Source organism: Bufo bufo, chromosome 7 (assembly GCF_905171765.1).
Source record: "Bufo bufo chromosome 7, aBufBuf1.1, whole genome shotgun sequence".
NCBI lineage: Eukaryota > Metazoa > Chordata > Amphibia > Anura > Bufonidae > Bufo > Bufo bufo.
The window spans coordinates 185,390,971-185,655,195 of NC_053395.1; the positions used below are offsets into that span (position 1 = coordinate 185,390,971).

Consider the following 264,225-nt stretch of genomic DNA (forward strand, 5'->3'; position numbering starts at 1 on the left):
TAAAATAACAAAATGGTCTGGGATGCTTCCTGAACTGGTCCTTTGCTGGGAAAATTAGGGCTCTGTTCACATCACGTCTGAGCCTTCCCCAACATACACTTCCAACTGAAGGCTCTGACGTCACTTCACACGTATGTTTGTGAATGTTTCTAAAAGCAGTTCACAGGAGAAAGAAGGGTCAGGCATGTTGTATTTTAACACCCCCCAAATCTTTTTGTTCTCAAGGGAGATAAGCCACTAACAGAGGTGTCCGACAGAGGCTTAATGCTCATGCACACTTCAATGGGGCCGCAAAATATGTGGGCAACACTCCGTGTGCTGTCCTCATCTGTTGCCCTGCAAAAAAATAGTCCTATTATTGTCCGTTGGGCGTACCGTTCCGCAAATTGCGGAATGCACATGGGCAGCATCCGTGTTTTGCGGATCCGCAAATTGCGCAAAACACAGAGCGGTCGTGTGCACGAGCCCTTATTCTGTTCACCACACTGAGAACACATGCATCCTCGACAAGCTGAATGCACATGAATGGGGGTGCTGGGAGGAATACGTCAGCCGAAAAACCATATGGCTATCATATATGACCACCCACTGATGATCCCTACAGTCTGCCTCTACCCTGCCAGAAATGGCTGATCATAGAGTAATTCAGATTCCATATAACTAGACAACAAAAGGATATAATGTACATTTGCGATCAGGTTTTTGTGTTCTCATCCAGTATAATAATCATATACATTTCTTGCAGAAACAGCACTATCCACAGGCCGTATTCGGTATTGCAGCTCGGCTGTATAGAAGTGAACGAAGCTGAACTGTAATACCACACACAACCTGTAGACAGATGTGGCACTGTTTCTGGAAGAAAGCAGCCATTTTTTCTAATCCTGGTTAACCCCTTTAACTCCAGGAAAAGTTACTTATCGGGTAACTAAAGTTTCCATAGCTTTGTCAACTCTCTGAAATGCACTATGACTCCATCTACTAGGTTATATCGGGCTACACTGCAGTTTATTGCATGTCCCCAGGCCCTGGGAAAATTGATGGTTCATATTTATTTATACAGCTTTCGAGCAGAGGAATTATTGTGCAAGAACACAGGAAATGACAATGCTGGATTACGCATGCACATAGTAGTAGCAGATCATTCCTGCTCTGTCTCTGCGCTGTGCTAATAAACCAGAAATATTACATTGCAGTATATTACTACTGAGTCCACACCTGTCACAAGGGTTTGGCAGGAAGCACAGATACTACCTGTTAGGCAGGCAATTGCCACTAATGCACTTTTCCCCTTATAGCACGTGCTGCTCTGCAGATCGTACAACAAGCGATTGCAAAGTTCATTGTAGACCACAGTGAAATGGACTACATAGATGCTCTACATACTAAACACAGACCCCAGTTCCCATATAACCAATGTCAATGGATGAGTGTCTATGAGCACCGTCACCCACCCTGCAGCTGTGCTCTCCTAGATCAGTCCTCAGGACTCTTTCACACCAATGATACGGATCGGCTCCAGATGCGTTCAGGGTGCGTTCAGTGAAACTCGCACCATTTTGCCAGCAAGTTCAGTCAGTTTTGTCTGCGATTGCGTTCAGTTTTTTCCACGTGGGTGCAATGCGTTTTGATGCGTTTTTCATGCGCGTGATAAAAAACGCAAGGTTTACAAACAATATGGCCCCTTTCACACGAGCGAGTTTTCCGCGCTGGTGCAATGCGTGATGTGAACGCATTGCACCCGCACTGAATCAGGACCCATTCATTTCTATGGGGCTGTTCACATGAGCGGTGATTTTCACGCATCACTTGTGCGTTGCGTGAAAATCGCAGCAAGCTCTATTTTGTGCGTTTTTCACGCAACGCAGGCTCATAGAAGTGAATGGGGCTGCGTGAAAATCGCAAGCAAGTGCGGATGCGGTGCGATTTTCACGCACAGATGCTAGGTGACGATCGGGATGGAGACCCGATCATTATTATTTTCCCTTATAACCATGTTATAAGGGAAAATAATACAATCTACAGAACACCGATCCCAAGCCCAAACTTCTGTGAAGAAGTTCGGGTTTGGGTACCAAACTTGCACGATTTTTCACAAGCGAATGCAAAACGCATTACAATGTTTTGCACTCGCGCTGAAAAATCGCGCATGTTCCTGCAACGCACCCGGACCTTTTCCCGCAACGCCCGTGTGAAAGAGGCCTCTCTCTTAGCAACCATCAGTGAAAAACGCATTGCATCTGCACTTGCTTCCGGATGCGATGTGTTTTTCACTGAAGCCCCATTCACTTCTATGGGTCCAGGGCTGCGTGAAAAATGCAGAATATAGAACATGCTGTGTTTTTAACGCAAAGCAGAACTAGTGCGTGAAAAAAAAAAACGCTCATGTACACAGACCCCTTGAAATTAATGGGTCAGGATTCAGTGCGGGTGCTATGCGTTCACTTCACACATTGCACCCGCGCGGATAACTCGCTCATGTGAAAGGGGCAAAATTTTTAAATATATATTATTACATGCCAGCCATGCAACTGAAGGCCAACCATACATAAATGAACGTGTCAGCTCCACTAGTCTTTGCTCAGACCAAATAAGTCTTAATTAATGTAAATGGCCAAATGATCTGATTTGGAATCTGTCTCATCTGCCATAAAACTAATTTGACGTGCGTAAAAATCTGTCTGCCAGTTACAATGCCATTGGTGCAGCTTCTAAAAGTTATCCGAAGGACAAATCCATTACAGGGAATAAAACACTACTGCTTAAGGAAGATCATAAAAAATTAGGAAGATGAGAATTGAGCCTATTGTAAAAAAAAAATGTGTGTGTAGAAACATAGAATGTGTCGGCAGATAAGAACCATTTGGCCCATCTAGTCTGCCCAATATACTGAGTACTATGGGTAGCCCCTGGCCCTATCTTATATGAAGGATGGCCTTATGCCTATACCATGCATGCTTAAACTCCTTCACTGTATTTGCAGCTACCACTTCTGCAGGAAGGCTATTCCATGCATCCACGACTCTCTCAGTAAAGGAATACCGGTACTTCCTGATATTACTTTTAAACCTTTGATAGCAGATTTGTCCCTATGACACTGGCTGACCGGTTACATGTGCACTTGGCAGCTGAAGACATCTGTGTTGGTCCTATGTTCATATGTGTCTACATTGCTGAGAAAAATGATGGTTTAATATAGGAAAATGACCCTCTAGGAGCAACGGTGGCGTTGTCATTATACCTCCAGGCTCTGCTCTCTCTGTAATGGTAACACCCCCGTTGCTCCTAGAGGCTCATTTTCATATATTAAACCATCATTTATCTCAGTAATGGACACATATGAACATGGGACCAACGCAGATGCCTTCAGCTGCCAAGCGCACATGTAACAGGTCAGCCAGTGTCATAGGTACAAATCTGATGACCTTTAAGCAATTTCAGGGAATGTAATGGTCCCCTTACCTGGAGTGGTATTACAGAAAAATTTAGTGAATGAACGGTTTGTTGCTTATAGCTGCCTTATTGTCAGATATGGCGAGAACTGCCTTTACATGCAGCAATCGTCTCCTCTGTACAGAGATTAGCAATCACTACTGTGATCGCTCATCCCTATACAGATTCCTGGTTTCTGATTTTGGGTATCAGTGGAAACGCGTCAGATCACCCAATCAATGAGTGTCCGCTCGGACATCATGTGATTGACTGGCACCTTTACATGGCCTAGCTCTACAAACAATTATCCTGATTATCCGTCCGTGAAGATCAGTTTGACTGGTGAGAACTCTTTGCCCAAGGCTCTGTTCACACAGCATTACATTTGCAGTTTATGGGGTCCATAAACTGCCGCAGTTGTGCACTGAGAAATCTTCCCAATGTATAGCTCCAAAGAAACGCTCAGATGTTTGGTGTACACTTGTGCTGACAAACATACATGCTCCTGTATGCATATATTCTCAGCGGTGATTCTATAGTCAGAATAGAGGTAGCAGTCCGGTCTTGTGGGGAGACCGTAAAAATTCCATGCTGATGTCTGTTCTTCCATCTCATTATACACTACTCGTTTCCAGGGGTTATGGCCACCGCTGCAGCGAGGTGTCCGGGACAGGACCTGCTGTGCATGGGTGTCTATGAGCGCTTGCACTGTTGCTGGATTGCAGGGTGGTCGTAACCCCCGGAAACGAGCAGTGTATAATTAGATAGAAAAATTCATCAAGCCAGCGATATGCAGGAGGCAATATAGACATTATATTAGCAAGTGCCTTGTATTAACTTTCTCTACATGATAAATGCTATTTACTGAAGTGAGACAACCCCTTTAAACAAAAAAAATTTGAATTTTTAATCAGGAATTGATATTCATGCAAGGCTGCCCTGTAGTATAATAGTCTCAGAACTTCTCTGCTCGCTTCTGCAGTATTATGACGTGTTTCTTGTTCTACATGTGAAGTTTTAGGTAGCCTCACAACTTTTCAATATAAACACAAAAATATAAAAGTCATAACAACCAAACCAAAAATTGCATCCATGTCAATGCCCGATATACATGGCCGGCATTGTTTGGCAAGCAGTTTTCTAAATTCTCCAGATCTGGTAGTATGAGAAATACTGCTACTTGGACCAGCAGACTTTTAGGGTACCCTCACACATGGCAGAAAGTTCCGCCATAAAAAAGTTGTGGATTTGTTGGTGTGGATTACGGTGCGGATTTTGTTGCAGATTTCCTGCACGAGAATCTTTCTATTCATTTCAATGGGAGATTTATTCTGCACTGGAAAATGCAGCGGAAAAATTTGCCACAAAATCCGCGCAGATTTTTCTGCAGCATTTTTTACTGCAGAATAAATTCCCCATTGCACTGAATGGAGACATTATCATACAGGAAATCCAAAACACAACATAATTTGCGCTGCGGAACACAACGCAGGGGCAGACAGTTTTCATCCCCATAGGATAACACGGGGGAAGTCTTGAGTTTGCAGATTTTCTGGCGGAGTTTTCCGTCACGTGTGAAGGCACCCTTAGGTGTGGTTGAAATATGATCTTACACGAGGCGCATTCCAGAAACAACCAACATTTTGTGACACTATTCATACTCATACTCCAATGTGAAATGATTGCCACTGGATATCCTCTAGCCTGATAACTGAGGTATAGATGTACAACCCTATAGCTGCCATAAAGGTATCATTTTACATCACACAATCCTAAGTACAGCAACTGCATAACATCCAACGTAGTTGATTGGTGCCTGTATTTCAGAACTACATTAAGAATTTACATTATGTACATATCTCATATTGTTAACCTGTGACGCAAAATAAATGTATAAAACCAAAATAAATAACCATAAGAAAGAATAGAAAATCCCTATATTTGCCACAGTAAATGCCATCAACAAGATCACTGATCATTTTTCTTTCCCTGTTCAAGTGCGCCGTGGCTCCAGCCGATGTGACATTTGAGATAGCGTCCTCTGATTGTCAATCACGTTGAACTGCCGCACATAATTCCGTATGTCCTGGTGATTTTTACTAACAAGTGACGCCTCTGGACCTGGAGGTGAAGACACATATTTGTATTAGTTTGTAATGGTTTATAATTGACTTCATGAATAAGTACCCTCTCACATGCTATGATGACACTACGCAGTTCTACACCAATTAAGAGCAAGTATTCCTTGCACTATGGGTTAAGAACCAAGGCTATGGGTGTTGCACGACAGCTGCAGCATGTGGAAGGATTTGACGGCACCCTGGACTGCCAGTACTTTGGAGTGGAGAAGAAGTATAGTTGAACTGGTGTCACTGAGTGATTCCAGCTCACAGTGCTGAGTTCCAGTTTCTGCCAAGAGTCCTCAAAGGTATTCTATTAGCTGGGGGCCAGGGGCAGTGTGTAGCAGTTGCTCTCACTGGAGGTCTGTGGCTGCAGTGGTTCTGAGGGTCTGTAGTTGCAATGTTACTCAAGGTCTCTGGCTGCAGTGATTCTAGGCATCTGTGGGTGCATTGTTGTTAAAGGTCTGTTGCTGGAGTGGTTCTGGGGATCCGTGGATGCACAGTTACTGAACATTTGTGACTACAGTGTTTCTGGGGGTCTGTGGCTGCACTGTTATTAGACGTCTGTGACTGCAGTGATTTTGGGAGTCTATAGCAGCACTGTTACTCCAGGTCTGTGACTGCAGTGGTTCTGGGGGTCTGTGGCTGTGCTGTTACTTGATGAATGTTACTGGAGTGGTTTTGGGGGTCTGTAGTAGCACTGTTACTCCAGGTCTGTGGCTGCAGTTATGTGAGGACTGTGACTTCAGTGGTTCTGGGTGTCTGTGGCTGCGCGGTTACTTGAGGTCTGTGACTGCAGTGGTTTTGGGAGTCTATAGCAGCACTGTTACTCCAGGTGTGTGGCTGCAGTGGTTCTGTGGCTGCACAGTTACATGAGGACTGTGACTGCAGTGGTTCTGGGGGTCTGTGGCTGTGCTGTTATGTGAGGACTGTGATTGCAGTGGTTCTGGGGGTCTGTGGCTGGACAGTTACTTGAGGACTGTGACTGAAGTGGTTCTGTGGGTCTGAGGCTACACTGTTACTTGAGATCTGTAAGTGCAGTGGTTCTGGGGGTCTGTGGCTGTGCTGTTATGTGAGGACTGTGACTGCAGTGGTTCTGGGGGTCTGTGGCTGTGCTGTTATGTGAGGACTGCAGTGGTTCTGGGGGTCTGTGGCTGCACAGTTATGTGAGGACTGTGACTGCAGTGGTTCTGGGGGTCTGTGGCTGCGCAGTTATGTGAGGACTGTGACTGCAGTGGTTCTAGGGGTCTGTGGCTGCACAGTTACTTGAGGACTGTGACTGCAGTGGTTCTGGGGGTCTGAGGCTACACTGTTACTTGAGATCTGTAAGTGCAGTGGTTTGGGGGCTCACACATTCTGTACATCAATCGAAAAGTTTAATTAACCCTGATCTAAGCCCTACAGAAAAACGTATTGCACTAGTTCAGAGACGTTGCTGTTTCTGGAGGAAATGTTTCATGGGTGCTTGTTTTTCCTGCACATACTGAAATCAAGGAAATCTGGCAATGCTGTAGAGCTGAGAGCCAAGAGGATAAATTGGGGGAAAGCCCTTACGGAAGATCTATGAGGCGTGGGGTTGTTTAATCTAGAAATCTCTGTTAAATATGACAAACTGCCAATAGTGACTCACAAACGCAACCAAACGCCATCCTTGCTCACCGTATGTGGCTTACCTTCCAGAATTGTTTGTTGGTTGGGATGGGGAATTTAGTAGCTTTTGTTTTTCTGGCTGGTATATAACAGAACGTACGGTAATTCTCTAATAAAAGCCTTGTAATATAGCAAAGTTAAATCATAAAATATAGCATCGTGTGTAACTTCTCATTTTATTTACAGATCTGACTTTGCAAACGGTTACTGGAAACGTGACGACTTGCTTGTCTGTACTTGTATAATTTATATTCAGGACTGCGCCTGTCCAGCCAGTCATTAGACAATCACAGAAGCATGTTAAGATGGCAGGCTAATTAGGATTGTAACAGAAAAAGTGGCTGCCGCACAGATTCTGAAGTCATTATGATAAATATGGAAATTGTGTCGTGTAATATTGTGTCTCTTGCGCTACAATCATACAAAATTACTTTGATGGAAAATGCAACTTACTAAAGGGCACGCTCCGACAGTATCTCATTGTCCTTACTGTATTTGCAATCATGCGCTGCAAAAAAAAGAAAAAAAGTCATTAAAAAAAATTCTATATAAACACTAAAAGAGACATAATTATAACATTGTGACATCTGGGTATGTGGTGCCTAAATCATAAGGATACCAACAAGCCAACCAAGGTTGTAAAATGCTCCAAAATAAGCACCAATGTCATTACCAATATCAGTGATGCCCCATGTAAATACTGCCTCCTGGGGGCCATGCATGCATTATAAAGTGTGCTGAGGTCTACAGGAGAAGGGCTACAGAAAATGAGGAAACTCCATTCTGCCTGGGCAGCCCTCCCGGGACCAGTAGATTTGCTGTTGGGGGTTGAAGGACCTGTGATGATGTCATCACAGGTCCTGGCAGATGCACTTTGCAAACCTGGGAACTACACCATTCTTGGTGCAGTTCCTTTGCTAGATCATGCAGGACCTGTGATGCTGAAGATGATGTCATCACAGGTCCTGGCAGGTGCACTGTTCTAACCTGAGAACTACACTATTCTCTGCGCAGTTCCCTTGCTAGATGTTCAGGACCTGTGACGACATCATCAAAGGTCCTATAGCTTTCTCCACTGACGATAGGAATTTTAGACTGAAGATGGACGGGAGCCAATATTGAAGGTAATTAGGGGGCGGGGGCTATCCTCCACTGCGTGTCCCACTTCCCCACAGGCCCCATAGAAGCTGTGTGGTCTGCCTGTATGGGAGGTACCCCACTGGATGTAAGGCAACCATCCTATAAGTCAATGTTTGACCCTTTAAATAAGCCTTAAGACATGACTCTGATATTAAATAAGCCAGCACCTAATCTGCAGACATCTGTTTCGGGGTGATTGTTCCTTATTAGTGTGGAGCCGAGAGCACTGGCTTAAAGGGTTTCTATCACTTCGTATGACATATTTAGGTGTCAGACACTAGCGATCCGCTAGTGTCTGCTCTGGCCAACCATCCTAATATGATAGGCTTTGGGGCAGCCGTTTTGCTAAAATAACAACTTATATCTATATGCTAATGAGCCTCTAGGTGCTATGGGGGCGTCATTAGCACCTAGAGGCTCCGTCTACCTTCATAAACTGTCGCCGCCCAGCGCGTCCCTCCAGCCCGCCCATCTCCTGCTGAATGCGATCCTCTCTGTGCGCGTCTGTTCTGCGCATGCGCAGTGAATGTCTGACCGCTTCCCTGCTCAGACATCTCCACTGCGCCTGCGCCGATGACATCATAGTGCTCCGAGGAACAGGCGCAGTGGAGATGTCTGAGCAGGGAAGCGGTCAGACATTCACTGCGCATGCGCAGAACAGACGCGCACAGAGAGGATCGCATTCAGCAGGAGATGGGCGGGCTGGAGGGACGCGCTGGGCGGCGACAGTTTATGAAGGTAGACGGAGCCTCTAGGTGCTAATGACGCCCCCATAGCACCTAGAGGCTCATTAGCATATAGATATAAGTTGTTATTTTAGCAAAACGGCTGCCCCAAAGCCTATCATATTAGGATGGTCGGCCAGAGCAGACACTAGCGGATCGCTAGTGTCTGACACCTAAATATGTCATACGAAGTGATAGAAACCCTTTAACTGGGTGAGAGGCAAAGTCAGAATTTGGAGGGGGGGGGGTACTACTATCTCTAGAGTGCCTTAGGCCTCATGCACACGACCGTTCCATTTTTTGTCGTCCGCAAATTGCAGATCCGCAAAACACGGAAGCAGCCCGTGTGCCTTCCGCAATTTGTGGAACGGAACAGGCGGCCTATTATAGAAATGCCTATTCTTGTCTGCAAAACGGACAAGAATAGGACATGTTATATTTTTTTTGCAGGGCCACGGAACGGAGCAACGGATGTGGACAGCACACGGAGTGCTCTCCGCATCTGTTGTGTCCCCATTGAAGTGAATGGGTCCGCACCTGAGCCGCAAAAACTGCGTCTTGGAATGCGCACCAGAACAACGGTCATGTGCATGAAGCCTTACTCTGGTGTTTTTTAGTGGTAAGAAATGCCAGACAAAATTTGTGTGTGGATCTCGTGAACTTCTGATCAGAATGATGCAGCACTGGTAAACTAGGACACACTGCAATTAATGGACTTAGGCCACTTTTACACCAGCGTTTTTGCTGGATCCGTCATGGATCGGCAAAAACGCTTCCGTTACTGATAATACAACCATCTGCATCCGTTATGAACAGATCCGGTTGTATTATCTTTAAAATAGCCATGACAGATCCGTCACGAACACCATTGAAAGTCAATGGAGAACGGATCAGTTTTCTATTGTGTCCGTCTTGCTCCTCACCACATTGCAGACAGATAAACTCTGCTTACAGCGTTATTCTGTCCGCGATGGTGACGCAACCAAACGGAACGAAATGCATTCTGGTGCATTCCGTTTCATTCAGTTCTGTTCTGTCCCTATTGACAATGAATGGGGACAAAACTGAAGCATTTTCCCCCGCTATTGAGATCCTAAGACGGATCTAAATAGCATAAAGGATAAGTGCAAGTGTGAAAGTAGCCTTATTTTATTTCACCTTTAATTTGAACTTGAAGACAATTTTCAGCCAAATAACGGAGCTTTTCCCATGTTGACCTGAGAGAGTATATTATGCATACAGCAAGGTTACAGGAGGCGTAGTTGAAGGGGTATATGAAGGGTAACGGTATATGAAGGGTAAGGGAATGTAAAAGTATCCAGTTTCCTCGTATACTTTCTATATTAATTTCTCATGGTTTTCAATAGCAGAAGAAGAGGTCATTCAACTTGCTGTTAACCTTCACTGATTTCTTCCAGTGGATATCACTTTTCATTATGGAAACAATAACCATTATAGGCTCAAACTGGAAAACCCTTTAAAGGGGCATTCTGACCTCTGGGAGAATGATGTGGCTGCAGAATTTTTGTAGCACACTGCCCCTTTCAAAGTTTTTCCTGCATGTCGGAGTTGCTGGAACCCCAACTATGCAAGGCGCTGCAGCACGTTTTCATTCACTTTTTTTTGTTATTGCTTGTTATTTGACCTTGCTTGATATTAGACACTGTTTGGTATTAGTCACTGCTACTCTGTGACCTTGCCTTTGCCTGCTGAAATTATCTCCTGGTTTCACTCTGCTGTGTATTTGACATAGCTTTTAGATTCTGATCCAGTCCAGGTTTTGACCTCTTTCTGTCTTACTACTCTTTTGCCCCATTTGGTTTAGGCCCCAGCACTTAATCAGGTCAGGGACTGTCGCCAAGTTGTGGCCCACCATTTAGGGCGGATCGTGCAAGTAGGTAGGGACGGTAGTGCGGGTGAAGTACAGGGCTGCACTGTTCCCTACCCTTCATGACAACTAAGTTTTGGTGAATACTTTCTCTTTATATATCTGATTCCCAAGCCTTAGGCTGCAAAAGCCACGTGCATGGATCCGAGAAGACAGAGTCCCTAAGGTTCCATGTTACGAAGCTGCAGGAAGCTTGTGAACTGCTCTTTGTGGCCTTCAAAATGGCAACTTATTCTACCCTGGAAGTTTCTAAGGGAGAAAACTTTCATAATCTGGCATATGATAGAACATGTTTCCATATAAATCTGCGAGATAAAACGCTGTCTTCCTCTGTGAGGTATAATACAGGTCTACAGATATCTATGAAAGCTGACCAACACTGATCCACACTACGGCCATGTGTAAGGGGCCCTCACAAAGATTTTCCAATCAGTCCCTGTATTACCCAGAACTGCTGCTTTGTCCTTTAGATCAAACATATTTTCTCATACTCCACATTTATTTTTTTCTTTTAACATAGTAATTGAGCTTCTTTTTTTGCTCAGAATCAGGACCGGTAAAGTAATGTTCTGTTTCTGGCAAAATAAATGTACAATTATACATAAGTGTTCCTCACTTGCAAGTCTTTAATTCCATCTGTTCTATTTTCCACGCAGCTAATTATAATAACATATTATATAACTACTTGCTATAATATCCAGCAGCTGTTGGTATCAGACAGCTATTTATAACGTACATGGAGACCTGTGGGGGGAACATGGCACGGCCCAGCAGAGGATCATCCTGCGACATGACCTCATAATTGTTATAAATATTCACTAACTCACTAAGGATATATCCGATTCATTGGTGTCGGGGTTAGAACGTGACGAAACGCTCTACAGTTCTGTAAATGCCCTCAAGATAGAAGATGAGAAGTGCCTAATCCTTGCTGCGACTTGTATACTAGAGAGGGCAGGGATGACAATCGGAGATATTTTTACCATATGGGTCACTACAGAACCTAATAGTTTAGCACTCTTTAAGGCTGCCTTCACATGTGGCAGATTTAGTTGTAGAAAATTAGGCTACATTCACACGACAGTTAAAAAACGAATGCAAAGTGGATGGAAAACGGCTATTAAAAACAGACGGCCAGAAAATGGATGCACGCATGGATGCAAAATGGCCACGAAAAATAACAGTTTTTAATGGTAGTTTTTTCTCACTGTGATGTGAATGTAGCCTTAAAGGCGGGTGTAGACAGGCCGATGGAACGGCAGATTGTCGGGAAGGAAGTGTTCCTTTCTGACAGTCGGCTGCTTGCTCAGTGAAGGAGACCACTGCATTTACAGTACATGCAACGATCTCCTTCACTGTATGAGGATAGGGGATTGCCATTGCGATCCCTCGTCCCCATACAGAATCATGGTTTCTGGGATGCAGATTGTTGTTTAGACAGCACGATCTGGTGCCCAGAAATAATAATTGGTGGAGCCTGAATGAACGACAGAATCACCTGATGAACGAGCGTTTTGCTCGCTGATCGAATGATCGGCGGCACATTTAGATGGCCAGATTATCGGAAATGAGGCCTCAAGAAAAAATAGCAATACAGATAAATGTTCACATCTAACTTTTAACTCCATACCGTTTTAGGATAAACATTCTGTGCTGATTGATTTCCTAATATAGCTTTATAGCAGACTAACTGCAAAAAAAAAGGGGGTCAGTCAGCACATCCCATTGTGCAGGTGCACGCTGCCATGGCTAGAAACATACAGAAAAAAAAAAAGACAATGCAGCAGCACTCTGCAAACACAAATAAAGTACAATAATGCCATAATTGTAGAAAACATTCTGGTGCTAATGCTTCGCTTATTTTGCAGATTTTTTTTTATTTTATTTTTTATTTATATTTTTATTATAAATTTCAAAGTAGAACAGAAGGTAACAGGATACCAAGGTATAGGCTCGCAGGCCACGCCAAAGTAATATTGAGTACAGAGTAAGTACATAACAGATACAAAAATATTGCGCGATGCCTGAGTTAGCACGCGAGTCAATCGCTAGCAGTTTTGAGAGAGACATACAGAAGGTGAGGTGTATGTAGAACTAGAAACGAAAGAAGGACGACGAGACCTGGTGCAGAGGAATTTTTTGTCTATAGTGTGAGGTGTGGGGGTCTCCCAGACGGGGCACATGATGTATTGAAAGGCTGTGTTAGGTGGTTCCATATGTATGTTCCAATCTATTTAGGCATCAATATAATACGCTAAGATTTGGGGGTTATTTTGCAGATTTTAGTTTCTTGGCAAATACATTTTGTACAAAATTATTTGGGCCCGTCTGCCAAACGTCAAGGCGATCTCTATAAGACTTAAAATTCAGGGAGTGCAGGTTCCACATGCATGCTGGGTCCACTCTGCTTTTTACCATTTTTGGTGCCTAATAAGCAGAGCGGACCCAGCATGCATGTGGAACCTGCACTCCCTGAATTTTATGGTGGCCATTATGGGACATAACAGGTAGGATTTAGTGTTAGGTTCCCGCCTTATAGAGATCGCCTTGACGTTTGGCAGACGGGCCCAAATAATTTTGTACAAAATGAATTTGCAAAATAAGCATAGCATTAGCACTAGGGAACGGCCGATATTGATTTTTTAGGGCCGATACCGATAATCTGTGAACTTTCAGGCCGATAGCCGATAATTTATACCGATATTCTGTGAATTTTCATTTTTGAAAAAAAAATTATAATTCCTACACAAATCTGCTGAAAATGAATATTTATTGTTAACGTGTAGTTTTGTTTTTTGTAAATCTTTATTTTTCATTTATAATCAATATTTTGGTGTGTTTTTTTTTTTACTAACTATTAGCCCCCTTAGGGACTAGAACCCTCGTCCTATTCACCCTGATAGATCTCTGATAGGTATGCGTGGTGGTCAGGAAACAAGCCCAACGCGTATCGCCAGGCTCTGCTGGCTTCCTCAGGGGTGACCACCACGCATACCCCCACTACGTCATATTTAATGATAAGTATTACAGCTCTCCAATAATTTTATTGTTGATGGATTACATGCATTTTACTTTTCTATCTATTTGTATGTGTGGGGGAATGTTCATGGTGTTGTGGTGAGTCAGGAGGGCATGTGTATATGATTAGCTCACATGGCCCAGATTCATTGTATACAATGTTTTTAATTCATTCTTTGTCGTGTCTGTTGTCCTTTAATAAATTTGATACTTTTTTAGATGTGCGGCTATTATCTCGGTATTCTTTTCTCTTTTGAATTATATAGTGTGTTTTATACCGTGTGCCGGCACTCTCATCCTAATTTTGATGTGCCCCCGTTTTTTGAATTACATATTGGTAACAAGGATTGCGCTGCTGTCAGCGCTCTCCATGTTCCCTCAGCAGCACAGGGGAGAAGGAAGCAGTGTCTCCCTCCCCCTGTGCTGCTGCTACTACCGCTGCCACCAGTGAGAGGAGGGAGGAGAAGGGGAGGGGCTGTGTCCTATTCACCCTGATAGATCTCTATCAGGGTGAATAGGACTTCACACTGTCCCTGCTGCTCTGTGCACACAGCATCAGGGATGTTACCATGGCAGCCAGGGCTTCAATAGCATCAGAACTGCCAGTGAGGAGGAGGAGGGGAGAGGGGACCACTGCCACCAATGATTAATACTGGGGGGTTTGGGTGGGGGGGTGCACTGCGCCACCAATGATTAATACTGGGGTTTGGGGGGGGGGGGGGGCGCACTGCGCCACCAATGAAGATAACTCATTAATTCATACACAGGAGGCGGGAGCTGGCTGCAGAATCACATAGCCGGCTCCCGACCTCTATGACAAGTAGCTGCGATCTGCGGTAGTTAACACCTCAGGTGTGGCACCCGAGGGGTTAACTACCGCAGATCGCAGCTACTTGTCATAGAGGTCAGGATCCGGCTATGTGATTCTGCAGCCAGCTCCCGCCTCCTGTTGAATTTGAATGAATGAGAGAGTTATCTTCATTGGTGGCGCAGTGGCCACAGCCCCTCCCCTTCTCTTCTCCTCCCTCCTCTCATTGGTGGCAGTGGCCACAGCCCCTCCCCTTCTCCTCCCTCCTCTCACTGGTGGCAGCGGTAGTAGCAGCAGCACAGGGGGAGGGAGACACTGCTTCCTTCTTCCCTGTGCTGCTGAGGGAACATGGAGAGCGCTGACAGCAGCGCAATCCTTGTTACCAATATGTAATTCAAAAAACGGGGGCACATCAAAATTAGGATGAGAGTGCCAGCACACGGTATAAAACACACTATATAATTCAAAAGAGAAAAGAATACCGAGATAATAGCCGCACATCTAAAAAAGTATCAAATTTATTAAGGACAACAGACACGACAAAGAATGAATTAAAAACATTGTATACAATGAATCTGGGCCATGTGAGCTAATCATATACACATGCCCTCCTGACTCACCACAACACCATGAACATTCCCCCACACATACAAATAGATAGAAAAGTAAAATGCATGTAATCCATCAACAATAAAATTATTGGAGAGCTGTAATACTTATCATTAAATATGACGTAGTGGGGGTATGCGTGGTGGTCACCCCTGAGGAAGCCAGCAGAGCCTGGCGATACGCGTTGGGCTTGTTTCCTGACCACCACGCATACCCCCACTACGTCATATTTAATGATAAGTATTACAGCTCTCCAATAATTTTATTGTTGATGGATTACATGCATTTTACTTTTCTATCTATTTGTATGTGTGGGGGAATGTTCATGGTGTTGTGGTGAGTCAGGAGGGCATGTGTATATGATTAGCTCACATGGCCCAGATTCATTGTATACAATGTTTTTAATTCATTCTTTGTCGTGTCTGTTGTCCTTTAATAAATTTGATACTTTTTTAGATGTGCGGCTATTATCTCGGTATTCTTTTCTCTTTTGAATTATACCTTGTTCCCAATATGTTATCGGAATATCGGCAAAATAGATGCCGATACCGATAACGTTCAAAATCCTGAATATCGGCTGATAATATCGGTAAAACCGATAATCGGTCGATCCCTAATTACCACCAGAATGTTTTCTATAATCATGGCATTATTGTACTTTATTTGCGTTTGCAGAGTGCGACTGCATTGTCTTTTTTTCCTTTATAGCAGACTGTACCTTGTATTTCTCATGCAGAGCACCAAATCCTCTGCACAGCCATAGATTTAAAACACAACATTCTGTCTGTCTGTAGTCACCACTAGAGGGAGCCTAGGAAGAATCTGCATATTGTTTTACATATACGTAGTATACAGGAAGCTCTTAAGCTCCCTCTAGTGGTGGCTGGAGCTACTCAGCATGTTACTGTATATTCCAAATACTGGTGCACTGTATAAATATATATTAAGAAATGATTCAGCACAGATTTTTTAACCTAATCTAATATTTTATAAAAATTGTTTGTAATGTTGATTTGCAGACAAGCAGAAATACTCTATATGAGAAACTAACAAGTAGCAGATCTCCAGAAGGGATTAATCCTGGCAGCAAGGTAATTAGGAATATCAACTGGTTGTAGGGGGTAAAAGCAAAAACTCTGAAGACAAAACAAAAGAAAACTTATTTTTAAAAAACATCCTAAAACCCCCCAACTAATTCCACAAGGGCCTGCCACCCAACGCAGTGTAAGACACTGTTAGCTTAATGAGCCAAAGAGGTTAAAGACATGTTTAAAGTTAAATATTTCAATTATAATTCATTTACATAATGACTTTACTTAAACTGTGATTTAGCATTACAAATGAGAGCTGCTCACAGATGGGATAGGACAAATATCTTGGAATAAATACTTTATATTGCTGTGCTTAGTATAAGCTGTTTATAGTTAATCTCCTGGGAGGCATATGTTACAACTGCTTTCTGATATCAGCAATAATACAATCCACCTTCCCGTGGACACGGAGTACATTCCACATTGTCCATACACAGGCAACAGACAGAAAAAAAAAACAACCACCTACCATTTTCTCAAAGTTTATCAGATGGTCAATAAAAGTTTTATTCCCCTCATGGGTAAAAGTCATGTCTGTAAGAGAGATGGCCAAGAGATGTAAGTGAGGTACAAATCTATGACAGCAAAAGTATAGACCAGGCATGCTTAACCTGCGGCCGTCCAGCTGTTGCAAAACTACAACTCCCAGCATGCCCTAATAGCTCTAGGCTGTCCTGGCATGCTGGGAGTTGTAGTTTTGCAACAGCTGGAGGGCCGCAGGTTGGTCAAGCCTGGCATAGACAGATCATAACAATGTGACTATAGATTATATATATTGATGATTAATATTAGATAGACAGATACAGTCGATTGATAGATGATAGATAGATAGATGGATGATAGAAAGATAGATAGATAGATAGATAGATAAATAGATAAATAGATGATAGATAGATAGATAGATAGATAGATAGATAGATAGATAGATAGGAGTTGATTCTATGGATTTATTTTAAACACCTGTTTTGCCTGAGCTCAGCTCGGGCTCTGGGAAAAGTACTTAAAGGGATTCTGCAGCTTCTTACTGATGATCTATCCACTGTTTCCCACAGGCCCAGTAATGTCACAACTAGTAGAACTGGCCGGGGCGCAGCTAGCCCCATTGAACGGGGCTTAGCCGTGCCTAGGCCAGTAATACTAGTCATGAAGCCACTCACTTGCCTGCAGTAAACAAAAAGGCTGCAGCGCTATTTCCAGCGTTGCTGCCTTTTCAAACAGCTGATCGACAGGGGTCCTGGGTGTCAGACCCCTGATCATCAGGAAGAAAAAGGGAAAGGGGGATTGCTGCTTTAGCTGCTCATATCTTCTGATTGATAGCAGCTAGAGTCATGGGCCTGGTCTTATTCCAGGCTTTCATACAAAACCAAAAAGCCCCCGTTGCTCCTAGAGGCTCATTTGCATATATTAAAACTTAATTTTGCTCAGCAATGCGGGCACACATGAACATGGGACCAACACAGATGCCTTCAGCTGCCAAGAGCACATGTAACAGGTCAGCCAGTTACATAGCTATAAGACTAACCGAAATAAATACCTCGACCGTTAGTTGAATCAACATTCAAGTAATGCCCAAGCCTATGGCAATAAATATATATAAATAGCCTACATAGAAAATGCCAGACCGCTGGTACTAAATTGATCTTTATTACAAAATTACATTAGACAACATACATGATTAAAAGAATCAGTGCAGGAGATAAAAAGCAACATCACTGGAGGAGACATACAGTGAACGGAGTCCCTATCCTTAAACATGATATTCAGAAGAGATGGTTATGCAAACATGAAAACATACATAGTGGGGAAAAGGGACATTTACCCATACAAAGTCTCCTCCAGGATGGCGCCAACCCCAACGCGCGTTTCGGCGTACCTTCGTCTGGGGGTCGACGAAGGTACGAAGGTACGCCGAAACGCGCGTTGGGGTTGGCGCCATCCTGGAGGAGACTTTGTATGGGTAAATGTCCCTTTTCCCCACTATGTATGTTTTCATGTTTGCATAACCATCTCTTCTGAATATCATGTTTAAGGATAGGGACTCCGTTCACTGTATGTCTCCTCCAGTGATGTTGCTTTTTATCTCCTGCACTGATTCTTTTAATCATGTATGTTGTCTAATGTAATTTTGTAATAAAGATCAATTTAGTACCAGCGGTCTGGCATTTTCTATGTAGGCTATTTACATAGCTATAAGGCCTCATGCACACGACAGTTGTTTTTCTCGGCCTCCGTTCCGTTTTTTTCGCAGATAGGATGGGGACCCATTCATTTCAATGGGTCAGCAAAAAAATGCTGATAGTTCATCAGTTTGTGTTCCGCGTCCATTGTCCGTGTTTCCCTTCAGCAAAAAAAATTGTGCATGTCCTACTTTTTTCACATTTGTGGACAAGGATAGGAATTTATTACAAAAGATCTGTGGAAAAAAACGGATCCTCCAAAAAAAACGGATGCCGCATCCGTTTTCTTTTTTTGCGGACGCACAATTTGCGGACGCAAAAAACAACTGTCGTGTGCATGAGGCCTAAGTCTGCTGACAACGCAGGAACATCAGATCAGTGGGGACTCTTTCCACACCCAATGTCAGATGATTGCATATGGGGTGGTGCTGCAGGGAGTGCTGCCACCCCTTCATGCTTCGTACTTTACTTGCTGGATTAAGTTAAGGATAGACCATCAATTTTGTGGCCCCAGAGAGACACTTTCATTAATATGACTTCAATTGCAAAGTCCACATTACTATTATATACTGATTGTTGAAACCTGGTACAGAGCATGTTTGATTACATTTGCCATTCCATAAAAGCAGGACATTCATACGGGACTGAACTGTAGCATTATAATAGAGAATACGTAGTGTATTTTGTGTAGCACAATAGGGTACATTAGTGATGAAACTGGTTGAATTTGCTGTATATTTTTGTTTTTTACCATGTTAAAGGGGTTGTCCAGGATTAGAGAAACATGGTTGCTTTATTCCAAAAACAGCACCACATCTGTCCGTGGGTTGTATCTGGTATTGCAGCTCAGATCCATTGACGTGAATGGGGCCCAGCTATAATACCACAAACAGACATCTTTTTCTAGCCCTGGACAACCACTTTAAGTACCAACTAAACTGAGATTTGACATAACCATGAAAAGACAACATAAATTGTGTTATCCATTCAAAAGAGAAAGGACGTTCGTATGGCTCTTTCTATACATAGAAAATGGCAATTGAGGCAGACTCCGATCCCGTAAACCACCTACCAAAACAGCAAAAATGATCATGGAGGAAGGGTACAACCTCACCAATGCATGGATCCAAGTACATAACATGCATCACAACAACATGCCTATGCCATGCATTACCAAAACTCCACAGAGTTTCGACCTGCCACGCAAAACCTGGTCCACGCTAAACAGGATCAGAACCGAGCATGGGAGGTGCTCATACCTCCTACACAAATGGGGCAAACAGACATATCCACTCTGTGATTGCGGAAATAACCAGACTATAAGGCTGGGTTCACACGGGCGTTGCGGGAAAAGGTGCGGGTGCGTTGCGGGAACATGCGCGATTTTTCCGCGCGAGTGCAAAACATTGTAATGCGTTTTGCACGCGTGTGAGAAAAATAAGCATGTTTGGTACACGAACCCGAACTTCTTCACAGAAGTTCGGGTTTGGGATCGGGGTTGTGTAGATTGTATTATTTTCCCTTATAAAATGGTTATAAGGGAAAATAATAACATTCTTAATACAGAATGCATAGTACAATAGGGCTGGAGGGGTTAAAAAAAAACCAAAAATAATTTAACTCACCTTAATCCACTTGCTCGCGCAGCCGGCATCTCTTCTGTCTTCTTCTTTTCTGTGTACAAGAAAAGGACCTGTGGTGTCGTCACTCCGGTCATCACATGGTCCATCACCATGGTAAAAGATCATGTGATGGACCATGTGATGACCGGAGTGACGTCACCACAGGTCCTTTTCCTGTACACAGCAAAGAAGAAGACAAAATAGATGCCGGCTGCGCGAGCAAGTGGATTAAGGTGAGTTAAATTATTATTATTATTTTTTTAACCCCTCCATCCCTATCTTACTAAGCATTCTGTATTAAGAATGCTATTATTTTCCCTTATAACCATGTTATAAGGGAAAATAATAATGATCGGGTCTCCATCCTGATCGTCTCCTAGCAACCGTGCGTGAAAAATCGCACCGCATCCACACTTGCTTGCGATTTTCACTCAGCCCCATTCACTTCCATGGGGCCTGCGTTGTGTGATAAACGCACAATATAGAGCATGCTGCGATTTTTACGCAACGCATAAGTGATGCGTGAAAATCACAGCTCATGTGCAGAGCCCCATAGAAATGAACGGGTCCGGATTCAGTGCGGGTGCAATGCGTTCATCTCCCGCATTGCACCCGCGCGGAAATCTCGCCCGTGTGAACTCAGCCTAAAACACATCATAGAAGAATGTCCGACAAGGTCCCATGATGGCAGCCCAGAAGATTTCCTGATGGCAACCACTGAAGCGATTGAATACATAGACAAATTGGATGTTTGTCTATAAACGGACAAAGCCTGCTTTGTTCCACCCTGCCACACCTACATATTCACTCTGCTTCATCATTGTCACCTTATTTTGCTAAGTGTTGAGTTTATGCATGTGTATATGCCTATGGATAGGCTTATGCATTTTTATGTGTTGCTATTTTTAGTGTCTATGCCATACGGTAAATAATAAATAAATAAATAATACTTTATTGAATGAAAACCATAAAAGTTTCACAGACACATGGGTATGAAACAGCAGCATGTGAAGGAATACTGCTATTTTATACCCAGTGTCTGTGGGACTTTTATGGATTTCATTCAATAAAGTGGCTAAGGCAGGAATGGAGACTTTCTGGAAGTACTCCATGCTGTGGAGACTTATTGGCAATGCTGCATGGGAAACTAATATGCAACGAGGTATCCCCCAAGGAAAAGAAACAGCGCCCCCTATTGGAAGTGGCCCACTATGAGTCAAAATCTGACTTTCCAATAAGCCTTGGCATTTGACAAGGGAATATAGCCATATGGGGAATATAGGGAATATGGCTCGGCTATATTCCCATATCAAATCACAAGACTTGTTGGAAAGTCAGATCTTAACTCATAGGGAACCACTTCCAATAGGTGGCGCTGGCGAGTTGTTATCTTTCTTGAGAGATACTTCTTTGCATATTCAACAAAGTAAAATTAGGATTTTAATGAAGTGATCCAACAACAAATGTTTATAGAATTAGAAAGGTAGGTACATGAAAAAAATGTATTGAGGGTAATATTCTTACCAGTGACTGTATTAGTGAGTTATAACCTCACTTCTGATCCTCAGCTGTGTCATGTGCCCAATTCTCCAACTGTCACAGAAGAGGAAGTCTGTTACTTCTCTCTTCATTCCTATGAGACTGACATGGAGGCTCCCATTGGAATACATACAGAAATTGGCTTCCTGTACACATATAATGTGATGTGTTATTTGGAAAGTCATAGTGCTGGTCACATGACACAGCTGATGATCAGAAGGAAGGTTATAACTCACAAATACAGTCACTAGTACAAAAATTACCTTCACTACAATTTACATCATGTACCTTTCTAACAGGTCAGAGAATAAAAGATTTTGTGGGAGTGCTTCTCTAAATGGTGAGTGCCATACGAACATTCTTTCTCTTTTGGACGAATACTATTAGGTCTATTTCTGTTATTTAAGTATAGGGCACCACCATAGCATTGTTTGGTGGACTACATGTTCAATAATTGATCAAGCAATTTAGTATGTTGAGGGTGTAGTGTCAATTATTTATTTTAAACTGTTTTGTATTGAACTATATATGTGAGTAATATTGTATTATCACTGTTCAAGAAACAAATCAATCTATATATCCGTATCAACACTAAATTAAAACAGAAAATCACCTTTAATGAGTAAAGGTGTGAAAGGAATGATTGGCGGTTCCAGCTTTGCTATGGTCAGCCTATATGCTCGGTGATTGCGAGATGGGTCCTTGAAGATAAAGAAATAAATATTAAAAACACAATCTTTATATTAGATCTAAGTGAAGAGGTGTATAACTGCTGGCAGTGGTGCAGTCTATAGATCCAGTGTCCTGGTCAAAAGTGATAATCATCATCATCGAGGCAAGTTACTGTAAGTAAAAATTACCGTACATGTCAAATGAATGTCGTCTGAACCCATCGATTTCAGTGGGACCAGCTGACACCATTTGTTGTGCATGAAGGTTTTCTGACTGTCCACCAATGGCAGATGTTGGAGAAATGATGCATTAAAGGGAACCTGTCATCACCTTTATGCAGCCCGTACTAACAGCAGCATAAAGTAGAGACAGGTGAGTTGATTTCAGCGGTCTGTCATTTAAAAGTAAGTAGTTGCCGAGAACCAACATCACAATCATTGCAGACTGGGCCTGGAAAAGAGTCAAATCTACCTGAGAAGAGTCCTGGTTATTCATGAATTCCTGCTCTCCTGCTGATGGCTGACAGTCTCCTACCTAGTTTTCTCCCTTTCTCTCTAGGAGAGAACTGCCAATCATCAGCAGATGGCGGGAGAGCAGGAGATTATGAATAACCAGGACTCTTCTCAGGTAGATCTGACTCTTTTCAAGGCCTGGGCTGCAATGATTATGATGCTGGTTCTCGGCAATCACTTACTTTTAGCTCATGAGTGACACACCGCAAAAAATCTGCATTTCTGTCACTATTTTATACTGCCCTCAGTGAGGTCAGCATAAAGCTGATGACAGGATCCCTGTAAGCTGCATTTACATGAGCCAATAATCATCCAGATCATAGTGAACGACCGTTCCTGCGAACGGTCATTCCCAACAATCTGCCCATGTAACTGTGCTGCCGATCACCCAATGAACGAGTGAAATGATTGTTCATCGGGTGATGGTATTATTCATGCAGGCAACACCGATCATGGCTTCTGGGCAGCAGATTGTGTGGTCTAAACAGCGATCTGCTGCTCAAAAACAATGATTCTGTATGAGGACGAGGGATTGCAATAGTGATCGCTCGTCCTCATACACTGAAGGAGATCTCAGCATGTAAATGCTGCGGTCTCCTTCACTGAACGAGCATCTGACCGTCGGGAAGGAACGCTTCCTTCCCGCCAATCGGCTGCAGAATCATCCCGTCTAAATCCACCTTTAGGCATCTTCGATTTCAACATAATCTGTCCTTTGTTCTCATGGGAGATAAGCCACTGCAAGAGATGTCTGGCAGCAGGTTACTTCCCTCTCTCCATTGTGGACACGTGCGTATTTGGCGTGCATGTGTATGGAGGAACCATAAGAAATAGCCATTTAGCCACCTTAAGTGTGTGACCTAAACTTGCTCATTTCTGACAATGGGTAAAGCTGGCCATAGACATAAAATACTTGTCTGCAAAACATTGGCAAAACCAGACAAATTTGGTGAAATTTGCTCTCAGTCCAATGTATGTGGTGGTCATACAAATTAGAGTTATAGTAGATGTGACTAAAGTTGGCGGATTCTTCTAGTGATCTGCAGAAAACAATCTTTTGTCTATGGCTTACCAAGCATGCATGTGCTCTTAAAAAGGCGAAGAGGAATAAGCTGCTGCCAGATAGTCAGCCGGGATGAAAACTAGCGGGTTCAGTCAACATTATTCTAATGTATTTGGGCACCCTAAGACCAAGTATAATAAAATCTGTGTGTGTTCCTTTTCTTTCCTTCTTATAATGGAAGAGGGTGAAGCAGTTCATTGTGTCCTCACACTAAAACTAAATATTTCCTGTCAAAATGGAAAGTTCATGTCACTGAAATCTCAAAAAACTATGGAGCACAAACACTATAAAACACATACTAGCACACACTTTACTCACCATTAAATTTTCAAATTCTGCATAGATCTTCTTGAATTTGCTTGGAAGTTTCTACAAGACATAATCAGTATTTATAAGGGAGGACTAAGCTTTGTGACTGTTCAATACCTAATTATGAAAAGATACTTTTAATTACAAATAAAACATCATACACAGAAAAGTAAAACACGTTACTTGATAATATTGTAAATTATGTGGTAAAATAACCCTTGCCGGCCCTCCCAATCTGTTCGCCGGATCCGGTGAACTTCAGCAAATGGCATTTATCATGTAGACAAAGTTAATACAAAGCAATTACTAATGTATTTTGATTCTCCATATTGCCTTATTTGCTGCGTGGATTCAACTTTACATCACATTATACACTGCTCGTTTCCAGGGGTTTTGGCCACCTCTACAGAGCAGATACAAGGGTCTCTCAGGGTCCCGGCCACCAGAGAGGCCAGCACTTTATCCTATAGTGTGCAAGCACGGCCACCGCAGTTGGATTAGAGGGTGGTCGTAACCCCTGGAAACGAGCAGTGCATAATGTGGTGGAAAAACGAATTAAGCCAGCAAAAAAAGCTACCGTATATAGACAATCACATGTATTAACTTTCTGTACATGTATTAACTTTCTCTACATTTGCTGTAGTGGGACAACCCCTTTGAGTCTTTTATGGCTCCACCATTTCTGGGAACAGGGTAAGGCTGTTCGGCTGCAAATCAAAGGCATTTATTAGGGTCCCACATTACATTACCCCAAAAATTACATATCCTGCTGTATTTAACTGGAACTCATGTGCCTGTGGTGGCCGAGCCCCCAATTATTGTGTCAGACTCTGAGAAAAGTGGAGGAGTCATATCAGTCCTTTATACTTTCTCTCCTTTTATGATTCACCCCTGATTTTGGCACCAGGAAACCTGACTGTGTGGCCGTGTCACGGATCAGCGGGTGTGAACCCACTGTGCCACTGACTGGCTATACTCTGGAGGGGCGTGTCTAAGCAACTACATGATTTTCACTTGAGCCTCAGATGGTGAGGATAGACTTGAGCCATTCGGGTAGTTGCCAGGGGCTACTCCAGAGCAATCCCCAAGTCAGTGGTAGCTGGTCCAGGCAGACCAGGAGGTACCTGAGTAGGTACCAGAAGTACAAGCGTAGTCAGGCAGGCAAAAGTTCAGGGCAGGCGGCACAGGAACAGGTCAGGCAATCCGGGTCGGCAACAGGAGAGTCCAGGCAAGCAGACAGGGATCAGACGAGAAGCAGAATCCAGGAACAACGTAATAGTCAGGAGCACACGTGAGTATCAGGAGCTTAGCAAACACAAGGACCTTGACACTGAGGCATTTGGGAAGGGGGCTGAGCCACTTTAGTACCTGCAGGAGAGCCTGGGTTGGTCAGCGAGGTCACATGACCCAACCCATGCAGCCCAGGAAGTGATTTGTGCCGCCCCTAGGGCAGTGTAACAAGAAACCAGCATCAAGCATGCTGTGGCCGGGGCTGAGTGGAACCTGTGGAGCGGAATCCTCAGCACCACAGCACCTACAGCAACAGAGCCCAGGGCTGCAGAGGTGGACGGAAGGATCACCGCTGAGGACCACGGCGGTAAGCGGGGGAACAGCAGCCGCTGTTACAGGCCGTACCCTAACAATTGCCAATAAGTGAATGCATCTGTAAGTAAAGTTACTACATTATGAAACTGGCACAGCTATGAGCCTGTATGTGACATATGCCTCCTCTTCAATTTGCTGAGGACAATGACAGCATTTATTACTAGTCCTAGACCTCTGTCCATCCACATCATTCTACAGAGCAGTGCAGGTGACTTCAGTTTATGTAGTATAGTGATATTTCCTTTATGTTTTGTAGCTTTATGCCTAAGGATACAAAGTTTAACCCACCTCTGCTGGAGATTTATAATTACAATTAAATCTATTGTCAGCGGTACTGTCTCATCACCCATAAGTCCAGGATCTGTGCCAGATAAGTCAAAATTAATTTTCTAAAAAAGTTGAGTTAAATAATTTAGTGTGCTTTGGGAATTCATTAATCTACGGGACATTGACTCAGAACACACTTCAATTAGTGCAAAATTCACGTTTGAGAACATTACCTACAAGTGCACTTTATTCCCACACAATGCAGTTACTGCAGACCATGTGATCAATGGCGTACATAGAAGACAAGAAGACTTGTAAAAGAAATAATAAAAATGAGGCCGCACCAACCACACTTCTAACCACCTGCAGCAGGCGGTCCATCCACTTCCATGACTTGGGTGCGTTTTCCACTTATTTGTCTGAAAACATGGCAGCCGTGGAGATCACATTCCTGTGCAGTTTATCACTAACCATTAAAAGGGGGAGGAGACAAACTGGGAATAAGCCCCATCTCCATGAGCCCCATAGCAGCTGCATGGTCTGCCTCTATGATACGTACATTACCCTTACATACAATATTATACTAACCTGTGCTATACTGTGTATAAATATCTTCTTCCCCTGTTTATGCAAACTTATAATTATAGATAGCAATGTATACATTCAGAGAACTGCCCATAGGCAGGTGCCTACTATTTTAAGAGGAAACCGAACAACCCTTGGGATCCGCCTGCAATAAAGAACTGGTAAGTACTTACCTGATATCCCATGCTGTCGCTCCGGTTCTCCCAGTTTAGCTCTATCTACCTATCCACAGTGGTGATGTCACCGGTAGCTGGTCTTGTTGGGTCCATTGCGAAGACCACATGTTGCTGATGTGACATGACCACCGCAGCCGGGTAAATAGAGCCTGCCGGAGAATTATCTGGATTCCTCCTGAAAGTGGACAGCCCCTTTAGGTTACATTTACATCTGCGGTAAACTAATCTGGCAGAGAACAGCTTGCCAGAGTTCACCGGATCTGGCATGGCCCAATGCTGCTGCTCACCGCAGGACTCCATAGACTATAATGGGATCTGGCGCGGTTTCATCCCTTTTCCAGTATGAGTGCCAGGTTTTGGCCAGACAAAAAATGTAGCAGGATCCCCATCGGCTCCCATTATAGTCTATGGGGGAAACTGGCACTGCCGGATCCGGTGAACTGCGGCAAGCTGTTCTCTGCCGGAACAACCTGCCGGATACGTTTACCAGAGAGGTGAATGTAGCCTTAGGCACACAGCAGTATTATAGAAGCTCATGGTAAGGGGCCCAGGATCTCTGTTGCTGTGCCACCATACTACCAGCCATTTAGTACCCAGATACTGGGCCTCTAGGCATCAGGTTAGTACATCACATTCCAGGCCTGCTTTCTAAGTAGTTGCAGGGCTTTTTGGATTCCCCGCTGAATACGGTGTTATTATGTTCATGATAATAAACTCTGCCGTGTTTCTTAAAATTAATATAAATTGGCGCAGTTGGTGTACGGTTAATATTGATATTTGTAACCTTGTTGCTGTAACTAACTTGTGCCATAAACAAAAACACAATTATTATTTTCTGATTTGCCAAGTGCAGGAAAAAAATAAAAAAAATCGCATTCTTTATGCGTATGCATCTGTCAATGGTAATTGCATTGTAATATTCACAAGCCAACTGTGAAAACATTGAAATACTAATCACATTGGCATTATGACTTATGAGCAACAATCAGTGCGATCAGTAAACATTTTCCCATCTAAATTGTCTGAGCAATAATTGGGGAATGAAAACTAGTGCAAATGATTAGAGAGCAGATCCAGGAAAATATGGCATCTCAGAACTAGGGGGAAGATAAAAATGACAGGCAAGCAAATCGGATTCTGCTCATATTATTCTGCAAGGAATCAATTATAAAAGCTGTTTTCATGCAGATGAGAAGAATATCAAGAGCTGGGGTGGCTGAGTTCAGCCTACCGGATGTTCTTGCTGGTAAGAAGCACAGTTCTGAAGAGATAACACTGCAGATATTCATTCTCGTCTATTCCACATACTTTAGGCTATTGCAAATGTTTAACTAGAACTATTAAAGGGGATGCCCACAGAGAATGTGACTTTAGAGAAGGTGATCTTTGATAAGCAGCGGGCGCTTGATTTAATAAGTGGGATGTGTGTCCTCCAGAGAGAACAGTTTTGCTGCGCTCCGGTTCAGGATCCTTGACTGCTCTTCATAGGTAATAAGCAAGTGCTGACTTCGTTTTAATAGTAACTCAATGATTGTGAATGCATTTTTCGCTGATATCATCTATGTTGTGGTAGGTAAAGTGACACAATAAAACTAAGATTTTCCTCAAATATGGTCATTAAAGGGGTTCTCCGCTTTGGACTGTTAACTACTTGCAAAAATGGTGCTATGGCAAAAAGCAGAGCAGCAAGCAACCCCTAGTGATCAGCTGTAAAAAAAAAAAAAAAAATGTGGAAACCTGGAAGTGGGTGTTCAGTTTTCCCACAGCGCCACCACAGGGGAAATAAAGCATTACACGGTTCCCTTCAAATCACTGGGATGTCTGTGTAATGCAGGTCCTACAGATGAGAGCCGATCTTTGCAACGGTTCTCAACTTTGGTAAAAAGATAAGGATCATGAACAGAGGACTTTCCTCTAACACAGAACCTAATAGGGTGTATGAAAACGGGTTAAGTAAACTGGACACCCCCCCCCCCCCCCCACCCCTTTAATGGCATTTGTTGATGCTGCCTAGAATCTGATCGATTTCATTCTGGACCTGGAATATGACTAATAAAATATTCCAGCCAGAGATAGATTTTAGGGAGGTTAACGGGGCCTTTGTCCATACAATTAGTCACCACCACACACTCCTGGGCACAAACATGAGAGTTTGGACCTGCCATTGTATATGAGCACTGTAATATATCTATACTTTTTGCTCTGCGGCTTCCCCCAATCAATCTAGCCTTAAAAGGGTTGTTCCAAGTTTATAAGTTATTCCCTATCCACAAGATTTCTGGGAGTCCAAATGCTGGGACCCCCACATATCCCGAGAATGGGGTCCTGTTCCCCAGTTATGATGGAGCAGCAGGTCATAAATGCGCACTGCCACTCCATTCATTCTCTATAGGAGTGCTGGAGATAGCCGAGTACAGCACTCGTCTATCTCTAGCGCTCCCATAGAGAATGATCTGAGTAGCAGGGTGCATGCTCGCCCTGTCGCTCCATCATAACAGGGAAACGGGACCCCCATTCTTAGGATTGGTGGAGTTCCCAGCTTTTGGACCCACAACGATCAGCTAGTTATCCCCTATCCTGTGGATAGGGCATAATTTAAAATTTGGGCACAACCCCTTTAATTCCAAGTATGATGTCTAATTCACTGTGAAGAATAGGAATTGCTTAGAGAGGAGCTGTCACCTCTCCTGACATGCTTGTTGTGGTAATTATTTGCATTCTGCATGAAATAAGAATTTTAGAGCCTCTTTTTTACGACTCCATGTTGCCTTTCCTCTATTATTCCTTCTATGGGTTTATGAATGAAATACCAGCAGTCTGCAATAAAGGTCCTACTGGGTGTTACCAGTTGAAGGGGGAAGGGGCATGGGTGTCTTGACACCTTGTATGAGTATCGGTAGAGTCCGTTCAGAACCTTTTGAGTGTTCCCTTCAGCAAGTGATTCATCCCGCCTCATTCCATCTCATGCAATTCCTACAATTTTTCAACTATATTTTGCATACTGATTTCAAACATATTTTTGCACATATTAAAAAGGTATATATAATTTTTCCTCAATGTCCTCTTCCAGAAACGCTGAGCTGAGGAGCCAGTCCTTACATCTACTTACCTCCCATGTTAATGACAGTCGGCTCACTGCCACGTTACTCAGTCCCATGACAATGGCGAAGAAAGAGTTTAGATTTTTGTACTCCTTGCAACTGAAAAAAATTAAATTAAATAAATGATTAATTTTAACACTAAATGATTGCAAAAATAACATGAGATATGTAATCTATGGAGTCCCACACTGAGGAAGACTTCCAGTGGTGAACCCAGATTACAGTTCATTCCTATAAAAAAATTAAAATAAATTATGGATAGAGAAATTTTACTCCAGAAGAAGGTGAGGGGAGAGGGCAGAGGAAGCAGTTGTTACTGGGCCAAGGAGCCTCAGGGGGCCAAAAGACCCTTGTGACGCATAAGAAGATGTGTATGGTGGTATTCCATTTTAATTTTGCCTTAGGCAGCATGAAAGCTATATGCTCCCCTGCCCCTATCCACAAAGCACTGAGGAAAGGGGGGCCCCAAGCTGAACTCTTGCACCAGGGTCCATGAGCCTTTAGCTATGCCTCTGGGAGAGAGTAAGTAGTATGCCTAGGTCAGACATAAGACCAATGTAACAATAAGAAAAGAGGAGACGTTCCTTTGGGAAAAATGTGTAGGAAAAAAAAAAAAGTCACCCTCAAGGGCTAGCGACCAGTTCTCATTTGATGCCACTTAAAGGGAAATTCCATTTTTTAAATTTGTTTATATAATAGGGAGAAAAAAAAAGTATTCAAAATTTTCTCTCTTATATCAGTTTGTTGACCCCTATCTGCATCGTGGAATAGTATAGCCCATGAATTAGCCATGCTGAGAGACCGTGACGTGGTGCATGAGGGGCTCCGATGTGTTCCTGATAGGAATATATTGGCAAAAGTCTCAGCTTTTAATACCTGCTTGTATGACTAGCTAGTATAGTCAGTGGCATATCAGTTTGGTGCATTTTTTTCTGTGATTTATATAATTATATTTTCATCCGCACAATGCTCCGTTTTGTGTAGGATCCCTTTGTGGTGCATGTGGACCGCGCCGGCATCCTCCATTGTATGCATTTTTTGCTGGGGATGGTCGTTTGCTGCGGTCCACATGCGGTGGGACTGCTCCCCCAATGAGAAAGACGCTACAGTGTTTGGGGTTTGAGCAGTTCCACCATATTTGCCACTATATTTCTGTGATTTTATTTCTGGGTAATGCATTCATGGCCTAACTGAAACATGGCATTAGTCATGTGACATCCCACAAACATTCAGTAAGCAACAGTGTTACATGGCAGAAACCATTGTAGCAATTACAACAACTACTTCACTGTATGTGTTTACATGGCTGCCTGTTTAAATGTGATTTGTAAAAATGGCTGCCTGTCTCTAGGTTGCCATGTTGTTAATAAAGGTAACTGTAAAAATAAATAAATAAATTATGAACTCAACATTTTGATCTGTCAGCAAAGCATAGTGAAGGGCTACAGATGGAGCTGTCAGAGCAGCTCCCTGACGGATTCACTGTGAAGTAGATGCAACTGTCTGCAAATGCAAAGTGAAAGCTGCAGAGGAAAAATTGTTGATTTTTTAAAAAAAATATAGACCAATTGAAAAAAAGGATTCCTATCTCTGAATAAGGAAAATGCAATAATAAAAAATTGCAACCAAAGATGTTCATAGCCATAACAAGGTATAAAGTAATTAGTCTTATTTTAATATCTTGAAAAATGGATATATTGAGCAACCAATCTATATTTGCTTTGTTAAACTAAAATTGAGCATGATCCTGTAAATTACGGCCTAAGTTGTAGAAGAAATCCTGTGTGAGGTCACTTTAAGAGAATCAGCATCGAAATAGGGTTTAATTTATGCCAACTCGGCTTTTGTCTCCTTAAATTTGCGCTTTGGAACTCTCGGTGGGAGCCCCCAGCACTAAAAGGTACACTTAGCCTTTTTTTATTTTTAGCCCCGCGCAAGGTCTAGTAAAATAAAAGTAAACAGTTACCTTGGTTCTAAGACTAAATTAACCACATTAGAAGGATAAAAACACGACTTCAGCCAGACTTACTGGGCTGCTGCACTTAGCGCTCTGTCTTTTTGTTTGCTGTGCACTTTCAAATTTCTGTTTAAGGATTTTTTTTCTCTGAATTCCATTGTCTTTGGGGATTGTTATATTTTTAATTGGTCGTAATTAAGTATTTTCCTGGATCCCGCTGCGGACCGTGAACACATTTTGAAATTTATGTCTTTAAAGGATTTTTGTTTCTTTTCAGTGCCCTGCTGCTTTTTGAGGCTGTAAACGGCAGAAGAAAAACACCTTTAGTATTTTTTTTTTTTAATGCAATTGCTGAAAGGGAAAAGGATTTTGAGAGGGGGAAAAAAAAAACCCAGCAGCCTGCTAACCAGCGGGCATAAATAGACAAGCCATAGGAGTGCAGTACCAGGCTGTCAGAGGTCATGCTGCTGGCCTACTGTGGATATGCAGTCGGTCCCTCATCTAAACAGAAACTATTTTCTAGAGGCCGTTGGGAAAAAAAAATTCACTTAGATACCTTTATTAAAAAGTCGTAAATGGCCTTAAAAGTCACTTAAAATATAAAACCGATTGGATATTTTTTTTTTTTTTACACTTTTGAAAATTTGCTTTAAAAAGTACTTACTGGGCAGCAATTTTAATAAATTTCTTCAGGAGTTGTACGCGCTTGCTGAGCTGAGGGCACAGGCAAATTTCGGTCACAACCCAGAATTGGATTTCATTGAAACGTCTCAGGAAGAGGTCCAAATTGGCTGTTGTCTTTTTAAAATTCTGCCTTCCGAAGGTGTGATAGATCAGCTCCAGCTGCAGGCAGGAAACGTTTAACACACAATTATCTCCAAAGGATATGAAATGTATAATTGTCCTCATTATGATATTGGGATGTTTTTAGTTATGACATATAATCAGCAATTCTAAAAGACAGTACCCATAATACTATAACACATCAAAAGTAGGTGCAAAGGATGTAATCAAATCAAGGGCCTATAGGCAGCTCTGCTATACCATGGGAGAGTAGATCTAATGGCATATCAGCTTCATACTCACATAGCTCATGCTCAAGCTCCAACTTGATTCTATTTAAAATGTTACTCCACCTAAATTCTATAACTTCTTTGTGCATCATGGCTTTAAACTTTAGTTAACTAATGCTATGCTTTAACCAGCCTTCTTCTTATGTCATATTGTTGCTATACCAATCATTAAACATGTGCACTGTAATGGATGTGCTCTTAAAGGGGTCGTCTCACTTCAGTTAATAGCATTTATCATGTAGAGAAAGTTAATACTTACTAATGTATTGTGATTGTCCATATTGCCTCCTTTGCTGGCTGGAAACGAGCAGTGTATAATGTGATGGAAAAATTAATCCAGCCAGCAAAGGAAGCAATATGGACAATCACAGTATATTAGTAGGTGGCTTGTATTAACTTTCTTTACATAATAAATGCCACTTGCTTGAAGGGTCACAACCACTTTAAAGGTTAGGGATACCTTTTAAGGCAATTTATTTTTATTGATTTTGGGCTAAAAAATAAATAACTCATTTGTTTTAATTGGCCTTTTTTTATAATGTTCTGCCTTTTCTTCGATACAACAACTCTTGTATTGCTCTTATCTCCTGACCTCATAAACACTCATTATAGCTAGAGTCTTATCAAACTGATAAGAATATGGCTTAAAGAAGCTGTGCCACCAGGATCAACCCTATTAAACCAGGTATATAGCATGGTAGGGTTGCTGTAGCTGGGTAAAACAATACCTGTATTTTTTTTGTAGGTGCCAGCGTTGTTGCAAAATGTAGACTTTTATTTTTATGCAAATGAGCCATTGGAGCACCAAGAGACAGGCTTATGTGGTTTATACACCACTCCAGCGACACCACGGGTGCTCCAAATATGCCCTCCCCACGTTTCCCTTAGATTGACAGCGCTAGACTTCTAGCACTGAGTTCTCGCTCCTGCGCAATCGTTAGCTAACATAGTACGTGTTTGGAGGACCAGCGGCATTGCTGGAGTGGTGCTTAAATCGCATAAGTCCGCCTCTTGGTGCTCCAGTGGCTCTTTTGCAAAAACATTTCTCCACAACGCTGGCACCTACAATTTTTTTTTTAAATACAGGTATCGTTTTATACAGCTACATCAACCCTAGCAGGCTATATGTCTGGTTTAATAGGGTTGATCCTGGTGACACAGCCTCTTTAAGCCATTTTCTTATCAGTTTCATGATTTAGACTTTAGCTATAATGAGTGTTTATAACAGCTTGCAAACAGACTGATTTTTAACCCTTGTATCTCAGAAACGGCTGAACATTTAAAATAAAGACTAATTGAAAAATTAGATTAGCCAAAAATGGGTAAAATGCAATCATGAAAAATGCTCCAGAAAGTGTACATAGCCTTTAACCAAATTTAACAAGAAATGCTCAAACATAAGTAATAGAGATATCCACCATTTTATTAAAGGGGTTGACCAGCCTTTATTAGGTGACAGCCTATTCTCAGGATAGGCCATTGCTAGCTGATCGGTGAAGTCAAGGTGGACTGAGGATAGGCCATCACTTAGTAAAGGCTGGACACCCCCTTTAATTTTCAAAGATCTCTGGCAAAATGTTTTTGGTGCAGTGCTGAAAATAATAAAATATTGCAGACATATCATAGATACATTCCGCACACCTCGTGAACGCAGTTGAAGAGGTCCCAGTCATGGATCGTCATCTGGTAAGCTAAATCCTTTGAACTCATAAGTTCAAATGTTGACATAGTACCGGTAGATGGTCCTTCCTGTTCTGTAAGTGGTGTCTAAATTACACAGAAAGAACATTATGGATAAACCATGACACAAACCCATTACATTTTGAATAAGTCAATGTCATGAACAATATTAGATAAAGAGGACCTGTTGCCTCTCTTGTCTTGTCTGTAATAACAGATCTGGAGAATCATTTCTTATGACTCTATGTTGTGCTGTTCTTCTCCTATTCCTGCTAGAAGTTTATAAATAAAAGTACAGGTGGGTGTTACCAGTTGGAGTGTGTCCCTGCACAGTCTGACACTGCCAACACTGATTGCTCAATGCTAGACTGTGCAGGGACACACCCGCAACTGGTAACTCCCATTTGTACCTTTATCCATAAATTTCTAGCAAGTATAGTAGAAGAATGGTAAAACATAGAATCATAAGAATAGATACTCCAAAATTGTCATTTCATGTGGAATACAATTATTTACTAAAACAGACATGAAAGGTGATAGTCGGGATAGGTGACAGCCCCTCTTTAATTCTAGAAAATGATGGTGAGTGATGTCCACATTTTAATCTGCTTATAAGAATGTCCATATAGAAGGAATGATCTTTTGGCAGACAATGAAAATGTCAAATTCCCTCATTAGCATACTTATTTGGCCTGGTAATACATGCCATGTATATTGTCACCACATAAGCCTTGGAGGTACACCAGGCAGCCCCCAAATATTTTACTCATATATATAAAGAAAAAATGGCAGCACTGATATTAAGTATCAAAAAGCAGGTGCAGCGCACAATGGGAATAATCTATTACCATAATACAAAATAGAAAAAACGGGCAGCACTCCAAGAAATACTAAAAAATAAAACCTTTTATTCACCCATGTGGTACAGTGACATTTCGGCTCAACAATAGAGCCTTTCTCTTGCTTGTTGAGCCGAAACATCGCTGTACCACATGGGTGAATAAAAAAATATATATTTTTGGGATTTTTTCTATACACACACATATATATATATATATATATATATATATATATATATATACACACACACACGCGCACACACACACACACACATTGTGGGGATTTGCTCTGGTAGACAGGTTAGCTGACGCAGTTTAGAGGCAAGGAACCAGGTTGTAAATCAAACTTCAGTGTTTTATTCACACTCAGCAAAACATAACAGTCTTGGTGCTTGTTCATACACAGCAAAACAAAACAGTGTTCACCTGGAATCCTAGATGTCAGTTCACACTCGGCTGAATGCTCAGCCACAGAAAAGTTCACTGGCCTCTTCCAGGTGGCCTGCATGACTGTTTGCAGTCTTCAGCCTTCAGCACAGAGGCTCCACAGTCAGATGGAGGTAAAATCCACACCATCTGATAGTGCTGACTGCTTTTTAAGCCTGCCAAGACCCAGCCTGGAACGTGGGGACTAGCCACCCACCCAGCACTTTGGCTACTCCCAGTAAAAGTCGTCCCGGATCAGCTTTACAGCCATACTAAACAGCTGAAGTGTCAAGACTGCAATCTGCAATGCCGACACTTGAGAAAAACCGGCTCTTACCTCACCGAGGCCAGGAACCTCGGTGACACATACCGACCATCAATGACGGCCCCTTGTCCCTTCCTAATATATATATATATATATATATATATATATATACACACACAAAAAACACAAAATTGAAACATAAAAACATGAATAAAAATATATATATAAAAGTACATACCAACGAATCAAACTGATCTCGACAGCAAGCAAAGAGCCGCCCATTCACAGTGAGAGTTGTAAAGACAGATAATTCATTTGGCTTCAGAACAACTTTTTCTAGGAGTCAAAGAAACAAGTAGAATATAAATCTACACCCATAACAAAATAATTTGAATTTGAAAATGTGTTTAAACTGAACACATTTTTACAGTAAACTTACAAAATTACTCGAAGTCAGTTTTGCTTGAGGTTGCGTTGGCGTAATTTATGCCATATTTATCAAATGTCACCTGTTTGATAAACTTGTCTCATCCTCGGTTTTTCTAATCCACCCCCCTTTACTGGAGATAAACTCATTAACATAGCTAAAAACATCCACTCAACCACCCATACTTCAAAACTGGAGTGAGTGGTGTAAAATTCAAAGTTACAAAAGTAGCAAAAGCCCCATTTTGCTATTTTTTTGAAGACAGAATTCTTGAGTAAAGGTATGATAAATCAAGGCCATTGAGTTAGTTTGCAAATAAATTGATCTATTTGTAGTGATAGAGTGATAGTCTGAATTACACTCCAGAGCTGCATTCAGAATTCTGCTGTTGTCAGGCCTAAATTCTACCAGTATCCTTTGGTGGTTTGTACAGAAAGCAGTTTAGCAATTTGTCTGGTACAGTACAGTTATTTGAGATACGAAAATATTAAAGCTGGTCATAGAGATCAGATGAATATTAGTCAAACCTGTGGATTTTGGCAGGACCTACTGGTCATCTAATGAGTATGGGGTGTCCGACAGCATACCTTGGGGACCAGAAGGATCTTACATGAGATAAACTGCAACCAGAGGGGTCTGGCAGCAGCTCATGCCCCTCTCCCTATTGAGAACACATGCACTCAGCCGAGCTGAGCGTGCATGTGTATGGGTCAGTCTGTAGGATGAAGGAGTATTCAGCTGACGGCTATCTAAGGGGTATGGCCGTCTCAGCGCTGGCGAAAGACACACGATAGCCTGAACAATCATTTGTCTGAAATCTATCAGTCCTGGCAACTCAATAAACAGGTATTTTGACCTCAGTTAAAATATTGCATATTATTTCTAGTCTTAAAGGGGTTGTCTCACTTCAGCAAGTGGCATTTATCATGTAGAGAAGGTTAATACCAGGCACTTACTAATTTATTGTGATTGTCCATATTGCTTCCTTTGCTGGCTGGATTCATTTTTCCATCACATTATACACTGCTCGTTTTCATGGCAATAATATATATCTCTCATTATATATCTCTCATTATCTATCTATCTAATTATCTATCCATCTATCTAATTATCTATCTAATCTATCTCTTATTTATTTTACTCTCTTATATAGCGCTGACCTATTCCGCAGCGATTTACAGACTTTATCACCACTCGCTGTCCCCAGTATCAGTCTGTCTTTGGAGTGTGGGAGGAAACTGGAGTATCTTGAGAAAACCCACGCAAACACAGGCAGAACATGCAAACTCCATGCAGATGTTGTCCTTGGTCGGATCTATCTATGTGATTCATGTTTACATGGGTCTCTTATCCCTCAACATATTCAACATACAGTATTCGATTTTGTAAAATACATGAAAAGCAAAAAAAATCTTTTTGGGAGGGTGGGCGATTCACGGCACTGCAGAGGTTATTACATATTAATGCTGGCGGCGGCTCTGCCTCGAGGAGGTTACCATGGTTATGGCTGCTAATAACCGTGCGCTGTCCCACTTCATGTTTAGACTCTAAATCCTTCAGAATGTGCTACAATCTAAACATTCTGCCCGGTGTTGATAGGAAGGGTAAGTGCTTTTCAGCTCACATTTCCAGAGTTTGTTTGAAGACCCGGTGTGAAGGAAATGATTATGAGATACACACTGAACCTGTGATATGGCTGCTGCTGCCAACACAGAGGACTGGGCGAATAGTGCATGAGAAATCTGCCAGCAAGTAAATGATGAGACTGAAGAGAAAGATAACAGTACGTAATGTATCACCATGTAGCGTTTAAAATAATGTTACAATTTATTTTTTGGGGCTTTAATACTGATGACCTATCCAACATCTTTTAATAAGTAGCCCTTAGGACAGGCCACCAATATCTGATCATCTGGGGTCAGACTCTTGGTACCCTCCACTCTTGCAGGAGCTGCTGTGCACCAGAATACCACAGCTCTGTACACCGCATAGTGGCCGCGACTTGTTACTGCAGCACTGCCCCCATTCAAGTGAATATCAAAGTCCTGTCAAACCCCTTTAACCAAGATCTCATATATGTAAAAATGTATTATTGCATACACAACGTCTATTTCTCTAATAACATTTGTCCACCTGTCTAGCTAATGTTTCTAGGTCTGACTGTCTGTCAATCAACCTACCTATCTGTCTGTCTGCTTATCAGTCTATCTAATCTACTAGTCATACGTCTATCAATCTATGCCCAAAAAGTTTTATTAAAGGAAAGTGACAATCCAATAAGTCACAATACTGTAACAATAAGTGTAGGAATCGCATGAGGGGTAGCTAATCTATCGATTTAATCTATCAATCTGATTTCTCTATCTAATCTATCCAATCTCTTATTTCTCTATGTATCTATGCAGTATATGTCTAACCATCTATCATATATGTTTCTATGTATCTGTCTTCGTATTTCTCTGTGTATCTATGAAGTATCTATCTATCTATCTCTCTCTCTCTCATATCTATCTCTCTCTCATATCTCTCTCTCTCTCATATCTCTCTCTCATATCTCTCTCTCTCTCATATCTCTCTCTCTCTCATATCTCTCTCTCTCTCATATCTCATATCTATCTATCTATCTATCTCTCAAATCAAATCAAATAAGCTTTATTGGCAGGACTAAATACATTTTAGCATTGCCAAAGCAAGTGGGAAATAATTGGGTAGGGTTGGGGTATAGGAGTCCATGGAATATCAGGCTCCTCTCAGTCTATGGCAGGCAGTAATATACTGTGGCCGCTGTGTTCTTCTCTTCCCCCAGTAGTATGGAGAGTCTCTCTTCCTTCTCCATGGAGATGAAGTCTGGGCAGAGATCAGACAGTCTCCCAAAGTGAGGCAGACTCACTGCCGAGTACTTGGGGCACCGCAGCAGGAAATGAGCCTCATCCTCCATGGACTCCTGGTCGCACTGCTGGCACAGTCTGCTCTCCCTGGGCATGTACCTCTGTCGGTGACGCCCGGATTCAATGAGCAGGCTGTGGGCGCTCAGTCTGTACTGGCTCAGGATCTGTCGGTCTTTTGGATTGGGGAGGTTCTCCAGATATGGGGCCAGTTTGTACTCCCTCTGCAGGCTCTGGTATACTGTCAGCTTCTGGGATGTTCTTATGTCGTTCCTCCAGACACTAATATACTCCTCTTTGTACTTGTGTATCGACCTCTGGATTTCGCCCTTTGTCAGGCTATATTGGTTGGTGGCTTGGGCAGACTGGGTTTGGGTGACTTGTTGCACGGTGCTTTGTTTTTCTGGGGCTTCTTGCTGTATCAAGCCTTTGTGATGGTAGGAGCTGGGACTGCTGCTATGAAGATGGGCTCTGAATGATAGCGCCCTCTTCTGGACAGCAAAGTAGAGTGGGAATCAGCCCAGTTCTGCTCGACAGGCGCCATTTGAGGTGCTCCTGTGGACCTGGAGAAAGTGTTTTCAGAGATCTAGGTGGAATAGTTTTGCTGGCCCATAGTCCCACTTTGCCCGGTCTGGGTATATATCTGGGCCCCAGACTTCGCTGCCATACAGGAGGATTGGGGCGATGATGATGTCAAGGATTTTAAGCCAGACGGTCACTGGTGCTATAAGGTGATACAGACGCCTTCTGATGGCAGGTTTTGCTCGCCTTGTCTATAAGTGTTTCCATGGCTTTCTTAAAACTCCCTGATTGGCTGATTTCTAGGCCCAGGTAGGTGTAGCTGTCAGTGTCTGAATGTGGACAGTTGTTTAGCAGGAAGGGAGGAGGCCCGGCTGCTTTTCGGTTTCTTTTCTGGAATACCATGATGTTGGTTTTCTTTGGATTGATGGGCAGTGCCCACGTGTTACTGAACTTCTCCAGGATCTTCAGGTTATCTTGGAGACTTTTCTCAGTTGGCGATAGTAGCAGAAGATCATCTGCATAAAGGAGAAATTTCACCTGGGTGTCATGGAGGGTGAGACTAGGTGCTGTGGAGGACTCCAGAGCCGCCGCCAGCTCATTGATGTAGATGTTAAACAGGGTTGGACTGAGGCTGCAGCCCTGCCTGACTCCTCGGCTCTGCCGGAAATAAGCCGTTCTCCTCCCATTTACCTTCACGCTTCATCTGTTCTCAGTGTAGGAACTTCTGATGACAACATATGTTTTTCCTCCTATTCCGCTTTCAAGAAGTTTCAGGTATCTCATATCTATCTATCTCTCTAATATCTACTTATCTATCTCATATCTACCTATCTCATATCTATCTAAAGTTTCAGGTATCTCATATCTATCTATCTATCTATCTTTCTCTCTCATATCTATCTATCTTTCTCTCTCATATCTACCTATCTCTCTCATACCTATCTCTCTCATATCTATCTATCTATCTATCTATCTATCTATCTATCTATCTATCTATCTAAGATCTATCTCTCTCTCTATGTATCCCCATTACATCATGTGCAGTGTTTCACAATCCTTCCTCCAATTACCAGCACTCAGGTAGGTGACTTTCCTCATGACTAGCTGTGATTTTTTCAGCCTAGAACCAGAGTTTGGAGATACATCCTTCTATATGTCACGCATACACAGAGGGCCGCGCTCGGAGGCACACTGCCGCACTTCTCATCGCTGAGCTGTAGATCAATAGACTCTTGTCTGTTTATCCTTATTTGTTCATGGGTTTCTTCAGCTGTTTTCTCAGTAACAAGACAAGGACACTGTGCGCTGTGAAGGGCCATTTCTGTAAAGTGAGTCGTTTTCCCGCACAGATCATTTTAGTAATATTTTAGGAAATGGCAACTCTGTTACCCTATACGGCAGCACTGTAGCAGTCTTCGGAAAAGACCTACTTCCAGCACCCAGCTTGGCCTATTTACTCAGTAGGGGATCGTACTGTTGTTTGTAATCAACTGAAATTATCTCAAAACGCTTTTATAAAACCATTGCTATTTGTGTGTTTAACCTTGAGTTTTTAAATTATTTTCTATGAGTGGAGGGAATGATAGTCAAACCGTACCTCCTGCAGAACTGATCTTCACAAGTATCAAGGATTCTCCGGAGCCCAGTTTATCTGCTACAGCAGACAGCACCTCCTTCACCGAGGCCGACACTTGTACACGGATGGTGGTGTACGTGTGGTCAATGCAGTACACCTTGAAAAGAACTGCGAAGACAAAATACAGACATTAGATGTAATAAAAAAAACAACACATGATACATATTACCTAGAGGAACACAGTATGTAGCTGAATTTCATTTATTTCCTGCTGTTTATACAGCACCAGCATATTCTGCAGTGCTGTACAGAGATTGTCACCATTCACACCAGTTCCTGTCCCTGTTCCACACAAGAAGGTATTTAAAGGGACGTTTCCATCAGAAAGCGGCATTTTTCAAATTCAATATTCATAGAAAACATTTTTAAAGCGTTTTTGGCTGTTTTCGTTTACATTTCAGCAGTTCTTTGCCACTGAAAATTAAATACTTATTGAGCAGTCATACCAGACAGATAAAACCCATGTATAGATAGGGAACTCATTCTTAGTTTACTGCTGATGTGAAGGGAATGTTATCTGTTAGTACAATAGTAGGTGTAGAATTAGAGGTTTTCTTGATAGGCCTAAATAAAGAAGCCCACAGAACTCAACTCATCCTCCATGGTCACAGTGAATGGTCTGACCGACAGAGTTAACCCCTTCACGCCCAATGACATAAATGTACGTCCTCGGTCCGGTCTTTAAACATGGCACCCGATCGCGTGTGCTGCGGGTGTCCGCTTGCTTCTTATAGCAGACACCCGCGGTTCATGTCCGCAACCGGCAGTAATGCCGATCACTGACATTTAACCCCTCAGATGCCGTGGTTAATCCTGACCACGGCATATGAGCGCGCTGAAAACCGAAAGTGCGCGCTTTCGGTTATGCTTCGACTCCCCCGTATGGCGATCGGAGGAGCTGGAGCTTGTGTGAAGCAGCCCCTGTCTATGTGAATGACAGGAGGCTGCTGCATAGTATTTCCTATGGAGCAGTTGCCTTCAAGGCTGGGTTCACACAGGCGTCACGTTTTGGCTCAGGATGCGTCCCGGGTGCAATGCGGCAAACCCGTGCGAGTAGGTACCCAATTGCAGTCAGTTTTAACTGCGATTGCGTTCCGTTCAGTTTTTATCGCGCGGGTGCAATGCGTTTTGCACGCACGTGATAAAAAACTGAATGTGGTACCCAGACCCGAACTTCTTCACTGAAGTTCAGGTTTGGGTTCAAGGTTGTGTAGATGTAAATTTTTTCCCCTTATAACATGGTTATAAGGGAAAATAATAGAATTCTTGAATACAGAATGCATAGTACAAGGTCAATTGAGGATTAAAAAAAAAATAACTCACCTACTTCAATTGATCGCAAAGCTGCCTGTTCTTTCTTCAGGACCTGTCAAAGGACCTGTGGTGATGTCACTGAGCTCATCACATGGTCCATCACCACAGTGATGGACCATGTGATTAGTTCATGTGATGTGACGTCACCACAGGTCATTTAGCCGGCAGCTCATGATTAAAGTAGTAAGAAGAGATTGGCAACTACGCGATCAAGAGGAGGAGGTGAGTTAAATTTTTTTATTTTTTAACCCTCAATTGACCTTCTACTAGGCATTCTGTATTAAAGAATGCTATTATTTTCCCTTATAACCATGTTATATGGGAAAATAATACAGTGAATAGACTGTCATCTTAGCAACCATGCGTGAAAATCGCACCGCATCTGCACTTGCTTGCGATTTTCACGCAGCCCCATTCACTTCTATTGGGCCTGCGTTGCGTGATAAACGCACAATATAGAGTATGCTGCGATTTTCACACAACGCACAAGTGATGCGTGAAAATCACCGCTCATGTGCACAACCCCATAGAAGTGAATGGGTCCAGATTCAGTGCCGATGCAATGCGCTCACCTAACGCATTGCACCCGCGCAGAAATCTCGCCCGTGTGAACCCAGCCTAAGGCTACTTTCACACCTGCGTTAGGTGGGGATCCGTCTGGTATCTGCACAGACGGATCCGCACCTATAATGCAAGCGATTGTATCCGATCAGAACGGATCAGTTTGCATTACCATGATAATGTTCATGATAATGCAAACGGATCCGTTTTGACTTACACTGAAAGTCAATGGGAGGCGGATCTATTTTCAATTGCACCATACTGTGTCAGTGAAAACGGATCCGTCCCCATTGACTTACATTGTAAGTCAGGACGGATCCGTTTGACTCTGCATCGTCAGGCGGACACCCGAACGCTGCAAGCAGCATTTTGGTGTCTGCCTCCAGAGCGGAATGGAGGCTGAACGGAGGCAAACCGATCCTTATCCATTCAGAATGCATTGGGGCAAAACTGATCCGTTTTGGGCCGCAGATGACTGATTGTTAAAAAAGTGTAAAAAACGTTTTCGCGATGTGCGAAAACACCCATAGTATAAAAATATATTTCCCATACGTCAAAAAGCAAAATTTTCGCTGTTTTTGGTTGCTTCATTTTCAATTTTTTTTTTTATTTTTTACAAAAAGTGATTCAAAAGTCATACACACCCCAGAATGGTATCAATGAAAAGTTCAGATCGCCCCACAAAAAATGAGCCCCCATACAGCTCCGTACACATAATTACAAAAAAGTTATAGGGGTCAAATAAAGGCAACAAAAAAATTAAACTGATTTTTTTCCACTTTAAATTTTTTTTTATCACTATTAAAATGCAAGAAAAACTATACATATAACATATCGACGGATTCGTACTGAACTGTAGAATAAAAATAATTGGTCAGTTTTATCACACATCGAACGTCATAAATGAAAAACCCGTAAAACTGTGGTGGAATAGCTTTTTTTTTTTTTTTTTGCAATTTCACCCCATTTGGAATTTTCTCCCCTCTTCCCACTACATCATATGCAATATTAATTGGTGATGTTGAAAAGTAGAACTTGTCCAGCAAAAAACAAGCCCTCATACGGCTATGTGAACAGACAAATAAAAATATTATGGCTCTGGGAAGTCAGGAAGCGCAAAACGAAAAAGCAAAATTAAAAAAATTAAAACAAAAACCCTCCAGGGTGAAAGGGTTAAGTGAGGCTGTTTACCGTGCTAAAAGTTTAGATAAAGGAGTTAAAGAATCAGAAGAGGAAGTAGAATACATGGAGGGACTTCAAAAAAGTATATCCAGAAAACCTACGCTTTTTTTTTACTTTAAAAAAATTACAGAGAATATTCACATATTGGCTGTTAGTATATGATAAAAAAAGTTTTTTTTATGGCAGTGCCCCTTTAATAAAAAGCCAATTAACCCATCAGAATGTTTTTGGAGTCCATGAGAAAACCAAAGTACCCAGAAGTAACATCAGAAGAACCTTCATGGCTGGATTTACACTTTGGACCCTGGTTCTACAAGGCAACAACGAGTCACAGTACTGCCCCAGAATCAGATCAATATGCTCTGAACATTATGTCAAGCCCTCTAAGCAGAAAAGTGATGGCCCTTTTGCACAAACATTTGTGACTTTTTACTAGTTTAAGCGATGCTCAGATTTCAGTTTGATGATGCGTCAAAATTATTAAGATGAACGTCTCTGACTGATCTTTTATTAAGACTGTTGTATTAACTGGTTTAATTTTAATAAATTCCTCCATATGTTTTTATTATTTTGTTACTTAAAAAAAACTTCCCTAAGGGCGTAAACAATATTGTAGGGATGGTGTGCTTTATGGCAGCTGCAATGAATCAGAAGTAATCATCAGAAAATGGTCCATAGACTAATACAGTCTCTAGAGAGTGATGGAGACCAGTCCCTTTTCCAGAGACCAGTAGTAGCAGGTTCATGTACAGCTTTTATTGCGTACAGCATTGCTATTCTGTGTTAATCTGTACTAGTAGAGCTCTTATCTGCCCCCTGTCCTCTAATTATAATGAGATGACTGCTACTGAGTGCACTGCCAAAATCTCCCTCCTTTCTCCTCGAAAGGTAAAGGGGAAGAATTTTATACAGATATACAGCTCTTCCATACTGGGAGTCATCCTTTTCTAAGAAAAATCCTGGTAGGACAACTGTCATAATGGTTGGGTGCCACATCAAGAAGCTCTACTCCAGCTGTTAGAAAACGCTCATGTAGTTAAAATACCGCCTAAATGCTAAGACAAAGTTGAGGTAAATCATCCACCGTTTTCACCATGTCCTTTTTAAGTTTAACATTCTATAGTCACTTCTTAAAAGATTTTTTTTTATAGCAAAATGCACGAATTTAAATAGACAATGCATTTTTGACAAACTGTACATAAATCAATCATGCAAGTGAATACAAGACACTTTGTAGTATATCTTATTAAATGCTACTTTCTCCACTCATGTGGCAAACGCCCCCCTCCTGAACTGATCATCTACCCTCAATTCACTGCTAAAATTCATCTAATGAGACAAGACAGACTGCAGTGCAGAAGCATAGACCCGAAAACCCACGGAATCACTTTGGAGTGTTTCCGTGGGCTTCCGAACCATGCCTCGGCTCCACAAAAGATAAGACATGTCTTATCTTTCATCGTATCTTGCGGATTGCGGACCCATTCAAATCAATGGGTCTGCATCTGCAGCACAGACTGCACACAGGCAGTGTCGGTATATTGTGGACCCGCCGTTTGGGGTCCGCAATACGGGCATGGAGCCCTTACGTTCGTCTGAATGAGCCCTTAAAAGGGTGTGTTACAGAGAGATAGGGGAGCAGGATAGCAGCTAGTTTCCACCCACTAGCTCAGCAGAAACTAAGCATTATAGATGAAGCATGTGGGGAGAAAAAATAGAAAAAAATATAGCGAATAGATGATATAATGGCTAGATCTACCGCTATTCTTTGTGTAAAAACACAGGTACGATTTAAATATTGAAATTCTGGCTGCCTGAATACACCACTGGGGAGAGCCTATTGGATCAATGATAAGGGTCTACACAGTGAGATCACTCGTTCCCCCTAGTAGTGGCTGCAGGTAGCTAGGATGTATCATCCCTATGTCTCGCTATGAATTTTGCTCTATAGATTTATAGATAATCAGAAGCAGAATTTTGCACCAGTTTAGATACAGTAGGTGCTGGATTATGCCCACTCCCACGGTCCCAGCCACCAGAGAGGCCAGCGCTTTTTCCTATCTTATGCAAGCACGGCCACTGCTGCTGTATTACAGGGTGGTCGTAACCATGGAAACAAGCAGTGTATAATGTGATGGAAAAATGAATCAAACCAGCAAAGAAGGCAATACTGACAATCACAATACATTAGTAAGTGCCTTGTATTAACTTTGTCTACACGATAAATGCCATTTGCTGAAGTGAAACAACCCCTTTAGCAAAAACGTGGGTAAGCAGAAATTGGTTTGTCCGATGATGCAACATTTTATGCCAAAACTTCATCACGATTCTGGCTTAAAATTCTGCCAACCAAAAAGCCAACCAATAATATCTATCCCTGAGGCGGTCTGAGCCACTGTGATAAATCTGGTGCCTGTCTACAGGATTAGTAAATCTGCCCCAAAGCTCTGTATCAATGTAACCTTCATATTTCACCCTGAATGAAATGGAATGCTTTGTCATTTGAATGCTATTTGCAAAGCTTTAGGCATCACTTTCAACACAATGATGAGCAATCTTAGTCAGGTTCACATTTTTATAAATTTTTGGAAGGCTACAGTTTTTTTTTATACATATACATGTCTTCCTATGTGCCTGCCATATGTACAATCGATATGCTTTACACTAGTGGTTCTCAATCTGTGGTATGCGTACTCCATGGGGTGTGCACTGCATGGTGAGGGGGGTACACGGGACTGGCCTGGTAGACATCAATGTTTTATTGCTGGTTGCTACGGCCTCTCGATCTTCAACCGTATTGCCGTCCTCAGGACAGCGATACAGTTGAACACTGTGGAGGCACATGGGAGCTGACGTCTTCCTGCCCCGCCGTTCACTATGATAGGCTACAGGCTACTAGGCCTGAAGCCTATCAGAGGACGATGCAATGTGCCGCATAAACCTGGTTGCAAGCAGCTCAGGACACAGGCCAAAAGGGGCCTGTGTCCTGTACTGCATCACTGACGGCGGCATGGAGGTAAGTATTTGTGTTTCTTATTTTCCTTTTGGCAGCAGGCTGTTGGGCCACTATGGGGGGAGGTCATTATTATAACCGAGGAGGGGATAAGGGGCATTTAGCACTATTGGGGGCATCTTTTTCTAATTTTGACACAATAAGGGAGCAATTAGTACTACTGGGGGTGACACTATAAGGGGGAATCTTTTCTACTGGGGTACTATAAGGGGCATCTTTTTACTGGCAGCACTATAAGAGGTGCACTATAAGAGGTCATATTTACTACTTGGGAACACTGTGGGGGTATTGTAGTGAGCATTATACTTACTGAAGGGCACTGTGGTGAGCTTTATTACTACTGGGGGCATTTTGGTGGACTTTATTACTACTGGGGCATTATAGGGGCATTAGTACTATTGAGGACACTTTTGGGGGAATTATTACTACTGGAGGCATTATGGTGGCCTTTATTAATATTGGGAGACTATGGTTAACATGTCTACTATTATGGGCACTATTTGGGTATTATTACTGTGGGGGGCACCTTCACAGTATCCGCTTAGCACAATTATTTTTGGGGACATTATGTTTGTGGCACTATTTGCTGATCACAATTATTTTTTAGAGCACTGTGTGGCAATAATTTTTAAAGGGGGCACTATCTGCGTAGTATCAGTATTTGCAGGGGGACTTTCTATTTCTTAAGTATAGTATTAGAGAGTACAGTGGGCACAGTATTGGGGGTGGCAGGATGTGGGAAGGATGATGGAAAAATTGGAACCTAAGATGTCTGTGTGACAAACTCTACAGAGATGAAACATGCCTGAAAGAAGCCATCATGGTGGTCTGGTCCAAATGGAGAAGATGAGGAAAGAGAACATCTATATCAGAGGAGAAAGGTAAGAGGTATGTGGTGCTGTGTTCTCCTGTATGTTTGGTAGCGCAGAATGTTAAAAAGTAATAGTCATCCATCATGGGTCCTAATGTGGTGTCTGTTATTTTGACAGGAAGATCAGTGCTGCATGCTTCACTATTCTTTCTGTTAAATCTGAAGGAAATGCTAAGAGAGGCTTAGAACAGAGCCTATCACAGAGGCATGAGTAGGGCCTTATTTTGTTAACATTAATCACTGTTCGCTTCAATGGCAGTACTCGGTGTGAACGTCTTGTCGCTAGGGGTACTTGGCATGAAGAAGTTTAGAACCACTGGTTTACATTCTGAAAGTCACTCTGCCTGTATCTATATGAACATATTTTCTGAACATTTAGTTTAATTCCTGTACCACACCAGGAGGAAATGATCTGACCCTTTACGCCAGGACTCATGAGCTACCTGTATGGAAAGAAAAAACCATTTACCCGTAAACTGACCCAGAACAACCTGAAACTGTGTTCTAGAAATTGTTTATGGCCACTTGATACCGCCGTTTAACCAACCAATTTTCTTCCCTTTGTTTCTTTCGTACTCTGACCTTTGTAGCTGTAATTGGCTATAACATTTGTCTCTCCTGCTACAGCAAGCCGATGGGATATGAAATCCAGCACAGCAGAAGCTGCCTGTTTCACACTCCATCTGCAACTCTGCTAGAGTCCTGACAACTGATGAAGAATTATAAGGAACACAACAATTCTGACGACCTAGAACAAATGCATCACCAAGTCCCTAGCAGAAAGTTAAAGGCTTACAATTTTTTTGCGTTTCCTTTATTTGCACTGTAGAGGAAGGGATGGGGCGGCCCAGAGAATCCCTGTAGCGTGGGTAAAAAAAACTGAATCCATAGTATAGGTGTTTACATTTTAAGTCCGTACTCACGCTCATCTGTGCTTCTTATTGGTTGACGCTTCTGCAATCTCTCATCCCCGGTGCTGAACTGCCGTAAAAGCACTTTATGCTGTTAATGGAAGGACAATAAATGAGAACCATCACTATTGAGGTCTTCTTGATACAGCCTGAAGAATTCCCAAAAGTATTAGACTAGATAAGGTAAGTTTTGGACACAGTGGTATTTTGGTTTGGAATGTAAGTAGCGGTAATTTTGCACTTAAAGGCTATGTACACCTTTGGGGGCAATTTTTATTATTGCATTGAACTCATTAAGTGGTAAAAATAATTTAAAATTGAGTCCTTTTCTCTGTACAGAGCTGAGATGCTCTATTAGCAGGATCTGAATTTTCTCTCTTTACCATCTGGCAGGGAGATGACGGGCTCATTATCTCTGCTCTCTGACCTTATAAACACTCATCAAAACTCAATCCTTATATTACTAATACATAGAATGTGGATTAAATAATTGTTTATGAATTCTTAGTAATTTAGAAATAAGGGTTATTAGATGACCGGCACAAAGTGAAAGTAGGATTTACACAGCAATAAAAACAATTAACCATTTGTGACAGAACGGCTCAATATTTTTTTATAAAGACCAATTGAAAAAAAGATTTTTTAGCCCAAAATGAGTAAAGTGCAATTATAAAAAAATTGCCCCAGAAGGTGTACATAGCTTTAAATGTTACATTGTGGAGGTATTACATACCATATGTATCCCTAGGGCTACATGTGAGTGGCTGTTTTGTATGCTGGAAGGAAGGGGTTAACACGAGCTAACTGCAATGTATCCTGGGAGATGCAGGTGATATACCGTCTCATGGGAGCTGCTATTCACCCACAGAAAGGGAATAAGATCCTCCAGATAAGCAGAGTAAAGTGAGTAAAAATTTTTAAATAAGTGGGAAAACCTGCTTAAGCCATGCCCAACATCCAACACACCACACTCCTTTCATATTAAACCACACCTCCTTGTCAGACACAGGAAAAAAAATAAAACAATTAACACATGTGGTGCAAGGAATGGATTCCTGTTTTTGCACAAGAATTCTGAAATATTTTAATGAGTAAATCTCTCGTATTAAGCTTTTCACATTCAGTTAGCATTTTTCTACAATACGGTAAAAGGGTAGTAAAAAAAATATTTATACGAATTCTGCACCAAAAAACCTCAACGTGTGGCAGAACCCTGATTGTGAACCAAAACCAAGAGTGGAGCCTACATAAACATAAGGCATAAGGGAAAGATTTGCACCAGTTCTGTGTTTTTGACCCGCACCTGACTTTGGCTCACATTTACTGATGGAAATTACTGACCAAAACACTGTTGTATGTGTAAACTAGGCCTAAGCATAAAGTCATGTAGGCTAGGCTCCCAGAAACAGAAACTTAAATTTCTTGTAAAAATATGTCTCTCCAATCCTGAGAATTTTTTTATTATTAAGCAAATAAGGTTTTCAGTGCACCTTGGGCAGGGTTGCTCCTTTTGGTGCACTGGTTTCCTCTGCAGCATTGCTTCTGGCTTTGAAATCTTAGGGTCAGTACATCAAACAATAGGGGGAGGTCTGGGCAGCTTTATGGTGGAGCGATAGTGCAGTAAACAGTGAGGCCCAGCCCATGGGGCACCGTTTTTTTTATCTGGCTGAATCCCGGCATATTTACCAGGTAGCGGCAGGATCTCCGCCAGACTATATATTATAATCAATAGGGCTGGCGGCCATTTCTGTAACATCTGGTAATGCATGACTCAGAGCGCTCCAGCAGGTTGTTCTCTGTCGGAACAGCCTACTGGAACTCATAACAGCAGTGTGAAACAAGCCTGATTCAGTTGGCATTATTAATCAGATTTTACTAGAAATTTAGGCAGAAAATCAATTTACTAAATGTCACTTATGATGTAATAAAAAAAGTTTTGCTTACTTTTTTTTGTCCTTTGCCGTCATCAGATCTACAAAATATAAAGAACACAAATTTTTTTAGTATTAAACACGAATAACATTCTGCTACTGCATTCCTGAATACATAATCATCACAGGTGGTCTGTTAAGGGAATGTCAATATGCCATAAATATGGGCCTGTCAGTATATTGTGGACCTACAGCAGTGGTGGCGAACCTATGGAACGGGGGCAAGAGGTGACACTCACAGCCCTCTCTGGGGGCACACGCACCCTGGAAAAAGTCTATGGTGTACCAATATGCCTTAGACTTTTCCTGCCATTCATCAGCGCAGGGCGCACTATGAAAAGCACAGGCAGCGCACTGAATGTAGGCAGGCTATTATAGCTAAATGATAAAGTACATGGAAGATATACTATACTGGACTGTGGTATTCAGGTTTAATTGCCGTTTTGGCACTTTGCGATAAATATGTGGGTTTTGGGTTACAGTTTGGGCACTCAGTCTCTTAAAGGTTCGCCATCACTGACCTATAGGAATCAGACACTACTGGCAAGTACCTTTAATAACCACTGTCACACCTGGTATCCAGTATTGTGATATGTTACACATAGTCAAATTAATTCACAGACGGTTGTCAGCCCAACTTTTCTCTGAAACCTAGCTTTAATTTTTGCCCTTACTATCTTGCAAAGGTAAATATCTTTCTAATACATTTACAATTACATATTTAACGCATTCTGCCTAGCTGGTCACATGACTGCAGTGGCGCTCAGTTTGTCTGAAAGGTGATGACATGCCAAACATCGATTATGTGCCCCTGGTTTAAGTCCACTCCCCCGATGTATGGCATGTCATCAGTGCGGTCACATTCAGGGGGCAGGATCCACGGCACCCTGCAGAGGAGCATGGGGGGTAGCAGTAGTGGGCTGTACCAGGCATGCTCAGTAGATTAATTGTAGAATCCACACAAGCAACTGAATTATGGGACCCGTAGTTTACAAAAGCCGTGTGAGAAGATTTCTTTCTCAAAGTAACTAATCTTAAAGGGGTATTCCCATCTCAGACAAAGGGGGCATATTGCTAGGATATGCCCCCATTGTCTGATCGGTGTGGGTCCCACCTCTGGGACCCACACCTACAACGAGAACGGAGCGGAGAGAGCTGTGGCTGGAGGACCCCGGATTTCCCGGGGTCCGTCCACCACCAAGTGCTGCTCCCATAGAAGTGAATGGGAGTGCACCGCGCACGCTCGGCCCCTGCTCCTATTCATTTCTATGGGGCAGACGGAAATAGCCGAGCCAGCGCTCGGCTATTTTCGGCGGCCCCATAGAAATGAATGGAGGGAGGCTGAGCATGCATTCATTTCCCCGCTCCGTTCTCATTGTAGATATATGCCCCATTGTCTGACATGGGACAACCCCTTTAATTGTTTTTGTGCATTTGCATTAGAAAATCCCTTTAATACAAAAGCATTTAACGTGACAATCAATCTGCATGATCAAACTGTACCCACATCAGATTTACATCTCATGTTGTGTGGTGCCTTAGACATTGCCCTTCAAACAGGCCACACCAATATCACTTTCAATTATTTGTTTGGTCTTAATAAACAATGCAGAATATTTGTGGTGCACTTGTGTGTCCTCCTGTCACTCCCACTGCATTGTGAGAAGCCAGTTTAGCTCATTCACACCCATGACATAAATTTACACTGTTCAGTGTATTTGTACGTACATTTTCCCTTCCACCAGAGACCTAACATGTAGGCAAATCTGTCATTGCCTATAAGGCATAATGCTATGGATGTGTATAGAGGAAGTCCTTTAATATGTAAGGGGAATAGAGGGCCCAAGCATCACAGTCTACTGCAAATGCATTTTCCGTTATCAAGTCCACATGTTCCCTACTACTTCTCCTCTGAATTTTAAAGCGGCTTTCCAGGATTGCTATGGTTTTTACTCGTTATGCTCATGTAGATGCTTACCTAATGTACATCTTTCCAATACTTTTTTTTTCAATTAGGACTCTCCTGACCCATTTTCACCATGTAAACCAAATCACTCTGGTTTCTTTCCTGTATGTAGCACTTCCTGTTCCTGTATCCAACCAAACCCATGATGCACTTCTCCTTTCAATGTCTCATCTCCAGCGCCGCCCCTAACATCGCCCACCTAGTCTATAGCTCCTCCCACCCAGCAAGTTACATAGACACTCCCCTATCACTGCCCCTAACAACACCCAGCTAGTTTATAGCCCCTCCCTCAAGGGTTACATAGAGACTCCCCTATCACTGCCCCCTGACCCGCCCCTAGGATATAACATCACAGGAAATAAGAAAGAACAGCATGGACAAGATCATGTGACCAGAGCCCGGAACGGGATCAATAAAGGTAAAAGAAATACATAGCAAAAGTACTGCTACCTTCATACACGATTAATTTAAAGGATGTTGATGCAAACCGGAAAACCCCTTTAAGACCGCTGGCGGTCCGTTTCTCACATGGATTTAATGTTATTAGCTAAACTATACTATCTGTCTTTCCAATATGTCCAGTACTTTAACTTAGCAGCCTCAATGAGCTATGTAGCATGAAATAAAACTATAAATTAATGCCAGACATTGAAATGTTAAGGAATGATATTGAATTCATTACATAATGAGTCCTTTATTTTCTGCAAATGTGAACTAGTGAAAAGCACTTGAATTATTGTGTCGCTATTACTTCAATAAAGTAATTGTAGAAATCAGTAAGAACAAAATTCATCTGAGATCTCACGAAGTTTCATGCTGGGGAAGTCTGCGGCAGCCTCTCGTTCGGCCAACGTTCGAGGAGAATAACCAGAGGGCCACAGAAGACTTTAGGTAAGTAATTTTGATTGCTCATTTGAGTCCAAATGACATTATTAGCATAACCAAATAGGAATGCGCACTTGAAGTGTCTGCTCTTGGAAAGCTACGTTTTGTTTGCCACAGGAGACCAGAAAGCACATTTAGCAAAGTGTTTCTTATGATCTTAGCAGGCAACTCGATTCCATTTAATTATGTGGATATGCGGTTGCGTTCTGTATAAAAGATATGATATCCATAGAAAATGCTAACTTTTGTGAATAAACCAAGTAAGCCAAGTAAACCAAGTAAGCCTGTGATATCTCCCCTATGAGTTTCCTATTATGCAAAGTACGCTCGAGAAAGCTCTAGGATACCAATCAGCCGCAACTAAGGCTTGAGAATAGGAGAGCCTCCTGCTAGAGCCGTCATGGTGGCTTTACGTGAGATGTGGATGTATATCTGTATGTACAGTCGATATAAAAAGTCTACACACACCTGTTAAAATGTCAGGTTTCTGTGATGTAAAAAAATGAGACAAAGATAAATCATTTCAGAACTTTTTCCACCTTTAATGTGACCTATAAACTGTACCAGTCAATTGAAAAACAAACTGAAATCTTTTAGGTGGAGGGAAGAAAAAAAAACAAAAACAAAAATAATATGGTTGCATAAGTGTGCACACCCTCTTATAACTGGGGATGTAGCTGTGTTCAGAATTAAGCAATCACATTCAAAATAATGCTAAATAGGAGTCAGCATACACCTGCATCATTTAAAGTGGCTCTGATTAACCCCAAATAAAGTTCAGCTGCTCTAGTTGGTCTTTCCTGAAATTTTCTTAGTCGCATCCAACAGCAAAAGCCATGGTCCACAGAGAGATTCCAAAGCATCAGAGGGATCTCATTGTTAAAAGGTATCAGTCAGGAGAAGGGTACAAAAGAATTTCCAAGGCATTAGATATACCATGGAACACAGTGAAGACAGTCATCATCAAGTGGAGAAAATATGGCACAACAGTGACATTACCAAGAACTGGACGTCCCTCCAAAATTGATGAAAAGATGAGAAGAAAACTGGTCTGGGAGGCTACCAAGAGGCCTACAGCAACATTAAAGGAGCTGCAGGAATATCTGGCAAGTACTGGCTGTGTGGTACATGTGACAACAATAACCCGTGTTCCTTATATGTCTGGGCTATGGGGTAGAGGGGCAAGACGAAAGCCTTTTCTTACGAAGAAAAACATCCAAGCCAGGCTACATTTTGCAAAAACACACCTGAAGTCTCCCAAAAGCATGTGGGAAAAGGTGTTATGGTCTGATGAAACCAAGGTTGAACTTTTTGGTCATAATTCCAAAAGATATGTTTGGTGCAAAAACAACACTGCACATCACCAAAAGAACACCATGCCCACAGTGAAGAATGGTGGTGGCAGCATCATGCTTTGGGGCTGTTTTTCTTCAGCTGGAACTGGGGCCTTAGTTAAGCTAGAGGGAATTATGAACAGTTCCAAATACCAGTCAATATTGGCACAAAACCTTCAGGCTTCTGCTAGAAAGCTGAACATGAAGAGGAACTTCATCTTTCAGCATGACAACGACCCAAAGCATACATCCAAATCAACAAAGGAATGGCTTCACCAGAAGAAGATTAAAGTTTTGGAATGGCCCAGCCAGAGCCCAGATCTGAATCCGATTGAAAATCTGTGGGGTGATCTGAAGAGGGCTGTGCACAGGAGATGCCCTCACAATATGATTTGGAGTGTTTTTGCAAAGAAGAGTGGGCAAGTCTTGCAAAGTCAAAATGTGCCATGCTGATAGACTCCTACCCAAAAAGACTGAGTGCTATAATAAAATAAAAAGGTGCTTCAACAAAGTATTAGTTTAAGGGTGTGCACAATTCTGCAACCATATTATTGTATTTTTATATTTTTTCTTCCCTCTACCTAAAATATTTCAGTTTTTTTTTTTCAATTGAGTTGTACAGTTTATAGGTCACATTAAAGGTGGAAAAAGTTCTGAAATGATTTATCTTTGTCTCATTTTTTTACATCACAGAAACCTGACATTTTAACAGGGGTGTGCAGACTTTTTATATCCACTGTATGTAATTCATACAAGCATGCTAACTTCATAAGAAAAAAACAAGTTCGGGGGCATTTTTTAATTATTGCATTTTTTTCAATCGGTCTTTATTGAAAACGTTCAGCTGTTTCTGAGTTACAGGGTTAAAAATCAGTCTGTTTGAAGGATGTCAATTTCTGTTTTCTTGTAATTTCGTCATCTGGTTGATAAGAATTGAGCTATAATGAGCGTTTATAACATCAGGAGATCAGAGATAAGAGCAATACGTGAGCTGTCAGATGACTGGGATTCAAAGAAAAAAGAAACTGACAGCCTGGAAACAGACTGATTTTTGACCTTGTATCCCAAAAAAAATGCCCCAAAGGTGTCCATAGCCCATAATGGGTGATTTACTAATGGCTACTATGTTTGGACTACATCACAGATTTGGAAGTGCTACTAGTGGGGTCTACTAGATTTTACCAGCTGATCACAGATGGATTGAGGGTGCGCAGATGTGTTATGTCAATTAAAACATCTACCCATTTGTGGCATCGGTAAGACTATATCACACCTTTTAGAGGAAATACTGTACAGAAGAGATACTAAGCACTCTACATGACAAAAAAAAACAACCATATTTAAAGAGCATCTGTCAGCAGTGTCAACCCTATTAAACATGGCATAATACCTGGTAGGCTTTCTCATGTCTCTCTGATGTAGCATTATTAAGAATTAATCATTTTGATTTTTAAGCAAATGAGCTTGCTAGTGCACCGAGGGTGGGGCTGAGCCCCTGGCAGGACTAGGTCTTCAATGTCCCAATCCTCTTGCAACCTCTGTTTTCCCATTAATTAATAGGGTCAGGAATCTTGTCTAGCCCTGTAATCTCGTGTCTGCGCCATCACTCGCAGGATCGGTGCATGCCCTGTTCCTGCTGCCACTCCCACTTTCCTATTGATGACCAGGGCCAGGCATCTCGCCTGGCCGTGTAATCTTGCATCTGTTTTTTTTTTTAATTCGCTTTATTGAACACACAAAGCCAAAAATAATGACAATCATTGTACATATTTCACTTCATGATGTACATCATTATAGTCCATTTTTTATATAAAGATTACATGACTTTGCATAACAAACAATACAATAAACCATGTGCTGTGTCCTCCCTCTTGCCTTTTTCCTGCCCAAAAATGAGGTAATTGTCTAATTTGAGCAAAACAATCTAGGTATGGCTTCATCTACTTTAGCTATTTCTTTCACCTATTTTCCCTATTACACATTGTAAAAGTGGATATCTATTCAATTTATTCTGCATTCAAAGCTCCTGTCAACCCTCGAACAGAATATGCTGTCCTAGGAGACGCGCACCATGCCCCCCACACTTTCTGAAATTTGGTGGAGCAACCTCTATTTTTGTATACTATGTTTTCGTATGGTATGATAGTATTAACCAGTTGTTTCCACTGCGTCAAAGTAGGTGCCCTATCCCCCATCCATCTCAAGGCTATTGCCTTCCGCGCCATGAACAAAGTCTCCCTCAAAAATATCCTAGTATGATGTGAATATGTAGTTTCATCCAATATTCCGAAAAGACAAATTTTCGGGTGTAGTGAGATTGTGCTGTCTAGTAGATCGGAAAGCAATTTCGTTACTTCCTCCCAGAATGATTTTTTAACTGGACATGCCCAAATGAGGTGCCAGAAATCAGCACCCTCTGATGTGCATCTGTGGCACTCGGAATGATTACGTCTGCCGATCTTAAATAGCCTAGATGGAGTTAGGTAACTCTGATGTATCATACATACTTGTATAAATTTGTTATTTATGGCTGGAGACACAAGTCTAGGGGATTCCAGCACGCCCTCCAGATCTTCATTGGACAAATCGGGAATCAGAACTTTCCATTTATCTAATACTAGCATCGGGGAGCTTTTCAACTTGGCATCTAATAGGTGAGTATATAGTGCTGATATGAAACCACGTGGTCCCTGGGAACGTATTACACCAATCATTGGAAATGAGGACAAGAGAATCGGGGTGTCTCTATAGTGCGTCTGCATAACGTGTCTCAATTGTAGGTATCTATAAAATGCTTGCCTTGGAAGTGCATATTTACGGCTCATGGATTCGAAATCACCGAAAACATTATTATCATAGATATTTCCCATTGTGACAACCCCATGTTCCTTCCAGAATGTCCCGCCTTGCAATGTCATCAAATCTGGGAACATGGGGTTATCCCAAATCGGGGTTTCCAGCAGTTCCGCCTCCACGCCATGCAGCCGTTTACACGCCGTCCATACCTGAACCGCCACTCTGTGGATTGGCAAAAGTCTACGTGGGAATAACTTTGGTCTTTCCAGAACCGGCCATAGGTTAACGAGTCCCAGATAGTCAGCAAGTTGTTTTTCCTGTCTATAAAGAGAACCTATCGGATTCAACCATGACTTGATATTCCTTAATTGCCCTGCAAGGTAATACATGTGAATGTCTGGCAGAGACATTCCCCCTTCTTTTTTAAAGCGAGTTAAGTTCAACATTGACAACTTGGGTCTATTTGCTCCCCAGATGAAAGGTGATATCAGAGAGGTAAGCCTCTGAAAAATTAATCTTGCATCTGTTTAGGCAGCCGAAGCAGATGCTTTGTGTATGCATCAATCCTGCCAGTGATGGCACAAGCACGAGATTACAGGGCTCGGCTAGGTGTCTGGCACGATTGCCCCATGCCTGGAAAGAAGGAGTGGCAGAAGGCGCAGGGTGTTGAAGATCTAGAGGCTCACACCTCAGGGCACCAATATGCATGCTTCCATAAAAATAAAAACAATAATACAAAGTAATGGCACATCAGAGACATAACAAAACTACTGTTTTACTACTACGGATCAACCCTACCAGATATTATTGTAGTTTAGTAGGGTTGATCCTGCTGACAGATTCTTTTTAACATTTCCTATGCGTAATATCTATAAGGAAGACTGAAAGTCATTTTGCAATGCAAAAATCGGAGTTTGCATCCGTTCACATATATTCATTGGAATTTAATAACAACAAAATGATGGCATGATCAGTCTTCAATTACAATTCTGGTATACTGGCAAGAGGAGATGAGTGAATTGTTTTACTAATTTACTGATTTGCAAATTTATCTTACAAAGGGAAGATTGGATTGCCTACTTTTTCTTAAATTTGCCAATAAGAAATCTTAAACCTGGTAAATGAATCCTCCGGTGCAGGTGAAAGGCTAACCAAGTCACAGCTAGGAGAAGAATCAGCCATTGCTAATACATATGGGTAATTGTTGGCGAAAACAAGCAAGATGATACAATGGCCAAGATGGACCCCGACTTTTACAGCTTGAAGCTCCTGCTACACACAACTTTATGTGGATAATATATTCTTACTGATATGAAGCTCTGAACTACTTACAATTGCTTTACTATTCTCTCAAGCTCAGGAAGTTGATCCTTCAGAGCGGCGATCGTTCTCGTGTCATCGGATACAGACACGTAAAATTCCTACCGAAAAAGACACATAAATAATTAAAATCATGACAAAAAATAGGTATGAAATCCATGGGGCTTGGACACTTCTTGCTTCATATTTTTAAAGGGGTTGTCTGCTTTCATCATATCCTCAAGGTAGGTCGTTAATATCAGATCCCCCAGTTCCCCCCCCATTAGCTGTTTTAAGGGGCTGCATTGCTTGAGCAAGCCCTGCTTCCTGTTCGATGTTTATCTGCACATCGTAAATTTAAGTGAATGGGACTAAAATCTGCATCATCACTGCAAAGCAGACGACAGTGAAGAGGACACAGCACAAGCGCTGTGGCCCCTTCAAACAGCTGATGGGTAGGGGTGATAGGTAATCAATATCAGATTGTCTATTATTAGGATTGGTCATCAATATTATGAAAGTGGAATACCCCTTTAGCTTTAGCATGACTATCTTCATCTTCCAGTGTTATTAAAGGGTAACTGTCATTTTTTTAAATGTAATTGGATTGGTCTGACTAAGTTTACCTTAGTTCCCTAGATAATACTTTTGTATAGGTATTGAATTACCTAGTAATTGCAGCATGTTCTTTTCTCCCCCAGGCATTTCAGTGGTGCGGCTTAGGCTACTTTCACACTAGCGGCAGGACGGATCCGACAGGCTGTTCACCCTGTCGGATCCGTCCTGCCGCTATTTCGCCGTGCCGCCGGACCGCCGCTCCGTCCCCATTGACTATAATGGGGACAGAGGCGGATCTCCGGCAGTACACGGCGAGAGGCCGCCGGACTAAAAAGTTGGACATGCAGTACTTTTAGTCCGGCGGCCTCTCGCCGTGCACTGCCATGCTGCGCCGGAGCTCCGCCCCCATCCCTATTATAGTCAATGGGGACGGAGCGGCAGTCCGGCGAAATAGCGGCAGGACGGATCTGACAGGGTGAACAGTCTGTCGGATCCGTCCTGCCGCTAGTGTGAAAGTACCCTAAAACAGCGTTGCTAGGTGTCCTCCGTCTCCTATCTTCTATATACAGAAGACGGAGGACGTAGTAGTGGGCAGTCCTGAACGCTGTGTGTGCGCTCCCATCGGACCGGGATAGTGCCGATATTCGCGATAAAAATTCACGATTAGAATATTCGCGATCAACAATACTCAGGAGGAAGAGGGCGTGTTTAAGTCTGGGGTGAGGCTGCACGTTCCCGAGATGAGCCGAATGAATTCTGGGTAGTTAGGGAGGGAGGTCTTAGCCTCAGGGTAAGGGCATCAGCGGCCATCTTGAGAAGATTATCAGAAAGAAGTCTTGTGAGGAGCGGTTGCTATGGGCGGAATCTTATTAAACAAGTGGTATGTGAACACAATAATCAGTGATTATGGATTATCACCACAGCAGCAACAACATATATGAAAATTGAATTTTGAGTGAAAATATGACAGTTATCCTTTAAGACTAAGGTTTCAGCAGAAATCATAAAAATACTGTATATTTTAAGGTTAAATAACTTTCCATTTTTATACAATGTGACTGTATCTCTCATGGAGTTTAATAACAAGTGTCCACCTGTGTGGCCAGTCATTGCAAATAGGACGACACAGGACTTCCGAGGGTTGGGCTCCTACTGATCATCCATTTACGGCACAAATTGATGTGGTATAACAGTGTGAAGGTAAAACACATGTAAAGAATTTGTCTGGTTTCAGGAGGAAAACAGATAGTCCAGGGGATCAGCCTGCAATTAAAGGGGTTATCCAGGTAATGATAACCTGGATAGGTCATAGGTCATCATTATCACATCGGCAGGAGTCTGAGTCCCAGCACCCTCAGGAGCTCTGGTGAGCACAGTCAGCTCCCGGCAGCTTTCTAAGCACAGCGCCGTACATCGTATAGCGGCAGTGCTTGGTATTGCAGCTCCGCCTCATTGGCTTGAAGGAGCTGAGCTGCAATTTGTAACAAGAGAGCCTGGTCTCTTCTAACAGCTAATCGGCGGGGATCCCGGAAGTCAAGGTCCCTCTGATCTGATATTGATGACTTATCCAGAGGATAGGTCATCAATAGTAATTCCCAGACAGCCTCTTTAAGATTTTACCATGACTTATCTGGCAGATCCAGTGCCAGCACTCCGGTTCTCCCAGACGGGCTCTGTTTACCTCGCTGAAGTGATGATGTCATGTCGACAACCTGTGACAGCTGTATACCAAAGAGGCCAGTGACTGACTGCAGCGGTCCATGTGTTCTCGCTGTGTTTTTTGTTGCAACCTGGCTTTAGACCAGGGACTACAACCCCCATAATGCCCCAACGGCTGAAGGCTGTCCAGGCATACTGGGAGTTGTAGTTCTGCAACAGCTGGAGGGCCCCAGTTTGAGCATCCCTGCTTTAGACACCGATTCCACATGAGTTTCCCAATATGAGCGCTATTGACTGAACTAAACCCTGGCAAATGTAGGGAAAATGCAACTAAATGTAAGGCTTCAGAAATGGATTTTTGGATATGTTCTTGCTGTTCTAAATTAAAAATAAAATAGAAAAACACCTTGCAGCCAAGCCTTATGGTTGCGGCTCAATCTCGATATTCTTATTTTTTCTATAAAGCTGACAATTTCCTAACCGACTACCCTGTATATTATTGGATAATGATGGCTTAATCCTGAAATAGCGAAAGATACCTTTGGATAATTGGAAATCTATAAGAAACCTACAACAGTTTCAAGGTGATTTTCGCCCTGGGAGATTTGCAGAGCTGGGGTTATTAAGCCCAACCGGCTCATCTGTAGGCACACACAGATCCAGGATACTAATTGAAATATTGTGGGTTTAATCTGCATGGCCTGATCATGAGTAAAGGGTTTCTGAACCCAGGGAACAATGGTTAGCATCCTTCATTAGCTGAAATGCTACCTGTCTAATTACAACTAGACTATTCCTTGGGTAAATCAAATTTCCCTTTTTAACATTTATAAGATACTGTACATAAGATATTTCCAAATATTAAAAAATTGCATACATTTCCATACAATAATAAACTTTGAAGGGAATGTCTCATCAGAAAATAGCCTATTGTTAAAATCGAGTTTTTATGTTAAACATATTTACATGTCACTATCTGCAGTTTAAAAACTCTAAAATCATGCAGGTTTCACACTGGCCAGTAAGCTTAATAATATGCCAAGATTTCCTGTTCTTTGAGAACGGCCACATGGGCCACAAACACAATGGACAGGAGGGGACCTCATTAACTTTTTATTGTACAGTTTTCTGTCTTTCCCTATAAATGATGCGAGTGCATATACTGCTGCCCCTGTATTTCCCTATAAATGATGTCAGTACATATAGTGCTGCCCCTATCTTTCCCTATAAATGATGCAAGTACATATAGTGCTGCCCCTGTCTTTCCCTATAAATGATGTCAGTACATATAGTGCTGCCCCTGTCTTTCCCTATAAATGATGTGAGTACATATAGTGCTGCTCACTGTCTGCTCACTGCCCCCCTATAGTGGCCCCCATCTGTAATAATGTCACTTATAGTGGCTCCCATCTGTAATATGCCCCATAGTGGCCCCCATCTATAATACAGTAATGTCCTTCATAGTGGCCCCCATCTGCAATAATGTCCTCTATAGTGGCCTCCAGATGTTTTGTTTTACCAAAAAAAAAAAATACTAATTTCATCCACTTGCATGCATAGAATCAGTCGCGCCTCTTTTAACTGAAAATGAACTGCACTCAGCTTGATGACGTCACCGCCTGCTCCCCACATGAGCACGTGGTGATGTTATCATGCTTAGCGCAGGTCCTTCAGAATCAAGAGAGGAGCGACTGCCTCTGCGCATGCAAGTGGATAAGGTAAGTATTTTTAATTTTTTTTTAACCCCAAAAAGGCCACATTGTACCCGTTTTTTAACGACCATTACACGGGTGCACTCTAGTCTAAGCGGCTGTTAAAAATGGTCAAATTGATTTCAATGGGGTCCATCTGGCCATGAAAACGGCCAAAAATAGGTCCTATTCTTCGACGGCCGCTATTCACTGGCTATTTAAAAATAAACGCCATGTGAATAGCCCCATAGACTTTCATTGGTGCTAAAAATGGCCGTGTGTCATGTGCATGTAGCCTTAGTGGCCCCAGCAGTAATAATGTCCCCTATAGTGGTCCCCAGTATCCCCCATAGTGGTCCTTTAAGGTTTGTTTTTAGCAAACTAAAATCACTCACCTGATCCAGGACCTGCGCTAAGCGTGATGATGTCACTGCGCGCTCCCAGCATGATCGCGTGGTGACACCATCACTCTGAGCGCAGGTCCTTCACAATCAAGAGAGGAGCAACTGCCTCTGAATGAGGTGAGTGACATTTGGGGCTACTAGGGGGGAGATTATGTATACTGCAGGGATTGGGGTTTTATTTAAAAACAGCCATTAAAACCAGGACAGACAGACAGAAAATGGATGCACAAGTGGTTGAAAAATGGCAATGAAAAACTGATAGTGTGTGCATGTAGCCTAAGAGTAAAAACTTGTACATGACAGGTTTATCCTATGGATATGGGGTCAAACAACTTACAATAGCAGAGATTACACAAACCAGATAGAAACAAAGAGATAAATGTCTTCATGAGATAAAGTAAGAGGGGGCAAATCAGAATTTGGTCGGGCTCCGGACCCGTCCATATCTCATGGTAGCTTTTTTTCCGGTGGTGTCACTTTGATTTCTGTCATTCTATAGGGGAGTAAAGTAATATTCTAATTGGTTAATAGGACACAGCGCTGCCAGTGGAGGCAAGTGCAATATAAAATGATTGCACTCTCCCTCTAATAACAGCCATGTGTAGTGTAATTGTAGGTTACCCATGTATCTCATGGAGGCAAGCCTCTAAAATCCATGTTCTGTGTAAAAATCATGCTTCTCAATGACTTTACCATCTTATTCCGATCATTATGTATATTTTTAGACGGAAGCGATTGTATCGTAAAGTCTTTTAAGAAAATTGCAACATAATTGACATTTATAAAAGCTTATAATGAAGAGTGGGAGAAGAAGTAACCTTTCTCCCACTGGATCGGCATTAGCACAACGATGCAGTATTGATGCCGCAGAATCCATGGACATTTCTCTAGCGCTCTTTTATTTGCTTCTATTAGCAATCAGTAGATCGGATGGAAAGTTCACAACTTTATCACGAGAATTCAGTTTGGGCTATCGGTAATCTGCATTTTTATTTAGCCGTTCTCAAACTTTAATATTAGGAAAGTGCATTGTATGCCGATCTCTAATATACTGTGTGCACAGAGCTGTATTAGAGCTCACATAGTAAGGCATGGGGCCTATACCTCTTCTCCCCTGGAAGCATTGCCTCTAGAGGACAAAGGGACTGATTTACTATTGAAAATGCGCCAGTTTTTTTGGGTGCATTTGGCAAAAAAAAAATATGCCATGTACGCTTAGCATCACACTTACCAACCGTTTTTTTAAGCCTTTTTAAAAATTCATCCAATAAGGCGTGGCTTCACATGAAAGGGGCTTGACTTAACGGTGAAAGTGGCGTGGCCTAAATGCACCTCCAATTTTGGTGCATTTTTGCAGTGAAACAACACCAACGTATAGGTAGTGTAAACTTAGACTAGACAGGTTTTTTTGGCACACAAATGGAAGTCTACTGTAAATCTGGCTTGGAAAATTTACAAACGTCTATTAACCAGAAGAGTAAAATTTGCCTAATGCTAAAAGGGTTATCCAACACCTATAATGACCCCCAAAATGCCCGGGCACCTCATACAGGTTTTACTTAACCCGCTCCCTGGCCCCCGGGTCGCTCCTGATGCCCGCATGGCCGCTGCTGCATCTCACTGACGCGCAAATCAAAACATTCGGCGACAGGGGGAGCAGCCAATAGCAGGCCGCAACGGGGACGAGTCTCCCTAGCGTCAGAGATGAAGCAGCAGCCGTGCGGACATCAGGGGTGACGAGGGTGCCAGGGAGCAGGGTAAGTATAGCCTGTATGAGGATCCCGGGCATTTTGGGGGGCATTATAGGTTTTGGATTCCCCTTTAATACTGTGATTCGTATTTTTAGACAGTGTAAAGTATGACATTATTAGTAAATCTGCCCCAATATGTTCCTTATTAGTGGTTCCACACATTGACCCTGTGACAAAATGTGCCATCCTTTATCCTTCTGTAAATAGCAGAAAGGCCTTAATTGCTCCTTCCACATACTTTAGACCAATTCCTCAGCCCCGTATTTGCCAACAAGGCAGTACCCTCCATTGAGAGGAGTCCTGTGCAGCTTTTTAACACCCAAATAGCAAAGGTATTGGACCAACCAGGGCCCCGTACCAGCCACATGGCCTTCGCCTATGGCCCACATGCCCTTGAGAGATACGTATACATAGCCCGGAGAGACCATCACAAGCACAAATGACCATGTCACAAGAGACGCTCAACATTTTAATACAATAGCTATAAAAATGCACAGATTGTAGAAGTTCTCTACCATAGGACTCTGACTCCCAGATTCATATATTGCAACCCCTTTCACAGACCGATTTCGAGCTTACCCACAATGCACTGATCCCCATTCCCTATAGAAGTAGTTCTAATAACATTAACCTGACATTTTCTCCTATAGTCTCTATACAGTTAACACACATGCGGACTGCTTTATACAAAACAAGCTACCACTTACCTCTAGGAAAGCCATTGCGACCTCATCCTCCCGCAATAAGTCTCCGTACAGGCTGGCCCAAAGTTGTATCAATCGTATCACCCTACGTTTGTTATTGATGGCATAATCCATCTTCTCCTGCTCCGTCCCTTGGGAAGGTTGGGAATGGTAAGTGCAGTGGGGTTAAGGAAGCAAAATGTGAAATAATACGTGTGTATATATGTATATCTATATATATATATATATATATATATATATATATATATATATATACACATACACAGTATAGCTACATATATGCATATGTTGAGCACCTAAGTTAAAGGGGTAATCTGATCATAGATTTTCCTGAAAGGTCAGGAGGCTTACTACTCCACGAATCCAAAAATACACAGAATGGTTAGGGTTTTCGAGTTCGGGACCTGATTTTGATTAACCAAGTTAAGACCACTATGGGGTTCTATGCTGATCTAAGTCCGGTTTAGTAGAACTGCAGGAAATCCGAGTCTTGCAACCATTATATAAAAAAACACTGACAATCAAATGAACTATATGCAAAAACTGCAGAAAAGCCTTACAAACCATCTATACACTATTCTATGACCAGGAAATTTTATAATCCATTCCTATCATATCCATTTGTTGTTGTTTTCCCATTGCAGCCAGGAACATCTTAATCTCCCAAAAATATCTAAGCAGAGAAGCCAGAGGTTTTGATGAAAAAGGGATTAGACAAGTAGTCACTATCATAAACAGTCATCGTTTTCAATGGAGAGACCGATACAGTTTTCATTTTTCCGAGGATGAACAGTACATGAGCGCCATCTTGTGGCACTATGATTGTCCATTACATGAATTCATTCAGCACATGAAATTTCTTTTCAAAATTATTATTTTTTGGTTATCTTTATGTAAATATCAGTCAATATACAAACACAAAATGACAGAAAATGGATAATGAAAATAAACCAAATTCACCCCAGTAACACATAATTCGGAAGACTGTTAGCTGAAACGGGCAGACAGCTGTCTCTTTTTATTTCACTGTCTCTCAGTATTTGGTATTTTGCTTTTTTAGAGCAGAATATGTTGTCCATGAATCCCCTCTAAGGGTCCATTCACACGTCCGTTGTTTCTTTCCTGATCTGTTCCGTTTTTTGCTGAACAGATCTGGACCAGATCTGGACCCATTTATTTCCAATGGGTCCTGAAAAAAATCAGACATTGAGCTGTCCGTTTTTTTCCAGGACCCATTGAAAATGAATGGGTCCTAACACCAATAACCTCCTCACACTCCTAAATCCACGACTGTGGCCTTTGCTCCCCTCTTGTCTCGGCTTCCCTTCTCGGTGTCATCTGCTACTGTTCACACCACTAAACCTTCAAGCGTGCCATCATCTTTTCCAGTGAGGTTATAACCTGGTGTAAGGTCTTCGGTTGTTCAAATACTGTCCCCTCTTGTCATGTTAGAAAACTTTACTCATTCTTTATTCCCAATTACTTTCTGGTTCTTTTGGCTTTTGTAAGCCTTCCTCTATATACATATATACATACAGCAACAATCCCGTATCTGCTGCTTCAGTTAACTGGATTTCACTTAATCACAGTCGCCTGCGCTGTAAACATTCATCGTTTAAACTGTGCACCTGTAACTGGTTCAGTGGCCCTCTGCTGCAGGGATTCTGGGTGCAATTGTACGGTTCCAACCCAGAAATCAGTGTAAAGAAGAACTCTGTACTCCAGCAGATAATGCTTATTTAAATTTTATATTAGAAGGCACTTCAAAACTTGGGTTTCAATATTTTTTTTAAAAAATTACCATTTATGAAGGTAGCTGTAATGTCTTTCTTTTACCTTCATTACTCCTATCTCCCGTTCTGGGCTGTGGGGCAAAAATCTGTAAGCCAAAAGAAGTAAAACCCCTGATACAAGCGACATCTTGGGTGCATTTAGGCCCCTTAGAGTTCCTGTAGTTCAGTTCCTACTGTTGCTCACACTATTGTTTGGCCCCTGTCAATTAAATATGTAATGGTTTAGTTTAGAAAACCCATTTTCATACAACCTATACAACAGAGAGGGTCTTCTGTTCAGGATCCTACATGGCTACATGGATCATGCCTACTGAGGACCTATCCTGTCCTAACTTACATAGAAAACCCACTGGGGGGAGATTTATCAACAACGGCTTTTCTAAATCACTCTCGATATCTCCTGCACTGATGAGTTGCACAATGCATTATAAAGTAAGTGTGTGCCCCAGCAGTCGCTGCCATGAATGATGATAGACCTCCAATGGCCCATGGCCCCACTCACACTTTGCAGAAAATTGGATGGAGGTTAAATGCCATTTACACAAAACAATTTGTGGAAATGGTGCTTAAAAAGTCGCACAAAACGCAGGGTTTGCGACTTTTTTACCCCAGTTTTCTGGAATATGGGGGTGATACTGTAAATTTCCCCCAAAGACTTGAATGAACACTGCAAAATGTTCAATTTTCCCTGTAGTAGTGCTGCATTGAAGGCGAATCCTACAGATTACAGTTCATCACCAGGGGGGCACTTTGTGATAATGTGTGCTATGTAACCTTTATAAGGTTAAAGAAGAGACCTACCAAAAGAGCTTGCAACCCTCCCCCGGGCACAGCATCGAGGGCTGCTTTCTCCTGGAACTGCATGTGGCTCTGGGACTCTGCATCACGGGACACAGCCCCGACAACCCAAAATACATTGAGGGGCAGGGTTGCAGCTCAAAAGAGGATGGAAAAGATGGCAGGGAATCGCTCAAATGGGGGTTGGGCTGCAAAGCATTTCGTTGATGGCAAAAAACAAAAAACAAGATGCATCTCACATCCTCCATCACCTTCAGACTTTGGCAAGTAAGTGGCCAAAAATGAAGTTAAGAGTGGAGATGGCGCCAGGCAAAAAACAGAAGACTTACTCTCAATGTTCAAGGCATAAGTGAGGTTCACAAAGAGGACTCCCAACATCACCACACATGATGCATGCATACCAAAAAGGTTTTTCACTAGGAACAATCAAATTCATGGATGAGGACTGGGACATCCCATCATTTACTTAAGTGCAGTAAAATCGAGCCTTTCCTCTAAATTAATCATACTGTAAAATTACACAATGACTTCCCAAGGCATAGATGGCATTCATTAAAGCTAGTTATTGCCGTCTTCCATGAAAGCCTCTGCACTTCCAAACAATCAACACAATAACACGCTGTAACGCTGTCAATACAGTCGGTGTTAAAAAAAAAAGAAGTGAATTACAAGTTTAATGTTCCTCTTAGTCATGTTCTCGTTCAGTCTCTCCAGCCATATAATTATTTCATATATTTTTACCTAGCTATTATCAAACTCACCGCAGGTACCTGTAATTTTTGGCATTTTCTTATTTCACATTTACTTACTTTAAATCCAACTAATGATAGCTCTCGGAACAGAGATTAAGGTTTACAAAAATAAGGAAAGAAGCAAAATATACACAGATTGTAATTTGCGCTCATTAGACATGATTACATTGTGAGATACGCTGACGACGCTCCGCTTCTCAGGGCGACGTTTAACACAATGGATTATAACGTTATTTTATGTTCTGCTTTCCTTTCATAACTTATATTAATGAAGGCATATTTGTTTACCACGTGTCACCCCCAGATGTCAACATATTATTGCAAAGATTTAAAGGCAAAATATGTAATTTAACAATCATTTTTAGAATTTTCAAAACTTTGGGGAAAAATTGTGATTTTAAGGTATAGTGTCGATCTCTTTTGTCGCAATTCCTTTCGACACCCTCCAGACCTTATAGGGGTTGTGCCACCAATCTCATTTTAATATACACTACTTACACAAAGTTTTGGGTATTTGGCTTGTAGGTGAAATATCAGGATGAACCTAAAATGCACTTAATGCACTGAAGGTGAACTTAATGTGACCTTCTCTAAACTTTTGGATGCACATGTCCAACTGTTCAATGTTTCAGTACTTTTTGCACAACTTGCTGTTCTCTAACAAGGAGCTTAACGGAAAAATTCACAACAGGTGTTTGATCCATCAATCGCCCAATAAATTTCCTTGTTCAATTGGAATTGGTATTTAAACATACTGTTCACATATTAACATCATGAGACCAAGACAACACCTAAGAATCAACAGTACCTCGCCATTGTGAGGCTTCAAGCAGGATGTTCTCGGACGGAAGTGGCCACTGGGCTTAAATTGTCATAGAGGGTCATCAGTAGATTGGAGACTGTATTGGAAGAGTCACAGAAAGCCATAGAAGTGAACGTCCTTTGGCCACATCCCACACTGATGACCGCTTCATTGTGAACAATGCCTTGTGGAATCGGATGATAAATGTCAAACAACTCCACGCTCATTTCAGGGAGGTGAGAAGCACCCAACTGTCACACCAGACCATTCAAAACCATTTACATTAGCGTGGTCTGCGTGCTAGAAGACCTGCAAGGGTACCTGACCACAACACCAGGCACAGGCATAATTGTCTTGCATGGGCCAGGGAGCATGTACGCTGGACATGGGACTCAGTGCTGCTCACTGATGAAAGTCGATTCACGCTAAGGAGAAATGATGGCTGCCAATGACATCAAGGAGAGCGCTATGCATCAGCCACTATTGTCACCAGACGAGCCTTTGGTGGTGGTGGTGTTACAGTGTGGGCAGGTGTGTCTAGTCAATACAGAACTGCCCTACACTTTGTAAATGGTACAGTGACAAGACCATACTACTTGAATAACCTCATTAATCCAGTCATTGTGCCTCTGCATGAACAACACAGGCCTAATTTTATCTTCATGGACAGTCTCCAGCTCATCGAGGTTGCATCATTAGGGAAAGACTGCTGGAAACTGTGGTACCTCAAATGGAGTGCCCTGCACTTTCTCCAGACCTGAATCCCTTTGAAAACCTATGGGAGCAGCTGAGTTGCCGTGTAGATGCTCGTAATTATGTACCCCAGAATCTCAATGACCTGAGGGCTGCCCTTCAAGAAGAGTCAACTTGTGAACAGCATGAGACGTCGTTGTCAAGCTGTAAATGATGCTCAAGGCAAGACAAGTTATTGAGACATTGACTGTGACAGCCTCGGTATTATGGTCCGTGACACTTTAGCCGTGCATACTGGTTTCCAGGGGCAACGCATTGTTTTCGCAGCATGTATGTGCTTTGCTCCCCTTCTCCTGGTTCCTCCCCTGTTTGGTGTCTTTGGGGTTAACTATCTGGCTGGGTGTGGCCACTGGGTTCATATTGCCTGTGGCTTCCAGGCTGGAGTCAGTTGTCCTCCAGCCTTGGTGTGTGCTGGAGTTGCTCCTGTCCTGAATATGTCATCGATCCAGTTTGAGGGCCTCCTAGTTGGACATCGATGTCACCATGATGTCTCCCCTTTGTTCCCCCGTTTTGGTACCCTTCCTTACAAGTTTCTTTGTTTGTTGTGTGTTTATGTAATGGTGTGTTGTAATGTCTAGTTTGGTGTTCCATGTCTGGTATGTTTGGTGTTGTTTTCCAGCATGGTTGCTAGACATTTCCCCTGTCTGTTGTACCTCCGGAAGGGGGTGTCAGGGTTCCCCGGAGGGGGAATCACAAGTCAGCGTGCAGCTCTGCGGAAGACGGTTACATGGAGAGAGCAGCAGAAAGGACATGTCCCCTAAGAAAAGACGCGCCATCTTAGTGGCCAGGCTGAAGAGAATCTAGCAAAGCAATTGGAGCAATGAATCGGGAGATCTCTGGATCTACGTGAGGTACAGGGCTGGTTCTAGCTTTGATAGAGAGTATGTCATGTACTCTGTGAGGTATGATTTTTTACATCAATTATGGTGTAACCCTTTTAAAAGATATCAATAACATATTGGTGAGGGTCCAACTCCTGGCACCTAAAATGATTAGGTAACTGAAGGGGCTGTAGAGCTCCAAAAGTATGGAGGTGTGCCTGGTAAACGATGAAGGGGACACACCACTTACTGAAGAGCTGTAGCTATCTGAACGGTATTGGTGCCATTATAAGGATAAGCCATTATTATTGTAGTCATATATAACCCCTTTAACACCTCATCCCCTGTAAAGAGCTTATCTGAACCACTTGATCTGCTGTATGAAATAGTCCCTTAGCTGGATCCTGTAATATCTAGCAGATACCAAATGGTTCATGACTGATCAGTACAGATGATGATTGGGCAGCACAAGTGGGCAGGAAGAAATTAAGAGGGGTTTCTGCCTCAAGACAAACCCTGTCTAGATGCCCAGTTAGGACATATTGACCTCATTAAGCGTCTTTTGCATGGAACCTCCATCAGCCAAGGTGAAGAGTCATTATAAGGAGCGAGCCCCCCTCTGGAGGACAGAGCGATAGTAAATTACATAGATGCTCCCTGATTGCAACAGGTGCGATGAATACTAGATTTTCTCACAAAGACAACCTCTGTCCATATACCATTGCCAAATGGAGCCCCCCACTCGTGACCCCCTCTATATATAAGAATTTAAAGTCACTCATAAATCCGCTCTGGATTAATGGTGCAGACATGCACAGTGCAATAATATAGAGGGAAAAAACTGCAACTTCTCCCCGCTCACGCTAGGTCTTAGAAGCGGATCCATTGCCAGCTATGGGCCTTTATTAAGATAGGTGTCTAAAACGCTAGGTCTTAATCAATGTGTCCCTATGTTCTGGAAAAGGCTTTATTTTCACTTTGGCCTTTACCCTATGAAATGCATATAGTGAAATCTTGAAAATCCACACTTAACAAAGATCCAGACTAAGGCCTCATGCACACGAACGTATTTTGTTTCCGTGCCTGTTCCATTTTTTTTGCGGATAGGATGCAGACCCATTCATTTTAATGGGTTCGCACCGTGTGCTGTCCGCATCAGTATGTCCATTCCGTAGCCCAGCAAAAAAAAATAGAACATGTCCTATTCTTGTCCGTTTTAGGCATTGTTACAATGGATCCGCAAAAAAAATAAAACGGATGGCATACGGATGTCAAAAGACCGCAAAACACATACGGTCGTGTGCATGTAGCCTAATGAACATATATATTAATATTAGAGACATCCCTATGTTCTTAAGTGTAATGCATTCTTCATAGTCTAGAAATTTACGCTTCAAAACTGTTTAACAGTCACAATACAAGTTCACAATACAGAGAACTGAATTAAATTTGCACTACAGAAAGAAGCACAAAATTGTGTCTTATATCGGATTTCCGCTTTTTATCCCTAGTTTATAGTTTTCACTTCAGAGTTTGTTGTACTGAAATTATATTTCTATTGACCTCTACAAAGTTGTATCAGGCCGTCTGAAACACATCCATAAACTACAACTGGAAAGTAACAATTATATCCATAAATAATTTCATGCAAAAATAGTAATTTCCACACACTACAATTATATTGTCAGAACTGGAGAATGGCCGGGAATACTCGGTGTGTATTTGATGATGTATGAAATACATGGAACCAGGCAACGTCTGACAATGATAGTTATATTGCTGGACACTTCACCAGAAACTCCCAACACAAGGATTGAAAAAACCCTGCATTTCTGAAGGGCTAATGCGTTCTCTTTCTAAGCGTCCACAATATAATTTGCTGTTGTCCTTTCAATACAAGACAAGATCATACGTCTTAATGATTATTCTTGTTGATAGGTTTTAAGAGTTGAAGAAGCAAAGATTTGGTCCTTGAACATGTCATATCTTACAGGGAACTTTAAATCCGTGGCCGGGATCTGTCAGCCGGCTACTACGTATGATTTGCTTTGACTTTCTGAGGGCAAGATCAGCATTTTTTTTGTGCGCCTATTTGTCTGCTTCTTATCTGAATAGGTCTAATAATAATATATATAGTAATAATAATAATACCAATAATTGTTTAACATTGCTCCAAACCCATTGATTCCCTTTAGACAGCCATAGAATGAAATGTTAGAATCGTGTCTGCTTGCAGCCATCACTAGGGGGAGCTTGTAGAAGGCAAATTAAAACCGATTTAAGCTCCCCCTACTGGTGGTTACAGAAAGCCAACATATTATCAATTAGCTCTCTTGTAATTTGAAGGTTTTGGATTTATATGATTCCTATAAAGATAAGTTAAGAAATTAATCACTCCTTAAAGTGAAGCAATTGCTACTATGCTACATGGCAGGAAGAGACTGTTGTAAAGTTATAGCTATTGGTCACTTATAGCACTGTATAACTTAGGAAATGAAGCTAGAAAAACTCTTACACTGTCCGCCCATTAGCCCTGCTCTTAAACTGTCCTTGCTGATTCCTTTCCATTGACTGACACCTACAGCGCAATCCAAAGGACACTTCCACAGGTAACTGGTGCGTGCGCAGTGTATTTTCTCTCTTGTGGCCATAGGAATCAGTTGTTCTGCAGATGTATGGTCCCCATTGCACTTCTGGAGTCATCGGCTCCCTCAATTATGGGGACTGGTAGTGCAGAACAATGATTCTTGTACGTGTAAACACACTGTGCATGTGCCGACTCCCTGCTGGAGCAGCCTGTGAATGACGTGGAAGACATCATCCATGTCAATCAATAGAATGGAAGCAAGACACTTGGAAGGTGCAGATACGCCCAGCTGACACTTCAGGGCTAATTGGCATTTGACACAGGAGCTATGCCAGATACGGGATCTGTCCGGACAAAAAACGCTCCTAAGGGTCCATTCACACGTCCGTTGTTTCTTTCCTGATCTGTTCCGTTTTTTGCGGAACAGATCTGGACCAGTTCTGTACCCATTCATTTTCAATGGGTCCTGAAAAAAAAAATCAGACATTGAGCTGTCCGATTTTTTTCAGGACCCATTGAAAATGAATGGGTACAGAACTGGTCCAGATCTGTTCCGCAAAAAACGGAATAGATCAGGAAAGAAACAACGGACGTGTGAATGGACCCTAAGAGTGAGTAAGGACATTAAATGTGATGATGAAAAACAAGGTTGTTTTCAGAGATGGCTAAAAATCCACTAGTCTCCATTGATGTTAAAGGAGTTGTCTCACTTCAGCAAGTGGCATTTATCATGCAATCCAGCAGTCATGGTCGTGTTTGCACACTATTGGAAAAAGCGACGGCCTATCTCAAGGGTGTGCGACAAGCTGACGTTTTTTTTCTACAGCAAACACAACCACCACTGATAGATTTCAGGGTGGACGTGTATAATGAGATTGGGAAAAGGAATCCAGCCAGCAAAGGAGGCAATATGGACAATCACAATACATTAGCAAGTGCCTTGTATTAACTTTCTTTACATCATAAATTCCATTTGCTGAAGTGAGACAACCGCTTTAACATCAATGGAGACTAGTGGATATTTAGCCATCTCTGAAAGCAGCCTTGTTTTTCATCATCACTTTCAAGGTTGGCATCAACATTAAAGAATTTCACTGTGACCTACGCAATAAGTAATTTAACTAAGATATAGGGGGAAAAAAATTCACGCTCAGCTAAAACTCCTTTGTTTTAGAAAAGGATATTGAGACATCAAGGCCGGGCAGAGCTGACAATTGGGCATGAAGACACAGTGCATCAAAATGAAGTCATCTAAAGCAGAATCTGAAACAAATAGTGAACATGATGAGAGAAATTACAAGCAGCGATACATTGTTTTTTAGTTTTAATCTTTGAAAAATCCTACCCCGTCTGTGTGTACATGGATCAGAGCTGATCATGGAGCATAGACCTGTACATAAAGCCAAAGCAAAGCTGTCACATCCTAAAGAAATGGTGGAAATCTGTTTTGTGCCTCTGAACGATTTATGAGGGGATCTGTATGCAATCCATTATACAATGAAAGGTGCTAATCAGTGAAATTACAGGAATTTCCTTACTGCAAGAAAAAAAGAAACGTTTGCACGGATGTGATTGTGACAGATCAGTGCAACATAGCCCAAAATGGTATCTACTCTATTCCCATGCAGTGATGGTCAGTTCGCAGTGTTGGCCAGCGAACACATGCGGGCTGCCATCTTTAGTAAGGTAGACTATCCCGTCCGGCGATGCACAGGTAAGCTCTTACCTGTGACGGGAGCCGGTCTGAAATCAAATGCAGTCACCGGGAGCAGGCAGTTCCGAGAACAGCCGCCGGGGGCCTTCATCAGGCTGTTCTCGGAACTGCCTGCTCCCGGTGACTGCATTTGATTTCAGACCGGCTCCCGACACAGGTAAGGGCTTACCTGTGCATCGCCGGACAGGTGAGTCTACCTTACTAAAGATGGCAGCCCGCATGTGTTCGCTGGTGAACACTGCGAACTGACCATCACTGTTCCCATGCAGGGATGAGCGAACCTGTGTTTTACAAGTTCAAGGTTTTGATTCAGGTTTTATTCCAATTCCAATATGGATTCTGATATGGAGAGGACTCCTGTGTTACGGAAACCAGACGGATCCGTTATGCGGCCCATAGACTTCTATTATGACGGAATGCAAAACGGAATGCCTATTAAAGAATTAGTTATGGCCCGTGGTAAAGGAATCCACATCGGAATTGTAATAAAACCCAAACCCAAAATCACAAGTTCGCTCATCCCTATTCCCATGGGGTGGAATGATAGCACTTGAGATATGGAGATCACGAAATATCCCATATCCAATTGCAAATCCCAAACAATGTTTCCCCCTCATGAGCTTATGTTGAAGTTGCATGCAGTATTAGGCTATTTAGGGAGACATTTATCATCTGTGTTTGTTTTGCCCTGTGTGCCTATGTGTCAAAGTACAGGGGGTCGCCTGTAATGGAGTGAAGTCGCACATAGTAAATGTGCCATAATCTCACTTTTATCCCTTTGAACACAGACCATTTTGAAAAGTGGCGAGGCTCACCAAATGTCGCAAAAAACCCCACTGCAATCATCATGACTCGCAACTTTTTAAAGCCACAAAACAGATGTATCCGATTTGATAAATGTCCCGATTTGATAGACGAAATTTACACCTAAACCTACTTGCAATGCAGTATCACGTAACCTCACAATTTACTGATTACATGCTATTTTGCAATGTTTTCTCCTGTGGGATTGTAGGGCATCACAACGAGCAACTTTTTTTTGCACACACTTATATTGAAAAGAGCAATTCACTTTTCCAGTTAAAGTGAAGGGTTCAACTTAAAGAGCATAGGTAAGCAGGATCAACCCCTTTGAACCAGGCATACTGCTTGGTGGGGTTGATAATGCTGATTAAAATGATACCTGGTTTGTGAAAACTGGTTGCGGCTTCCCAAGAAAAAAAACTTTTATTCTTTATGCAAATGAGGATTTCAGTGCACCAAGGCGTGTGGCCAGCACTGGAAAGCTGAGGAGCCCAGGTGCACTGAGGGGCTCGGCCCCACCATCCAGTGCACTGAAGACCTCATTTGCATAAAGAGTAAATGTCTTTTTTTCTCAGGAATGCCACAATTTTTTTCACAGGACAGTTTTAATCAGCTGAATCAGCTCTGCCAGGTAGTATGACTGGTTTAATAGGGTCGATCCTGCTGAAAGATGCTCATGGAAGTCATGGAAGAAAAGAAACTAAAAGAAAGTCAGACTCAAACAGATTTATGAAATATGAAGCCAACTAGAAAAAATGGGTACACTAAGAAATTTCATGAGTTATTTTTTACATTATGGAAATAGACTGGGCCCTGATAATAATAAAGGCACCAACATTTACCTTCCCTGGCCCCTCTAATCCAGCACCACTGCTCTGTTCTCTCTTGGGCTGCAGCCAGTCAAGTATTGTTCTGGCTGCAGCGGTGACATTCTATACACTGCTGCAGCCAATCACTGCCCTCAGCATTGTACATCACATGACCGCTGAGGCCAGTGACTGGCTGCAGCAGTGTACGGGGCAGGTAAGTGTTTTTATTATTTTATCAGTGCCCAGGGTGTTTTCCAGCTCAGCCTTATTCACTGCAACAGAGTTGGCTTGCAATACAACACAAAACCATTGGACATGTTGTTTCTGGAGGAAAGCAGCCATGTTCTTCTAAACCTGTAAAAACCCTTTAAGAACCATCCTTTTATGTGCCCCTTTAAAAGTTCATATTTTTACCTATTGATTCATTGCTAGGCTCCAGTCGCATCGTTTCTAAGAAGTGTTCCAAAATTTTCTCCGGATTCCCGGACATCACAGTGTACCTAGAAAATACAAAGAACATTCTCCATGCAAGGATGTATTTATAGGTCCTATACAATTATTAGCATTTATTGCCAGACAGAGCTGTGCTTTGAGGCACTGAATAAGTTCTTTGCTAGTGATGAAAAAGTGTATTTAAGTTTTTTTGTTTTGTTTTGTTATTACAGGAATTAAATCACAATTTTCTAGTAGGTAGAGGTACCAGAAGTGGGACCCCCCCATATTCCAGACATTTATGTCATATACATTTCGTCATTGGAAAATGTGTATGTTATAACAAAGAACTGAATGGACCATAGGCATAATACAAGCTACTATACAGATCAGCCTGTATTCTGCTAATGGGTTAGCAGATCCTCTCATTTCAAGCCATCAGTCTCAGTGAGAAATTGGGTGTAGGCTCATTCATGGTGAACCCACTGTACACTATTCTGGGGATCTGAATTTACAATGATTCCCAACATATTTGCCACAAAAAAGTATTCGTTTATGAGTAGGAACAATTATGATAACACAGTGGCCTGTCAGAAGAAGCCCATGGTATGATGGCCTCTTCATGTTATAAAGAGCAGCCTATAATAGATTTAGAAAGTGGCAGCCATAATGGAGCTCAAAATCACCTATTATACTATAATGAGGCTGTGCTGATGGCAGACTCCCATAAAGTACACTATATCTATATGGCAGTATAATACGTACTTGTATGGTGACTGGGTGTTTACTTGAGCCGACGCTTGTTGGCCAGATGGAATCTTCTCCAACACCAAGACATCCTGATCATGTTCCTTCAGCCTCACTGTATTTGCTTCAACATCCTAAAAAAAATATTAAAAAAAGAGTTAGATTAGACTATAACATGGGTGTCTTTAAACAGGTGTCCATTGTAATCTTCAGACTTGTACGGTTTTGATACATAGCCTGTGACTCTTCTCCTTATACTGTATACACTCTTTTCTTCCAAACCAGATCTCTTAGCATTTCCTAAATACCCAGTTAATCTGCACCAGCCCAGAGTTGTACCAAACTTTTAGAAATGGTGCAACCGAATGCATTTTAAAAATATCCAACCTCTTCCAGTGTTCAAACGCATACATGTATTTATTAGTACGCTATCAACACGGGAGGAAGGGTTCTACTTTATTGTGTGGCCTTTCTTCAATTCCACTTATTATAATGATCAAACAGATAATATTTCCTACCCTGCAAAATCCATGGAGGGCCTGCTTACATATTCATATCGCCTCTGGTCTTCTTTAAATTGTACTTAACCTTTTGAAGGAGGTTATTAAAAATTCTAAACGCCATAAAATAAATGTTTGTAATATAATTTAGTTTTTCCCATTTTACTTAGAAAAATAGGTACCTGAAGTTCAAGTGCCTAACACACTTTTGGAATCCGTGCACTCGTGCACCACTGACACTGGAGCCGCAGTGGACGATGTACAGGCAGCAGCAAACAGCGCTGCTCCCGCCTATGCCACCTCCGCTCTGAGGGGCTTCGCCAGGCTTTAATGGAGCGTGCACAGGCAGAAGCAGCATTGTGCTATGCAGAACTCCGATCTGTGCTCACTGTAATCTGCTAAAAGCTCTGCACAGCACATTCTTCAGTGTACACTTTTAGGGCACTTTAAGACAAAGTCTGATACTTTTCATTTGTGACGTTACACATTAGACTAAAGTTGCCCAAACCTGACAATTTTGGAAGGACTGGCCGACCCTATAATGTGTATTTGATGTTCTACCTATGTTTATTCAACCTACAGTATGATGCGGAGAAAAAGGGATTGTGCTTGTTCAATGTCGACATGCCCAATCCTATGTTCTCATGGGAGATAAGCGACCGCCAAAGGGGTCTTTTCAGCAGCTTATGACCCTTTTCCCATTCATAACAGAGACACTCAGTCAAATCAAGCGTGCAAGTGTCTGTGTCTTGTAAGGAACAGCTGTGGGATGAGCAAACGTTCAGTCAACAGCTACTGAATGCGTACAGCTGGCCACCTGCAGAAGGACTAGCCACTCACTGAGGTGGATCTGCTGCAATGGAGTATATGGGGGGACTCTGGCCAAAGGTTTTATCACTTACCAATAATCTACTACTATATTACTGTACTGCCATATTGCTACACTACGAATATTAAAACTTACACGCAGAATTCTGTTGAAATCTTCTTTGTCCACCCTTAGGAAGTGGCAGTTGTCTTCTCGCAGGACAATTGAAGCTGCTCGGGGAGCATCGTTTACTAAGGCCAACTTTCCAAAGTCGTCTCCTTCGTGTAGGGTACAAACCACACCCTGGGATAGAGGATAAGAAGTAACCATGAACATCAGTACAGTTACTCATTTTAACTGCGCATGTACTCTATGGCCGGGGAAGGTAACTGCAGTAGAAAGAGGAGTTGTAGGAAATCCAGTGGCCGCAGCTGAGACAGCCCTGCAGGACCCCTGACAAGGTCCTGCAGCCACTGCTGAGAGGACCAAGTGGCCAATGAGAAGCGTTTGGAAACTTGTAGACTCTATACATATGGGGTGGAGGAGGCAAAGAGCCTTTGCTTTCCACTAACAGTTTCACATTGTGCTGTGCACACATTGTGTACAAGTTGACTACTGTATAAATATAGAAAACCACATCACTGCCACCAGTGTACCTTACCGCTGCACAGCGGGTAAGGGATCCATCAGGTCAGCAGCAAGGAGAGGGGTCAGGCCAAATTTAAAGCAACTGTTTTACAGGTTACTCGACTTGACCACTTTTTCATATTAGCTCCATCTGCATGCTAATGCTAGGAAATATGGAATTATTATCCATTTTTAATATTTTATCAGTAGAAGAAAAGGACATTACCCAAATTTATTTCAACATAATTATTTTTTATTTTATTTTTTAAACACATTACCTATAAGAATGCGATTCTTGGCTTTGCCATTTAATGTACTGATTAAATATCGGTCCGTAACAGGGACTTACACAGAAATCACAGCATAGAAAAACTTTGTGTGTGTGTATATAATTAATAGGAGTTATTTTTCACATACAGAACTAAACATCCCCTGCTACTATTCGCAGTCATAGAATTAAATGATCAAACTCTGACTGCCTGCAGCCACCACTAGAGGGAGCTCATCACATACGGATTTATACAGCTACTGTTAAAAGAGGTTGTCCCATCTAGACATATATGACACATCTATGAACCACTCCTATCAAATAACATGGTCCTGATGTGAATGAGCATGCTGTGCATGCATGGACATCCTCTTTATTCACTGTTATGGGACTTTTGAAGACAGCTGTGCGAACGTGCTCAGCAATTTTAAGGAGACCAATACCGGTGATTCATGTCCCCTTGTTAAAGGGGTGTGTTCCACACAGTCTGACACTGTCTGCACTGACTGGACAAAGCTAGAGTCGTAACATCCGCTTGTTAATGTATTCATAAATTTCTACAAAGAGTATAGGTCCCTTTACACAGGACGATGTACAAGCAGATGTCAGGAAGGAAGCGTTCCTTCCCAACAATCTGCTGATCTCCACCGGAGGAGATTGATGCACTTACATGCAGCGATCTCCTCCAGAGTGTGGGGAGCAGTGATCGCTAGTGCCATCGCTCTTCCCCATATTGTCTCGTTGTTTCCCGGCAGCAGATCGTGTTTACATGGCACAATCTGTCACTGGGAAAAGATGAGCTTTTTTTATGCTGCACAAACGATCTAATTACCCGAAGAACAAGTGTTTTGCTCGCGTAATTGGCTGTGAATTTGCACTGCCAGATAATCGCTAACAAGCGTTAATTTGAAAGCTTTTTAGCGATTATATGTTCAATTTTCGACCCGTGTAAAGGACCCTTAACTGCAGAGTTCTGAGGAAAGAAGCTCCACAAGTTAGCAGAGCTTACAGGTTTCCCTCATTAAACTCTAAATTCTCTAGGCAGTGAGCTTCCCCTAGTGTTAGTCATGGGAGAACTCTATGGGGGGAATTCATCATAGAGCAGCGCTTTACGCTTGTCTATTATATCCCTTGCACTGATGGAGGATTTGCCTACTTTATGAAAATGTCTTACTTTATGTCATAAAAATGGAGTAAAAGAATATAAATATGAAGGGCCCGCTGACTCTACCCTCTCCTCAATCTCGCCATGCCCCCTTTACGGGAAAGTGGCGAGGAGGAGGCGGAGAGACAGCACTTGCAACTTTTTTATGCCAGAAAAATGTCCACATAGGCGGGAAGCAGGAGGATGGGCCCCATAGCAGTCACCTCCATGAAGGATACTGGTGTATAAATCATTATTAATATTAGGGGCTATTGGCGTGACTGTATCAGTTTTGCAGTCGGCAAACCGCGATCCGCAAAATACAGATGCTGTCCATGTGCATACTGCACTTTTTGTTGGCTCTATTGTAAAAATGACTATTCTTGTGTGCAAAACAGACAAGAATAGGACATGTTCTATCTTTTTTGTGGAACCGCGGAACAGACGTGCGGTTGCGGACAGAACCCAGTGTGATGTCCACATTTTTTTCGAACCCCCATTGAAATATATGGGTCTGCGTGCGATCCACAAGAAATGTGGATCGGACGGGGAACGAAAATACGGTCGTGTAAATAGCCTCTAAGTATTTTTCTTAGGGTGTATTCGCACGACCGTAAATGTTTTGTGCAAAACACGAATACCGCACATGGCCGGCGCTATATAGAGAATGCCTAAACTTGTCCGCTGTTGCAGACAAAAATAGGACATGCTCTATCTTTTTTGCGGGGCCACGGAACGGAACAACGGATGCGGACAAAATTGTGGAACGGAAACTTGTGCTCTACTAAAAATATATTTTTTTGCTCTTAAGTATGGTATGAACCTCACTAGACCACCATTAATATAGCCTGGACATGGGTACAATTCCACAGTTGCATAATGTTATAGGAATAAAGGAGACCCTTTTGCACATTGATGCTCCCCATCTTTACAGTATTGTAATAGATCAGAGTATTATTAGACATTGATACTTACATTCCCCATCAGTGCAGGCCTGAATCTGACATTACCAATATCTCACAGGCACATTTCTATCTTACATGACATCACATTTGTCATATCTGTACTATGAGTGAATAATATGCCAGAAAGCTTAATACCTTCCCATAGATGACCACATTTACAGATCCTTTTAAGATGATGTACCAGGACGTCCCCTCTTCTCCTTGATTAAACACTGCAAATAGAAACCACATCAATTACTTGGCTGTTTTGCATTTCCATATGTCCTACTGGTGTATATGTAATAAAGGGAGGACCTCCATTAGGGACCCTATTAGTCAGTGAAGGCTGCAGCTGCATAGAGTGACTCTCACGTTGGAGAATTAAGTCTTATGTGGTCACCTATTCAATTGAATGGGTACCATGTAACGCCCACAGCTTCAACCCTGGCAATAAGCTGATTGTCAGGTGTTTCTTTTGCCACATACTTCTTACTGAAGACAGCTTCTTCTACTCTCCTTACAGGGTTATTCCGGTAACTTTACGTTATCCCTTATCTAGTGGATAACTAACTGATCAAAGGGATCTGATCAAGTACTTTATAGGACTACCAGAAATAGGCAAGTACAGCCCGCTATCAGGGCAGTCACACAGAGAATGAATAGAGTGGCACGGCACATGCTCGACCGGCCATGTTATCAGGACAGGAGTATAGGACTCCTGTTCTCAGGATCTGTGGACGTTCCTTCGGTTTGACCGCCACCGATTTGCCTATCCAGCGGATAGGCAATCTGTTAGTTATTCTCTATCCTGTGGATAGACGATCAGTTAGGCTACTTTCACATCTGAGCTTTTGCTGTCCGGTTTTGAGATCCAGCATGGGATCTCAAAACCACAGCAAAACGCTTCTGTTATAAAAATAAAATCGTCTGCATCCGTTCTGAACTGATCCGGTTGTATTATATTGAAAATGAAGAAACTGGATCTGGCACTAAAACTATTTTAAGTCAATGGAGACCGGATCTGTGTTTTTTTTTTTTTTTTTTGTGTCACCATTGACTTACGTGGTTTTTGGCTTCTTCCGTTTCCCACCCCGCACACAAAAACTCTGCTTGCAGCGGTTTTGTCTCCGGCTTGGGAACGCAACAAACCATAACGGAATGCATTCTGGTGCACTCCGTTATGGTTTGTTCAGTTTTGTCCCCATTGATCCCTGTTGATCTCAAAACCGGACAGCACAACGCAGAAGTGAAAGTAGCCTTAGTTATCCTCTATTCTGTGGATTGGTGATCAGTGGATAGCGGGTAACTGGAAGTTATCAGAATACCATTTTAAGTTACAGCCTGTTATATCACTTGGTATTATGTTCGATAATTCTTGCTCTTCCTAGGCAGTGGAGACTTGTTGACACTAAGGTAAATAGATATGGTCTTTTTCGTTACATTTTGTGTATTACATCATGTTAAAATACCTAATAATAATAATAGAAATATTCATTTAGTATCTAAGCCTATCATAGGTCAGTAACAACATAAATAATTTTTTTTAGTTATTTTTGGTGTAATTTGGTCTCTTTTAATCATAAGACTGTAGCATATTACAGGCCAGAGCATTTTAACACATGTTGGTAGAGTTTTACTTACACACTGTTCCCGCCTTTGGGTGAGATTCGAAGATTAAAAATCCTGCCAGCTCTCGTTTAACCTTCAAGAAAGAACACAAAGGTAATAAATCTTTCAAGCACTGCCACAGAACAGACCACCATAACTAAAGGAAAGGAACTCTAAAGGCAAAATGAAGGTGACCAACCGTTGTGGAGAGATGAGATAAGGCTTTAATGTGAATAAGTTCTTCAAAAATAATTTCTAGGTCATCTGCCGTCCGCTGGCCAGGCCTGATAATAAGAAACAAAAAATACACAAGCTGTAGAAGAACACACAACACATCTTGGGGGTAGATTTACTAATCTTGTCTAATATTTAGACAGCGTAACCTAAGACAAGGAATTCTAAAGGTGCGCCAAATTTATAGCAGTGGCTGATGATTGGTGATACATTTGGTGCATTGTTAGACACTTTTGTCTAACTTTACATCACATGTTGAGTTGGCTTCTTGTGTGCCAACATTTTAAGGCAATTTTGGCACACATTGTATGTGTCTCTACTCACTAAGCCAAGCCCCTTCTCGAGCGAGGTACAAGAAGCATCTAAAACATGTAATAACTGTGGCATACGGTATTTGTGCCAAATTTACAGCTCAATTTGACATTTTGATTAGTGAATCTGTCTCATGTCATTTATATTCTAAAAATAACAATTCTACGGTCAAAAAAAAATAAATTAACCTTAAATGTGCTATTCGCAGGAAGAAATTGCAAAAAATGTATTACTATCCTTATTTCCATAAAGTTCTAGCTATTCCATGGTGCCAAAGTGGAGCCCTGTACACTACCCTTCCATCCCTCCATTTTTCCTGAACCCTGTCCTCTTCTTTCTCCCTTTTCACTGTCCAGGCATTCTTACTACCTGTCTTATGCTGTTATAAGCTGACCTCGAGTTTATCCTATTACACTACTTTTTGCCTGTTTGTTTCACTATAGGACCTCCGTGGAGTTCTGAATTGTGTTGTCTCACTTCACCTGAGACCACCTGCTCATATCACTGGCACCTAAATCGCCCTCATCGGCTCTTCGTAGGTCTTATTTATACTCCTTGATGAGTTTGTGATGATCAAGTATTCAAAAATTAATACAAAATACTGTGCCCAAAAAGACTTGCCAACAATGTCATAGAAGGTCCAGCACCTCGGAAGACCAGAAAACAACAGGTATTTGCAGTTTGACTTCATTTAGTCTAGATTCAATCGTTTTGAGATCTAACTTGTATCCTCACAAAGTCTTAAAGGGAACCTTTCACCTGGATTTTGTGTATAGAGCTGAGGACATGGGCTGCTAGATGGCCGCTAGCACATCCGCAATACCCAGTCCCCATAGCTCTGTGTGCTTTTATTGTGTAAAAAAAAGTATTTGATACATATGCAAATTAACCTGAGATGAGTCCTGTACGTGAGAAGAGTCCAGCGTGAAGGAGCCCAGCACCGCCCCACATCCTCAGAATCTCCTCCTTGCTCCCCGACGTCAGAAAGCTAGAGCGCCGTAATCTCGCGATGCTAGCTCCTTCACGCTGGACTCATCTCACATACAGGACTCATCTCAGGTTAATGTGCATATGTATCAAATCGTTTTTTTTTACACAATAAAAGCACACAGAGCTATGGGGACTGGATATTGCGGATGTGCTAGTGGCGATCTAGCAACCCATGTCCTCAGCTCTATACACAAAATCCCGGAGACAGGTTCCCTTTAACTCCTAACTGTTCTAGTAGAAGACTGCACACGGGCAGCTACCTACCCAGTAGAAACATAATCACGACTTTCCTTAGGTTGTAAGGGGAAACCAGCTACTACAAGCCTATATATTAGGAGTAGGTTTTACAGGAAAAGTCTCAATGGTTTTGCCTTCACCCAACAATGAAGCCTAAAATATGTGGCTAAAAAACAAATTTCTTCATTAATAATTTTCTAAAGAAATACACTATATGAGCATACTACATTCTATACAATGGGTTCTAGATATTATCCATGCCGTGTACTTATCTACAGTCATGTGAAAAAATTAGGACACCCTTTGAAAGCATGTGGTTTTTTGTAACATTTTTAATAAATGGTTATTTCATCTCCGTTTCAACAATACAGAGAGATTAAAGTAATCCAACTAAACAAAGAAAACTGAAGAAAAGTCTTTTCAAGATCTTCTGTAAATGTCATTCTACAAAAATGCCTATTCTAACTGAGGAAAAAGATAGGACACCCTCACATGTATTCCCTCTTAAATTGGCTGAGATCTCACACAGGTATATCACACCAGGTGCACATAATTAGTAGATCGTTACTCTGCATGTTGAATGAGGCTTGCCCTATTTAAACCTCAGACATTTAGTTTGGTGTGCTCCTGACTGTTGAAGTGAGAGTGAGCACCATGGTGAGAGCAAAAGAGCTGTCAGAGGACTTCAGAAAAAAGATTGTAGCAGCCTATGAGTCTGGGAAGGGATTTAAAAAGATCTCAAAAGATTTTGAAATCAGCCATTCCACTGTCCGGAAGATAGTCTACAAGTGGAGGGCTTTCAAAACAACTGCCAACATGCCCAGGACTGGTCGCCCCAGCAAGTTCACCCCAAGAGCAGACCGCAAGATGCTAAAAGAGGTATCCAAAAACCCTAAAGTGTCATCTCGAGAACTACAGCAGGCTCTGGCTACTGTTGATGTAGAAGTACATGCCTCTACAATCAGAAAGAGACTGTACAAGTTTAACTTGCATGGGAGGTGTGCAAGGAGGAAACCTTTGCTTTCCAAGAGAAACATCGAGGCCAGACTGACATTTGCCAGCGATAAAGTTGACAAAGACCAGGACTTCTGGAATAATGTTCTTTGGACAGATGAGTCCAAAATTGAATTATTTGGACACAACAGCAGAGGACATGTTTGGCGTAAACCAAACACAGCATTCCAAGAAAAGAACCTCATACCAACTGTGAAGCATGGAGGTGGAAGTGTCATGGTTTGGGGCTGCTTTGCTGCAGCAGGACCTGGTCAGCTCACCATCATAGAATCCACGATGAATTCTACTGTGTATCAGAAGGTGCTTGAAGAACATGTGAGACCATCAGTTAGAAAATTAAAGCTGAAGCGGAACTGGACCATGCAACATGACAATGACCCAAAACATACTAGTAAATCAACCAAAGATTGGCTGAAAAAGAAGAAATGGAGAGTCCTGGAATGGCCAAGTCAAAGTCCAGATTTGAATCCCATTGAGATGCTGTGGGGTGACTTGAAAAGGGCTGTACGTGCAAGAAACCCCTCAAACATCTCACAGCTGAAAAAGTTCTGCATTGAGGAGTGGGGTAAAATTTCCTCAGACCGATGTCGAAGACTGGTAGATGGCTACAAGAACCGTCTCACTGCAGTTATTTCAGCCAAAGGAGGTAACACTCGCTATTAGGGGCAAGGGTGTCCTATCTTTTTCCTCAGTTAGAATAGGCATTTTTGTAGAATGACATTTACAGAAGATCTTGAAAAGACTTTTCTTCAGTTTTCTTTGTTTAGTCGGATTACTTTAATCTCTCTGTATTGTTGAAACGGAGATGAAATAACCATTTATTAAAAATGTTACAAAAAACCACATGCTTTCAAAGGGTGTCCTAATTTTTTCACAAGACTGTATACCTTACATCGAACAACAAAAGCAACATAGACTAGTAAAGCAAGATGAGAAGAAACAATGAAATGAGAAATTACGGTTTTCTGAGAATCATTCTCATGTGTGCATCGGGTCCTGTTTGGGACAATAGAAGAAAGGTATCCTGGAGGTCTTCTTCACTTTCCCTTTTCTCCTCATCTGTCGGCATAGGCAAATCTTCATGTTCATCATCAAGAAACCGATAAAACAGGTATTTATCTTGGAAGTAGTATTCCTGGTCAACTGTGGGGACATAGATTAATACAATGAAAACAATAAGTAACAGTAGATAGTCTTCTTACTATACTTATGTGACCCAACATGATGATGCCATGCCATGGCTAGTAGCTAATATTCGTATATCATAGTATTGCTGGTAAGAACCTGGAATTGCTGAGGATTATATGAGAATTTGTTTTCCATATTAAACTGAATGGCCAACTTTTAGCATCATACTGCTTTTAGGCACAACCTCAATTTCTTAATTATAAGTTTATAGTAGTCAGAAATCTGTTTTTATGATACAGATCTTCAAAGTCGGTCATTAAAAAAATGAAATGCTAAAATTCGGACTGTCTGAAGTCACTACTACGGGGAGCTTAGGAGTGTACTACCTATCATTTATACATAGAACTCAATAATTACAATATTCCCTGCCCCTTCCCCTCGATGGCAGCTTCAGACAGACCGAAATGTATAAATCACTGTATCCAATGTATATACAGGGGAGTTGGAGCTCAGTATCAGAAAAATGGAGCTCAGACTATTGCAAACATATATTATAAAAAAACATCAGTAGATATTCACTTTTAAGTTTATTTATAAATCCCAGAAATTTTCTTTAACGTGGTCGTCCCCCCAGCATACATACCCGCTCGCTGCCAACTTCCTGCATGGATAGGGTCACATGCACCGCTGCACTCAATGACTGCCCTCATTGGTGACGTGTCCACAAGCAGTGTGCGACGTGTCCACAAGCAGTGTGATCCTGTCCACGTGGAAGTTGACAGACAAGGGCTAGAAGGCTAATAAAGAGAGACCGGATGCTGGAATGGAGTGACGGGAGGAAAGCGAGTATGGATTTCTCCACAATATTCCAGGCTGGGGTGTTAAAAAAATAAATAAATTCTGGACAACCCCTTTAAAGTTGTTCTTATATGCCACAAGAGAAAGGTCAGACAGGGACTGGAAGTGCAGTAAAAACAGCGAGGAGCCAAAAGGTCTGAACACAAGGAGCAGGTACGTATGCATTTATTCACAGATACAGCTGGCTGAGGGGGCAGGGGAATTAGATAAAAAAAAAAAAAAAACAGACAACCCCTTTAAGTTTTGAAGTTAGCAGTTGTGCAACTCCTCATAGAGGTCCCTCTATAGCCTAAAGCTAAAAGTACCCAAAGATGATGCCAACAAAAAGAAAGATCAAGCATGATAAATTTGAATTCTCGATCCTTTGGTTCTCAGAGAAGTTAATGCCACAACCTAAAGCTTGTAATCATTTACCCACAGTTTTGCGTGGATTTTACTGCAGCTACAAATAAAAAAAAAGTGTGGATCAAGATCAGATGATTTATGGGTTTCATGCAATCTTCTAATTTATACATTACTTGAAAACACATTTTGAGGTTGTACCATAAATTCTTTTTATTTTAGGCTTTCCTATTTTTTGGTACTTTTACAGTACAATAGTACGCCATCCGGTATATCTGTAGTATAACCAGCAGAGGGCAAAGTGTAGCCGTATAAATGCTGAAGCACTGAAGCGTTGTGAGCAATGTTCCCTCTAAACTGCACGATCAGTAAATAAAACGGTTAAAAGCTAAATCTAATAAATCTCCACCGCTGAAGGGCTTTACTAACAATCTGCTGTTCACTCCAAGCTTACATGTTTTTATCCTAATGTTTTCACCTTTTAACGCCATGATTGCCAGATTTCACAAGGATGAGATAACGTAGGCTAAACAGCATTTAGACGTATCCCTCTGTGGTGGTGTGGAGACCCCAAAATGTGCAAAGGATGCAGCAGATGATGAGAGCATCAGCAAGAGTAACCACAAGGATTCATTAAAAGCTCAGCCAGGAGGTGACAAGAGTCTAACTGATTAGAAAAGGGGAGCTTTGAGTGCTACCATAGGGCTCATTGCAGTAATGAGGCCCAGTTCTGCCACATTTAGTAAAATGATGAAAAGCGAGCCCTGAGACAGAAGCGCATTGTATGCTGCAATACATAGAAGGCTCAGCTTAATGCTTAAGAGGCTTACTGTGTATCGTGATAAATAATACAAGGGGATATTAAAAAATAACGCTCTAATTTAGCAGTTTTCAAGTGAAAGGGAAATACCTCTTACATTTTCATTTTGACATGTCAGACACGTTTTAAACTACTATATGTTCACATATGGGTCACAGCCTCTGCTAAGAGCCTCAATCGCAGATTCCATCGTCTTTGACGGACAAATACGCCTGCATGTGGACATTTCAGCAGAACTGATTAGACCCCATGAAAAGCCAAAAGGGTCTGCCAGGTCTGGTTTTCCTTGTGCGACTGATCCTGTTTTTTAACAAGATGTGTACTAAAGAGCAACAGGTTCGGCAGCTGCACAGATGACTGCGGCCTATTGTTTACAGAATCGGTGGCGGTCCAGGTGACGCGTCATAGCTTTAGATGGTAATCCCGTTTTAAGCACACTGGTGGATATACGCTGGCTTCCACCCTCTGGATCAAATTCTTTGTGACGGGAACTCTATCCAATCTAATCACACAAAGGAGCTTACCACGTCAACTTTGCTTACCATTACTTGCTTATTACTGTGTATTGCTTTTACATTTATTATGTTTTATAGCCTAGAGAATAACTCCCAGAGTGCTCTGTGCAGACACTGAACAAGCATGATAGACTAGGAGATTTGAACTGAGGCTTGCAAAATTCACAGTGCAGCCGTGGATCACAAAACACGATGTCACTAAAGATCATTGCTAGATGTGTTTTTGTTTTTTGCAATTTTATTATGACCTTGTATTATTATCTCTTTATACAACATCAGAAAAAGAAATGAACCATGGGGTAGAAGAATTTCTAAAGAAGCAGCACATCCAGGAACCTAGTGTTGTCTCGGTTTATGAGCTACATAAAATGACCAGGCAAAAAGTGTGTCAATTATCTAATCGATGCATAATACTTTGTTAGCTCATCTTTACCGTGGTTAAGGACTCCCTCCTCCAGTACGACCTGCCACATGCCGACTGCTTGTGTCCGGGAGTGAACGCATGAGCTTTGCTGCATAAGCCAGTCCACCAGCTCAGTTCCTACACAGCACTGCCTGTAGGAGACATCCAAAATATTAACATAATAAATATAATATAGAAATACAACAATACAGTATAACAATGCATTGTCTTACGCTGGGTTCATACCAGCGCTTCAGTTTCTATTGCTCTGCTCCATTACAACAAAAATAATGGAAGCGTCACAGCTGTCAAATAACAGTGACAAACAGCGCCCGACTGACCCAATGGACTATAATGGTATTTGTCAGGCTTCCATTAGAAGACTTGACGTATTTTTGATGGAATCTGCACAGAGCCTCTGACACAGATGGGGACATAGACTTACCTGGTTATATAAAGCTCATATGATTGATTTTAAAAAAATATTATTTATAGTGTTTCGTATTCCAATAATAAAAGAAGAACATGCTAATTAGTTCATCTCCATAAGGCAGAAAACAAATCTGTCCCATAGGAGGCTACCCTGTAAGTCAATTTCAAAACTTTAAAACATAACTTGGGTTCTCAGTCAAACCAAGCCACCGATCTATACACAGCAACGTTTCAAAGTTCTTGCTTCTCAGTAACAGTAGGGTTTTGGTTGACTGTATAAGAAGCCCATGGGCAGCTGTCTAAAGGCGATTCAGACAATGCCACTTCTGGAAGAAAGCTAACCAGCTGGACCCCACCAAGAGATTCAGTACCTTCTGAAAGCCCTAAGGAGAACTTCATTTCAGAATTGTTAGACTTGAGTTTTATTAACGGTGGGAGAGGCAAAGTTACTTAGTGTTGTGATGAAATCCCAGTACAAATTTGTATTATTCCAAATAGTCCTGTGGGACACCAAATAACGAGGGAGTAAGACTTTAATACAGAATGGAGGCCTCAGCGTAGGATACTGAGCAGGACATGATACTTCACTCTAATGAGATCTTTGATTAAGTCTTAGCAAAATTCAATACAACTGAGTAACATCATAATCCAGTTAGGATCTTGGTTATGTTAGGACACTAGATGAAACCTTTTCTTAAAGTTACTTGAGTCTTGAAATAAGCCAATATTATATTGTATATTGATGGTACCCTGTCTTCATGTTCATCTGGACAGCCCCTTCTCAAAATGAAGACTCACTAGACATCTGTTAATTGCCACAGGTCCAAAAGCCGAAATAACTAGCAATCAGCTGTTATCTTGGGAGTAAGCAGCCAGGAGAAATGTGGTACTACATGGCGTCCATTCAGGAAAAAGGACACCGTGCAATATATGAACGTGCTTACACGAATGTGCCTATATTAACACAAAGTGCCCCAAAAAGACCTAACCGGACAGATAGTACCCAAGTCTTGCGTATTGAAGATTATTGCCCGCATCCTTGGTGGTATAGGGTAGTGAAGGGGATAATGTCTGCATCCTTGGTAGTCTAGGGCAATGAAGAGATTACAGTCTATATGCCTGGTGTTAGTGTCAGGATCCCTGGTGATTTAGGGCAGTAAAGAGGTGAATGCCAGTAAACTTGGTGGTCTAGGGTAGTAAAGGGGTTAATACTAGTATAACTAGTCATCAAGGGCAGTGCTGGGGTTGGTGTCAGTATCCATTGTGGTCTAGATCACAAGAAACCATGGCAAAAAGGGACATAATTTTTAAAAAATCCACACAAGGAAAAATCAATATGGCACATTTATTGCCGGTCTTAATAAAGCCCCATAACTGGCGGATAATCCACCGAAGTTATGAAGAGGCACCGGCCTCTCCATAACTTTGACGCATCCAGCGCCAGTTCTAAATGTGAGACAGCTACCTAGCTGTCTTACTTTCAGACCATTTTCTATGCCCCAAACAGGCGTAGAAAATGGTGAAAGAGACGGGCCCACAATTTTAGACGTGGTGTGAGTGAGGAGAAGTCGTGGATAGTTGCGCCATCTGTGCCTGAAATACACCTAATATGGAGTATTTCAGTATAATAAATTATCCCCAATGTCCAAAAAATACGCCACAGATTTCACATTGACAAAAATGCATTCCATGTGGATTTTGGTGTGGAATATTTTCCAAAATCCACAATGTGCACATATGTTTAAAGGGATTTTCTAACAATATTACCTATAAACGGAAAGCCAGTAGCTGCCATCATATACTAAAAGATTAATACTTAACTGCTTCCCGCCGATCTGGGCTAGAAGGCTCCTCAGAAACTGCGCCAGAATTCTGATGCATTTTGATCAGAAAATCTCCCTCAATGTGTTAACGTTAAACTTTTGAAATACTGATTGAATATGACTTTATTATGTCATTTTATATGCACTTTTAAATTTTTACTTGATATGTAATAAAAGAAACCTCAATACTGATGTGTATGAATATGGACCAATTGAGACGTCTCCAAACATCTTATAATAAGAGCCTACAGCATGCATGTATACACTCGCAAGTGAGCAGTGGGTTTAAAGCCAGGGCAAATTTCTGATCATTTAAGATTGAGTAAAATAGCACAGCTGCCAGGAAGCGTTGTTTAAGCAACCATGAAGACAAATGAGAGCTGGCAGGGGGGGAAGCATATTTCAATATTTTATGTCAACGCTAGTTCGGAGAGGGCACAAGTACAAATGATTACTTTTGCTGCAAATGTTTCCTAGGGCCAGCAAGGTAGAACTTATCCCTAGAATAACTGAAACAGAATGCTATTCCATGCTGGAAATAACTAAGGGCTTTCACAAGATGCTGTAAGATCTTTGGAGGGCTGCCATCTTTCACGTGGTTACCCTCCTGGCACTTTTTATGAATTGGAATTTATTATCACGTATTTTTGCATCAAGGTTTAAATGTCCTTTTTGTTGTGTGTCTTTTGTTTACTTAACAGAAAGTTTTTTCCCTTGATATTGTAATATCCAAACACAATGGTCGCTTGACCAGTTTAAGGCTACTTTCACACTAGCGTTAATATTCTCCGGTATTGAGATTCGTCAAAGGGTCTCAATACCGGAAAAAAAAATGCTTTTGTTTTGTCCCCATTCATTGTCAATTCCGTTCTCATACCGGAGAGCAAACCGCAGTATGCTTTCCGTCCTGGGATGCAGAGCAAGACGGATCCGTCATGACCCACAATGCAAGTCATGGGGGACGGATCCGTTTTCTCTGACACAATAGAAAACTGATCCGTCCCTCATTGACAGTGGAGTTCATGACGGATCTGTCTTGGCTATGTTAAAGATAATACAACCAGAACCGTTAATAACGGATGAAGATGGTTGTATTATCAGTAACAGAAGCGTTTTTGCTGAACCCTGCCGGATCCTGCAAAAACGCTAGTGTGAAAGTAGCCTAACCCCTTTAGAACCCTACAATTTTTCACCTTAAAGGGAACCTGTCATTACCTTTATGCTGACCTCACTGAGGGCAGCATAAAATAGTGACAGAAATGCTGATCTCAGCGGTGTGTCACTCATGAGCTAAAAGTAAGTGGTTGCCGAGAACCAGCATCATAATCATTGCAGCCCAGGCCTTGAAAAGAGTCAAATCTACCTGAGAAGAGTCCTGGTTATTCCTAATCTCCTGCTCTCCTGCCACCTGCTGATGATTGGCAGTTCTCTAATAGAGAGAAAGGGAGAAAACTAGGTAGAAGACTGTCAGCCATCAGCAGGTGGGCGGGAGATCATGAATAACCAGGACTCTTCTCAGGTGGCCGTGACTCTTTTCCAGGACGAGTCTGCAATGATTGTGATGTTGGTTCTCAGCAATTACTTACTTTTAACTTATAAATGACAGACCGCTGAAATCAACTCACCTCACCTGTCTCTACTTTATGCTTCCGTTAGCATGATTAGCACAAAGTTGATGACAGGTTCCCTTTAAGGACCAGGCCATTTTTTGGAAATTTGTGGTAATAACTTTGGAACGCTTTTACTTATCCAAGCCATTCTGAGATTGTTTTCTCGTGACACATTGTACTTCAAGATAGTGGTAAATTTCAGTCAATATTTTTCATTTTTTATTTAAAAAAAATACAAAATTTACAAAAAAAAAAGGGAAAAATTAGCAACTTTCCAAATTTCAATTTCTCTGATTTTAAAACAGATAGTGATACCTCCTAAAATTGTTATTACCATATATACTCGAGTATAAGACGAGTTTTTGGGCACATATTTTTGTGCTCAAAAAGCCCCCTCGTCTTATACTCGAGTCTAGGTCTGTATTATGGCAACTTACATTGCCATAATACAGACCATGACATGTTGGGGGCCGGAGAAGCTGTTACTTACCTTTACAGCACATTAGTATTCACTTGGCGCAATGTGATCCCGGCGAGCGAGGGTGCCGGGCGCATGTGCAGGATCTCCGAATGTCGGGGACAGGAAAATACCGCCCAGCGAAGTGAATACTAATGAGATGGGCGTGTCTAAGGATCCGGCAGTTGGGACGCGGCTGGGCACAAATGCGGCACAAAGAACGCCCCTTGGGCAGAAAGGACAGGTGATTATAAAGATTATTTTTAACGTTTTACAATGCGCACAGGGATAATACTTATATGAATTGGAAACTTATTATAAGACCTAGGGGGGCATATAAAGAGCTAATTATGCTCAGAAGGCCTGTCAGTGTCCCTTTAAGCTCCCAGTGTAAATCTCGCGAGACACGCGGGCCGCGAGATTTACACTGGGAGCAGACCGCGAGATTTACACCGGCAGTAAGTACCGGCCCCTGCACAGCCTCCCCTCCCTGTATTTAATGCAGAGTGTGTGTGTATATAATGCACACACTCTGCATTAAATACAAGGAGTCAGAGTCAGACTCCCATCAATCTGAGTCACCCTCTTGCAGATGTGTGTATATAATGTAGAGTGTGCATTATAGCTGCATTTCCCACCCTAGTCTTATACTCGAGTCAATAATTTTTCCCATTTTTTGGGGGTAAAATTAGGGGCCTCGGCTTATATTCGGGTCGGCTTATACTCTAGTATATACGGTACTTTATATTTCCCATATGTCTACTTCATGTTTAGATCATTTTGTGAATGCCATTTTATTTTTTGGGGACGTTAGAAGGCTTAGAAGTTTAGTAGTAAATCTTAAAAAATTTTAAGGACCACTTTTTAAAGGGTTTCTGTCACCCCACAAAACTAATTTTTTTTTTTTTTGGATAGTTAGATTCCTTATAGGGCGATATAGGAGAATATAATAGTCTTACTTACTTTCATGCGGCCGATTCTTTATAAAACGAAGTTTTATAATATGTAAATGAGGGCTCTACCAGCAAGTAGGGCGTCTACTTGCTGGTAGCTGCTGCAGAAATCCGCCCCCTCGCCGTGTTGATTGACAGGGCCAGCCGTGATCTCCTCCTCCGGCCGGCCCTGTCAGTAGTTCAAAAATCGCGCGCCTCTGGTCATTCGGCGCAGGCGCTCTGAGATGAGGAGGCTCGTCTCCTCAGAACTCCCTCAGTGCGCCTGCGCCGATGACGTCTTCTCTTTCGGTGATGTCATATTGTTTTAGCACAGTTTTTATTTTATTTTTCTAGGGCGTTCAGGTGAGGGGCTGGATATTTTTGTAGAGCCGGTCGTTACAGACGCCGCAATATGTCTGGTTTTCTTTTTTTTTTTTTACAATTTTATTTGTTTTTTGTTTTTTTACTTGGAACTTTATTTTTTTTTATTATGAAAAACACTTTTTTTTTTACAAACTTTATATTTTTGTCCCACTGTGGGCACTCCGAAGTGCTGGATCTCACAGGCTTCCGTAGTAGGCAAGCCCCGATGCCTATGAAAGGCATCGGGCTTGCTTTCTCTGCCATCTGTACCCTCCACGAACCCTCTGCATGGCGTGGTCAGCTTTGACCGTGGCATACAAGGGGTTAATACGCCGGCGTGATGCCGGTGTATGCAGCAGGGGCCCGGCTGTCAGTGACTGCCGGGTCCGTGCCGCTGACCGGGCGGGCGCAGCTCCTGCACCCACCCGATCAACCTGCCGTACATGTACGGCGCTGGTCATTAAGTCACGTCCACCAGCGCCGTACATGTATGGTGAGGGTCCTCTGCAGGTTAATCCCACTAGGGGCCCACTCTTACATATGATCTGTAAAACATAACTTTTATTTTTACTAACTAAACCACAAAACAATAATAATACGGATTACGTGTGTTTTTTGCGTGCTGATTTTCGTGTCGAATTCAGCAAACTGAATGACATTTGGCGAAACTTATGTACACTTTGTGTATTTTTTATGTGTGGAAATTGACCTGCCAATGCAGATTTTAAAATCTGCAGCATGTCAACTGTTTGTGCGATTTCGCACCTTATATATAGTGGTTTTCCTAATAAAGTTCAATGGGTTTGTTAACAAACAGAAAATCTGCAACAAAAATTCCATAAAAAGGCACAAAAAAGTACCAAAACCATAATGCAGATTTTTGTGCAGTTTTTTTCCATGTGGTTTTAGTGCAGATTTCATGCACATTTAATGCATACAAATATACAATGTGTGCGTGTAGCCTCAGATTACATTATTTCTCTCGCACTGAAGCGATCATTTTGTCCACTTACAAACAGTAGTTATTCATACAGTCATTTTCAGACTTTTATACCTTTTATCATTCCATTTGTGCTATGTTACACTCCAAACCCACTTGTTGCTCACCTGTATGTTTTCAGATGGTATTTGCGATCTCTGATCATGTGCGGTGCACGACAAAGGATTGCATTGCGTAAAGTCTTCCCAGCCCTCAGGATCCGCTCAGAAGGAACCTTAAAATGTTTTTGTACAGAAATAAATAAAAATAAGTTAAACGAAAAGTAATAAAAATACTAAACCTATCCCCTACTGGGGGAAAGACATTCAGAAATGCTCCTCAACTATCTATAGTCACAGATATTGTGCATTTTCACAAATGTTTAGATATCTGCACAGAATGACAACTGGTCCACCAATACTAAGCAAGGCAAGAAGGATTGGGTTGTATGGAAATCGGGGTGTTGAAAGGAGGTGATCTAGGATAAAATGATCAAATGTAATGTTTTGTGCTACATCTGCATAAAAAGTTCTGTAACTTTCCAAACACTTTACTTATCTTGTATTGGTCTTACATGGCAGACACCCCTGAATTAGCTTCTGAGCTTCTACAATACACAGCCGACAATACAAACCACCTGAACAAGCAGGAATTACCAGGAGGTGTTAGCTCAGAAGGCAGCAATATTTACAATAAGGCAGCTTTCACACAGTCAGTGTTTGGTCAGGAAAAGTAAGTGTCTGCACAGCTACTTCACTGTTTATGCAGAATAGATATATGGTATAGAGACAGGGGCGGATTTGGCATTTCTAATGCCCCAAGCAAACTTATGTCCGGGGGCCCTAATCAAAGATGGGAGGCATGCTTCCTTACACCATGATACAAGCCACCAGACGAGACGAAGAAACAACCTACTAATATAGCAACCGCTCTCAGGCCCCTGAGTACTGCGCTGTACATGTGACAGTGACATTGTGTCGTCATGTACTGTGGCGGCGCAGGGGCCCATGCTGGTAGTTAAAAAGACCGCCGCTGGGAAATGGCGACCCCCTGGCTGGCTGTGCTGCCAGGACAGACAGCCAGTAATAGCTATTGCCGGGAATGTTTCCAGGTCTGCCCAAAACTGTATCTGTTTCCTGCTCAGCGGACAGTATCACACATGATAGGCTTAGATACAGCACCTCAGCAGACAGTATCACATATGATGGGATTAGATACAGCAGCGCAGCAGACAGTATCACATATGATAGGATTAGATACAGCAGCTCAGCAGACAGTATCACATATGATAGGATTAGATACAGCAGCTCAGCAGACAGTATCACATATGATAGGATTAGATACAGCAGCTCAGCAGACAGTATCACATATGATAGGATTAGATACAGCAGCTCAGCAGACAGTATCACATATGATAGGATTAGATACAGCAACTCAGCAGACAGTATCACATATGATAGGATTAGATACAGCAGCTCAGCTGACAGTATCACATATGATAGCTGAGCTGCTGTATCTAATCCTATCATATGTGATACTGTCTGCTGAGGTGCTGTATCTAATCCTATCATATGTGACACTGTCAGCTGAGCTGCTGTATCTAATCCTGACAGTATCACATATGATAGGATTAGATACAGCAGCTCAGCTCACAGTATCACATACGACAGGCTTGGATACAGCACCTTAGCAGACAGTATCACATATGATAGGATTAGATACAGCACCTCAGCAGACAGTATCACACATGATAGGATTAGATACAGCAGCTCAGCTGACAGTATCACATACGATAGGCTTGGATACAGCACCTCAGCAGACAGTATCACACATGATAGGATTAGATACAGCAGCTCAGCTGACAGTATCACATATGATAAGCTTGGATACAGCAGCTCAGCAGACTATCACATATGAAAGGCTTATATACAGCAGCTCAGCAGACAGTATCACATATGATAAGCTTGGATACAGCAGCTCAGCAGACCATCACATATGAAAGGTTTGGATACAGCAGCTATTCTCACACATGATAGGCTTAGATATAGCAACTCAGCAGACAGTATCACATATGATAGGGTTAGATATAGTAGCTCAGCAAGCTATCACATATGAAAGGCTTATACAGCATCTATTATCACACATGATAGGCTTAGATACAGCAACTCAGCAGACAGTATTACAAATGATGGGATTAGATACTGCAGCTCATCAGACAGTTTCACATATGACAGGCTTAGGTACAGCATCTATTATCACACATGATAGGCTTAGATACAGCAACTCAGCAGACAGTATTACAAATGATGGGATTAGATACTGCAGCTCATCAGACAGTTTCACATATGACAAGCTTAGATACAGCAGCTCTAGAGTTTTGCCATTATGTAACTATGTCACCACATTGTCTCAGTCGCTACCACTTTTATCCAGCCATTTAGGCCTGAGATCTGGGATTTGCATTTGCAGTTATGGATGTTGGTGTCACAGAGGAAAAGGTCACAGCTCCGGGTGACCAATCTGGAAAAGCCACCATACAGACCACTAATATAGCCACTGCTCTCTGGCCTCAGGCTCTGCAGACACACAGAACACAACCTCTCCCCGTCAGTGACACTGGGACGTCATGTCATGTACTGCGCAGTGGCCCAGGCTGATAATTAAAGGGACCACCGCAGGGAGCAGCGATTCCTGGATGACTGTCCTGTCAGGACAACCAGCCAGGACTCACTATACCTGGCAGCAGCTTCCTGTCTGTTCACAACCGTATTAGGACATAAATACAGTTGAAAGTTGTGGCGCTGTCTGCCCCGTCTGTTATGGGGCTGGGCGGGGGCCCCACGCAGCTTTGTGGTTTGCATGGTGGTAAAGACCACCAATGTATATAATTGCAGACTTTAAAATTTAGTTCATAGTTGAAACTACACCTAAAGTCGACTCTCCTGACATGTTTTAGTAAATGCTTCTATGCTCTATGAACTAACAAGTCTGTAGCACCTTATAGATCTGCACTGTGCAGTTCCTTTGTTATTCCTCCTGGAAGTGTATGAATAAAATCAAAACTAGCTGCCATGTCAACAGGGTGCGTCCCTACACACAAACACTGTACAATCGGTGTGACAGTCTCAGACTGTGTTCGGAAATACTTTATTGACAAGGCAAGTGGTGACATCCAGTTATTGAGTTAGAAAAAAACATCAGTTGTGTCCGCTGCAAAAACACCAGTTGTGTACAGCTATTTATTTTTTCCGGAGCAGGACACAACTTATATACACTACTTACAAAAAGTTAGGGATATTTGGCTTGTGGGTGATATTTCAGGATGAACCTAAAATGCACTCTAACCTTTACAGGTGAACTTAATGTGACCTTCATGTCCAACTGTTTAATGTTTCAGTACTTTTTGCACAACAAGGAGCTTAACCCCTTAACGACCCAGGACGAGAATGCTCGTCCTAAATCGCCGGCCCTTAGCGCTAAAGGACGAGCTTTCTCGTCCTGCAGTCGATCCTCCCCCCGCTACTGTTACTGACAGCCGGATCCCTGCTGCATCCACCAGCATCGGCGATAACGGCGATGCCGGTGGATTAACCCCTCATATGCCGCGGTCAGTGCTGACCGCGGCATATGGGAGGTTTGCGCTCCCTCACCTCATACATCGGGTCCCCGCGCTGCTGTGGCGGGGACTCTATGGTTGCCATGGCAGCACCAAGCCATTCCAAAGCTTGGGGCCTGGCATGTACGGCGGCCTAGGAGGCCCAGCCCCCAGGCTGGGTCTCAAAGGCAACTGTTAGCGTCTTACAGTGTAAAACACTAACAGTTCAATACAGAACAATACAGATGTATCGTGCTGCATTGAAACAGGGATCAGACCCTGTAATGTTGAAGTCACAGAGTGGGACAAATAATAAAGTGAAAAAAAAAAAGTTAATAAAAAATAAATAAAAAAAGCGTCGTTTTTCAAGAATAAAGTAAAAAAAAATAGTGAAAAAAAAATTGGGAAAAGACATAGACATATTAGGTATCGTCGCGTCTGTATCGACCAGCTCTATAAACATATAACATGACCTAACCCCTCAGATGAACACCGTAAAAAATAAAAACTGTGCTAAATAAAGAAAATATTGTCACCTTACATCACAAAAAGTACAACAGCAAGCGATCAAAAAGGCGTACGCCCACCAAAATAGTACCAATCTAACCGTCACCTCATCCCGCAAAAAATGAGCCCCTACGTGAGACAATCGCCCAAAAAATAAAAAAAACTATGGCTCAGAATATGGAGACACTAAAACATCATTTTTTTTGTTTTAAAAAAGCGGTTATTGTGTAAAACTTACATAAATAAATAAATAAAAAGTATACATATTAGGTATTGCCGCATGCGTATCGACCGGCTCTATAAAAATATCACATGACCTAACCCCTCAGATGAACACCGTAAAAAAAATAATAATAATTTTTTGTCACCTTACATCACAAAAAGTGAAATAGCAAGCGATCAAAAAGTCATAAGCACCCCAAAATAGTGCCAATCAAACAGTCATCTCATCCCACAAAAAATGAGACCCTACCTAAGACAATCGCCCAAAAACTGAAAAAACTATGGCTCTCAGACTATGGAGACACTAAAACATGATTTTTTTTGTTTCAAAAATGAAATCATTGTGTAAAATTTACATAAATTAAAAAAAGTATACATATTAGGTACCGCCGCATCCGTGACAACCTGCTCTATAAAAATACTACATGATCTAACCTGCCAAAACAGCTATTTCTTGTTACCTTGCCTCACAAAAAGTGTAATATAGAGCAACCAAAAATTATATATACCCTAAACTAGTACCAACAAAACTTCCACCCTATCCCGTAGTTTCTAAAATGGGGTCACCTTTTGGGAGTTTCTACTGTAGGGGTGCATCAGGGGGGCTTCAAATGGGACATGGTGTCAAAAAAACTGTCCAGCAGAATCTACCTTCCAAAAACCGTATGGCATTCCTTTCCTTCTGCGCCCTGCCGAGTGCCCGTACAGCAGTTTACGACCACATATGGGGTGTTTCTGTAAACTACAGAATCAGGGCCATAAATATTGAGTTTTGTTTGGCTGTTAGCCCTTGCTTTGTTACTGGAAAAAATGGATTAAAATGGAAAATTTGCCCAAAAATTTTAATTCTGAAATTTCATCTCCATTTGCCAATAACTCTTATGGAACACCTAAAGGGTTAACGACGTTTGTAACCTGCACTTTCGCCAGACCTGAATCCCATTGTAAACCTATGGAATCAGCTCAGTCGCCATGTAGAGGCTCATAACTCTATACCCCAGAACTTCAATGACCTGATGGTCGCCCTTCAAGAAAATTGGGATGCCATGCCTCAGCAGACAATAAGTCGACTTGTGAGCACCATGAGACGTCATTTTCAAACTGTAATTGGTGCTGAAGGCCACATGACAAGTTATTGAGACACTGAAATTTTTGTGGGGGTATACCCACCACTGGTGTTGGCTTTTGTTTCAATAAAATGTTTGAGATGAGGAAATCACCATTGCATGCTTCTACTTACATGCCCTACTTTCATGATATAATATCACCGTACCGTGAACTTTTTCCATTTTCCATAAATTTTACTTGAAAGCCAAAAAATCCCAAACTTTTTATGAGTAGAGTGTGTGTAATTGCAGTTAGTGTACAGGTCTGGTGACTATAAACTGATAGTGTCAGACATAAAATGTAGCATGCAGTGTTTTTATGTCTGCTGCTATTTGACATCTGACATCACAAATGATGCACCAGATGAATATGAACTATCGGACCAGTTCTGTTCCACTTCTGCGTTTTCTGCACCACGCTGCATAGAAACTGAGCAAGAACCTCAGACATAGTAAAGAGGGCCTTATTCATATATTTCCAAGTTGGAATAATACAGGAACAATGCAGAGATGCTCAAGAGTTCTTATTTCACGTATTTACTAAAAATAGACAAATCTGGAGAGTTGACTGGACCATTTTCAACGCTTTCATTTTATGATATAATCACGATTCCTGTCTACATGCACCTTAGCCACTTCCCGGCATCCCATTACCTCTGTAATGGTTTTAACTGGACGAAGCGTGTTTTGATTTTCAATGAGGGGGGTCTGAAAAATAAGACGTAGTCAAAAATAAATAAAAAACAAACATAAATAGGAAAATAAAAATATTAGCAATCAAGAGAGGGAAATAATCAGGTTAATGAAAACATAAAATAATCAAGTCTCAGGGAAAACAAAGTGATGCAAAGTACAAAAAAACATAAAATAAAATAACAGAACTACTGTGTATAAATTATACATTAGTGAAAAGGAGAAAACTAAAATGTTTATAAATTATAACTAGCACTTATGGGAAATGAAAAGAGCATAATATGTCGATATATTTTATGAGTAACATATCTCAAGGCCACCGAGTTGTAAAGCTACAAGGGAAACTGATAAATGTTAAGTGATGGAGCCGAGCACTTAGTCACAACACAAGTGGCTTAATATTACACACTGAGGCCAATTGCATTTTAATGAATTTTACAGCTATTTTGGATAAGTAAGATTCCATATTTTCAAGCTGTAAAACGTTCCAATGAGGAATGTAATGTCAGACACATTAGTGCAGTACAGCACCGCTGAAATACCGTACGTGGAGCTCTGTCTAAGATACCGAATTATACAATTTTCCAGCCAGAAGTAGGTGGGGTTGGACACCAGAAAGCAGCTATATATAGGTATATAGCTATATACAGTTATAGGTGTATTTAACTTTAAAATTGATGTGGCATTTCTCTATAACATATTATAACATCATATTCAACATTGATGTGACCTATGCAACCCCCGCAGACCATGATAATAAAGGGAGAGGGAACCATACAGCTTAGGCCAGGATCACATCACAGTTTTTTTTCCCAGTTCTTCTGATCCATCAGAAGAACAGAAAACAAACAAAAATAAAATAAAAATCGGAACCTGTATTTTAAGCATCCATTATGCTCAGTTATGCACATTTTGCATCCATTTTAGCCATTTCCAACTGAGATCCGTTATTTTAGAGGAAAAAAGTCCTACACAAAGTATTATTATTTTTTTCACCTAAAATGACGGATCTCAGAAGGAAATGGCTAAAACGGATGCAAAATGTGCACAACTGAGCATAACAGATGCTTAAAATACAGGATAAGGTTTCTTTGTTGTGGTTTTCTCTTCTTCTTCTGACGGATCAGAGGAACTGAAAACGAGACTGTGATGTGAACCTGGCCTAAATATCTGCACAGCAGCACTCGCTGAGAGCAGTAACACAACCTCAAATAAGTAAATGCATTGCAGTGCAGAGAAAACCAGTAAAGGAGCAGCAGCGCTACTGTTCGTTCATCTGCATGCATGGTGTGCCTTTAAAAAGACTATGGAAATCTTTTTATATCATTGTATTTTACTCATTTTGGGTTAAAATCATTTTTCCTATTGCTATTTATTAAAAAAATATGTTGTTCTACAGTCTTCACTTTCAGTGTATCTGCATTTATTTCTGCGTTACACTGGATCCATCAGGGAGTTGCTGTGATAGCCCTACCTGTAGCCCTTATCTCTGAACTCCTGGCAGCTCATAAACACTCAATATTGTTTAAGGGGTTTTCCAGGAGATTTATACAAATGACCTATCCTCTGGATAAGTCATCAGTATCTGATCAGGGGGGCTCCGACACCCGGGACCTCTGCAGATCAGCTGTTTGAGAAGGCACTGGCACTTGCAGTAGCGCGGGGGCCTTCTCCAACTTTTCCTAGGCTAAGTGACATCAAATTCATTGGTCACATGACCTAGGCACAGTTCAGTCCCATAGAAGTGAATGGGGCTGAGCGCAATACCAAGCATAGCGGCTATACAATGTACGACGCTGTGCTTGGTGAGCTGCGAGAAGGCCGCGCCACTGACAGGAGCACCGGTGCTTTCTCAAACACCTGATCGGCAGGGGGCTCGACCAATCAGATACTGATGACCTATCCTGAGGATAGGTCATCAGTATCAAAATCCAGGAAAAACCCTTTAAAAAGGTTAAATCAAGACAAGTCTTGATCTGGGACCTTGGCTTGTATTAATGATCTACTCCACTTTCCAAGTTTTGCCAATGTCTGCACTGGAAAACAGCCTCTGGCACAGTTGCCAACACCCCCAGGAACACCCCGAAACACCAGGTGAAGACCACAGACTGACCACTTTGGGTAAATTTGTGCAAACTCTGACGCTTCCCACCGCCTTGTGGTCACTTCTGCTTCTCCAGGCGCAGTTCCTGGGACAGTTTACAGCTATGCTATGGCAGATCAATATCTGCTTTCGGACAATGTTTATCACAATCTTTGATGACACAAAATGTTGGCAAAATTGATCTAATTGGCTTTACTGTAACAAGTAGTTGGGCTCCAGCTCAGACTCCCTCCCACGTCTGTATAATCCTGGACTCTGACTCCTCTATCAGTGTAAACATTACGATGTTAATCGTTGTGTCCACCGTTTGTCCTAATACCATGGTCAGACCACAGACCGCCACCCTAAAAAGAACCTGTCATTTTCAGAGATGCTGACTGGCTCTACCATGAGACTCCACATAATCAGGAACCGTTTTCTTTTCAGCTTCTCTGTTTAGTGGATACAATTTCAAGTTGACACAATCCTAATTGAAATCTGTCAAAAATGTACACATTAAAGGGGTTGTGCCACCACGAAATGCTATTTTTATATAATTCTGCATGCAATGCTAGGTACTTTTGTCATTTACTTTCTGTTACAAAAATTCTCTTTTCCCTTTACTTCATTATAATGGCGCCCCCTGGTGTTTTATCCATATACTAATATGCACATATGCCTACTGAGGTGGGAGCAGACACTCAGCTCCATCCTTTAACTGCCACCAGCTCTATCTACTTTTAGAAGCTATGACAGTTACAGGGAGACAGGTACAGCAGAAAGGACACTCCTGTTCAGCTGTGATAGGGAGAGAGCTGCATCAGAAAGGACATTCCCCCCTGAGCTGTGATAGGAAGAGAACTGCATCAGAAAGGACAAGAAAAACTGATAGGACCAGGCTCTAATGAGTTTGTGTGGTTGACTATCAACATCTCTAATTACTACAGATGACCAGCCTGGATCGGCACTTCTGCTCCCTCCATTTTGAAGGTGGACAATCCCCAGAGTACAGATGGAGCCAATGATATCTTGATTCCAGGCGCACCAGGATGGTGACTTTAATGTGTCCCGCTATGCTCCACTTCCTGCTTCAGCCCAGACACAGCAGGAAATGGGTGGGGATGTCGCTCAGCCAATCACTGGCTGTAGCAATGACTCGCCTCTGCCATTGATTGGCCAAGAGGAGTTCCAAGCCATTTCCTGCTGTCCAGATGTCAGCAGGAAGTGGGGAGCAGCCACAATTCTGGCGCATTTTGATTTGTACGTCTTCCCCAGATTTCACATCATTTTCTGCTATATGTGTTGTCAAAAGTGACAGATGCCTTGACAGAATTTCTGAACAGATTCCTAAAGGCGGATGTGAACATGGCTTAAGACTGGCCAAACACATTAGGCTGACCAGACACACTTGTTAGGTCGACAGCAGAACCCCGGAGAAACACGCAATGCTCGTCTCAGCGGAGTATGCATGTGCCTCGAACAGGGAAAGAAGAGAAAGCCAGCAGCAGTCGGCAAGAGGAGTATAAGCTTGTCTATTTTTTTTTAACCATTTGCAGGCCACGGGATATCTTTTTAATGTGTGGAGAATGTCCCTTTAATGACAATAATCCTAAAAAATTAACAATAATAGTAACATTTTTAATACTAGTAACTATCCCATGGCCTACCCTAAAACAACATAAATGGGTAATGGACAAAAATTAATAATATCTTTAAAAAAATAAAAAATACTAATAAGTTAATATTATCCTTTATTCACATATGGCTATCTGTTTTGGGCAGGGGAAGGGGATCTACAAAAAATGGCAACAGTTTCATTTAAAAGGTAAAATTTTGATCTCTAGTCATGAACCAAATAAGACAGATCCATGGACAGGTATACCAAGAGTGGTCAGTACTACTCACCTGGGGTTTTATACCTGAATTTACCCAAATATCACAGATTCTATTTAGACCTTAATAGGGCTGAGTGCTAGATTGGTTTTATTCTAATTGCTAAAGCGGAGAACTGAATTAGGGCTAATGCGCACGACCATAACGGTTTTGCAAATCACAAATACACAAAACACGGATCTCAGCGATCATGCCACCATTCAGAGTGCATGCCACCATTTATGTTTTAACTTATGTAGAAATGTCCTATCCTTGTCAATAATAGGACACGTTCTATCTTTTTTGCAGGGCCGCGGAACGGACATGCGGATGCGCACAGCACGCGGTGTGGTGTCCGCATCTTTTGAGGCCCCATTGAAACGAACCAAACATACGGTCGTGCCCATGAGCCCTTAGGCTACCTGTGTGGATTACACACAGTTTTTCTGCATGGATTCTAGTTTGGAAAAACTGCACCACAAGGCCTCATGCACATGACCGTCTTGCAGTCAGCAAATTGCGGACACGTAAAACAAGGATGGCGGCTCTGTGAATTCCGCATTTTGCGTAACGGTACCTCTGGCCCTCAATAGATCCGTTATTTCCTTGTCCGTGATACAGACAAGAATAGGACATGTTCTATTTTTGTTGCGGGGTCACTGAATGGATGGAGTGCTATGCACATCTTTTGCGGCCCCATTGAAATGAATGGGTGTGCATCCGACCCGCAAAAAATGCGGCTCGAATGCAGACCCAAACCACAGTCGTATGCATGAGCCCTAATACAGTAGCAGCAAAGCGTATAAGAGTAGACATATCGCATGCACACTTTGCTTTTCATTCCGTGTGGAAATTGCTCTGTTTTGTGTATCTTGAAATCCACGGCATGTCACTTGTTTGTGTAAATCTTTTGTACGGATTTCACCCCTAAGGCTGGGTTCACACGTGACTAATTATTTGCGGATCTGCAGCATTTCTGATTCTAGTCTGCAGCAGAAAAAAACGCACCAAAGGGTTCCTTCACACACTGCGGATTTTGTTGCAGAAAAGAGGTGGATTAGACGCATTCTCATTCTTTGATTTGGAAAGGGTGAAATCAATGAAATCTGCAGTATAAATTGACATGCTGCAGATTTTAAATCCGCACCACAGGTCAGTTTCTGCCAATTGCTGAAAGCTCATTCACTTTGCTGATACTGTACAACGCTGCAGATTTGCTCCATGAAAATCCGCAACAGCACGTGTGGACCCAGCCTTGTTATCCAAGGGTGAGATCTGCAACGAAACTGCATCAAATCTGCAACAACAACCGCAAATAACACACGTGATTTTTAGTGAGGAAGCGCACAAAAATCTGCACCGAAATTCTGCAAGACAGCTCGCACCCGTGTGCAGGTAGCCTAAAAGGACACAACAGCAAAATGTATACGTTGTATTGCCAAGTCTGGGGAGAAAGTGTATGCATCACACAGGGATTCAAAAACACAATGTAATAATCCCTCAGCCATGTACTACCCTCTCAATACCTGTACTAAGCACATCATAGGGTATACATCTTGCCCGGAGTTCTCCTATAAGTTCCACTCAGGTACTGGAGGTGTGTAGGTTGCCCATTAAAACAATAGATATTATGGACATCCACTGAATCCAATGAGGGGCATTTACTAAAGACACTATTGTGGTGGAAAAAGTCACAAATTTTGGAGCACGCCACGGACTGTTTGATCTTCCCTCAACTTTTCTAAAGGGCACTTAGCAGGAGGTGTGGAGTTTCACGTCCTCCGGATTTACTATAATTTACGCCAAAAATTCTACACCTGCCCTTAGCGCACAAGGATCAAGACTTGCGTATGGGAAAGCAAAAGTTGATAAATGTCTCTCATTGCTCCGTTCAATGTCTATGGGACTGACGGAGACAGCCAACCGTTGTCAACCCTATAGATGGAGTAGCCGGCTGCATGTGTGAACAATGCTCCATTCAAGCTCCACTGCTCTGTGATGGTCGTGGCAGTGGATAGGTGATACAGATGGAGCAGACGGTGATATCATGTAACACAAGCCATTGGAAAAGTCAAGCAAAAGTTTTTTGTAATTTTTCATTTAACTCGTTAAGTGTCAAGATAAGAACTGTGACATCGATAGCTGTTTTTTTTTTTTTTTTACAGTATAAGATAAACCTGTATTGTCTGCCGTTATGTATCTGAATATTATTTTCTTTCAGAAGCTTTTGAAATATTTTTTTCTTTACCTTGCTGCAGTTTTTCGATCCCGAGCACATGCCACTATTCATGTTTTCTTTGTCAGATATCCCTAGGAGAAGATGAAAGACTGGTTACAGAGATTAGGTTAAAAGGAGGAGAATATAACTCTATGTGAGGCTTGGAAGGTAGAAAACACAGTGGGGAAATCTGCAGTTGTCCTATGGCGATCAGTCCTGGTTCATCTTGTAATGAGTGTTTTTTTTTGTTTTTGTTTTTTGCCTTTTTCGATGCAACTCTTCCATAAAAGTCAACATCAGGTGAAATAATTCCAACGCTGCGATTTGGGGTGTCCCGGCCAGGTCATGTACAGATGCAGACTTCCCGCAATGGCTGACTGTCACATAAACTCACTCCTCCCCTTCACTGTCAGGCCGGCCCAGGAGCTGGTCCAGCTTCTATGGTGGCCCTGGGGTCTGCTAAGCTTTAAAGGGGTATTCCGGTTACCACAAATATAACTTATGTTTTAGACTAATTCATCATCAATAATTACCTAATATAATGTATATTTCAAATATTTACCGTTCAGTAGTTATAAAAGTAGTTTTCTTCCTCTGCTACCCACTGTGTTTCCTCATAAATTACCATGGCATCGACCTGTAGTTCTGAGCCTTTGTTAGGTCGAGCATGCTCAGTGTGCTGCTCTCAATTTTCGAAATGTCTTGTGAAACAAAGGGAGTGTTAGTGCGCTGGTGATTACTGAGTAGAGGGGGCGTGACCGGACTGTATATCAGGCAGCCAATCAATAAACATTAACACTCACAGCAGGAAAGCGAGGGATTGTGGGGATTGTAGTCTTTGAAGTTTTGTGAGGGAAGATCAGGCGCCATGATACTCTCAGTGTACAGCAGGCTCACACAGGAGCTAGACAAATGAATTGCAAGGTAAATTGAAACTCTGGTTAAAGCTTGCAGCCTTAATGCAGTTTTTCAAAAATTAAGTTAATTTACATGAATACCCCTTTAAGGCCGTTTCGCAAATATGACAATTGACATCTGTTTAGCTAACCCTGTGTACAGCTCTCATCTGGTCTGCAAAAATAAGGGATCTTCTAAGAAATAAGGGAGGAAATTACAAAACAAAAAGATAGAACGTGAGTCGAACATCCACATGCTAGGCACTGATCCAATGCTTCTCAGCATAATTTATATAATTTCTCAGCCCACATGACTCCTAAGTATAGAAAGAGCAGAGGTTTAAATGTATAAATGACAGGTTTTACTAAATCTTCTGCCATAAAACTATATATCAATCTGCTCAGCTCGTCCTGCTCTATAACATGCCGCCTACAGATAACACTGCATTTTTACGGTGACAAGTTCTCTTTAAGTTACAGAAGTTTCTACAACAATAAAACTCCAGGTGACAGGTTCTTTAATTTCCCTCTTAATAATTGTGGCACATCTGTGCCTGTCCGTGCGCCAAAACCGGAATCTACACCAGTGATGGCACAAACCTGACAAGATTAGGTCCATTTCAAGTTCGCCAAATTTTTTGAAAGAGAGAGAGACTAGTATACAAATGTGATGTATGTGAGTTGTCTAAGTGGTACCCTTTTTCATTATGGAGAGCCCATAGTATGCCGAGTACATGTACGCAATATTGTAGGCCAGGCATGGAACCTTTGTGTTTCTGGGAACCATATTCAAATTAGCTTTCCTAAACCTATTTGATGCCAACAGGTGTTAGACGTGATAATTTGTGTATATTTTTCCCAGAAATCAAGAGGAGTGTTATCTAGCCTACAATAGTCGGCACATATATCAACTGGTCTCCATAATAGAAATAGTACCCACTCAGAGGTTCCCTTTAAGGCTTTGCAACTAGAAAAGCTGTTCTCAACGTCAGTGTTTTGGTCAGTAATTTCCATTAGTGATTGTGAGCCAAAAACTGGAGTGGAGCCTCCACAGACAAAGTATAATGGAAAGATCTGCACCAGTTCTGTGTTTAGAGCCACACCTGGTTTTGGCTCAAAATCACTGATGGAAATCAATGACTAAAACACTGACTTGTGAATAGGGTAATACTCTAATAAAGGGCTTTTGTCCAGAAAGAGCTAGTTGCAGATGTGAGGCTGGCTTAGCTATTTTCCTAGCTTTGATACATAATCCTGTTTAAAAGGCTGGAAAACATCTCTCTCTCATTTGTCTGAAACGAACCACCAAAAATTTTGTGTCGTATGGATCGGAACTTTTTCAAAAATTCTGACCGAATCACTGGTAGAACCAGTTCCCTCATCCATAGCACAGATTATAACAAATGAGCTGGGATGGCCTTGCCTGCTCTACCCTCCCCCCCCCCCCACCCCCCCACTCCCCCGTCCTGGCCACATTTTGGAATAGTGATAAGCGGGGCTCTAAACCACCAAAAAGTCGGCAAATCTTACACAAGGATGGCATGCACCAAACTTGTGGCATTTTGATGCCAGTTTTCTGATGTACAGCGGATGATAAAAGTCCCCCTCAGTTCTTACTTTTGTGCTCCTGTGCTGGCTACGTACCTTAGACCTTTCCTTACTATAGTCACTCTTCACAGTAGTCTACGGATTAATCTGTGATAATTTTGCAGAGGTTTTGTAGCACTTTAAATAAAGAGACCCTGACTTGTGCTGGAAATAAGCTGGAATCTGTTTCGATAGACTGTAGCTAGGTATTGAGCGGACATGAAATCTCCTTGCGGTGACTCAGAGGATCTCCAGAGAGCTCGGCTTTTGTTTTTATGTCTCTCAACTGACTTCTGTCTAATATGGCACCGGTCATCACAGCAACTGTCATCTTTACCTACCAACATGTAAGTTTAGGCACTTCAAGGTACAGACACCACAAATAATGTGCAACCCTTTACAAAGCGCTATTAGGGGTAGCTATGCTCAAGGGCACACTTCGCTTTTGTGCAGCACAGTGCTTCCCAGTCTGCAGAAACCTTGGGAAATCTCACATCTCGTTAAGACCTCATGCACACAATCGTAATTATTTCCGTATCTGTCTGCATTTTTTGCAGACCAGATGCAGAACAATTCATTTCATTTTTAAAGGGATTATGTCACCAAAAGTTTTTCCTGATAAAAACCAGATAGTGATCCTTTCTTTCTCATCTGTTTATATTTTCTGATTACAGGTTTATTCTATTTTCTGAACATGACTATGGGGGCGGACATCTTGCCTAAGCTGCTGTTAACAGCATTTAGAGATATGCTTTACAGCAACCACTGTAGGTCTTTGACACAATGGACTGAAGGGGACCTCATTGATTTCTATGGGACAGTTTTTGAGACATGCTCTGTGACCTGTACAGAGGTCAGGAGGGAGTAGATAAGGTGAAATATCACCTATTGTGAATGGTGGATTATATGATTATATATATATATATATATATATATATATATATATATATATATATATGAAAAAGGCAGCACTCCAAAGAAATACAATTAAAAAAACTCTTTATTCACCTCAGTGGCAATGGCGACGTTTCGGCTCTGCATTAGAGCCTTTCTCAAGCGAAATAACAGGACATAGTGAACAATATATATACACCCACAACTGATTACAACATATCATGTGACAAATACATAATTAGTGAATTAACTCCTTAGTGTCAGAATACAAAAGATAAAAACATGTCTTAATCACAAAATGACATAATAGTGAAAATAAAATACTATTACAACTATTTCAAACATGATTAGTGAAGTTGCATGTAACATATGTATACAACATATATAGATTTCATTTGGTTATATAGCCTCCAAGCATCATATTCTTATTTAGACCAAGTGTTGAAATGGTTAAAAAAGTGACGTGTATACCTCTATAGATCACTGCAAGGGGCTCAAAGCTGTGTCACATATGTTACAACTAGTGTTGAGCGAACTTCTGTTTTAAGTTCGGCGTCTAAAGTTCGGCTCCCGGTTAGCGGAGAATCCCGATATGGATTCCGAATTCCGTTGTGGTCCGTGGTAGCGGAATCAATAATGGCCAATTATTGATTCCGCTACCACGGACCACAACGGAATTCGGAATCCATATGGGGATTCTCCGCTAACCGGAAGCCGAACTTTAGACGCCGAACTTAAAACAGAAGTTCGCTCAACACTAGTTACAACATTCCTCGTTTACTGAACAGGAATGCCAGTTTATTCTGGCACTGTTGGAAATAACATTGTGATATAACAATTTTTTGTTTCAAGATCAGTATTACATACAGCGTCAAGGCGTGGCGATGGGGTCCAATGTGGCCCCAACTTACGCTAATATTTACATGCGGGTCTATGAGGAGGATGTCGTCTATGTTTCCTACCACTACAGTCATGTACTGACGTGGTGGCGTTATGTGGACGACATCTTCCTCATATAGACCGGTCCTCTGCCGCAATTACTGGAGTTTCAGGACTCTTTGAATGGTATTGATAATACTCTACAGTTTACACTGGTGCACTCCCATAAAGAGTTACAGTTTTTGGACACTAAGGTTATTTTGTCTGATGGCAAATTATGCACAGAAGTATTTACGAAACCAACTGATAAAAACTCTTTCAAATTACAATAGTAACCATCTGAGATCTATGATCAAATCCTTACCTTACTCACAATTTATTAGGGCACAGCGGATTACTTCAGATCCAGAGGTGCTTGACAACACTCTGAATGTGATGGTGGGCAAATTTCTGGATCGAGGTTATCCATTTAAACTTTTGAAGCAACAAAGGGACAGAATCCAGGATAGAGAAAATACAACAATTTCCAAAAAACTGATTTGTGCCAACACTAAGAGAATTCCATTCATCTCCACATATACGGAGCATAGTATGGATATTTCCAAAATTATCAAAAGACATTGGAATATATTAAAGGGTTGTCAAAAATCTGTTATTGAATTTCAGTCACCACCAATTATGTCATACCGTAGAACAAAAAGTTTGCGTGACCAACTTGTAAGAGCTGATGTTGGCCCAAGTAAAATGTTAAAACAAACCACAATAGCTCCGGCCGTACTTGGTTGTTTCCCATGTCTTAGTTGTCTAAATTGTCGCTATATAGTGAAAGGAAAAAAAAATTCAGCACCCCCATACAGGGGTACAATATCCAATACGGTTCCACTTAACTTGTAATTCAAGTTATGTGGTGTATGTCCTTACCTGCCCATGTAAACTACTGTACATGGGGGAAACCTCTACGGACTTGAAAACACGTCTTAATAACCAAGGATTGTTGTTTGCCCTTATTTCTCCTCTGCTCCGTTCCGACCATTAATGCTATCCTGTGTTGGGTCGTTAGTATTTGGACTGTTATTAGTCTATTATTTCCCATATACTAAAAGACTTTTCTCTTTCTTTTTCTCCTGTTTTTATTTAGATATGCTGATGAAGATTGACATGATGAGACCTGAGTGATGAATGAGAAAGGCCCGTTGTGTGAGTTCTGGACTTACGCGATAATCCAGAGTACTGTGATTCGTGTGGTCATTTGACCTCTTTCAAGATGGCCGTGTAATGTGAGAGACCGATCTGCGCACACTCCAAAAGATCCTCCTTCGTCATAATGACATATAGGCTTCATACAAAAAAACGGGTCATGCGCAGTAAGTTCAAGTACACGCCAAAGCAGACATTGCTACATGTGCGGGATCGCGGTTCATCGGGTCAGTGTTCCCCTGGATGTCATGTTACTTTTCATCAACATCACTAATTTCAACACTTGGTCGAAATAAGAATATGATGCTTGGAGGCTATATAACCGAATGAAATCTATATATGTTGTATACATATGTTACATGCAACTTCACTAATCATGTTTGAAATAGTTGTAATAGTATTTTATTGTCACTATCATGTAATTTTGTGATTAAGACATGTTTTTATCTTTTGTATTCTGACACTAAGGAGTTAATTCACTAATTATGTATTTGTCACATGATATGTTGTAATCAGTTGTGGGTGTATATATATTGTTCACTATGTCCTGTTATTTCGCTTGAGAAAGGCTCTAATGCAGAGCCGAAACGTCGCCATTGCCATTGAGGTGAATAAAGAGTTTTTTAAATTTTATTTCTTTGGAGTGCTGCCTTTTTCCTATTTATTATTGTGGGATTGGCTTTTCCCAGCGGCCCGTGCACCCACATTTGGATTTAGGCTGTGCTGCCTTTTTCCCCCCAAATATATATATATATATATATATATAAGACATTTGTTAATATATATAATTGTATATAAATTGTGATAAGTAGATAACTGCAGTAAAGTACAGACCAACAAGTGACGCCTATTATTAGGCTTATTGGCCAGTGCGAAAACTGCAGGATTTTATTATTTAAATGTAAGAATAATATCACCAAACTTCTTTATTTTTTTTTAACCCTTTCCAGACCCCCCCAACGTAAATTTACATTGGCGTCCAGACAATTAAAAATGTGGCGTCGGCACGCGAGCGAAGCAGGTGCCAGAGCCGCTGGGTGCCTGCTGTTTTAAACATTTAACCTTTCAGATGCCATGGTTAACCGTGACAACGGCATCTGGATGCGCTAAATCCCAGAAGTGCGCTCTTCCAGGTGTGCTCCGGTTTCCCCCAGTGGAGATCGGGAGAGCCAGATACATTGTGCGCCAGTTTCTGTCCTCCTGAATGTACAGAAGCGGCCACACATTAGTTCCTATGGAGCCCCTGCCTGTGGCCCTATGGAGCCCGTTACTACTAGATGCTCTTCTCTCTCCACATTGATTGACAGGTCCGGGTGTGATCACATTTTCACTGCCGGGCCCTGTCAAAGTGCAGAGGGAGCAGCAGAGCCTCTAGGTATAATAGCTACAACCCTGTTGCTCCTAGAGGCTCATCTGCATCTATGAAAACTTCATTTTTCTTAGCAGTACAGGCATGGGACCAACACAGATGTCTTCAGCTGCCATGCCCACATGCAACATGTCAGCCAGTTTCATCGGTACAAATCTGCTGACAGATGCCCTTATAGTATACACAGTAGGTACCAACAGAATACAGAGGACATATTGAATAAAACAGTCATATCCACTTACTGTCATTAGAGCCGGTCTCAAGAACGCCGTATGGAGGAGCCAAAAAGCCTGCCATGTACTGTCGAAATTTCTAAGAAGACATAATAAAACAATAAAACATGAAACAAACGTAACGGCCATACAATCACACTGGAATGATGTAAAAACACGCGGCTACAGCTGAATGCAGGCACTAACACAACGCTTTAGCCGTCTGTGCAAGAATAAGTGACTAGATACAGTATTGGCTTTCTTTTTTTGCTTTTCTAACAGAACTATAAAGGTAATACCTTCCGTGCCATTGTGTGGAGTAACATTAGTCATATGATTCCATATAGCCGAGAGAATCCGTCCCCAGACGTATGGAATATGAATTCCAGCAAAGGGAGGTGTGAGATAATCAGCAGCGATATTTATGGACCATCTAATCCCTCCAAATGGGATAATGTGACTGCTCCGTCCATGAGTAGTACAAGCATTAGCTGCACCAGGATTGTCCGGCCGTCTCCAAGACACGCTGTCACTTTCACTGATTGCTATAATCCAATGAGGGTTGTAAGCAATCGATAAACAGAGCCTTCATCTACGAGAAGGCGCTTTGTTATTACGGTTTTACTGCATATTTAGCTCTAAACGTCCCCACATACAGCACAGTGAGATATACAATGAATGGGGCTGTCTGGTTTATCCAAATATCTTATTATGTAAATCAAAGGGGTATTCCCACGTAAAACACTTATTCCCCAGATTAGGGGTTAACATTATCTGATCGATGGCGGTTGGGCCACTGAGGCACCCTGCCGATCACAAGAAGGCTCCTGTGATGGCAGGCAGTAAACTGAAACTTGGGTGGAAGTGAGACCCCTAGTGGCAATGACTTTAAAGCTTTTTTCAGGTGGATGCAGGCATATTTTTTATAATTAAGTGAATTAGAAATTTGCTAATTACAACATTCTCTATTAAATGAAATGAAATAGTGTGAAAGCACAGTGACTCTTTAAAAAAAATGATGTGAGAATCCTACTTCCATTTGTTTGAACCTCTATCCACAAAATCTCCCAGAACCACCCACTGAAGGAAACACTTGCCCCTCTGAGATCTCTAAAAAAAATCTCAAAAAAAATGTGAGTCAGATATTATACTGTTCTAAATTTTAATTAATATTTCCTTCCACATTTCCATTACAAAAAATAAAAATAAAACATCTTTTTCAGTGGATTCAATTTAGCAATAAAACGTTACCAACATCAGTCCTTATGATCCAAGAGATCTCAAAGTTTGTAAATTCAGTGCAACATCTTGATATCAGCGTTACACTGAGCCAGAGTATGCAACGACCCCTCAATAGGGTTCCCCAATCTCTTAAAGGGAGTCTTTCACCTAAAATGACCATTATAGAACACTAACCCCATGATCTGCTACTTACCGTATAGCTGTCCGTTGCTTATTTTCTCTAAAAAACACTTTTATTCAATATGTTAATTAGGTTCTGAAGGTGCCCAGGCCCCTTGTCGCTTTTCATATGAAACCCCTCCCCTTTCACACCTGTGGACGCCCTAGGTTCTTCAGAAATCCAGCATCAGCGCCGTTCACAAGATTCGCCGCGCCTGCGCACTTCATTCCCCATTATGGGCAGAGGCACAAGGCCGGCTAGATGTACGCTCTTGTGCCTCTGCCCATAATGGGGAATGACGTGCGCAGGCGGGGCGAACCTTGTGAACGGCGCTGGCGCTGGATTTCTGAAGAACCTAGGACGTCCAGAGGTGTGAAAGGGGAGGGGTTTCATATGAAAAGCCACGAGGGGCCTGGGCACCAGCCGCTTGCACGCCGCCTCTGGGCACCTTCAGAACCTAATTTACATATTGAATACAAGTGTTTTTTAGCGAAAATAAGCAACGGACAGCTATACGGTAAGTAGCATTCAACTATGGGGACTATAATGCAGATCATGGGGTTAGTGTTCTATAATGGTCATTTTAGGTGAAAGACTCCCTTTAATTTACAGCCCGTACAGAATAGAACATATTATATCCTTTACAGTTAAAGTGGCAATTCTGTAATTTTTTAGTCACATATGAACAACCTTTATGTAAATATTTAATGGTTTGTTTGTTTGTTTTTTTTACAAAAAAAATCATGGATGGTTTTCTAGATATAATTTTTCAAATCACTCCATGCATGCAAGTTTCAGGCCAGAGCTTGTAACTTCTCCTTCTGCACTTTTAGCAAGGCAGAGAGTCTCACTTAACACTCTAATGGCTCATGCACACGACTGTATGCCCTCTGAGACATACGGTCCGTGAGCAGTACATATGTCCCGGAGCGGCATACATCGTGCGCACAGGAGCGCACAGCATCATAGTAAGTTATGATTAGGGCTGCACGATATGGGAATTTTGTGCGATTGCGATTAGGGCCCTAAAAATTGCGATAACGATGTGCGATGCGATATTTTAAGGGAATTGTGCTAGAGGTCTATTTGCTTGGATTTTCCCATATGAGCCGCTGACGCGGCTGGGTATGACATAGTTATGTGGGATCTGTGGATGACGCTGTTATGTGGGGGATCTGTGGATGACGCTGTTATGTGGGGGATCTGTGGAGGACGCTGTTATGTGGGGGATCTGTGGATGACGCCGTTATGTGGGGGATCTGTGGATGACGCCGTTATGTGGGGGATCTGTGGATGACGCCGTTATGTGGGGGATCTGTGGATGACGCCGTTATGTGGGGGATCTGTGGAGGACGCTGTTATGTGGGGGATCTGTGGAGGACGCCGTTATGTGGGGGATCTGTGGAGGACGCCGTTATGGGGGATCTGTGGAGGACGCCGTTATGGGGGATCTGTGGAGGACGCCGTTATGTGGGGGATCTGTGGATGACGCCGTTATGTGGGGGATCTGTGGAGGACGCTGTTATGTGGGGGATCTGTGGATGACGCCGTTATGTGGGGGATCTGTGGATGACGCCGTTATGTGGGGGATCTGTGGATGACGCCGTTATGTGGGGGATCTGTGGATGACGCCGTTATGTGGGGGATCTGTGGATGACGCCGTTATGTGGGGGATCTGTGGATGACGCCGTTATGTGGGGGATCTGTGGATGACGCCGTTATGTGGGGGATCTGTGGAGGACGCCGTTATGGGGGATCTGTGGAGGACGCCGTTATGGGGGATCTGTGGAGGACGCCGTTATGGGGGATCTGTGGAGGACGCTGTTATGGGGGATCTGTGGAGGACGCTGTTATGTGGGGGATCTGTGGAGGACAGTGTTATGGGGGATCTGTGGAGGACACTTATGGGGACCTGTGGAGGACGCTGTTATGGGGTGGATCTGTGGAGGACGCTGTTATAGGGGATGTGTGCTATGACACATAGGGCCATGAGAGGGCCAGCATAAGACATATAGCATCTTATGCTGGTTCCCCTCATGGCCCTATGTGTCCCCTCATGTGTCCTAAACCGCGCACATAACTGGCTTTGTGTTAAGTATTTTACTAGTGTGTAAAACAATCTCTCTCCTATTGATAACAGGTCCAGCCTCTGTACTCACTGTCACTACGAACGCACTGCAGCGAGCGGCAGCGAGGTGGCCGGCCGGCGCGTGACTGATGTCACTTAGTAACGCTCCTCCCACTTCAGGAAGCAGGAGCGTTACTAAGTGACGTCAGTCACGCGCCGGCCGGCCCGCTCGCTGCAGTGCATTCATCGTGAAAGTGAGTACAGAGGCTGGACCTGTTATCAATAGGAGAGAGATTGTTTCACACACACTAGTAAAATACTTTACACGCAAAGCCAGTTATGTGCGCGGGGCCCCTTCATATATAATCGCGGCATTTTTGGGTCGGCCAAATCGCCATATCGCATTTGCCGATTATCGCGATTCGATTATTTTTTTGATTTATCGTGCAGCCCTAGTTATGATGCTGTGCGCTCCCGTGCGCACAAAGTATGCTGCTCCGGGACATATGGCCTGCTCACAGACCGTATGTCTTGGAGGGCATACAGTCGTGTGCATAAGCCCTAAGTCAGACCATCAGTCAGACCAGGGAGGACGGTGACTCAATCACTGTGCTACTCTGCCCCCTTGCCATTCCAGAAGTGTGGTTGATCAGGGCTACTCACATTACACTAAAGGTACTCACATTACACTAAAGGTACCCACACACCTTCAATAAATTTCAGCTGAATGCTTGTTCAGCCGACAGCTACATCTCTTAACTTAAGCTGGTCATACACATTTTTATCGGAGGCTCCCCACACATAAGTGTGTCGACAGAACCTGCTGTTCTTGGTGGGTTCATCTGACATACTAATGTGTCTGGGGAGCTTCCGACTCCGAAATAAATTTTTTCGCCCAATTCTTTTGTTATCGAGTGAGATAAGCCACCAACTGAACTGTCTGGTAGTGGCTTTCTCCACTCTTCCAATCTAATACACACAGAGACATGTTTGGCCAAGTCGAACATGTATGTGTATGGGGAAGCAAGGAGAGAGATAGGAAAGATAGCCGTTAGCCAAAGGATGCTTGGCTGAGCATGTATGGGTTTACAATGTGGGGAGATGAGAAAGCCATAGCCAAATACCTTTAGTGGTGGTTATCTTCCAGGAAAACAATAGGATTGGGCATTAAAGTTTATTAATTCATTGAGAGTTGGGAGATCCCCATATACATTGGATTGTCGGATGCCCCCCTGAAAACAAAAGTCTGTGTTTAGGGAGCCTTAAACAATACACTGCTCGTTTACCTTGGCCTATCAAAAGAACAAGAAATGTTGTCAGACATTCTAGCCCTCCACCTATTATTCTGATGAAGATCACCTTGCAGATAAACTCTCCCTATGCCTGAGAGTACTATAGGAGAAGGACAGTACTTTGCATTTCATTTTCAATGGCATAGTACTAACAAAATTATTTAAAAAAAAAAGGACAAAGAATTCTTGACAAGGACAAAAAAATCCATGAATAGTGAGTTTAAAAAATTCCTCTTTAAGGCAACTTCAAAGGAAAGCCAGTCATGTAAAGCTACTTTCACACTCGCGTTTTGTGCGGATCTGTCATGGACGGATCCGTTCACATAATGCAACCATCTGCATCCGTTCAGATAATGCAACCGTCTGCATCCGTTCAGAACGGATCCGTTTGTATTATCTTTAACATAGCCAAGACGGATCCGTCTTGAACACCATTGAAAGTCAATGGAGGATGGATCAGTTTTCTATTGTGCCAGATTGTGTCAGTGTCCCTTTGGCTCAGTTTCATCAGACGGACACCAAAACGCTGCAAGCAGCGTTTTAGTGTCAGTCTCCAAAGAGGAATGGAGACGGAACTGATGCATTCTGGGCGGATCCTTTTCCATTCAGAATGCATTAGAATGCAAACTGATCCGTTTTGGACCGCTTGCGAGAGCCCTGAACGGATCTCACAAACGGAAAGCCAAAACGCCAGTGTGAAAGTAGACTAATTTAGAAGACTATGGGGAGGCAGCTAAAATAACATAAATTAATCTGTTAAGTGAAAGTACCAAATATAATATATAGACAAAAAGTGTTCAGCTTGTCCTTTATACCCGAGATTAGGCTACATGATATTTCATCCGAGCCTCGGCAAGGTAGACACATGGGTAAAAATAGCAAGTGTTATGTAAGGCTGCCTCTCAGGATTCAAAGAAAATCTGCAGAACAAATCAATGTTTTAACCGAATGTACAATCTCTGATGAGCTCCGAGAGCAATCCTGAAGTACAGAATATGAGGCGCTGATAAGGAGCGCTCGGCCCACGTATCGTGCCTTTTTGTGCAGACGATAATAGCCGGGGTCCCACTAGATTGATGGCCTTTTTATATTCATGATAACCTGGCGTCTATTACATTCCATTACTGTTTTCACCTCTTTTATGTCTGCAGCTTTTTCATAAATCCATCAGCTTTTCTACAGAAACAGGTCTTGACTTTTACCATAATATTGCTACCTCTGTTTCTGAAGAACATCTCATATTCCTACCTTGAATCCAATGACATTCAAAAGGAGAACCTATTAGCCCTTCAATCCTATTTGCCTTCCTATGGGTTTATTTCATATAGTTTTGCAGACACCTGTCATTATGTAGGGTGGGTTTATCAGAAGACCAACTTCCCGGCTACGAGATGATTATAGTGCTGCACTAATGGCTTATGATTTATTTTACCTTTCTGATTGTGACAACCACTCACCTATTCATGTTACTGAACAGAAGGTTGTCACAACTCTTCCTCTGTAACTTATATACAGTATATGTTGCTCAAAATCAAGGGGGAGGGGGGGGGGGTGTCATCAAATATGGTCCAGGATATAATGTTAGCCAGTGGGGGAACCATGTTGTCCATACAATTTTATCCAAACCATGAAACTGCAGCATTCAAAAAGTATGGACAAAAAAGTTTATTTTCATTCTTTACATATGGCTATGCATAACGCTTCGCTTACACTATGTGCTATGGCTTCCACTCATGATGGAGTCACGAGCGCTTCAAATGGATCCCAATGAATTTTGATGGATCCATCGATTTTTTATGTGGTCCATCAGGTTTCTGCTATTTTTGATGGCAGGATTAGCACTACACTATGCTATTCTTGCCATAAAAATATCAGTACCAATGCAAAAAGAATCTACAGGGGAACTTATCAAGTCTTGCACTTCAAAATTCTGACTTCAAAAGTTTCCAAATTGAGCTATGTGACTTTTTGGGCTTACTTGCGAAACATTTAGAATTTTTATATCTTGCATTTTTGAAAAGTGGTTGGGAAAATGGATCTGCTTAGCATGCCGAGCAAATTTAAGCCAGGTTTATTAATTGCTACTTTTTCAAAAATTGCAGAAATTGACACATTCTTACTCCAAGAAAGAGGTGCCATAAAAAGTGGACTAACATCACAAGACAGATGTTTTAGACCTAAAGGGGTTGTCTTACTACAGCTAATGGCATTTATCATGTAGACAATGTTAATCCAAGGCACTTACTAATGTATTGTGATTGTTGATACATTTTTCCATCAAATTACACACTGCTCGTATCCAGAGGTTATGCAATCCAGCAGTGGTGGAGCTTACACACTATTGGAAAAAGTGCCAGACTGTCTGGTGGCCGGGACCATGGGAGCCCGCATAGGCACGCATGTGCAGCTAATCTCAATCTCAATGTAATTTGCTTCCCGGATGCAGAGGTGACATTACGTACACACCCCTTCACCATGCAGCCAATCACTGGCCTTAGCTATGCATGACATGTGACTGCTGAGGCCAGTGAATGGCTGCAGTGCCAGGAAAATAACCATCGGGGGGAAGGACCAGTGTGCTGCGCAGGAAGTGGCAGAGGAGAAAAGTGGTCTAAATTTTTTATTTTATTACATTTACCGCTGCTGGGGAACTTAGCACCTGGACTACCAAAGTACTGTATTGACCCAGGGATTTCTACAGGCCGCCATAAATTAGAATTATAAGCTTCTGTCCTGATGTGTCCTTTTGCTTTATAGATGACTGATTCACAGCGAGCGCTAAACCCCTCTAATCTATTTATTTCTTAGATAAGCTTTCAAACGCACTGGAAGAGGACTTGTGAGATTAAAAAGAAGTGATAAATGGAAGAAATCATAATCCATAACGTAAAAGTCACTATATAACCGGATGTCAATCTGTGGGGCTGCCAATCTTGTCCCTTTCATAGGTCATCATTCCTACAACATATCGATTTGTATACAATTCAATATATACATATCACTGGATCCATAACTATGTATTTTAAGTGCTGTCCAAAACATTTTAAGGGGAAAACTGGCATTGAGCTGGACATTATTTACAGCATCTTTATTTCAAGCACATCTAAGCATGTGTCACAAAAAAGAAGCAAAACACTATGGGGCAGATATAGTAAGACAGAATAATGTGGCTGCGCCATTTTTAGCTTGTGCCAAATTTATAATCTGGATTGTTAAAAGTGTCTAACGGTACTTTCACACTTGCGTTGCTGGATTCCGGCAATCTGTATGCAAACGGAAACGGTGTGTCGTGTGTATGAGGCCTAAGTCTGTGATGTTGTTTTAGAAAGTGGGGAAGGGAAGATGCGACACAATGCTGCAGAAGAATACCTGTTTACGACACAATGCACCATAGAGCTTTACACATCAGAATGTTATACCATTTTTGATAACACATTGGGGCTGGTACAGTTTTTGTCCAAAATATGCGCCAAAATCTGTCTAAGCCAAAACAAGGATAGACTATACTAGTGAAGAAAGGACCATCTTAACCACAAAGACATTTACTACCAGTCATCTGCAGCTGAACTGTGTACTGGGGACTATTCCAGGGACCACAACCTGTGAATCTTACTGGTAACAGCCATACCTCTTTACACACTGCTAAAGTCCATACCTCTTTTTGGTAAAATCCAAACCTCTTTTTCTCACCAGTAAAGTCCAACTCCTTTCTTACTGGTAAGTCCATACCTCTTTTCTTATTGGTAAAGCCCATACTTCTTTTTTGTAAAGTCCACATCTATTTTCTCCCTGGTAAAGTCCTTACCCCTTTCTTCACTGGTATAGTCCACACCCCTCTCTTCACTGGTATAGTCCACACCCCTTTCTTCACTGGTATAGTCCATACCCCTTTCTTCACTGGTATAGTCCATACCCCTTTCTTCACTGGTATAGTCCATACCCCTTTCTTCACTGGTATAGTCCATACCCCTTTCTTCACTGGTATAGTCCATACCCCTTTCTTCACTGGTATAGTCCATATCCCTTTCTTCACTGGTAAGTCCATACCTCTTTTCTTATTGGTAAAGCCCATACTTCTTTTTTGTAAAGTCCACATCTATTTTCTCCCTGGTAAAGTCCTTACCCCTTTCTTCACTGGTATAGTCCACACCCCTCTCTTCACTGGTATAGTCCATACTCCTCTCTTCACTGGTATAGTCCATACCCCTCTCTTCACTGGTATAGTCCATATCCCTTTCTTCACTGGTATAGTCCATATCCCTTTTCACACTGATAAAGTCCATACCTCTTTTTAACGGTAAAGAGTGGAATTCGGGGCACTGCTTAGACTCAATAGTGGTTCCAATTATCCACTGTCCCAACTAACTTCCAAATGTCTCCAATGCAACCACTACTCCATGTCTCCACTTCTGAGACATTACCTAAATTCTGACTACATTTGCCAGGGACCACCATCCAGGTAGGCTTGTGAGTTTTTAATTAACACTGAACATTACAAACAGGGACAAAATTGGTTGTTTCCTTTCAATTATGGTCTTCAACCCCAGCATCTCAATCATATAAAGTACATTTACCTTGGCTTTCCAGTTCCAAAGTATTGTATGGTTAGGACAGCTCCCCCATACAGGGTTTACTGGGGAATGTTACGCCAACAGAGGTGGACATCCTGCAACTAGGGCATGCCTCTATTCACTGAAGCCGAAAACCTTGTCCATATGATGAGTGAAATTCTCTGGACATTTCTTATGCTTACATAAATGCGTATTTCAGGTATTCATCAATTCACACCATTTCTTTTAGTAATCTACTTAAACGGGTCTCTCATGAACTCCAAACAGCTAATACAGATTTCTCAGCATGGACAATTGAGTTCATTTCAAGTCCCAAGATGATTTGATTGTATACGTAAATATGAGAATATTTCCATTTAGGCGAGGGCTAAATGTGTTATACTAAAATCTTGATGAATTCCACTATTCAATCACAGGATCCGGCTTCTCAACAACGATTCATTTAGCAACCCCTCATAATAATTTCAGTCATTTGGTATGTATAATGAGTTTGCACACATTTACATACTAAAGGTCGGCGCCCCTGATCATGAAATCTGCTGTTTTTGATCACGCTCGTCTCTTTAGATATTGTATTTCCATAATGAGCTATTTTGGAATAACAAGAATAATTGAGTATTGATGCATGTTTAAGGTTATTGGTGCATGCGTCAGTAGCTCTAAATTATTGTGTAATGTTAGTCTTTTCATCATCAGATGTATGTGGCCTTCACAAAATAAAGTCATGGGAATTGTGCTATATGAATGTTTCCCTCGACTCTAAACAAGTATACATTTAGGAAACACATACTGCAACCTGGGCAAACAAGCAATCAGTGTGAAGGTGGCACCTTGTGGCTCTAAATTATAAAATAAAGCACGTGGTATTTTAATACTTATTTAGTGTGAAACAATTTTTTCTTTTATATTATTCTGTACAATGTGTTATGTTGTAAATAATTGTATTACTGTTATTTGTTCTTTGTTATTGTGTCATGTGCTGTGGCTGTAACAACACTGCAATCTCCCTATTTTAGCCGATGAATAGTTAAATGTTATCTTTCTTTATTATGCATTTTATTAAGCAATTATACCAAATACAAAACCAAAACAAACAGTAGTCATCAACAGATACAGTTCATATTCAGTCATCCAGAGGTCTAAATAAGAAATGCGTAAAGCATCAACATTTCCTGGTCAAGATACCCTTTGGTCCCACTCCATCTAAGGCCTCATGCACACGACCATTGTTTTGGTCCGCATCCGAGCCGCAGTTTTGGCGGCTTGGATGCGGACCCATTCACTTCAATTAGGGCCGCAAAAGATGCGGACAACACTCTGTGTGCTGTCCGCATCCGTTGCTCTGTTCCGTGGCCCTGCAAAAAAAATATAACATGTCCTATTCTTGTTCGTTTTGCGGACAAGAATAGGCATTTCTACAATGGGACGCCTTCCTTTTTTTGGCGGATCCCCGGTTTACGGACCGCAAAAAAACAGAACGGTCGTGTGCATGAGGTCTAAGTGCTACTCCCTAAAGTTTCCCCTTTGGTACGTCTTCCCTGGTCCTCCCAAATCTCCAGTGGACCTAGGATCTCCTTTAGTTCCTCTCTTGCATACCATTGTGTAAACTGGAATAGTCTTATAAGATAAGAAGTCTCATCCTTCGCCCAATGTGAAGCTATAAATGGCCTCTACCTGTCAAATAACGTCTTAGAATAAGTTTACTTATGCCTTTCCACCTCAATCCTATCCAAACTCAGCAATTTTCTAAGTAAGGCCTGTTTTACACTTACATTTTGGCTTCCGGTTTTGAGATCCGGCAGAGGATCTCAAAGCCAGACCAAAAAGGTTCAGTTTGATGTTAATACATCCGGATGCATCCGTTCCATTAGAATGCAGTTGCGTTACATCGAAACGGAACAAACCGGATCCAGCACTAAAATCATCGTAAGTCAATGGTTGACAGATCCGTTTTTTTTTTCTGATCCCAAAAAATAGGGATCCGGCATCATTGACTTACATTGATTTTGCTGCTGGATCTGGTTTGTTCCATTTTGCAGACAGGACACAAAACCACAACAAAATGGAACAACATGCACCCTGATCAGTTTTGTCCCCATTGACAATGAATGGGGACAAAATAGAACAGTTTTGGCCCGGTTTTGAGATCCTCTGCTGGATCTCAAAACCGAAATGCCACTACGCAAGTGTGAAACAGCCCTTAGGCAAATTATATGTTATCTTATTGTATATAAGAAATACATGGTAAAAATGGTAAACACATGGATAAAAAATATGCGACACTTTATATTCTGCATACTCACTAGAATCTGAAATGCACTAATGTGACGTGTAAATGTATCTGCAACTTTCTGCTCCAAAACTCTTCTCCAGTGAATGCCCATCACTTTGTATAGCTAAATTTGAAGCCTGATCTCCATAGTGACATCCAATGTTTTTTAATATAGTAACGAAAGCTAAATTAATTGTATTGTTATACTGATTAGGTGATGAGAGATAAGTGCTGCACAGGATATGCCACAATCCGTCTGATCAGTGGAGGTCCTGCACATTAGGCCTTGTTCACACGTCAGTTATTGGATCAGTTATTTCCATCAATCTTTATGAGCCAAAACCAGGAGTGGAGGCTACACAGAGATAAGGTTATAATGAAAAGATCTGCAGCTGTGTTTTTGACCCACACCTGGTTTTGGCTCACAATAACTGATGGAAATAACTGATCAAAAAACTGACGTGTGAACAAGGCCTTACATGAATGTTGGTCAAATTTGCTGATTTCAGTGGGACTGGCTGATCTGATCTGAATTTCAACCAAGGTAGATAAAAGGAATATGGTAGCGGCTTACTCTGCTCTCCCTGTGGTTAACACATACACACTTGGCCAGGTCAAGCATGCATATGTATAAGGCCTCATGCACATGACCGTTCTGTTTTTTGCGGTCTGCAAACCGCGGATCCGCAAAAAAACGGAAGCCGCCCATGAGCCTTCCGCAATTTGCGGAACGGGTGGCCCATTGTAGAAATGCCTATTCTTGTCCGCAAAACGGACAAGAATAGGACATGTTATATTTTCTTTTGCAGGGCCACGGAACAGAGCAACAGATGCGGACACTGTGGATGCTGTCCACATCTTTTGTGGCCCCATTGAAGTGAATGGGTCTGCATCCGAGCCGCAGACCAAAACAATACTAGTCACTATTACAATGAATGTGAAATACTCAACCAAATGAGCATGCTCGATTATATCACCTATTCATGTTGGGCTACTTTCACACCAGCATTTTTGCTGGATCCTTCACGGATCAGCAAAAACGCTTCCGTCACAATAATACACCCGTCTGCATCCGTTATGAACGGATCTGGTTGTATTATCTTTAACATAGCCATGACGGATCCCTCATGAACACCATTGAAAGTCAATGAGGGACGGATCCGTTTTCTATCATGTCAGAGTTAGATCCGTCTTTCTCCGCACCACATCGCGGACATAAAAACGCTGCTTGCAGTGTTATTCTGTCTGCGATGGGGATGCAACCAAACGGAGCGGAATGCATTCTGATGCATTCCGTTTTGTTCCGTTTTGTCCCAATGAATGGGGACAAAACGGAAGCATTTTCCCCCGCTATTGAGATCCTATGACCGATCTCAACAGCGGAAAGGGAACCCGCTGATGTGAAAGTAGCCTTAATGGTGGATGATCTCACATGTACATGCGGTTTGCTGCAGGGAACACAGCTTGGTAGATCCATTCTTAGGACCTATGTGGCTCTCCTCATTGATGAGACATTTCTCCTATGGTTAAGTCCTGACCACAATAAATCCTGGCCTCTTTATATCTGCAAAGCATAGAGGAGCTGATTTCTACTAAAGCAGCAATGGCAGAAATATTCGTTTTAACCTAACTTTCCAAAAAACAGATAACTAATGTTGAATGGTCATTAGTTTCTGATTTTAGGGGAAATGCTGTTATTAAATATCCAGACATAGGGGGCTATCTACTAAATACATCTGTATTAGGCGTATTTCTGGTGCAGATTGTGGCGCAAAGATGCTTTGCATCACAATCTGCGACTTTTTCCTGCTCATACCAGGTCTTGAAAATCTACGTAAGCAAGGGAGCTGGCGTAGATTTAGAAGGGGCGTTGGATCCAGCCAAGTTATGTAGAGGCAGGCACCTCTAAATAACTTGGTAGTATCCACCGCCGATGCAGGTCTTTATAAAGACCAGTGTCTAAAACGCTGGTCCTAAAAAATGACCCCCATAGAGACCACATACAAGCGGTGCCAACAATTTCCTCAATAGTACCAGTTAATTCAGACTGACAAGAAAATCTTAAAAAAGAAATCTTAGCATAAAATATCTATATAATATATAAAATAAGATGAGCCACCATTTAGTGCCCCAGTGGGTAGCAGTCAACCAGGTGATGCACTATTCAGCGATCCCCTGTGACTAGTTGTGAACAGCATAGTTAGGAACACATATATATGTGCAAATTCAATATCTAAGATACATGCGATTTGACAGATTAAAAGATTTATTCCAAAGTGATAAGTTCTTCCATCAATCAGCAAATTGCAAATCATGCTTATTTTCAGCACAGTAATGACTTGTGACAGCATTTTGCTCCGTCAGACCCGAGCACCAGCTCCAAATACTGCTAACCGCCATTGTGTGCCCAACAAGGGCTCACTTCAATCTATTTCAAGTACACTCAATAGACATGCAGATCAGACATGGCGTGGTGCACATTACTTTCTATATTTCTGGGAATATTTCTCATTAATGGAATATTTTAATAATAAGAAAATGTAGAATTTCTATCTAGGAATAAAAGTTAATAGGAAATTATTATAAATAAAGTACTTGAAACAGATGAGGGGTGCACTGCATTACCCGTTATATAACATTACAGAAAGCACTTACGGTAAATAGTAATCATATATTTATAGATATTGTTGCAGAATATTTTTTACTGCGATACAGCATACTCTTGAGCATAGAAGACTGATGGAAGAAAAGATTACAGGGTCCATCTAATCTGTCCTTATAAGTAACCCACATACAAACCCCCCATACCTCTCTGGACCTGTGGAGGGAAGCATACTTACGGTACCTACTCCCCACTGGTGGGTTCTGTCTCCTTTAGTCCTAAAACTTTCTCCCATCTCTGCGTGTCAACCTCTGGTTTGATGCAGATCACATGGCTGCTGCAGCCAATGACTGGCCTCAGCAGTGATATGTCCCCCATGTGTTATATCACTGATCTAGAAGGAAGCCAAGAGTCTTCAAGGAGGAGACTGATGTAATCAGCGTTTGTAGTGCAGATCTCAGTGGGGATAGCCTTTTCCTGAATTTAGGAGGCTCTTGAGATCATCGGAAAGTTGCGCAGTGAAAATCTCAGCCGGGAGAGTCCGGACCTCAACTGCGCATTTGCTGATAAAGACTCAGTGGCGCAAGAGCAAGATTTCAGAGGACGTGAAGGGGAGTAAAGATAAAGGAAAGGAAGAGGTGACGCGGGACCCTCGATGCTCTGAGCACCTTATTTGCATTTAAATAAAAGTAATAATTATACTTCAACAATACATACGATTGCAGCAATAGAGGACTTATTTAATTCACCATGATTAACCCTATCAGGCAGTATGCCTGGTTTAATAGGGCTGATCATGATGGCAGAGGCTCTTTAGTCTTTTGACATATTTAAGTCTCACCCCTTTCCCTTCTTTCCTCCAGGCTATGCAAACTGACTTGTTTTCAGAAAACTTTTCCTATGTCATAAAGACATATTAAAAGTTTTGATCGGTGGAGGTCGAAGTGCTGAGACCCCACAAATCGCTAGAAAAAGAAGAGAGAAGTGCTTGCACATTACGCTCTCTCTCTCCTTGCTGCAGGAGATGGAATCGAGACAAGCTCATAGACTTTCTATTAAGCCCATCTCCTGCAGCGAGGAGAAAGAGCACACTATGTGAGCGCTTCTCTCTCTCCTTGTTCTGGGAATCAGTTGGGGTCCCAGCACTCAGACCCTCACCAGTCAAAACTTTTGATATGTCTCTATGACATATCAAACGTTTTCTGAAAACTCTGAGACCCTTTAAGTCAGAAAAAAGCAGGCGCTCGGTAAGTTGTCTCCGGTAAAAATCACTTTTTTCATCTGTTTTTATAAACCTTTTCTTTAATGTTGTTATCAAAACTGTTCAGTTTTCCCTTCTAAATAAAACTTACTTTTTACTACAAAACCATAAAATGAAAATAGAGAATAAATAGTGTGGCCTGAATAAATTCCCACAATAACGATATTAAGAAATTTAAGAAATTTTATTGGGGGTCATTTACTAAAGACTGGCGCTTTCCATGTGGGTCTTAGTCCCTACACACTACATGCATATTACCGCAGCCCCCAAAGTGCAGGGACTGTTCTCAGCACCGGCCTCTCTGTGCAGCAGCCCCCAGAGTGCAGCGACTGTTAATCAGCGCCGGTCTCCTGGCTCTGGGATTTTACAGCCACTAGATGCCATTTCTTTGTGACCTAAAGGACCTAAAGGTTTTCACAATACCAAAATTTTGATTCAATTTCAGTCCCATAAAAAAGTAATGCAATACTCGATATCACGCAAAAGAAAAATTAAACGCTAAAAAAAAGTGTGCCTTCCGCAATTTATGGAACATGCGGCCCATAATAGAACAGTCCTATCCTATTTTTTAGGAGACTAAAAAAAATTGAGAATCGTGTGTTTGTTAAATTTTTTTCTATTACGACGTTCACCACATATGAGATATTTTTCAATACTTTAAGGCCCCTTTCACACGGGCGAGATTTCCGCGCGGGTGCAATGCGTGAGGTGAGCGCATTGCACCCGCACTGAATCCGGACCCATTCATTTCTATGGGGCTGTGCACATGAGCAGTGATTTTCACGCATCACTTGTGCGTTATGTGAAACCCGCAGCATGCTCTATTTTGTGCGTTTTTCACACAACGCAGGGGGCTGCGTGAATATCGCAAGCATCCAGAAGCAAGTGGGGATGTCGTGCGATTTTCACGCATGGTTGCTAGGAGATGATCAGGATGGGGACCCGATCATTATTATTTTCCCTTATAACATGGTTATAAGGGAAAATAATAGCATTCTTAATACAGAATGCTCCGTAAAATAGGGATGGAGGGGTTAAAAAATAAATAAAAATAATTTAACTCACCTCATCCACTTGTTCGCACAGCCCAGCTTCTGTTCTGTCTTCTTCTTTGATGATCTGTGAGGAAAAGGACCTGTGGTGACGTCACTGCGCTCATCACATGGTCCGTCACATGATCCATCACCATGGTGATGGACCATGTGATGAGCGCAGTGACGTCACCACAGGTCCTTTTCCTCACAGATCATCAAAGAAGAAGACAGAAGAGAAGCCGGGCTGCGCGAACAAGTGGATGAGGTGAGTTAAACTGAAGTGGATGAGGTGAGATAATTTTTATTTATTTATTTTTTTATTTATTTTTTTAACCCCTCTATCCCTATTTTACTAAGCATTCTGTAGTAACAATGCTATTATTTTCCCTTATAGCCATGTTATAAAGGGAAAATAATAAAATCTACAGAACACCTAACCCAAACCCGAACTTCTGTGAAGAAGTCCGGGTTCGGGTCTGGGTACCAAACATGCCCATTTTTCTCACGCATGTGCAAAACGCTTTCACTCGCGGGGGAAAATTTTCCCGCAACGCACCCGCATCTTTTCCCGCAATGCCCGTGTGAACCCAGCCTAATAGTTTGTACTTTTTCAGAAGCGGCCTAACAAGATTTTTTTTATTGTTTATATATTTTTTATGTAAATTGGGAAAGGGGGTGACTTTTTTTATGTTTTGTTGTTTAGTTTTGTTTTTATTTTTTATTTTTTTTTACTTTTTATTTAATAACTATTAGCCCCCTTATGGGGCTAGAACCTGGGATCTTTTCATCCCTTGCCCTATGCACCCTAATAGAGATCTATTGGGGTAAATAGGATCTCACATTGTCCCTGCTGCCCTGTGCTTTGTGCACACGGCAGCAGGGAGATTACCACGACAGCCATGGATGGCTTCAGTAGCGTCCTGGCTGCCATGGTAACCGATCAGAGCCCCGAGATTTCACTGCTGGGGCTCCGATCAGAAGCTGCCACTGCACCACCAATGAAAAGAGAAGGGGATCCTGTGGCCACTGCCACCAATGATTATAATACTGGAGGGGTTGGGCGCACTGCGCCACCAATGATTATAATTTATAATACTGGGGTATGGGGGGGCGCACTACGCCACCAATGAATGTAATTAACCCAATAATACAAATATAGACACCATGGGTGCCGGCCGTATCACATACCCGGCACCCGGTCTCAATGACAGGAAGCGGCGATCTCTCGAACCGAGGCAATTAACCCAAGTGTGGCACCTGAGGGGTTAATTTGTGCGGTTTGGGGGGATCCCTGTTATTGAGGCCGTGAGCAGTCTGTTTGATATGGCCGGCACCCGGCATCAATGACAGGGATCCTGCCGAACCGCACCAATAAACCCGTCAGGTGCCGCACTTGAGGGGTTAAATGCCTCGGTTCGCGGGATTGCCGCTTGCTGTCATTGAGACCGGGTGCCAGGTACGTGATACAGCCGGCACCCATGGTGTATATTTGTATTGAGGGTAATTCTCATTGGTGGCGCAGCGGCCACAGCCCCTCCTCCTCACTATTATCTTCTCATTGATTGCGCAGCGGCAGCCGGATCACAGTGGGGAGGGACTCTCTCCTTCACTGTGCCGGCTGTAATGTGCGCCGGACGTTTTAGAGGCATTCAGCACTGTACATGCGACTGCCCCTATGACGTCACTAAAATACAGCGGTAATTAAAAAACCGGCGATATCGCCATATCGCCGTTTCTTAATACCGTGGTATATCGGTAATAACGGTTTATTGCCCAACCCTATCCCTAACTACAACTCACAGGAATCACTTGCCAGCCACTGCGTTTTCAAATACTCCTATCGCTGGCCATGGAGCGAGCAATCACACTTAAGAATATGACAGCACTGACCCCCAGGCTATTACCTCTACGTACCTGACTACACCGCTACTACTTTAGCATCTCCTTTCAGGCTACACTATTTATTTTCTATTTTGCTTTTATGGTTAATCTAAGGGTACTTTCACACTAGCGTTTAAGTTTTCCGGTATTGAGTTCCGTCATAGGGGCTCAATACCGGAAAAAAACGCTTCCGTTTTGTCCCCATTCATTGTCAATGGGGACAAAACTGAACAGAACGGAATGCTCCAAAATGTAATCTGACACAATAGAAAATTGATCCGTCACCCATTGACTTTCAGTGGAGTTCATGACGAATCTCTCTTGGGTATGTTAAAGGGAACCTGTCACCGGGATTTTGTGTATAGAGCTGAGGACATGGGTTGCTAGATGGCCGCTAGCACATCCGCAATACCCAGTCCCCATAGCTCTGTGTGCTTTTTGTGTGTAAAAAAAACCTATTTGATACATATGCAAATTAACCTGAGATGAGTCCTGTCCCCGACTAATCTCACATAAAGGACTCATCTCAGGTTAATTTGCGTATGTATCAAATCGTTTTTTTTACACAATAAAAGCACACAGAGCTATGGGGACTGGGTATTGCGGATGTGCTAGCGGCCATCTAGCAACCCATGTCCTCAGCTCTATACACAAAATCCCGGTGACAGGTTCCCTTTAAAGATAATACAACCAGATCCGTTCATAACAGATGCAGATGGTTGTATTATCAGTAACAGAAGCGTTTTTGCTCAACCCTGCCAGATCCAGCAAAAACACTAGTGTGAAAGTAGCCTAAAAAAAGTAAGGTTTTATCCTGGACACTTAGAAATCTACTGAATTTTCTAGGATTTAGGCAAGAGAGTACAACCTTAGCTCCACTGACCTATGTTGATTTTTCTATTGGCAGGTAGATAAAAACTAATTTGCTTCATGTGTTTTTCAGTAGGGTATAACGTATTTCCTTATTTGCTATCTTCCTCTAGTGACCATCTATAAATTAATACGACAGGAGGATTTCTCACCAATAGCTTAGTCCTAACCACTTATAAAAATATATTTATTGATGATTAAATGAACTCAATAAAAAAATAATAATACATGAAAACTGCAATATATTCACAGAAAATGCAAAATACTGGCACATATGCTGCTTGCTTCTAATGAATATCAATTCTTGCAATCTCCCATAATTATATTCATCCATAATTTCATGTGACCTAAAAGATCAGGCACATTTTGTGTTTGTGTTATACTACATATTACATTTTTACATGGAGGCTAACAGTATATTAGTGTGCAATCCAGTCACAGGAATAACAATAGCTGGATGAGCGGTAATCATCCTGGGGAGTAGGCTACAGCTGGAATGTGATCATAGAGGAAACTCCAAATCAAACCTTTCCTGAAATGTCTGTTTTAGGAACAGATTACGTTCCCCATGTAAAAACAATTCTGTATCATCTATTCTTATGGCTCTATGATGTGCCGTTCCTTTATTAAAGGGAGTTTGTCACTTTCAAAATCGGTCCCATTTGCGGACGTGTGAATGGAGCCTAATCCAGTGAGTTTGGCTCACATAAGCCGCGGTCAGTCCTGTAAATGTCACCATCACATGGACTGCATTTCACGGACTGCACAAGGCCATGTGAATGCAACTTCAGAAAACAGTGAGGTGAAGATGTGACACAATGTTCCACAAAAATTCCTATTTGCGACACATTGCACCATAGGGTAATATATTTTGATCAAAACACATCTTGACTTTCTAGACCACACACAGAGGTAACAAGAAGCAGCACACTATATATGCAGGGTCTGCTCTCCTGAATGTAGAAGACCAATGGCATAGATAGGTATAGAGTAGAACTTACCTGACTGAGACCACCTTGGCATTGGTAGGCGGGCACAGATGGGTTTTGATCAAAATACCCTATTTTCCCGCTTATAAGACGCACCAGCCCATTAGACCCACCTAGATTTTAGAGGAGGACAATAAGAAAAAATTATTTTTCACTAGACCTCAGAACAGACAGATTATTTGTTTGCGATTTTAGTTATTTATTAATGCAATATCATACAAAATTCATGATCCAGTTACATTGTAAGCCGAATTAGATAACCACTCTTGATAATGGTGCTGACCGGACGTTTCGGTCCAAGCGGACCTTCTTCAGCAGTCTAATTATCTGTCTTATGTGATAGGGAACAGAGGGCTAGACCTCAGATCAGACCACCAATCAGACCCCCAACATTAATAAGACCCTAAATGAGACCTCAGATCAGACCCCCAATGTTAATAAGATCCCAATAAGACCTCAGATCAGACACAAAAATCAGACCTCAGCTCAGACTCCAATGTGAATGACCCCCAATCAGACCTCAGATGAGACCCCCATACCTCATATCAGCCCCCCAGCCACAGATCACATAAAAATAAAAACTTACCTCTCCTGCTCCGGACGACATCGCTCCTCACCTCAAGCTCGCTCTTATTCTTCCTGACGTTGGATGTGCTGTGACACGACGCACACAGCGTGAGGTCACAGAGTGCCCCCACGCCGTTCGCAGCCACAGCATAGCCGATGGCTGTAGAGAAGGAAGCAGTGAGTACAGAGCCCAGTGAATGCTGCATTCACTACTTCCTAGTCCTCCGGTACTAATGAGCGCTTCCATAATGGAAGCAGTCATTAGTATTCTCCCCATAAAACGCAGAGACATTTTCCCCCACATTGGGGGGGAAAAAAGTGCGTCTTATGGAGTAATAAATAAAATATATTGGCTAAGAGTCTCAGATTTTATCATATCAGAGTGTGGGCTTTGTCCATATATAATGTTTGCATCTACTGTGTTAGTGTAATTATTTTCTGTGATTTTTCCTTTATGAGTGTGCACTACATATATTTTGGACTGCAAGCATGCGCCACACATTCTGATGCAAATCAAGACCCTTTCCAGGCACAGTAACATTGATATTTCTTCCCCATTGTGCTAGTCTACAAGATGGAAAAGGGCAACGTCCTCTGTTTCCCTGTTAAACAGGCCTGACAGTACAGGAGCAGAAAGTTCTTCTAATTTCATTATGCACAACCTGTTAAATGCTGCGCACGGCAAGGAGCTTTCACCGAAACAAGCAACTGCATCTACGATATGCAGACCCATATTGTCATGTACTCTCTGCAATACTCTGACATTCAGTAACTGGCTCTGTCAATGATGAGATTTAATAAAGTTCAATGTAATTACTGGTAAGCGGTTCGCCCTAATGTTGACTCCCCACCAGTAATCAACACGCAGTGGGGCTTCTGGATTCTAGCGAGCAACATTTTAGAAAATTCAGATTTTTTTTATTACAATGCGTAGCTTGATGTTAGCAGTACAATGTCAGAAAGAATTCTAATTACCAAGGGCTACCTGTTCTGTGACAGCAGAGCGAGACTTTCCGTCTCTGTCCTCTCAAGCGTCTTACAAGCACGTACAAAACTGTTTCTATTTCTGGCGGCTTTACAACTTTGTCTCCTTTTGCAGAGAAAAAAACCCCTAATTTTTATACTTAAAAAAAAAAAAGGTGAAAAGTGATATAAAGGATGGTTCTAATAAGACAGAGAATTCTTATAATGAACAGGAAACACATTGTTAAAGACGCTTTATGCGCACCGGTTAAAGAATATAATGCAAAAACTGATGTTAAAAACCCCAAAGTCTAGGTATAATGAGAGAATAATGCATAATGTAAAATTATATTGTACAGGCAATCTGCACTCAAAGTACTGCGGGGTAAGGCCTCTTTCACGCAAGCGAGTTTTCGGTCCGGATGCGATGCGTGTAGCAAACCTCACATAACATCCGGACTGAATCCTAACCCATTCATTTCAATCGGTCTCTATACATGAGCGTTCCATTCATTTGAATGGGGTGGCAAGCGCTAAGATTTCTACAAGTCCCATTTAGGGGATTGGAACTGATTTTCAGTCGTGGTAATTTCTGCAACAAAAACTGCGGCCTGTGAAAGCACCCTAAACCTCTTGGTTGCTAATGACTAATTAGGGTCTGCAAGGTAAAGTGATTACCACGGCTATCCTGCAGGGAGGGGGCAATTCACTCAGGATTATACGAAACAAAACCTTTTTGAAGTGAAGGAGGTTGTAAAATTGGGCAGTCTAACTAGAGTAGCCTGGACAAAATTCTGTAGATTTTATAAGCCAGGATAGCTTTTAGTGGCCAAGCAATGAGAACTGCCAAAAACATCAAAAGAAAAAAATCCAAAAATGTAGCCACTAGCAGCAAATTTCTAGTCACCTTGACTGCCTGCTCCTGATGTTTGTCAAGCCCTGTTAAGGCTTCGGAACTTCAAATGCACTATAAAAATTCTAGGAACTGCCACAATAGATGATGTTATTCCTGAATTTCTGCATAGTCATTTTACATTCTAAAACAGAATTCTTTACCACCATGCAACCTAAGCAAACACTTAGGGCCCCAGAGATCAGGGGGGCCCCTTGCTGGATAAAAGTGGCTGAAACAGCCCCTCCACCCCACCCCCCAAAAAAAAAAATATTAACCCCTTAAGGACTCGGCCCTATTTCACCTTAAGGACTTGGCCATTTTTTGCAAATCTGACCACTGTCACTTTAAGTGCTGATAACTTTAAAACGCTTTGACTTACCCAGGCCGTTCTGAGATTGTTTTTTCGTCACATATTGTACTTCATGACACTGCTAAAATTGGGTCAAAAAAGTTAATTTTTTTGCATAAAAAAATACAGTTTTTACCAAAAATTTTGAAAAATTAGCAAATTTCAAACTTTCAGTTTCTCTACTTCTGTAATACATAGTAATACCCCCAAAAATTGTGATGATTTTACATTCCCCATATGTCTACTTCATGTTTGTAGCATTTTGGGAATGATATTTTATTTTTTGGGGATGTTACAAGGCTTAGAAGTTTAGAAGCAAATTTTGAAATTTTCTGAAATCTTCAAAATCCCACTTTTTATGGACCAGTTCAGGTTTGAGGTCATATTGTGAGGCTTAGATAATAGAAACCTCCCAAAAATGACCCCATTCTAGAAACTACACCCCTCAAGGTATTCAAAACTGTTTTTTCAAACTTTATTAACCCTTTAGGTCTTCCACAAGAGTTAATGGCAGATGGAGAAACAATTTTGAAATTTATATTTTTTGGAAAATTTTCCAATATAATCAATTTTTTCCAGTAGTAAAACAAGGGTTAACTGCCTAACAAAACTCAAAATGGGTTGCCCCGATTCTGTAGTTTGCAGAAACACCCCATATGTGGTCGTAAACTACTGTTTGGCCGAACGGGAGCACATAGAAGGAGGGGAACACCATATGGGTTTTGGAAGGCAGATTTTGCAGGACTGGTTTTGTTTATACCATGTCCCATTTGAAGCCCCCTGTTGCACCCCTAGAATAGAAATTTCAAAAAAGTGACTCCATCTAAGAAAGTACACCCCTCAAGGTATTCAAAACTGGGTTTACAAACTTTGTTAACCCTTTAGGTGTTCCACAAGAGTTGATGGCAGATGGAGAAACAATTTTGAAATTTCTATTTTTTGGAAAATTTTCCAATATAATCAATTTTTTCCAGGAGTAAAACAAGGGTTAACTGCCAAACAAAACTCAAAATGGGTTGCCCTGATTCTGTAGTTTGCAGAAACACCCCATATGTGGTCGTAAACTACTGTTTGGCCGAACGGGAGCACATAGAAGGAGGGGAACACCATATGGGTTTTGGAAGGCAGATTTTGCAGGACTGGTTTTGTTTATACCATGTCCCATTTGAAGCCCCCTGTTGCACCCCTAGAATAGAAATTTCAAAAAAGTGACTCCATCTAAGAAAGTACACCCCTCAAGGTATTCAAAACTGGGTTTACAAACTTTGTTAACCCTTTAGGTGTTCCACAAGAGTTGATGGCAGATGGAGAAACAATTTAGAAATTTCTATTTTTTGGAAAATTTTCCAATATAATCAATTTTTTCCAGGAGTAAAACAAGGGTTAACTGCCAAACAAAACTCAAAATGGGTTGCCCTGATTCTGTAGTTTGCAGAAACACCCCATATGTGGTCGTAAACTACTGTTTGGCCGAACGGGAGCACATAGAAGGAGGGGAACACCATATGGGTTTTGGAAGGCAGATTTTGCAGGACTGGTTTTGTTTATACCATGTCCCATTTGAAGCCCCCTGTTGCACCCCTAGAATAGAAATTTCAAAAAAGTGACTCCATCTAAGAAAGTACACCCCTCAAGGTATTCAAAACTGGGTTTACAAACTTTGTTAACCCTTTAGGTGTTCCACAAGAGTTGATGGCAGATGGAGAAACAATTTTGAAATTTCTATTTTTTGGAAAATTTTCCAATATAATCAATTTTTTCCAGGAGTAAAACAAGGGTTAACTGCCAAACAAAACTCAAAATGGGTTGCCCCGATTCTGTAGTTTGCAGAAACACCCCATATGTGGTCGTAAACTACTGTTTGGCCGAACGGGAGCACATGGAAGGAGGGGAACACCATATGGGTTTTGGAAGGCAGATTTTGCAGGACTGGTTTTGTTTATACCATGTCCCATTTGAAGCCCCCTGTTGCACCCCTAGAATAGAAATTTCAAAAAAGTGACTCCATCTAAGAAAGTACACCCCTCAAGGTATTCAAAACTGGGTTTACAAACTTTGTTAACCCTTTAGGTGTTCCACAAGAGTTGATGGCAGATGGAGAAACAATTTTGAAATTTCTATTTTTTGGAAAATTTTCCAAAATAATCAATTTTTTCCAGGAGTAAAACAAGGGTTAACTGCCAAACAAAACTCAAAATGGGTTGCCCCGATTCTGTAGTTTGCAGAAACACCCCATATGTGGTCGTAAACTACTATTTGGCTAAACGGCAGGACATAGAAGAAGGGGAACGTCATATGGTTTTTGGAAGGCAGATTTTGCTGGACTGGTTTATTTACACCATGTACCCTTTCAAGCCCCCTGATGCACCCCTAGAGTAGAAACTCCACAAAAGTGACCCCATCTAGGAAACTACGGGATAAGGTGGTTGTTGTTTTGGGACTATTTTAGGGGTAAATATGATTTTTGGTTGCTCTATATTACTCTTTTTTGAGGCAATGTAACAAAAAAAAAATTCTAAAATTGTTTCTACATTCGCTATTTAGTTTTGTGGAACACCTAAAGGGTTAACATAGTTTGTAAAGTAACTTTTGAATACCTTGAGGGGTGTAGTTTCTTAGATGGGGTCACTTTTTTGGAGTTTCTAGTCTAGGCTACATCAGGGGGGGCTTCTAATGGGACATGGTGTCAAAAAAAAAACTGTCCATCAAAATCTGCCTTCTAGAAACCATATGGAGTTCCCTTCGTTCTATGCCCTGCCGTGCGGCTATATAGCCATTTACGACCACATATGGGGTGTTTCTGCAAACTACAGAATCAGGGCCATAAATATTGAGTTTTGTTTGGCGGTTAACCCTTGCTTTATTACCGGCAAAAAGGATTCAAATGGAAATTTTGCCCAAAAATGAGTGTTTTGGCACCGTTTTTATTTTATATTTTTAACACCGTTCATCCGAGGCGTTTGGGCAAAAGTTATTTTTATAGCGACGACTTTTACGCACGCGACGATGCCCAATATGTATGGTTCTCAGACTTTGGAGACACTAAGCAGGCATCCTAAAAACTGCGGCCCTCCAGATGTTGTAAAACTACAATTCCCACCATGCCCTGCTGATGGCTGTAGGTTGTCTGGGCATGCTGGGAGTTATAGTTTTACAACATCTGGAGGGCCGCAGTTTGAGGATGCCTGCACTAAAACTAATATTTTTTTGGGAAAAAAAAAATGTTTCCGTATCTCCAAAGTCTGAGAGCCATAGTTTTTTATGTTCTCTAGTGGACTGTTGGGGATTATAAAAATTTAGTACTCCATGGAAGTGTGATACTCCCTGAAGCAATCGATAACGCAGAGGCCCGGATGATCGGGGCAAGTGTCGCACTGAGTGGTGGTGTCCTTCCGTATCCCCCTCCTGCGACACACTCTGCACTTTTTTTGGGTTCGTCCCTTCTTTCCAGTATGGGGGACCACACCTGGAAAGTGTTGGCCAGGGACGATCCGGGCGCCTCCAATTCCCGAGGTACTCCGGCCTGCTCTTTCCCGGTCCGAAAAGATCAGGTCCTTGAGGACTGCCTCATAGAATTGGAGGAATGTCCCTGTGCTGCCAGCGCTTCGGGATAGTACAAAAGAGTTGTACATGGCAACCTGCACCAAGTAGACCGCAACTTTTTTGTACCATGCCCGGGTTTTGCGCATGGCGTTATATGGCTTGAGGACTTGATCCGAGAGATCAACTCCTCCCATATACCGATTGTAGGCGACGATACAATCGGGCTTGAGGACCGTTGCCGCGGTACCTCGCACAGGGACTGGGGTGATGCCGTTACCGTGGATTGTGGACAGCATAAGGACATCCCTCTTGTCCTTATACCTGACCAGCAACAGGTTTCCACTGGTAAGTGCACGGGTCTCACCCCTGGGGATAGGTACCTGGAGGGGGTAGGCAGGGAGGCCGCGTTGATTTTTCCGCACGGTCCCACAAGCGAACGTGGATCTGGCGGCAAGGGACCTGAACAAGGGAATGCTGGTATAAAAGTTGTCCACGTACAAGTGGTAACCCTTATCCAGCAGTGGGTACATAAGGTCCCACACGAGTTTCCCGGTAACACCCAGAGTGGGGGGACATTCTGGGGGTTGAATCCGGGAATCTCGCCCCTCGTACACACGAAATTTGTAAGTGTACCCTGAGGTACTCTCACAAATTTTGTATAGCTTCACGCCATACCTCGCCCGCTTTGTGGGAATATATTGGCGGAAACTGAGTCTCCCCTTGAACGCAACGAGAGACTCATCAACCGCGACCTCCCTTCCAGGTACGTAGGCCTGCTGAAATGTGGCCCCAAAGTGATCGATGACCGGCCGTATCTTGTACAGCCGGTCATAGGCAGGATCACTTCGGGGGGGACATGCTGCATTATCGGAATAATGCAGACATTTCCGGATGGCCTCAAACCGGGGACGTGTCATGACCATACTGTACAGTGGGGTCTGGTATAGGACGTCCCCACTCCAGTATTGCCTGACACTGGGTTTTTGGACTAGACCCATATGCAGCACGAGGCCCCAAAATGTCCTCATCTCGGCTGCACTGACCGGCGTCCAGCCACCGGGTCTAGCCAAAAATGAGCCTGGGTTTTGAGCGACGAACTGTTGGGCGTACAGATTCGTCTGCTCCACCATCAGATTCACCAGTGGGTTACTGAAAAAAAAACTAAAATAGTCTATTTCAGTAAACCCCACTGTGGGAATCTGGATTCCAGGATTGCCAGCAAAATCCGGAATCTCAGGCTCAAAGTCCACTGGGGGACACCAGCTAAGTTCATCGGCAGGGGGCTCCGGTGGACTTATTTGGTGGGCCGGGAAACCAGTACGAACCCCAGGGCGGCTCGTACTGGGGTGGGCCACAGGATCCCTAGCATGTGGGGCCCCTGGCTCCGCCTGGCGGCGTCTCCGCCGCCTTGGTGGCTCATCGTCATCAGATGATGATGAGGAGGATGCGGATGATAAAAGGAACGTAAGGTCATCCTCATCCTCACTGGGGCTCTCAGAGTCGGAGGCAATCTGGGCGTATGCCTCCTCGGCCGAGAACATCCGGCGGGCCATGGGTGTGTGTGCGTGTATGTGTGCGTGTGTGGAAACCTTTATTATATGTGCGTGTGTGTGGGGGCAACGGGTGTTCGCGTACTAAAAAAGGCAAAAAAAGAAAGGGCAAGTGTTAGGAAAAAAAAAGTTCAAACTTGCTGATCAGCGGTACAACGCTGATCAGCGGTCGGTGGGGTGGTGGGGCGGGCGATGCGCTAACACTGGACGGACGCTAAAAAGTGCCGGCCAGTCAGCGCACGCAGAAAAAAAAAGTGGTGGTAAGGGGGCTGGTGGTCAGGGGAGGGGGGGGGGGCTGGTGGTGGGGGGTTGGTGGTGGGGAAGGGGGGGGGGGTGGGGGTCTGGTGGTGGGGGGGTCTGGTGGGGGGGGCAAGTGGCAGGGGGGGATCTGGGGTCTGATGGATGGATCAAAGAAAGTTTGAAATAAAAGTTTTTTTTTTTTTTCTAACTAACTTTTCCCTTCTTTCCCTGCCTAACGGTGCCTCTCCCTCACTGACCCTAACCTACCTGGGTGGCGATGGGTGCAGGAGGGTGATGGATGCCGATTGTGGGGACACAGGAGCTCGTTCTGGACGGTGCTGCACGGTCAGGGTGCTGGACAGGAAGAGGAGGGGAGAGAGGAGCGCAGGAAGTTTGAATCTCGCGCCTCTCTCCCCTGCTCCAATCAGCACCCTGGACAGCGGCGTTCAGCACCAGGGCCAGCACCGCCTCTCCAAATCCTCGGACTGCGATAGGTGGTGTAAAATTACGCCACCGATCGCAGTCTTTTTCCGGTTCATCGGGTCACAGGACACCCGAATGGACCGGAAACGCAGAAAACCGCAGGTCTGAATTGACCTGCGGTTTTCTGCGATCGTCGATGCGGGGGGGTCAAATGACCCCCCCCTGCATTGTTACGGGATGCCGGCTGAATGATTTCAGCCGAAATCCCGTTCCGATTAACCCCTGGGGCGCCGGAATGCCGATTTCAAGTTAGGACGTACCGGTACGCCCTGAGTCCTTAAGGACTCGGGAAATAGGGCGTACCGATACGCCCTGCGTCCTTAAGGGGTTAATAGAAAAAAAAAAAAAAAAAAAAAGGGGGTGGGCATACCACCTGTGTCAGATCAACTGCGTAGGGGTCCAGTAGGGGAGGAGGGGGCCCTTCCCAGCAGTAGATCAGAAGCTGAAGTGCCCAGACTGCACTGCTGCTAAGCAGAAAGTGGAGCTTAGCAGGCCAATGGGACAGAGCCTAGCAGTACAACAGTGGTGCAGCAGGGCAGAGCGTAGAGAGTGAGATGGGGTGGTGCTAGGTGGTGTGACAGGAGCCCCAGACGTAACTTTTTTTGGGGCTCCAGAAATGCCAAATCCTCGCCTGACTATAAAACATGCACGCAGAATCTGGTTAGAGAAGCGACTCATGTATTTGCTATTACAGGAGGTTTAGGCAAAAATGACTTTTAAAGGGGTTTGCCGATAAAAAGAATTGATGGTCTGTCATTAGGCTAGATTTGGAATGTGTAAATCCACAGACATGAAACACCCAAGACCTAAACAAGAACAGTGGTATGGTAGCTCTCCAGCAATTGAACAGGACTGAGCAGCAGTACTAGCCGCAGCCTCATACATATACTACTCACAAAAAGTTAGGGATATTTGGTTTGTGGGTGAAATTTCAGGATGAACCTAAAATGCACTCTAACCTTTACAGGTGAACTTAATGTGACTTTCTCTAAACTTTTGAAAGCACATGTCCAACTGTTTAATGCTTCAGTACTTTTTGCACAACTTGCTGTTCTGTAACAAGGAGCTTAAGGGTAAAATTCACAACAGCTGTTAGATCCATGAGTCGCCCAATAAATTCCTGGTTCAATTAGAATTGGTATATAAACAGTCCTCCTCATCATGCTGTTCACATTTTGACATCATGAGACCAAGACGACACCTAACAATTGATTAACAGTAACCGGCCATTGCAAGGCTTCAAGCAGGATGTTCTCAGACAGAAGTGGCCACTGAGTGTCACAGAGTGTCATCAGCAGGTTGCGACAGAGATATAGAGAGACTGGAAGAGTCACAGAAAGGCATAGAAGTGGACGTCCTTTGACAACATCCCACATTGATGACCACTTCATTGTGAACAATGCCCTGTGGAATCGGATGATAAATGCCACACAACTCCAGGCACATTTAAAGGAGGTGAGAGGCACCCAAGTATCACATCAGACAATTCGAAACTGTTTACATCAGCGTGGTCTGCGTGCTAGACAACCTGCAAGGGCTGACCACACGCGGCATCGCCTTGAATTGGCCAGGCAGCATCTATGCTGGACGAGGGACCAGTGGGCCTTAGTGCTGTTCACTGATGAAAGTCAATTCATGCTGAGCAGAAATAATGGCCGCCAACAGTGTTGGAGACATCAAACAGAGCGCTATGCATCAGCCACTGTTGTCACCAGATGAGCCTTTTGTGGTGGTGGTGTTACAGTGTGGGCAGGTGTGTCTAGTCAATACAGAACTGCCTTACACTTTATTAATGGTACAGTGACAAGCCTATACTACTTGAATAACATCATTAATCCAGTCATTGTGCCTCTGCATGAACAGCACAGGCCTAATTTCATCTTCATGGACGACAATGCGCCAGCTCATCGAGGTCTCATCATTAGGGAACGGCTGCTGGCAACTGGGGGACCTCAAATGGAGTGACCTGACGGTCGCCCTTCAGGAAAAGTGGGATGCCATGCCTCAGCAGACAATAAGTCGACTTATGAACAGCATGAGACGTCGTTGTCAAGCTGTAATTGGTGCTGAAGGCCACATGACAAGTTATTGAGACACTGACATTTTTTGTGGGGATATACCCACCACTGGTGTTGGCTTTTGTTTCAATAAATTGTTTGAGATGACGAAATGACCACTGCATGTTTCTACTTAAATACCCTACTTTCATGATATAATATCACAGTATTGTGAACTTTTTACGAGTAGTTTTTTGTGAGTAGAGTATGTGTCACTGTAGTTGAGACAACAATTAAGGGCCAGTGGCACTCCAGTAAGCACCATGGCCTATTTATTCTGTTGGTAAATGTATGCCTGAGGGTTGAGCCTCCATGATCATGCATTGATTGTCTATCCTAAGAATAAGTCAACAGTGGATATTCTAAGAAAACTCCTTTACAATATTTCTACTAGAATCATTTAGGTTGGCTCCACACCCTCAACTTTGACAGGTAAAGGAGGCAGCAGATCTCTGGGGGATCAATGACATTTTTTTTTTTATTAAAGATTTGGGAAGAGTATATTTTTTTCTCTGTTTCTGGACTGAACACTAAGATCATATTTTATAACTCATTTTCATTGCACAATTTGAGGTTTGCGTGATTTGATATCTCAATTTGTAGGGACTGGCTTTTTTAGATCCACATCTGAAGCCTCACAATCAACCAATACCTTGCAAAAAAAATGGTGATGTGGTGGATCTGGAAACCACCTACTATTGCATATAATGTATGTATAGTTTGTACTGTTCAACTAAGCCACATAAAAAAATGAAAATACTATTCAACATTTTATCTGCCTAGACAAAAGGCCCCTTTATACAGGTTGACACAGAAGGCAATTATGAACCATTCATTCCCGATAATTGCCTTCTCCTCAGAGGAAGTAAAAGCTGTATCTAAAAACAGTAATCATCTCCTTTGAATGTTGATGAGCAATCGCTCATCCCCATAGAGGATGATTGTTTCAGGGCAGCAGATCGCAGTGGCCACAAATGATATTTTAAGTGACTGCATCAGTGATGCTTTTACCCGATGAAAGAGCATTTGCTAATTCACTGGGTGACCGATGCCACCTTCACACAGGGCAATTGTTGGGAATGATGTATGCTCCTTCCCGATATTTGCCCCAATTGTCAGGCTATGTTAATGAGCCTTAAGGCTGGCCATACATAGAAAAGAAAAGAAATTCAAAACATCCAATTTTGACAGTTTTTGACAATCATTGTTTGAGAATTACGCACAAACAACCATTTACAATGGCTGGCAGCAACCAAAAAAGTTATGGACCGTCAAGTTGGATTTTTTTAGCTGCTGTTGGCTGAAACTACACATACACATCTTGAAACGCTGATTACTGATGATCACTTGCCATGCTGAGAATCCACTCTGTTAGTTTACTTTTTTTTTATCTCCCTGTTCTGCCAGTGTAGTCTGCCATGTTGATGGTCAGGATCGGTGGTACGAATATGATGCACAATTGATTTGCTGCATTCAAGCTGACACTTGTCTTATGTGTCTAGGCCGCCATACACATTATACCACCTGCTATTATGGTGTGACCCAGCTGAATTTCAACGCCAAATCCTGTTGTTCTGTCAGGAGATAAGCTACCACCAGAGGTATCTGGCACCTGCTTTCTTATCTCTCCTTAGTGAAAACCTGCAGAGTATGCATGAACCAAGCATGCATGTGTATGGGGAAACTGGGAGAAACAGCTTTTGGTCGACACTAATTGAAGGTGAATGGGCAACTTATGGTCGGCTGGGAACCTTATGGAATCTCCATGATATTAGTGCACAAATACATAAGAAAACTCATGAGAGAAATGCTGTATGATCTCAGAATTAACCTCTTGTCTGTTTCAGTTTGTGTATACAAATCCTAATTTTTTCCAACTTCATTAACGAATGCATGTAGTTATTCAACCACTCTCAATTGTCTTTCTTCCAGTTGACCGGCAGGCAAATAGAAGCGTGTACAGCTGTCACTGCCTCTCGTTATTCTCCTGGCAGCAACTGTCAAAGCAAAGGTAGGTCAGCAGCCTTCTTCCTGGAGACATAACATGTCTAATCCATTACAAGAGAGGCCTAATTCGCATGCCTTGAAACTGACAGCTGTCAGTTCATAACTTGTGCGTCACACAACTCGTTGCAGAGGAAATGCTCGCCAAACGTCAGAATGCCACTATGTCTAGATGGTCAGCGGTGGTTTCAGGAACGTCACAGGGAAGAATAGGGATTACATAGCTAGTCAAAACAATTACTATGTAAGCAAAAGGGCAAGCGTAAATCCAATGTTAACTGTAAAGGTACTGTACGACTGCATTCACATGGTGGCTTTGTCATCTGGGTTTTGGCATGGATTCCACACCAAAAAAAAACAGCCAAGTCCTGGTGACAGACTCCCTTTAAGAAGAACTATGGCAAGTCCTTCAGCTTCTACCTACAGTCTTGATGATCCAGAGGAAGACAAACAAAACTACTCTACAGAGTAGTTGCCAACTGCCTAATATTATGGAGGAAAAAATTATTTTGATTCCAAATATAAGATAAAGAAAAAACAATCTGAGGGTGAAGCCTCTTTCTTTGAGATGTGGCGGATGCCCTCTTGTCATGGTTACATGCCTAGATAGAGTACAACAAGACCATTAGATCTCCATACTGTCCAATATATTTTTACACAATGATTAGATTGCCTTAAAGCACAGTGGTACAAAAACTGAGATATGAGGATGTTTCTCATACAATGGTGTTGGGCCTATTTATCTCATATGAGGGATCAAGGATCAGTGTGAATTATTGTTGCTGCGATACCAAATTTTTGATTCGATTCCGATACCATAAAAAAGTATTGCAATACTCGATACCGTTCAATACCACGCGAAAAAAAAAAAAAAAAAGCCACGTGCATTCCGCATTTTAAAAAATGGCGAATCGCACAGTTTTTATTAATTATTTCTGTTCCGGCGTTTACCGCAGAGATTTTTTTATATATATTTTAACCCCTTAAGGACACATGACGTATCGGTACGGCATGTTTCCCGAGTCCTTAAGGACACATGACGTACCGGTACGTCATGTGTTGTTCCGATCACTGCTGCCCGGCCAGCTGTGATCGGAACAAGGTGCCTGCTCAAATCATTGAGCAGGCACCTCGGCTAAATGCGCGGGGGGGTCCCGTGACCCCCCCCATGTCCGCGATCGCAACAAACCGCAGGTCAATTCAGACCTGCGGTTTGTTGCGCTTTCTGCAGTTTCTGATTGCTGCGGTCCCTGACCGCGGCGATCAGAAACTTTAGTGTGCCGAAAATATATTTTTATCACCCCCCCTGCACCTCTGAATGATTTTAGCCCGGTGGGAGGTGCAGGGGGGGTGTTGCGGGCGGTGGGGGCGGTGCGGGAGGCGGGCGGTGCGGCAGGCGGGATCGCGATCCCCCGCCCGCCTCCCATTGAATAATCGTTGGTGTAGAGTGGGTATACCAGGGTGCCAGCACATTGCTGGCACCCTGGTATAAACGGCTGACATCGGTGATGCGATGTCAGCCGTTTAACCCTTTCCATACAGCGGTCCGTACGGACCGCTGTATGGAAAAAGTTAACAGTAAGAGGGAGCTCCCTCCCTCTCCGATCGGGGGGCTGCTGTGCCTTTGCAGCCCCCCGATGGAGAGGGAGAGAGCTCCCAGACAGCCCCCCGCCAGATCCCATCCTTACCCTTCCCCGTCTGCGCAGTTCTGAGCCGACGGGGAAGGTTCCCATGGCAACAGGACGCCTCTCAGGCGTCCTGCTGTCCATGGTGCTGAACAGATCTGTGCTGAAAGCATAGATCTGTTCAGTGTAAGTAAAATACAGTACAGAACAATATATATACAGACATCAGACCCACTGGATCTTCAAGAACCAAGTGGGTCTGGGTAAAAAAAAAAGTGAAAAAAAGTGAAAAAAATGTAAAAATCAAAAAACACATTTATCACTGATTAAAAATTAAAAAAATAACATTCCCTACACATGTTTGGTATCGCCGCGTCCGTAACGACCTGATCTATAAAACGGTCATGTTACTTTACCCGAACGGTGAACGCCATAAAAATAAAAAATAAAAAACTATGATGAAATTGAAATTTTGCTCACCTTACTTCCCAAAAAAAGGTAATAAAAGTGATCAAAAAAGTCGCATGTACGCCAAAATTGTAACAATCAAATCGTCATCTCATCCCGCAAAAAATGAGACCCTACTTAAGATAATCACCCAAAAACTGAAAAAACTATGGCTCTTAGACTATGGAGACACTAAAACATAATTTTTTTTGTTTCAAAAATGAAATCATTGTGTAAAACTTACATAAATAAAAAAAAAGTATACATATTAGGTATTGCCGCGTCCGTATCGACCGACTCTATAAAAATATCACATGACCTAACCCCTCAAGTGACCACCATAAAAAAAAAAAAAAAAACTGTGTAAAAAAAGCAATTTTTTGTCATCTTACGTCACAAAAAGTGTAATAGCAAGCGATCAAAAAGTCATATGCACCCCAAAATAGTGCCAATCAAACCGTCATCTCCTCCCGCAAAAAATGAGACCCTACTAAAGATAATCGCCCAAAAACTGAAAAAACTATGACTCTTACACTATGGAGACACTAAAACTTTTTTTTGTTTTAAAAATGAAATCATTGGGTAAAACTTACATAAATTAAAAAAATGTAATACATATTAGGTATCGCCGCGTCCGTGACAACCTGCTCTATGAAATTACCACATGATCTAACCTGTCAGATGAATGTTGTAAATAACAAAAAAAAAAAACGGTGCCAAAAAAGCTAATTCTTGTTACCTTGCCGCACAAAAAGTGTAATATAGAGCAACCAAAAATCATATGTACCCTAAACTAGTACCAACAATACTGCCACCCTATCCCGTAGTTTCTAAAATGGGGTCACTTTTCTGGAGTTTCTACTCTAGGCGTGCATCAGGGGGGCTTCAAATGGGACATGGTGTCAAAAAAACAGTCCAGCAAAACCTGCCTTCCAAAAACCGTATGGCATTCCTTTCCTTCTACGCCCTGCCGTGTGCCCGTACAGCGGTTTACGACCACATATGGGGTGTTTCTGTAAACTACAGAATCAGGGCCATAAATAATGAGTTTTGTTTGGCTGTTAACCCTTGCTTTGTAACTAGAAAAAAAATATTAAAATGGAAAATCTGCCAAAAATGTGAAATTTTGAAATTGTGTCTCTATTTTCCATTAAATTTTGTGCAACACCTAAAGGGTTAACAAAGTTTGTAAAATCAGTTTTGAATACCTTGAGGGGTGTAGTTTCTTAGATGGGGTCACTTTTATGGAGTTTCTACTCTAGGGGTGCATCAGGGGGGCTTCAAATGGGACATGGTGTCAAAAAAACAGTCGGCGCACCTTTCACTCTACGCCCCGCTGTGTGGCCGTACAGTAGTTTACAGCCACATATGGGGTGTTTCTGTGAACAGCAGAGTCAGGGCAATAAAGATACAGTTTTGTTTGGCTGTTAACCCTTGCTTTGTTAGTGAAAAAAATGGGTTAAAATTGAAAATTAGGCAAAAAAATGAAATTCTCAAATTTCATCTCCATTTGCCAATAACTCTTGTGCAACACCTAAAGGGTTAACGACGTATGTAAAATCAGTTTTGAATACCTTGAGGGGTGTAGTTTCTTACATGGGGTCACTTTTAGGGAGTTTCTCCTCTAGGGGTGCATCAGGGGGCTTCAAATGGGACATGGTGTAAATAAACCAGTCCATAAAAATCAGCCTTCCAAAAACCAAACGGCGCACCTTTCACTCTACGCCCCGCTGTGAGGCCGTACAGTAGTTTACGGCCACATATTGGGTATTTCTGTAAACAGCAGAGTCAGGGCAATAAAGATACAGTCTTGTTTGGCTGTTAACCCTTGCTTTGTTAGTGGAAAAAATGGGTTAAAATGAAAAATTAGACAAAAAAATCAAATTCTCAAATTTCCTCCCCATTTGCCAATAACTCTTGTGCAACACCTAAAGGGTTAACAATGTATGCAAAATCAGTTTTGAATACCTTGAGGGGTGTAGTTTCTTAGATGGGGTCATTTTTTGGGTGGTTTCTATTATGTAAGCCTCGCAAAGTGACTTCAAACCTGAACTGGTCCCTAAAAATTGAGTTTTTGTAAATTTCGGAAAAATTTCAAGATTTGCTTCTAAACTTCTAAGCCTTATAACATCCCCAAAAAATAAAATATCATTCCCAAAACAATTCAAGCATGAAGTAGACATATGGGGAATGTAAAGTCATCACAATTTTTTGGGGTATTACTATGTATTACAGAAGTAGAGAAACTGAAACTTTGAAATTTGCAAATTTTTCCAAATTTTTGGTAAATTAGGTATTTTTTTGTGCAAAAAAAATACTTTTTTTGACTTCATTTTACCAGTGTCATGAAGTACAATATGTGACGAAAAAACAATCTCAGAATGGCCTTGATAAGTCAAAGCGTTTTAAAGTTATTAGCACTTAAAGTGACACTGGTCAGATTTCCAAAAAATGGCCTGGTCCTTAAGGTGAAAATGAGCCCGGTCCTTAAGGGGTTAATAGTTTGGACTTTTTGGTCGTGGCGATATGTGATAGGTTTATTTATTGTTTATATATTTTGTGTGTGAAATTGGGAAAGGGGGTGATTCATACTTAATATTTTGTTGTTTTTTTTTACACTTTTTATTTAATACCTAGGGGCTAGAACCTAGGATCTTTTAATCCCTTGTCCTATTCACCCTAATAGAGCTCTATCAGGGTGATTAGGACCTCACACTGTCTCTGCTGCTCTGTGCTTTGTGCAGGGAGCAGACTATGGCAGCCAGGGCTTCAGTAGCGTCCTGGCTGCCATGGTAACCAATCGGAGCCCCAGGATTACACAGCTGGGGCTCCGATCAGAAGCTGCCACTGCCACCCATGAGAAGGGGAGGGGACCCTGTGGCCACTGCCACCAATGATTTTAATACTGAGGGGGGGGAGCACTGCGCCACCAATGATAATTACCCCTTAATACAGGAGGCGGGTACTGGCAGCAGATCAGCGGCAGTTAACCCCTCAGGTGCCGCCGTTAACTGCTCCGATTGGACAGCGCTACAGCCAGGGAGAAGGAACGCCCACTAGAGAAGCTGATGTCTTCTCCCCATTGCTCCGATAGTAATTAGCATACGGAGCAGGAGACCGCAGTGCGCCCGCCCCTCTCTCCGTCCATTGGTCGCAGCGGCAGCAGCAGTACAGGGGGAGGGAGACACTGCTTCCTTTTCCCCTATGCTGCTGAGGAAACATGAGCGCGGGACAAAAGTATCGATTGGGTATCGAAATTTCGATACCCGCAAGAACCCTAGTGTGAATATATCGGAATATTTGAGGAAATCATGTTGTCCTATGCCGGAGAAGAAAGGCCCATGAAATGCGTGTTTCAACACAACAATGACGTAAAACAAACCAGTAAGAGAACATACAGACAAACAGGATTGAGGTAATGGAGAGGCAAACCCAGTTCCCCAATCTGAATCCTATAGAGTACTCATGGGGTGACATGAAAAATGTAGTCTATGAGACAAAATCCAAAAATGCATAAAACACTGAGGAAGGTAGTCCAATTGTCCGGGACTAGAATAGCTGTTCTAGAAGTTCTAGAAGTTGGTCAACTCCATGCAACACAGATCTCGCACAGTTCTCAGAAACAATGTCTATGCCTCTAAATATTAGTTTAGCAATTTAAAGTAAAGTGAAATCAATCATTGTTTCAGTTTATACATTACATTTTTGAGTTTTTAAAGAAAAATACTGGCACCATTATTTTTTGGAATATCCTAATATTCCTTTTCCTTTACTTTCCATAAAAGATTAACACAAAACGGATACATTTTGTTACTGTTTTGATTTCAAACTGAATGTGTACTATTTCCGAGGCATTTATGGAAATAAACGTTATTATAAAGATTTTGCACTTTATTTGCCTTTTTAACCTCTCTGCTACTTTTTTGAACACTACTGTGTGTACTTCTTCAAACCTGTACATCATATGACTGGAACATACGATCAGGTTCTTGATTTATCTCAGTATGAGTTAGAGATGGTATACGTTTGTGCACATTCTACAAAGCTCTCATACACATGAACAAGTCCGTATTTCAGTTAGCAAAAAATGGACCAGCAGAAATACCTTCCCTGTGCGTTCCGTATGTTTCTTACTCCCATCAATAGAAAAAGAACGGAAAAACAGAACCGGAACCAACACTGATGTGCTCAAGGCCCCAAGGAAATAAATCAGTGTGATATATGCAAAAAATACTGTTGTGTGCATGAAGCCTAGCGTACAGCTAAAAAGAAGATCTATGCGTAAAATTTGACCTATATCCTGACTGATAAATTCAGCTAATAATAAAAATTCCTTATAAATAATTCCATACAGAGCAATGTGCTTATTGAATAGCTCTGTTGCATCAAGCTGTGTCAGGGAGAAGGTCTGTAAAGAACTGCTGTCCGAGAAGACTCAATGTAGAGGGAACAGCAAAACGACTGCCACATAGCCATAATACCAAGGAAACATTGCTGCTGTGTCTGCATACACATATAAAGGTCAGCAGTGTAACATGGAAAACTGTTACCAAGCGATCATGGAATGTACGTCTCATCTCAGTGGAATCAGTCACCATTTCTATTTAACACTATAGATGATCAAAATGTTATTGCAATAGCCTGCTTAAGGAATACTCAAACGGCATTTTACTTTAGATATAGTATAAATCTACACAAAAATTATGCGACTTTGTAAATACTGTACATTCTTTATCTTGTACTGGTCTTGAGTTACAACTACTGTCCTTGTAACATTGTATTATGGAAATATATCTTTGCATTGCCACACAAGTATGTTTTTTTGAACAGTAACATTTTTTTCACAGCATAAGATGCACTTTCTTTTCTTCAATAGCAGGGGGAAATGGCAGTGCGTCCTATGGAGCGAACACTAATGACTGATGTACGACATCAGGTCACAGTGCATTGTTACAATGGCAGATGCCCAGGGAGCATTGAGTGTCAGCGCAGTCTGGAGCAGGAGAGGCATTTATTTTGTCTGATCAAGCTTGGGGGTCTGATCTGCGGTCTGAGGAGGAATGGAGGTCTGAGGTGTTAAAGGGGTCTAATACAGAGGTCTGATGGAGCTTGGGGTCTGATCTGAGGTCTAAAGAGGAATGGGGTCTGATGGGGATTTGCTCTGAGGACAAATGGAGGGTGTAATGGGTGTCTGATCTGAGGTCTAAGAGGGATGGGGGTCTGATACAGAGGTCTGATACAGATGTGTGATGGAGCTTGTGGGTCTAATCTGAGGTCTGAGGAGGAATGGGGTCGGATGTGGGTCTGATCTGAGGAGAAATGGAGGGTCTGATAGAGAGGCCTTTTGGAGCTTGGAGGTCTGATCTGAGGTGTGATGGTGCTTGGGGGTCTGATCTGTAGTCTGATGGAGCTTGGGGATCTGATCTGAAGTGTGATGAAAAATATATTTTTTTCTTATTGTCCTTCGCTATATCCTAGTTGTGTCTTATGGTCCAGTACATCATATAGAGCAAAAAATACGGTAAATGCAGCAAAGAACTTCCACTAATGAGTCTGCATACTAAAAAACTAACCTGTGGTCCGGCATTAGCTTCCAGATGGAGAAAAACGATGTGCGAGTAGAACAATAAAGGACTACTATAACCACACAAGGGAAAATAAATGTCACAGTGCAAAGCAGAATGTAGACCGTGACATACAGTAGGAAAAAGAGGTCACAATAACGCCTGTACAAGCTTCATAAATGCATGTTCAGGCTATTTTACTCTCTGAAAAAAGTCTAAGGCATATCAATACGCCTTAGACTTTTCCCTGCCAGTCATCAGCACAGCAATGCTGCCGCTGCATGGAATAACCAATAACAAAGCTCCTGAGAGCAAGGATTAGAGCATCCGTTAACATATACTTTTTTTGTGTGCGCTAAACTTATGCCAAAAATGTGATGTGAGCCCAGCCTGACAGGAGCAGAGCTGAAAAGACTACCCTGACTATGATGGAGTCCGTTTAGTTTCTGTTTGGGATCCTGTCTTTTTACCAGGCAAAAAATCTCCTGCATATAAGGCTTTTTTGTCTGGTCTTTTTGACAGAATCTGTCAAAGTCACAGAGGAATTAATGTGATTTTTGTACTGGCTAAAAATACTCCTCAAAATGAGGAGTGTTTTCACTCTTCTGGAAAAAAAATGCAGTGCGACCTCTGGTAGGAAGCATCATCTAAATCAATCCGTGGACCAGAAATGGTCTAGCAACTCCAAGACACTTGAGTCCCAAACTGCAGATGGTATGGGAGTTTATCTAGCCTTCTTTATAAAGTATACAGCATTACTTGGGAGAAATAGCCATCAGGTTAGAAAGGTCTTTCCCTAACACACCTACTGGTGAGAACGGTTTGTTGGGTTAATCAGTAGTATAAGTACAAAGGTTGCTGTCTCAGCATTCGTTGCTACACATCAGGGCTGGCCAACCTGCTGCTCTCCAGCTGTTGCAAAACTACAACTCCCATCATGCCCGGACAGTCTACAGATATCAGCCTACAGCAGAGCATGGTGGGAGTTGTAGTTTTACAACAGCTGGAGAGCCACAGGTTGGCCATCCCTGCTATACATCATTGGGCTAAGCATGTTACAATATACAGTACATACATTTAAAAGGGAAATTATGTATTGTTTAAATCAAGTTTTTATCTTAAACGAATTTTTATTTTTGGTGATATAATATTTCATTTTCATGTCACTAACTAATTTTAAAAAAAAATCCTAAAATCCTGCAGTTTTCAAACTGGTCACGAAGCCTAATAATAGGCACCACTTCTTGGTCAGCTCTTTTTCAGCAGTCAGCTCATTATCCCAGGAAGAATTAGAAAGACAGATATCACATATATATATATTTTTATAATAAACACAGGATCCCACTATTCACAATACGAGATATCATAGCTTTTCTACTCCCTCCTGACCTCTGCACAGGTCACAGACCATGCCTAGAAAATTCTCCCATAGAAGTCAATGAGGTCCCCTCCTGTCCATTGTGTCTATGGACCATGGCGGATGCTGCAAGTCATATCTCCACACTCTTGCGGAGAACCACATAGTCACTTGCTGGTCTGCAGAACTGGGCTTATTGAGGCTTTTTTTTTTTAAGGAAGGTAACTGACTGGTCCAAGACAGAAGAATAAAGAAAAGTATATTTTTGCTCCAATAAGTTAGAAGATACAAGGGAGCACTTGCATGAGAGACAATCTATGCCTAGAGTTTTTCTTTGATTCCCTTAAGCTGGCATCCACGGCCAGTTCACTTGTGGCCGAGCCAAGATCTTTTTTATTGGAAATCACTACAATCTGTGCACAATGTGGAAACTGGAAATCACCATAATTTACAATATTCCTTGCCCTGGGTAGAAGGAAATACCAGATGCTACATTCTTTTCCATGCAGATTTCTTTCAAAAAACATTTTAAAAGAAATCTAAGTATCTAAAATACACAAAGAATATTTTATTAATCCCAGCAAATCCCTCCCTTAATCTGCTCTCTTCCTTTGATACTAATCTATCTCATATTGCAAAACGATGAAGGTTATATAAAGATTGATCGTCTGGTACACATACAAAACAATCATTTTCTTTCCTTACAATCCAAAGTTGAATGTTAAAGGGGTTATCTGGGAATTTATATTGATGACCTATCCTCAGGTTATCAATATCAGATCGTCGGGGGTCTGACACCTGGGATCCCCACTGATCAGCTGTTAGAAGAGGCTGGCACTCCGTGAGCGGGCCATGTGACATCACCATATGTCCTAGTTGCAGCTCAGCCCCATTGAAGTGAATGGGCCTGACCTTCAATACCAAACATGGCCGCTATACAATGTACAGCGCTGTGCTTGGAAAGCTGCCAGGAGTCGGCTGCGCTCACCGGTGCTCCGGTGAGGACGGCAGCTCTCTGTGACAGCTGATTGGCTGAGGTGCCTCACCGATGTGATAATGATGACCTATCCTGAGGATAGCTCATCAATATATTTACCTAGATAACCCCTTTAAGTTAAATAACTGCAAATGGAGTCACCATCAATGCTCTTAGTAAACTAAGAAAGCTAAGCCCCACCCCCTTTCTATGCCACACCCTCCGTCAACATGGAGGGGGTCACCAGGAAATTAAAGACTGTTTGATTTGGGAGCTGCAGATACTCCTGACAACTGACAAAAGGGGTTGACAAGTTGTCCTCCTGTTTTTTTCATCAGTCCTTGCTAGGTTTAGTGTCCCTTTAACTGTGCATTCAGACATGGCGAATACTTTCCACTGTGGATTCGGCTGTGAATCCACGGCAAGATTTGGCTGCAGACGTCTTTGCAACAACTCATTGATTAGGGCGATTGGCATTTATTGGTAATGGATCCTGTTGTTAGGCTACTTTCACACTTGCGGCAGAGGAATCCGGCAGGCAGTTCTATTGCCGAAACTGCCTGCCGGTTCCGGCAATCCGGACGCAAACGGATGCATTTGTGAGACGGATCCGGATGCGTTGTCATCCAGAAAAACTGATCCGGTATTTATTTATTTTTCTCATTTTTAAAGGTCTGCGCATGCGCAGATTGGAAAACCGCATCCGGTTTTCCGGAACACTTAGTACCGGATCCGGCATGAATACATTTCAATGGCAAGTGTTGCAGGATTTTTGGCCGAAGAGAAAAATGCAGCATGCTGCGGTATTTTCTCCGGCCCAAAAAAAGTAAGAGGGACTGAACTGATGACATCCTGAACGGAATGCTCTCCATTCAGAAAGCATTAGGATAAAACTGATCAGTTTTTTTCTGGTATTGAGCCCTATGACGGAACTCAGTGCCGGAAAAGAATAAGGCTAGTGTGAAAGTACTCTTACTCGTATTCATTACGGTTTTTAATTAATATTAATAAAATTACTTTTTAATGGGGAAAATAAAAAGGCTCTTGTTTTTCTATTACGGTAGACTTCGTTACTATGCAAAAAGTTAAATCTGCAGAAAAAAAAAAATCTGACAATTCCAGAACTGTATGGGCACTGTACACTGAATATCTGTTAAAACAACATATAACACAAGGCATTTACAGTATACTGTGCATTTCTTATAACAACCAAAAGTGAAGCCACAGAAAATAAGATAAAAACATAAGCTCCTTAAAGCTCCAAGCAATCACAGATACCAGCCGGATAAAACAGCACATGAATGATTTAAAGCACTTTTTATGAGTTGACACAATCGGTAGAAAGTCTACATTGAGAATTTAATAAGTTTACATGAATAACCCGTATCTAGATTTGTGGTTTCTACACTGGAAGAGAAATGAAACAGGAAAAAAAAACTCAAACAAGGCAACGGAAGCAAAGTCTCCGAGAGACAGAATGTACCAATATCCGGAACCCTTATATTCTACCTGGAGAGTCCTACATGTAATCTCCTGTGCTGAAATTACCAGCAGAGTGCAGGGCAGATAACAGATATCATAAATCTAGATAAGGGCTAGACTGGCACCACTTTTAACAGACGTCAAGAAAGGGAATACATAAAATCTACTGCAGAAAAATATACCTCTTCATCTAACGTACTTCTGCCTGTAAACCTGGGCAAAGTTGGAAATAATATCAATGCTACAATTAATGCTCATTTTCCAGCAATGTTATCAATGGATATTTTCAGTCAGAATTTGCTGATCAAATTTTTATTTTTATATATATATACACACACACGCAAAATCAGAATGTAACTAATGACCTATCCTCTGGATAGGTCATCAGTATCTCATTGGTGGGGGTCCGACTCCGGGGACCCCAACTGATCAGCTGTTTGAGAAGGCCTTGGCGCTACTGTGAGAGCTGCAGCCTTCTCACAGTACACCCTAGGTCAGGGATGGGCAAACTGCGGCCCTCCAGCTGTTGTAAAACTACAAATACCATCATGCCCTGCTGTAGGCTGATAGCTGTAGGCAGACTGGGTATACTGGGATTTGTAGTTTTACAACAGCTGGAGAGCTGCAGTTTGCCCATCCCTGCCGTAGGTCAATGACGTCACGATCATCAGTCGAGTGGCTCAGTAGCGCTGTTGCCTTCTCAAACAGCTGATCGGCGGGTGTCGGACCCCCACTGATCAGATGCTGATGACCTATTCAGAGGATAGATAGTTACAAACAGACGGATAAGGCTACTTTCACACTAGCAGCAGGACGGATCCGACAGGCTGTTCACCCTGTCGGATCCATACTGCTGCTATTTCACTATTGACTATAATGGGGACGGGGTTGCAGCACGGCAGTGCACGGCGAGAGGCCGCCGGACTAAAAGTACTGCATGTCTGACTTTTTAGTCCGGCGGACTCTCACCGCACACTGCCGTGCTGCGCCTGAGCTCCGCCCCGGTCCACATTATAGTCAATGGGGACGGAGCGGCAGTCCGGCGGCACGGCGAAATAGCGGCAGGACGGATCCGACAGGGTGAACAGCCTGTCGGATCCGTCCTGCCGCTAGTGTGAAAGTACCCTAACCCCTATAAGTAGTCAGAGTTTTTCATTTTATCAAAAATTCTAAAGACTATGAAACCATGGAAACCAGTGGGAAACCATCAAGGGTTTACATTATTGCCTTTCTCAGAACTGGAAAATAATATACAATATAAAGTTTGTTTGGGCCTTAAAAGGGTTGTCCGAGACTTCACTGTTGATGACCTACCCTCTGGATAGGTCATCAGTATCTGATCAGCCCGCCAATCAGCTGTTTAAGAAGGCACTAGGATTCACAGTAGTGCAGCATATTTCTCTCAGCTCACCAAGCACAGCGCCGTACATTGTATAGTGGCTATGCTTGGTATCACACCGCAGCCACATTCACTTCAATGGGGCAGAGCTGCGCCTAGGCCATGTGACCGATGAGCGTGATGTCACATGTCCTAGACTGAACTGACAGATGGCCGCAGCACTTCTCAAACAGATGATCGATAGGGGTCCCGGATATCGGACCACCACCGATCAGATACTGATGACCTATCCAGAGGGCAGGTCCTCAGTAAAAAAAAGTCTTGGAAAACCCCTTTAAAGAGGTTGTTCAGGTTCTAGATATTCATGTCGTATCTTTACGATAGGCTAGCAATATTAGATCAATGGGGTCTGACACAAGGTACTGCCATCGATCAGCTCGCTCTCAGCAGCCTCTGGAAATAGGCCCAGAGGACGGAGCAGAAAACGCAGCCCCATCCACTGTGCAGTAGCCAGCCGGGTTACTGCAGCTCATCTCTCATTTTCAGTTATCATGCAGGCACAGCAGCTGTGTACCTGTGATCAGAATGACATACAGGTAAGGGCATTCAGTGGCAAGAACACACCCAGATGACGTACTGTACATATACGTCAATTTGCGTTAAATTGACTGTCATCAGAAAATGACCTATTACTTAAATTAGGTTTGTATGTGAAAGTTTCCTGTGACACGAGATGGACACAGATGTGCACACAGGACAAGGATTCACATGCAGCAAATCTGCAAAATTTTATCAGAACCAGTAAAGTGGATGCGATTTTAAGAAATCTTATACATCTACAGCGAATTTTTTTTATAAATCTGCAGCATAAATTGACCTGCGATGCGGTGCAGACGTCAATTTATGCTTCAGATATCCACCACGGATTTCACCCTTGCAATGAAATCCACTGGGGAGTTATTAGCATCTCAGAAAAGGCTGAACATTTTTTTAAATAAAGACCAGGGATGGACTGGGACAATAAAGTGGCCCTGGACTTCAGCCAGACCGGCCCACTGACAGGCCCACCGGGGGCGGAGCAAATAAAGGGGCGGGGCTCACATACATCCATTCAGCGGAGCAAATAGAGGGGCGGGGCTCACATCCATCCATTCATCAGAGCCGGGGGCGGAGCAAATAGAGGGGCGGGGCTCACATACATCCATTCAGCAGAGCCGGGGGCGGAGCAAATAGAGGGGCGGGGCTCACATACATCTATTCAGCAGAGCCGGGGGCGGAGCAAATAGAGGGGCGGGGAAACAAGAGAGGCGTGGCTCACATCCATCCATTCAGCAGAGCCGGGGGCGGAGCGGCAGGAGGGGTGGTGGCGGTGCTCACAGCCATCCATTCTGCTAAACGGGGGGCGGAGCAGCAGTAGGGGAGGGGCTCACATTCATTCAGCTGCGCTGGAGGGCGAAGCAGGAGGCGGGGCTCACATCCATCTATTCAGCTGAGCCGGGGGCGGGGCTAACATCTCTCTTCAGTCTATCAGGGCCTCGCTGATAACCGCCCCGCCCCCGTCTGGTAGTGATGCCGCCGCTGAGTGTACTGTGCGTGCAGGGGGGTCGTGCGGCCAGGGCCCCCTGATTGCGGCCCTGGCCGGCCCATAATTCGATCGGCCCACCGGGATTCTCCCGGTACTCCCGATGGCCAGTCCATCGCTGATAAAGACCAACTGAAAAAATGAATAAAATGCAATCAAACAAAAATGCCCCCAAAAGGTATACATAGCCTATACGTTTTTTATTGAATGCCAGAAAGCACAGGAAGTATATTAGAAAATGGTATAACCTTCTATTACACAAAGAATAACCAAACTGAAATCCCCCTTTACATTTCCTTGCAGATGTCCTTATTTATTTTTTATTTTATGCATTTTATATAGCACTACTATATTCCGCAGCGCTTTACAGACATGATCATCCAACTGTCCCCAATGGGGCTCACAATCTAAGCTCCCTATCAGTATGTCTTTGGAGTGTGGGAGGAAACCGGAGGAAACCCACGCAAACACGGGGAGAACATACAAACTCCATGCAGATGTTGCACTTGGTTGGATTCGAACCTAGGACCCCAGCGCTGCAAGGGACCAGTGCTAACCACTGAGCCACCGTGCTGCCCTATGTCCTTAGATTCTATCATCAGGTTTCTGACAGCAGGTAATGGTGGTCTATAGTCTGTAAAAGGGATTACTGTAAAGCAGTCTATAGAGAGAGATGTAAGATTCGCGAGGGCGGATATCTCATTGGCTGATCCGTGTTATCTCACATGTTCGGTCTTCCCAAAATATCATTAACTAAGCTGGTATTGTGCATCTCCAAATGTTTCCCCGAAGCCACAGAATAAAAGCGGCACATAAAAGATTTACAGCGCACCGGGTTTCCTCTGACAGCACGGTAAACAGAAAAACGTTTTATAATTCTGATGTTATTGGTCCTTTAAGTGCAACTCAGCGGCGCAATGCCTCTCCATCCGCATATCTGGATCACCATTAAATAATAAAACCGCGCCGTAGATCTGTGTTAAAGTGTCATCATGGCACTTATCCAAGCAGGGAGTTTTGATGGTTCTGCATATTGCATCCTGGGGCAGTCTTTTCTTGAACTCGCTATTTACCCTTCCGTCATCTTCCACGTCCTAATGCTCGACGTAAATCTTTCCTAGGACTCCCCAGTGGACATTTCCTGCTTTCAAAAGGAAACTAAACGATGTAATCGTTAAATATATAATTGCAAGAAAAAGCCAGTTATGCCCTGCCCCCGATGGGCCCTTCAGTCGGAGCTGGGATGATGAAGGTTGTTGACTTGGTGAAGTCAATAGTCTAGAATCCTAATATCCAATCACAAAGAAAATATAGACTGCTAGAAATTCTCCGTATTACAGAGCTCCAGCATACAGAATCCCTCTGACAGCGGTGATACAGGAGACGAGCGCTCAGATCAACGACCAGAAATAGAAAAGTGGCACTTCACCCCCCTACAGAGAGAGAGACAGAAGCCACAGACTAATCCTGACATGGCTGTGATATGTGCGGTATAATAGTCTACATCTGCAAAGGTGTAACAATATCGAAGACTCATACCCACCACATGTGCAGTGGTGTAGCTCTAGGGGTACCACCCCAAGGGACCTCTCTGCCACATGGAGTTCTAGGTTTTTGCAATGGGACCCAGAAGCTTTAGGTTATACCTCTGCACACATACAGCGCAACTAAAATAACACGCAAAAGCAGAGATAACACACAAAAAGATGTGATACATACACACATAGATGATGTACTGTATACATAAACACAACTTGTACGCACAAACGCTCAATAATAACACACACCACACATGTGTGCACACACAGAAGACGCATACAACCTGTGTGCACACACAGATGATACACATGCAAACAGACAAATACATGCAATATATGCACACAAAATATCATGCACTTAAAGGGAGTGGCCCACATTTACTAATGTCAGTGCAGACACTGTAATAAACTAGACCAACATCTGACACAAATTTTAGCAACTTGACGCAATCTGGAGCCTTTCAGCACATATGGGGACATTTATTTAGACCGGCGTTTTAGACACCGGTCTTAATACCCCTGTGCTGGAGCTTAATGCGCCTAAGTTATGTAGAGGCACCGGACGCTACATAACTTAGGCACATTCACCGCCGGCCTAAATGTACACCAGCTCCCTTTCTGGAGTAGATTTAGATCATTGTCTACGCCTAAAACAGGCATAGAAAATGATAAAGCAGACAGGCTGGCTGGCCCGCCCCCTTCTCCACCACTCCCCCATTTTTAGACCTGGCGTACGTGGCGTGGAAGGGGAAGAAGTCGCAAATTCGGCCGCAAATCCCCGTGGAGACTGAATCTGCAACAGATATATACGCCAAAAATTGGTGTATATCTATTCATAAATGACCCCCATAGTTCTTGAGAAATTATCTGCACCTAGCACAATGAGGAGGCGTGGCTTATTATAAAGGGTTGTGGCTTCACAGGGAAGGGGCATAGCCTAGGATATGACATTTGGCGCCAAAATTAAGCCATGATTATGGCAGAAAGTTCTGACTCAAACTAAGTTAACTAATAGTTAGTATAAAGATAGGCTAACGTGCCTACTACTGCACCACATTTATCATCGAGCCTGAGCCCCTGTGATAAATCTGGTGCATTTGTCTAAGTTTATGCCATCTATAGGATTAGTAATCTGCCACAATTTGTCATCAGAAAATGGCCTACAGTTTATATCAAGTTTTTATGTTTACAATTTTTTTTTTTCAATAACACTATCAATATAAAAAAAAAAAATTTTGCAGTTCAGTTTTCACATGATGGTCGTAGCTTATCTACTCCCCTCCCTGCACAATGACTTCTGCATAGTTCACAGAGTATGGCTAGAAAACTCTCCCATAGACATCAAAGAACATCTCTAGTCTATTGTGCCTATAGTTTTAATTAGTAAAAAAAAAATTAAAACAAAATTTTATATAATATATATATATATATATATATATATGCGCAATACACCACCTTTAAATTGACATGATGAGCTCAGGATTATCTTTCAGCAGTCCTGGCAGATTTAAAAGGAAAATGACAATGCATGCTTCACGATTCTTCCAGCCAAAACTACGGAAATCATGACAGAACCAGATGGGCCCAATGGGGTTTCACTATTTGTCATTTGATGGATCTGGCTATGCATTCTGATTTTCGTTATAAATAGTAACCAGGATGTAAGTGTAAAGAGAGCCTTACATTTCTCCGATTATTCGATCTTTGGAAATTAAAGGGGTATTCACATCACATACAATAAGGGCATATCGCTAGGATATGCCGCCATTGTCCGATAGGTTCGGGTCCCACCTCTGGGACCCGCACCTACAACGAAAACGGAGCAGGGAGAGCTGTGGCTGTAGGACCCCGGATTTCCCGGGGTCCGTCCACCACCAAGCGCTGCTCCCATAGAAGTGAATGGGAGGGCACCACGCACGCGCAGCCCCTACTCCCATTCATTTCTATGGGGGAGACGGAAATAGCCGAGCCAGCGCTCGGCTATTTTCGGTGGCCCCATAGAAATGAATGGAGAGCGGCTGCGCATAGACAGCGCGCCATCCGTTCATTTCCCTGCTCCGTTCTCATTGTAGATGCGGGTCCCAGAGGTGGGACCCACACCTATCAGACAATGGGGGCATATCCTAGCGATATGCCCCCATTCTCTGAGATTGCAAAACCCCTTTAAGCTTTACAAAAACTAAACAAATGAAAGGTTGAAAACATTAGTAATAATGGCCACCTGTTTTTAAAGTTAATAGTGAGTGATGTAACCAAAGAACAGTATTTCAGCACAAATTGCAGTCTGGTTCTATGTCTTACTGCTCCACTGTAGTTGTTTTAGCTTTAGCTAGGACAGCTGCATCATAGTCAAAATCTGACAAACTGACCAGTTTTTTTAAGATTACATTTCATGCTAAAAGTTAATGAGTTTTAAGGGTTTCTGCTGCTCATTAATTCATAAAGTTCTGCCTGCTTCCAGCTTCCACTAGGGTAGCTTAGGAGCTGTTTACTGTATGTCATGGCAGTGGGTGTGGAACCACTGTGTCAACCAACAGATTTGGCATCGGGCCAAACCAAAGGTAGTTATCCTGGCAGTCCCCTGGTATTCACCCTTTAATCTCTATACAGGAATCTGGACTTCGCTGCAGGGGAGCCACCAGGCCACTTTCTCCTGGAGTAGTCTCTGTGTGGTTGACAGCTGAGCCACTGGGGTCAGACACACTGATACAGGGCACTGAGGGATCAGGCAAAACTATAGGCAGAGAGAGGCCGAGGTCAGGCATAAGTCAGGTCAGGCAGCAGAGAGTCAGAATCCAGAAATCTGGCAGAAGTTGGTAAGTGAGCAGACAAACAGATACAGCACACATTTGCAGGAACTATCAAGCTAGAAAACCTTGACGGCAGGAGGGAATGTGCACCCTTTAGGCAGAAGGAAGAGGCCTTTGTTGGCAAGAAGCAGGTCATGGCCTGCAAGACACCAGGACACCAGTGGCTGGGACCGTTGATGTAGAGGAGTGGAAGCCCAGCGGGACCGGGTAAGTTGAGCAGTACCCATGCCCACCCAGGTGAGTGGGATGGCTGCGGGCGCGGGCCGCCAACATAATATTGTATGCCGTAAGCTTCTAAGCTCCCTCTTGTGGTAGATGCAGGTAGACAGAATTTAATAATTCTACTGACTATTTAGGAGGTACTGCATGAGGAAAATAAAATATGCAATAAATAAGCAAACAATTTTCAAACTAAAATTGCACGTTTAAAGGGGTTTTCCGAGATAGGTCATCAGTAACTGATTGGTGGGGGTCCGACACCCGGGACCCCCGCCATTCAGCTTTTCGAGAACCAGCGCTAGCAGTCAAGTTAGTCGGTCACATGGCCTTGGCGAAGCTCAGCTCTATTGAAGTGAATGGGGCTGAGCTGCGATACCAAGCCGAGCTGCTATACAACGTATGACACTGTGCTTGGTGAGCTACAAGAAGGGCGCCATCCTCCTGCGAGTGCCGGAGCCTTCTCAAACAGTTGATCAGTGGGGGTCACAGGTGCCAGACCCAACCAACCAGATACTGATGACCTATCCAGAAGATAGTTTATCAGTATAAAAGTCTCAGAAAACCCCTTTAATGCAGTTACACAGTACAGTATACAGTATTGATCCACACAAACATTTTATCTTTATTATATATAAAAAAAAAAAAGAAATAATCGACAAGTATACTTGTAAAAATAAAACACACATAAAAATATGTCAGGGATAGCAATATTTGGCCGTGCATGTCAACAGATCATCGGATTGAGGCATTTGTCTTTCAGTTTAACGTTGACATAGGTACATAAAGGAGATGCAGTTGTGAAAATGCCAACCGGCTTTTCATCTCCTTTCCTCTACAGAGCAGTATCATCTAGTTCATGACGGATTACACTGATCCAAAAGGCGTCCTCCTAAGGACACAGTCAGGAGAAAGGAAGGTGAAAACCAGAGTGGGAGGCCAAAGGAAACCCTCATAGCCAATGTGGGGCATCTATTGTACAGTGACTGCAGAGATCTGTTGTCAAGCACTTTTCAGTTATCAGTGCTTGCTTATATAGGTTCACTGGTATATCTCTAAATAAGGGTACTTTCACACTAGCGGCAAGACAGATCCGACAGGCTGTTCACCCTGTCGGATCCGTCCTGCCGCTATTTCTCCGTGCCGCCGCTCCATCCCCATTAACTATAATGGGGACGGGGCGGAGCTCCGGCGCAGCACGGCAATTTGCGGTGAGAGGCTGACGGACTAAGAAGTTGGACATGCTGTACTTTTAGCTCGTTGTGATTTCCACAACACCGTGCCCCCTAACAGTGACCTCTACAGCACCCCGCCCTTTAACACTGACCTCAATAGCAGACCCTCTTCTTAAGGCTACAAGCACACGACCGTTGTGTGTTTTGCGGTCCGCAAATTGTGGAACGGCATGGACAGCTATTAATATAACTGCCTATTCTTGTCTGCAAAACAGAAAAGAATAGGACAGGTTATATTTTTTTTGCGGACCACGGAACGGAGCAACGGATGCGGACAGTACACGGAGTGCTGTCCGCATCTTTTGCAGCCCCATTGAAGTGAATGGGTCCGCATCCAAGCCGCAAAAACTGCGGCTCGGATGTGGACCAAAACAACGGTCATGTGCATGAGGCCTTACTGTGACCTCCACCGTTCCCTGCCCCTTTAACAGTGACCTCCACAGCAGCCCGCCCCTTTAACAGTGACATCCACAGCCAACGCCCCTTTATTAGTGACTTTTACAGTACCCCATCTCCTTACAGCAATCTTCACTGACCTCCTTAGCGGACCGCCCCCTTAACTGTGACCTCCACAGCAGCCTGCCCCTAGGGTGGCTAGAGGTCCGGCTTTTAGACTCCATTGTCCTTCGCCCGGCGCAGGGCCTGGACAGACACAGGGATGTCCTTTTGAACAGCTCACTCTCAGACAACAGCACTGTACTGTCTGAGCGTGAGCTGCATGGAGAAAGTCCTCCCACCCATGCAGCTGACAGAAGTTGAAGTTTTTACCTTGATTTTTTTAATCCCCGTCAGCTGAGTGGGATGGGGGTGGCCTGACCAGGTCAGGGGCGTGGCTTAGTGGGACCTGGGGGGGTGGGTTTTTAAGTCCGTCTTTTGAGGGTGGCCTAAATGGCCACCCTACCTACCGCTTTACTTGTGACCTCCACAGCACTCCGCTCCCTTAACAGTGTCATCCACAGCGCCCTGCCCAGTGAAGAAAAATGGTTGGGTTTTTATGGAAACCTGGTGTAAAACTGTGTGTATCTGGAGACTAAGGGCCTGCGAGCTTCTATTGGCTGATAAGGGTCATGTAACCAGGCTTCTATTGGCTAATGCATTTTCTGGGAATATCTCAGGAACTGTACGTGCTAGAGAGCTGAGACCCGGTCTAAAACCTTCCCGGACACCTGATGTACCTGTGTGCCAAATTTCATGATTGTGAATGAGACGGTGCGGATTCCTATAGCGGACATACACACATACACTCAGCTTTATATATTAGTTTTGTTTTTTACAAATAATTACCGTATTTTTCAGACTATAAGATACACCTAGGATTTCGACAAGGAAAATAAGAAAAAAATATTTTTCATCACACCTAAGATCAGACCCAAAATCCTCACCAGACCCCCATTCTTCATCAGACCTCAGATCAGACCCCAAAAATCAGACTCCCAAGCTCCATCCAACCTCAGATCAGACCCCCATCAGCCTCAGATTAGACATTAAAGAATAAACGTATCTGGCTTGCTCCGGACGATGCTGCCGTTCTCAAGATATCCAGGACTCATCTTCCCTGCTCTTCTTCCGGCTCGCGCTACACTGTGACCTGACATCGCACAGTGTCAAGTCATAGGGCGCGACTATGTTCACTGCGTCCTGACGCTGCGTCAGGACACAGCGCAGCATGGCGCCTGGAATAAGAGCAGGGAAGGTGAGTAGAGCCAGCGCAGCACTTCACTCATCGCTCCTCGTGCCTCTTGCATGCTGATGACTGCTTCCATAATGGAAGCGGCCATTAGCATTTGGACTATAAGCCACACTGCCATTTTCCCTCCAATTTTATAGTCTTAAAAATACAGTAATTTCTGTATTTATTGGTGAAAGACACACAAAAAACAGTGACTTCAACACTGCAGAGAATTGAATATAAAGCAAACTCTAATATATTTATTATCGAAAGCACTTCCTATGGGAACTGGTGCATTTCAATAATGGAATGAGGAAGGGGCAGGGAAGAAAGCAAAGCAGTGGTCAGGAGATATATATACTGACGTGGATTTAAGATCAGACTATATGCAGGCTTGTATGTAGCCATTGAGACACACTGGTCTGCCTCAGAGCTGTATACATTGGGGCAGATTTACTATTACTATAGATGGCATAGGCTTTTTGCTGTTGCTACTTTTTTGTCGACAAATTTAGATAATGTCGCATCTTAATTTTTTTTATTTTTATTATTTGTTGCAAGAAATATCTATGGATTTTTCAGTCTACAACCTGGTCGTATTTATTAAAAATGTTCAGACAGTTTGTATGCCACCAGTACCTGCAGTACACTTCAGACTTTTTGCAAAAAAAATCTGGCTGAAAATGCATCTCCACCCACAAAACATCATCTGTCCCTTAGTAAATATAAACCCCCGAGCCTGGGGCAAAGTAACTCATGTGGCGCAAATGTGTCATAAATTTGGCGCAAATCACTTTTCTGGTGCAGACCATTTAATACATTACCCCCTTAGACCGGCTGTCTACACCCGCACCAGATTTATCACAGGGGCTCAGGCCGGAGAATAAATGTGGTGAAGGGGTAGACACTTTTGTCTCATACATTGCACCGGATGTATGAGAACTATCCCATAAAAAATTTTGGGATCAGTTCTGGCTTCAGATTTTTACTTCACGCCGGAGGGGAACTGAACTAGATCATCGGACATAAGTGAAGGGGGCAAACAGAGCTCAATCACATGATCAATGTAAGTTGCTAGCGATACAATCTATGATCTTAAACTGCTATTTAAAGCGAACCTGTCACCTGGATTTGGGGTATAGAGCTGAGGACATGGGTTGCTAGATAGCCGCTAGCACATCCGCAATACACAGTCCCCATAGCTCTGTGTGCTTTTATTGTGTATAAAAACCGATTTGATACATATGCAAATTAACCTGAGATGAGTCATAGCTTGAAAATATGACTCTTCTCTGGTCACACAAGTAAGATATGACTCTTTTATGTTAATTTGCATATGTATCAAATCGTTTTTTTTTTACAGAATAAAAGCACACAGAGCTATGGGGACTGGGTATTGCGGATGTGCTAGCGGCCATCTAGCAAGCCATGTTCTCAGCTCTATACCCAAAATCCCGGTGACAGGTTCCCTTTAAGAAAGACAGTACAGTACAGTACACTGCAGAAATCTATACTGTGCTATCGTAATATACTGTATATTACTATTGATTTGTGAGCTTATCACATAGCAAATATTTAGCTAATTAAGCCTGCGTCTATTACTCTTATTACAATGACCATCAGAAAAACTGATATAAAATAAAATTCAACCCCATAACAGATTTTCAAAAGTTGTTGAATATTATTGTACAATACATATAGTAATTGTCACACAATGATTAAAAACTATTATATTTATCAGTAATCTTATTATTTTTCATAAACTTGCATTCAATATGTTACATAGAATCATTGATTAAAGGGAACCTGTCCTCAACTTTATGCTGTCCATACTAACGGCAGCATAGTGTAGAGACAGGTGAGTTGATTTCAGCGTTCTGTCATTTAAAAGTTAAAAGTAAGTGATGGCTGAGAACCAACATCACAATCATTGCAGACTAGGTCTGGAAAAGAGTCACGGCCACCTGAGAAGAGTCCTGGTTATTCATGGATTCCTGCTCTCCTGCCCACCTGCTGATGGCTGACAGTCTTCTACCTTGTTTTCTCGGTTTCTCTCTAGGAGAGAACTGCCAATCATCAGCAGATGGGTGAGAGAGCAGGAGATTAGGAACAACCAGGACTCTTCTCAGGTTGATTTGACTCTTTTCCAGGCCTGGGCTGCAATGATTATGATGCTGGTTCTCAGCAACCACTTACTTTTAGCTCATGAGTGACACAGCGCTGAAATCAGCATTTCTGTCATTATTTTATGCTGCCCTCAATGAGGTCAGCATAAAATTGGACAGGTTCCCTTTAATGTGTTTGCATGTCCTTTTCTGAACATCTCCATTTCTAAATAAGGTTCTCCAGCAATGGGGCTCACAATCTAAGGTCCCTATTCCTGCAGATGTTGTCCTTGGTCAGATTTGGACCTAGGACCCCAGCGCTGCAAGGCACCAGTGCTAACCAAAGGTAAGTTAACACACAGCGATTGCTCCCCTCTCAAAAAGGAGGAGTTTACTGAGCACCAGAGGCGTAGCTGTAGTGGTGCTTGAACTGCTACAGCCCACTCCTTGGTGCTCCAACTGCCTGATTTGCATAAAGATAAAAATCCTTATATCTCCACAACATTGCAACCTACAAAGATAAATAATAATAATAAAAAATGATAAAATTATAATTTTAATCAGCATGATCAACCCTACCAGGCATAATGTCTGGTTTAATAGGGTTAAAAAAATGACTTGTAAAGGGTAAAAGGCCTACAAAACAACAATAATTTATGTTCCAGTTAATGTAACCCTGGTCAATGTGTCACATTTCAGCTAATTTCTCTGTGATAATGGTTTAAAGGGGTTGTCCGGGCTACAGATAGGTCATCAATATCAGATTGGTGAGAGTCCTATACCTGGCATTCTCACCGTTCAGCTGTTTTAGGCAGGTGCAGTGCCAAAAACTATACAATGTACAGAGCTGGGAGCCGACAGCGCCATAAACTCTGTAGTGGCCATTCCAGGGTACTGCAGCTCTGCACCAGAAACAACACAGTGTACGGAGCCTTCTGCTTCCACTCTGTACAGTCATGGCCAAAAGTTTTGAGAATGACACAAATATTAGTTTTCACAAAGTTTGCTGCTAAACTGCTTTTAGATCTTTGTTTCAGTTGTTTCTGTGATGTAGTGAAATATAATTACACGCACTTCATACGTTTCAAAGGCTTTTATCGACAATTACATGACATTTATGCAAAGAGTCAGTATTTGCAAGGTTGGCCCTTCTTTTTCAGAACCTCTGCAATTCGACTGGGCATGCTTTCAATCAACTTCTGGGCCAATTCCTGACGGATAGCAACCCATTCTTTCATAATCACTTCTTGGAGTTTGTCAGAATTAGTGGGTTTTTGTTCGTCCACTCGCCTCTTGAGGATTGACCACAAGTTCTCAATGGGATTAAGATCTGGGGAGTTTCCAGGCCATGGACCCAAAATGTCAACGTTTTGGTCCCCGAGCCACTTAGTTATCACTTTTGCCTTATGGCACGGAATGGAAAATGCATTGTTCTTCACCAAACTGTTGTTGGATTGTTGGAAGAAGTTGCTGTTGGAGGGTGTTTTGGTACCATTCTTTATTCATGGCTGTGTTTTTTGGCAAAATTGTGACTGAGCCCACTCCCTTGGATGAGAAGCAACCCCACACATGAATGGTCTCAGGATGCTTTACTGTTGGCATGACACAGGACTGATGGTAGCGCTCACCTTTTCTTCTCCGGACAAGCCTTTTTCCAGATGCCCCAAACAATCGGAAAGAGGCTTCATCGGAGAATATGACTTTGCCCCAGTCCTCAGCAGTCCATTCACCATACTTTCTGCAGAAGATCAATCTGTCCCTGATGTTTTTTTTGGAGAGAAGTGGCTTCTTTGCTGCCCTTCTTGACACCAGGCCATCTTCCAAAAGTCTTCGCCTCACTGTGCGTGCAGATGCGCTCACACCTGCCTGCTGCCATTCCAGAGCAAGCTCTGCACTGGTGGCACTCCGATCCCGCAGCTGAATCCTCTTTAGGAGACGATCCTGGGGCTTGCTGGACTTTCTTGGACGCCCTGAAGCCTTCTTAACAAGAATTGAACCTCTTTCCTTGAAGTTCTTGATGATCCTATAAATTGTTGATTGAGGTGCAATCTTAATATCCACAATATCCTTGCCTGTGAAGCCATTTTTATGCAACGCAATGATGGCTGCACGCGTTTCTTTGCAGGTCACCATGGTTAACAATGGAAGAACAATGATTTCAAGCATCACCCTCCTTTTAACATGTCAAGTCTGCCATTTTAACCCAATCAGCCTGACATAATGATCTCCAGCCTTGTGCTCGTCAACATTCTCACCTGAGTTAAAAAGATGATTACTGAAATGATCTCAGCAGGTCCTTTAATGACAGCAATGAAATGCAGTGGAAATTTTTTTTGGGGATTAAGTAAATTTTCATGGCAAAGAAGGACTATGCAATTCATCTGATCACTCTTCATAACATTCTGGAGTATATGCGAATTGCTATTATAAAAACTTAAGCAGCAACTTTTCCAATTTCCAATATTTATGTAATTCTCAAAACTTTTGGCCACGACTGTACACTGTACAGTGTCCAGCATCGCACCTGCCTGACACAGCTGATGGAGGTAGAGGTGGACATTCACTGGTGTGATATTGATGACCTATCCTGGTGGATCCTGCCAGTAGCCTATACTGGTCTCAGAGATTAAGCCACGCTGGTGTAAATATGCATGCCAGTAGGGATGTCCCAAAACAATTTTTTTAAGACCGAGTACCGATACTTTTATTCAAGTACTCACGGATACCAATTATGGTGTGGCAATGTTTTTACAGCAAATTTCAATTTAATTTAGTCATAGGGGAGATTTATCAAACCTTGTACAAAGAAAAAGCGGCGCAGTTGCTGATACCAATGAAAAAAATTAAAGCTGGAATTTGGTTGCTATGGACAACTGCTTTACTTTTCCTTTGTACAAGGGTTAATAAATTAATAAATGGGCATATAACAGTGTTTCCTAACCAATGTGCCTCCAGCTGTTGCATGCTGGGAGGTGTAGTTTTGCAACAGCGCTGGAGGCCCACTGGTTGGGAATCACTATTATATGCCCATCCCCCCACCTTATTTTATATTCACTATTTGAAAATGAAATGGAGAATAAATTAACTGAATTTCTCCTCCATTTCATGCACCATACCCACCTGGCCTGCTGTAATCCTTCCCATGCGGAAGCACCAGAGTACTGGGAGGAAGTGGCTTTAACTTCCTCCCAGTGCTAGGCAACCGCATGGGACTTGGGAGCCGCCGCACAGAAGTCCCGCCCCCACGCCGATCAGCTGGGACACGCTGCCGTCCCCACGCTAATCAGCTGGGAGCGCCGCCGCACGGAAGCCGACACAGGACCCGCAGCCGTCGTTGTTTATCTGGAGCCAGCTGAGAGGTAAGGCGCAAGAGCATTAGGTGGCCCCTTCTCCCCAACTCTGGTGTGAAATTTCCCTACCCAGTCATTGTGCGCCTGCGCAGAACACCTCCTTCCAAAGCTGGGAACGTCATGTCCGGTGCGGCCACGTCACAACAGGAAGTGACGAGGGTAGGGAAATTTCACGGAACACCGTCCCCACCGCTGATCATCTGGGAAACGGGACCCGCTGCTGCATGGCCATCAGGTATCGGGAGTGGTATCGGTGACATTTGCACGAGTACAAGTACTCGTGCAAATGTCCGGTATCGGTCCCATACCCATACTGGTATCAGTATTGTGACATCCCTAATGGCCAGTATGGTGAAACTGTCAATGGCTCATGAAATCAGTTATGGTTCCTTTGATCGCTCGCGTGGTAAGAGACCTATGCAGCTCTGATGCTCACGGACTAAGCTCCCAAGAAAACGCCCGCTAAGTGCACAGAGTGGAATATTGCAATGCTGTTGTACACAAAATAACCTCACGCAAATAAAATATAGAGGAGAAGCAAATTATAGTAATAATAAAAATATTTGAATACAGATATTAGGATATTATCCCGAGTATAGGTCATCAATATCTGCAGCCTGAACGGCCCCTTGAAGGAGGCATCATACATCATATTAATTTTCTATCTGCAGATCTGTTTTCACTCACAACTGTAATTTACAACACGGAAATTCTATTATAGAAATATTAAATATAAAATAATATAATATATTATATTATTAGGAATATTAAATATAATATAATAGACATCAACACGTAAATTAAGACCTAAAGTGGATTAAGTTAAATAACGTGTGTGGGATGCATTTATTTACTATAGAAATGAATTTATTTATGTACTCCAATGACATACATAGAGAGAAGGGAGGAGCCCATAGTAAAGAGTACCCCCCCCCCCCCAATGCCTTTTTATGATCTCTTTCCCTGGCAAACAATAGATTACTTGAGCCGAAAAGCACACCAATTGTATAGTTTACAGTAAAGAATTAATCTACTATATGTAAACAGACAGATAAATTGCATTGCTTATTGTCCTGGCCCCAAGTCTCTATTATACTTCAGAGCTGTACTCATACTTCTGCAGAGGTTACATCTCCCAGCATCCCATGCTGGCTCAATATTTGCATGAAACTTGCAATTTTAAATTTACTACTGCATTACGAGAGCGCAGATATGTACAGGTGAAACTCGAAAAACTTGACTATCGTGCAAAGTTCATTTATTTCAGTAATGCATGGGACTGCATTATTCAGTTGGAGATTATCTACAGAGAGCTATTGGGCTGACGGCTATCGTGCCATTGATCCATCCGTATACCTTCACTCTGACATCCCCTGATGAATCCGGTGATACATATATCTTCATCGGAGGAAACGCGTTGGGATTACTTTATTATTCTCTTTGGCTGCATTGACATTGGGAAAAATCACTTTCAGGGACAGGATAATAGGGATAGCCGTCGATAAGTGGGGTCGCTCTCCTGGGGGTGATTCTCCCGCACATAGGCGGGAGACCTCTCCGCTTTTAGGCAGGGCCTCACTAGTCGGCTAGGGATATTACTTTCCCAATCTCATATTTGTCCTATACAAGAAGAGCCAGTGATGACATCTTTTATATGATATTTGCAGTGAACACCCATCTATTTTGTTCCTGCGGACCTCCCCACCACAAATATCTACATCCTGCTGTGGTACGAGTTATCTCCATAACAGAAAAATCATCAAACCGTGAGTGGGGACTATTTAGTCCAAAACTGTGCTCTCTATTGTTTGTTTATATACCCTGAGCCCTACTCTGCATAAGTCCATTGTATCGTTTATATGCAGTTATCTATATACTTTGTGGGACCTATTTTAAATGTTCATAACTAAAAGTTAAGTTTTAGTGGGAAAATTATTCAGTGATATACAGTTCGTATTCCCACACTATATATATTTTTTCATACTGTGAATTATTTCAGTAATGCAACTTAAAAGGTGAAACTGATATATGAGATAGACTCATTACATGCAAAGCGAGATATTTCAAGCCTTTATTTGTTATAATTTGGATGATTATGGCTTACAGCTTATGAAACCCCAAAGTCACAATCTCAGGTACCCTATGCTCAGGGGATATGAATTAATTAGCTGACTGAGTGTGACACTTTCAGTTTAGAATATTAAATTTTTTCACAATATTCAAAATTTAATTTGCATTACTGAAATAAATGAACTTTAGCACGATATTCAAATTTTTTGAGTTTCATCTGTAGTTTCCAAAGACATCCAGAAAAAAAAAGTGAATGCAGCTGTGGGATGTGACATGCCTGTCAGCAGTCCCCAGCACCCAAAGAGGCAGAGTTTATAATAATTTGTATTAGACCTCTCACACACAAACGTATTTTCATTTTGTGTCTGTTCCATTTTTTTGCGGACCGTATACGGAACCGTTCATTTCAATGGGTCCACGAAAAAAAAACGCATTCCATTTCCGTATTTCCATTCTGCAAAAAAAAACAAAAAAGAACATGTCCTATTATTGTCCGCATTACGGACAAGGATAGTACTGTTCAATTAGGGATCAGCTGTTCCGGAATACGGAAGGCACACGGATGTCATACGTTTTTTTTTTCGGATCCGTTTTTTGCAGACCGCAAAATACATACGGTCGTGTGCAAGAGGCCTTAGACGGATATTCCAGTTAGGACAAGTTTTTCCCTATTCATTCATTCCATAACCGGACCAGTAGTCGAGAATGCGCGCTGCTGCGCCATTCAAACTCTATGGGACTGCCAGAGATATCCGCGTGCTGAACTCCGCTATTTCCAGCAGTCACACAGGAGATATATGGAGTGGCAGTATGCATGCTCGAAGCAAAGCGGGCAGAGCTTATGCTAATGTTTACTATCATTAAAGGGTTATTAAATGAATTTATGCTAATTTGTGTAGAAGGGGTATGCCGATTAGGACAAGTTATTCCCCATCCACTGGCTCCATTCTGTATGAATGGAACAGCTAGTCAAGCGTACACGGTCACGGGACCCCTGTTCTTCTGATCCCCTATCCCGTGTACTAGTAACCCTTTGAATAGGGCATTGTGGCCCATTTGGGCATTGTTCCCTTGTTCCTTGATTACAATTTTCAAATGTTGGTAAGCTATGCTATTACATGGGCTGTAATTCAGGATTAGAAAGATGTTATCCCATGATTAAAGGCTATGTATGCCTTTGGGGGCAATTTTTTTTTTTTATTATTGCAGTGTACAAATTTTGAGCTAAAAAATAATTTTTTAAATTGGTCTTTATTAAAAAATATGGCGTAGTTTTTCTTTACAGAACTGACATACTCTAGTAGCACCCTTTGGAATTTCTGTCTTTTCTGTCAGACCAGGAGCAGATGGACTCCTTATCTCTGCTCTCTGACATTATGAACACTCATTATAGCTCAGTTCTTATCTTACGGATAAAAATGTGGCTAAAATAAGTGTTTATGACCTCTCAGTAGTTTAGAGATAAGTTTTTTTTTTTTTAGATGACTGGCACAAAGCGAAAGTACCAGTCACACAGCTAGAAAAACAGTTAACCCTTTGTGACAGAACAGCTCAATATTTTTAATAAAGGCCAATTGAAAATAATGCTTTTTGCCAAAAATAAAATAAGTAAAATAAGAGTAAAATACAATCATAAAAAAAATTGCCTCCTAAGGTGTACATAGCCTTTAAAGGGATCATTTTTGTAAATACATTTTGTTACCCAATTCCCACCCTGTTTGAGAAAATAAGTCCCCTCTTACCTGATTGTTGTCTTTCGTCTCCCCTGGTTACGGCCACCTCTCGTCTGTGGAATCCTGTGGCCGCGCTTGCGCAGAAGACTGAAGATTTTCTCCGGGCCGTGTAATGTCCTGAACGCGCACGCCGCCGGGCATGCTTCATGATGACTTCTTCCTGGCCAGTATAGTACAGAGCCGCGACCACGCACGCCGGCACTGTACTGTACAGGCCAGGAATAATTCACCAAGGCGCATGTACGGCGGCGTGCGCGTTCAAGACATTGCACGGCCCGGCCGGGAGAAAATCTTCAGTCTTCTGTGCAAGCGCGGCCCGGCCGGGAGAAGACGTCAATCAAGCCCAGCCGAATCCAGGAAGAGAACGTCACGCTCGCCGCAGATAAGTATCAAAACTGTTGATTGGGAATACCCCTTTAAGATAAAAAGCTAAAAAACGGGACAATCTCTTTCTAACCAATCTAGAACAAGCCAAGGACCTCATATGAATCCAGAGATCTCTCTATTCATTGCTCCAATTTCTCAGCAAGACTAGGGGTATGTCCTTTCTGCTGCAGCTCTCTCTCTGTAACTTTTACAGCTTCTAACAGTAGATAGGGCTAATGACAGTTTGAAGATGACATTGAGTATGTGTGTCCACCTCAATGAGGTGGACAAAGAAATAAGGAAAACAGCAAACAGCAGGTGGCGCTATTCAGATACATTTTATTGAATAACTCAGTGGCTATACTATATTTTTACTTACATTGCAATTACAAAAGTATTCACAGCCAGGTGCTGGTTTGAAATCTGTAGAATATTTTTCTTGAGACAACTTCTTTGAACATCAAAATCAAACCTCCACCTCCATTAACTATGCCTTTCCATACACATTAAGAGGACATACTGTAGGGTAAGTACTTTACATAATAACGATTTGTTCATACACTCAGCTTTTAGCTGTATAGTTTCATCCTTGATAATGATAAAAACACAAAATGAAGCAGTAGATTTTATATTTCTAAACCCGCACACTAACAAAAAGCTGCATGAATCAGAGCAAAGGGCAACAGGGAAACATTTAACAACCCATCAATTAACATCACACACTGTAAGAGATTATAAATGCTGGTAGTCACTGTTTGCATTTCCGGTGTTAACCATGGGCAAGAGTTGATCATTAGCTCAGCTGCAAATAAATATTCAGGTCTTTTATTGCGGAATGAATCCTAAAAGAGATCTGACAATGAGAGGAAAGAATAAATAGATGGTTGTGACGCTAACAGGAAGACATCTAAAATACTTAAAAAACAAAACAAAAAAAAAACCTTCACCGTTTATGATTTCTTCACTTCAATTTATAATCCCCATTATAAAGTCTTACACAAGTGGATTTTTCATTAGCTTTTATGTCTCTCTATATGGTTCATAGAACGTTTTTATTCATTTTATGCATAAAAAACACGCCCATAGGAGTCTTATTCATAATTTGGATGCCTCCATATGTCATAAGATCTATTTTGTATGGGGGATGTCTTATGTGTTCCCCGCTGCTCCCTAGAAGACAGCCATCAGTATTACAATGGGTATCATGTAATACTGAAGACATATGGTTGTTATAAATCTGCATGTTGTGTATGGCGGTATACGCTTATGAGAAAGAGGCCAAAGTCTGTGGTCGGACTGTTCCTCCATAGTCTCAAAAAGATTAGTGGGCCGAGATACTGACACAGTAACAAGGTCCGAAGACAATGCCATCTGGAAGTGACTTTGTAGCCATTCACGTGCCACTTAGGACCTTTTCTTATTGGTTGATGATGATTCTTGCGTGTGCACTAATACTGTAGTGTGTATAAGTGGATGTCATACAGTTCAGTACTAATCGGAACCAAAGGCGAGTTCGGTTTCAAGTTTTGAACTGGTTTTCCACTTTAACAATCAACTACCGAAGTTATTCACAAATCACTGGTCAGACCACACATGGAGTACTGTGTACAGTTCTGGGCTCCTGTGAACAAGGCCGACATAGCAGAGCTGGAGAGGGTTCAGAGGAGGGCAACTAAATTAACAACTGGAACCGGAGGACTACAGTACCCTGAAAGATTATCAACATTAGGGTTAAAAAAAATAACTCACAGATTGAACATAACCCTGTTCATGGGAATATGGTAGAATGTAGAAGAGAATGAGGGGAGATCTAATTACTATGTAAAAAAATATCAGGGGTCAGTACAGAGATCTCTCCCATCATCTATTTATCCCCAGGACTGTGACTGTGACAAGGGGACATCCTCTGCATCTGGAGGAAAGAGCAGTGAGACTATGGAGCTCTATGCCTGAGGCGGTGGTGATGGTGAGTTCACTAAAAGAGTCCAAGAGGGGCCTGGATGTATTTCTGGAGTGTAATAATATTACAGGCTATAGCTACTAGAGAGGGGTCGTTGATCCAGGGAGTTATTCTTATTGCCTGATTGGAGTCGGGAAGAATATTTTTCTCCTTAAGTAGAGAAAATTAGCTTCTACCTCACAGTTTTTTTTGGCCTTCTTCTGGATCAACTTGCAGGATAACAGGCCGAACTGGATAGACAAATGTCTTTTTTCTGCCTTATATACACTGCCTGTCCAAAAAAAAAAAGTCGCCACTTGGATTTAACTAAGCAAATAGTTATAAGCATTCTATTGGATAATTACTCCATGGGCGATTATCTTTCAGCTGGCAACAAGTTATTTAACCCCAACTGGTGCAATAAGTTGCTTCTCATTTCTTAAACAACTATGTCGAAAGACACATCTCGTGGTCGTGGAAAAGATGTTAGTCTGTTTGAGAAGGGTCAAATCACTGGCATGCATCAAGCAGAGAAAACATCTAAGGAGATTGCAGAAACTACTAAAATTGGGTTAAGAACTGTCCAACGCATTATTAAAAACTGGAAGGATAGTGGGGACCCATCGAGGAAGAAATGTATCCGGAAAAAAATCCTAAATGATCGCGATCGGCTATTACTTAAACGTTTAGTGATATCAAATCAAAGAAAAACAATAGAACTCAGGGCTATGTTTAATAGTGAAAGTAAGAGCATTTCCACACGCACAATGCGAAGGGAACTCAAGGGATTGGGACTGAACAGCTGTGTAGCCGTAAGAAAACCACTAATCAGTGAGGCAAACCAGAAAAAAAGGCTTCAATTTGCGAGGGAGCATAAAGATTGGACTCTGGAGCAATGGAAGAAGGTAATGTGGTCTGAGGAGTAAAGATTTACCCTGTTCCAGAGTGATGGGCGCATCAGGGTAAGAAGAGAGGCAGATGAAGTGATGCACCCATCATGCCTAGTGCCTACAGTACAAGTCTGTGGGGGCAGTGCAATGATCTGGGGTTGCTGCAGTTGGTCAGGTCTAGGTTCAGTAACAGTATGTGCTCCAAGAATGAGGTCAGCTGACTACCTGAACATACTGAATGACCAGGTTATTCCATCAATAGATTTTTTCGTCCCTGATGGCACGGGCATATTCCAAGATGACAATGCCAGGATTCATCGGGCTCAACTTGTGAATGAGTGGTTCAGGGAGCATGAGACATCATTTTCACACATGAATTGGCCACCACAGAGTCCAGACCTTAACCCCATTGAGAATCTTTTTTTTTTTTTTGGTGGCGACTTTTTTTGGGACAGGCAGTGTACTATGATGTTACTATTATTCAACAAAGTCACGCGCGACTTCGTTAATAACTTACTTCGGTTCATCGGAGCCCATACATTCTAATACTGTATGGAGAAGAATCTCCGTACAGTATTATTCAGAAGCTTTGAACGAAGAGACTTTGAATTAAGCATCCAAAGCTTGCTTTGCTCAACTCTAATTATCAGTAAGAAAGAGAAAGACAACCCCTTTAAGTCTTGGATAACCCCCTATTGAGAACCGAACGAGCTCGTAACAATAGTAGAGAGATGTGGCTCTCCTATTGTTTTGTGTATACAGCTCCTATTTAGACCTATGTGGTTAAAGAGACTGCAGCCAATTGTCCGGAAGGAAGCGTTCCTTCCCAACAGTCGGCTGCTCGTTCAGTGAAGGAGAGCGCTGAACTGTGTGGGGACAAGGGATCACTATTGCAATCCCTCGCCCTCATACAGATTCATGGTTTCTGAGCAGCAGATTGCTGTTTAAACCACACGATCTGCTGCCCAGAAACTATGATCACTGGAGCCTCCATGAACTACAGGATCACCCAATAAACGAGCGTTGCACTCGTACAGCGGGTTATCAGTGGCACATTTACACTGGCAGATTGTCAAGAAAGACCGTTCACAGGTACGGTCGTTCCTGATAATTTGGACGATTATTGGCTCGTGTAAATGCAGCTTAAAGGGTTTCTACCACCACATTTTGACCTAATTAGCTGTCAGACACTAGCGATCTGCTAGTGTCTGCTGTACCTAACCATGCTATTGTAATTCCTTTCTCTGCAGCGGTTACCCTAAAAAACTTAGTTTTATTGGTATGCAAATGAGCCTCTAGGTGCTATGGGAGCGTCTTTTCATCACCTAGAGGCTCCGTCCACTCACCATTTCTGCCGCCCAGCGCAGGGAGACAGTCACTGCGCCTGCGCCGAATACAGAAGCACACAGCGCAGGCGCGAGTAGGCTGTCAATCTAGAGGAGAGGGGCGGGCTGGAGCGCGCTGGGCGGCAGAAATGGTGAGTGGACGGAGACTCTAGGTGATGAAAAGACGCCCACATAGCACCTAGAGGCTCATTTGCATACCAATAAAACTACGTTTTTTTTATTTTAGTTGTACTGAAGCAATCAAAAATGAGCAAGTCACATTATTTTTATTTTACGTATGTGCACCATTAGAAGCCCAAAAGAGCACCATTAGAGCACAGAAAGATATTGTTACCATCCCCACAGGGTGTCCCAAGATCCGTGCCAAATCACCAATGAGAAGTATAAAAAACACTTTGCCATTCCTATTCAAGGATTTCAATCATTTTTATTGCCTTCAGTCCAATAATGATTTTGGCTTGATGTGAAAGAACTCTAGTTTGAAAAGAATACTCCAAATAGGCGGTTTCCATATACTACATACCTGACAATGATGGACGCCTGAATAGATGCCCGATATAGATCTTAAGAGCCATGTTCTTAAAAAAACACTGAAGACTGACAGCCGAAAAAGACCACATGGTCCATCTAGTCTGCCCTCGTCATTATTAGGAGCTGTCTGCCATAAACAGCGCCACTCCTGTCTAATTCAAGTGGATGGGGGATAATAATAAACTACAAAACCATTCCAAGTTCATTGACAAAAAGTGTACTTTTTCTAATCCTAGACAACTTCTTTAATTAAAGGGGTTCTGAAAGATTTTGTTTTTGCAACTCAGCACCCCCCCCCCCCCCCCCACCCCCTTGTCTGGACTTACGGGAAGTTTACTTACCTGCTTCCAGGCGCTGCTCCTCGCTCCTTCTCCTCCAGGCCTGCAAATCTCTGCTGCCCTCCCTAGCTAAAAACATCGAGTTTGACGGGCCTGCAGCCAATCACTGGCCGCGGTAATGATCGGATCCCCTTGCATCATGGGACCATTTGTTATGATGTAAGGGGAGTAACACGTATCCTTTTTTTTTTTTTTTAAATCAGTTTTTATTTTCTGATTTCTTATTCTGTTTTCTTAACAGGATTATGGGGGCGGCCATGCTTTCTAACAGCATTTAGAAAGCAATAAGAAACTTGCTTTACGGCAGCCCCATGGGCCGTAGACACAATGGTCAGGACGGTCACTCTTTGACTTCTATGGGAGAGTTTTCTAGGCATGCTCTGTGACCTGTGCAGAAGTCATCGTACAAGGAAAGAATAGATAAGATTTGACAATCACCTATTGTGAATAGTGGATCCTGTCTTATCTATACACAGAGGTGATATCATTACAGGCAGGATTCGAATGACAGATAAGCAGATAACTGCAGTAACATGATCTGTACAGACAAAGAAGTGGCGTCTGTTATTATTCTCAGTGGCCAGTGTGAAAACTGTAGAATTTTATGTTTTTGTCTAAATAAAGATATTGACATGGAAAATAACATATTCACAAATTAAAAATAAAACGGGATTTCAACAATAGGTCATTTTCTGATCACACATTCTCTTTAAATGGCAGATAACATTTTTGGTGACACATTTCCTTTAAGTCTATGTACTGTATTCTGCCTAATATTCAGGTTCAAATACAGTATATAAACAGACATCTCATACAGATTTAATGACTTGTCCTTATCATAGTATTTAGAAGTATTTTAATATGATTCTGGGTATTTCTAGGTCAAAGCGAATATGTTATTGCTTATGCTCTTACACATATTAGTTTTCTTGTACTGTTGCTGACTGTATCCTTATAGCGCTTGCAAAGCACCTCCACTATGTGTGTGGTTAGCTCGGGAGGTTTTGCTACGCTGTGTTTTGTAATGTATATGTCATGAACAAAGGAACCAGGAGCGATGAGAAGGTCACGCAAAGACGGCCAAACTGTAATTTTCCTTTTAGTTGACCATCAACTTTGTAGAATTACTGTCACACATGCCCACTGTTGACACGAGTGAATTATATGCTATTATACAATAATATTGGTCATCTGCCAAGAACTTATCATCCACATGTACAGTATTTTTTCCACTGTTGAAATAGTTTATGGCTGTCAAATATATAGTTTAGCTACGAATACGCATGGATTAGTAATAGAGTTAAACACATATCTAGTCCGAGATCCTCTAGAACTCCTCTTGGCCTTAGACTATTGCTTTTTGAGCTGATTTATGCTAACATCCCAAGCCATAAGCTTCTAAAGAGTTTTCAAAGACCCCCAAATTTTATTTAACATAACAGGGATTGTTGTAAATAAAATAATAAAATAAGACTTACTCACCTGTCTGCTTCTCCCCTCCATTCCAACGCTGCCCACCAGCGCTGGTAGGTACATGGGTGCAACGCAGGAGTGCAAACGGAGGGACTGGCGGATGATGGATGCAATGACCAGGCCCATTTGGTTAGAGTAAATAGTATATCTCTTTACAGAGTAGATGATAGAGGTTGTAGTACATAAACAAGCAGTAGGCAAAGTTCAGAGTTATATAACACTGCAGGATTCTCCCACAGGTTGTATATCGGAGGTGGCATTAATGGTAGTAGTCTTCCCTGAGTCTCTCTCTAGATACACTATGCAATCCTTCCAAATGACCACAGCCATGCAATAACTCTCAATATGCTTTCTGCAATGCCCAGTCAGTGGCTTGCAGAACTTGGATCGGAGGTGGGTCAGCCAATCACCCTGGCAACTGCACCAAAGAGCTGCAAGTTAACTATTTGCTGCCTATACACAACCATCTCAGATAAACTGTGCTCAGGAAAATGAATGCTTTAACCACTTAAGTAGCTCGGCAATAAATCACTGCAGAGGTCTCAGGTACCAGGGAGATCTTCAAATTTGAAGGAAAAGAATGTAAAGGTTAGGGGTCTAACCTGGGCCTGGAGGGTGTGATGGAGCTGAAGTTGATGAAAAAATGCTGAACTCTACAATGAAAGAAAAAAAGAGTTGGCATCAGAAAATACATGTATTATGAACTTTACTCCAGCCCAAATTTCTACCCCAGGAAGATCACACAAGTGAGGAAGATGGGGTTACATCACAGGGTCTAAAAAGTAGACTCCTACCCTTTGGCAAACTATCACATCTGGGCTATAGTTTTAAATGGAAGATATATTGTTGAGCAAAGTCTATGGTGGTATAGTAGATTTTCGAGACTTTCATATGAGGCTAGCAAGGCCCCAGCCAAAGCAGTAGCAGCATTGGAAAATGGATATCTCAAATTAAAAAGCATGTCAACTTAATACGCCTGCAGCGCTGGACATATTCTTCATTCACTGGAATTTCTGGAAAGAAATGGAAATGTATTGATCACAATGAGTAAAGTTCCACGAAAATTTCACAAGAAAAATCGCTTCATGCTGGATGTACCGAAATAGAAGGAGACGTGTTCTCCGCCATCTTCAGGGACTGCAGTCAATTACTAAATGAGCTCCAATCCTATGCTTCTTCTACAGTGTACACAAAGAATCATATCCACCTCATGGGCCGATCTATAACCAGCCCTAATAATGAGCTATAATGTGTTCAAAATATTTCGGTTATCAGGAGACATAGGGGGAGATTTATCAAGACTGGTGCTTCCTCCAGCAGTCAATGTGCCCAAGCAGAAATATACGGCAGCTCTGAGTTGCCATAGAATTCTGGCTTAATTTGCACCAGAAAACTGGCGTAATTGAAGATGAATTTGTGGTGGTGGTGGCTGGTCCCTCCCCCTTCCCTCAATTGTCTTGCCCACTTACGGAAAAGTGACAAGGGCAACGTAAAAAAAACGTCACTTGCGAAAAATCTGTCAAGTCACGTCTGACGTTGGAAACATACAGTTTGCGACTTATTTATGTCACTTTTCTGGTGCAGGGAGGGGGATATATCTCCCTCATAGTTTCGGACAGAAGTGACCATTATTGTTAAAAGGGTTTTTCGAGACTTTACTACTCTTTACTCCTCTGGATAGGTCATCAATATCTGATCGGTGGAGGTCTAACACCTGGGATCCCGCCGATCTGCTGTTTGAGAAGGCACTGGGGCTCCTATGAGCGCCGCGGTCTTCTCCCTGCTTACCAAGCACAGCGCCGTACATTTCATAGAGCTGTGCTTGGTATCACATTTCAGCCTCATTCAGTGGGGCTGAGCTGCACCTGGGCCATGTGACGTCACTCATCCCAGGGAAAGTTGGAGAAGGCTGCGGCGCTACTGCGGGAGCCATGAACCAGACAGAGCTGAACACTTTATTATTAGATACAGAAGTATCCAAGTAATAATTTTTTGCTTAATGTTTCTGACAGAATCTGCAATGGAGGCCGCAGACAAAGCCTCGGATACTGATGTGAACAAGCCCATAGCTGATATTGTCTGTTCTCTGTAGCTCACTTGTCAGATTTGCTGTACATACAGGTAGAGGAGAATCATCTGATTATTATCATTAGAGGGCGAGCAAGTTAATGACATCTCTGTTGTACTGCTGGAGGCCTAGATAAGGTAGGATAGCAACATTATACACACAGATAATGTCCTATATGCATCTGTCCTGGTGTCTGGGGGACCTGGGCTCCATCGCTTCCTGGAGACTGTAATAATCTATGAGATTTCTCTGTCAATCGCATCCCATTCGTTTCAGTTGCCATAAAGCGCACATATATCATGAAATACAGAAAGGAAATGTGTGCATCCAATATGGAAGACCCTAGGGAAGGGAAGTAACAAAAGCAGCTACAACGTTCATAAAAAATATACATTATTAACTACAAGTTCAAGTCTAATTAATGGATACTAATATTAAATATATGACACACTCCCTTTAAGAAGGATTATAAATTAGCAGTATTTTAATGGTTTACAGGTCATAATAATAAGATATGAAATACAAGTTAAAGGCATACTTGTCAACCACATCGGAAAAAGGGGAGACATCGTGGATTGGCAAATCTCCCAGGAGCTGTATGGAGAGCTGCAGCCCTGGGGCCCGAAGTACATGTGCATAGTTGCCAATAGTCCTGAATTTGCAGGGACTGTCCATAATATTCAGAGACAGTCCTTGCAAATTTTGGCTTTCCAGGGTCAAAAATGGGTGAGGTGTATGCAAGCCCAACCAAAAAAAACAAACAGGCAGTCCTGGCTGGTTTGGAGGCTTTCCTGCGGACAGGGGCTAATTGTATCGGGTGGAGCACCATATAGATAGATGCAGGGTGCTGTATGAAAGGGGACATGGGCTTGCCAAAAAACACATATGTGGCACCCACGCCAATCTACCATAGTCCTGGATTCAAATGTCAGCAAGTAACGTTAAGGCCTGGTGCACACCACCGTAAGGCTGGGTTCACACGAGCGGATGCCGTGCGTGGCATCCGCTCCGTGAAAGAGTGCCAAGACCCGATGCAGACTGCAGAAGCACGGAGCATTAACATGACTGATAATGCTCCGTGCCTCTCTGTGATCTCTTTACTACGAAATCACAGTGAGATAAAGTTGTCACTGTGATTTCGTAGTAAAGAGATCACAGAGAGGCACGGAGCATTATCAGTCATGTTAATGCTCCGTGCTTCTGCAGTCTGCATCGGGTCTTGGCACTCTTTCACGGAGCGGATGCCACGCACGGCATCCGCTCGTGTGAACCCAGCCTAAGAGTTTAGCGGCCACAGAACACGGATCCCGGCTGTGCCAATACACCTAGAGGCTCAGCTCTCTCTGCAACTGCCGCGCCCTCTGCACTTTGACTGACAGGGCCAGGTGTGATCTTGTTTTTACTACCAAAGTGCACATGTAACAGGTAAGCCAGTGTCATAGGTACAAATCTCCTGACAGATGTCCTTTAAAAGGGGTGTCCACTTTGGACGACCACTGCAGCCACATACCCTGGTCACGAGCTTGTCAGCTTACAATTTATTTTCTCTGAAAAATGTGTAATTCACTGACACGACTCGCTGGCCAGCCGTTCTTTACAACAGCTCTACCCTCTGACATAATCATCTCCTCTAGAAGAAAAATGGAGCGTGCACACAGACCAATATTCCAATTCCCCAAAGCTGCACTAGATAATAAGGCAAATCTTGAGAAGTCATCACAAATGCCCTATGACCTAGACAATCAGTGACTGTGCAGACAGCAGTGCACCAGTCTCCATGCGGTAGGAGAGTCGGTCCCCGGAATACACTGACATAACATTGGGTAAAGCAACAAACCCATGAATGAGAGGAAGTCATCACAATGGAGCGGCTCATCGGGCTGGAACTGTGTATTTACGGAAAGTATGTACAGGCGGGTTTATATTGAGCTCTTCTACGTTACTAGCAATGCACTAAACAGGAAGCGAGAACAGCGTCAGTTCCTGGATGATGTATTAACCTCAATGTACAGCATAGTGTCTGCAATTCACAGCAAATACATACTGCAAACGGGTTATCAGTATGTTCAGCTTCCTGAGGGCACAATATACGTTAGTTCTGGCCGAGACATATGTACAACTGCCTAAAGGCATATATTTTAAGGCCGTTTATTATTTATATGATGCAGACGATCTGCAGGTACCCATGAGGTGTAACGCTAAATATGGAGCAGCAAGGAATGACCGCGGTATGTCCGATTACTATCGGTTACATCAAGGAGCTGTAAAGTGGCCGTGTACTTCAAGTAAACATTTGATATGTCATAGGGACATATCGAAAGTTTAGACCGATCTCGAGAACGAGGGGAGAGAAGCACTCACTTAGGGCGCTCTTTCTTCTCGCTGCGCGAGACAGGAGCAAAATGGACCCATAGACTTTCTATTAAATGTGTCTCGCTAAGCGAGTGCTTCTTTCCCCTCGTTCTAGAGATCGTGGGGGGTCTCAACGGTCCGACCCTCACAAATCTAAACTTTTGGTATGTCCTTATGACTTATCAAAACTAGACAGCCACCTTTGAAATGGTGGGGGAAGATGTGGAGGTCCACACATTTCTCCTGCAGTAATAACTGTAGAATTACATGGTGCTCCATAAGAAGCCCACACAGATGTATCTCATGGGGTGGGCTGAAGACAAATAGCCACCATTTAGAGTTCTATTTAATTAAAGGGGTTATCTTTTAATATTCATGACCTATACTCAGGATAGGTCATCAATATCAGATCAGCTGTTAAGAGAGGCCGGCGCTCTATGACCGCTGCAGCCTCTTCCTAGGCCATGTGACGTCACCGTAGAGCGGTCATATAGCCAAGCTGCAGTTCACCCCTATAGAAGTAAATGGAGCCGAGCTGCAATAGCAAGCAGAGCCATTATACTAAGTACGGAGCTGTGCTTGGAGAGATGTCGGGAACAAGCTGTGCTCCCTATAGCTCAGGTGAGTGCAGAGGCGGCTCCCTAAAAAAGCTGACTGGCAGGGGGTGCCGGGACTCTGACCCCCGCCGATCTAATAATGATGACCTATCCTGAATGGAACCTACAGAGAAAAAGTATAAAGAAATAATCTGTGGACTCCTGGTTTTGGCTTACAAATACTGATGAAAAATGATCACCGAATACTGACCATGTGAAAGTGACCATAGGTTGTTGTAGTGAAGCTGTTCCTTTAAAGAGGTTTTCCAAACTCCTATTCATTTGATTGGGAGCTAAGTTGTAGTAACCGGGCATGAACCCAGCTGTGCTTTTGGCTCCTTCCAAAATAGTAGTTCAGGCGCCATGAGCCGCAGGGAACAGCTGATTAGTGGGGGTGACAGAAATCAGATCCCAGAAACCAAATATTAATGACCTATCCAGAGGATAGGTTATCAATATCCGGATCCTGGAAAACCCCTTTAGGCTACATGCACACAAACGTTATTTGTTTCAGTGTCCGTTTAAATATGCCTTCTGGAGTGGCCCAGTCAGAGTCCTGACCTCAACCTGATTGAGATGCTGTGGCATGACCTCAAGAAAGCGATTCACACCAGACATCCCAAGAATATTGCTGAACTGAAACAGTTCTGTAAAGAGGAATGGTGAAGAATTACTCCTGACCATTGTGCACGTCTGATCTGCAACTACAGGAAACGTTTGGGTGAAGTTATTGCTGCCAAAGGAGGTTCAACCAGTTATTAAATCCAAGGGTTCACATACTTTTTCCACCTGCACTGTGAATGTTTACATGGTGTGTTTAATAAAAACATGGTAACATTTAATTCTTTGTGTGTTATTAGTTTAAGCAGACTGTGATTGTCTATTGTAGTGACTTAGATGAAGATCAGATCACATTTTATGACCAATTTGTGCAGAAATCCAAATAATTCCAAAGGGTTCACATACTTTCTCTTGCAACTGTATATGAATGAAAGTGACCTCTTGTTCGAGATCCGGACTTACGCGATAATCCAGTCAATGTACAGAGAGTCGTGTTGTCATTTGACCTCTTTCAAGATGGCCGCTTGATGTGTGGGATTGATCTGCGCATACTTGATTAGATCCTTTTTCGTCACAGTGACGTATCTGTTGTACGCAATCCGGGGCATGCGCAGTAAGTTTGAGTGCATGCCAAAGCCGACATTGCTACAGGTGTGGGATCGCGGTACATCGGGTCAGTGTTTTCCTGTTTATCATGTTATTCGTCATCGACATCACTGTTTAATGCACACGTCACTTTTTAACCATTACAGCACTTTACTTATATAAGATTAAGAAGCTCTGGAAGCTATTTAAGTGTATGAAATTTGCACATGTACACATACGTTGTATGTAACTTTATTGATCATGCTTGTAATAGTTGGAATGTATTTATTGACACTATTATGTATGTTTTGAGATCAAGATATGTTTTTAATCTCTGTATTCAGAGGTTAAGGAGTTAATGCACTAATTATGTATTGATCACGTGATATGACGCAATTAGCGGTGGGTGTATATACAGTACAGACCAAAAGTTTGGACACACCTTCTCATTCAAAGAGTTTTCTTTATTTTAATGACTATGAAAATTGTAGATTCACACTGAAGGCATCAAAACTATGGCATCCACAAATGTGGAATTATATACATAACAAACAAGTGTGAAACAACTGAAAATATGTCATATTCTAGGTTCTTCAAAGTAGCCACCTTTTGCTTTGATTACTGCTTTGCACACTCTTGGCATTCTCTTGATGAGCTTCAAGAGGTAGTCCCCTGAAATGGTTTTCACTTCACAGGTGTGCCCTGTCAGGTTTAATAAGTGGGATTTCTTGCCTTATAAATGGGGTTGGGACCATCAGTTGCGTTGAGGAGAAGTCAGGTGGATACACAGCTGATAGTCCTACTGAATAGACTGTTAGAATTTGTATTATGGCAAGAAAAAAGCAGCTAAGTAAAGAAAAACGAGTGGCCATCGTTACTTTAAGAAATGAAGGTCAGTCAGTCAGCCTAAAAATTGGGAAAACTTTGAAAGTAAGTGCTATTTGACCATGAAGGAGAGTGATGGGGTGCTGCGCCAGATGACCTGGCCTCCACAGTCACCGGACCTGAACCCAATCGAGATGGTTTGGGATGAGCTGGACCGCAGAGTGAAGGCAAAAGGGCCAACAAGTGCTAAGCATCTCTGGGAACTCCTTCAAGACTGTTGGAAGACCATTTCAGGTGACTACCTCTTGAAGCTCATCAAGAGAATGCCAAGAGTGTGCAAAGCAGTAATCAAAGCAAAAGGTGGCTACTTTGAAGAACCTAGAATATGACATATTTTCAGTTGTTTCACACTTGTTTGTTATGTATATAATTCCACATGTGTTAATTCATAGTTTTGATGCCTTCAGTGTGAATCTACAATTGTCATAGTCATGAAAATAAAGAAAACTCTTTGAATGAGAAGGTGTGTCCAAACTTTTGGTCTGTACTGTATATTGTTCACTGTGTCCTGTTACTTTGCTTGAGAAAGGCTCTGATATAGCCGAAACGTCGCCATTGCCACCGAGGTGTATAAAGTATTTTTCTAATTTTATTTTTGGAGTGCTGCCTTTTTCCTAACTATTGTTGTGGGATTGACTTTTCCCAGTGAGCCATGCACCCATTTCCGCTTTTAGGCTGTGCTGCCCTCTTTTTCAATATATATATATATATATATATATATATATATATATATATATATATATATATATATATAGATGGTATATATAGATATATCTGTATATAGAGATATCGGTCGGTAAATATATATCTCCATATGAATGGGTCCGCATCCTATTCAAAAAACAAAACAAAAAAACGGAACGGACACGGAAACAAACAACATTCGTGTGCATGTAGCCTGTAAAGCAGATACAGAAATGAAGTAAAAGGTAACAAGAAAAGGAAGAACATTCAATGTAGACAAAAGTTTTTATTTTGGTCTGTGTAAATTGAATTTTTTACTGCAGACTCTTAATTTCATGCTGCAGAAAAAGGACGGTTCAATATCAAGTGAAAACAAAGTCAAGACAAGACATACAGATATCAGGAACAAAACTTTACATTTCTGAGATCAACCATCACAGATATATCATTTTAATGATACAACGTCACTTCCCCTTTAAGCCATAATTATTTTATGTAATGCTGTCTTATGCCTGAGCTTATCTGCCCAGCCCTGGTATATCCATCTGCTACAGCCTATTTTCAGTTTATTCGTATTAGCAGGCACTGTCGCTGGGCACAGTGGCTGAGATATCAGAGATTCCAATTTGTAGATAATACAAAAGAGGAGAACAATATATTGCTACAGCAGTGGAGACCTGATATTGGCCCTCAAAACTCTAGAAAAGATAGGGCAAAGCCATTTTTCTTTTCTTTTTTTAGTTTTAGTTTCACAGCCAACCAGTAAATATGATATTGTGTTTATTTTTATATACACTGCTCAAAAAAATAAAGGGAACACAAAATTAACACATCCTAGATCTGAGTTAATTAAATATTCCTCTGAAATACTTTGTTCTTTACATAGTTGAATGTGCTGACAACAAAATCACACAAAAAAAAAAAAATGAAAATCAAATTTTTCAACCCATGGAGGTCTGGATTTGGAGTCACACTCAAAATTAAAGTGGAAAAACACACTACAGGCTGATCCAACTTTGATGTAATGTCCTTAAAACAAGTCAAAAGGAGGCTCAGTAGTGTGTGTGGCCTCCATGTGCCTGTATGACCTCCCTACAACGCCTGTGCATGCTCCTGATGAGGTGGCGGAAGGTCTCCTGAGGGATCTTTTCCCAGACCTGGACTAAAGCATCTGCCAACTCCTGGACAGTCTGTGGTTCTAACGTGACGTTGGTGGATAGAGCGAGACATGATGTCCCAGATGTGCTCAATTGGATTCAGGTCTGGGGAACGGGCGGGCCAGTCCATAGCATCAATGCCTTCGTCTTGCAGGAACTGCTGACACACTCCAGCCACATGAGGTCTAGCATTGTCTTGCATTAGGAGGAACCCAGGGCCAACCGCACCAGCCTATGGTCTCACAAGGGGTCTGAGGATCTCATCTCGGTACCTAATGGCAGTCAGGCTACCTCTGGCGAGCACATGGAGGGCTGTGCGGCCCTCCAAAGAAATGCCACCCCACAGCATTACTGACCCAATGCCAAACCGGTCATGCTGGAGGATGTTGCAGGCAGCAGAACGTTCTCCATGGCGTCTCCAGACTCTGTCACGTCTATCACATGTGCTCAGTGTGAACCTGCTTTAATCTGTGAAGAGCACAGGGCGCCAGTGGCGAATTTGGCAATCTTGGTGTTCTCTGGCAAATGCCAAACGTCCTGCACGATGTTGGGCTGTAAGCACAATCCCCACCTGTGGACGTCGGGCCCTCATATCACCCTCATGGAGTCTGTTTCTGACCGTTTTAGCAGACACATGCACATTTGTGGCCTGATGGAGGTCATTTTGCAGGGCTCTGGCAGTGCTCCTCCTGTTGCTCCTTGCACAAAGGTGGAGGTAGCGGTCCTGCTGCTGGGTTGTTGCCCTCCTACGGCCTCCTCCACGTCTCCTGATGTACTGGCCTGTCTCCTGGTAGCGCCTCCATGCTCTGGACACTATTCTGACAGACACAGGAAACCTTCTTGCCACAGCTCACATTGATGTGCCATCCTGGATAAGCTGCACTACCTGAGCCACTTGTGTGGGTTGTAGACTCCGTTTCATGCTACCACTAGAGTGAAAGCACCGCCAGCATTCAAAAGTGACCAAAACATCAGCCAGGAAGCATAGGAACTGAGAAGTGGTCTGTGTCACCACCTGCAGAACCACTCCTTTATTGGGGGTGTCTTGCTAATTGCCTATAATTTCCACCTGTTGTCTATCCCATTTGCACAACAGCATGTGAAATTGATTGTCACTCAGTGTTGCTTCCTAAGTGGACAGTTTGATTTCACAGAAGTGTGATTGACTTGGAGTTACATTGTGTTGTTTAAGTGTTCCCTTTATTTTTTTGAGCAGTGTATTTTGGGTATCAGCGATACCAGTTAAGCTTACTTTCTTTATTATTTCTATTCTTTATATGATAAATGTTTTTTTTTATATATTTTAGCTTTTATTTTTTAAAGATCACTTGTACATTACACTGCAATACTTCTATATTATAGTGTACTGTATCTGTGATCCTATTCCTCTGGTAGTCGGAGCACTAGGATAGCAGGATGCCATAACAACTGATCTGCACCCCGTGACTAAATCACAGGGGAGCAGGGATCGGGTGAAGAGGGAGCCTCCTCTCCGCTCAGAGAGTTAAACATCTGTGATCACAGCTAAAACCGATCCCAGATGTTAAAGGGGTTTTCCCATCTCAGACAATGTGGGCATATTGCTACACCAAGAACGGAGCCCTAAAAGTCGTGGAGGGCACACTGAGCATGTGCAGCCTCCCTCAATTCATTTCTATGGGGCCGCTGAAAATAGCCGATCGGTGGCTCGACTATTTCCATTGGCACCATAGAGATGAACAAGAGAGGTGGCCGCACAAGTGCGGTGCGCTTCCATTCACTACTAAGGGGAGAACGCTTGGTGGTGGCCGGACTGGGGATTGCCGCGACAGTTGCAAGAAATCCAATGGGATCACCGCTACTCAGCAATCCTGGCCGCAACAGCTGTCACGCAACCAGTGTTTCCATGTAGCCCTAGCCTTACTGATCCGATAGGGAACATGTAACCAAGAAAATAATCTGCAGGCAGCATGTTATAGAACAGGAGGAGCTGATCAGAGTGACATCGTTTTCTGGGAAAAGATTCGGTATAACAGAAATTTAATCGATTTAAATTCCTGCTTATTCTGAACTTTGAAGTCCAGGAGGCGGCCTATCAGTGATTGACAGCTATCTCTGTGTACACAGTCACAGTGGGAAGGCTGTCAATCACCGATAGGACCGCCCCCTGGACTTCAAAACTCAGAATGAGCAGGAATATAAATGAATAAAATACAAGTTTTACTGAATCTTTTCCCATAAAACTAGATATCAATCTGCTCAGCTCCTCCTGCTCTATACCATGCCGACTTCAGCTCAGACACCATGTTCAACTTGACATGTTCCCTACAATGACGTATCCTGTGGATAGGTCATCAATATCAGGAGCCTGGAAAACCCCTTTAATTCTCTACGCCCTTGTTTGCTAACATTGCAAAATCCGTGGAGAGGGGAATCACTGCACAAATCCAAACCACCCATTAAAATGTGGTATTCAGTTAACCCAGCCTAATTCACAATGGCACATTACAGCTTCCAACAACCTCCAAATTGTATGAAGGTGTAATATGGAACCTATAACAGTCTATAGGACCATACCGTTCCTCCATAAAGCTCCTATTTCATAAAGAGGCACTGCTTCTAAATAAGAATATCATAGTACAGAAGCAACATACGGCAGCACCTGGAGAGCCTACAGCTCCATACTGCTGAGCTATGGGGGCTTCTTTATCTCGTTTTTTAGATTTTGTTTTCTTGCTTTCATATGTTTGTTAGGACTAATTCATTACTAGAATAGACACTTCTTACAATAAGAGCCATAACAAATAAGGCCAGATTCACACACTACATTTTTATAATCAGTCTTTGGCACAGTTTTTTTAAGCCAAAGCTAGTAGTGATTTTAAAGTGTTCTCCAAGCTACAGACACTGCTCACCTATGGACAGGTCATTAATATCAGATTGGTGGGGGTACCACTGTTTCCGGCTGCCACAGCTCCAGAAACTATACAATGTAGTGAAATGGAGGCAGACAGCGCCATACACTGTGTAGTGGCCATGCCAGGGTACTACAACTCAGCTCCCATTCAAGAGACTGGGAGCTGAGCACCAGTACATCGGTGCCAGAAACTACTCAGTGTACGGAGTCTTCTGCTTCTGCTCCGCGGCAGCCCAAAATAGCCGATTGTGGGGATGCCGGGTGTTGGACCACTATCCAGAGCACGGGTCATCAATACCTGTAGCCCAACGAACTCCTTTCAGAAAAGAAAAAGTATAAAGGAAGGACTACACCGAAAACCGCATGTTTGATTCCAGCCCTAAGGCTTCCTTCATACATAATTTTTGTGGCAGTTTTTTGGGGTAATAAACACTCTTTTTTTGGTCATGTATTTTTTCAGGAGATTTGGGAAGTCTTTGGGAAAACACCTGAAAAACAGGTATACTTAGAAAATTCTGCGTATCAAAGAAAGAAAAAAAACACAGAAGATAAGGAAAAAATTATGTGCTATTTGTGCTGTGTTTCATCTTTAAGTAGCTTTCTCCTTTTTTTTTTTTTTGCCAAAAACAAGCATCAATGCTGGGGGAAAAAACACACCAAAAAACACTGTGATACCACCCTAAGGGCTCATTGACACGACAGTATGTATTTTGCGGTCCACAAGACACGAATCCTCAAAAAAAACAGATGTTGTTGTCGTTTTTTGTTTTTGTTTTTTTGCTGACCCAATTTAACAATGCCTGTCCTCGTCCGCAAAACGGACTTGTGGAACAGACTTGCGGACATACGGATATGAAATGCACACAGAGTCATTTCCATTTTTTTGCAGCCGCATTGAAATGAATGGTTCCGCATACGGGCCGCAAAAAAAGAAAAAACGGAACAGACACAGACAAAAAATAGTTTGTGTGCATGAGCCCTAAACAAGATGTTAAAACATGGTGCAGAGGTCACTGCAATTAATATAGGAGGGAAATGATTTTGCAAGTTTTTGAAGTTAATAGAAAAATAAAACACTGAACAACATTTACATAGAAAGCTATAGGAGCACCGGGTGCTCAGGAGAAGATGGGGGACGCCGGACCCCTGCCCGTCACATGACCCTCTTAAGAGGAAACCGAATTGTATGACTCTTGTTGGCATTCTGATCATAGTTGACACTGGTCTAGGAGGAGAGGGCACTTCTCACACACTTCTCTCACAAGTATTAGAATTTGCTCTCGTTATTAACCCTGTATATTAATGAGGGATCAACAGATAGTGGACCTATAGGCCACAGAGCAGCATTTACTATGATGGAACCTGCCAATGTTATACTAATATATAGAATATACCATAATTGGTTACAGGATCCACCCCGATCTACTCCGTACCCACTTCACCCACCCACTGCAGCTCAGGCACAGACGCCAGTCATCTTCAGCATCACTTATATATTATTCAAAGCTTCCAATCTTGCCTACCAAACTCTTTTCTACACATTAAAACGCTCTATAAATTCCTTCTGCATCACTACCCACTGCTTTCACCACCGCTACAAAAAAAATAAAAAATAACAAACTTCATTAATTAGGAATGTTAAGAAAGTAACATAAAAAGCGATGCCACAAACTACATTGTTACGTTATTTGCAGTCCTGGCATTGGATTTTGTGGCCATCAAGAGTTAATGGTAGTTTGACGAGAATGCCTACTTATCTATGATCAGGCATAAATATATATATTTTGCGCACAGGCAGATGTAGCAGAGCTGAGCTGGTCATTTCAGCATCGCCAAGTTCAACGTAACTCATGATCTGTTAGCTGTGGTTTTCCAAAGGACTGCAGGCAAATCTACAAGTTATCTCAACTCGGTGGGTTGTTAGTGTAGAAAAGAAACAGTGTCCAGCTCTGCTACACCTCTATCTATCTATCCATCATTAGAGAAAAAGAAGAAGATGCTAGAAATAATGATAACTTACAGTAGTATCTCTTCATAGGTAGGGCTCAATAAGAAGCCCCAGGGGTCCAGCTCCTCACTCTGCTCTTCCCTCAGCTGTGACCCAGGCACATGGTCAGGCTGAAGCAGGTTTTCCCTCTGCCATGCATGCGAATATGACTGATTTTGACTGTCTTGTCTTTCAAGAGCCGATTAACAATGCAGCCTCTGCTTATGTATCCAGCTGTGCGCTTCCTCAGTGCCTCCGAAAAACCAGGCGGCACATTCTTTCCAGGGCTTCCTCTATAGAGCAATCTCTGAACAGACACTCCTGGTCAGGATGCTCCACTGTATTATGCTGATCCTCCCCTTCCTATCTGACTGTGAACAGCAGCAGCCGCACACAGAGGCAGGGTCCCTCAGGACTGCTTTTTTTCCCCTGTATGTCAGATCTATACTCTTCTGTAGATGTTATCAGATGCAAATATGGGCTTTTAAACCGTCTGTTCCTGTGCAACATGTACATAAAACCACAAACTGCTACTACCAGGGCATTGTCTTTTTCCTGTTCCTTTCCATACAATGCGCAGAGTAGGCAGATCAAACACAAGTCGAGGTTTTAAATAATTTTTTTTAAGTGCGGTGTGCAGGTTGAAGTACAGATCCATTTTTAAGAGTCACATCAAACGTAGGGTTTCTCTATGCACACCCCCCCCCCCCCCCCCCCCCCAAAAAAAAAGACCAACAATATATCCAGCAGTAAGGGTTCTAATACGAAAGACAGCTAATCTGTAAATAATCTCCTGCCATCTGGCTGAAAGCAAAATGGGACCATCTTTTAAGAGCAGACTCCACACTCTTCATAACTCGTACCCACTACTATCTCCAAATAAAATAGGCCGCCAGCTATAAACCGTTATACTGCTGCCTAATGGAGTCCAGACAATCCGACAGTAATGTGATCTTATAGCATGGAATTAATTGCCAATTTAAAAATTTTCAACACAGATTTTTTTTACCTGGTTATACCAAAATACATTTAGCCATTCAATGCTAAGTAACATTCATATACATTGCTCAAATAATACAACCACTCACTAGCAAAATAATACCGCCATACAAGGCCCAAATAATAAATACTGAACATACAGTACTAAAACAACAATGACATATATGGGGTCATTTATTAAGAGCAGCGTTTTAGAAGGCAGTCTTAATACCCCTGCGCTGTCGCTTTATGCATCTAAGTTATGTAGAAGCGCCGGACTCTACATAACTTAGGCTTGTGATGGCTAACCTCCGGCGCTCCCGCTGTGGTAAAACTACAACTCCCAAGATGTACACTTGCTTTGACTGTTCTCAGAACTCCATAGAATTGAATGGAGCATGCTGGGAGTCGTAGTTTCACCACAGCTAGAGTGCCGGAGGTTAGCCATCACTGACTTAGGCCATCCACCGCCGGTGCTTAACAGTCCTAAAACTATGCCAAAAACCCTTGCTGGCAAAGATTTAGACAATTTTCTAGGCCTGCCTTCCCTCTTCCCTGCCCGCGCCACATTCCTTTCTTTAGAACTGGCGCACGTGCTGTGGAAGGGGAAGAAGTCGGAGATTTGGTCGCAAATCCTCTTTGCGACCGAATCTGCGACAGATATACGCCATAAATGACCCCCATAATGCCCACAAAGTACTGCACATATTTTCCACACTATATTGCCACCTACTACACAAATCCCAGAACAAATAATACTAGTATACAATATCCACACAGTAGGTATTGGTAATGTATCTAGTTGCCAAGGACAGATAGCAGTTAATGGAAAAGTTCCTGGAAGTCCAGGGCAGTTTACATGCTCTACCTCACGTTTCTCCTGGAGGGGTTCAGTCTTTGAAAGCCCCCTAGTAAAGGGAGTCCCTAAGCAAATACCAAGCATGTACAACCAGCCCTGAACATATAAAAATGACAGTACTATAATTAACTTGCCCTTTCATATTCATACTGTAGCCCACTCAGGTAACAGTATATTTTCTATTCATAATATTGCAAAAGATTAAACTTGGTTGAAAAGCAACAATTATTTTACTGATCCAGGAATCTGCCCAGAGCAGTTGTCGCCTTTCTTCTTCCTTATGCTTGTTGGATTGTGCAAAAGTTATGTTCTGCAAAGCATGCTGAAGAGCAATGCAAGAAAGGGAAAATCAGAGATTCTGCATGTCATGAATGATTCCCCACGATATTTAGAGAATATTGCATACAGTATGAATGTTTTATTTTCTTATCACAGGTAAGAAAATTAAAGAAGGGCTTTGACTGTTGGCTAGAAAATCGCTGTGTCCTTAAGATAACACTGAGCTGCCAAAGGACAGAAGCGGAAGGTCTTGCCACGAGAATATAGATCTATATATAACAATTATTGGACACAGGAGTAAGATTTTTTCTTTATATTAAGAAATTACGACTATTTTTCTCACTAGTTCTAAGCATCTCCAATTAAGAAAAATGAAGCAATTTAGCTTTTTACATGTACATTTTTACATGTACATCTCCTACACCCAACAATAATGTGCCCACAGTACCCCAGTAGTAATAATGCCACCATAGTGCCCCCAGCATAATCAAGAACCCTCTATAAGACACCCCTTTAGAAGCCCCAGTAGTAATACGGCTGATCTATAAGGGCCCCTACAATGTCCCTCTTGTATTGGCATGCAACCTGTAGTAGCTCCAGTAATTATAATGCCTCCTGCAGTAGCCCTAGTATTTATAAGGCCCAACTGTAGTGCCCCTAGTATTTATAATGCCCCCTGCAGTGCCCCCTGTAGTTATAATGCGCTTTAGTGCCCCTTGTGTTATAACGTCCCCCAGTGCCCCCTATATTATAATGTCCCTCCTGTAGTGCCCCCTGTATAATAATGCTCCCCTGTAGTGCCGCGTGTATTTTAATGTAGTGCCTGTTTTAATGACCTATTATACTGCCCAGTGCATTATTTTAAAACCAATTTTCATTTTGTAAAGAACAGCCATACAATGAACAAAAACATCTACCTAAAAAAATGGATCGGTAATTGCAATATCCAAGATATTTAATCTAGGTAACGATCATAAACAAAGGGTAAAACTAGGTTTATAAGAAGGTCTGGGGTCTTCCCTTGTATAGTTGAAACAATGAGGCTATGTATAAATAGGAAGACCCATAAGAAGCACAATTCTGGAAGTAATTGGAAAAGCAAAACAATGGGGGAGACATAAAAAGGCAAAAGGGAGGAGCCAAGAAAATAAAAAATAAGAGGTGGATAGATTTATAATACGTGTTAAAAGCTGGATATCCAGGTGAATGATGAGAACTAACTCATCGCTAACTCAACCTTGGTAAAACAATATTTGTGTGAAGGGATAGTCACATTCTATTCGAAATCATGGCCCCGTATTATAATGCCCTCTTTACTGCCCCCCTGTATTATAATGGCCTATTTATTATCCCCTATATTATAATGGCTTCTTAATGCCCCTTGTATTACAACAGGCCCTTACTTCCCCCTGTATTATAATGATTCCTTTATTGCCCCCTGTAATACCCCCAGTAGTGCAAAAAAAAAAAAATTATATGTACCCACCTGCGCAGTTGATCCCATGGAGCTCTCCTTGCCCTAAGAGCTGCACTGGCAAGTGCTAAAGTATCAGTCTCCTCACTGGCACTAGCACAAGATTTCAGGGTCAGGTATCCGCACAATGAGGATGCCTGGCCCTGTCAATCAGGGCATGAGAGCGAGAGGAGGAGCTGAAGCCCGGCTCTGAGGAATTAGTCGAGCCCTCGGTGCTCTAAGCACCTCAATTGCATAAAAATAAAAGTAAGAATTTCATTGCAATAGTACACCTAATTGCAGCATATTTAATTCACCATGATTAACCCCTCCAGGCAGTATGCCTGGTTTAATAGAGTTGATCATGTTGACAGATGCTCTTTGAGCATTAGGCCATTTTTCTAATTAAATATATTCCCTTTAAGGGATTAGGAGACGATTTCAGTTTTCTGTCGTGGTTTGATTTGGACATATTATACATATCGTAATAACATGAGGAGATCTCTGGTGTTATGAACGCAAACCGCAGCAGTAATAATTACTGAACGTATTAGACTACTTTCACACTAGCGTTTTTTAAAGATCCGTCATGGATCTGCAAAAGCGCTTCCGTTACAATAATACAACTGCAAATGAACGGATCCTGTTGTATTATGTCTTCTATAGCCATGACGGATCAGTCTTGAACTCCATTGTAAGTCAATGGGGGACGGATCAGTTTTCTATTGTGCCAGATTGTGTCAGAGAAAACGGATCCGTCCACAATGACTTACATTGTGTGCCAGGATGAATCCGTTTGGCTCCGCTTCGTCAGGCGGACAGCAAAACGCTGTAGGCAGTGTTTTGGTGTCTGCCTTCAGAGCAGAATGGTGACTGAACGGAGGCAAACTGATGCATTCTGAGCGGATCCTTATCCATTCAGAATGCATTAGGGCAAAACTGATCCGTTTTGGACCGCTTGTGAGAGCCCTGAACGGATCTCACAAACGGAAAGCCAAAACGCTAGTGTAAAAAGTAGCCTTACATATTCATATATGGTTAGCTTTAGAGCTCATGTTCGTATTACAGCTACGTACAGCCTGTATGTTGTATGGAGAAATAATACGGCACTCGCAGACTTCTATGTCACCAAAGTCTCATTTGTGGGATGTATCATTGGGGATACTGTATTATTAAGCATTGCTTCCAGTGTGGAGTGACCCCATAGCTTGACGCCGAGCGAAACATGAACATAGAGAGGATGAGAGAACAGATTTGCTTGCAATCATTTTTTTACATTTACATGACATTTGAGTTATGTGCACATTTTGGGGGTCATTTATTAAGATGGTCTTAATAAACCCTTGCGCTGGATCCGCCGAAGTTATATACAGGCGCTGGCCTCTACATAACTTCGGCGCATACACCACAACTGTAAGCCAGCTTCCTTGCTGGCTTAAATTTAGACCATTTTATAAGCCTAAAACAGGCGTAGAAAATGATAAATGAAACGGGTCTGCCTGCTCGTCCCCTTCCCCGCCCAAAAAACACCCCGATTTATTTTTTTTGCACCTGGCGTAAGCTGGGAAAAGTCGCTAATTACGAACGCAAATAACCTTTGCGCTTCAATCTGCGACAGATATACACCAGAAAACTGGTGTATATCTGATAGTAAATTATCCTCTCTATTCGTTTTTGTCGCATCTTGTAGATCCTTGTAACATGACATGTCATGAAGCACTCTAAATTTTTTTAACATATAATGTTATCTCAGAAGTAATATTCTAGTTGTGTAATTTGTTTCAGCCTAGCTCTGTTCCATACACATTTTGAACTATTTTATTATGGGCACCTGGGTCATATGAATACAGTCTTACCACCAGTGCAGAGATATGTCTCTCCTGTATGGCTAACTTCCTGTTCTGCACAAACATAGAAGAGGATTCTTTACGGTAAGAGCAGTGAGACTATGGAACTCTCTGCCTGAGGAGGTGGTGATGGTGAGTTCACTAAAAGAGTTCAAAGGGGCCTGGATGTATTTCTGGAGTGTAATAATATTACAGGCTATAGCTACTAGAGAGGGGTCGTTGATCCAGGAAGTTATTCTGATTGCCTGATTGGAGTCGGGAAGGAATTTTTTCCCCTAAAATGAAGAAAATTGGCTTCTACCTCACAGGGTTTTTTACCTTCCTCTGGATCAACTTGCAGAATAACAGGCCGAACTGGATGGACAGGTCTTTTTTCAGCCTAACAAACTACACTGAACAAAAATATAAACACAACACTTTCGGTTTTGCTCCCATTTTGCATGAGCTGAACTCAAAGATCTGAAACATTTTCTACATACACAAAAGACCCATTATTCTTAAATGTTAGTGAGCACTTCTCCTTTGCCGAGATAATCCATCCCACCTCACAGGTGTGGCATATCAAGGTGCTGATTAGACAGCATGAATATTGCACAGGTGTGCCTTAGACTGCCCACGATAAAAGGCCACTCTGAAATGTGCACAGTTTTGCATTACTTGGGGGGGAATGGGAAAGGGGGGGGGGGGGTAAAAAAAAAACTGTCACCATTTGCCTCACGCAGTGCAACACATCTCTGTCGCTGGTTCACAAATCTTCAATAGCTGTGCGAAGTTGCAGAATATTGGCAGGAACGGAAACATGCTGTCGATCCAGAGCATCCCAAACATGTTCAATGGGTGACATGTCCGGTGAGTATGCTGGCCATGCAAGAACTGGGATGTTTTCAGCTTCCAGGAATTGTGTACAGATCCTTGCAATATGGGGCCGTGCATTATCATGCTGCAACATGAGGTGATGGTCATGGATGAATGGAACAACAATGGGCCTCAGGATCTCGTCACGGTATCGCTGTGTATTCAAAATGCAATCAATAAAATGCACCTGTGTTCGTTGTCCATAACATACGCCTGCCCATACCATAACCCCACCGCCACCATGGGCCACTCAATCCGCAACGTTGACGTCAGCAAACCGCTCACCCACGCGACGCCACACACGCTGTCTGCCATCTGCCCTGAACAGTGAAAACTGGGACTCATCCTCGAACAGAACGCCTCCGAATGTGAGCATTTGCCCACTCAAGTCGGTTACGACAGCGATCTGCAGTGAAATCCAGACCCTGATGAGGACGACGAGCATGCAGATGAGCTTCCCTGAGACGGTTTCTGACAGTTTGTGCTGAAATTCTTCGGTTATGCAAACCGATTGTTGCTGCAGCTGTCCAGGTGGCTGGTCTCAGACGGTCATGGAGGTGAACATGCTGGATGTGGAGGTCCTGGGCTGGTGTGGTTACACATGGTCTGCGGTTGTGAGGCCGGTTGGATGTACTGCCAAATTCTCTAAAACGCCTTTGGAGGCTGCCTATGGTAGAGAAATGAACATTCATTGCACAGGAAACAGCTCTGGTAGACATTCCTGCAGGCGGCATGCCAATTGCACGGTCCGTCAAATGTTGCGACATCTGAGGCATTGTGCTGTGGGAGCAAACTGCACATTTCAGAGTGGCCTTTTATTGTGGGCAGTCTAAGGCACACCTGTGCAGTATTCATGCTGTCTAATCAGCACCTTGATATGCCACACCTGTGAGGTGGGATGGATTATCTCGGCAAAGGAGAAGTGCTCACTAACACAGAGTTAGACAGATTTGTGAACAATATTTGAGAGTAATGTGTCTTTTGTGTATGTAGAAAATGTTTCAGATCTTTGAGTTCAGCTCATGCAAAATGGGAGCAAAACCAAAAGTGTTGCATTTATATTATTGATCAGTGTATGTTACAGGATTGCATAATCTATTAATTTATCCTGGCATCTCTCAGACACCACCACTCCACAACTTACATGTTTCTCTGTATGTCCCTCCATACATAGAGTGCTGATGAAAATAAAATTTTTGCTCAAACAATATTTCTTGTCTGTCTGAGCTGTGCGCAGAATTTCCTCCAGATGCATCTTCACACTACTCCCCCTGCCTCCTGCTTTTAACAGCTGACAGGGAGAAAGCAGGAGGCAGAGGCGAGAAGCAGAAGCTGTATCTCATAGGATACACAGAGAAGAGTTAGGGGACAAAAGTTCTTTGTCACTGATCTGTCACTAGATGCTCTTAGATAGGGCTCAAAGCAGGCCAGCTCCATCTCTGCAAAGCCAGAGGCATAATGGAAAAGGTCGGCTGCATTAGAGAAACCAAATAAGAGAGGAAGAAGGAATCAAGATGGCACATCAATTTAAACAGGTATACACAAGGCATAGACAAGAGCTTTTTCATAGCCTATGCCGCACTGTATATATAGGGGAAAAAAATAACTGCAGTGCTTCTTTATTGGAAACTAGTCACATTGAAAATACACTTACAGGCTATGTACACCTTTGGGGGCAATTTTTTTTAATTATTGCATTGTACTTATTTTGAGCTAAAAATTTATTAAATTTCAAAAAAATATGGCATCCTTTTTTTCTGTACAGAGCTGACATGCTCTAGTAGCATCCTTTGGATTTTCTGTCTTTTCTATCAGACCAGCAGCAGACGGACTCCTTATCTCTGCTCTCTGACATTATAAACAAACACTCATTATAGCTCAGTTCTAAAAATGAAAATACTACAGGACACGATCAATAATTCTCTATATTTCCTTTAAGGAGTCTTCCTGGAAATGCGTTAAAGACAATTAAAGACAAAGTAAGGAGCATCTGACAGGTAAAATGCATGTAAGGACTATCAATTAAAGGGCATCTGTCAGCAGATTTGTACCTATGAAACTGGCTGACCTGTTACAAGTGCACTTGGCAGCTGAATACATCTGTGTTGGTTCCATGTTCTAAGAAAAATTATGTTTTAATATATGTAAATTAGACTCTAGAAGAAACAGGGGGCGTTGCTCTTACACCTAGAAACTTATCTCTCTCTGCAACTACCCCGCCCTTTTCACTTTGATTAATGGGGAGTGAGGACGTTTCACTGGCCCTGTCAATGAAAGTGCAGAGGGTGCAGAGAGAGCTGAGCCTCTAGGTTTAACTGCAACACCCCCATTGCTCCTAGAGGCTCATTTGCATATACTAAAATCATCATTTTTCTCAGCAATGCGGGCACATAGGAACATGGGACCAACACAGATGTCTTCAGCTGCCAAGCGCACATGTAACAGGTCAAAGAGTTCCTTTGGTTTCCAAGTACATTCCCAGAATAACAAAAAAAAATTTGAACTGAAGAAAACAGTAATATACTTTGAATTCCACACTAGTTTATAGCCTAGGTCCCAGGACCAGTTTATTTATAATGGGCTCTAGGCAATAAGCAAGGCTGCCATACTGTTTGTTTTTTATTTATTTATTTAATAATTTTTCACCTTACATATAAATATCTCTAGTGGGGGGCGGAGCTTGCCGATGGCGAAGTAAGCAGCACGCAGCCTGAGCTCCTGAATACCACCAGCTTTATTACATTGCCATAGCGCAAAGAAGTCCGCAATACTCTTTATGGGTCACAAGAAGGGTCCACCTTCCACCCCAGCACCTGCAGCGCGTGACCCGGGCGACGTATCGCGCTTTTTCAGCTCGTCTAGCCAGCCGGGGACCTTAAGCGCAGGAGCCGCTGTTTCCAAGATGGCATGAGCCCGGCGCCTCAACGCCTGTGACTAGAGGGAAGACTGCAGCCCTCAGTTCCCGCGCCCAGGGAGATCAACTCACCGGAGGGCCCCCGACCTCACATGCAGCAGCGATGTGGCCATGTCTTCCCCCCCACCATCCAGAAGCTCTGAAGCCTCACCAGGCCCACAGCTTTGTCAGCGTGGGTCTCCAGCCATGTCGGCTTCTTCAGACAGGTCACCTGCCATCCACTCCCAAGTTGATGAGTGGGATTGGAAAATGCACTTAAAATTTCTCCCCACTACCACAGAAGTGGACGCGTTGCTTAGCAGGATGGAAGCCTCCCACAAGCAGGATATGGCGGCTTTACTCCAAGATATCAAACATGTGGGGCAGAGAGTGGAGGAGATAGAAAACAAGCAGGAGCAGATCCTCACTACCCTGGACTGCCACTACAAAGTCATAAATGCGCATGCTGCTCAGTTGCAGGACATTTTGACTCATATTGATGACATAGAAAATCGGAACCGGAGGAATAACCTTCGCATCAGAGGGGTTCCTGAAACCGTAGAAGATTTTGCCGCCTGGGTGCAAAGCCACTTTGCAACATTACTGAATGCGGCTCCTACTAAAGTCATTGAAATAGACCGTATACATCGGGCTCTCGGCCAAAAACAATCTGATCCGAAACGTCCTTGGGATATCATATGCCGCATCCATTTTTATAGAAAGAAGGAAATTATCCTTAGGGCGGCCCGAAGTGCAGTTGGCTCTACTATGGATCCAAATTCCATCCAAATTCTCCCGGATCTCGCAAGACGTACCTTGCAGCTCAGGAAAGTCTTAAAACCTCTCCTGTCAATACTTAGAGACAATGCTATTTTATACAGATGGGGTTACCCTTTTCAGCTCACTGCAAGGAAGGATGGGAGATCTGCTGTCTTCAAGTCTCTCGCTGACCTACCCAAATTCCTGGCCACATTTGACCTGCCTGCAGTGGACCTCCCAGAGTGGCCTAGGGCCCTTTTGGTACCTCCTCCCAGAGACAGCGAAGAGTGGCAGACGGCGACACCGAAACCCCAGAGGCCCTCCAGACGCCATCCAGGACCACCTGCTTGAGCTTAAAAGGCTGCCACGGGACCGGGACTCTTCATCTTCACGTGTGCTCGATTAGTGAATTTTTTCATGTTCATGTGTTGTTACATGCCATGTGTATTTTATTGCTGTATTTCTGTTTACATGCCGGAGGTCAGTAAGGCTGCCGTTCTGCCCTTGACCTCTCCTTCCCCTCCTTAGGGATAGACACCCAGTGTCGACCGTGACCATTGTCACATCTTAGCTTACTTCTGAGCCAGCGTTACTGGCTCACTCCTTTAGGAGTTTTGTTTGTGTCTGTCTAATAGTTGTTTGTCTGTTTTGTCTCTTACCCTATCTCTGCCCTCCTGTTCTCAGCTTCTCTATACTTACCCTATTCCCTACGCTCACAGGCGATTCACTCAGCGGAAGGGATGACCTCCCTTTCTTTTTGCACTTATAATGCTAGAGGCCTTAACAAACCAGAAAAACGTAGCCAGATCTTATATCACCTCCACCGGAAACGTGTCATGCTTGTTATGTTCCAGGAGACCCATTTTAAACTTGCCTTGGTTCCCAGGTGTGAACGTGGTTACTATACCACTTGGTTTCATAGTCCCAATCCTGTCAAAAAATCAGGAGGTGTTTCCATAGCCTTCCACAAAACTTTCCGCCCTGCGGTTTTGTCTTCGGACTTTGACGGTAGGGGGCGCTATATCTTCCTCAAGCTGTCTGATGGCCAGCGTGTGTATACAATTGCTAATGTTAATTTTCCCAACCAGGGGCATATACCGTTTGGCTCCAAGATCCTCAGAAAAGTAGCTCGCTTTGCGGATGGTTCCTCTATCATACTGGGCGGCGATCTCAATATGATGATGGACCCTGCCATAGATTCCTCGACTGGCAAGTCCTCTATCTTCCCGGCATTCCAGCACCGATTCAGGGAGGTCCTGTCTTCGCTTTGTCTAGTTGATTTGTGGCGAGTGTTGCATCCGGGAGTCAGAGATTTCAGTTTTCATTCTCAGGCCCATAATAGCTATGCTAGACTAGACCATCTTTTTATCTCACATAATTTATTAGATTCAGATCCGCTCTGTTCGATGGACGGATTCCTTTGGTCTGATCACGCACCTGTATATGGCCTTTTCCGGTTTCAACAGACATGTCCCCGCTCCTTCACGTGGAGATTGAATGATAACCTTCTAAAAGACCTGGTCTGCATGACCAACATTCGCACTGCCATTACAGAATTTACCAATATCCATCAAAACGACCCGTCCCGTCCCCTCCGATAAAATGGGAGGCTATTAAATGCGTCCTTAGAGGGATTTTTATATCCCATGGTGCCAGACTTAAGAAAGAATGCTCCGTGAAACTTTCCTCTCTCCTTATAGCACTTGACGGTAAGGAAGCATCAAATAAGCTTACCCCGTCCGATCAGTTGAAGGCTGACATTTCCCTTCTCCGTCAACAAATACTCCAAATCCTTGACCAGAGAACTCTCTGCCTCCGGGATAGGGTTAAATAAGTTTTTTCGAATATGGGGATAAAAGGGGCTTGCTAGGGCCCTACACCCTCGGCTTCCACTGACGCGGGTTACCTCAATTAACACACCAAATAAGGGCCATGTACATACTCCCTCCGAAATCTCATCGGAATTTCAAACTTACTATGGTACCCTTTATGATCTTAACACTGGGAGATACCCGGTCTCTGACTCCTATGTATCAGACACCTGTGACTACCTACGCCAATTTTGTCCCACACGTATTCCCACTGAGGACTCATTGACATTAGAAGACGATTTCTCCACCTCGAAACTCATAGGTGTTATGAAGGACCTTAAAAATGGGAAGAGTCCGGGACCGGATGGCCTAACCCCACGTTTCTATAAACTTCTCACGGAAGAGTTATCTCCTACCCTCCTCCAGACTTAACTCCATTTCACCTGATGTTCCATTTCCACCTCAATCCCTACAGGCACATATAGCAGTCATACCCAAACCCGATAAAGACCTCTCCCATTGTGCCAACTATAGGCCAATATCCCTTCTGAATGTGGATTTAAAAATATATGCCAAGCTAATTGCCCTGTGGTTACATCTCCACATACCGAAATGTATCCACCAAGAACAAGTGGGTTTTGTCCCAGGTAGGGAAGCACGTGACAGTACCTTGAAGTCCATGGGCATTATAGCCAGAGCCAGGTCTACCAGGTCTCCTCTGTGTCTGCTTTCAGTGGACACAGAGAAGGCTTTTGACAGAGTCAATTGGAGCTTTCTGGCCCAAACCCTAGAGTGTGTGGGACTGGACTCTAGAATAATTACTCGCATCATGGCTCTGTACTCTTCTCCTTCAGCCCAGGTCCGAGTTAATGGCCTTCTTTCAAAGTCTTTCACCATAAAAAATGCAACGTGCCAAGGTTGCCCTCTCTCCCCCTTCCTTTACATTCTAACCATGGAGTCCCTGGCTAATGCCCTGCGGAGCAACCAATCTATAAAAGGGGTTACTGTTGGGGCCACGGAACATAAATTATCCCTTTTTGCAGATGACCTGCTTCTATATCTCTCCTCCCCGAGAACAGGGCTTCCTTCGGTCCTTCAGGAATTTGAGAAATTCAGCAGGCTTAGCAAAAGTAAAGATTCAGAAATCCGAAATTTTGAATATATCACTTGCCCATCAGGAAGTTACCCATATTAGAGAAACGTTCTCGTTTAAAATAGCCACGGATTCGATTCGCCATTTGGGCATTAATCTCCCTGCTAACCCTAATCATCTTTTTAAATTTAACTACAAACTGTTGCTTAGATCCATCAAATCTAACCTCCAGAAATGGTCCCCCCCTTCAGATTTCTTGGTTTGGCAGAATCAACGCCCTGAAGATGGACATTTTACCCCAAATCCTCTACCTGTTCCAGACAGTCCAATGCAATATCCCTAACAGATTCTTTATCCAGCTTCGGTCAATAGCCTCTCGTTTTATTTGGAACGGCTCCAGGGCTAGAATAAGCTATAGAATTCTCTCTAGAGCGAAAAATCTGGGGGGAGCGGGTCTCCCTGATTTTCTGGCATACTATAGAGCCTCCATTGCAAACTGTGTGTTGGACCTAATTCATAATCGTGCCTCGAAACTCTGGGTAGACATTGAACATACCCTTGCTCGCGCCTTGTGCCAGGGATCTTCTGGCTTCCCAGCGCCGCACATAGTAATGTCCTCCAGACTCTTTACTCTCCATTACTCCAAATACTGGCAAAGTCTTGGGGAAGATTTGCCTCCAAAATTAACCTAATCTCCGCACCAGGCCCGTTGACGACTATTGCCACTCATCCTGATCTACCTTCCTCTGTTAGAAACATGCCATCATTCCGGGCTTCTCCTCCTTCCCAGATCCTAATAAAAGACATATATAAAGAATCAGGTCTTCTACCCCTTAGCGATCTATCACACATCTTCCTCAACTCTCCAGGTCGCTGGTTTCATTACCTCCAACTTCGCAGCTTTATAGGATCTCTGGCTCCCGGATCACAATTGTCCGCCCCTCTGAAACATTTTGAAAAGCTTTGTGTAGCAGACACGGGTCCTTGTCATGGTATATCTTTGATCTATGGTCTGCTTGGTGCCGGGGAGGTGGGGAATGACTCATTAAAGGGTTTCTATCACTTCGTTTCACCTATTTAGCTTTCAGACACTAGCGATCCGCTAGTGTATGCTTTATCTAACCATCCTAATATAAGAGCTTATTGTCCTGCCGTTTAGCTAAAAAAATAACTTATATAGATATGCAAATGAGCCTCTAGGTGCTATGGGGGCGTGATTAGCACCTAGAGGCTCCGTCTACCTTAACAAACTGCCGCCGCCCAGCGCGTCCCTCCAGCCCGCCCATCTCCTCCGGAATGCGATGCTCCTCGTATTCGGCGCATGCGCAGTGAATGTCTGATCGCTTCCCTGCGCCGATGACGTCATAGTGCTCCGAAGAACAGGCGCAGTGGAGATGTCTGAGCAGGGAAGAGATCAGACAATCACTGCGCATGCGCCGAATACGAGGAGCATCGCATTCCGGAGGAGATGGGCGGGCTGGAGGGACGCGCTGGGCGGCGGCAGTTTGTTAAGGTAGACGGAGCCTCTAGGTGCTAATCACGCCCCCATAGCACCTAGAGGCTCATTTGCATATCTATATAAGTTATTTTTTTAGCTAAACGGCAGGACAATAAGCTCTTATATTAGGATGGTTAGATAAAGCAGACACTAGCGGATCGCTAGTGTCTGAAAGCTAAATAGGTGAAACGAAGTGATAGAAACCCTTTAACTGACCAGTTGAGAGATGCTGGGTTTGTCTCTGGTTGGGAGAGTGAATTGGCGGTTTCTATTTCTGCTGAGCAATGGAACCGTTCCCTCTTATTTACCCATAAACTGCATCCTGGCGCTTGCAAGAATTGAATTATAAAATTCTCACACGTTGGTATATGACTCTGGTCAAGCTGCATCAATTCTATCCATCTGTCCCCAACACTTGCTGGCGATGCCAAGCGGCAGTTGGATCTATGCTCCACATCTGGTGGGACTGTCTGGGGGTCGGCCCCCTGTGGCAGGATATCTTCGCTCTTTACAATGCTCTATACCGGACTGCTATATCACCATCCCCCCTGATAGCTTTGCTTTCTGTTTACTCAGGTAGATTTAAGCATGTCAAAAAAGGGGCTCTTAAAACGTTTGTTCAATCTATGAGGCGGATTATACCGCGCCAGTGGAAATCATCAGACAGCCTGCGGAGAGTCACATGGGTACATGCTTTGGACACCTTGGTTCGAATGGAGGAGTTATGGGCGGAGGCCCATAATCAAACGCAAATTTACACACATACCTGGGGACCTTGGCTGCAATTCAGGGGCTCTCCTCGATTCCAAATTTGGTTAGACACGGGTGGTTACACCTGGTGACGTTCCTGATACTTTTTCTACAATTCCCCTTTCCCTTTTCCTGTCCTTCCTACCCTCCCCTCTTCCCTCCCCTAGTCTATGGTCTGTCTTTTGTCTTGTTTTTGTTTTTTGTTGTTATCTTTGAGTCATGTTTTCATAAGCACATTACTTGCTTTATTATTAATATGTAAAGAAGACGCTGGACACGAGCATCTGCTGCATTATTCTTCAACATATTTGGCTCATATATTGTGCATCTTATTTCTCTTTTATTTTTAATAAAAACTGATTGAACAATAAATATCTCTAGTGGCCTATGGTAGTGACAAGGTTAACTGTAAATTCCCTAGTGGTCTAAAGTGGTGCTGGTAGACATTTTATTGTATATTTCCTAGTAGTCCAGGGAAGTTAAGGGGTCACTAGTAAATTCAGATTGCTCTGGAGCCATTTTTAGGGGAGGCACCAAGAAATAAATTCCCAATGTTATGTAAAAGGGCAACCTACACTATAAAGGAGAAATAAATTTCAAATATTCTGCCAGGAATGTCATAGATACATGTGGGAAGATCACATCAGTAAAATCAGATTTCAAGACCTCCAGTGATTTTCAGAATGAGAAGGGCTCCATAGAGCTATTAAACCACTTTGGCACTGCTAAGAAATGTCTGATAGTGAAAATCTGATCCTAGGTTGTAAACAAAAAGCCATCCACATGTCAAAGTGCTTCAAGGTGTTGTCCGGTTTAGAAATTAAATTTTCAAATACCCAGATTAGGAATTCCAAATTAGGCTACTTTCACATTGGCGTTTTGGATTTCCATTTGTGAGATTCGTTCAGGGCTCTCAAAAGCGATCCAAAACGGATCAGTTTTGCCATAATGAATTCTGAATGGATAAGGATCCGCTCAGAATACATCAGTTTGCCTCCGTTCAGTCACCATTCCACTCTGGAGGCGGACACCAAAACGCTGCCTGCAGCGTTTTGCAGTCCGCCTGACGAAGCAGAGCCAAATGGCACACAATGTAAGTCAACGGGGACTGATCCGTTTCCCCTGACACAATCTGGCACAATAGAAAACTGATCCGTCTTTCCATGGTGTTCAAGAACGATCCGCCATGGCTATAGAAAACATAATACAACCGGATCCGTTCATGACGGATGCATGCGGTTGTATTATTGTAACGGAAGCGTTTTTGCAGATACATGACGGATCCGCAAAAAACACTAGTGTGAAAGTAGCCTTGAAGGGATTGTTCAGTTTTAAGAGGCAACTTGACAACTCAGGGGATCAACCTGTAATAAAGAATAGATTAGAGATGAGCGAATTTGGCAAGTTTTAGTTTGTTTCAAGTTTGAAAAATCTTTTGAAAAAATTACAAATCAATTAGTTTAAAACCAACAAAAAAGAGAGAGAGAACCTAATACACAAATTGCATTACACAACAATATATATATGTTGTCTAAGGGGTACTCTCTCATTATGGAGAGCCCCTAGTATGCGGAGTACATGTGTGCAGTATTGTAGGCCACGCAATGCCCCTCTGGGTTTCTGGGAAAGATATTCAAATTAGCTTTCCTAAGATGCCAGAAGATGTTGGCCATGATAATTTGCATATATTTTCCCCAGAATTTAAAAGGAGCGTAGTCCAGCCTACAATAATCATCACATATATGACCTGGTCTCCATAATAAAAATAGTACCCACCCAGAAGGTTTTTCCTGAAAAAGAGCTAGTTGCAGATGTGAGATTGGCTTAGCTATTTTTGTAGCTTTGCTACATAAGCATGTTTAAAAGGCAGGAAGGCATGTCTGCTAAATCCACTGTGTGAAAATAACACAGCACTCAAATGGATGCTGTGTTCTCCTTACTGTTTACCTAATTGCTGTGCAGTAGCAAGTAGTTATAGCTCCTGCTGTCCCAAATCACCTGAGGATACATCATCAGTATAGCAAAAACAGACAATACCTTTAACAATTTAAATTCACTATTTTGGATCAACTTCAGATGAACAATAGAGCCCTCCGAAATATCCTTCAACTAAAATTGAGTCAAGAAAATTACAACACACCACAAAGTTTACACTTCGCCCAACAAAACATGCAAGCTAGTTCTCTTTCTAGGAGGTCAAGAGAACCCCGTGAGAAATTTGCCTTACTTGGTTGATTGGCACCCTCTTTGGGGGTGCTCTTTATCATTAGGGAGACCCAAAAATATGTATGAGCATTGTATGACAGGCGACACTACTTTTGGTTTATAGAAATCACATTTGTGTACCAGGCTCTCTCTCTCTCTCTCATTGGTTCACCTGAAGCAAACCACAGGTTTGTATGAATTGACTTTTTGAAAAAAGTTCATTCATTCTTAGAACAGATGATTACTTACCTGACAGATCCAACGTTGCCAGCCCAGTTCTTCCAGCAGGGTTCTGTTTTCCTGTCTGCAGCAGTAACATCACGTCAACAAAATGTGATGTCACAGTACAACCTCTTTAACCCACCATCAGTCACATTAAAATTGTAATAGCCCTCCCAAAAATTTCATTTTTATTGCAGATTTTGAATTTACGTCTAAAGTAAATATAGTTGCTGCACAACTCATCTGACATAGTGTTTTTTAACCACTTAGTGACATTAGCCTTAAAGGGATTGCCCCACAAAAATATTCACATGCTTCAAACCAGCACCAGGCTCTAAATATTTTGTAATTCCATGTAATTAAACAAATTAGTGTAGCCACTGAGCTATTCAATAAAATGTACCACCTGCTGTTTGTTCCTAATTTTTCCATCCAGCTCACTGAGGTGATCACACACATTCAGTTTAAATCTGTATCAGCTATATCTTCTGATAGAAGGTGTGGTAGTTAAGGGAAAAAAGCTACAGCAGAAAGGACTAACCCCCCAAAGAAGAGACACTGCCCCTGAGCTGCCAGATTGAAATCTAGCAGAGCAATAGGAGCAATGAATGGGGAGATCTCTGGATCCATGTGAGGTACAGGGCTGGTTCTAGATTCGTTAGATAGAGATTGTCATGTAGTATAATATGATTTTAATTTTTTTTCATGGCAAATCATCAATCATGGCAAAACCAAGTTTCGCTGCAATTCAGAACATTTTTATTTTTCTGCCGACATAACCGTGTGAGAGCTAATATATTAGATCCCTCTCGAGTGATAATTATTATTGTTATTATTTTGTGTGGTAGTCCATGTTATTCTCCCCCTGGGGTTATGAGAAAGGAAAATGTTTATTTCCTCCCTGCAACCTGTCAGCTTCCCCACTGCCCCTCAATCCTCTTCTAGGCTGATGGTGGAAGGGCTGATTTAACCTTTCATTTCTCAAGCTCTGTAGGAGATGCTGAGAAGATTTAAACCAAGACCAGGATTGCAGCATTATCTCCACTACATCAGGAGATAGACTTTAGAAATTGGGTCAGGAGTGAAAACAGTCATGTTTTAAAGTGAAGATTGTCAGCTTTCAAACAAGACCAGGCCCATATCTAGCTCCTACAGAACTTAAGATATGAAGGGTTAAAGCGCCCGCCACCCTGCTGCTTGAGTTCTGATGGGGCTGAACTGTTAGGTCCTCTTCTCAAAGCCTGAGCAAAGCTCGGGCAAAACCATTAAGGGGTTTATGCAGGAAATTCCTGAATTAGGGATCTCTATCAATTAGTTGGTATAGAGAACAACAACAGTGTCTCTTTCTCTGGAGGACTTGACAAGCATGTGAATTATATGTAAATCCCATTGATTTTGATGGGTAACATGTAATGCTTAATTTATCATGATTTTAAAGTGAATTGAACATTTTTTTAAACAAAATGTATTACATACAAAAGGCTTGAACATTTGCTACCTGGCCCCCTTGCAGACTACAGCTGTTTATTGTGGGTGGAGGCACAGGACACCATTTCATCAGTTTCATTTTTAACAAATAGAAATTGTCCAAAGCGGACAACGACTTTAAAATGTCATGTCAGATTTTAAGTAGCAGAAATCTCTAAGCAGTGCCAAAAGGAGTAACCAGGCTTTCCTCCATCTAGGGCAGGAGTGGGGAACCTTTTTGCTGCAGAAGGCCATTTGGATATTTGTAACATCGTTCGCGGACCATACAAAACTCTCAACTTAAAAATTTGACTGCTATATTTGGTCAAACATATAATTAACTTAGGGGTTACAGAAATTGCCCTTCAATAAAAAAATAAAAAAAACTAGAGCGATGTATTTTTGCAGCACAAAATGGTCCCTGCACTATATATATTACATATACAGAGAGTGCAGAATTATTAGGCAAGTTGTATTTTTGAGGATTAATTTTATTATTGAACAACCACCATGTTCTCAATGAACCCAAAAAACTCATTAATATCAAAGCTGAATATTTTTGGAAGTAGTTTTTAGTTTGTTTTTAGTTTTAGCTATTTTAGGGGGATATCTGTGTGTGCAGGTGACTATATTACTGTGCATAATTATTAGGCAACTTAGCAAAAAACAAATATATACCCATTTCAATTATTTATTTTTACCAGTGAAACCAATATAACATCTCAACATTCACAAATATACATTTCTGACATTCAAAAACAAAACAAAAACAAATCAGTGACCAATATAGCCACCTTTCTTTGCAAGGATACTCAAAAGCCTGCCATCCATGGATTCTGTCAGTGTTTTGATCTGTTCACCATCAACATTGCGTGCAGCAGCAACCACAGCCTCCCAGACACTGTTCAGAGAGGTGTACTGTTTTCCCTCCTTGTAAATCTCACATTTGATGATGGACCACAGGTTCTCAATGGGGTTCAGATCAGGTGAACAAGGAGGCCATGTCATTAGATTTTCTTCTTTTATACCCTTTCTTGCCAGCCACGCTGTGGAGTACTTGGACGCGTGTGATGGAGCATTGTCCTGCATGAAAATCATGTTTTTCTTGAAGGATGCAGACTTCTTCCTGTACCACTGCTTGAAGAAGGTGTCTTCCAGAAACTGGCAGTAGGACTGGGAGTTGAGCTTGACTCCATCCTCAACCCGAAAAGGCCCCACAAGCTCATCTTTGATGATACCAGCCCAAACCAGTACTCCACCTCCACCTTGCTGGCATCTGAGTCGGACTGGAGCTCTCTGCCCTTTACCAATCCAGCCACGGGCCCATCCATCTGGCCCATCAAGACTCACTCTCATTTCATCAGTCCATAAAACCTCAGAAAAATCAGTCTTGAGATATTTCTTGGCCCAGTCTTGACGTTTCAGCTTGTGTGTCTTGTTCAGTGGTGGTCGTCTTTCAGCCTTTCTTACCTTGGCCATGTCTCTGAGTATTGCACACCTTGTGCTTTTGGGCACTCCAGTGATGTTGCAGCTCTGAAATATGGCCAAACTGGTGGCAAGTGGCATCTTGGCAGCTGCACGCTTGACTTTTCTCAGTTCATGGGCAGTTATTTTGCGCCTTGGTTTTTCCACACGCTTCTTGCGACCCTGTTGACTATTTTGAATGAAACGCTTGATTGTTCGATGATCACGCTTCAGAAGCTTTGCAATTTTAAGAGTGCTGCATCCCTCTGCAAAATATCTCACTATTTTTGACTTTTCTGAGCCTGTCAAGTCCTTCTTTTGACCCATTTTGCCAAAGGAAAGGAAGTTGCCTAATAATTATGCACACCTGATATAGGGTGTTGATGTCATTAGACCACACCCCTTCTCATTACAGAGATGCACATCACCTAATATGCTTAATTGGTAGTAGGCTTTCGAGCCTATACAGCTTGGAGTAAGACAACATGCATAAAGAGGATGATGTGGTCAAAATACTCATTTGCCTAATAATTCTGCACTGCCTGTACTACAGGTGCCATTTTGACCAAACATAGCAGTCTAAGTTCAGAATGTTATGTATTTAGTTCTTTATTTGGCATTAATGGCAGCCAAGCTCATCCCAGGGGGTCCAGAGAGGGTTTCACCCAGCTTTTACTCTCCCTGCCACTGTCCCTGCCTCTTACTTCGCAAATGTCCCTGCCTTTGTCGTTTTCTCAGCCTCAGGTCTGCCCCCCGCCACCTCCATTAGCCTATTAGATCCCCAGCCTACATTAGCCTCAGATCAGACCTCCCAGTCTCAGATCAGACCCCTCGAGCCTCAGATCAGACCCCCAGCCTACATCAGCCTCAGATAAGACTCCCATCAGACCTCCCAGCCTCAGATCAGACCTTCTCTAGCCTCAGATCAGACCCCATTAGACCCCTCAGCCTCAGATCAGACCAGCATCAGACCCCCAGCCTCATATTAGACCACCCAGCCTCAGAGCAGACCCCTCAGCCTCAGAGCAGACCCCTGTCAGACCCGCCTCCCAGCCTCAGATCAGAGCCCTATCAGACCCTCATCAGGCCCTCCCCAGCCTGAGATCAGAACTCCATCAGTCCCTCCCCAGCCTCAGATCAGACCCCTATCAGACCCTCCATTAACCTCAGATCAGCCTCTCAGACCCCCCCCCAACATCCAATCAGACCTCAAGTCAGACATTTAAAAAAATAAAATAAAAATAAACTTACCTCTCAAGCTCCAGATGGTGCTGTCACTCGGCAGGTTCACTCACCCTCACTGGTCTTCTTCCCACAGCACTGTACTCTGACCTGACAACGCACAGCGTCAGGTCATAGTGCGCGTCTACGTTCTCTAAGTCCTGACACTGTACTTGTCAGGACACAGAGTGGGGCCGGAAGAAGACCACGGAAGGCGAGTACAGCCAGTGCAGTGCTGTTCTCACCTTCCTGTGCCTCCAGCATGCTAATGACCGCCTCCATAATGGAAGCAGTCATTAGCATTTTTACTATATGCTCTGGCAGGGGGCCGGTGGCCACAAGAATTGATCTCGCGGGCCGTATGTGTCCCTCGGTTCCCCGCCCCTGATTTAGGGTAAAGATTTGGGGGGTCATTTAATAAACAGAAATATGCCTATATTTGGCGTATTTCTGGCGCAGGTTGTGGTGCAAAGGTCTAAAAAGGTGGGCGTGGGTGGAGGGGGAAGGGGACGGGCTGGCAGGCATAGAAAATGGTCTAAATGTAAGACAACTAGGAAGCTGTCTCACATTTAGAAGCGGACGTGGATCTTCATAACTTCGGCACAAGGCTTTATTAAGACCGGCGTCTAAAACTCCAGTCTTAATAAATGTGCCCTTTGGTTTGCAGTCGTAGCTCTGTATCTAAATTCCTTGACCAAGGCAAAGTGGTTAAAGGGGTTATCCAGGAAATAATATTGATGACCTATCCACAGTCAATATTACATTGGTGGAGGTCCACGTCCTAGCACCCCTGCAGATCAGCTGCTTCAGGAAGCTGCAGCGCTCACCGGAGATCTAGTGAGAGCAGTGGCCTCCCAGGCGCTTAACAAGTACAGCGTTGTATGCCGTATAGCGGCTAGCTTGGTATTGCAGCTCAGCCCCATTAATTTCAGCCACAGTGGTCAGGGAGTGCCCTGACTCTTCTAAAAGGTGACACCCGGGACCCCCACTTATCTGATATTGATTACTTATCCTGAGAATAGGTCATCAATATTCATTAACGAATAACCCCTTTAATTGGCACCACCCCTGGCAAATAGGGAAAATGCCCTGTTCCCTTCTCTGATAAATAACCATATAAATAAATTCCAATCATTCTTGAAAAGGGAGGTGAACCGAAATCAAAGACTATAATAACATTTTGACTAGATTTTTCCATGATAGTTGAAACTCACATTATCCTCTTCTCATTGTCTGGGACAGATAACAGTATCACGTGTATCTGCAATCTAACACTTCCGATCTTTATTCCCTTATTTCCCTTACAATGGATGTGCAGGGCAATCACGCAGGGATCATGCTCAGGGGACCGCACCGGCAAAAAAGACAACTCCCAGACATGTATTATATAAGCTTATTAAAATGAACCTTCTTTCTCCATATATTATACCATTCAATTCAATGGTGCAATGATAAAAAGAAGCCTTTCCAGTTATTTTTTCTCTATATTTTTTTGCATAGGGACATAACAAAAGGGACTTGTGTCTCGTTTGTCTATTACGGGTGAGAAATGAAGTCTGCTGCATCCCACAAGTACACCATCCAGCCGTGCGCTTATTAAAATAGAATCAAGTTCCCTTATTCAATTCCCATATGGTTCTGCCATTAGGGAAATCTATATTAACAGAGCCCAGAGGCATGCAGTGCAAACTGACACCGGCATCAAAACAAACTTTGCTGGCTGAGCAAGAAGTTTAAGCCGCTATGCTCTTTCCTATGGAATTGCCATTTGCAAAACAGGTGGTCAAGCTAAGTAAGAATTGATAGCCAATTAGACAAAATTAGTAGCCAATTTGTCACTTTAAGGATATGAATAGGAGGCAATCTCTACAGAACTGTAACAACACATTAGGCACGAGTGGTTCATTAAAAAGCTTTGTGTCTACTCCTGTAGCCTAACACATTCTGCTGGTGTAGACGTGTGTGTTCCCAGTAATGGTGTGCTATGTATCACCTACGCCAGTTCCACTCAGTCTATCCTGGATTCTTCCGCTGCATAGAAATACAGAGGAACTGAGTGAATCTATGCTCATTTCCCTTCTGCAGAGCCAGACAAGCTTATTTTTGGGGTAATTCAGCACTATGGACAGCTACCAGGATACGGTAACGGTCTATAATAGATCTGTTATATAACAATTATGTAATAAGGAAATACCAGACTCCGCTTATTGTCTGGACACAGCATACTTACCCTAAAAATATACTTTGTACTAGAATACAATCCTATTATTATTTCAACCCACATCTAGATGAGGCATGTACACACAGACATATATCTATCTAATCTATCTGGGAATCATTTATTAAACCGAAATACGCCTGGCAAAGTACCTCTGCACCGCAATCTGCGACTTTGCTCGCTCACGCCAGGTCTAAAAAAGTGGGCTTGGCGTGGGCAGTGAAGGGGAGGGGGGCGGTCAGGACCGTCTTATTCATCATTTTCTACATCTGTTTTAGGCATAGAAAATATTCCAAATGTAAGACCGCAAGGAAGCTGGCTTACATTTGGAAGCGGCGGTGGGTCCCAATTCCGCAAGATACATTGAAAGATAGGACATGTCCTATCTTTTGCAGTGCGGAGGCATATATCCGGAAGCCCACGGAGGGGATTCTGTGTGTTTCCATGGGCTTACATGTCCTATCTTTCGCCGTATCTTGCAGATTGCGGACCCGTTCAAGGCAATGGGTCCACATCGCAATGTGGAGATCGTGTGAATGTACCCTTACTCAAAGTTTGTTTGTACCTTATGATAAAATCAGCATACTGTGTAGTATGTGTATGCGATCCTGCAGCTCTGACTCTTTCCATCTGCTTTTCAGCCATGTCTACGTAACAGCAGGTAAACTGGATTTGTTTTCCCGGAATACAACACAAAGCTGCTCGCTGCTTTGACCACACGGGACTTTTATCCTGATCACAAAAGCGTTAATGAAGTGACAGCGCTAGAAAGGAGCGGTTGTCAGTGACGCCTTCACTATGCTACCTTCAAACTACAATAGAGATTTCAAAGTTGATGACAAGACAATGAATCAGGCTTACCTCTGCATGCATTAAAACCGTCAGCATATTACACACATACATACAGTTCACACATGCATACGTGTACCCGCATTAGGTGTTGTTGTACCAGGGTCACCAAAATGGAGTATAAAAAGTTAATTGAGGAGCATCACATAACTTACCCTGAAAATCACTGCTTGGTGTTAGTAATAAAATACATGTAACAAACAAAAGTTAATCTTTGTATAAGGACAAGCTGTACAATTTTCTAATATACTTTCTGTATCAATTCCTCATGGGAATCAAGACCTATGCTTTCAGCCATTTAATTGGAGCTTCACTTTTTACCTCCAGTAGATAAAAATCTTTCCGGGTCATGTAATGGATGTACATGTCCACAGTTTGCTTTACTTAAAGGGGTATTCCCATCTGGGACATTGATGGCATATCGCTAGGATATGTCATCAATGTCAGAGATAGGAGTGGGTCCCAGAGATGGCACCTGCACCTATCTAGAGAATGGGGAACATGAAGTGAAGAAGAGCACGCTGCACATACACAGCGTGCTCTCCATTCCACACACTGCCGGAGTTCACAGGCATAAGCACCAGGTTTTGGCCAGACAAAAACAGTTGCAAGCACCAGTTTTTGTCCGGCAAAATCTCAGCGCTCATGCTGGAAACCAGCTGAATCCCTGCCGGATTGCATTATAGTCAATGGGCTCTGGCGGTGCATGGCTCTATCTAGCCCGGCCAGGTGAACTCCGGCAGGCTGTTCTTGGGCCAGAACAGCCTGCATGATAGTTTTACCTCAAGTTTGGAACTAGCCTTATACATATAACCTTTGTGGGGATTCGGTCTAGTAGACAGGGTGTGGGAACGCAGTACAGAGGCAAATTACCAGGTCTTAAATCAAATTTCCGTGTTTATTCACACATAAAGCAAAAACAAAACGTCACTTTGCAGTCTTGGTGTTAGTTCACACACAATGGAAAGTCCACGAAGCAAAAAATAACCTTGTTGGCAGTTCTGCCTCCAGCAGTCCATAGCAGGCTTTTAGGGGGCCCGTTTCCCTTACAGACAGGTCTCAGCCTTCCAGCACGGCACAAGCCTCAGATCGCAGCACACAAACCTCCTGAGCTCCACTGTCAGACTGAGGTAATCCCCCTCACCTGGCAGTGCTGTCTGGGTTTTAGGCCTGGCCAAACCCGGAATGGAGCATGAGGAGTGGTCACCCATTCAGCACTTTGACTACTCCCAGTAAGAGCCGTCCCGTATCAGCTATACAGCCATACTAACTATTAAGGTGCCAAATAGCAACTGCTGCTGACACAAAAACCGTCTCTTACTCCACCGAGGCCAGGAACCTCGGTGACACGTATCTATCATCCACGATGATTCCTTGTACCTTCTTACACCTTATACAACTAATACATATATTAGTGTCTGGTTTAAGAATGAACCATGTACCCGTGTCTCCATCCTTTGACAAGGACCGATTCTCATCCACTAGAAGTAAGCAACAAAGGCATAGATCTTAGAAAACCATAAGAAACTTGTCATGTTTTTTGAACCAAAAATGGTGTGATTTTGAACTAATGGGGGTCTGTGGATGAACAACTGTTACAGGGAGATCTGCGGATGACATACTGTTATCTTATGTTGTAGAGGTAGAGCACCGCACACCGTTATTGCCAGAGCTAGCAAGGACTTGTCAGTAGTAGCCAAATAATAGAGAATTGCAGCACACAGCTTCTTTTGTCTGCAGTTTATGGCATTTATTAGTGTTACATCACTTGGGATTTATGATCCAGTTACATCTCAGAAGCAAAATAGTCACATATACTAGATTTGGCGACCGGACGTTTCAGCCTATTAAGGCCTTCCTCAGCGGTCTATTATCTGTGCCGCAGTTGGGATGAAAGAGTCGCAGTGTCCTAAATTAGGATGTAAACACCTATGTGAAATGGCACTATCCAGTGCCTGGAAGGAGAGGCACTGGATAGTGCCATTTCACATAAATGTTACATCCTAATTTAGGACACTGCGACCGCCCCGACTGGTGTACCTTGTAATTTACCTCTCCCACTTTCTCGAGTACCTGGTAGGGCCCCTGCCACCTAGCTAGGAACTGTCTACGGTTGGTACAAGAACCAAAACCCGATCACCCGGGTTAAAGTTCCCGACCTGAGCCTGCCGATTATAGACCCGACTCTGGGCTCGTTGCGCTGCCTCCATATGCTCCCTGATCAGAGGCAACACTGTCTCCATCTGTCCTTGCATCTGGGTGACGTACTCAATAACACTTTTGTGCAGTGTGGGATGTTGTTCCCATGCTTCGTTGACTGTCCAACAGACCGCGAGGGTGTCTGCCAAATAGCAGTTCGAAGGGCGAGAACCCAGGAGAGGCCTGGGGCACCTCTAGCACTGCGAACATGAGATAGGGCAGAAGAAGGTCCCAGTCCCTTCCATCCTTAGACACCACTCTTTTTAACATGTTTTTTTAATTTTTGATTAAATCTCTCTACCAGGCCATCTGTTTGCGGATGATACATGGGACATCCGTAGCTGTTTTATGTGGAGCAACTTACAGAGTTCCCTCATGACTATGGACATAAAAGGGGACCCTTGGTCAGTCAGAACCTCTTTAGGTAGACCCACTCGGGAAAACATCTCCATTAACTCCTTAGCTATGAGTTTGGCTGATGTATGTCGCAGTGGCACCGTCTCTGGGTACCGAGTGGCATAGTCGAGGACGACCAAGATGTGTTGGTGCCCTCTAGCAGACTTCGGTACTGGGCCTATGAGATCCAAAGCGATTTGCTCAAAAGGGAACCAGGGGGCTCTGGAAATGTGGCTGGGGGCTATTTATCTGGCAGGTTGGGCAAGACTTACAAAACTCTTCTACCTCTCTGAACACACTAGGCCAGTCAAACGTTGTAGTATCCGGTTCTGCGTTTTCTGCCACCCCAAGTGACCCCCAAGAACATGTTGGTGGGCAAGCTCCAATACGAGCTTGCAATACGCCTTGGGCACCACCAGCTGTTCAATATGCTCACCCCGTAATTGGCTTACCCGATACAGCATTTCCTGGTGAACGACAAAACAGGCAAACGTCGACTCGGCCCAAGGTTTTTGTGGTTCACCATCAATTATTACAACGTTCTCCCAGTCCCCGGATGTTCTGCGGTTCCGAAATTTTTACCGGAGACATTGAGGTCTGCCAATTCAGGACCCAGCGGCAAGTCCTCAACGACTCCTACCAACACACTCAGTGGGGTTGTCTCCCCCTCTTCCACCGAAGTGGCGTTACCCCTACCGCTGGCCTTTCGGCTTTGGATTCCCAGGGTTCTGGCCTCCCGCCCGAGCCAGGTCACTCTGCTGTAGTTACCCCTGACTCAGGGGCATCAACAACTCTCACAGCCGGCCAGAGGGTCAGGAAGCCCGGAAACTTAAAGTCTCTCCTCATTATTAGCTCATAAGGTGAAGTGGTGGCAACGGCCACCTCGTTGGTCCACTTGCCGCCTCCCATGGATAGAGACACCAGGGCGGTGGGATAGTCCTTTAAATCTCCATGTATGCATACGACCCCGATTTTTCGGCCAGTATACTCGTCGAGTCCAACAAAGTCCAATACTGCCAGAGTGTCTCCCAGAGTGTCTCCAGTCTCTGGGATACCTGATGCACACAGCTTCCTGGCGTACAACGAGTTGCGGTATCCATACTTGGTCTCCATGGGTTCGCCCGATGGGGACAGTCGGCCCTTACGTGGCCAGGCTCCTGACACTGCCAGCATACTATCGGAGCCGGGTCTAGAGGGGGTACACCCCGGGCGGGCTTGGTTGGCACAAGTCTCTGGGTCTGGGATGGAGATTGCTGAAGTTTGGCTGCCTCCCTCCCAAAGGAGCCCCCTTTCAAATTCCTGGTAGCCTCATAGCATTCCACCAGGTCCACCATCTCAAGGGCATTACCAGGAGACACCTGGCCGATCCAGTGCTGGAGGGGGTACGGCAAAGTCCTCCAGAACATATGAGCCAACAAATGGTCCAACATAGCAGTGGGACTCAGCACGTCAGGTTGCAGCCATTTTTGCAACAGGTGTAATAGGGTAAAATACTGGGGCCTCGCGGGCTCAGCCGGGTTAAACTCCCACTGATGCACCCGCTGGCCCCGGACTAATACATTCACCCCCAGTCTCGCCAGGATCTCACCCTTTACTGTCAGGTAAACAGCCGCTTGATCATCCGGTAAGTCAAAATACACCTGCTGGGGTCCAGACGCCAGGAACGGAGCGACGACCTCAGCCCATTGCTCCCGGGGTAGCTTCTCTCTCACGGCTACCTTCTCGAAGATCGCCAAATAGGTCTCAACGTTGTCGGCGGGGGTCACCTTGGGGATCGCCGCACGGACCACTTTCCGGGCATCGTGGACGCTCTAGGATGCTCCTGCTGCTTGTAAAGCCATCACATGTTGTAGTAGCAGCTGATTTGTTTCCTGCTGTTGCTTATTGGCCTCCCGCTGTTGCAGGTTAGCTTCCACAAGGGCTTTCACGACAGCTTCCATTTTTTCGAAAAACAAAAATATTTTGGCCTTCACACCAGCCTCACTACATTGGCCGCATCCTCCACCAATTGTGGGGATTCGCTCTGGTATTTGGGATAAGCGGGTGAAGTACAGAGGCAAAGTACAAGTTCGTAATTCAAATGTATGTGTTTATTCACACATAAGGTCAAACAAAAACACTCTTTGCAAGGTTGGTGTTTGTTCACACAGAGTAGAAAGTTTGTGCATTAGAAAAAAAAAAAAACTTCACCTTGTCGGCAGTCCTGCCTCCAGCAGTCCAAATGCAGGCTTTAGGTGGCCTGCACTCCCAACACACAGGTCTCAGCTTTCCAGCCCAGCACAGAGCTCAGTTCCCACACCAGCGATTGCCAGAGCTCCTCTGTCAGAGAGAGGTAATCACTCCCAGCTGACACTGCCAGCTGGGTTTTTTAAAGGCCAGTCAAGACCCAGCCTGGAACGTGGGGAGTAGTCACCCACCCAGCACTTTGACTACGCCCAGTATGAGCCGTCCCAGATGAGCTATACAGCCATTCTAAAATAGTAAAGTGTCAATGAGCATTAGCTGCAGCTGACACCTGAAAATACAGACTCTTACTTCACTGAGGCCAGAAACCTCGGTGACACATACCTTCCGTAAACGATGGACCCTTGCGCCTTCCTACAGGGGTTATAGTCATATTTAATGTCCACATCAGCCCCTGGGCTCGCCTTCATAGCCTGTTGTCATTCCCCTGGCACTGTGGTATATGGTGGAGACAGTCCAGGGGATAGTACTCAACTCTGCATTCAGGGGCAACTTGAGGACCACAGATATTCACTTCCTCCTACCTAATAGCAACGGCATGCATGGCCAAATGGGAGTAAGTTGATTGGTGGAGGCGGTGGAGCAGCAGTTCCCGACGACAGTCACCACCAATCAGCACAACATGCAGGGTGGCATGAAGTAGACCCCAGCTACATTTGCTTTATAAGACGCATGGATTTTTTCCCAAAAATTTGAGAAGAAAATGCGTCTTATAAAGTGAAAAATACAGAAACTATATTGTGAAAAGATATGTTCATTATATAAAGGATAAGCTCTATTTTGCAGAAACTGGAATACTTCCTTAATTGTGTTTGGTGTGTCATCTTTCGTCAACCTCAAGAAATCTAGTTGTCTCAAGGTGACATTTCTTTGTTTATATGGTAATACAGAACAAAACATTAAATTGTGTTTTGGAGCTTCTTAGGCTCCCATTGGTCTTTAATATCTGATACCGGCAAAGGGATATAGATATAGGGATAGGGATATAAATATTGGAATCAGTGGGAGATTTGTGCGGTAAGGGTGACATCTTTTATGCTTCTCAGCCATTCTGAACTTTTAAAAAAAAAAATGTATATTGGCCGGACAACTCCTTTAAGGAGCCAAAAGCAGATGCTTTAGGACCCAGTCCCTCTTTGTAAACCTGCAGATAGGTCCCTCTGTCCATAACTGCAGTAATATTAACAAGTAAGCGAGGCTTGGCGGAGAACCAGGAAAAAATACCAATACTGGAAATGGATTGGAGAGCAATGCAGGGCCGACTTGTAATCCCAGGATGGTAGTTTGTGGCATGAACCAGTACAGGCCCTTCTGATTTTTATAGGTTCATTCTTGTAGACAAGGCCATGTTAGATCCTTATAAGGGTTACCCCATGATTAATGTAAAAAATGAAAATCATACATAATCTAATACATGACAACCTCTTTCTCACAAAGCCAGGCCTGTACCTCACATGGATCCAGAGATCTCCCCATTCATTGCTGCAATTGCTCTGCTAGATTTTTCCAGACTGGCAGCTTAGGGGGCCTGTCCTTTCTCAGGGGGTGTGTCCTTTCTGCAGCAGCTGAACTGAGTATGTGCTTCCACCCCAGTGAACAGGACAGAGAAATTAGAAAAAGAGGAAACAGGAGGTGGCCCTATACAGAGAGATTTCATTGAATAACTCTGTAGCTATAATACATTTTAATTACATGCAATTACAAAAGTATTCAGATCCAGGTGGTGGTTTTAAAACTGTAGAATATTATTTGTGTAACAACCCCTTTAACAGCTGTTGGCCGTTTTCAGCTTTCTGTAATTTTTTACAAATAACCTTCCACGTACACTACATGATTCCACTTCTCTTCACTATCTGTTTTAGTACTGAACCCATCTGCAAATTTCAACTTATTTTCTATTTTTCTGCTGCGATAACAAATTTCTAACAATACTTATTAGTGCAACAAGCAAAATCATGAACCTAGCAGAACACCACATTAGACAACTCAGCCATACCTCTAACTGTATGTTCTCCAGATGAGATCCTAAATGATGATACCATTTTAGTTGGGAAACTGATAAGAATGATATAAAATATTTTTTGTTTAGAATTATATTTTGGAAGACTTCGCTCTATTTGTTGTATGTGGTATTACACCTAATACACAAATAAAATAGCAGCAGAGCACATCTAAAACATAAGTCTGGCCTTTGTTTACTTTCCTGGATAGATGAAATGCCGTTCTGCCATGTAAACACTGCAGCCAGTCACTGGTCTCAGTGGTTGTGCTAAGAAACACGGCACATATCCAGTGTGCCAGTGACTGGCTTTAACAGTCATGTGCTGCTGCAGCAGTTTTTTATTTTTCATTTATAAATAAAAAAAATATTATTATTTATTTTTTTGTCAAACACAGGAGTTAATACAACAGAGGATTACCAGTCTTTCCTTTATAGCTTTCCTTCTCATTGGATTTACTAATGGCTTTGCTGCCACAAAAACTCATCGTATGATAACAGCAAAGCACACAAGGTAATCTAGTCTACACCATCTACACATCATATTTTGAACCATAGTACCTAGTGACATGGGTCACTGAATTGGTTTTCAGCACGAGGCAATGTTTACATGGGCAAAATCTGCCCTTGATTAGGCAGAGAAAAAACATGTGTTTTGTGATCTGCATAAAAAAAAAAAACGGATAATGCCATCTGTTTTTTTTTTTTTTTTTTTGCGGATCCATTGTAACAATGCCTAAAACGATCAAGAATAGGACATGTTCTATTTTTTTTTTTGTGGGGCTATGTAACCGACATACTGATGCGAACAGCACACAGTGTGCTGTCCGCATTTTTTGCGGACCCATTGAAATGAATGAGTCCGCATCCTATCTGCAAAAAAAAAAACGGACACGGAAACAAACAACGTTTGTGTGCATGTAACCTAATCTACATTCAAGACACCATCAGCAGCTTCCCATTGACCAGGTCCCGCTTTGAAGGAGATTTGCTGGTGAACTTCTAAATAAGTCAATGAGGAAGCAGAAAAGCCTCACTCAAAAACTCTTCTAAAACGCTTAGGGTATATGTTCACATAGATAAAATCCACAGCAGAAAAATAAGTAGCCGATTAGTAGTTGAAAACAGGTCGCATTTAATGGCAGGTTTGTAATTTGGTGGCGATTTAAGGCTACTTTCACACTAGCGTTCAGGTGTCCGCTCGTGAGCTCCGTTTGAAGGGGCTCACGAGCGGTCCTGAACGCAGCCGTCCGGCCCCAATGCATTCTCAGTGGAGGCGGATCCACTGAGAATGCATCCGCCTGCCAGCGCTCAGCCTCCGCTCCGCTCAGCGAGCGGACACCTGAACGCTGCTTGCAGCGTTCGGGTGTCCGCCTGGCCGTGCGGAGGCGAGCGGATCCGTCCAGACTTATAATGGAAGTCAATGGGGATGGATCCGCTTGAAGATGACACTATATGGCTCAATCTTCAAGCGGATCCGTTCCCCATTGACTTTCAATGTAAAGTCTGAACGGATCCGCTCAGGCTACTTTCAGACTTAGAAAATTTTCTAAGTAATAATGCAGACGGATCCGTTCTGAACGGATGCAAACGTCTGCATTATCGGAGCGGATCCGTCTGATGAAACATCAGACGGACCCGCTCCGAACGCTAGTGTGAAAGTAGCCTTAGAGGAGTTTTTACAAGAGTTTTAGAAGAGTTTGTAGTTGAGGTTTCTCGGCTTCCCCATTGACTTCTATGAAATCCACAATCAAATCTGCTTCAAAGTAGTAACATGCCAATTCTCAAGCATTTTTCTAATCAGTTACTGAAAAACAAACTCCACTATTTTTACCACTATTTGTGCACAAGGTGAAGTTGTTTACATTAAAGACAGTAGGAAAACTTTGAATGCGGATTTAGCAGCAGAAATTGCTTGTTTTCCGAGGCAGATTTTAGCCATTTGAACACAACCTTATAAAAACTCTTCTTAAAATGTCAACAAATTACAAAACCATAACCAAAAAACTACCCGTTTACAGCTACTGATCTGCCACTGAATTTTCTGCTGTGGATTATGTCGTGCGCATTTCCTGTAGCCTGAGGGTGGATTCACACTTTGGTTTTCAGTGAGTGTTTTTGAAGTCTTCTGTATTTTGTGCTGTTTTTTAACATCTTTTTTCTACAGCTACAGCCACTGGCCATGTGCAATAAGTGGTGCGGATGCATACCCATTGACTTGATTGGGTCCGCAATCCGCAAGATACGACCGAAAATAGGACTTCACCTATCTTTTGCGGTACAGAAGCACGGATTGAAAGCCCTACGAAGCACATGTTCTATCTTTGGCCATATCTTGCGGATCGCGGACCCAATCAAGTTAATGGGTCAACATGAGCAAACGGAGTGCACATGGCCGATGCCATTACGCTCGTTCGCATGAGCCCTAAAGGCTATGGACACCTTTGGAGGCAATTTAGTTTTATTATTGCATTGTACTCATTTCGAGCTAAAAATCCATTTTTCAGTTGGTCTTTATTAAAAATGTTGAACCCTTTTCTCTGTACAGCCATGAGATTCTCTGGTGGTCTGCTGTCTGTTTTCACTCTGTTCCATCAGGCAGCTCACCTGACGGCTCATTATCTCTGATCTCCTAAACATTCATTGTAGCTCAATTCTTATCTAACTGATAAGAATATGGCTTAAATAAGTGTTTATGACTTTTAGTAATTTAGTGAGAAAGCTTATTAGATGACCAGCACCAAGTGAAAGTACGATTCTCACAGCTAGACAATCAGTTAACCCTTTGTGACAGACCGGCTAAATATTTTTAATAAAGACGAATTGAAAAAAAGATTTTTAGCCCAAAATGAGTAAAATGAAATCTTACAAAAATTGCCCCCGAAGGTGTCCATAGCCTTTAATTATGAATCACACTACACATGACATGGATTTCTTTTTGGGATGCTGTTGAGAGTTTTCAGCATTTTTTCCCATGAGCTTCCCTAGGTGAGTTGAAAAAAGGCCAAAAATACTACAATTCATTAACGACAAACAATAATTTACTGGTTTGCATGAATAATTTACAAGCGTTGAACAAGCATTTTCAGTACAATTTCCATTCACATTACTCGATTACTGTCCACCATAAATCGTTGCTGTACAGATTGTAATAATTATCTACTGTCTAAAACCAGCGTAACGTTATCCATGGTGCAGTTCTCTTACATCATTGCTTATGATGGCTTTTTACAGGGAAACAGTTGAGCTTCACATTTAATTCTGTCCTGGTGACATTGGATATGTAATACAGCGCATTAGGTAGGCATAAGCAGCAGACTGTACAAGGTCACCTCAACTCTTTTGGATGCAAACATGATAAATACACTGTGATAAAAAAATAAATAAAGATCTATTAAACAATATTGGATTGGTGGGGGACCTATACCCCAATGAACAGCTGTTCTGCAGTAGTGAAAATCGGAATTATAACTCCGTCCACTATGTGTAGTGGATAGACCTTATCACTTTAGCGCTTCTTCCAATTAAGTGAATGGTAGCAATGCTGGAACCACTGCAGAATAGCTGATTGGTGGGAGTGTGGGACCTCTGCCGATCAGATATTGATGGGCTATCCTGAGAATAGGCCATCAAATAAAAGGACTGGAAAACCCCTCCAATGCACAGTTGATTAACAGCTTTACAGTTTTGTTTTTTAAATAGGTTTTTTGCGATTTTTTTTTTTTTTTAACTGATGACCTATCCTCTGGATAGGTCATCAATATCTGACACCCGGGACCCCCACGATCAGTTGTTTGAGAAGGCAGCGCCGCAGCCTTCTCTCTGCTTTTCCTAGGCCAGTGACATCACGTGAACCAGTCACGTGGCCTAGGAGCAGCTCAGTCCCATGTAAGTAAATAGGGCTGAGTGTGATACTAAGTACAGCCGCTATACAATGTACAGCTCTGTGCTTGGTAAGCTGCGAGAAAGCTGCGGTGCTCACAGGAGCACAGGTGCCTTCTCAAACAGCTAATTAGCGAGGGTCACAGGTGTCGGACCCACACTGATCAGATACAAATGACCTATCCTGAGGATAGGACATCAGTAAAAAAAAAAAAAAAAAAATCCTTGAAAACCCTTCCATTTTTTCTGTGGAATATTCAAAATGTATGTGATGTCCAAAATTCAATGGTGATGTTCAGAATTTATGTGATGTTCAAAGGATGAGTCTTTTTCATGAAGGATGGCCTTTGTTTAGTCAAGAGTCTTTTCCCTCCTTTGTCAAGCCACGCTAACTAGGAAATGTGTAAAAAAAAAAATCTGCCAGTTAAAAGCAGATAGCGGCACATATCAATTTTTTTTGGTTTATATTTTCAGATTACAGATTTTTTTAAATTCTATTTCCTGTACATGATTATGGGGGCAGCCATCTTGCCTGAGCTGTTCTTAACAGCATTTAAAGAGTTGTTTTACGGCAGTCCCATGGTCCATAGACACAATAGTCAGGAGGGGACCTCTGACTTCTATGGGAGAGTCTTCTAGGAAATCTGTGACCTGTGCAGAGGTCATTGTACAAGGGAAGAATAGATAAGATTTGACAATCACCTATTTTGAGTGGTGGATCCTGTATTATCTATACACAGAGGTGATATCATTATAGGCAGGATTAGAATGACAGATAAGCAGATAACTGCAGTAAAGTAATCTGTACAGACCAAGAAGTGGTGTCTATTATTAGCCTTAGTGGCGAAAACTGCAGGATTTTATGGTTTTTGTTTAATTATAGATATTGACAAGGAAAATTAAAAATAACCACCAAAAAATCTTTAAAAATACATTTAGCATAAAAACGTGATTTAAAAATGTATTTCATTTTTTGATGACATTTTCTTTTAAGTTCACAGTCATCAATAATTATTCCTCTTTGTTAAGGGTAGGGCGGCGGTCACCAATTTAAGGAAGGTGCTGCTGGCTCAATCAGTGGCAGGGAAGGCGGAATATCTTGGGCAGGACCCAGCCATTCTTACTTTGGATGCAGAAAAAGCTTTTGATAGTATCAATTGGAAATGGCTGGGTCTTGCCCTAGATTCAGTAGGTGTTAGGGGAATGTTTCGCACGCTCTTAGATAGGTTGTATTTAGGCCCTAGGGCGAGGGTATGTACTGGAGGGTATTTGTCGGATTCGTTTCAGTTACAGAGAGGAACCAGACAGGGCTGCCCTTTATCTCCCCTCTTGTTTGACCTGGCGATAGAGCCACTATCGAGATGGCTGAACTCAGAGGAGTTGTTTGAGGGTAGGTAAACGGCAGATGCGCTCGGCTCTGTTTGCTGATGACATTTTACTTTTTCTGTCTAATCCTGTTAGGGATATTGGGAGGGTTATTGATGCGCTGGAGGAATTTGGCTCTCTTTCCGGGTTAAAAATTAATAAATCAAAGAGCGAGTTTCTTTTTTTGAAGGGTGGGGGGAGGTGACTTGAGAGGTATACCAATTGCACGTTCACATATAACTTATTTGGGTATTAAGGTGGGGGCCACTCCCGAGTCCATATATAGACTAAATTATGACCCTTTAATACATAAAATAGTTAAGGAATTACAAAGATGGCATAATCTCCCGTTGTCGTTACTGGGGCGAAATCATTTAATCAAGATAATGTCGGTTTCTAAGCTGCTGTATCCCATGCAGACTATCCCTATTCTGTTAAAACATAGAGATATATCAAGAATTGTTAAAGCGTTTAAGAACTTCTTATGGCATGGCAAGAGGCCGCGGATTCCAATGAGCTCCTTGATGAAGGAGATTGAACAGGGAGGGATTGCTTTTCCTGATATTAGGAGATACAATTTGGCTTGCATGGCGAGGCATATTTGCGACTGGATAAATGGATCCGATTTTTACTCTGCATTGTCGTTGGAGAAGGAATTCTGTGCTCCCCGGTCTCTGGTGGCGTTGCTGCATGCAAGGTTGCCGGTGATTCCGGGGTGGATAAAAAAGTCTCTACTATTTAAAGATACGATAGCTGCGTGGAGGACTCTCCGGAAAAAGTATTGGTTATCCTACAGAATCTCCAAACACCTTCCCCTATGGAACAATCCTGAATTTATACAAGGAAATGAGAATAAATTATTTGAGGAATGGAGGAGGAAAGGGATTGTAACTGTAAAACATCTATTGCATGATACTGAATCTCGATGGTTAACATGTGTAGAATTGATTGCAAAGTTCTCACTATCGCCTTTTCAAACCATTCAATGGTCCCAGGTAAGGGAAGCGGTAATAAATCAGCTAGGGTTGGTGCAGAAGGAGAGCCGTAGGAATATTCTAGATAAAATCCTAGATCTGGGCGGAGGGAAGGTCTCGATTTCCACAATTTATGCTGACATGAGGAAGGAAGAGGGGGTCGGAGATAGAAGTATTAGGTTTGGGAAATGGGCCGAGCAACTGGAGGATGAAGATGTGGCACAAAAGATATTGAAAGGCTGGGAAGTGGTTAGGAGACATGTGATTAACGAGTCATGGAGGGATACGCAGTTTAGGCTAATGTATCGTGCTATTTATGGTTTTAATATTCCCCCTCATCCAGCAAAGCCGGATAGGATAACTAATTGCCCGAAGTGTGGAGTCGGTTTCACGGATCTATTTCACAGGATTTTGGACGTGCCCACAGGAGTAAGAAGGTATGGGAGGAGGTGGGGAATTTAGTTAAGGGAATTTGGGGAAGAGAGTTTCCATTGTCCCCCCAATTATATTTGTTTCATTATGAGGAGGGAGGGGGTGGTCAAGGGGGATTACCTTGTTTGTTTCACACGATATGCATGGTGGTTAAGCGGAGTATTTTGCAAACATGGCTGCAAGCTGATGCACCGGGGGTACAAAGTATAATAGAACAGTTAAAAAGGGTGTTTTATTTGGAGAGATTGAATTCCCTTGCTGGAAAAGAGCGACAAGCAAAGGGATTATTCCAGAAATGGAAACCACTTATTGCCTACTGTATGTCTGATGAGGAGATCAGACTAATAATGAGTCCGTTCACACTAACGGAATGGTACCTTGTGGGTCAACTGAAGGGGACCCTGGGTCGTCTATTGCTCCTATCTGCCAATACGTCTTAGATTTATGAAAATGAGGAGTATATGTGTCATCGCTATTGATTGCTTGTACCGACTATATTGTGTTCATAACTTTTGAATGCCCCAATGTATGTTGTTCAATGTTTTGTGTCCAGGACTGATATTCTGGATATATTGTTTGTCTTGTTGATAAAATAATAAAGAATTTATTAAAAAAATAAAATAAAAAATAATTATTCCTCCTATTTTTGTATGGTCCAGTTTTTACACCCATAAAGAGCCTCAAAAAATACAAAAGCCAATTCTGATTTTCATTTGTGGGGAAAAAAAACGGATAAATTTTTGCTTACAGAAAACAATGGTGACTTTGAAATAATCACTTTAAGACTAAGGCTACTTTCACACTAGCGGCACGGATCCGTCCTGCAGCTAGTGAACGTGTGCCCCCCGGACTGCCGCTCCGTCCCCATTGACTATAATGGGGGCGGAGTTCCAGCGGAGGCAAGGCAGCGCACGGCGAGAGGCTGCCGGAATAAAACTACGACATGTCCGACATTTATTCTGGCAGCCCCTCGCCATGGGGCTGCCGTGCCTCTGCCAGAACCCTGCACCGCCCCCATTATAGTCAATGGGGACGGAGCGGCAGTCCGGGTGCACGGTCACTAGCGGCAGGACGGATCCGACAGGCTGTTCACCCGACGGAACAGCCTGCCGGAGGTCCGTGCCGCTAGTGTGAAAGTAGCGTAATATGAAAACAGGATTAACAAGGAGCTTAATAGATGGAAGTATTATGAGGTGCCACCACCACTGAGTTGGTGACGTGGTGACCCATGTTGGGATCAAGTCAAGTGCTAGACATTTCTCCAGAGTGGGACTTGCCCCATACTTCCATAAACCAAAAAGATATGGAATAAACATTATCTAATTCCAGTTAATCTTGCGAACAAAAGATGAAGCAAAATTGAATACACTCTTGCAGCTAAATATATGATTCCCATCTTTGTTTCTCCTTCTGACTTTGAGGCTTTTCATCGAATTTGCGGTAAGCTCCAGTTTACAAACATTTCGCTAGAATTGATTTCAGTCATTTATAACAAGTCTGTAATCGTAAAAGTAAAAGAATGAAAAGAATACTCGCCTGGCAGCTGGAGCACCTTCTGCTTTGTAATTGTGCGAGAGTTGTCGGCACTGTATTTGCATGGTATAATTTGTGTTTGGTACATATGTTAACCATCAGCTGGGAACATCAAAGTCTAACTCAAATGAGGACCGACAGCATCTTATTTAGACCATAATATACAACCATGCCATATTGTAACAGGAAGATCTGCAGAGGACCATGTGCAACATGAAACACACACACATACAAGAAACATGCAGCAATAATGAAAGAAATGTTATGTTGTTTTTTTGTTTTGTTTTTTATCTATAAGATCTTACAGTTGTATTAAATTGTGGGATTTGGCTACAATAATTGGTGCCGTGAACACTGAAATATATACACGAAGCACATGAAGTGGAGTCATCCAGGATGCAGAACCTACAACTGCAGCCTCGTTGTCTGCACAATGGTCCTGGCTTATCTACTAAGGGAGGAACCATTACGTAATATATACTGTAAATCCCAGAATTATAAGAGGCATCTGCAAATATGCACGGCCCTCTGACTGTAATTGGGTCAGACACCTCAATGATTTAAATACTAAACAAATTCTGCATAAGTATTTCTTTCAGGGATGTTAATCTGAGTTTTGCTTATCGCTTTGGACATATTCTAGCACAGGCCATAGTTCATTAGCCTAAATAAAGGGTTGAAAGCAAGATCTTCAGTGTTTTTTTACGAATACATGAATTGCAGATGGAGACGTGCATTGAGTTGCTTTATTTCTAACTGCTTGTGTCATTTTTTTGAATATTAAGAGATTTCATCTTGTTTTTCTTAATTAAACAAAAAAGTAGTTTATGGAAACCACAGGCATTGTGATGGTTTCCACACGGGCATGCTTTAGATTTGCAGACTGCTTTTTTGCTCATATCACATTGAGGATTTTTTTTAGACATTGTTTTACTTTGTATACCAATCTGTTTGACAGGATACAGGATACGGGTAAATAACTTCAGTATGGACGCAGCAGATATTCTTTATGCTTGGGCACAGTTCATGAGATATCAACTCAGGCTCCATACTGCCATGAAGATGAAAGGGTTGTCTCACTTCAGTAAATGGCATTTCTCCTGTAGACAGAAAGTGAACACAAGGCACTTACTAATGTATTGTTATTATCCATATTGCATCCTTTGCTGGCTTCATTCATTTGTCCATCACATTATACACTGCTTGTATCTAGGGGTTATGACCACCCTGCAATCCAGCAGAGGTGGTCATGGTTGCACATTATAGGAAAAAGCACTGTCATCTCTGGTGGCAGAGACCGCGGGAGTGCGCTTTTTCCTAACCGCTGCTAGATTGAAGGGTGGTCGTAACCCCTTGGAAACAAGCAGTGTGTTATGTGATGGAAAAATGAATCAAGACTGCAAAGGAGGCAATATGAACAAATCACAATACATTAGTAAGTGCCTCGGCTTAACTTTCTGTCTACAGGAGAAATGCTATTTGCTTTAGTGTGACAATTACCAATGTTCTGAAAGTGGTTGTCGCACTAGAGTCATCCCTGTTTAATAAACATCAACATAAGGGGGTCCTCTATTCAGGACTTCTATTAGGCAAACCAAAGAGCTTCCCTATAAAAGGTCAAAATAGATATACAAAAAATCCGCAGCACTCGTCAGTGTGATAAATCCAAGGTGGTTTATTCCATATACAGCAAGGTGGTGCGACGTTTCGACCTAACCAGGTCTTTCTCAAGCAACCAGGTTGCTTGAGAAAGACCTGGTTAGGTCGAAACGTCGCACCACCTTGCTGTATATGGAATAAACCACCTTGGATTTATCACACTGACGAGTGCTGCGGATTTTTTGTATATCTATTCTGATGTTGGGATCATCAGCCAGGGTCCTCATCTGCGTGCACCATTACCTTCAAGGTATTTTTCTAATGGCCTTTCCTTATGTGGGACAGTAGTGCTGCCAAACCTTTTTGTATATTACTATAAAAGGTCAATACACAAATGTTAGATTCGCCATGGATTTTGCGTCATGATCCCAGGCATGTGCTTGGGGATTCTATAACCCTGTTCACATGCTTTGAAATCGGAGTTGAAAAAGAATCCACAAAAATAACTAGCACGCTACTTACTGGCGTGAATTCCACATAGAAAGGTTTAATGAAAGCCAACAAATTTGCGTTCAGATCTGCGTCATTTCAAACTGCACATCTGTAACAGAAACCTGAGGGTCAGCCTCGGATTTCCACCCCGGATCTTGCAGTACTATGGGTGTCATATATGCAATGTACTAAGGCGGTCCTCTTCCCATCATGGCTCTTGCAGATACAAGGAAGGGGGCTAGCTTAGCTAATTACCTGAGCCTGCGTTTTCTGCTGAGCCAGAATGCCAGCACTTACATGAGAAGCTAAACGTCCGAGACCATCCATCGGGGACTCCAACTGGGTCATCTGTACCGGTTTTCACATTAAAACACTTATCTCCTTTTTTCTTTTCAATTTTCTTTTTATTAATGTTTAACATGTAATACAACAATATACATTGTACAGGTAATGATTAGATAACAATCAATCATATCTTAAAATCAACAGATCTGGAGTAGGATTATGCAGTCCTGGATTTGATGTCGATGCTGAAGGGTCGGTGATTTTTGTAAGCTGGGACATTCATTGTCCAGAAGTATTTGCATTTGACCTGCATTAACAATCCTTATGAGAACATGGGGGAAGATAGATGGGAGGGTCGTTGGGATTTAGTCAAACCCGAGATCACCGTCTAAGATTTATTCAGGTACAAGAGGTAATATTATTGTTATGATTGGTGATTTAATCTGTACTGTATCTATAAGCATCCCGCGGTGGGCAGGCTTAAAACACTTATCTCCTATCCATAAGTATTTGATCTGTGGGGGTCCGACTATTGGGATCCTCATCAATCATGAGAAGGGAGGTCCCATAACCCCCCATTCAAATGGAGCGGCAAGTAACGGATGTCAGCTGCTGCTCTATTCGTTCTCTATCGGAGATAGCAGAGTATGGCCTTTTGTCAACTACACAATTTTGCCATGAAAGAAATCAATCATTTTGGTCAGACAAAATACAAATAAACTGCACAACATATAATTAGTTTTACCCAAAAGTAAAAAAATACTAGAGGCTGAATGTTCATGTCTGTTTTTATGCTGCTTACTATACAATGTGATTCCCTGGCACCACCGACTGTCTGCCTGGGCAGCAAAAATATTTCAACCATACTGTATCCCAGTGACAAGTCACTCTTATTTTTACATGGAAGTCTGTTAATTATACACAGAGGAAGCTCGAGGTGGCTTAAATAGCACAGAAAACATTTGCAGCCAAACTTCACTGCTACTATTCACAGCTCTCAGTAAGGCCTGAGGCTATATCCAGCTCACAAACAATAGGTTTGTATGAACTGAAACTTTATTGTATTCTCTTGATGGAGAAAATTACTTTTCCTTTCTTTGAAACTAAATGAGAAACAAAGCCACTATTTATGAGTTATAAATAAGCATCAAACAACTCAGTGAATTTACCATATACAGTAATGCGGTTTTCACATCTTCGCCGGAGGCTCCTACAGGAACCTACATCACAGGTTCTGTCACGTCTGATGGAAAGAACGGTGGAGACACCAGGAGGGAAATTTGGCACACCATAAGTCAATGGTGTCCATTGGGCGCCGTTGGTGGCCAATGTGTGATGGATCCTTCTTTGCATATTTTCTGTTTAGCTATGTAACAAAGATGGTATAATCCTTATGTACTGTAATAATTATCAAACTCAGTACGGTAGAAGGACCCCCAGGACAATAAAACAGATTTATATACACCCCTACATCACCGTATTTTCTACAGGTCCATCTCACAACCTGTAGGCAATACATGCGCCATAGTTGAGTCCCATAGAACAATACATCTATAATACTGTTAGAAATCAGAGGTGAGGAAGAATACAGAGGACACTGTCAGGGACCAACGCAAGGAAACTAAAAATCTGCTACCTATCCCATCTTCACCACATTGGTTAATAGGTCTAAGGCTACCCCTATTTGTTCACCAGAACCTGCTGCAAAGCAGGATGTAATTTGCTGCTAGGGATCTAGGTTACAGTTGCAGTGTAAGGCGGCAGAAAACAGGTGCGAGCTCACAGGTACATACCTATAAGATGCCATGGGGTAGCAGGAGAAAAGTACAAGCTAGATTAAAAGCCAGGAGAAATGGTACGAGCCATATCAGTAGACAAAGGGTTAATCCATAAACAAGCTACAGAGTCTAGGCCAGTAACGTCAGTAGTAGTCAAATCTGAAGGCAAAGGATTACTTCAGAAATACATCACATTAGACTAGTCAGGGCAATCAGTAGAAGGGTAATCCATAGGCAAGGGGAAAGTGCAGAAACAAGCCAAGCTCAGCACACAAGAAGGCAAAGCAAACTGAAAACTAAGCTCCAAACAGGAGCCAGAAATCAAAGACAGTCAATACCAGGCTTAATTCCCCCAACTGGCTCTGGGATTAGATGCCAAGCTAGGAACTTGATTAGCTCAGCGTCCAGGCTCACAGATAGGTCTTGACTGGTCAGCATATAATCCTCCTAGCATAGATGTGCATGGAATTTTGCTAGGTAAGTTCCTGACAAATACAGCATGTGTTGAAACATGGCATATTTTATTTTCCCTCAGAGGTGCTCTGTATAAAACAGGTACAATACAAGCCCATAATAGGCGGCACATCTGTACGACACCCGATATAATAAGATGGACAACTTCGAAAAATTTAATCATGTTAGAATTAAAATAATGATTTCCCTTGCAAATTGCTTTCTTAAATATTAAGAAGTATATCCCAATTCCGCTCACACTGGCGTATTATGTCCAATTAGGTCATTTTTCAGAATCAAAATATTCAACTTGCGTTTCAAGTGCAAATATCCATGTCCTACGGGAGTCATATAAGACTGGGCAGCATAGTACTAATGAGAGCTGCCATATTGATTGCTTTGTCCTAAAATCAGGAAGTAATACTATGCATAGCCACATAAAGAAATAACTAATACATATCTCACGGGCATGTATAAAAAAAATAATGCGATGAAACAGTATTTCCAGAAAATACATTAAAGAATTTAACTGCTAAATAACATCTAAAATGTTCGTGCTTTCAGCTTTAAAATGCAGGATTGATGAGCAGTGTTGGTTGTTTTGGCTATTTAGCACTGCCCAAATGCACATGTCTTACCGTCAAAGGGCCCGACTATTTAACTGCAGGTCCTGCAGTTTCTATTGTGCAAGCTACATGAGAAAAGCCTACTTACCCTCCACTTCAGGAAACCAGTCTTACCTACCTTCTCACACCTTAGTGGACTACAGGCAAGCCCTCACTACCTGCCCTCCTCTATTAAAAACATGTACCTGAAATTAGTGGTTCACATCAAGTAGGCATGGTTCAGATAAAATTAGGGCTTTCTAGACAAAGGAAAATTTTATTGTGTTGTATGTAAATAGATGTTTCCACAACAAAAAAATGAGTATATTTAATGCATATATGAAGTGTAATATATTGTTACTGTGACTGGCACAACAATAAGCACAGATCCATGTGCTATATCTATTCATGTCTTCAAATGGCAGCTTCAGATTTGCTTTCATTTATTGGTGGACCCTCACAAAGGCACTGAGGTAGTAAGAGCGGCTTCCTGAATACTCATAGTTTTCGGACAGGAAGCCTTAAATTGGTAGAGGAAGCCCGACCTCTCCACCCCTAGAACCACTCCGGAGTAGCTTATCTATGGAGCCATCTATGACATTCCAAACACAAAGTGGTTTAACAGCTAACTATTCAGAAACAAAAGACAAGAAAACAAATTCTACATACCATCTGCCAAATAATTTACTCCTACACACAGGTTACTATAATAAGTGCAATTTTCAGAATTAAAAATTGTCAAAGAAATATAGTCAACTACAATTCAGCATTATGCATAATAAAGTGAAACTGTTAGGCCCCTTTCACACGGGCGAGAATTCCGCGCGGGAGCAATGCGTGAGGTGAACGCATTGCACCCGCACTGAATCCGGACCTATTCACTTTAATGGGGCTGTTCAGATGAGCGGTGATTTTCACACATCACTTGTGCATTGCATGAAAATCGCAGCATGTTATATATTCTGCATTTTTCACACAAAGCAGGCCCCATAGAAATGAATGGGGATGCGTGAAAATCGCAAGCATCCGCAAGCAAGTGCGGATGCAATGCGATTTTCACGCATGGTTGCTAAGGAGGCGAGGGATGAGTTACCCGGGACCCCATTTACTTTATAATGGAAAATAATAGCATTCTTTAATTCAGAATGCTAAGTAAAAGGTCCATTGTGAGGTTAAAAAAATAAATAAAAATGTAACTCACCTCATCCACTTGATCGCGCAGCCGGGCTCGTCTTCTTTCTTCTTCTTCTTCTTCTTCTTGCAGGACCTGGCTGGAAAAGGACCTTCGGTGACATCATCGTGCTCACCACGTGGTGAGGGCAGTGACGTCAGTGCCGGTCCTGCTGATTGAAGATAGAAGATTACGTCAAAGGTCCTTTGGCAGGTCCAGAAAGAAGTAGAAAGAAGATGATGCCGGCTGCGCAAACAACAGGATGAGGCGAGTACATTTTTTTTATTTTATTTTTTTAACCCCTAAAGCCACATTTTACTAAGCATTCTGTATTAAGAATGCTATTATTTTCCCTTATAACCATGTTATAAGGGAAAATAATACAGTAAATTGACTTTTATCAATTTACTTACATCATCTCCTAGCAACCATGGGGGACAATCGCACCACATCCGCACTCGCTTGTGGATGCTTACGATTTTCACTCAGACCCATTCATTTCTATGGGGCCTGCGTTGCGTTTTTCAATATAGAACACGCTGCGATTTTCACGCAACACACAAGTGATGCGTGAAAATCACAGCTCATCTAAACAGCCCCATTGAGGGGGCCCCATTGAGGGGCCTTAATCTTTGGTACTTTTTCTGGAATCTCCATAGTTTCAGAGACATTTAAAGGGGCCCATACTGTAGAAAGCACCAGCAGACACCTACAGTGCTGCCCATAATTATTTATACCCCTGGCAAATTTTTACTTAAAGGGAGTCTGTCACCACATTTGAGCATATTAGACTGATCAAATAGGGTTATATGATCCACCCAGAACTTAAAAACGGTACCTTTGTTGTATCTAATGGAGTTTTCTTTCAGCCAAAAATGAACTTTTAAGATTCTGTAAATGCGCCCTCTCAAGTGCCCAGGGCGGCGTCTCAATCGTCCGAGCCCCAGGCAGCACCTCCTCAACGGCTCATAACCCCGCACACCTTGTGCCTCTGCCCGCCAGTTTACTCTCCTCCTCTCTCCTTTTCCACTGCGGCTGCGCGGTCAAATTCGTAGCGCAGTGGAAAAGGTACCGTTTTTAAGTTCTGGGTGGCACATATAACGCTATTTGATCAGTCTAATATGCTCAAATGTGGTGACAGACTCCCTTTAAAGTTACTTTTATTCAACCAGCAAGACGATGTACAGGAGGCATTATTGTGAAAAAAAAAATTCTCAGCTTTTATTTACATTTGAGCAAAAAGTGTCCAGTCCAAAATTATTCATACCCTTCTCAATAAATCAATAGAAAAGCCTTTATTGGCTATTACAGCAATCAAACGCTTCCTATAATTGCAGACCAGCTTTTTGCAGGTCTCCACAGGTATTTTTGCCCATTCATCTTTAGCAATGAGCTCCAAATCTTTCAGGTTGGAGGGTCTTCTTGCCATCACCCTGATCTTTAGCTCCCTCCACAGATTCTCAATTGGATCCAAGTCTGGACTCCGGCTGGGTCACTCCAAAACGTTAATGTTCCTGTCTGCTAACCATTTCTTCACCACTTTTGCTGTGTGTTTTGGGTCATTGTCATGCTGAAATGTCCACTGGTGCCCAAGGCCAAGTTTCTCTACAGACTGCCTGATGTTGTCGTTGAGAATCCTCATGTATTGCTCTTTTTTCATGGAGCCGTTTACTGTGATTAGGTTCCCTGGTCCATTGGCTTTACCATTTTTTTACTATTTCTCAGTACACAGATATTTGGACATAGAAAATGTACCTCTATATACAGTTGTTGGTTTAAAGTCAACCTACCAGTGATTTCCCATGAATGGTATTCTTTGACTCACATATACATTCAATTATAACAATAAAACCACATGCCTAATAATATGTAGCCCCATCGTGCCAACAAACAAGTGGCATGGACTCTGAAGGTATAGTAATACGTTTGTTCATCAATTTGTGCTACAGTAGCTCTTCTGCGAGACTGAACCTTACAGGCTAGTCTTTGTTCCCTATATGCATCAATGTGGCTTGGGCGCCCATGACCCTGTCATCGGTCATCCTTCCTTGGACCAGTTTTGCTAGGTAATGCAAACCAAGAACACCCTAAAAGAATTACCATTTTGGAGATGCTCCGAATCGGTCGTCTAGCCAGTACAAATTGTCCACTGTCAAGGTCTCAGATCCTCACATTTGCCCATTTTTCTTGCTTCCAAAACATCAGCTTTAAGAACCGACTGATCACTTGCTCTCTAATATATCCCACCCCATGATGAGGGAATCAATGTTACGGATGTCCACTTTCTGTGGTTGACGCTGGTTTTGAAGACATTTTTGAAGCCAAAACCAGGAGTGGATTAATAAAAGAGAAGTAGCATCTGTACTTTATACTTTCTCTCCTTTTGTGAATTGATAGTTTTGGCTTCAAAGAAAGCATAAAAAGATGTGATCATAATCACCATTTGTATGGGCTCCCTCAACATTATAACGGAGATAGATAGATAATAGATAGATAGATAGATAGATAGATAGATAGATAGATAGATAGATAGATAGATAGATAGATAGATAGATAGATAGATAGAGATATTGGCCATATTAAAATTATTTTACATTTATTATGTTTATGCGGGGCAGCTGAAAGTCTGTCCAACTCCATGGGGATATCACAGCCAAGCGGCTCTTACTTTTTCTCCATCTCGTGCGGGCATTGTCGACAAAAATGTGAAGAGTGAAGGTGTTAGAAACATGTTCTCAGTGAATCACTGGGTAATGTGTATTTGGAAGATGTGTTAGTTTTTTTCATCGGTGTCAGGAAGACTGAGTGGACTATATTTGGAGTCCGGAAACTCGCTGAATGGTGAGCAGACTTGCTAATATTGTCCCCGGAGAAAGATTAATATATAAATCTGTCATAACGAGGTCAGCATAAGCAAAATATACTTCCAAACATCCACACCCAGATGTAAGAGCTGGAAAAACATCACTCAGAGGAAATAAAGGCAAAGAGGCCTCTTATGTCACTTTGAATCATAGGTCAATTACTACTGTAATATTTATACTCTCATTCTATTTCTCTACACTCTCTTAAAGGGGTTGTCCTACCATGACAACATATCTTTTATCTATAGAATACATTGTAAGTATCTAATCCGCGGGGATCCTACCTCTGGGACCCTCACCAATTACAAGAATAGGGTTCCACCGGCTGAATGGAGTGATGGTCATGACTGCAAGCTGTCACTCCATTCATGCCTATGGGACTACCAGGATTAAGCAAGCGCTGCATTTGGCCATTTCTGGCAGACGAAAAGAGATGAATGGAGAGGGGGACGTGCGTGTTGCACCATTCACCCAGGGACTTGGAAACTTGTGAATAGATAAGTTGTTATGATGGGACATGCTCCCAAAAACTTTAAGATGGCCATTTACTACAGAGACGGCTAGAGGGAATGAGAAGTGTATCAATAATTACAGGGAACTATGCTTAGGTTTGCAATATTTCCACCATTCATCATACTGTGATATATTTAAAGGCTATGGAGACCTAGTCATTTTTTATGATTGCATTTTACTAATTTTGGGCTAAATCTCTTTTTGAATTGGACTTTACAAAAGAAATTCTGCAGTTTTTGTGATATATGCAGTTAAAAATCTGTCTATTTGCAGACTATCCCTCCTGAGTCCCGCCAGTTGACGGCCCATGCAGAGCTCTTATCTCTGATCTCTTGACCTCATAGTCACTCATTCTAGCTAAACTGTTGTTATCAAAGAGAGAAGAATATGGTATAATTAGGTGTTTATAAAAGGTCAGGAGATCAGATCTAAGGCTTCACATGAGCCGCCAGCTGAAGGAGCTCAGGAGGGATAGGGACTGATTTTTAATTGCATATATCACAAAAACTGCTAAATTTTTCTTATAAAGACCAATTAAAAAAAATTTTTTGTCTAAAATGAGGAAAATGCAATCATAAAACAAACTGTCCCAAAAGGTGTCCATAGCCTTTAAAAGCTCTGTACACACTGCATTGTTAGCACACGTTTGGTGTACTGTACATGATGGGACATGCTCTTGAACTATGTGCTAGCCATATCCATATACTTCTATTTACCCTATACAGTAGAAAAGAGTGTATTTTTGGAATATGTCTGGGGTTATGTACCAGCATAACCTTTTTATGTGTTGGAACGTATAAACAGCCATTCTATACAAAACAAGGGGAACCAAAAAGTTATACTTCAGGAGTAGAGTGGAGGCCTATGTAAGATGCTGAGGGACAAAAATGGATGCAGCAGGTACATAAAAAGGACCACCCAGTCATATAGTCCAGACCCATGGTCCTAAGGTGCCATTAACATCTAGCTATCAGCTAAAGTGTATGATCAGGGGTGGTATACAGTACACATCAAATCTTAGGCCTCATGAATATAGCCAGGTTGTAGGGAGCCCTAAATTAGGTGCTACTATGCAGTATCAGATTAAATTTCCCTGGGCTCACCAGAGAAAATAATTCTGAAGACTCATCGCATATGAGCGAGTTTTATTTTGTGTAATTCCATATGAATCTGACAGATACAGTTTCTTATGCCTCTACATAGGGACACAATAGCCATGTGAATTTCCATAGGTGCTGTATTACAGCTCCAGAGATAGAACAGAGCCATAATATGTCCAGATGCTAGAGACCTAAGGGTACAGCCAAATGGACAGTTTTCCTGTAGTAGTTTTGGAAGCCAAAACCAGGAGACAATTTAAAAAAAAAAAAAAAAAAAACCTCAGTAGTCGTATCTGTACTTTATACTTTCTCGTCTTTTATCATCCACTCCTGATTTTGGATTCCAAAACTGCATCAGGAAACCTGACCGTGTGGCCGTACCCTAATATTCAGCCTTTAGGAAACAACAGGCTCCCTTCTCTTTTTCAGGTTCAAACTAGGGGAGCTCCTTCTTGTTTTCTGACTCTACTAGTAAGAGCGGTTTATTAAGTATTTAAACTTTTTATAGCATTAAGCTTAATTAGACCTAAGTATCTGTGTTTTGTTGTGTGTGAACTGCGTGTTTACGTGCTGACTGACATTTCCTTGAGCTCTTTTGACTCCCCTACACTCAATTCTTTCCTGCCGCTTTGCTTTCGTGTCACAGCACACTTTCCCTCAAGCGAGGAGAGGAAACCTGGCTGTCAGAGACTGACTTTACAGCTCCCAGAAGATTACCCCTGCACCACTCAGCAGTATATAATGCACTTGTCTCTAAATATAAAAGCCTTACTCTATGGCCAGTGGGGATACAGAAAACTTCTGGACCAAAAATGAAAATGAGTTTTTCCTGCTCTGGAAGTCACGATATGTTGAGCAGGATGATGCTCTGTACTTTAATCCTTACATTCTGTGTAATATAGAAATATTATTGGCTATTCCAAATTACAATCTGTTTATTGCACTTGCAGCCCGTGTGGGCATGGGTGCAGTGTCACTTACTCTGCCTCTTAAGTTACTTTTCCAGCAGTCCGGATCCGCATGCCCTCCTCTGTCCACCAGAGGGCCCGACAGCAGGTGTCTAAAGTCGCTGGCCCTGCTGCAGGCCCCAGCCTGTGCTCTTCCAATTGGCCTCTCTGCACTACCCTTAAGGCACACACTCTCCGGTTCCTGATGGGCCAGTACATGTTCTTGTTGCCCCCAGTTGGGTATTTTAAGTGCCTTCCCCTAGGGGAGAGCACCTGAGTCCTAGGTTCCTAGCTTGCTAGTTACTAGCAGAACAACAAAGGAAATGGAGCTCAAAGTACCAAATGATAAATATTAAATTTTATTGTAATATAACAAGACATGATTAAAATTACATACATATGATGCCAGAGGACAGGATGAAAGGGAGCAGGGAGAGGGAAAGAACGGTGCCACCCTGGGGAGAACACACCGGTCAAAAATGCATAAATATATGGAGGTCAAGGGGAAGTGCATGGTACAATGACCAGCCCATAACCAAATGTATATATATATAATAAAAGTTGAATAGAAAACCGCTGCAAAAAAACAACAAACATGGGCATGTTGGGGTAGCGCCATCCTGGGTTGTTTCACTCCTGGTCTGATTTAGGAGAGTCTCGGCTGCAACTTTACCTCCATGGCCTTTTTGACCTGGATGTTTTATACACGTTAGGTCTTGATCCATTGTGGTATGCTGTTTATTATCCATTCTTTATTCCATAGCTTTTGCTCAACATACCTTGTTTCATGCCCATGTTTGTTGTTTTTTGCAGCGGTTTTCTATTCACCTTTTATTATATATATACATTCGGTTATGGGCTGGTCATTGTACCATGCACTTCCCCTTGACCTCCATATATTTATGCATTTTTGACCGGTGTGTTCTCCCCAGGGTGGCGCCGTTCTTTCCCTCTCACTGCTCCCTTTCATCCTGTCCTCTGGCATCATATGTATGTAATTTTAATCATGTCTTGTTATATTACAATAAAATTTTATATTTATCATTTGGTACTTTGAGCTCCATTTCCTTTGTTGTTCTGCTATTGTACTCTGGAGCTTGTACCGAGTTATTTCTTAGGGGTGTCCTCTGTGAGTACATTGGGTGGGCACTGCCCCCTTTTCCCTTGGCACCCCTGGGGTCCTTTCCCCTTTCTTCTTGCTAGTTACTAGTTTAGGTGTGCTGTTTTGTTTGTCTGCCTAGGTGTAGTGTTGAGCGAACTTCTGTTTTAAGTTCGGTGTCTATGGTTCGGCTTCCGGTTAGCGGAGGATCCAGATATGGATTCCGAATTCCGTTGTGGTCCGTGGTAGCGGAATCAATAATGGCCGATTATTGATTCCGCTACCACGGACCACAACTGAATTCGGAATCCATATCGGGATCCTCCGCTAACCGGAAGCTGAACTTTAGACGCCGAACTTAAAATAGAAGTTCGCTCAACACTACCTAGGTGCTGACCATTGCCTGTTTACTGACTGTCTCTCCTATGCCTGACCTAATGCCAGTTTACCATATTGACTCTCTGCTGACTGCCCTGACCTGGTACTAATTACACAGATATGCATGTACTGTGCCTGCTCTGACCTTGACCTGTGTCCCAACTACGAGCATCGCCTGATCGCTTGGTGCTTCACACTGGTGTCTCTGACCCGTGGGTCAGCTGCCAATCATACCAGGACTATTCCAAGAAGTAGTGGTCTGGTGGCTCACCTGCAGTGAAGTCCAGATCCCTGTATAGGGGTTAAAGGGTGAATACAAGGGAGCAGCAGCATAACGCATTTATATCATGACTGATGTAAAAACAGAAATCAGACATCATATAGTACATGACAGTTTCTTTCTAACAAAGCTAGAGCCCGCCCTCACATGGATCCAGAGATCTCCTCCAGTTATTGTTCCAATTGCTCAGCTAGATTATCTTCACGCTGCCAGCTCAGGGTATGGGTCCTTCATCAGGGAGCATGTCCTTTCTGTTGCAGTCTCCCTATGACTGTCACAGTTACATGGAAGATAGTGCACACTACTATACAGATTAAACACGAGGGGGCACCATTAGGGCCGCAAACAGTGGGTCCAAAATATAGAGACACCGGCTGTGTGCACTGTGAATTACAGATCTAGAAGATGCAGAGTGGTGCGGAGGCACGATGCAGAAGCCCACGGACACACTATGGAGCACTTCCGTGGGATTTCAGTCTGTGCCTCTGCACCGGGAAAAAAATCATTGCACTGTACACCCCTGTGGATCAATGGCATCCCACTCACAGCCCTCACCTGTTTGTTTTTTTTTGTGTTTCCCTCCAAGCGTTTCCCCTTCTAATGAAGGAGTTTGTCTAATGAATATTATGCTTTTTGGGACTATAATTGTTAAAATAGGGTATAAAAAAATGAAACTTAGTTTAGTGTACGGTACAAGAATATAAAAAGGTACCTTGTGGTGAAAATGAACAACATTCTTGCTATGACGAAATGTCTAACAATATAACAGGTAAAGTGTGGGACTTATAATTCCACCAACGCTCTCCAAGCTCCTCATTAACAGAGAAGGGCCCATCACTATCTAAATAGATGGCGGTAATTATTTCTAATCTTATTGGAAAAGTCAAGATAAAACTTGCACAGTCTAGAAGTCCCCCCAAGGCATTGAATCGGCTGGTAAACTCACCGTTCCTAATCTCAATCTTTTAAAAATAATTAGATATATTCATGGGCTATATTAGCAAGTGTCTGTGCGGCATCTAGTATGATTCACCATTGATAAATTGATAACTACATCCCGGCCAACACATTTTGGTGCTGAATACAGATAACAAAGGTAATTCTTACCAGAAAATAAAAGCCAACATTTTATTAAGTCACAGCTACATTCAAACAGGAGAGATAAGTTCTTTATTTGCCGGTGGATTGATTAAATATCTTCAAAAGGTTCAGGATGAATTTCTCCATTGTGTCTAGATTGGGAACGTGTGATCCAATTTCAAAGGAAGCAAAAAAAAAAAAGTAAAAAATCTGTCTCTTGTAGAGGCTGATAGATAAAAAAAAGAAACCTCTGTATCTTCCCTCGGCTGAATTACAAAATAATGAGATAAAAGACTATTTAAATACAACTTCTTAATGTAAAACCTCCCGAAACTCTCTGATATAATCAATTAAAGAACTGCCCCAATGTGCAGTATATTGGAGCTATACGTGCCCAATCGCAGAAAATGTTCTTGGATATATAAAGGGCATCTGTCAGCAGATTTGTCCCTATGACACTGGCTGACCTGTTACATGTGAACTTGGCAGCTGAAGACATCTGTGTTGGTCCCATGTTCATATTTTGAAGCATTCCTGAGAAAAATGAGGTTTTAATATATGCAAATGAGCCTGTAGGAGCAATGAGGGTGTTGCCGTTACAACTAGAGGCTCTGCTCTCTCTGCATCTGCTGCGCCCTCTGCACTTTGATTGACAGGACCAGACAGTGAAAACATCATAATGCCCGACCCTCTCAATTAAAGTGCAGGGGGCGTGGCTTTTGCAGAGAGAGCAGAGCCTCTAGGTGTAATGGTAACGCCCCCATTGCTCCTAGAGGTTCATTTGCATATATTAAATCATAATTTTTCTCAGCAATGTGAGCAAATATAAACATGGGACCAACACAGATGTCTTCAGCTGTCAAGTGCACATGTAACAGGTCAGCCAGTGTCATAGGTACAAATCTGCTGACAGATGCCCTTTAACCCCTTAAGGACATAGGACGTACCGGTACGCCCTATTTCCCGAGTCCTTAAGGACCAAGGACGTACCGGTACGTCCTGACTTCAAATCTGTATTCCGGCGCCCCAGGGGTTAATCGGAACGGGATTTCGGCTGAAATCATTCAGCCGGCATCCCGTAACAATGCAGGAGGGGGTCATTTGACCCCCCCGTATCGGCGATCGCAGCAAACCGCAGGTCAATTCAGACCTGCGGTTTGCTGCGCCTTTTGCAGTTTCTGATGCCCGCGGTCCCTGACCGCGGGGATCAGAAACTTTAGAGTGGCTAAAATCAATATTTTTCACCCCCCCCCCCCCCCCTTCACCCCTGCACGATTTTATGCCGGCGGGTGGTGCGGGAGGGGGGGGGTGTCGCAGGCGGTGGGGGCGTTGCGGGAGGCGGGCGGTGCGGCAGGCGGGATCGCGATCCCCCGCCCGCCTCCCCATGAACGATCGTTGGCTTCTAGTGGGTATACCAGGGTGCCAGCACATTGCTGGCACCCTGTATAAACGGCTGACATCTGTGCAGATGTCAGCCGTTTAACCCTTTCCATACCGCGGTCCGTACGGACCGCTGTATGGAAAAAGTTAACTGTCATCGGTCAGGGAGCTCCCTCCCTCTCCATCGGGGGGCTGCTGTGCCTTTGCAGCCCCCCGATGGAGAGGTAAAGAGCCCCCCGACAGCCCCCAGAGAGCCCCCCTCAGCTCGTGCTTACCCTTCCCCGTCTGCGAAGTTCTGAGCAGACGGGGAAGGTTCCCATGGCAACAGGACGCCTGCTCAGGCGTCCTGCTGTCCATGGTGCTGAACAGATCTGTGCTAAAAGCATAGATCTGTTCAGTGTAAGTAAAATACAGTACAGAACAATATATATTGTACTGTACTGTATTATACAGACATCAGACCCACTGGATCTTCAAGAACCAAGTGGGTCTGGGTCACAAAAATGTAAAAAAAAGTGAAAAAAGTTAAGATAAAAAAAAAAAACATTTATCACTGAATAAAAAATAAAAAAATAAAATACACTACACATATTAGGTATCGCCGCGTCCGTAACGACCTGATCTATAAAACGTTCATGTTACTTTCCCCGCACGGTGAACGCCATAAAAATAAAAAAATAAAAACTATGAGAAAATTGAAATTTTGCCCACCTTACTTCCCAAAAAAGGTAATAAAAGTGATCAAAAAAGTTGCATGTACGCCAAAATAGTACCAATCAAACAGTCTTCTCATCCCGCAAAAAATGAGACCCTACTCAAGATAATCGCCCAAAAACTGAAAAAACTATGGCTCTTAGACTATGGAAACACTAAAACATGATTTTTTTTGTTTCAAAAATGAAATCATTGTGTAAAACTTACATAAATAAAAAAAAAAGTATACATATTAGGTATCGCCGCGTCCGTATCGACCGGCTCTATAAAAATATCACATGACCTAACCCCTCAGGTGACCACCGTAAAAAAATAAAAACAAAAACGGTGTAAAAAAAGCCATTTTTTGCCATCTTACGTCACAAAAAGTGTAATAGCGAGCGATCAAAAAGTCAATAGTGCCAATCAAACCGTCATCTCATCCCGCAAAAAATGAGACCCTACTCAAGATAATCGCCCAAAAATTGAAAAAACTATGGCTCTTAGACTATGGAGACACTAAAACATTTTTTTGGTTTTAAAAATGAAGTTATTGTATAAAACTTACATAAATAAAAAAAAATAGTATACATATTAGGTATCGCCGCGTCCGTGACAACCTACTCTATAAAATTACCACATGATAAAACCTGTCAGATGAATGTTGTAAATAACAAAAAAAAAAAAAAGGGCCAAAAAAGCTATTTCTTGTTACCTTGCTGCACAAAAAGTGTAATATAGAGCAACCAAAAATCATATGTACCCTAAACTAGTACCAACAAAACTGCCACCTTATCCCGTAGTTTCTAAAATGGAGTCACTTTTTTGGAATTTCTACTCTAGGGGTGCATCAGGGGGGCTTCAAATGGGACATGGTGTCAAAAAACCAGTCCAGCGAAATCTGCCTTCCAAAAACCGTATGGCATTCCTTTCCTTCTGCGCCCTGCCGTGTGCCCGTACAGCGGTTTACGACCACATATGGGGTGTTTCTGTAAACTACAGAATAAGGGCCATAAATAATGAGTTTTGTTTGGCTGTTAACCCTTGCTTTGTAACTGGAAAAAAAATATAAAAATGGAAAATCTGCCAAAAATGTGAAATTTTGAAATTGTGTCTCTATTTTCCATTAAATCTTGTGCAATACCTAAAGGGTTAACAAAGTTTGTAAAATCAGTTTTGAATAGCTTGAGGGGTGTAGTTTCTTAGATGGGGTCACTTTTATGGAATTTCTAATCTAGGGGTGCATCAGGGGGGCTTCAAATGGGACATGGTGTCAAAAAAACAGTCCAGCAAAACCTGCCTTCCAAAAACCAAACCGCGCACCTTTCACTCTACGCCCTACTGTGTGGCCGTACAGTAGTTTACGGCCACATATGGGGTGTTTCTGTGAACAGCAGAGTCAGGGCAATAAAGATACAGTCTTGTTTGGCTGTTAACCCTTGCTTTGTTAGTGGAAAAAATGGGTTAAAATTGAAAATTAGGCAAAAAAATGAAATTCTCAAATTTCATCCCCATTTGCCAATAACTCTTGTGCAACACCTAAAGGGTTAACGACGTATGTAAAATCAGTTTTGAATACCTTGAGGGGTGTAGTTTCTTAGATGGGGTCACTTTTAGGGAGTTTCTCCTCTAGGGGTGCATCAGGGGGCTTCAAATGGGACATGGTGTAAATAAACCAGTCCATAAAAATCTGCCTTCCAAAAACCAAACGGCGCACCTTTCACTCTACGCCCCGCTGTGTGGCCATACAGTAGTTTACGGCCACATATTGGGTGTTTCTGTAAACGGCAGAGTCAGGGCAATAAAGATACAATCTTGTTTGGCTGTTAACCCTTGCTTTGTTAGTGGAAAAAATGGGTTAAAATTAAAAATTAGACAAAAAAAATGAAATTCTCAAATTTCCTCCCCATTTGCCAATAACTCTTGTGCAACCCCTAAAGGGTTAACAATGTATGCAAAATCAGTTTTGAATACCTTGAGGGGTGTAGTTTCTTAGATGGGGTCATTTTTGGGCGGTTTCTATTATGTAAGCCTCGCAAAGTGACTTCAGACCTGAACTGGTCCCTAAAAATTGAGTTTTTGTAAATTTCTGAAAAATTTCAAGGTTTGCTTCTAAACTTCTAACCCTTGTAACAGCCCCAAAAAATAAAATATCATTCCCAAAACAATTCAAACATGAAGTAGACATATGGGGAATGTAAAGTCATCACAATTTTTTGGGGTATTACTATGTATTACAGAAGTAGAGAAACTGAAACTTCGAAATTTGAAAATTTTTCCAAATTTTTGGTAAATTAGGTATTTTTTTGTGCAAAAAAAAATAATTTTTTTGACTTCATTTTACCAGTGTCATGAAGTACAATATGTGACGAAAAAACAATCTCAGAACGGCCTGGATAAGTCAAAGCGTTTTAAAGTTATGAGCACTTAAAGTGACACTGGTCAGATTTCCAAAAAATGGCCTGGTCCTTAAGGTGAAAATGAGCCCGGTCCTTAAGGGGTTAACCCCTTAGGGACTTAGGGCGTACCGGTACGCCCTGTTTACCGAGTCCTTAAGGACTCAGGGCGTACCGGTACGCCCTAACTTTAAAACAGACATTGCGGCGGGGGTTAATAGGAACAGGATGCCCGCTGAAATCATTAATCGTTAACGACGTTTTTAAAATTTATTTTGAATACCTTGAGGGGTGTAGTTTCTTAGATGGGGTCACTTTTATGGAGTTTCTACTCTAGGGGTGCATCAGGGGAGCTTCAAATGGGACATGGTGTCAAAAAAAACAGTCCAGCAAAACCTGTCCTCCAAAAACCATATGGCATTCCTTTCCTTCTGCGCCCTGCCGTGTGCCCGTACAGCGGTTTACGGCCACATATGGGGTGTTTCTGTAAACTACAGAATCAGGGCCATAAATATTGAGTTTGGTTTGGCTGTTAACCCTTGCTTTGTAACTGGAAAAAAATTATTAAAACTGAAAATCTGCCAAAAAAGAGAAATTTTGAAATTGTATCTCTATTTTCCATTAATTCTTGTGGAGCACCTAAAGGGTTAACAAAGTTTGTAAAATCAGTTTTGAATACCTTGAGGGGTGTAGTTTATAGAATGGGGTCATTTTTGTGTGGTTTCTATTATGTAAGCCTCGCAAAGTGACTTCAGACCTGAACTGGTCCCTAAAAATTGGGTTTTTGAAAATTTCTGAAAAATTTCAAGATTTGCTTCTAAACTTCTAAGCCTTGTAACATCCCCAAAAAATAAAATATTCCCAAAATGATCCAAACATGAAGAAGACATATGGGGAATGTAAAGTAATAACTATTTTTGGAGGTATTACTATGTATTATAATAGTAGAGAAATTGAAACTTAGAAATTTGCAATTTTTTACAGATTATTGGTAAATTTGGTATTTTTTTTATAAATAAAAATGATTTTTTTTAAAACTTTATTTTACCAGTGTCATGAAGTACAATATGTGATGAAAAAACAATCTCAGAATGGCCTGGATAAGTCAAAGCGTGATTTGCAAAAAATGGCCAAGTCCTTAACCACTTAAGGACCACAGGTTTATACCCCCCTAAAGACCAGGCCCTTTTTTACAAATCGGCACTCCACAACTTTAGCGGTTTATTGCTCGTTCATGCAACTTACCACCCAAATGAATTTTACCTCCTTTTCTTCTCACTAATAGAGCTTTCATTTGGTGGTATTTCATTGCTGCTGACATTTTTACTTTTTTTGTTATTAATCGAAATTTAACGATTTTTTTGCAAAAAAATGACATTTTTCACTTTCAGTTGTAAAATTTTGCAAAAAAAACGAGATCCATATATAAATTTTGCTCTAAATTTATTGTTCTACATGTCTTTGATAAAAAAAAAATGTTTGGGTAAAAAAAAAAATGGTTTGGGTAAAAGTTATAGCGTTTACAAACTATGGTACAAAAATGTGAATTTCCGCTTTTTGAAGCAGCTCAGACTTTCTGAGCACCCGTCATGTTTCCTGAGGTTCTACAATGGCCAGACAGTACAAACACCCCACAAATGACCCCATTTCGGAAAATAGACACCCCAAGGTATTCGCTGATGGGCATAGTGAGTTCATAGAACTTTTTGTTTTTTGTCACAAGTTAGCGGAAAATGATGATTTTTTATTTATTTTTTTCTTACAAAGTCTCATATTCCACTAACTTGTGACAAAAAATATAAAGTTCTATGAACTCACTATGCCCATCACGAAATACCTTGGGGTCTCTTCTTTCCAAAATGGGGTCACTTGTGGGGTAGTTCTACTGCCCTGGCATTCTAGGGGCCCAAATGTGTGGTAAGGAGTTTGAAATCAAATTCTGTAAAAAATGACCAGTGAAATCCGAAAGGTGCTCTTTGGAATATGGGCCCCTTTGCCCACCTAGGCTGCAAAAAAGTGTCACACATCTGGTATCTCTGTATTCAGGAGAAGTTGAGGAATGTGTTTTGGGGTGTCTTTTTACATATACCCATGCTGGGTGAGATAAATATCTTGGTCAAATGACAACTTTGTATAAAAAAATGGGAAAAGTTGTCATTTGCCAAGATATTTCTCTCACCCAGCATGGGTATATGTAAAATGACACCCCAAAACACATTCCCCAACTTCTTCTGAGTACGGAGATACCAGATGTGTGACACTTTTTTGCAGCCTAGGTGGGCAAAGGGGCCCACATTCCAAAGAGCACCTTTCAGATTTCACTGGTTATTTTTTACAGAATTTGATTTCAAACTCCTTACCACACATTTGGGCCCCTAGAATGCCAGGGCAGTATAACTACCCCACAAGTGACCCCATTTTGGAAAGAAGAGACCCCAAGGTATTCGCTGATGGGCATAGTGAGTTCATGGAAGTTTTTATTTTTTGTCACAAGTTAGTGGAATATGAGACTTTGTATGAAAAAAAAAAAAAAATCATCATTTTCCACTAACTTGTGACAAAAAATAAAAAAATTCTAGGAAC

The 264,225-nt window shown here is 42.5% G+C and overlaps 1 protein-coding gene across 3 annotated transcripts; it reads right to left on the reverse strand.

Moving 5' to 3' along the window:
• Nucleotides 1-4,245: 4,245 nt before the first annotated feature.
• LOC121008125 (rap guanine nucleotide exchange factor 4-like) lies at nucleotides 4,246-203,055 on the reverse strand. Of its 3 annotated transcripts, XM_040440478.1 has the most exons (29): nucleotides 202,818-203,055; nucleotides 118,170-118,239; nucleotides 111,136-111,197; nucleotides 104,867-104,947; nucleotides 98,938-99,044; nucleotides 92,244-92,365; nucleotides 89,107-89,290; nucleotides 85,560-85,644; nucleotides 85,394-85,454; nucleotides 83,909-83,985; nucleotides 80,926-81,072; nucleotides 79,480-79,595; nucleotides 78,697-78,782; nucleotides 76,301-76,345; nucleotides 76,140-76,218; nucleotides 66,653-66,803; nucleotides 59,916-60,004; nucleotides 51,616-51,643; nucleotides 49,684-49,762; nucleotides 41,781-41,927; nucleotides 36,588-36,685; nucleotides 34,781-34,906; nucleotides 32,731-32,909; nucleotides 30,118-30,208; nucleotides 24,385-24,435; nucleotides 22,433-22,520; nucleotides 16,951-17,015; nucleotides 7,656-7,710; nucleotides 4,246-5,553 (listed from the first exon to the last, which is right to left on the reverse strand). In XM_040440478.1, exons 2-29 carry the CDS (start codon nucleotides 118,222-118,224, stop codon nucleotides 5,426-5,428), a joined length of 2,682 nt encoding a protein of 893 aa, XP_040296412.1. In that variant the 5' UTR covers nucleotides 118,225-118,239; nucleotides 202,818-203,055; the 3' UTR covers nucleotides 4,246-5,425. The 3 variants fall into 3 exon arrangements, with proteins under 3 accessions (XP_040296412.1, XP_040296413.1, XP_040296414.1); XM_040440479.1 differs by lacking the exon at nucleotides 202,818-203,055 and having other exon boundaries at nucleotides 92,244-92,361; nucleotides 104,894-104,947; nucleotides 118,170-118,192; XM_040440480.1 differs by lacking the exons at nucleotides 111,136-111,197; nucleotides 118,170-118,239; nucleotides 202,818-203,055 and having other exon boundaries at nucleotides 92,244-92,361; nucleotides 104,867-104,877.
• Nucleotides 203,056-264,225: the final 61,170 nt, after the last annotated feature.

Bases quoted from the DNA above. Each gene is read 5' to 3' on its own strand.
- LOC121008125 (XM_040440478.1), bottom strand. From the start codon at position 118,224: ATGGCAGGCTTTTTGGCTCCTCCATACGGCGTTCTTGAGACCGGCTCT. The intron at 85,455-85,559 runs GTTGGTCACCTT...TCTTTCTTGAAG, and splicing joins TATCTCATCTCTCCACAACG to GTTAAACGAGAGCTGGCAGG. The intron at 79,596-80,925 runs GTAAGTTTTAAT...TATTTTTTTTAG, and splicing joins ATTTCAACAGAATTCTGCGT to GATGTTGAAGCAAATACAGT.